General features: G+C 37.2%; 29 protein-coding genes, 5 long non-coding RNA genes and 3 other non-coding genes across 51 annotated transcripts; 14 read left to right on the plus strand and 23 right to left on the minus strand.

Moving 5' to 3' along the window:
- The first annotated feature begins 4996 nt into the window (after positions 1-4996).
- LOC137710868 (DCD (Development and Cell Death) domain protein) lies at positions 4997-7550 on the plus strand. The gene is made up of 4 exons (XM_068450021.2): positions 4997-5959; positions 6511-6611; positions 6821-7015; positions 7234-7550. Exons 1-4 carry the CDS (start codon positions 5173-5175, stop codon positions 7273-7275), a joined length of 1125 nt encoding a protein of 374 aa, XP_068306122.2. The 5' UTR covers positions 4997-5172; the 3' UTR covers positions 7276-7550.
- A 2769-nt stretch (positions 7551-10319) lies between these two features.
- Positions 10320-12552, minus strand: LOC137711152 (Glutaredoxin family protein). Its single transcript, XM_068450360.2, has one exon. It carries the CDS (start codon positions 12408-12410, stop codon positions 11247-11249), a length of 1164 nt encoding a protein of 387 aa, XP_068306461.2. The 5' UTR covers positions 12411-12552; the 3' UTR covers positions 10320-11246.
- TRNAC-GCA (transfer RNA cysteine (anticodon GCA)) lies at positions 10575-10646 on the plus strand. The gene has a single exon. It is a non-coding gene; the product is annotated as a tRNA-Cys (tRNA).
- Positions 12553-37823: 25271 nt separating the features above from the next.
- LOC137710100 (uncharacterized) lies at positions 37824-38906 on the plus strand. The gene has a single exon (XM_068449055.2). It carries the CDS (start codon positions 37958-37960, stop codon positions 38729-38731), a length of 774 nt encoding a protein of 257 aa, XP_068305156.2. The 5' UTR covers positions 37824-37957; the 3' UTR covers positions 38732-38906.
- A 309-nt stretch (positions 38907-39215) lies between these two features.
- On the minus strand, positions 39216-41014 carry LOC137710611 (RNA polymerase II transcriptional coactivator KELP). Its single transcript, XM_068449679.2, has 3 exons — positions 40584-41014; positions 40366-40471; positions 39216-39505 (listed from the first exon to the last, which is right to left on the minus strand). Exons 1-3 carry the CDS (start codon positions 40869-40871, stop codon positions 39414-39416), a joined length of 486 nt encoding a protein of 161 aa, XP_068305780.1. The 5' UTR covers positions 40872-41014; the 3' UTR covers positions 39216-39413.
- A 530-nt stretch (positions 41015-41544) lies between these two features.
- Positions 41545-43268, minus strand: LOC137710612 (uncharacterized). The gene is made up of 3 exons (XM_068449680.2): positions 42958-43268; positions 42343-42563; positions 41545-41843 (listed from the first exon to the last, which is right to left on the minus strand). The coding sequence occupies exons 1-2, from the start codon at positions 43191-43193 to the stop codon at positions 42350-42352; spliced, it is 450 nt and encodes a 149-aa protein (XP_068305781.2). The 5' UTR covers positions 43194-43268; the 3' UTR covers positions 41545-41843; positions 42343-42349.
- A 65-nt stretch (positions 43269-43333) lies between these two features.
- Positions 43334-43405, minus strand: TRNAQ-CUG (transfer RNA glutamine (anticodon CUG)). Its single transcript has one exon. It is a non-coding gene; the product is annotated as a tRNA-Gln (tRNA).
- Positions 43406-45383: 1978 nt separating this feature from the next.
- LOC137711119 (F-box protein SKIP8) lies at positions 45384-48194 on the minus strand. Its single transcript, XM_068450325.2, has 3 exons — positions 47440-48194; positions 46410-46606; positions 45384-45905 (listed from the first exon to the last, which is right to left on the minus strand). The coding sequence occupies exons 1-3, from the start codon at positions 47905-47907 to the stop codon at positions 45653-45655; spliced, it is 918 nt and encodes a 305-aa protein (XP_068306426.2). The 5' UTR covers positions 47908-48194; the 3' UTR covers positions 45384-45652.
- A 1259-nt stretch (positions 48195-49453) lies between these two features.
- On the minus strand, positions 49454-52970 carry LOC137711598 (Galactose-binding protein). Of its 2 annotated transcripts, none has more exons than XM_068450852.2 (4): positions 52472-52970; positions 50204-51555; positions 50012-50097; positions 49454-49905 (listed from the first exon to the last, which is right to left on the minus strand). In XM_068450852.2, exons 1-4 carry the CDS (start codon positions 52728-52730, stop codon positions 49641-49643), a joined length of 1962 nt encoding a protein of 653 aa, XP_068306953.2. In that variant the 5' UTR covers positions 52731-52970; the 3' UTR covers positions 49454-49640. The 2 variants fall into 2 exon arrangements, with proteins under 2 accessions (XP_068306953.2, XP_068306954.2); XM_068450853.2 differs by having other exon boundaries at positions 49454-49900; positions 52472-52880.
- A 1503-nt stretch (positions 52971-54473) lies between these two features.
- Positions 54474-60475, minus strand: LOC137710880 (putative inactive ATP-dependent zinc metalloprotease FTSHI 1, chloroplastic). 2 transcript variants are annotated; one of them, XR_015963533.1, is made up of 15 exons: positions 59509-60355; positions 59332-59416; positions 58422-58856; positions 58282-58335; positions 58119-58184; positions 57884-57979; positions 57660-57788; positions 57271-57323; positions 56886-57081; positions 56464-56578; positions 56118-56392; positions 55715-55798; positions 55526-55622; positions 55174-55423; positions 54474-55036 (listed from the first exon to the last, which is right to left on the minus strand). XR_015963533.1 is itself a non-coding variant. In XM_068450034.2 (15 exons), exons 1-15 carry the CDS (start codon positions 60213-60215, stop codon positions 54836-54838), a joined length of 2859 nt encoding a protein of 952 aa, XP_068306135.2. In that variant the 5' UTR covers positions 60216-60475; the 3' UTR covers positions 54474-54835. The 2 variants fall into 2 exon arrangements, 1 of the variants encoding a protein (XP_068306135.2); XM_068450034.2 differs by having other exon boundaries at positions 55510-55622; positions 59509-60475.
- Positions 60476-69944: 9469 nt separating this feature from the next.
- Positions 69945-75912, plus strand: LOC137711517 (E3 ubiquitin-protein ligase SINAT4). Its single transcript, XM_068450756.2, has 3 exons — positions 69945-70341; positions 74360-74746; positions 75321-75912. Exons 1-3 carry the CDS (start codon positions 70126-70128, stop codon positions 75645-75647), a joined length of 930 nt encoding a protein of 309 aa, XP_068306857.2. The 5' UTR covers positions 69945-70125; the 3' UTR covers positions 75648-75912.
- LOC148696219 (uncharacterized) lies at positions 73006-73412 on the plus strand. Its single transcript, XR_015963534.1, has 2 exons — positions 73006-73109; positions 73195-73412. It is a non-coding gene; the product is annotated as an uncharacterized LOC148696219 (long non-coding RNA).
- Positions 75913-77088: 1176 nt separating the features above from the next.
- Positions 77089-85115, minus strand: LOC137710099 (uncharacterized protein At4g10930). The gene is made up of 15 exons (XR_015963277.1): positions 84866-85115; positions 84658-84761; positions 84282-84367; positions 84111-84186; positions 83815-83864; positions 83517-83586; positions 82840-82949; positions 82667-82732; positions 81572-82143; positions 81383-81451; positions 81130-81204; positions 80924-81002; positions 79236-80172; positions 77781-78901; positions 77089-77624 (listed from the first exon to the last, which is right to left on the minus strand). It is a non-coding gene; the product is annotated as an uncharacterized protein At4g10930 (transcript).
- A 76-nt stretch (positions 85116-85191) lies between these two features.
- On the plus strand, positions 85192-89269 carry CBL8 (calcineurin B-like protein 8). 3 transcript variants are annotated; one of them, XM_088695697.1, is made up of 9 exons: positions 85192-85423; positions 86226-86346; positions 86941-87023; positions 87203-87262; positions 87689-87797; positions 87929-87981; positions 88137-88217; positions 88348-88460; positions 88710-89269. In XM_088695697.1, the coding sequence occupies exons 2-9, from the start codon at positions 86262-86264 to the stop codon at positions 88762-88764; spliced, it is 639 nt and encodes a 212-aa protein (XP_088551823.1). In that variant the 5' UTR covers positions 85192-85423; positions 86226-86261; the 3' UTR covers positions 88765-89269. The 3 variants fall into 3 exon arrangements, with proteins under 3 accessions (XP_088551823.1, XP_088551822.1, XP_068306284.2); XM_088695696.1 differs by lacking the exon at positions 85192-85423 and adding an exon at positions 85460-86092; XM_068450183.2 differs by lacking the exon at positions 85192-85423 and adding an exon at positions 85460-85715.
- Positions 89270-91028: 1759 nt separating this feature from the next.
- LOC137710994 (GDSL esterase/lipase At5g08460-like) lies at positions 91029-93297 on the minus strand. The gene is made up of 5 exons (XM_068450182.2): positions 92865-93297; positions 92396-92523; positions 92048-92287; positions 91698-91953; positions 91029-91596 (listed from the first exon to the last, which is right to left on the minus strand). The coding sequence occupies exons 1-5, from the start codon at positions 93208-93210 to the stop codon at positions 91364-91366; spliced, it is 1203 nt and encodes a 400-aa protein (XP_068306283.2). The 5' UTR covers positions 93211-93297; the 3' UTR covers positions 91029-91363.
- A 10318-nt stretch (positions 93298-103615) lies between these two features.
- Positions 103616-106980, plus strand: LOC137710830 (phosphatidylinositol 4-kinase gamma-like protein). The gene is made up of 2 exons (XM_068449967.2): positions 103616-105892; positions 106380-106980. Exons 1-2 carry the CDS (start codon positions 104525-104527, stop codon positions 106755-106757), a joined length of 1746 nt encoding a protein of 581 aa, XP_068306068.2. The 5' UTR covers positions 103616-104524; the 3' UTR covers positions 106758-106980.
- A 2877-nt stretch (positions 106981-109857) lies between these two features.
- Positions 109858-110791, plus strand: LOC137711580 (uncharacterized). Its single transcript, XM_068450832.2, has one exon. It carries the CDS (start codon positions 109980-109982, stop codon positions 110619-110621), a length of 642 nt encoding a protein of 213 aa, XP_068306933.1. The 5' UTR covers positions 109858-109979; the 3' UTR covers positions 110622-110791.
- A 2405-nt stretch (positions 110792-113196) lies between these two features.
- On the minus strand, positions 113197-116265 carry LOC137711324 (GDSL esterase/lipase At4g10955). 3 transcript variants are annotated; one of them, XM_068450554.2, is made up of 3 exons: positions 115838-116265; positions 115308-115395; positions 113197-114481 (listed from the first exon to the last, which is right to left on the minus strand). In XM_068450554.2, exons 2-3 carry the CDS (start codon positions 115367-115369, stop codon positions 113482-113484), a joined length of 1062 nt encoding a protein of 353 aa, XP_068306655.2. In that variant the 5' UTR covers positions 115370-115395; positions 115838-116265; the 3' UTR covers positions 113197-113481. The 3 variants fall into 3 exon arrangements, with proteins under 3 accessions (XP_068306655.2, XP_068306656.2, XP_088551824.1); XM_068450555.2 differs by having other exon boundaries at positions 115863-115995; XM_088695698.1 differs by lacking the exon at positions 115838-116265 and adding an exon at positions 115512-115786.
- A 646-nt stretch (positions 116266-116911) lies between these two features.
- LOC137710367 (dynamin-related protein 5A) lies at positions 116912-122446 on the minus strand. Its single transcript, XM_068449323.2, has 16 exons — positions 121992-122446; positions 121549-121612; positions 121249-121356; positions 120888-120989; positions 120304-120354; positions 120157-120218; positions 119991-120081; positions 119700-119764; positions 118990-119184; positions 118739-118858; positions 118537-118607; positions 118205-118430; positions 118052-118102; positions 117675-117903; positions 117406-117545; positions 116912-117294 (listed from the first exon to the last, which is right to left on the minus strand). The coding sequence occupies exons 1-16, from the start codon at positions 122118-122120 to the stop codon at positions 117166-117168; spliced, it is 1833 nt and encodes a 610-aa protein (XP_068305424.1). The 5' UTR covers positions 122121-122446; the 3' UTR covers positions 116912-117165.
- A 5711-nt stretch (positions 122447-128157) lies between these two features.
- LOC137711206 (UDP-glucose 4-epimerase GEPI48) lies at positions 128158-132331 on the minus strand. Its single transcript, XM_068450417.2, has 9 exons — positions 131473-132331; positions 130985-131034; positions 130749-130884; positions 130481-130582; positions 130116-130343; positions 129777-129855; positions 129441-129523; positions 128733-128824; positions 128158-128659 (listed from the first exon to the last, which is right to left on the minus strand). The coding sequence occupies exons 1-9, from the start codon at positions 131770-131772 to the stop codon at positions 128566-128568; spliced, it is 1164 nt and encodes a 387-aa protein (XP_068306518.1). The 5' UTR covers positions 131773-132331; the 3' UTR covers positions 128158-128565.
- Positions 132332-138276: 5945 nt separating this feature from the next.
- Positions 138277-140754, plus strand: LOC137711413 (Pseudouridine synthase family protein). Of its 2 annotated transcripts, none has more exons than XM_068450652.2 (9): positions 138277-138645; positions 138727-138786; positions 138890-139048; positions 139166-139213; positions 139320-139400; positions 139611-139727; positions 139849-139950; positions 140025-140183; positions 140260-140754. In XM_068450652.2, exons 1-9 carry the CDS (start codon positions 138334-138336, stop codon positions 140632-140634), a joined length of 1413 nt encoding a protein of 470 aa, XP_068306753.2. In that variant the 5' UTR covers positions 138277-138333; the 3' UTR covers positions 140635-140754. The 2 variants fall into 2 exon arrangements, with proteins under 2 accessions (XP_068306753.2, XP_088551826.1); XM_088695700.1 differs by having other exon boundaries at positions 138733-138786.
- Positions 140755-140798: 44 nt separating this feature from the next.
- Positions 140799-145232, minus strand: LOC137711412 (Pentatricopeptide repeat (PPR) superfamily protein). 2 transcript variants are annotated; one of them, XM_068450651.2, is made up of 13 exons: positions 144693-145232; positions 143922-144085; positions 143573-143650; positions 143391-143470; positions 143090-143174; positions 142565-142984; positions 142178-142285; positions 141855-141922; positions 141638-141725; positions 141472-141543; positions 141337-141390; positions 141135-141233; positions 140799-141051 (listed from the first exon to the last, which is right to left on the minus strand). In XM_068450651.2, exons 1-12 carry the CDS (start codon positions 145105-145107, stop codon positions 141153-141155), a joined length of 1713 nt encoding a protein of 570 aa, XP_068306752.2. In that variant the 5' UTR covers positions 145108-145232; the 3' UTR covers positions 140799-141051; positions 141135-141152. The 2 variants fall into 2 exon arrangements, with proteins under 2 accessions (XP_068306752.2, XP_088551825.1); XM_088695699.1 differs by having other exon boundaries at positions 140799-141233; positions 144693-145231.
- A 1270-nt stretch (positions 145233-146502) lies between these two features.
- LOC137710946 (uncharacterized) lies at positions 146503-150620 on the minus strand. 2 transcript variants are annotated; one of them, XM_068450116.2, is made up of 7 exons: positions 150476-150620; positions 149979-150045; positions 149822-149880; positions 149627-149716; positions 149386-149522; positions 147442-147496; positions 146503-146998 (listed from the first exon to the last, which is right to left on the minus strand). In XM_068450116.2, exons 2-7 carry the CDS (start codon positions 150043-150045, stop codon positions 146786-146788), a joined length of 621 nt encoding a protein of 206 aa, XP_068306217.2. In that variant the 5' UTR covers positions 150476-150620; the 3' UTR covers positions 146503-146785. The 2 variants fall into 2 exon arrangements, with proteins under 2 accessions (XP_068306217.2, XP_088551827.1); XM_088695701.1 differs by lacking the exon at positions 150476-150620 and adding an exon at positions 150281-150403.
- Positions 150621-157347: 6727 nt separating this feature from the next.
- LOC137710098 (uncharacterized) lies at positions 157348-157899 on the minus strand. The gene has a single exon (XM_068449053.2). The coding sequence runs from the start codon at positions 157897-157899 to the stop codon at positions 157348-157350; it is 552 nt and encodes a 183-aa protein (XP_068305154.2).
- Positions 157900-158485: 586 nt separating this feature from the next.
- On the minus strand, positions 158486-159620 carry LOC148696220 (uncharacterized). Its single transcript, XR_015963276.1, has 2 exons — positions 159282-159620; positions 158486-159186 (listed from the first exon to the last, which is right to left on the minus strand). It is a non-coding gene; the product is annotated as an uncharacterized LOC148696220 (long non-coding RNA).
- Positions 159621-170113: 10493 nt separating this feature from the next.
- Positions 170114-172904, minus strand: LOC137710336 (nucleoside diphosphate kinase 3). The gene is given in 8 exon segments (XM_068449287.2): positions 170114-170427; positions 170547-170659; positions 170736-170872; positions 170875-170902; positions 171010-171060; positions 171146-171183; positions 171836-171973; positions 172702-172904. Coding segments are annotated over 8 exon segments (714 nt in total). The 5' UTR covers positions 172787-172904; the 3' UTR covers positions 170114-170303.
- A 6143-nt stretch (positions 172905-179047) lies between these two features.
- LOC137711094 ((+)-neomenthol dehydrogenase) lies at positions 179048-180906 on the minus strand. Its single transcript, XM_068450297.2, has 5 exons — positions 180769-180906; positions 180386-180632; positions 180167-180241; positions 179663-179845; positions 179048-179553 (listed from the first exon to the last, which is right to left on the minus strand). Exons 1-5 carry the CDS (start codon positions 180795-180797, stop codon positions 179170-179172), a joined length of 918 nt encoding a protein of 305 aa, XP_068306398.2. The 5' UTR covers positions 180798-180906; the 3' UTR covers positions 179048-179169.
- Positions 180907-181672: 766 nt separating this feature from the next.
- Positions 181673-184259, minus strand: LOC148696221 (uncharacterized). Its single transcript, XR_015963535.1, has 2 exons — positions 183872-184259; positions 181673-182923 (listed from the first exon to the last, which is right to left on the minus strand). It is a non-coding gene; the product is annotated as an uncharacterized LOC148696221 (long non-coding RNA).
- Positions 184260-186141: 1882 nt separating this feature from the next.
- On the minus strand, positions 186142-188764 carry LOC137710335 (uncharacterized). Of its 3 annotated transcripts, none has more exons than XM_068449283.2 (8): positions 188630-188764; positions 187693-187852; positions 187464-187575; positions 187304-187386; positions 187024-187087; positions 186801-186918; positions 186547-186701; positions 186142-186400 (listed from the first exon to the last, which is right to left on the minus strand). In XM_068449283.2, exons 2-8 carry the CDS (start codon positions 187815-187817, stop codon positions 186305-186307), a joined length of 753 nt encoding a protein of 250 aa, XP_068305384.2. In that variant the 5' UTR covers positions 187818-187852; positions 188630-188764; the 3' UTR covers positions 186142-186304. The 3 variants fall into 3 exon arrangements, with proteins under 3 accessions (XP_068305384.2, XP_068305387.2, XP_068305385.2); XM_068449286.2 differs by having other exon boundaries at positions 187464-187580; positions 188630-188700; XM_068449284.2 differs by having other exon boundaries at positions 188498-188631.
- A 2511-nt stretch (positions 188765-191275) lies between these two features.
- On the plus strand, positions 191276-192292 carry NDHS (NAD(P)H-quinone oxidoreductase subunit S). The gene has a single exon (XM_068450336.2). It carries the CDS (start codon positions 191393-191395, stop codon positions 192137-192139), a length of 747 nt encoding a protein of 248 aa, XP_068306437.2. The 5' UTR covers positions 191276-191392; the 3' UTR covers positions 192140-192292.
- On the minus strand, positions 192213-194415 carry LOC148696222 (uncharacterized). The gene is made up of 3 exons (XM_088695702.1): positions 194236-194415; positions 193270-193415; positions 192213-192456 (listed from the first exon to the last, which is right to left on the minus strand). Exons 1-3 carry the CDS (start codon positions 194303-194305, stop codon positions 192439-192441), a joined length of 234 nt encoding a protein of 77 aa, XP_088551828.1. The 5' UTR covers positions 194306-194415; the 3' UTR covers positions 192213-192438.
- Positions 194416-197856: 3441 nt separating this feature from the next.
- Positions 197857-199701, plus strand: LOC137711144 (uncharacterized). Its single transcript, XR_011065042.2, has 4 exons — positions 197857-198111; positions 198189-198237; positions 198755-198840; positions 199374-199701. It is a non-coding gene; the product is annotated as an uncharacterized LOC137711144 (long non-coding RNA).
- Positions 199702-206994: 7293 nt separating this feature from the next.
- On the plus strand, positions 206995-208240 carry LOC148696223 (uncharacterized). Its single transcript, XM_088695704.1, has one exon. The coding sequence runs from the start codon at positions 207063-207065 to the stop codon at positions 207477-207479; it is 417 nt and encodes a 138-aa protein (XP_088551830.1). The 5' UTR covers positions 206995-207062; the 3' UTR covers positions 207480-208240.
- A 4051-nt stretch (positions 208241-212291) lies between these two features.
- Positions 212292-213078, minus strand: LOC137710097 (uncharacterized). The gene has a single exon (XM_068449051.2). It carries the CDS (start codon positions 212830-212832, stop codon positions 212497-212499), a length of 336 nt encoding a protein of 111 aa, XP_068305152.2. The 5' UTR covers positions 212833-213078; the 3' UTR covers positions 212292-212496.
- Positions 213079-218682: 5604 nt separating this feature from the next.
- On the minus strand, positions 218683-222883 carry LOC137711018 (uncharacterized). 2 transcript variants are annotated; one of them, XM_068450211.2, is made up of 6 exons: positions 222655-222883; positions 222397-222514; positions 221435-221593; positions 220457-220717; positions 219097-219744; positions 218683-218982 (listed from the first exon to the last, which is right to left on the minus strand). In XM_068450211.2, the coding sequence occupies exons 2-6, from the start codon at positions 222475-222477 to the stop codon at positions 218893-218895; spliced, it is 1239 nt and encodes a 412-aa protein (XP_068306312.2). In that variant the 5' UTR covers positions 222478-222514; positions 222655-222883; the 3' UTR covers positions 218683-218892. The 2 variants fall into 2 exon arrangements, with proteins under 2 accessions (XP_068306312.2, XP_068306311.2); XM_068450210.2 differs by having other exon boundaries at positions 220457-220720; positions 222655-222794.
- A 20907-nt stretch (positions 222884-243790) lies between these two features.
- On the plus strand, positions 243791-247563 carry LOC137711381 (putative RING-H2 finger protein ATL21B). The gene is made up of 2 exons (XM_068450617.2): positions 243791-244672; positions 246905-247563. The coding sequence occupies exons 1-2, from the start codon at positions 243895-243897 to the stop codon at positions 247369-247371; spliced, it is 1245 nt and encodes a 414-aa protein (XP_068306718.2). The 5' UTR covers positions 243791-243894; the 3' UTR covers positions 247372-247563.
- A 13708-nt stretch (positions 247564-261271) lies between these two features.
- Positions 261272-263121, plus strand: LOC148696224 (uncharacterized). 3 transcript variants are annotated; one of them, XR_015963538.1, is made up of 3 exons: positions 261308-261616; positions 261747-262385; positions 262542-263121. It is a non-coding gene; the product is annotated as an uncharacterized LOC148696224 (long non-coding RNA). The 3 variants fall into 3 exon arrangements; XR_015963536.1 differs by lacking the exon at positions 262542-263121 and having other exon boundaries at positions 261272-261616; positions 261747-262478; XR_015963537.1 differs by lacking the exon at positions 262542-263121 and having other exon boundaries at positions 261272-261611; positions 261747-262478.
- Positions 263122-282581: the final 19460 nt, after the last annotated feature.

Here is a 282581-nt window from a genome sequence, read left to right on the forward strand (position 1 = left end):
TTCCCACAGCCTCCTCATAACACTCCATAGAAAACAGAACTCTCTCCCACAGCCTCCTCATAACATTCCATAGAAAACACCGCTCCTTATCTCTCCCGAACCTTCATCCAACCAAGAGATTTTTTTGAATGTAACCAGAACATAAGATGATACATATGTTATTATATAAATAATAATATATGTGTGTTAAAAAGTTAATAATTTAAAAAATAAAAATTTTAACTATTTATATAAAAACACGTAATATATAATCCGTATTCCAATCCCAACGAAAATTTTCTCCCTCCGGCCATCATCCTCTCTCTCGCTAACCCCCATCCAGCTGTATTATCTCATTCACCCCATCTCAGAGCCTAGCCATGCCTTCATATCTACATTTCATTTTAGTAACCCAAACCTTAGCCGCAGCTCTCTTATCGATTCCAAACCCAGCCATGGATTCTGAGCTACTCAGATCATCAGATCGCCGCTAGAGCGAGCCCAGATCGTCTTCCTCACCACCGTCCAAGCAAAAAGAACTCAGCCACCAAAGATTCGAACCCCACCAACCCTTTAATCAAAATCTGATAAGTAGTTGGGGAAGGGTTGAAAGGGGTATCGGGCTTTTGGGGACTGTTGGACGAAGACGACGACAGGGAGTGATGTGCCTTCTCGGGGTCGTGGATTTGAACGACGACGCAAGGAGAGGCGATGTGGTGGACGCCGGAGCAGCCATTGACGGCGACGATTTCTCCGGTTTCCCTCGGAGTCTTCCCCGCTTGTTAGAAACCCATGGTGGATTGGCACATAGAAGCAGCGATCCTTTGGAGGAGGAAGTTGCGACGGCTTAGGAAGGGCAGTGCAGAGTGGCGGCGAGAATGAGAGAGAGCTAGGCGGTGGTCCCTTTGTTGCTGTCGGCAGAGAAGAGAGTGTTGGGCAGTCGGCTTCAAAACAACGCCCCCTTTTAACGGTTGGGTTGTTTGATTGCCTACTGTCGATGGAGGTGTGGAGAAGCAGTGGCGGGTTGGGCATTTCCCGATCCCTTTTTTTTTCTTCGTTTTCCTTCAAAGGAAAGATAAGGGGAATTGAAGGGAAATGAAGATGCTTTGGCCCTTGGGACTCTTGGTTGCTGCCGTGGGGGAATCGGTGGACAAAATCTCCACCTTCATTTTTGCATGGAGAGATTTTTCAGTAATGATCGGCACAGTACTTATATAAATAGTGGGATATAACTGAAAATAAAATTTTTCACTACTTACATAAATACACATGTTATACTCTTATATTCTTGTCACAATGAAAAATTTATCTTTTGCAAGAGAAAAGGAAGAAAAAGAATTATTAAATTATTAATATTTAGTCAATTTTTAATTCAGTTGAGATGAGCGTGGATCATGCACTCGCAATATCATCATTTAACAATCAAATTGATGAAATATTTAACGGAGAATTTACATTACGACAAATTCGTAAAACGAGATATAACATTGCAATATTTAAAACATGAGAGATGAGATTGTGGTATGACCCATAATTGAGGTATTTTTGTGTAATTTAAGACCTCTTTGGTATCTAACTTGAGAACAAAACTCAAAATTTTGATTTTTTTTTTTTAAACACATGTTTTGATTTAAAATTTTTTAATTCATAACTTTATTTGGTATGCAACTTCTCAAAACTAATTTAATTGAAAATAGAAAAAATCAAACATCCAAGCCAGTCCAATTTCCCGACCACCTCATCCCCCCTCCCCAACGACCCCTTTGCTATTTACCGATTCCTTCCTCTAAACTCGTGCTAACAAACCGAGGTTGGTCACGTCGGCGATCTCAAATCTGAGATCCAACGACCTCCAAAACCAATAGTTATTCGTTGCCGTCGATTTATCTCGGCTGAAGGAAGAAGGATAGAGGTGGTGGCTATGGTGGATGTAAGTGGGAAGAGATTGAAGAGGCAATAGAGAGGAGAGTATCGAGAGAGAGGGGTAAGAGAGAAAAGAAAGAGACAGAGGAAGAGAGAGAGAGGGGGGAGTGAGTGGTAGAGACAGAGGGGAGTGAGGTGAAACTCGGAAAAAAAAAGTCTAAAAACACACTTTTTGTATTTTCAACAAATAAACTTTGTTTTCAAATATTTTTGAGTTGTGGTTTTGAGAATTATGTTCAAATCAAATACCAAACAAAGACTTAAATTTGTGACCCAAAAGTTGTTTTTGAGTTAAAAACATTGGATCCAAATCAAATACCAAACAGACCTTTACTTTTTTTTCCCTTTTCGCGCGGACCCTGAGTCGACTTCACTAAGCTGGGCCCGGTCCAATGCAAATCCAATTAAAAATATCACTGGACCCATGTTTTTTCCACATATGCAGATTTTGGACCAAAATTAAGGGCCAGAATGTTGTTGGCGGTTGGATCAACTATTATTTCACTACTTTGTTTCTATCTACCGACTGCTTAGTTTAGTTGATAAAAGCATCTGTTACCATCATCATCAATACTTCAACAAAAAAGGAAGGACACATCACCATATTCACTTATTGGTGGGTCATTGCGTAGGTCTGCATGTTTATAGGTCAAAAAACATAAGGCCATCTCCAAACTCAAAATTTTAACCCTAAACGCGGATAACGACTTATTGAAATACAAATTTATTGTTATGTGATGTTCCTAGTTCAATAATGTATTGTTAATTTGTTATATGTGACTTTTATTCACATGACAATGCCTTCTTGGATCAGGACGCTATTCATTGTGGCAACGAATTCATTTTATGTAAGTTGCTATCCTAATTATGACTAACTTGTGAGTGGAGACCTATGAAAGAGAAGAAACCTAATTCTTTTGATCCCAAATCTCATTTATGTTTGTATTAGAGATAGCTTAGGAAAAACCATGATCTATGGGCTTTATAAATATGAGTTTGACTATTGACTGAAGTCGTTCTTTAAAGGACGGACTCTGAATGTGTCATCGACAATGTATCCATATCATCATCAGTAGCCAACAAAACATATCAAACTTATTATGCATATATGCACATTGAAATACTAATACAACATCAATTATGCATATATTTATTAATAAAGAACGGATATTTTATACAAAAAGAAATTCATGATATTAATAATTTGAAGCTTGAAAAAGTAGGATGTTAGATGTTACATAGTCGGCAAAATTTTATCTATTAATTTTTATAAAAAAATATATATCATGTGTGTATAAACTAAAGTTTAAGACATTTTATCAAGCAAGAAATGTTAGAATAAAAAAATAACGCAAGAATATTCGGTTGCTAATCAAGGGCTTGTGTGAAGTGACGACTGACGAGGATCATCAGACTTAGTAGGCCCATCAAACTATAGATATTCTGGGTGGATGTTGTTATACTAATATCACCTAAGTTGAGTTTAATTATTTGCCAATTTGGACACGTATTTATGATCCTCCTTTTTTTTTTTTTCCTTTATATTTTAAATATTTTTTTTTTCATTTAAAATTAATTAATTTTCTTTTTTAAAAGAAGGCTGACCGACTTAGTAATTGTGGAGTAGTGGGCTTTTTCACTAATTAGCTTTTTTTTTTTTTTTTTTTGGAAGACTTCTCTAATTAGCTTTAGACGAATCATTACCCTAATCTGGGTCACAAGACCCACAATCCAGGCCCACACGGTTTCATCCCAATTCTCCTCCCTTTCCATTTCATTTTCTTTTTTTTTTTAGGAATTTTAATGAAAAACTCATAGTATTATTCACTTTAACGACAAAATCATATTTTTACATTAAAAAATCAATTATGATACTATTTATTTTATCTTTTATTTTGTCATTATCGTTAAAACTTAAAGTTTTCAAGCATTTTTCATTATTATTATTTTTTTCCCTCAAAACAAAGAGTACTTGAGTTGTTGGATTGTTGTAGAGCAGTTTTTTTAATATCAAATGAATCTCCCCGAAAAGTAACTTTAATAGGTCGGTTTTATCTCTTTTGCAATCAGTTTTACTATAAAAGTAGTAGGATTTGTTCTTAATAAAATATGTCGAAATCACCAAACCTCTAATATGTAAAGTGAATGCTCTTAATTTGGTGAATGGTAAATGAACGACAAATATTCATTAGGGAAGTATAAAAATTGGAAGGTACTTCCAAGCATGATCTGTTCGGAACTTTTAAACCTTTAGACTTTTTATTTTTACACATTTGACTAAAGAACCTATCGTTAAAAAACATCGACAATTCTATACCCGATAACATTATAAAAATTTCACAATACGTGTATAATACACATAGTAAGAAAAATAAGACTTGGTTGCTGAATATTAAAAAAATCAAAACTTGAACACATGTTAACTTGAGATTAAATATAAACAAGAACTTCTACTAAAAAGTTCAGCAATGAAGTAGAGTCCTAATAAGAATTCGGTGAGATGACAATGCACCATACATTAGCTCAAATTGAAACCCTTCACGTGTAGAGACTTGACTTAGACGTGTAAGCCCCTTGGCCAAGTCACATACATACTTGTCTATTTTCCTTATAGTCAAGTCTTAGCTCCTAAGCAAAAATTACAACTTCGTAAGTGTGAACTCTCCCCAACCTCCACCGAACCTCCTACACGTTCTAGAAACCGCCACCAAATCCGACCCCCTCCACTCTCAAACAACGACACCTCTCTCTCCTCTTCTCTCTCACTCCTCACTTTCTCTCTCCTCTTCTCCATCTGCCACCTCACCTCCCACGTCTCGACGCGTTTATGCTGTCATCACATCATCATCCTTTTGTTTAGCTCAAACTTAATAATCTCAAGAAAAAATATATATATATATATTTTATTATTTTCTTCCAATTTCCCTCCAAAAAAGTAAATAAAAAAAAATATCTTTGTATATTTCTTCCCTTGACAAATGAACACGCCATCTTCAAACCCCTTTTGTCCCTTTCCCAGAAATTTCCTCCTCTCACGATCCAAATAGTAAATGAATTATCACCTTTATTTAACCATCCACTCCTCACTTCTCCTCTCATAGTTTCTCACCCCCCCTGTTTTTTTCTCTGTTTTTCTATCTACTCACTCTTCAGATTCTCCACGCACACTGCAGAAAATACAAATCTTTCAGAAGCCCAGATCATATTTTTCAGTTTTCTCAAAAACCCAGATCGCGATTTGTAGTTTTTCAATCGAATATTGATACAAAAATGGAGAACAACAACCAGTCGTTTTGGCAGTTCAGCGACCAGCTTCGAGTTCAAGGTTCCAACTTCGCAAATCTGAACATCAACGATTCGATTTGGAGCAATTCGTACAGCAAGAGGCCCGATGAGAGGAGGAATTTCGATATAAAGGTCGGTGGCGAAGTGAGTCCGATCGTTAATTTGACCCCGAAAGGGTCCGAATTCAACGGGTTCAACGACTCGTGGGTCGATAATCTGAAGCCGAAAGCGGCGTTTTCCGACGCGAACGGCAGTTCCAACGACGGCTGGAACAGCTTCAAGCCGAAAGCTTCCGAATTGAACAATGGATTCAACGACAGCAGGTGGAACAGCTTCAAGCCAAAAGCTTCGGACTTCAACAATGGTTTTAACGACGGGTGGAAACTCGGCGGCGCCGCCGCGTCGCAGAATACCACCGTTGGTCTCAATGGCGGTTTCAACAAGGGGATTTACTCCAAGCCTGCAATTCACAACAATAACAACAACAATAACAATGCTATGAACTTGAAGCCTTACAAGAACAAGGCTCACGAGGATGATCAGATGCATGGCGGGAAAATTGGGAAGAAGAACAACAATAACAGCAATCCCGGTAAGAAGAAATCCGGCAGCGGCGGAGATGATAATAACAAGGATGGAAAGAGTAGCGTGGATAAGAGGTTTAAGACGCTTCCGCCGGCCGAGTCTCTGCCGAGAAATGAAACCATTGGTGGATATATCTTTGTCTGCAACAATGATACCATGCAAGAGAATCTCAAGAGGCAGCTTTTCGGTATGCCTTTCCCCTCTAATTTCTATTTTCCTTCATTTTTTTCTTCCAATTAATTTTTTCTTTGTAGCATAACAAATATTTGGTGTTCTTTTATTATTTCTCCTGGTATTTTTTTTTTTATTTTCTAAATTATTATTATTTAGGGTTTGTATCCAAAAATTGGTGTTAGCTAGGGTTAGCCAGGACAGCTGACCATATTTTGCACATAGGTCGAATTTTTTTATAAATTAGAATAGTTTAGATTATCAGTTAGTCGGAACATATCTCAGTAGTGAGAAATACTTGAAGAATTAAGTGATTAAAAAAAAAAAAAGAAGGTGTTTTTGGGCTTGAAAGGGTTTTTTTTAAGAACTTATGTATGTGGACTGGGTTAAATTCTTAAAAATTAAGAGGAATGAGTTTTCGGTAAAGATTAAACTCGCATTAAAGTGTATAAGTATTATTATCTTTTAGCATGATAAAGCTCCGTCTGCATTTGTTTTTGGTTTTGTTGGTAGGATTAGTTGTTAATTTGATTAATTGATATTAAATTAAATATTGTGATTTTGCAGGTTTGCCTCCACGTTATCGTGATTCCGTGAGGGCGATAACTCCGGGGTTGCCCCTTTTCCTCTACAACTACTCCACCCATCAACTCCATGGAATTTTTGAGGTTTGTGTTCCTACCCAGCAGCTGACATCTGTCCATTAGACTGTATTTTATTATATTTTATTTTGGAAGTAGTAGGAGTGGAATTTACTTGTTCAATTCAACTTTTGGCCAAACTTCTAGAGGGTATTGTTTATTTGATAAAAATACCGACTGGTAGTTTACCTAATATTGCTAAAACCTAACAACCTTTCTTGTGTGTGAATGCTTAGGCTGCAAGTTTTGGAGGTACCAACTTTGATCCATCGGCCTGGGAGGACAAGAAGTGTCCCGGCGAGTCACGTTTCCCGGCTCAGGTTCGAGTTTTTACTCGGAAAGTCTGTGAGCCACTTGAAGAGGACTCATTCAGGCCAATTCTTCACCACTACGATGGTCCTAAATTCCGACTTGAGCTTAGCGTACCTGAGGTAATGCCCACATGACCAAAGCTCACTACGCTCTTGGCAAATTAGTGTGATCATAGCACTGGTGTTACAAATTCATGACAACAAATTTTACGTTTTGCACTTTTGTGCACGTGTTTGGATTAGTAACACTTCATCCGACTGTAGATTGCTGCACATTGATTGTTGTCGGATTATACAGGGAGTTCTATGTATTAATGAATGTTTGTACAATTTTGCAGGCACTGTCTCTGTTAGATATATTTGCAGACCAAAACCCTTGAACAGCAACAAAATATAGAGGCCGTACAGAACATACAAGATACACATTAGTGAAGAGGGAGAGAGAGAGAACATAGGGCTTACTTGGCACCAGATACATATATATATATATATATATCTATATAGTGCGTCGAGAATGTGAGAAGAGTATGAGAAGAATCAATCAGAAGACGGTGAATACATATATATATATATATAGTGTATAATATGTAAACATGTATAATCCTATGTTTGCAAGACGCCCATATATAATGTTATGCCTTTGGCTTTTCTGTTATTCTTTGTCTTTTGTAATGTATAAGCAAGTACAGATGCTAAGAATCGATTATTTATTATGGAATATGAGGTGTCTAAGATTACGATAATATATGGCGGATGCAAAGAACTTGGATTATCAAAATACTTGTGTTGCTGCATTGTTTAATCCTTAAGCCGCCTTCTTTTTGTGAACAAGATCAATATTTATGGTTAGGACCGTTATAGTTGTGGCCTCCGTTCACCGGCGCTTTGGAAGTCGACCATCTGGCCCTATTATTGACGTGTCGGACTACTGATGGTTATTAGGGACTCTAGATTATGTGGAACTTACCGCGGGACTGTGTAAACGGAAAATATATCTATGGTTTCACGACAATTCTTTCGTATGATCTAAGTACGCAACACAATCAATGAAGACGACTATCTACTACCGGTTGTGTATAAACAAGTGTTTGTATCTGTTTGGGCCCAAAATATTATTTTGGGCCGAGCCTGGAATTATTCTTGGCCCAATGGTATTTGTCAAGAATTTTCTTGTGAGCTGTTCAGTTAGGGTCGGTCTAATCCTGTTGCGAAGAGGATTAGTTTAGATAAAGGGTGAAGTAGTCGGTTCCTAGTGGAACAAAGAGTTTTGAAGCCGAAGGTGCTTGGGATCAGGAGATGAATCTAGTTTGTTATGATGTTTGGTTCAAAGTCCTATTGGAGCTAGGACTGGCCAAAACCTAATCAGATTGGGTTGAGGAGTTCTAATCCGAGTACGATTCTAGCTCGGCCATGAAGGGGTTTGCTATTATAAATAAAGGATGGAGTGCATCGTTCAAGGCCCTCTCCAATTCAACACACAAATTGCCCTGCGCAAATCCTCTCAACAACCTTTGAGATTTTATCCTCTTCCCCTTTCTTCTCGCCAACACATTTTCAGTTTAGATAAACAGCATTGTGAAGGCAACCGACAACATCTTCAGTTTGGATAAACAGTACTAGAGCCGTAGAATCAGCAGATCAAGGAGCACCTTCAGTTTGGATAAATAGTACTACTTCGAGACTGACTGGTTATTTATTCACGTCTCCGTTGACAAGGATTTTCGAGTCCTTGTTGGTAAAGGTTATCTTTTCAGCCTTCTCGGCGAAGTGAGGTGTTATAGGTTACTAAGCTCGGCATGTTGAACACCGAGTTGTTTTATGATTGGATACTCACAAGTACACTTTAGAGTTCAGCATTCCAACGGCCGAACCACATTTATCATCAAGACATACATCTCTTTCAAGTATTTGTGTCCATATAGTTTGGTGCCAGTTCAGCGTGCTTATACTCTTATGAATATAATCACAGTGATCGAACCCGGCGCCGACAATTTGTGAACTTCACAGAATTAGCAGTCTTGTCTTCTGACTCTAGAAGCCGAAGGCCGAGACATGCTCCTTCCTCGACCGAACTCGCAAGATCAAGAAGTCAGCAGCTGGCTCAACGCGACATCAACATATTTTACTCCCCGGCCGAGCTTAACCTTCGAGTTGGCACGCCCCGCACATAACCAAATGATGTAGTTAGCTCATTAGTTACTTGGCCTGCGCGCTACGTAAGCTTGGTAGTTTTTAGGGTCAATAGTATCCCTCTCATCTCGTGACCTAGTCCGACAATTCTCTCGTATGACCAAGTACTAACACATTTACGAAGAAGACTATCGATTACTGGTTGTGCAGAAATAAGTATATGTGTGTCGCTCATCTTGTAACCGAGTTTGAAGAAGTCGTTCTCCCATTAATGGATTGCTTATAATAAAAGATTACAAGAAAACAGTCCTTTAACATAACGAGTGGTTGCTAGTTAGGCAATCCGCAGCTTAAAAGGGTTGGTTTTCTCTGATAAGGATCCTCTTTGTGGGAATCTAGGGGATCAATCAATCTTGTCAATTTATCGTATATCGTGCGGTTAGTTTTCGTTAAGTACTATTTATATTAAATTTTAAATTTTAAATTTTAAATGATTTCTAACCGCACGATATATGATGAACCAAAAAGATTGATTGATCCACTCGATTCCCACAAAGAAAATCTAGAAAGGATCCTTGTTCGGTTTTTTCTCCCCATCTTTTTCCACTTTCTGTATTCCTTATTCCTTACTTTGTTTTAGTCGGCAACGTTAATGTTACAATAACAACAATAAAAAAATGGTTAGTTAAGAATTTGTTGGCCCTTAATTCATGAAATATTGACTGGCTCTCTCTCTACTCTCGGTTCTGGAAACGCAAAAAATATTGACTCCCAAACGTGACAGAAACGAATTGGCTTGAATAATATTGATAGTTGATAATCCAAATTTCAGAGTCCAAAGGGGTGGGCTGAAGTTGACCCTCCAGAATGTTTGATTGTCACGAGATCGAGGTGGTTATTTTTTATTGAATAAAATGCTTTATTAAACATTATATTACAAGAGTCGGTCTTTAAAGAAAACTTTATCTTAGTCACTTGTTAATTATCATCGAATCATATGAATTATTATTCGTAATTTTTAACATATTGAATTCTTACCCACTACTTCACGTTCAAGACTCTGAATTTTGTCATGTATATTTGGAGCAGATAGCTACAAATTGGAAGACTCTATTTCTTTTTCATTTTTTTGTCCAAAAGGTGAATTTATTACCAGCAAACCATAATTACCAAAGAACAGGTCTAATTACATGGAAAGTACAAAGATGATAGGGAACCCCCACAACAAAGTTTTGAGCCTAAAAACAGAGAAACCCTACAACTTAACTTGGGCTACCACCGGCAAAGTATTGCGGAAAAACAGAGATCCAATCACCCAAATTTACAAAAACGATGGAAAGATGACTCCAACAACTTTCACAAAGACCACATAGATCGAAACAGCAACCACAGACTAAAGAAAGCTAGTGAGATATGCCCCACGAGCAATAAGTTCACGGAAGGCTTTATTTCTTTTGGTACTCATGGTCGCACTCGTCGCTATCTTATCTCTTCATGTTTCGACGTGAGAGACAACAAGACAAATATTTGGAACAGATAGCAATAGTAAGGGTCCATAGCTCAGTGGTAGAGCATTTGACTGCAGATCAAGAGGTCACCGGTTCGAACCCGGTTGGGCCCTCTCTTATTTTATACATTTTTGTATTTTTTTTGTTTCTACTTCGAACTTTCTATACATTCTTCAATCTATCTACCTACAAATCACTTCCCTTCTCTGTTTTACCATGGTTTGCAAATAAATTGTGGGACAAACCGTACATTTCTCAACACCATTAAAAACTTAAGACATCATTAGAAGCAAAAAAGATAATTAAAACCCTAATAGACATCATTATACAAACGAGTACTGACAACAAAATTATCATGGTAATTATACCTTCTAATCAAACATTCTACTTTCTATACATTCTTCAATCTATCTACCTACAAATCACTTCCCTTCTCTGTTTTACCATGGTTTGCAAATAAATTGTGGGACAAACCGTACATTTCTCAACACCATTAAAAACTTAAGACATCATTAGAAGCAAAAAGATAATTAAAACCCTAATAGACATCATTATACAAACGAGTACTGACAACAAAATTATCATGATAATTATACCTTCTAATCAAACATTACGCCAGTACAACATAAATTCTCAAAATCACATATAATTAATCACCGTAAATTCCCATCACATATAAGTTTTTCTCGTGTCATATCCCAGTGAAAGTTAGATTACGATGACCAACAAGCCACGCAGTGCACTAGTCCATTCTCGTTACACTTGGGGCACCTCTCCCTCTTATCCCCAACCACCACTTTACAACTCCCTCCGCACTCCATACACGGCACAAACCTGGCCCCACCACACCCCTCGCACACTTTCCACCCCACCCCTCTCTCCACACGTGCCAGCTTCACCATCCTGCCAAATACGCCCGACTCATTCAGCTCCACGATCTCATCCACTCCCCCAATATACCTCCCCTTCACAAAAACCCTCGGTACGCTCACGTTATTACCATCACTGCCACTACTCTCCCCACCCAGCAATCCCTTCAGCTCACCCAAAAACTCCCCGTGCAGCGCCACGTCACGCTCGTCGTACACGATCCTGTGCCCCTCCATAATCCCCTTCACCTTACTGCAGTCCTCGAACGTCCGCCGCACGCCCCTCAACGACGTCGTGTACACAACCACAGATTCCGCCCCGCCCGGCGGACACTTCTCCGGGTACTCGCTCAGGGGGTCCCGCCTGGTCTTCATCATCCTATCGTAAGCCGCCAGCTTTCCCTCTTTCTCTCTCTCCATCCTGTCCCTCATTATAAACATATTATCCCTCACCGACTTTATGACTGTCGTCGTCGACTCAGCCGCCGCCGTGTCAACTCGTGACTCGAACCGGGCCAGCTCAGCGGGGACGGGTTTCTTCCACGCGGACCGCATCGACTCACTCTTTTTCAACGGAGTCGGCTTCGCCGTGTGTCTCGCGTCGAGCTCTTCGAGCGTGTGGAAGGACGCGCTCTTGCGCGGCTTCCTGCTAGCCGGTTCGTTCTGGGCTGGTGATGGGCTCTGTTCGGGCTGGGTATCGGGCTCGGACTTGGGTTTGGGCCTGATATTGGGCTTCAGGTCCTCTAAGGCCTTGCTGACTTCGTCCCATGTGTGAGGGGCGGCTACCCCCGCTTCGTTTTCGAACGAGTTGAGCTTGTCGAGGATTTGGGCGGGCATGTGCGCGGGCTTTTCGTGGCTTTGCTGCTGCTCCTGCTCCTGCGACGTTGTATTGTCGAATACGAGCCAGGGCTCTTGGACGGTGTTGATATCAAAGACGGCGTAGCTCGCTGGTGCCGGCTTGTAATCCACGGCTGCTGCCTCTATTCGTTTCGAGGAGGCACAGCCCATTTTCTCAAAGACGGAGTTAGTTGCTTCGACTGCCGGATTGTGTATGTATTTTATTTGAGCTAAGAGTATGGTTTTTTCTATTTTTTTTTTGTATGGGATGAACTCAAACAATCGAATGATATACGTCGGGGGAGGAGGAGGGATGTATTTTGTGTGGCTTTTGGTATGTGGTGTTTGGATAAACAAGGTGCACCTCTTGGTTTCTGCCACGTGGGATGTGATTTGTTAGTGTGGTTTTATTGGTTCATGTTGGCTTAGATATGTTAGTGGCTGGAATGTGATTTGTTATGAAAATCTTTGGATTATACGATGATACTCGGCCTATACCACAATTTTTTTCATCGATACTAGGAAATTTCTCACTACAGTGACACCGAGCTCAAAGGTGATTAAAGTTGGAGTGAAGTCATTAGTCATCGTTATGTTTTACGTGATGAGAAATATAGAAAAAATTGATTGGGAACAAAATTGTTAAAATTTCTAGGACATTTGTTTCTTTTCCAACAAACAACCCATGAGAGATTTCCTTTAACTTGTGTGGTTTAGTCAAAATTCTCTCCCTTTCTCGAACTTCTTTTGCCATACGTACAAATTTTGAACATTTTAATACATTCACTAAAAAAAAGAATTCAATACAAAATAAGACGTATATAAAGTTTGTTAGTTATACCTAATCAGGCGAATAACAAACAAACTGATATGCAGGTACATGAAAGAAATTGAAATCTGTCCATTTCTAAATTTATGTAGTTTCCTTATATAATTGAATGGGATAAGAATCACAACGACTCAAGAACAATGGGACCCTATATAAAGGTATCCTAGGGCTCCTGGATTTCAAAAACTATTTTTTACCATAGTAATTAGGTTAAAAGTTTTAAAAATGAAGTCGAATATTGGTGTCGTCGGCACAAGCTCAGCGGTGATGATGGTGATGATTTTTCTGTTAATCACTGGGAGTGCCATGGCAAATGAAAAATGTCGCCAACGATGCTACGGCGGCTGTGGTTTGCCTCCAACTGCAGAATGTATCAAAGAATGTCAAAAAAAGTGTGGAAATAATGCTCAGCCTCAGAGTCTTGCGGATCAGGTTACTCAGTACTGCAAACTGGGTTGCTCACTTCACCGATGTTCCAAATACAAAAATGGTATGTACCAATCTCTTCTCATGCATACTTGTTTAGAGTCCTGGAAACCCCTTGGAGTGGTTGAAATTCTGAAAGTTCAAAATATGAGCCATACATCACACGACTACAATTTGGCTATTTTTTAAAACGGGAAATGATTTTTGCATACGTTTTTTTCTATTTATGCACGCTTCTGTTTGTTTCCGTTTCTTGTATCTTGATTCTCTTTTGATTATTCAATTTAGAGATCATAAATAAGTAGAAATGTGCATAGGGAGGAAACTAGTCTGCGGAATTCAGTTTCCTTTTCAAAGTTTCCAATTTTTGTGCTTTTGGCTCTCCGTTTTTATCCATCCATCATATAGGTAAATATGCTTGTGTTTTTTCACGGCAGACGAATCAAAACTGGAAATCTGCGTGGGTCGCTGCTCCAACAAATACTGCAACATCAAACATCTTAATTAGACGTCCCATGTCTACATGATTGCTGGAACAAAAAACCCCAGCTAGCCTTTCATAATAATTTATGTATCTATAGCGATCAGCATCAATATCTATGATGTACTAACATTCAAATAAATCTGGTTAGAGAATTGTTATTAGCACTCTAAAAATCTCATTTGGCACTCCAAACTTTCTATAATTAGAAAGAAAAATACACTTGCGAGGAGTGTAGAATGAGATTTTTAGAGTGATAATAACAATTCTCATCTGGTTATTAGGGTTTAATAAGTTATCAATATTCCGTACGAGAGATTTTGTCTTTCGATTTTTTCTTGGCATCTCCATGCATCCATACCACAATTAGTGATAAGATCGAACAACTTAAACGACTTAAAAATAGGCATATTTTGTTTCCCACATTGTGCCAATATTAGGGAGTCATGACACAATTAACACATAATTGCTGTCTCCCTAACAATACTCATTAAACATAACATGGTCATGGTTACACAATTCATCGTAATATATCGGTACAAGCTCTTTATATTATTTCTTGACTAGTAGTCCTGGCCTCAAACTCGTTTTTGCAGCCGAAACTCTTACAACAATCGTATTTCTGGTTGAATTTTCCTCCTCATCATATTTTAAAGATTAGAGAGACTTTGAATGCGATCCTTATATCTGTCACTGTTCTTTGACTGAAGTTTTATTGGTTTTCTGTTTTTATCAAAGTCTTTTGACTTTGTACATCTTATCATATTAATATTAATTGTAATGTATTTCTATATTAACTTTGTTTATGGAAGTTACAGATTATAAAATTTATAACTCCCCATTTTAGGTGATACCCATAATTTTGGGATATAAAAACTAAAATAATTAATCTCAGCTGTATATATTGTTGATGCAAATTTCTGCTTTCTTCCTGTTGGACGAAAATGCACCTGCAAAACAATTAACACATTAGGTTAAGGCCAAGAGCCTCACGCACCCACAATGAATTTGGAGGGGTGTGGTGTGGTGTGGGGCTTTGGCCAAAGAACCTCTGATGCCAAAGTTAGAATTTGAGGGAAAAATGTTTAGAGAAATTTGGAGAATTTTAGAAGAGAATTGGATACGCACCCACGATGATTTTTTTTGGGGGGGGGGGGAGGGGCGCATTGGCTGAAGAACCTCCGATGCCAAAATTAGAATTTGAGGGAAAAAATGTTTAGATAAATTTGAAGAATTTTAGAAGAGAATTGGACTTAGGTTTTGGAGAAAATGCGGGGCTATATATAGGGGTGTGGCCGGCCCTATTAGGAGAATTGGGACCGGCCACATTTGGTTGTTTTGTGGGATTGAATGCAAGATATTATGAAAATAATATCTTGCAATTACTGTAGGCAATTAATCAATTAATTAATTAAGGTAATTAATCCCAATTTGAAAAGAATAATTGGGAGTTACCTTGTGGGTGAGGATTTGATGAGGAGTGATGAGAGGATTTAAAAGAATACCATTTTGATCACCTTTGACCTTTGACCTTGTGGGAGTCTCGGTGTGCCTCAAGGGTAATTTTGTCTTTTTTACCCAAAAGTTCATGTGTCACCTCCATATTTTTCTTGATTAATTTTGGCTCCACAAATGCCCCCAAACCTGTTGGGCTGCTCGTAGGAAAGGGCAACAGGTGTAGAGATCTTCTTGTTCTAGGAAACATAGGGTTGTTTCCTATTTTGATGTAGATTCCCTCTTTAATTGGAAATTAGATCATTCTACGAAAGGGAAATAAATTACTTCTAAAGTCTATTTAAGTTTACCTTAAGTAGATTATTATATCAACTTTAGAGAGCAATTTATTCTACCCTACAAGAGGGAGAAAGTTAGAGGATATTTGTTCCCCTTCCCCTAGCAATCTTCTACACTTGCCCGTGCAAATGACCGTTTTTTGTTGCTTTCTTCGTCTTCTCTGTGTTGCACCGAGGTAAGAAAAAAATTAATTTTCCTTGTTTTCTTCTTGGATGGTGCTGTCACGGGGCAGTCGTCGGGGTGGTGCGACACGTCAGCTGGAAAAGGCCAAGAGTCGACTCGGCATGGGCTGAAGAGGTGTTGTGGTAGGGACCACTGCTTGGCTGCTCATGTTGGTTAAAGCCAAGGGCAGCTATGCGGCTGGGGTCATGGATTGAAGCGCTGGGGCGTAGTGTTAGGCGAGCCACATGGCTCATGTCTTTTGGGCTCTTGGACCTGATGTAAGCCAGGCCGACGAAAGAGAGAAATGAGGAGGTCGCGGGCCTCTTGGGCTTCTGGAATGCTAGGCATGCAGGCCTCATGCTTGTTGGTCTGAGAGAAAAAAAATGAGGGAAAAGCCAATATGGGTTGAGCTCCCTTGCTGAGTACCGTGAATGGCGTTGACTGCTTAGTCCTATTTGCCGGGAAAAATGTGGACTACTCCTAAAAGATGAGATAAAGAGGATCAAGGCAAATGTATTGGCTCGTCTGATCGCTGTCGTGGAGCCTACTATGAATGAAGGTGGAAAAAAGAGATATTCCCGCGTTGCTCAAGAGATGCCGGTTGAGAAAAAACTAAAGTCTTCCTTTGCTACTCGTGAGGTTCTGCCCGCTACCGAGAGGCATGTGATTGACTTGACTTATTCCGATTGGAAAAAAAATGAGGTTGCCATATCTTAGCCTATGATGTCTGCCATGCTGAAAATGACTAGTACAATGGCTGATAGGATTACTTAGCGTAGAGGTTCTGTCATGCTCCTAGTACCGAGGTTTATACCAAGATGTCCGTTAGGAGCTAAATCTGGTTCACCTTTGGAGATACTTGTAATTGTGAAGAGCGATAAGGTGGACTCTGCTACTAAAGTAGTGCCAAGGCCGACTCCTTTTGCTATCGAGACTGATTCACCTGCTGAGAAATATGAGACTGCTCATGTGGGTAGTTGTAAGAAATCCACCAAGCTTGTTTCTAGGGAGGCTGCTAAGATTTGTGTGCTCTTGAAACCAAATATGCTTGAAGACATGGACGTGTGTACCAAGCTTGTTGATGGCGTTAAAAGGGTTGTCTGCCCAAGTTAATTTGCGAAGCATACGACTGAATATATGAGGATTGCTCTGCTTGCTATGATGCAGAAAACGATGATTCTGGTAGTCAAGTATATGTTTCTTGACCAAAAGGATACCAAGGCTGCCAAGGAGGTGGAAAAAACTATGGCAGTCGAAGCTTATTCCTCGGCCGAGAAGATCAAGAGGTTGGAGTCTGAGCTCGTTGCTTTGAAGGGGTCTCATATCTCTACCCCACTTCTCTGAAGCTTGAAACTGTTCGCTAAGAGATAGTTGATTTGAAAACTAGGCTTGACTTGATCCAAGTTAAGTATGAAAGTGTAGAGAATGAGATTGGATGTTACATACCTCATATTCAAGATCTTGAGCATGCCGTTTGTAAGCTTCGTTATGCTGCTTATGCAAAGGATGAAGAGCTGATTGCTGTTTATAACCAAGTGATCTACTTGAAGAAAAATGTAGATATGCTTGAACCCTAAGTGTTGGAACTCCAAGGTGCATTAAAGATCAACAAAAGTCTGAAGGAGAAAGTGAATGAGCTGCAGCGCGTCCATGTTGGTTTGCTTGAGGAGAATGAACAGCTAAAAGGTGAGAAGGCTGGGCTCGAGGCTTTGCTTGTTTAAAGTCAAGCCGATTTTTACAAGCTGGGTTATATAGATTATCTTTTTGGTAGGCCGTCTGCCTTTGAGTTTTCTGGGAAAGACTTCAAGACCTTTTCTATTTCACCGGAAGACTTGCTTGCCTTTACTTTTGAGGGTTCCATTGGTTAAGTAGTTGGAGAAGTTGGTGCTAAGGTTGAGGCAGCCAAGGATGAGGCGCTAGATGATGCCGCAACTGAGAGCGTCGCGACTGCTGAAGGTGTAACGATCGAGTAGTTGTGAGATGTTCAAGCTGCTGAAAAGTAGTCTTATAAGTAACCTTTAGGATTTTCTTTGTTTTCCTTGTTGCTTTTTTCTTTGCTTGAGCTTTTTCGGCCTTTTCTTTTTGTTTATCAATTTTGCTAGAAAATTTAATAAACTTGCTTCCTTCGCTTTTCTTCATATTCGCTTCTTTTGTTTACACCTAACCTTTGACTTCTAGGCCAGCAACAGGCGTGCTGCTTTTCTATAAGCAGACATGCCCGCATAGCCAATGTAGCTGTATGTGTTGTTGTAGAACTTTTGCAATGTTGTTAGCCATAGGGTCGGTAGTCGGACGCCTTACTTACAAAAACAGACTAGTCTGTGTGACCACTTGGCTGTTAACCTTGGCTTTCTTCAATCTTTTGAGCTATGTGGCCTGCATCACAACTTACTAAAGATTTTTGGGTTATGAAATTCGCTAACCTTGCATATCAAAAGTACGTGGTTGTATGGAATTTTGTAAGCAAAAGTCTGAGAGAACTCCTTACTTTTTATGTAACCAATTATGTGGGTTGTGTAGCTAGTATCACAACACTTTAGGAATTAGAGTAGATCTAAATGATCATTCTGTGCTTGGCAGTGGTGAAGCTTATCGAATGTGTAGCATGTCGGCAGTGGATAAAGCTTCGTATATGCACGCTAACTTTTTTAACCTTTCATAAAAATGTGCGGTTGTATAAGTTTAGCGTTGCTTACTGGTTGAAGGGAAAGCCGTAAGCAATCTTCTAGAAACCATAGGCTACCTTAGTGCACTCGGTAGTAGCTTTAGGTTCCAGGGCAGCCGTTCATAGGGCATACTATATAATGTGCCTCCTTTGTCTCTAAGGCTTGGTTCCCCAAGGATTAGGCCAAGAGATCCAAAATCCTTTAGTTAACTAAGCCTTGAAAAAGACCATTGTGGCTACTTCTAGAAATCCCGACGAAAGCCATTATGCACCTAGTTACACCAGGGTAGCCCGACTCATTTACGTCTGGATATTCGAAGTGTAGTTCATCCTTCCGCATTGGAGAGCAAACCTATATGAGTGTCAGGGAATTGGCTTACCTTCTCGCACTGGAGAACAATTAGTTTATCCTCTCGCATTGGAGAGCAGACCCAAATGGGTGTCGGGGAATTGGTTTACCCTCTCGCATTAAAGAGCATGGTTGGTCCCCAGGGGGTGCAATTCTTACGATAAGTATCTAAGAAGGGCACAATCTTCTTTTGAAGTGCATAAGTGATTAGTTATTGTAAGCATGCATGTGAAACCCCATCCCAAATTTAGTGTATTTTCATTTACCAGATTTATGAAATTACCATTTTGCCCTTGAGTTGATCTTGTTTGACGGTCTCGTCGAAATGCGTAGTTTTAATTTTATTAAATGATTCTTAACGTACTTATCACCACAAACGTGTAAACACGAATAGATTTGAATTCAGATTTATAACGAAGATCCTACGTTTGAACGGTAAATGTTTTTCAGATAGTTTGTGTTTCGTATATTATGTTCTTAAATTGCGAACCAAGGGGGACCCACATGGAAATTTTGTTCCCTTATCCCCTCACCCTACCCGGATCTCCCTTTCATTTTTGGGATATTTTCCCTATCGTTTAGTAGTATATTAATACTTTTTCTCTTTCTCTTTTTATCACACTTTCTTTTTCTCTCTAACTCTCTCTCCACTCTCCCCGAGCTCTCTCCCTCTCTGCAAGCTCTTCCTTTCCTTTCTGTGACTCACTCACACACACAACAAACAACCACCACCACATGGACGTGCAACCGCAAGAACCCCAGGTCGAGTTGGTGTTCCATTGTGGCAATTATAGTGATCACTTCCCCGACGAGCTTCAGTGGTTTTTGTGAATTTTTTGATGAAGGAAAACTTCTAGAAACTCTTGGGATGTGTTTTAAGAGTAGATTGAAGCTTTTTTTAAGTTGTACATACGTGTTAAACGCAGAAAATAGCTCGGAGTAGCTTTTCCTAGTTTTTCGAAGAGCATTGCCACTTTCGAGGCGTTTTTCCGACAAATCATGGCAAGCTAGCCGTCGTGCAAAGTACCATTCTCTTCATTTCGTTGAGTACTGCAACTTTGGTTCTTAAATCACTTGATTTGGTTGAGTATAAGAGAAGTTATGGGTGTTTGAAGTTGTACCCAGAAATCGGCCAAACCTTGGCCTAAAAACAAGTTAAACTCGACCCAGTAACCCTAAACCCAGACCCACAACCCTAGTCCAGCCCAAAGATTTGGGCCATGGAACCCAGCCCAATTGTCAAGCCCAAACCTGAAACCTTTCGGCCTAGCTTTAAGTCCAACTCAAAAAACCCAAGCCCAATGATAGGATTAAAAGCACACCACAAAGTAGCACACAAATGTCCTATTAATTTTCCTTATTAACAATAAGATTTATCAATTGTAGCATATGAAAATAAGGGTTTTTCCCGCAGAAGATTGTTTTATCTAACTACTTAGAATGTCACAAAAACTGGGCTGTTGTCCCTACTGACCAGCCACCAAAAAATAATTATTAGATCGACTTACACTTATCTAAAGTCTACGAAATTTATATGCATATACTAGATACACAGAGCTATACTCACACAAAATTTTGGGATTTTTGGAGTTGATTTGATATTTAAATTGAATCGAACAAAAACAAGACAGAGACAGATTTTTTAAGTAGTTCACAAATTAAAAAAAACGAGTTAGGGGAATTGCTATCCACCACCAAATAATCATGCAAACATGTTATGTTTCATTCAAATTCCTTTCATTTTTGGAGGAAGATGCTCAAGTTGGCTCAATGTTAGAACTCAACCTATTACTCTTTCTTATGTAGTATGTTAAGAGAATGGCGTTTTCAACTTAACTTAGTCCCTAACATGCAATCTCGAATGGTGTGTTCATAGATTTAACAAGTAGAAATCATTAAGAATGAAAAGAGTTTGAGTCATCACAAGGCATCGTAAGTACTAGCGTCGTCTTACTAATCCTAGAAATTGGTTCACATGTTAATCACAATTAACAAGTACTACTCTAGAACATATGTAGGTCCTCATTCGACAAAGGCAGGCACACACATATTCATAGCATTAGAATCCTAGATATGCTTACTAAGTATGCATCCGTAGAAAACACATAAAGAATTCATCAATGAGACAAGTAGTGAACCAATTTTCATCCATTCGTAAAAGTAATTCAAACGAAATGTCATAACAAACTTGCAATCATATTAGGGGCTTCAAAACAGCCCCTAACTACTAAAAATTAGTTACACATAATTCTCAAATTAAACCAAAAGAAAGACATGAGTTTGAGAAGATAAAACCGAGAGAAGAGAATGCCAAGATTTCCTCCTTCCTTTCCTTCCTTCCCCAACGCAGCAGCCTTGCCTTTTTTCCTTGCTTTCCTTCTTTTTTTTCTATCTTTTTTCCACACTTTTTCTCCCTTTTTGTTGCTGCAACCTGTAGGTCTTTTCTTCTATTCTGCTGCTACAGTTTTTTTCTCCATAACTCACCCCACTAACAGCCATTTAGTGATGACAATAAGTGAGAGGAAATGCTAAAACAATTGTAACTCTTTGGGCAGCCTTTATGCCCATTACTCTCGCTTAATTTTTCATTTCCTCTGATATGTGAATAGGTGTTAGCTGGCTTGTTCTTGGCTGCATCAGTTTTGGCTGTTAGTTTTATGGGATTTATTGCTTTCAATGCTTTCTTGTCAGTTACAAACTGCTCGGCCTCTTGGGAACCTTTCAGTGTTAGAACGGCCATAACTTTTTCTAGAAACATGATATTAACAATCCGCGAAATGCTCCAGAAAATAGACATCCGTAGCTTTCCAAGCATATAAGGCTCATTCTCTAATTCATTCTGAGCTGTCCGAAACTTGCTTCCAAAGTCAGCTGACCTGCACAGGCAGTTTTGACGAATTTATTACTTAAAATTCCACTTGTGTTATTTTTCTTTTCTTTACTTGACAAATCCTACAAAACACAAAAACAAAGTAAATAACTCAAAAATATAAGGAACTAACTAAGAAAAGACAAGTGAATTTGATATAAAATATATATAAATATAAGCTTATCACCCAAACCTAATTAAGAACCGGCCCACTAACCCTTGACCCAAGCCCAAATACCAACCCAGCCCAGAAACCAACCCAAAACCCAAGTTGCGTGTGGAGCACATGCGCCTCCACCAGAGGTATTGTGATGACGGAAATGACTTTTCCGGCGACCCAAATCAGCGCGTGGGGGTACCCAAGGTCCCCCTTTATGTTTTCCGATGTCTTGAATCCGTTTATGCCATCCGTTTTTGGAAATTCAATGTTATGGTAGAGGTTTATTAATTGGACCCTTTATGTGCCTGGGTACGATTATTAGCGGTGTTTCTGTCCTTCCTATTTCACACAGCTCTTTGACGACGGAGTCTATGAGTGGACCCCTTCTAAAATGCATATTTTACTATTAGAAATGCATACATGAAAATCATGATTTAATGGTTACGTTTTATGAAACGTTTATGAGTAAATTGGATTTACGCTTGATGATATGCACACTTTATCGATTTTACGTTCTTCGTAGTATATATGATTGATGATTATATACTACAAATATGTTTTATGATTTGATGTTTGAGTAACTGAGCTCCGTTGAGATATATGTACTTATGTTTGGAAATATTATGTTCAATGATTTTTATGCTTATCTAGCGGTCACTGTTCTACCTACGGGTGATGATACTTATATTGGCTTTGGCCGGGGGTTGTAGGACCTACGGTGGAAGATACTTATATTGGCTTCGGCCGGGGGTTGTAGTGCTTACGGGCGGAAGATATTTATATGGCTTTGGTCGGAAGAGTTCTATATGCCTTCGGGCGGGAGATGATACCACTATTAAGCACATTATATATGATATATGTTTTATGAAGTTTTATGGCATGCTAGGGTTTTCGGAGAACCTATTACTTATTATGCTATATGAGTTTTCACAAACTTTGGGGGTTAGTACGTTGTTGAATAACTATGTTAGTACTACTTATATATCAACTTGGTTTACTCATGTTTGTTTTGCGCCCCCTCAGGACATAGGAACGACGCATACGATCTAAGCTACGAGGTATTCCTTTACCAGTGATATTAAGTCATCCTTTCTGCATTCGACATCACTTGTAATAGCACTTTCTGTTACACATTCTGCTTGTATTTTGAATTAGATGTATACTTTGAACATCTCATGCATTATCACTATCATTTTATTGATGACTGAACATTATTATATTATTTTGGTAAGGTTTGTATTTGAATATTACATTATGTAGTTCGCACGAAATTTATATGAATGTTTCTCATATTCTCAGCATATGCATTCATTAAATGGCTTGCATCACCCTCGGATGTCTACTAACAAGTGGCCATCCCGCTGTTCCCCAAACATCGGGTTCAAGGCATGTCAATGTAGTCGAACCAAGTTGTAGATTCCTTCTGAATTCCTCATTGAAGAATGAGTGAAACAAACAAAAACTTAACTGTAAGGTAGGAACTACATAACAACTGGATAGCCCTCGGCTTGTAAGGTGGTGCCTGTCTAGCTACTTGAGTATTCGGGCTTTCATGTAGCGGCATATTATGCATGGTATTTCCTCAGATTGTAGGGGTTCCACTACTTTTTGATCTCTTTGTCGTTTAGGGTGGCGAGGATGTAACTACCCTTATCGTTTACTCTGCTAATCTTGTACGGACTTTCCCAGATGGGGTCCATCTTTTTAGAGCCTTCTCTGCGGGCAACGATGAAGGCTTTTATAGGACTAGATCTCTAGGCTAGAACTACCGAATTTCAGCCCTTTTGTTATAGCTAGAGATGAGTTGCAGTTGGTTGGCTGCAATGCGGGTGATGACCTTTTCATGTTTCTCCTCTGCTAGATTTAAGTTTGTGGCCATCTCTTTTCTGTTCTGTTCGATGCTTGGCAGTAAAGTACTGATACTTGCTACAATGACATTGGGAGGAATGATTGCTTTTGAACAAAATGCCAAAGAGAAAAAAGTATCACCGGTTGTACATCATTTGGTTGTGCGATACACCCATAGTCATCCGGGAAGTTCGTTTGGCTATTTTCCCTTCTTGTCGGAGAGGAATTTCTTGAGGTAGTTGAGAATCGTCTTGTTGGATGCTTCAGCCTATCCATTGCCTTGGGAATACCTCGGCATGGATATGTGCTGCTTGATGCCATATTTCTAGAAGAACTTTGAAAAAATTTTGCCTACGAATTACGGGCCGTTATCTGTGACGATGGATTGAGGGATGCCAAATCAGCAAATGATGTTCCTCTATATGAAGCGTTCTATGTTCGTTTGAGTTGTGGTTGTCATGGGCTCTGCTTCCACCTACTTAGTGAAGTAGTTAGTTGCCACGATAATCATGTTTCTGCCCCCAGTAACGGGCGACATTGGCCTTACCAAGTCGATTGTCCACTACATTAACGGCTATGACTTGTCCATGAGTGTATTTCGCTGACAGGCAGTGCTGGTACAGGCTGGTAGCGTTGACAACGGTCGTACTTTTTTTACTAATTCCTTAGCATCTTGATGTATAGCAAGCCAGTAGTAGCCTGCATTTAGAGTATTCTGTGTTAAGGATCGGCCTTTAAAGTGATTTCCATAAACGCCTTCATGGATTGAGCTTATAACCTTTAGGTCGTCGAGAGGTACTAGGCAGCGGAGATGTAGTCCAGTGTAGGATCTTCAAACGAGAATGTCGTTCCACATGTAGTAGTGTGCTGCCTTTGTTTGGAGTTTCCTAGACTCCAATCTTTCCATGAGGAGTGTGCCATTAACCAAGTAGTCTATAATGGAATCTTGCCAGTTTGGAGTTGTACTAATCTGTGACACCTCGGCTGCTGGCTCCGCCTCTATGCTTGGCTTGTCTAGATACTTTATCGGAATAGAGCGTTTGAGTTAGTGGTCGAGGGCGGAGCCTTGGCCACCTAGCGCATTTGCGTGGGCGTTGTCTGCCCGCAGAACTTGAGTGAGGGTATAAGTTTGAAATGCCTCAAGTTGTTTTTGTATCTTCCTTAGGTACTGCACCATTTTCAAATGTTTTGCCATATACTCCCCAGTAATCTGGCTGGTGATTAGTTGGGAATAAGAATGAATTGCAAGCTTTTTCACCACCAAGTTTTTTGCCATTTGAAGGCCTGCGAGTAAGGCTTTGTACTCTGCTTCGTTATTAGATGTTTTGAAGCCCATAGTGATTGCCTGCTTAAGCATTGAACTGTCTGAGGTGCAAATGCCAGAAGTCTCCATCGGGTGAAGACTATTTTCTTAGGGTATGTGGGTTATAAACCAAACACCTAACAGTTGCAGGCAAATACAAATCTCTTACCACTCAAAATTTGAATCTAATATTCTTCTTCCGTGTATATCCTACCATTATTTTAACTCCACGAATCAAACTCTTATTCTGTTCCTTTTCCTTGGATTAACTAAAATTTGAGCCTAAAATAAATAATTGGCCCCAACGGTCCAACATTTCATATGCAACCGTTTACATATTTCGTGTTGTGCTGAAGAAGACTATGGTATCCTTATTTCCCCATATTAGGACAGGTCTCGAAAGCCTTGAGGCGAACAACTTGCATGGGAGAGCTTCATCATCCCCTGTGAAACCATTTGTTGTTGGAAGTGGTAAATGTGTTCGACAAGGTCAGTTATGCGTTCAAACAGTTTGAACTTTGGTTGAGTGAATTTGGTAGGTTTCTTAACTTTTAGAATGTCAAATCAATTCAATTGTATAACGCTGGATAATTACATCGAAAACTTTTGATGACTATTACATGTCGGCTGGGATTGAAGCTGAACATTATGTACCGAATGTTCCTACCCAAAACGGCTTCGCAGAAGCTTTCATTAACCTCCTTCAAATGACTGCTCGATTGTTGGTCATACGTACCAAGCTCTTGATTGCTGTCTGGAGCCATTCAATACTTCACACAGTTGCCACCTTCATCCCCACATCAGTTCGTAATTTTTTTTCTCCATAACCACATCTATAACCATTATTTTTAAATAGAAATTCCCCATCCCCACCTCCGTGGAGATGGCACCTCCAAAACTGCACGCACCAACTCGCTTATCATGAAAATTTATCTATAAAATATGATTATGCAACACAAGTTAATTAATAATCAACTATTGGAAGTATGTAAACAAAAAAAGCTAATACAAAAGAAAATAACCTTTTTTTTTTTTTTTTAATTCCACACAATTCATATTTGATTGTTGTTTTAAAGAAATCCCCAAACCTGCCACATACCCGTTTATTTTCCTCCATAACATACCATTAGGGTCAGGTATCCACAGCAACCCAAATTCGTGGGACGTTTTTCCGTTTAACATCCCACATCGACCAATGGAGAGGAGGTAATGTACCTTATATGTACATGCTCCCCTCCCTATAGCACGAAGCCTTTTGGGAACTCACTGGCTTCGGGTTCCATTGGAACTTCAAAGTTAAGCGAGTTCGGGCCAGAACATTCTTAGGATGAGTGACCCAGTGAGAAGCTCTCGTGTGAGTTCCTAGAAACAAAACTGTGAGGGCGTGATCGGGGCCCAAAACGGACAATATCGTGCTACGGCGGAGCTGGTTTGGCATGTAACATAATGGTATCAGAGCCACTTTGCCGTTCGGTGTGAGTGTGCCGAAAGGATGTCAGGCCCCTAAAGGGGGTGGATTGTAACATCCCAAATTGATCAATGGAGAGAGGGTGATGTGCCTTATATATATATATATATATATATATATATATATATATATATATATATATATATATATATGTTCCCCTCCCTATAGCATGAGACCTTTTGGGAACTCACTGGCTTCAGGTTCCATCGAAACTTCGAAGTTAAGCGAGTTCGTGCGAGAGCATTCCTAGGATGGGTGACCCATTGGGAAGTTCTCATATGAGTTCCCAGAAACAAAACCGTAAGGGGGTGGCCGGGGCCTAAAGCAGACAATATAGTGTTACGGCGGAGCCGGTTTAGGATGTGATAGAATTTGGTATCAGAGCTACTCTGCCGTTTGGTGCAGATGTGTTGGCGAGGACGCTAGGTTCTCCTTAAGTGGAGTGGATTGTAAGATCCCACATCGACTAACGGAGAGGGGGTGATATGCCTTATATGTACATGCTCCCCTCCCTATAGTATGAGGCCTTTTGGGAACTCACTGGCTTTGGGTTCCATTGGAACTCCGAAGTTAAGCGAGTTCGGGTGAGAACATTCCCAAGATGGGTGACCCACTGGGAAGTTCTCATGTGAATTCCCAGAAACAAAACCTGGAGGGTGTGGCCGAGGCCCAAAGCAGACAATATCGTGTTACGGCGAAGCCGGTCTAGGATGTGACAGAATTTGGTATTAGAGCCATTCTGTCGTTTAGTGCGGATATGCCGACGAGGACGCTGGGTTCCCCTTAAGTGGGGTAGATTGTAAGATCCCACATCAACCAACTGAGAGGGGTGATGTGCCTTATATGTACATGCTCCCTTTCCTATAGCACGATGCCTTTTGGGGACTTACTGGCTTCGGATTCCATCGGAATTCCGAAGTTAAGCAAGTTCGGGCGAGAGCATTCTCAAGATGGGTGACCCACTGGGAAATTCTCGTGTGAGCTCTTAGAAACAAAACCGTGAGGGTGTGGCCAAGGCCCAAAGCAGACAATATCATACTACGGAGAAGCCGGGACTAGGATGTGACAATTTGGTATCAGAGCCACTCTGCCGTTCTGTGCGAGTGTGCCGACGAGGACGTCGGGCCCTTAAGGTGGGTGGATTGTAACATCCCACATCGACCAACAGAAAAGGGGTGATGTGCCTTATATGTACAAGCTCCCCTCCTTATAGCACGAGGCCTTTTGAGAACTCACTGGCTTTGGGTTTCATCGGAACTCCAAACTTAAGTGAGTTCAGGCGAGAGCATTCTCAAGATGGGTGACCCACTGGGAAGTTCTCATGTGAGTTCCCAGACACAAAACCGTGAGAGCGTGGCCGGGGCCTAAAGAGGACAATATCGTGCTACGGCGGAGCCAGTATGGGATGTGACATTCCGTCCCTAGTTACTTGTCCCCCCACTTATAATTAACGTATCTTCGTCGTACACACATCATAATCAGAACCGTTAATTCTCTTTGTCATCATCTGAATATCATATTCACAAAAAATCATCCAATGTGGAGGTCTTTTAGCCATCCATATGCATCAAATAAATGAACGGTTCATACTGAGGATGCTACTTGTCACCAAAATTGTTGATTGGTTTGACATGCATGGACATCTGAAGACCTCAAAATTGATTTTTTTTTTTTTTTTTTTTTTGGTGAATAGATATTTAGATGATGATAAAGAGAATGTATAGTTTTGATTATAAAGTTCGTACAGTCAAGATACGTTAAACATAAGTGGGTGAACATGTAAGTTCCCATATGAGAGGAACAGAAGTATTATCCTTTAATTAGGTATTATATATCAATTATTAAGTTTGTATTAAATCATAGGGCATATTCAGTTGTAGCCATATAAGATGGTGTGTCTCATATAAATTGTGGTCTCCTTAGCAAGTTAGCAGTATCTAATAAAAAAGTTTGGGGTATTGGCTGGGAAAAAAAATATTTGGTTTTGCATGTGGGTTTGTTTCCTACTCATGATCTTTAGATCATATTTGTGAAACCGTTAATACTCATAATCAGAACAATTAATTCTCTTTATTAGGACCAGAACCGTTAATTCCTAATTAGAATCGTTAATTCTCTTTATCATCATCTTAAAATCATACTTGCAAAAAATCATCCCAATTTGGAGGTCTTTTAACCATTGCATCAAACAGACGAATGGTTTATCATGAGAATACTACTTGTCACCAAAATTGTTGGCTGGTTTGACATGCATGGATGGCTTAAAGACGTCAAAATTGAAAGATTTTTTTTGCGAATATGATCTTTAGATGATCATAAAGACAATGAATGATTCTAACTATGAAATTCGTACGGTGAATACATTAATCAAAAGTGGGTGGACAAGTATATGTTCCCACATGAGAGGAGCACTAATGTAGTATAAATAAGTGATCTTTCTAACATTACTCATGAAAAAAAAATACCCCTTGAAACATATTAGTGCGAATTTGGAAATAAATTTATTTACACACCTAATCGGGCTAGCAGTACATTATACATGCACAGGTTACATGAATAAACTCTGTCCGTTAATATGTAATTTTTATGTAGTTTCCTTATTTACACACTTCAATGGGATTAAGTTACAAATTATCAAGACCATGAACCTATATAACAATGTCCCTTCTTTTTTTTTTTTTTTTTGGCCAAGAAACAATAGCGTAGTCTTTCATTAATCAACACCAAACAATTACAGAGTGTCATTGGGTACATAATTCCAGTGAGCAAAAAATTGATCTGGAATGAATTTGCACAAAACAGACAAATAACATTAAACCCCTAGTGGACACCCACAAGCTCAACCACAGTCGCCAAGCGCACAAATTTGTCACAATAACGATAGCCGCAATAGAAAGATACCAGCATCCGATGGTTATCGCTGAATAACGAGGCCACAAAGAGTCATCGCGAAAGTGCGAGACCACGTCAAAGTCACCATTAGTAGACAAGACTCATAATACACAACGCACAAAGGCGAAGACCAAATTAGCCAAAAACCAGCGCCACTGCAGTGCACAAGGGCGAGAGGAACTAAACTACACTGAGAAGGATCCAATGTACAACTCAAAAACAGGGGGAACGAGGCACCCATGCCTAGGCCACCTCCAAAATCTGGACAGTGGGACGTTGACGACGCTCAAGCCGAGTCGAGCTACACCGAGACGAACACACCAATATCCCAGACCAAGCCGATCCTCCAGAGCTGAGAGCACCGAAGCCATCGAGGAGAGAGACACCACTATGGAATCGAGTTTACGAGGGGGGATCCAAGCTACCTGCAGCACATATCTAAACCCCACGCAAGGAAAACGAGCGCCAAATCAAATAGAGTCTTGAAAGGGCATGGCCCGGGTCGAGGTATAGGGCATAGATCCATGGAAATCTGCACCCAAAATGGTGGGAGAGAAGCAAAGGCGGGGAGAGAAGGAAGGGAAAAGTTGAGAATGAGGGGTCGGCGTGAGGAGGTGGGAAGAAAAACGAGAATGGCGAGGGGTTGAGGATGGCTGAGATGGGGAAGATGGGGGAAGAGGAAGGGAGAAGGAGCTAGGAAAGGGAGGGGAGAGGTTGCCACCGACCCCCAGCCATAGCCAGGCAAAGGGGTTGATGGCTAGGGTTTGCTGGGAGAGGGAGAGCTTTTGTCTCGTCTCTTTTTTATATAAAAGAGTCCTTGGGCTCCTGGATTGGCACACAAACTGTTTCAAAATTAGAATATAGTGTCAAATATCGATTGCTAATTACAACATTTTCAAAATAAAGTTGATTGGGTTCGTCCATACAAGCTCTGTGTTGATTATGATGATCGTATTCCTCTCAATCACCGAACATGTAATCTCCGAGGACCGCAAATGTCTCCAAAGATGCCTCGGCGGTTGTGGTTTGCCTCCAACTAAAGAGTGCATCGAACGATGTTACAATAAATGTGCAGCGGCTGAGGCTCCAACTTTTGTGGATCAGACTATTTACTACTGCAAACTTGGTTGCTCACTTCACCACTGTGACAAATACAACTTTGGTACGGACTACCCTCTTTGCATGCATGCCTTGCTTGTTTTTATACTATTCTAAATTTTGAAACAAAAATGCCTCTTAAGCATTGATTGAATCTTCTCGAGACCTATTGAGCAATAATTATAATTAATGCTCAAACTTTCATCGAGAATGCTCAAGCAGTGCTCGAAGAAGATCTCAAATGGTTAAAATTTCCTGAAACTCGGACAGATGAGCTATAAATGAATATGTTTATGTTTATATCTTTACCTCCACCATATAGATGAATATGTTTATGTTTTTCCATGGCAAGCAGACAAAAAGAAAATGGAAAGGTGCGTGGTTCACTGCTCAAGCAAATACTGCAATATCGAACACCTTTACTAGATGTCCCATATATACACGGGATTGCTGGAATTCCTAACTAATATTGCAGACATCGTAATATTATCTGTATGTACGTGAGTTCAATGGATCAACAATTTTTATGATGTAGTTGCATTCAAATAAGTCCAGCGATTAAGTTTAATAAATTATCAACCTTTTTTGTATGTTTTTTGCTTTCTTTGGATCACAATGATTAGGTTCTAACCACTTCTTTTTTTTTTTTTTTTTTAATTTTTTTTATAGAAGTAGCTCTACACATACTTCTAAAAAAAGTTTTTTAGGGCGTTTATGTACCCACCCCAATGTCTTATCTTCCCACCCACCTTATATTTCCAGCCACCATTAAATGTAAAATGAAACCGACACTATTTTTCCGCCCACTATTATTCCCAAAGCACCCTTACCCCCAACACCCTGCTCATTGGCCTCCCATTCCGATCATTATTGGCGGCATAATTAAAGCCCAAATCCTATCATATCAATGCTTGATTTCCTTCTCATGTAACATTTTATGCATTCTATTTTCAATTCTTTAAATAATATTTTCAAATATGATGGAAGAGTTGGCTTTCATTGCTGCATTCATTGGAATAAATAATTTGTTTGAGTTACAAGAGTCCTACTGGAATACTGAGTTCCCATATGTATCAAATACACAAGATTATAATGATCAAATCCTTTGACAGATTACAATATACTTCTAGTCAACATGGGGCTTTTGTTTAACAATTTTGAAACAAAATAGAAAGGAAAATGCCGAGCTCGTCAGTCACTTAATACAATCATACACATACTCTGCACTTCCATTGCAATTTGCACACTCTGCCTATGCTTGGTTAGCGGGTTTGGCAGTGACAGCGGCAGCGGCATCTCAATCCGCAACAATCGTCTTCCCTCCAAATACCTCATCCCCTTCCTCTCTCTCCTTGTCATTCACCAATACAAAGTAACAAAAACATGACCCTCACTTGTGTCACCTGTCCACAAGATCCAGTTCGTCTCAGTTATGATCACGATAGCATGCTTAATCGTGTTGTCCATTCTGGGGGTTGGAGTTTTGGAAAAGATCAGAGGAGACCATAAAATGGGATGCGAGCGGTGTGCTAAATTGCTAGGGACGAGGGAATGGCTCTTCCTTTTTTACTATCCTTATATGTCATTTTATGAGAGAATATATTAGTCATTAAAAATTTAATAAAAAGTGGGGTGGGAAGATAAGACATTGAGGTGGGAATAATAACATTCTTTTTTTTATTGGAGGCAAAAGTAAACAATACCAATTAATAAAACTTTCATATTGACAGTCCTACCCCTATTTTTTTTTTCTTGCTAAAAGCACTTTTAGCAGTATAGTTAATCAAACACTTACCTTTTTTTTTTTAACTGTTGTTTATCTCACAGAAAAAACAGTTTTGAAAAATAAGCACGACAACACCAAACTAGCCTCAATCTCTTCTATATAAAAGTGCTTGAACTTAAATTGATTCTTAGCATTCATTTCGTTGCGCAAAGTGTATTTGTAGTAGTGTTAAGTCAAAACTCCACGTTGAATTACTAAAATATATATTATTTTCTCACTATTTTCCCTGTGATACTGATAAATCGAACATTTAGCCAAATTGAAGAGCCAAACAGATGCCTATTTGCTTAAGATATGTGGACTATATATACCAAACACCTAACAGTTGCAAGCAAATACAAATCCCTTACCATTCAATTTTTTAATCGAGTCTTCTCTTCTTCTTCCGTGTATCATACTATTATTTTAACTCCACGAATCAAACTCTTATTCTATTCCCTTGCCTTGGATCAACTAAAATTTGAGCCTAAAATAAATAATTGGCCCCAACGGTCCAACTTTCACATGCAAAAGTTTACATATTCTGTGTTGTGCTGAACAAAACTGTGACATCCTTCTTCCGCCATATTGAGATATTAACACCCTTGTAAAGTTCTGTGAAATTACCGATGCACTTCTGTTTCAACTGCATGAACCAAATTAGGACCGGTCCCAAAAGGCTTGAGGCGAACAACTTTGCATAGGAGAGCTTCAAGATCCCCTTCGAAAACCATTTGTTGCTGGAAGTGGTAAATGTGCTCGACAGGGTCAGTCGTTCATTCAAACAGTTTGAACTTTGGTTGAGTGAACTTGGTAGGTTTCTTAGCTTTCAGAATGTCACCGATAAATGGCGGCTTACAACTACCTTTCAATATGCTTCCAAGGCAAGTTCGGCACGGGTCTGTGACTTATACCCGTTCACTATCTTTTCGCTTTGCTTCCGTAGGTCGATATCCTTTGCATTCTTCAGCCCTTTCTCGTGGTTATCATTCTCATCCCGATCCTTCATCGCTTTGTTATGGCCATTGGAAGATGCGTTGCTCGGTTCACCTCTTTTTATGGCCAACCCTATCCAAAAGTACATCTTGAACCATACCAGGTGATTCTATTGGTATTATTTTTGGTTATTATAATTGGTGAATTAAATTAAATAACGTGGATTCAAACTCTGTCGGTGGCTAACTTAACATCTAATCTAACATAATCAATTGTTTGAAAAAGAAAAAAAAATTAAATAAACATTAACTAATTACTTGGTGTTGTTGATTGTGATTTAATAATTTCATTTTTTTCGTTACTACGGTCTAATAATATTCCTCTTTACTTTAAGTGAGAGATTGTAAGTTCGATTCTCGCCAAACGTGAATTTGAATCACATTATTACTAACTCATTGTGAGGTCCTCTTTTTGAAACTCATCTTCTTAACTATCAATAAAACACGGAGAAATTAAATGACGTAAAACTAAGGGTTGGTTTGGTATTGATGTACTTTGAAAAAAAACTGCTTCTGCTATGCTATGAGAATAAACTCATTTTTGCTGCTTCACGTTTTCAGATTTTTTCGTCCAAAACTATGAAAATAAGCTATTTTTAAGTGTTTACCAAACACCTTTTTGAGCTCAGCTTTTTTTTTATACTCACTTTTTATAAAAACACCACAGTATCAAACCAATACTAAATCTAAACCAATATTGTTTCTAAAAACCCCAGACAAATGTTACTGATTACTGCCCTGTATCTATCACAAATGGTTTATTAAATAGGAGAAGATGACTTGAAAACTTTGAGTTTTAACCAAAAGGACAAAAATGTGTTGTAAGTGAGTAGTACCAGGAATGACTTTTTAGAGTAAAAATGTCCTTAACGTTAAAATTGAACAGTACCAAGAATGTTTCGTTAAGACTCCCTTATTAAATTTGTATAGTCAACATGGCATGTTCACACACTGTCACACAAGTTGGTGTGGTGTAAAAATTATGATCTTCCTAGCATTTAAAATAAAAATAAAAAAACTATTCAAAGATGTTACTACGAATTTCAAAATAAATTCATTTACATACCTAATCAAGCTTAGGATACATACACATGTTACTTGAATTAAATTAAATATGTCTGTTAATATGTAATTATATGTAGAGCATCCCCAATGAGGGATACATATAGAGCCCCTCATTGGGGATGCTTTTAGGCCATCTTTAACCGAGGGCTGGCCAGAGAGCTCGTTTTAGCCCTCTGGCCCCCCAAGATATTAATATTTTAATAAACAACACATGGCTATATTTACCTCCATCTCCAACCGAGGGCCAAAGGGCCATAGGGCTCGTTTTAGCCCTGTTACAAAAAACCGTCTCCAACCGAGGGCCAAAGGGCCAAACATAATTTATTATTTAAATTTAAAAACTACAACAACTTAAATTCAAATCCAACAACAACTTAAATTTAAAAATTACAACTTATATTTAAAAACGACGAATTAAATTTAAAAATTACAAATTAAATTTAAAAACTACAAATTAAATTTAAAAACAACATTAACTTGAAATTAAAAATTACAACTTAAATTTAATATCCATAATCAACATCATCTTCATCATCCGCCATTGTAGGAGTATAGTCAGAGGTAAACAACTGCCGCTGAGTCATAATTTCTTTTTTTTTTTCCTATCAAAATAGGCCTTACTCATTGGAGTGTAATTCGAAGTGTTTCTTTCCATATTCTTATCATCCATCTCTTCTTGTATTTGTTTGGCCCATTCTTCATGCCTACTTTTCCTTTCTTCCACCTCAAGGGCATTTTGCTCCGCTATTAATCGCAATGAGGCCGCCACTTCATGTTGAGCGGTGTAATCATCATTTGCTTTGCTCTTTTCCTTCAACCTTTGCGCCTTGTTTCGTCCCATAGCCCTAGGTATGGAACCTTCACCTGAAGACGGACTTTCTACCCTTGTTTGTTGAATGGTTGGAGATCCATCTTCATCCATATCTGCAGCTGAGGATGCAATTCCGAACATCTTGCGTAGGAGCTCTATGTGGTGGATCTTCAAATAACACCCACCCTTTACAAATTTCCCAACAACTGTGAAACTGAAAGGGTTTCGAGCTGCTCTCCATAAACAATTCCTCCGCTTGGCGTACCTAGAAAGAAATTAAAGGAAATTAATTTATGAAATTAAATGTAATATAATTAAATATTTAAAATAAATTGTGAAAACACGTATTTCGTCGTAGTAATTAGTGCCGCTTTCATGTCTACTTGCGGCTGCTAACAATGCTTGATGCCATTTGTTCAAACTTGGCTGAAGATGTTTCTTCCATCTTGAAGAACAACTCTCGTGGTTTCAAATATTCACTGGAGTGGTGCCTTCATAGAACTCTAAGTATTTTTTGGACACACGAGTCCAAACACCGTCATTTGTTTGACAATTCCCCCTCACACTATCTTCCGACACCCATTTATAAGCCTTACAAAGAGCTTCATCTTCTTTTTGGGTCCAAGCCCTAACTTTCATTACAGACGAGGCCATTTGAAAATTATTGAAAAAGTTGAAGGATAGATTTTTGAAAGAGGAAAGAAAATATGAGAATTGAAATGGTGTAGGAATGGTGAAAATTTTGTGAGAAATGGTGAATGAATGGTTTAGGTATTTATAGAAAAAAAATTAGAATTTTTGGGAATTAAAAAAAAAAGGCCAAAAAACCTAAAAAATAAATAAAATAAATAAAAAAGGATCCAACGGCAACTAGTGCCATCTAGCAGCCGTTGGATTCAAATTTAAGCGACAGGAATACATTTATATTAAGTCAGTTATAACTGACATGATTAATGTTTTTTCTGGCTAACCCCGGGCTGGCTGCATGTAGCCAGCCCTCTAGCCCTTTGGCCACCCTCTTAGATTCCACGAGCCCTCTAACCTAGCCCTCGGTTGGAGACGATTTTCAGGCTATTTTCGGCCCTTTGACCCTCTGGACCATTCAGTTGGAGATGGCCTTATGTAAAAGTGTCCCTGTATAAGCTTCTGGATTGGCACACAATTAAACTGTTCCAAATTAGGGTACACTGTCAAATATCGACTGTTGAGTTGGAAACTCAAAAAAAGGAAGTTGAATTTCGTCGCCCATACCAGCTCTGTGGTGATTATGATGATAATCTTTCTCTTAATAGCACCAGGCCTGCAATCGCAGTGGACAGAAAATGTCTCGAAAGGTGCCTTCGACATTGCGGTTTGTCTCTCGCTGCAGAATGCGTCGAAAAATGTTACAACATGTGTGAAACGGCTGAGGCTCCAACTGTGATTGATCGGACTATTCACTACTGCAAACTTGGTTGTTCACTTCACCACTGTGCCAAATACCACTCTGGTACGTACTACCCCATTTGCATGCTGATCGTGTCCTCTCGATACCTATTGAGCAATGAGCGAGAGCGTTCGATCAATCCTCGAATCTTAAAATTCTGAAACATGAAAACTAAGATGAATATGTATATGTTTTCTCTTCGTGAGATGCAGACAAAACAAAAATGGGGAGGTGCGTGGATCACCGCTCAAACAAATACTGCAATGTGGAAAATATTTACTAGAGGTCCCATGTATACACAGAATTGATGGAACAAATAATATTGCAGACATCATAATTATATCTCCATGTACGTGGGCTCAATGAGTGACAACTTTTATGATGTAGTTGCATTCAAATATGTCTCGCCATCACAGTGTGTTCTTTTATCTTTGCATGCGTACCACAACTGCGATAAGATTCAATAACCTTAGTTATATGATATTTTACTGGAAACTATTATCATTGTAAAAAAGAAGATTCTAACTCTGCATAGGGATAGCGATCTAGCTAATATAGCTACACCCACATTATTTATCTCTAGTAATATTGAGCATAAGTCAAAGTCACGAGTTTATATGCCTTTATTTGATTGTGTTGTTGGTCCATTTACTTGGGGACTCTTATAACAAATCTTATCTCTGTACAAAAGTGCTTACATGCAGTTAGTTTAGAGTATTCATCTTTTTGTCCGAAGTTTAGAATTTGATTCATTCATCTCGTTAGTTAGATCAAAACTTTACTTTAACTTGTCGAAATATCTATTAACTTTTTCCTATTTTCCCTGTAAAGATTTACACCAAAGTTTAGCTAATGGTATGCACTATACAACCCGTGACACTGATACATTGAACATATTTTTCAAAATTGAAGACCTAATTCAATGCCTAATTAACACTTTAAGATATTTGGAACATCAATCACCTAAGATTTCACAGGCAAATACAAATCCCCTACCCACTCAAATTTTGAATCCAGTCTTCTTCTTCCAACTGCCGCATTTCCTACTATTATTTTAACTCACGAATCTACCTCTTATTCTATTCCTTTGCCTTGGATCAACTCAAAATTTGACTCTAAAATAATTGTCCCAACGGTTCAAAATTTCACATGCAGCAATATTTACATATTTTGAAAGAAACACAATCTGTGTGTCTCTTCTGACAAACCTCCATCCAGTGTCTGCCCATTAATATTTTGCCAAAAGATTCCAAAACCTTAAATATATGTGGGCACTGAAATTGTGACCACAGGTGGGAAAAATTATTTGACAATGGGGAACTGTTCATCACTCACAGGAACCTCTGGGGAGTGTCCTAAATCTATTAGGGTTCTTACAGATTCTGGGGCTGTCCTAGAATTTAAAGGCCCTAAACTAGCTGCTGAAATCCTCACTGGTTTTCCAGGCTATGGCATTTTCCAACAGGGCAAGGCCTCCTTGCCGATGTCTGACCAAGAAACCCTAATTAGTGGCCAGTACTATCTTCTTCCGCTGAAGCCACAGCCACCGGTTTGCAAACATGGGGTTGCTGAGAAACCAGAGGCTGCGGAAGCTGAGCCTGTGGAGAAGTCATTTGGTGCGCTACCGGATTTCGTGGAGAATTCGGCAAACGGATCATCAAATCTTGTAGTTGAAGTCCTAGAGAAGGCTGCAGAAGCTGAGCCTGTGAAGAAGTCATTTGTTGCAGGATCAGAAGTTGAAGTCATGGAGGCTGCTGAACCTGAGCCTGTGAAGAAGTCATTTTGTGCAGGATCAGATTTCGTGGAGAATTTGGCGAAAGGGTCGTCGGCTCTTGAGGTGCTGCCGTCTGGTGGCGACGGGGTTTGGAGGGTGAAGCTGGTGATTGACACCAAGCAATTGGAGGAGTTATTTTCTGAAAATGGCGACGCAGGGGCGCTGATTGAGACGATGAGGATGGCTGCAAGTGGAGGAGCAGGGGCAAGCACTCCAAAGCATACAAAGAGCCTTTGGGGAGGAGCAGGAGGTTGGAGGAAGCCCATCTTCTCCAACTTGTTTAAGGTGCCCCCAACTGATCCTGGGATATAAAAAGCTCGGTCATATGAAATATCATGTCTCTCTGTCCCAATGCTTTTCAGATTTTTTAGGGCAAATCAAATGTTTTAGAGGGCTAAAACTTGAGACTTGATTAAGCACATCTTATGTTAAGATTATCTTGTGAACTTTCTTTTAGTATTTTGTACATATGACGAACATTCGATGAGTCTGTGTATCGCTCTCTGGCTTTTTGTTTCCGAAAACAGCTTAATCCTTGAAAAAGAGCAAAAGAAAAAGAATGCATACAGGTTTAAAACCCATTTGTTCATGTCGATTCGGATGCACCACACACACACAAGAATCTCTTCAAATATGAAGGATTAGAACATCCTCCATTTATGCTTTATTTCTTTCCTCCTCGTTCTTTCTTGTTCGAATGCTTGAATTAAAACATGTAAGGTAACTATCAATCATCCATATCTGCTAGGACAATCAATTTAGGGTTTCAAGGGGTAAACTATGAACTTTCGGTAGATAGCAGGGAACGCAACAGGTTGCTTTCGTAACATTAAGGGATAATTAGAAACGTGACAGCAGTATTCGAGTTCTAAACAACATATTCTGACATCAAATGACCAATTTGAAGCCCCAAAGCCCAAGCCATGTCATTACAACCAACAACGTACTATAGATTAAAAAGGATTAGACATTTCGATATTTTCAGATGATATTCTCAGATTCTTGACTCCATCTTACTAATGGCTTTCTCTATAGCAGGTACATTCTTCTTGAAGACTGACCATTGCTCCTCTGTCAAGCTTATTCCTGCAGACAAATGTTTACATAAATACCACCGTAAATAAACTAAAGACAGTCACCAGTGTCCGTTCAACCAACGCAGAAGTATAAGAAATCTAGAAACAAGCAATATTTCGGTCAATTTTGGTATAACAGACTACTTGCATACACAAAAGGCAACGCCATCAAAGATTTTCAGACACATGAAATTGCATTAAAATCAACCGTAACCATCCAAGACCTTGTATGTCTTAGGACAGTAATTGAAGTTTTTCCCACATAAGCCGTCTCTCCTGAATGGAGCACTTTGAATAAACAACGATAAGCGAGAAGGGAGAAACCCCAAGGAAGTGGACTGTTACTCTTCTATTACATTGCAATACAGTCTACAGAGAAGTCTATTCTCGTCATAATCGATCCATGTCAGGGAGCGAGGGGAATAAAAAATAGAAGGAAACAAGTGACTGAAAGCCACTCTAGTACTCTACTACCACCATCGTTGACTATAAACAACAATGCAGAAAACAAGAAGAGCAATTGGCATTGGTAGTTTACTAAGACCGGTTTGGTACTCAGCCTTTTTTTTCGTAATCCCTCACCAATCCTTTGCTACCAAGATGACAACCTAAGTCATAAGTTCGTTGTGCCGAAGAACACATTCAAGATTCAGATTGTGCAAAATGCAGCAATGTAACAAAAGCTTATTCACAACGTCATGGAACTCAGTATCACGAGTCGCATTGACATCATCCATCAACAAATCCAGACAAATGAATTGTGATTAAGCTCTATAAGCAGAAATTTCAGCTACAAACTCAAATCATTTCTTGATATAAATGCACAGAATTAGAATCTGCTAATAATCGGATTAAAGTTAAGTAAATCACCTTTGGCAGTAGGAAGCTCTTTCCCATCTTTGAAATAAAACTCCCTAATCGACACCAAATTCTTCCCTCTGAATTCCTGAAGCGTCACCTTCCTCTTCGCCGAGAGCTGCATATCACAACCAAAACCCAATAAACAAAAAACCTAAAAAAATCAAAACCCAACAACAGAAAATACATTCCATTCAACTTTTATCGGGAAACAGACAGAAAAAACTGACCCTGCAAATCACGAGATCGCCGTTATCATCGTACTCCCGTTCCTGGGCACCTTCGGCTTCTGGGTTTTCATCCTTCTGCGCTGCTGCTTGTTCCTTCTGATTCTGCTCCTCGAGGAAGGACTGGACGACCTGCTTGACGAAAGCCCTGTAGGGGGGCTTGGAGAGGTCGAGCTCCAGCTCTTCGGAGGCCTGCTTCCGAATCTTGAACTCCGTCATCTCGTCCATGTCCGATTCCTCCAGGATTCTCCGCACCGTCTTCTCGATTTTCTGCTCGGTTTCGGCTTCCATTTTAATTCAATTTTCGGTTGTGGCGCAGAAAATCTCTGAAAAGTTTTTTTCTTTTTTGCTTAATTGGGGAAGCTCTGTGTCACTCTGCGCCTCCGAGTTCTTGTGTATTTGGGGGTGCTGTCAAAAATGGGCTTTTATTCCGTGCGCGATGGAGCACGGTTATGCATCACGTTTCACTATATTACTGGTCTAAGGCATAAAAAGCATCCGACAACTTTTTGTTCTAAAAAAAAAACTTGAGTCGGGATGATTGTTCACGTCATTAGTAGGACATTCTTTACAAAAACATGAAATTAAGTTTATTTTGGTCTTATTCAATCCACGTTAGTTTTTTTTTAATTTGGAAGTTATTTTAGTTTGGCAATCTTATCGAAAATTTTCTTCTTGGTCCGATATTTATTATTTACCATCACGAATCACTTCACAAATGTAACAACTCGAGCGCAGCGGTCAGTGTTTGTTTCGGGGAAAAGATGGTATGGACCTGAGAAACCGGACTTTTCATCTCACTGAACACAATTCGAAGCATGAAGCAGAGAAAACGAGAAGATAGCAAGCAACACTTGACTTCATTACCAATCGGCTCCAACGATTATCATCTGGAAATGAACCCCGGTGTTGTTAATAAGAAGACGGGGAGCAACAAAGTGAGTATCTAAGCTGATGATTCTAGTTAGGAAACAGAAACTTTGAGTTGCTCATATACAAGATAGAAGATACAACACCAGAAAGAGGGACTTTCCGATGACACTTACCACGGCATCAATCTTTGACTACAAGAATCTGAACTGTATAGGAAAATATAACACACATCCAGTTTTCAATTCAATGTGGTAGATATATACCAGATGGTTCACATTAAAACCCTCCAATTGGGCATCGCCTATACGACTTCACACTTGTTATCAACTATACGCCGTCAAAGCTCTACCGAGATGCAGTTACCTCTTCTGTCCTTGGACCTTCTTTGGTCTGCATATACATGACATGACATGACATGACACAGAATAAGTAGAAGAATATAACAAATAACAAGCCAACAAGTCTGGCAGAAAGTATCAGGTGATCGAAATAACAACATAAGATCGGAGTTGATATCTTGCAGAAGATCTAAACTTTGGATGAGCAATGATCATTGAATTACTTTAAAGACGGGAAAGTAATTTGTATCATGATTCGTGGATGCTACACGTAGGGTGTAGTGAGATTTGATTTCAGCACAAACCAGATGACAAATTCAGAATCGAACGAAACTTCTTTTTGCACACATTTATTTGTGAAACATTTATTTAAATGCTTAATCCAAATTTATGGGAAAGCAGCATCCTTAACATTGCTAATCAATTTCATTTGTGAGCATAACATTGTTTTCAGTAACATCGATGCAGTAATCTGCTCTCGAGCATTCGAGCTATACGCACAAACTAGGAAAGCAATCCCTACTTGTTACAGGGAAATCAAAAATCTTTACCTTAGTGCTAGTCTCCTCTTCCCCCTCTTCCGAAGGCAACCTCATCCAAGCTTTGTCCTTGTCGCCTGTAGCGGCCGCCAGATTCCACAAAACCAGGACAGGGCCTGTAAGCTTTTATAGGCCACCAACCAAAGCCTGGAAATGTTGCAATTCCACCCTGAATCCTTCCCTCCCCATTGCATCCCTTCTCCACCTCCTCTCTCCCACAGGACTTACAACCACTGCACCAAATTTGGTTCACATTAAACACCACATACCACACACACATGTTCTTTAAGCGAAATGATTTCCGTAAACCCCTTTTCTCCCGCTACACACGAGAATCAACGGAAAGTTTCGTTCCCCTTAATTAATCATCAAAATTCAGAATCATAGAGCTAAATCCCACATTAAAGAATCAAAATTTGAACAAAAAGTTTCCAAGTGATGCAATCTATGTTATATTTCACACCACCTGCATACCAAAGTTCACAACTTTGCCAAAGAGAAACTTAAATCAACTCGCAGAAAAGTTCTCAAATTATACTATATCTGCAAAAAGATGTAAATTTTGGGATGGAATCCAAGTTCCAATTAGTGGGTTTGTGACAGAATGAGGTGAAAGATTTGGAGTACCTGAGGGGAAGCTGTTGAGTGGGGGGCTGTGATGGGGAAGCAAGAGAATCATCATCTTCTGCAACTGGGGAAGGTGAGGAAGTTGAAGAGAGAAGGGTGAGAGATTTAGAAGATGGGGAGGAGGTTTTGATGAGAGTTGTTGTAGAGGGATGGAATTGCAGCCATGTCTTGGTGGCGGTGGCGGTGTGAGGGAAGTGCGAGAGTGGCATGGGAGGTGAGAGAAGGTATGTTCCCATTGTTTTCCCAGCAGGATGAGAGGAGTGAGAGGACTGGATAATTTCCTTCCCACTCTTTTTCTTTCAATCGTGAGGTTCACATCGAGATTTAGAAAAATTAAAAAGCGTGAAAAAAAAATTGGAGAAAAGAAAAAGGTTGGAGGTTCCACCGAGATTTGAACTCGGGTTACTAGATTCAGAGTCTAATGTCCTAACCGCTAGACCATGGAACCTCAGATGCTTATCTATTTCACGTATTGTATTTATTCAGTTACGTTGACAGACCCCTTTTGACTCCTTTTACCTATGTTTCTCTGAGATGGTTAGATCACCTAGACTTGGCAGAATTACGAACAGCATGTTAACTCAACATAAACACGCACGAAAAAATTAGTGTTTCGATCGAGCATTAATTGATCATGCTTACATTATGCTGCAAAACCCATTACTAATCAATTACTGACATTCAACACATAGTTTATAATTTCAACACATAGTTTATAATTTCAACATTCATTGACTGGTGCAAGAATAGGAATTAGAATCATTTTAATTCTTAAGTTTCATGTGCTTACCAAAAGCGTAGATATAATAATCATTTCACCTCTTAACTTTCCTTATAAATCATTAGTTAAATACTAACAATTAAGAAATGGATCAATTAGCTTGACTAGTTGATCCGATTCTCTTTCCTTACTTTTTGTAATTCTAACTTCTCTCATCCTTCTACTAATTCATTCTTGTTAAGAATCATAAGCTTATGGATCATCTTTCATTGGAGAAAATCTTGAGTGTAACTGAATAAATCCTCATGTATATGCATCTCAATGTCTCACTTGCACAAATCCTAAAGATATATTTCCGAAAAATCTTGGGTATAACTGCAGATGCATCCAAATATAAGTATCTCACTCACGTTTTGGAAATATATTTCCAAAAAAATATTAGGTATATACCCCATATACACCCAAATGTATGTATCTCACACATTGATCTGGTGACGTATATATATTCCCGATTATAAGGCAGAATCTCTTACGCTACTGTACTCGATAGCCACTTTATCCCCTCCCTTTTCGGGTCTCTTTCACACCATCATGGCTCCATCTCTCTCTCAATTGATAGATGAACAGAACTTTGGTGAGCTTTTGAGCACTACATCATCAACAACCATCACCATCGACTGCCCTTTTGCCAGAGACATACGATGTGATACTTCAATAGTGCTTGTAGTACCAGAGACATTAAAAAATAAGAATGGTGAGAGAGTATCATTAACCAAAATCCTAGATTGATCATTTCCTTCGATGATCATACATGCCTAATTAAGGTCTAGGGGTCATAATAATATAGGAAACTAGTATCATAAATTGTTACTTGCACCCTTGCACACCTTGCCGTCAACCAAGCCTAACTGTAACTTCAATTTTCCATTATTAACCAAAATTCTATACATGATATATCCTTGAAAGCTTCAAACTAATATTTTGTAGAGTAGGGATCAATGATGTTGAACACTACATTGGGTTCTAATGGTTATGCATCAACGTGATTCCCCTATGACTCGAGAACTCATAAAAAAAACTCAGCTCAAACTGTGTACAATACTGTGAAATGCTTACAAAAAGAGATTCTACCAAAGTATATGGTGGTACCTGTGTGTGGCTGGGGTTGGTAGAGATTTGAGGACTGTCCCAAATGGAAAAAGATTTGAAATCCTAGGGGGTGAGGTTGGATTCTTTTTAGTCTTGGTTATATATACTTTTTGCTCTCAAATCCCACAAAATCCACAACTTATTGAAATCTTCCAAAATCTTAATTTTTTTAATACACTTAGATTTGGATGGACTTTAAAATCTCTAATAAAATCTCAATGGACTACACCTAAATTTGTATAGATTCTAAAATCCTTTAAAATCTTTTAATTGACCACACTAGGATTTTAAAGTCTTTTAAAATCTTCTCAAATCTCAGATTGACTACACCCCCTCTAAATGTGGACTGCTATTGGTGCAAAATTAGGTAAGCAAACGGATTAAAGTTATTTCTTGTGAAAATCATCAGGAAAGGATTCAACTTTTTGTTACTCCTCAGTCCTCACGTAGTTTAAAAAACAGAACCGAAACCAGGAAGGATACCAAAACCCCCTATATCTTACTCTTTTCATGAGACTTGAACTCTGAGGTACCTTGTTCATTCAAGCTTTAGATCTCATTCCAACTCATTTTTATATCCAACTAATTAATTCCGCAAAAACAAATTATCAACAATTATGATAATAGCAATAACAGGGAGAGAAAAGGGAAGGAAACCCCCTTTACCAGAAAAACAACCAAAACTGAGGATGGAAAAATTAAAAACATCTTTCCGGGGAAAATATATCGAAAGTTAAATCGACTTTCTCCTCCAATTGATACCACTATTTTCTTAAAACTAGTATTAAGTTATATAATCGGTATCATCATATCTTCCTTTCTTTGTTACCCCTGCACAATCTGCTGTTCTCCCTCTACATCCATCACAGAGCTATGATGATGCACCATGTACCATCGCCCGTTATGGAACTCATAGACGTTGGTCACGCTGAATGGCCCAGTTTCGATTTCAACATAGGTTTTCATGGTAACCCAAGCCATGTCTGTCAGAACCCGCGCACGCACATCTCGAATCTGAAAGTTAACCCCTTGCTCCCAATTAAATGCTAGTTGCCAACTCTGTATAACAGCATTGTACCTAGAGAGGTAGCAAAAATGACTTAGCTCCGGGTGTCATATATTAATCAGGCACAAACGTAAAACCAAAGAGGCGTTATGGATATTTAAAACCACAAGAATAAAATCAGCTCTATAGAGAAAGAAACAACTAATAATGTTTCAAGATCAATACGCAAACCCTCACTCTTTCAATTTCCACCAAAATCCAAAAATAATTGAACGGGATCTTCCTGTCGTGTCAATAACCCCTACCTGAAAGCCATCTAATAACTGTCATGTACATTTGATTGACTGTTTTACCTAAATCTAAGTTTCAAAAAATAGCATTTCACTCCCATCAAATAAAGAAAACCGTTAAAACACGAGGCAGAACAGGAGTTTCAGAATGAAAACAAAAAAAGGGTCTGGTAGTGAATGAAAAAAACAGAAGAAAAAAATCCCAATCACTTGGATGAACTTAACAGAAGAAAACAGTCATAAAAATGCAGTTGTTGTACAGTTGTACACAAATGAGGCATCTTACCCCGAAAAGAGTTCTCCAGAGGCATGAACACACTTCACATAATCTGCATTCAGCCATAAACGACTCATTTCTGGAAGTGACCTTCCTCGGATAAAGTTAAAGAATTCAGTATTGACATTCACAATCGCTCTTGTAGCAGCATAGTAAGCTTTCCATCCTTTAACTGGTGTTACGCTATCCTGTTCCAAAGTGAAGTCCTGAAAGAAAATTTGAAGGCCCATAACAAAATATTCTTACAAATGTTTTGGTATCAGATGCCAGTACATAAGAAACCGACACCGGCTAGGCTCTCAAAGACAGACAAAATCTCTGTTTCCAAATTAAACTAAACACAAGCCTCAACACACAATCTCACGGGCTAAATCCCATGCTATCCATGCGCTAAAACCATTATGCATTAGGAAGTTTAAATTTAAGAAATTTCACCATTTAAAGGAATGAAAACTTCATGCAGAAGACTAGAGCCAATGATATCCATTAACCAAAACCGACACGAAAAGCAAATAAAAAGGATTAATCTTGTAATCTCTCGGGCACCGAAAATGTACCATAAATAACCATACAAAAGCCTAATCTCATCCCACATGTCAAACCACATTCCCAAGTCAGAAAATGTACCATAGGTAACACGGAGGATCCTAATTTCATCACATATGTCAAACAACATTCCATTAACCAAAACCGATACGAAAAGCAAATAAAAGGGATTAATCTTGTAATCTCTCAGGCACCGAAATGTACCATAAATAACCGTACAAAAGCCTAATCCCATCCCACATGTCAAACCACATTCCTAAGTAAGAAAATGTACCATACGTCAAACAACATTCCGAAGTTCCAATACTATAAACGCAATCACAACGGATTTTCGATTGATAGAGATGAATAAAGGGTCCCAATTTTCCCACATTTTCTTTGCAACCAAACACAATCCCTTCAACTGGGCAACCATCTTAGCTTCAAATCAAAATTCAACAAACGCCCGCATACAAATACTTCAAATGCAACTAAAAATTCAGTAATCACGTACCTTATGATAAAGCGCCTTCCAAGCATTATCATCATTGGCGGCGTTCCGCATGGTCGAATTGGTCATCGAAAGCCTACAGAGGCTCGGGTAGTCCAGATAGCTAAGGGCATGCGTCGTAATCTCCGGAACCAGCTGCTCCATCATCGACGGGCCCGTATGCCGCTCCAGTACGGCCGCCGCCGCCGTCGGCTTCTCCGTCAAGTCCGTACCCGTCCCGCCGTTCAAGTGCGGCGCGCTCACGGGCCCCGAATCGGAGCCCGAAACGACCTCTTCCCGGTGACAAGTACAGCAAGTGCAGGCCTTTCCGCTTCGACTCGACGACGAGGTGGCAGAGGCAGCGCCGCCCGATTTGGGTTTGCCGGGGAGTGATCGGACGGCGAGGAGAGCGAGGAAAAAGGTGAGAAAAGTAAAAATTAGGGCTACAAAGAAGGTTTGGGGAGAAGAGAGAGTGAGGGAAATAATCTCCATTCATAAGACATGAAAGCTCTGCAGAACATGAAAAAACCCTAGAAATCTGGTGGTGGGAGGTCCAGGATAAGGGTGTGCTGCGTCCGCGGGTGGGGGCGACACTGGGGCGTTTTGGCTCGGTGGGTTCCGGTTTGAAAAACCCTAGAAAACGGTGAGGGGATTGAAATTTTGCAGAGCTGAAGTGCGGAAAGAGGGAGAGAGACGTTGGTTGTGAGTTGGTGACTCGTGAGTGGTAACGGACTGAGTCCGGAGAATCAACTCGAACCGTGTGTACCGGGTCAAATATTAAATAAAATCAAATAAATGCTCTGTCCTTTTAAAAATTTCTTGGGGGTGTTTTCGTAATTAGACTTTTGCTTGTTCAAATTATATTTTTTTATCATTTTTTTCGTTGGAATTCATTTTTATCATTGAAATTTTACTTGATTTATTTACAAACGGGGCTTCTATTTTTGGACTGCGTAACACTTCTCTTCCCTACTTAACAAAACTCGAAGACAAGAAAATAAAATTTTAAACAAAAGTTGACGAAAAACAATAATATCTATGCACGTGGTGCAGATTTCGATCTCCACTAATCCTCTCTTCTAACATTTTTAACGCACTTATGTTATCGTTTGTTCTAAAAAAAAAATAAATAAATAAATAAATTCTTTCATACTGATAGGTTCATTTGGTTGTTTTCCTTAAGCTATGGGGCGAATTTTATGTTAGACGAGCCTACAAAATTGTTCATCCGGTAACAGTTCAATCAATCTTTTTTTGTTGCCAAAACATAGTTTAATCAAATTGACTAAAACAATTTTAGATGAATTTAGCTTAATTATTATGTCATATACAAAAAACTTAAAATATTCAATTTTAGAGACCACAAAAAATTTTGAACGACGGCGTAGCAGGGCATTTCAGACTTTTAGCCCTTTTGGTCAACGTATCAAATTTTCATCGTACGGAACAAAAGGATATTACGAAAAAAAGATTTTATTAAAACGACATCACACAGGCTTGGGCTCTCCAAAGCAACAAAGCAAGACCAGTTGGACCTTGACACACCACCTTTCAGCTAAAACCAAGCGAAGGGCCCAGGAATCTTTTTTACGTCTTCAATAAGAAGATATTCTAAATTATTTTGCTGAGTAAGCGGGATTCGAGTTTGTAAGTTAGGGGCGCTGCTCTGACTGACAGATATAATTCACGTTTGCAAATATTATTTGTCACATTCCGATTCGGTCCCCATCATATCTCGAGCTCTATTATTCCGTGGCACGATATTATCTGCTTTAGGTCCCGACCACGCCCTCACGGTTTTGTTTTTGAGAACTCACACGAGAACTTCCCGATGGGTCATCCATCCTGGGAATGCTCTCGCGCGCTACTCACTTAACTTCGAAGTTCCCATGGAATCCGAGAGCTTCCAAAAGGCCTCGTGCTAGGTAGAGATGATAATATACATATAAGGATCACTCCCCTGAGCGATGTGGGATGTCACATTATTAATTTCAAAACTCTAGGGGGGGGGGAAAAAAAAACAGAAACAAAGAACCAATTTCGGAATATTTTCTTATTGACCACGGAAATTGTGATTCATCCATAAATAGAAGACATGAATTTTGGGTTTTTCTGCAACAAATTTCTTTCTATTATACAAATAAATAAAAAATCTAAAATTAACAAGTGGCCAAAAACCTAATGCTAAAGCTGGATTGGCACTATAAGAAAATTAAGAGGAATTTCTAACTATAGATCAAAGTAATGAATATTGTCATGCTGCTGCTAACAATCATCAAAACCCAACCTCTATTGTTCCTGCATGCATTCTCAGGCTGAGACTGAGACGGCCAGGACGAGGAGGAGGAGGCTCCTCTTAAAAATGTCAAAATTTGCATTGAAACTAGTTTCAGAATTGCAAAGCACAAAAAGAAAAGACTAATCGCTAGAACTGCAAGCTCTTTGCTTTCGAGGCTCGCTTGATCCTTCACAACCTTCTCAATGTCTATTCTGCAGTAACAAAGAGATGTCAGTGAGTCTATAGATTGATGTGAAGCAACGAGGACGGGAGAATTCACTACATCACAAAAGCCTGTAAGTTAGATATATATCTAACCTTAACATGTTATTTTCCCTGGCCAATGCATTCACTTGGGATGAAACAACAGCTTTCCATGATTCAAGGTCGGTAATACTTTTTTCCTGAATCGAAGAACACCAAACAATTAGGTTGATAAGCTTCCTGTCCCAAAAATTATATGCATAACATTATATGTATAGTAAGTGCTAAGAAAAAACAATGTAATACCATAATTTCCTTCCATTGCAAGATATCTTTAATCTCCGTTTTGCATTGATCCAGAAGCAATGATATTCTCAACAGCTCCTTACCAACCTCCGGCAAGATACCCCCTTGTCTTCGATTTAATTCTTTGATATACTCCTCCAGCACAGCTAAGTTCAGCTCGAGTGACCTCACTTTTTGCATCAAAATCTTCAGAACTGAGTCACCAGGAATTCTTCCGTTCGGCTGCTGTCTAACCTTCAGAACCGGCTCTGGAATCTTGCTCATAGTTATTGGATTTTTGGTAACATCTACATTGACTTTTTGTGTATCTTCAACGCTTTCTATTCCTACACCAGCTGTTCGAACCCCAGTTTGACCTTCATTACTTGTTTTCCCATCAGTTGAACCAACCTCTTCTCTTGGAGATGATTGTACAGTTGAATTAGGCTCTGCCAATTTATTGGCTGCAGGTTCTGCAGGCGCCACAATCAGATCTTCAAGCATCCGCTCAATTGCGTTAATGCCATACACCTCTAGAACACTTAATGTGCAGTAAAACTCTGACCCATAGTGACTTAGTAAATCTAACTTCAAGTATCTTACCCATTTGGGTTCAGGCAGCTTAAAGGTCTGAGCATGCTTGACATTAGCAGCAACAAAGTTTCCCAATGGCGTCCACGCTTCTGCCGGATAGCTTAAACTTCCAGACAATTCAAATTCCTTGAAATTAGAAGAGTAGTGCTCGAAGTTTGCAATCTTGACAGAATTTACCAGAGTCTCTTCTGCAAGCTCAACTATAACAAACTTTCCCCCGACGGAACAAGGGTTTCTCAGGTACTTATCGTGATCCTTTCCCAATATGTTACATGCTCCTTTTGCTTCCTTATTGTGAGCCACCACTTTTGCACCTTTGGATGCAGAGGCATAGTTGTATTCCGTTCCATCAGATTCAAGCCCCTGGGTAATGTTAACAAGCTGACTAGGCATATCCTGACCTTTTTCCTGCTTTGTTATGTTTTGAAATTCGTCAAAATTGAGATAGGAGGGATGAGAAGTTCCTCCATTCAGAAGTTGTCCTGAATGATTTGTGTTATAATCATGTGCTTGATGTAGTTCACAAACCAAATCACCATAGCCTAAAATACTCCAAACTATTTTTTCTAATCTATCCGTCTCTGGAAGTGAGTACTTGGAAATTGCATAGTTGTCAGAAACTCCGGAATCGTTACAGCTTTGAGACGAAGTAAAATCCAATACCAGTCCATTTGTCTGTTTTCCGCTTCCATTTTCTACAAATGAGCATGCATGGTCACCGTGCTTACCATTGTGAACACTAGGATAATGTGTAGATCTGTTATCAGGAGCTGAATTCCCTGAAGAAAATATATGCTCAAGTTAAATGATCAAATCCGCAAAAATAAGTAGACAAGGGTAAAAGCTGAAATGCCACCCAAATAGCTTATCCTAAAAGCATGCATCCGAAAATAGCAGAATGGCGATTCCAATTAAAATACTCTCTTAGCTCCAGCTAAATGATAAGATTTGTAAATCATAGAAATAATTTCATCCATGACGAAGAATATAAGGGTACTAGCTGAAGAGATTTCCCCAACATTACACTTCAGCAAAGTTATCAATCCATAAACTAGACCAGAGACATTGGTTAGGACAAAAACAATAGTGAAACCATATTATTCGAAAGAAGAAGAAATAGAAAAACCTACATAGAACTTCTCAGAATCTAGACTCCAAGATATGAACATTCTTTAACAATGAAACAAAATTGTTGAGAACATTAACCGCGGATAATAAGTAACAAACCCCCTCTATGTTAAAATGTGAGCATCCAACCCAAAACCAATCAGAAATGGGCGGAGAAGCCCTTGCTCGACTTCCATCTCCGTGGGAGTTTGTTGAATGAGAACAAAACTGGAACCTATTGACACTTTCTCATACCCATTAAGGAAATTTGGAATTCATTTCACCAATAGCACAGTGTCCAAAACAATGTTAACCATCTTATTCTTTCGTGACATTTGGATATATTTTCTCTGAGAAACTTATGAGCAGAAAATTAAAGGCACCAGCTTTTGTTCTATTTTATCCATTTCTCTTCAATCTATTGATATAAATACGGATTGGGGAAATGGGTTTGCTAGAACACACAAAGTCGAGAAGTGTGCATAAGGAATAAGAAATTACAGGTAAAAGAGGCAAACTTTACAAAAAAATCCAAATCCAGAAAACCAAACAAATGAAACCCAAATGGACAATAAAATTTCCAAGTACCTCCATTGCCATGGCCGAGACCGAGCTTAGAGTAGAACAAGAATACAAGGCACCAGAGAGAGAAGATCAGAGAGAGAGAAAGCTCGTAGAAGCTCTTGCTCTTGTTGTTGTAGCATTTCTTACTTTTGCTTTTGCAGCTTTCTCCCCCAGTGCTTTTCTGAAAACTGCAGCTTTCCTGGAAATTGGAGCCGTCAATGCTGGTGTGGTGGTCTCTCGTTTGTGTTTTGGTATAAAAGGAGCCGTTCCGAGGCTTCTTCATCTTTCTTCTATGCAAAAATGGCCGTTGGGTTGGAGGGTTTTGGTGGGCCTTTATGTTTCATCATAAAAAACATAGCGGAGAGAGGAGAAGGGAGAGAGAATGAAGGATTTCCTGACGAATAGGAATCGGGAAAAGTCCTTGTCTGCTTTTTGTGGCAAATTTTTTCTTCTTTTTGGGTCTCTGTGGCTAATTATTCCCACTGTTGCGGAAAGCGCTCTTCGCCGTTGAGAGGCGCATAAGCCGCTTTTGGATTTTGAGCTTTGGCTTTTTAATTGAAATGTCTGACACTGTAATTTAGTCTTAATTTACTTTTTAAAATTAATTTTATTTTGCTTTACTTTCTGAAATTGATGTTTTTAATTATTTTATTTTTAGTCCCATTTCACCTTATTCTAGTAAAAAATATGTTAAATTTAAAAGTATTTTGGATATTTCACTTTTTACAATACGTACTAAAACAATTTTAATTCTATTTTTGGCAATTCTAATTTAAACTCATGTGTTTTGATTATTTTTAAAAATAAATTATTCAGTCAATAGAAAAATTTCTGCTAACAAAACATTATATAAACCAAAATAAATGTTACACTTTTGTTCCTTGTACTAGCATAATGAAACTATGGGCTTAAAAAATACTCATTACAACGTAAAGAAAACATGATTAGCCAATTCCAAGATATCTTTATAAACAAAATTGGCCAAACCACAAGTTTCACCCGTAAGAAAATGATCTCAAATCAGTTGCGCAATATATAATCTAAAAAAAAAACAATTAAGCTATCAGGTACAAAATACTTCCTATGCAAACCTCAAAACCAAAAAAAATTAATTACAATTTAGTTTAAGAGGTGTGTAAATAGTGATGTGTCCAAAATACCCTTCAATTTAACGTTTCTTTTTTGGAATGGGGTGAAGTGAGACCAAAAGAGTTGAAAATGTTAGTTTTTGGGGTCAAATGAGACAAAACCAGTTTCAGGGTGTAAATTAAGACTAAATGGCAGTTTTAGGATGCAATTCAATTAATAAGCCTTGAGCTTTTGAGTTCAAGTTCTTGACCCGCATCTTAGCAACGAGAGAATTTTCAATTCCTAGGAACACATAGTTGTACACCATTGTAATTGTACAAGTGGTGAGATACTTGTGTTAAAAATTACCATCTTGAAAAGAAAAAAATCACTCAACTTATATAATGACACGTGATGTTCGCCAGTGTTTCCAGGCACAATGAAAAATTTCTCCTTAACAATGGTTTAATTTGGTGCCAAGTATCAACGCCACCTCCCACTACCAGAGGCACCAAATTTGCACTCTAAACTAAACCGTAATTTGTAGATGTGCACGTATTCAAGTTGGTTAGAGCTTGTATGCTCATTTTTATGGACCAAGTTCCAGTCTTTCCCAATTGTTTAAATTAGATTAGATTGTTGTTTGAATCATAAATGAACCGAAATTTGAATAATTGAGACACTGACACACCATAACAAGCAAACATTGGTAAACAAATTTGATGCGTGTAACCATGCTATGCTTCATTGTTTAAAAAGGAAGAGACTTGTGTGAAACGTGAGTACCCAAAGCTGTGTCAAAACTTATCACACATTGCTACATGTTTTAGCTTTTTTTTTACATGACATTGCACGAGGATTTGGAACACTGCCACCTTGACGTCTCCATTTTATGCAGGTCCTCTAAGCAAGGTCACATATCGAACTAATTAAAGAAAAATTGTGTGACAGAGTTGAATGAGATCATGACATTCAACTATCTGAGTAGTAATCTCATTCATTTGTAAATGGAAAAAGTAGAGATGAATTTGGAAGCTAATTCCTTTCTTACACTATATCAGCCTCCATCTAGAGAGTGCACATTTCTACATTATCCATCAACCACCCAAAAAAGTAAATAAAAAAAGAGAGAAAACCCAATAAAAAGGAAAACTGGGCTTTCTTTTGAATTACGGGGGGAGAGAGAGAGAGTTACACCAAAATTACAAGACAAAATCTCAATTCGTGCTCTTCATGCTCTTGATGGAAATGAAGCTTTCGATGCAGTCCTCAACGAATGCACGATACACCCAGGTCCATGGAGAGTCCCCATTCGTTTAATCATAGGGTTTCTCCATTGGATTGAGATAGAAGGGCGTACTCTGACTTGCGTTCCTGTTCCTGTTCCTGTTCTTGTGTGACAAACTTAAGGCTGCCAGGATTTTCCTCTCCTAAAAGAAGCTTTAAGGGTGTTTGTGGAGGGTACTTGTTCAAGATAAAATCAATTTCTTCACCGCTAATTTCCTTGCGTTCAAGAAGAACCTGAGGTGAAAGAAAGCCAATGAATCCCACTGTCATTGCACCGCTTCGAAGTTAAATGCAATCAGCTCATTTGCACGTATGCAATCTCAATTTGCATTCCAGATATTAATATACGAATTTGCATCCAGACCAATTACCTTCACAGTTTTAAGCAAGGCCGTGTGATGCTTCTTAAGCAGAGAAAGTGTTTTGTCATACATTTTGTGTATCAGCTCTTCCGCCCTTGTTGCAACATCATCATCCAAATTGAAGTTCACTGGTGGTTCAATCAGGTCATAGTCGTGGTATAGTGATCCCTCGAAGTCCAGCCGAGGGCCTACAAATTCAAGTTTCTTCCTCCAAGGTGGTGGCTCTCCATGTATGACCATCGGATTCTCCAAATTCCAACTATAAGGAGAGATTAATCAAATCAGATCATTACAACTACACAGAAAGCAAGGAGGTAGAAAAACAGTAGTGAACAACGGCCTGACATGGTTAAAATTTTACGAGCAAGCCAAGATGCATCAGCAAGGTAGTCAACCGATGCCCTTGATGTGTCTCGTCCATATATGACCTCTTCAGCGGCCCTTCCACCAAGTAAAACCTGCACAAAGGAAAGAAAAAAAAACCATCAGATTAATAGGATACAGTATAAAAAGAAACTACAAGAACAAAAAAAAAAAAAATAAATAAAACCTGAAGGCGATGCAGCAATTGTGGCCGGCGCTCAAACATGTATGATTCGTCATCAAGTCGATGAAATACAACTTGTGACAATGTCTGTACAAATTACTTGACAAAGTTACACCATAAGTACAAGTGATAGGAAACAAGGAAATATCAGTAATATCAAAGTAGCCATGACATGTTACAGAACCGCAAAATTAACAGGATGGGATAGTTGCCAGGCTTTAAGTAATCTAAGAAGATAGTTGGTCGTCTATATATCATTCAGGTTACCAAATTATGCAACAGCATGACAAGAATGAACCACATAACAGTGACTATTTCATCAGACAGTGACGAAAACATACAAAGCAACAAAGAATTACAAATTAGACTATGGACGAAAAAGAAGATAAAGGAGTAGGAAGAGCACCTGACCACGAGGGATGATTGAAATGCGATCACACCGTTCAACTTCTGCGTTTTCGTATTGCCTAAGCAGATGAGAAGTCATTGCCACTCCAACTTCAGTAGTGGCTCGACGACATTGACCCAGATGGCCCAACTCTATACCAATCCGCTTTGGTCCTACAGTGAGTCTATCAACAGCATCATCCAAGTCTGTCTGAAAAATTGAATCATGCCCCTTCCTCACCGCGACAAGTGCAGCCTCTTGGACCAGCTGAGCCAACTTTGCTCCCGTCCATCCTGATAAATAGAAAATTAGATTCAGGCCTTCAAATAAAAAATCCAATGGAGCACCAAAGACGGATGCATACCTGGTAAGTTCTGTGCATAGCTGGACAAATCAACAGATGGTGACATTTTCACTTTGCTTGCATGGATTTTCAAAATATCCAATCTCCCCTTCGCAGCAGGAGGACGAATTTTTATCTACAGGATGCAACCCAAATAATAATGAGCCAAGAAATTACATTCAACAAAGCTAGCATATACAATTTAATGAATTTATGGATAACCAAGCAGAAAATTTCAGTTCCAGTCAGTGAATAATCCGGATCAACCAGGGAAAATCCAACCAATGACTGGAGAATAGATGAATGGCTCATTTAACATAAGATGCAGATGTATAATATGACCGATGTATGTCATTCTCAAGCTTAAACAGAAGAACTAAATTCCATGAAGCTAACACAATAGCCTAGTTCCAACAGTCTTTTACTTTAGAAAGAGAACAAACCTTCCGATCAAAACGACCTGGTCGAAGAAGTGCAGGGTCTAATAAATCCCGGCGATTTGTAGCAGCTAAGAATATTACACCTTTACCAGTGTCAAATCCATCAAGCTCTATTAAGAGCTGATTCAGAGTAGTTTCTCTCTCTTGAGTGGCTGCATTATACAGGTGGTCGCTAGTTTCCTTGAAAATTCCCTGACGCCTGAGCAGATAGAAAACACATATCCATAAGTTTATTAACATCCAGTTCAAAGTTAAGCACTAGGCTCTTGTCAGCTGGCACCTTGCACAATAATGATATCCCATAAAGTTAATTACTGTATGTTAAAAAAAATTAAAACCACAAACAATAGCACAAATCATTAAAGTTCAGCAAGAGAAATATTCATACCTCGTAGCCAATGCATCAATCTCATCAATGAAAATAACAGATGGTTTGTTTACCTGCACCAAAAAAATAAAGCAATTCATAGCATAACAATCCCAATAAAGACTTCAAGAAAGTGAATATGTGGCTTTAATTGATAAAAACACTCTTTCAGAAGTCAGAACCACTTTTAAAGAGGAAATTCGATTTTAAAGTCGAAACTATGAAATTGATAGCAGAGTATGACTCATTTGTGTTCTCACTTCCCCTTCAGGAGAACCAAATTTGTTAGTGCATGGTGCCTCCAAAAAATATGTCCAGGTTTAAATGTTTAAGATTAAAAATGGAGTAAAGTCTAAAGAAGATTGATCACAATTAACAGAATCCAACTACAAATGGGAAGTTATAATCACCTTGGCTCTTTTGAATAGATCCCTAATACGAGCTGAACCAACACCAACTAAGACTTCAACAAATTCAGATCCAGCCATTTGGTAAAACGGAACACCAGCCTCACCAGCTATGGCCTTCGCAACCAGGGTCTGGAAACAGGTGAGTAAACTGAAAAGTTAGTAATGGTGATAATTTTATGTATTGTAATTTGTACACTGATTGAATGTCTGCACAAATAACAAACCTTGCCACATCCAGGAGGACCCTCTAAAAGAACCCCATGCGGAGGTTTTATTCCCATTTTGTCAAATAGTTCTGGGTTCTTCAAGTACCTCACCAACTAATCAGCAGAATATCAAAGATACTAATAAGTTTCCCTTAAATAGGAATGTACCATTAAGAATTATAACAACATAAGACCACGAAAGAATTTACAATATTTAAGCAATTTATTCTCAAAGAATAGTGATAACGAATACCTCCAGAAGTTCCTCTACTGCTTCATCAATCCCTGCCACATCACTAAACTTAACTCCAGTTGACCCCTGAACACATGCCAAGACAAAATAGAATTCTAAGAACATTATGAACAACTTCAATAATATAGAAAGTTGAAAAATGTGTAACCATCAGAAAACTAACATCAACACGGGCTTCTGCTTTGGATCGTGAAAAATCAATCCCTTGCCACAGATCCTACACATAGTAAATGCAACACATGGTGATCAAATCCATGGCATAATAATACAAGGCATGAAACTGTAGAAATGACGCAGCATTACCCACTTCCGGAAGTTCTTAGGTCTTCTTGAAAGTGTGAAACGGACAAGAATGACCATGGTCATAAGGACAATCGTTATTGGTTTTAACATCTCAATGCTGGCAGATAGACCACCAAAAGTGTAAAATTCAGAAAATTTAGAGAAAATGCCTCCATCACTGAAAAAGTCAACAAGCTTATCCCATACTCTCTCCAAAATACCCAAGACGAGACCAAGAAAAAGTCTGGTAAATGGTTTGACTATAGGCCATACGACGTATACAGTTGACGCAAAAACGAAGCTGGTAACAGCAAATACTGCAGAAGCCAGGAATCCTCCAATAAAAACTGCTGCAGCAGCCATTACAGCTGTTACCATTCCAAGCTCCACCATCATTCTGCTAGATATGGAAGATGCCACCGGATGAGGGTACTGTGGTACCTTTCCAACCCAAGACTGCAGCAGAGGAATCAAACAGTAAGTAAAGATTAATCTTCTATATGAATAAAAATAAAAATAAAAATGGATTTCCTGACTCTCAAAATAATGGTTCCAATTATATGACATATATGCATTGTGTTCTAGGACCAAAACCTCAAGTCTAGATATATAGTACAAGATATGGCCGCAAAATTTGAAGTCTGAAGTTAATTCTTGAACCTGATTATTTTCACCGAGCTCAAATATTTTCTATCACTGATACTACAATTAATAAAATAAAGTTAATGCAGCCAAACTTACTTTTTAAGCACTCCAACCAGAACCTCCGAATAAAATGGGACTACATACCAAACACTCTAGTTTTACACCATGCAAAATAAGTACCACTAGATAATTCACCAATAGCTAGTTTTCATTTTCTTAAAACCAATTTCCATTTGATTCACAAGTTATAATTAACTAAGCTCAAATGAGTTCAAAGATTGATCACCGTAGTATGCCCCTCAATCACATATCTCGGGCCTGTGTAATCCTCCAAAAGAGCTTGAGCTTCACCCTCATCCAGCCTCATTGCCCTGAAAATATGCAAAAACATATCAATAAGCTACCAAAAACATCCACAAAAATCACAACTCCTTAAGCAACAAGCTGGTTAGTCATTTTTTACCATTTGGTTCGATGCAAGCTCTTTTGGCCGGGTATCTCCTTCAAATCAACAATGTAATCACTGAACCCATAAGAAGTCCCTGCAACTTCCTTGGAAATCAAGAGCTTAACCTTTTCACTCTTCACAGCTTTAAGAAAATCCTCATAGCTCATTCTGGGCAATTCCTCCAAACTCTTCTCAAATTGCTCTTCCTCCGGCAACTCCGTCCCGAAAATCTGCTCAGGCACATAGAGCTTCCCCTTATACTCCCTCAAAATGTCCTTTAAATACACAGCATCATCCTTCACTCCACCATCACTCTGTCCCTCAATTCTTTCATTTTTCAGCTTCGAAAAATTCAGCCGGTTCGCCAAGAGTTCAACAAAACCCACATTGGAATTCTTCCCCAAACTCTCTTTTTCCTTCAAAGTATAGAACTTGTCGCCAACCAAGTACCTGGGTTCAATCTGGCTAGGGTTCTCCTTCAAAACCCTGGCCACAAAATCGTCCTGGGGGGTTTTGCTATTGTCACCGGACCTTGACGACGGCCCGGAAGACGTTTGGCAGAGGAGGGTGAGTGACCCGCGGAGGAGAGGCAGCTGCGGTTGAAGTTTCCGAACCAAACCAAAACGCTTCGAGTGAGCTGGGGATTTGAAGTGGGTGTGGGATTTGGGAATGCAAATTCTGGGTGGATTGAGAATGTCAATGGATGCCATTGCTGGGAACATGAAAAAAATTGAGCAATTGGGGTTTAATTTTAGAGGGAAATGCGGCAGTTTGTGCTCATATTTTTAGGGTTTATGATTCTTCATTTTTTAAAATTCTGCAATTTTGTTGCCTGAATTTTGAGTTGGAAAGTTTGAAACTTTTGAGCATTTGAGAGAGGTTTTGAGTTCTGTTTCATATTATCCGGGTCAAGTTTCTTCAGGCGGGTTCGCCTTTCATGGTCCGAAGTCGATTAACCTTTGGTTCTTGGTCTGTACGGCTCTCTAAAAAATTGACAAAAATAAAGGGGTTCGGTAGTTAACAACCGAATTCTAGTCAAAGAGTCTGGGGATTGATGAAATGGACCATTTGTCTTCGGTTTTTTGAAACCGAATTCGGCGTAGAGCGCCGAACCAAGGTTCAGTTCAAAAATCCATAATCCAATACTTGAAATCAGGAAGCATATCAAGGGCTGGTTTGGTATTGCTGTGCTTTGAAAGAAAGCTGTTTCTGCTGTACTGTGAGAATAAGTAGCTGTGAAATAAAGCAGCAGAGTATTTAGTAAACTTTTTTGTAAAAATGCTTTTGAAAAAAATAAGCAGTATTATAGTGTTTGGTAAACTTTTATGTAAAATAGATGTGAAAAAAAACTTGTTTTTCAAAGTTGGGTTTTGCAGTTTCTTGTTTTTGGCTTTTTTTCACCCAAAACTGTGAAAAAAAGCTGAAGCTGAATGTTTACCAAACACAAAAAAAGCTCCCAGCTTTTTTTTTTATACTAGTTTTTTTTCAGAATCACCTCAGTACCAAACCAGACCCAAGTGGGGAACTAGTTGATTCTTATTTCACCATTCCTATCACCCATTCCTTGTGTCTCTCGTCTTCTCTGTATATAAAGGGAGCATGTCAAAAGAGGATTCTCTTCGGATCCACTTTGTGGGGATCCTAGAGATCCTCACATCCTAGCCGTTCATCGTACATGATGCGGTCAGTTTTTGTTAGGTACTACTTGTGTTTAATTTTAAATAAAAAAACTCAAATAGTTTTTGACCGTATGATGCACGATGAATGGCTAAAATGTGAGAATCCATAAGATCCCCACAATTTGGATCCAGATGGGATCCAAATCCATCAAAATGGTGAAACATTCAAAATACCAAATTTTGTCCTTCCCTTAATTAGAATTGTAAAATATTAAAATTAATTGGTTAAGATTAAAATAATAATTTCAATAATTTTATAAACTTCTTATTTAAGTGTGATTGTATAAATCCTAAATTATATTTGATTTTAGTTATTCTTCCCTATTAGGACTTGTATTCCTTGGAGGAGAAGGATTTCTTCTCTCTCTTATTACTATAAATAAAGGCATTGCGTAGGATGAATAACACATCATTTACACCACGTTATCAGCACGCTTCTACCACTGCGCTTAGGAATCTAACGTGGAAGTTTTCTGCATCAAACCAGTTCCTCGATATTATCATGCAATCATATCCTTTCAAAACAACGGTTTTTATCTCGATATTTTTGCAGCCTTGATAGCATGACCATTGACCATAATGCATGACCCAACTTTACATTTTTCGAATTTTAGATTCTACATAAATTGTATGCATTATATCCATAATTGTTGAATTATGTGAATTGATATTGCCATGAATTGCATCATATATTTGTCTGTGCATTAAATTATATGTTGAATATGCATAAAATTTCATTAATTTTATAATCTGGAATTGAATTATTATTAATTTTTTTAAGGGTTTCGTTGAAACCCAACCATGTCACATAGGCCATCCTCTTCCTTGAGTTGAGAAACCCAATCCTGGAGCCACGGCTCCAGGCCCAAACCCTAAACCCGACGCCCAAACGGCGTTGCATCTCTTGCACCGTCAAGTAGCATGGGTTGAAGCCATGCCCAGCCACCATGGCTACCCTCCCAGAAAACCTAAAGTTGTCACCGATTCGTTTGAATCTCATTGGTTTTTCTTTCGAAATCTCGATTTAATTTTTAGGGTTCCTAAAAACAATATTGAGAGTTTTTACTTTTTGTTCAAATTTTTGGGTTGACGTTAAACCCACGGCTTTCACCGTGATTTTTTACACCACGACACGACCGCCTGAAACGGTGGCGCCAGTTTTCTTCTTCGACAAACTCACCCAGCTCATGATGGGGTGTTTGGATCAAAAACCCAAGCCCATTTGGGTTTGGCTTGTCTTTCGGCAAGCACCAGCCCTTTGGGCTTCGGTACTTCACTCAGCCTAACACCGGCTTATTGGCCACTGTGTTCCCACTACATTAGATCCTAGCCGTTACATTGGTGTATCCGTATATGCATTACACATGAGTGGCACCCTTATTTGGGCCTATATTTGCACCCTATGTTTGTGCATATAGGCTTTTTACTCAAAGCCCGGCCAGCGAATAACACCAGCCCAATTGGGCTTTGCTGTCTTTGCGTCCCCACCGCAGCAAAACCCAACCCCCGTAGGGCTCTCTTAGTTCCATGCACCCAACCGCACCAAATCCTAGCTCGTAACTGGTGATTCGGTGCACCTGGCCTGCGGCACACTTAATCGTGCCCCCTAAAACACGTATGCTGCGAAACAGCAGATCCGTGCTTATTTGTCTTAGGCCTACAGCCTAGCCGAGCCTAATCTAGCCCAATTTTTGGGCCTAGGCGGCATGTTTTAAATTACTCAGCCCACCTGTGGACATTGGCCCATTATTTTGGGCCTCGAGTTTAAATGCCTATTTTTTTAGGCCCTATGGGTTTTATAATTTTTTCACCCACAATTTAATTTTGGCCCAAAGTCCAAATAATTAATTCAATTATTATCAAGACCTGAAGATCTATTTGCATATTTTCTTGTTGCATATTTCTGTATATATATTTGTATTTGTCTGCAGGAACATATGAACCTGAAGTTCATAATTATTTTGAAACCTGAAGTTTCTAGAAACATGCATTGTTTGAAAACCTGAAGTTTTCCTTCAAAACATCACCCATGAAAACCTGAAGTTTTTTTTTTTCATGTAAATTTAAACCAATACATGTCTATTAGAACATGAGTGTTCTACTCATATGTGAATGGATTGATTTTTTCTCCATTATACTAACCACATCTTGTCCATTTATTTTGTGATAAGAACATGCTGAATTTAAACAAACTTGACTTCACCGCTTTGGAGGTTTTTGGAAGAAACTACCTCAAGTGGGTCCAAAATGTGAAGCTCCATCTCACTGCAAAGAATTTGCATCCTGCCATTAAAGATGAGATGGACAACCCGGTTGACCAAACTGAGAAAGCCATTGCCATGATCTTCATCCGAAGACATATTCATGATGCACTGCAAACTGAGTAGGAAGATCCATGAGCACTCTGGGTCTCTTTGGCTGATTGCTTTGATCACCCAAATGACATCTTCTTACCTGAAGCAAGACATGACTGGCAACATTTGCACTTCCATGACTTTAAGTCTCTAAATGAATATAATTCTGAAATTTGTCGAATCCGATCACTTCTCAAGTTCTGTAACGAGACCTTGACCGAAGAGGATCTCCTAGAGAAGAATCACTAAGTTTTTGGATTTGATCTCTATTTTACTTCTCGCTGAAAAGCAAAATCAGATGTTGATGAAAAATCATCAAGCTCGACCTACTAGGTGAATGTTGTGCCTGAAGTACATCATAGCACAAACCAACGCCCAAAATACCAACATAGGCGTGGTAGGGGCGGCTAGAAGACACTCTACCAAGGTCAACAGAGCCAAGGCCCACCTAAGGGAGGAAACCGAGCCTAGAAACTCCTTAACCTCGCTCCTAAGGCCCCAAACTTCAAGAATAAGGGCAAAGCACCTGAAACCATGAATGTGGACATGTGTTATTGCTATGGTTCAAAAGACCATTGGCCTCATGTTTGCCAAGCTCCTCAGAAGATTGTAGCTGAATATCATTCTCGGTGTAAGAAGTTTGAATCAAACTTTGTGCAAGTGGAAGAACCGGAGAGTACCAAGATGCAGGTTTCTGACTTTCACAAGGATACCAACCCTATGGAAGATTAGAATCTTGGACATGAACTATTTTAGTTGAATTTAGAACCCTGGGGGCTGAATTCCACCTAGTGGCCGAACCCCCTTCTTTTATTTTTGGTTTAATTTTGAACAATTTCCCTTATGTTTGGATTATTTGTTGGTGATTTGTTTTTTGGATATTAAGTTTTTATTAATTACCATCCTTGAATACTTAAATTATTTTGAATGGATATTTGTTTTTAGAATTTTTATGCAAGTGACCGATTCAAATTAATTTCTATTTCTAGGTATGACTAATGAGAAAGTTAATTGTCTGGCAGATAGTGCAACCACACACACCGTTTTACGTGAACGCATCTATTTCACTAACTTCATACCTAAGAATACACCTCTAACAACCTTCTAAGGCCCATCCAACTTGATCAAAGGATACGGTAAGGCATGTATAATGTTGTCTAATGGTACAATCTTGACCATTGATGAGGCACTTTATTCTCCACGTTTCGGAAGAACGTTGTTGAGTTTCAAGGATATTAGAGATAATAATTACCATGCTGAAACCTTTGTAGAAAATGGAGTTGAATTTCTATGCATCACTTCCTACAAATATGGCCAGAAGCGTATTCTAAAGAAAATAGAGCGTATCCCGAGTGGTCTGTATTACGACCATACACCCTATAGAAAGCCGCTATGTGGCCGACCCTACCTTTAGGACCGCACACAAAATTATACTTTGGAATGATCACTTAGGACACCCTAGACGAGCAACAATGCGCCGTATCCTCAAATCATCATATAGGCATCCACTAACCCGAAGTTTAGGTTCGATCCAAGGAATCGCATGTCAAACTTGCTCCATAGGAAAACATATTTTCGTTCGAATCCTCCTATTTTTCTACAAAGGATTCAGAAGGACATTTATGGGTTGATTCACCCTCCTTGCCAACCATTTAGATATTTTATGGTTTTGGTTGATGTCTCCACACGTTGATCACACGTGTGCTTATTGTCCATAAAGAACACTGCATTCTCCAAACTGTTGGTTCAGGTTATCAAGCTCAGGGCTCACCATATTGACTATCCAATCAAATCTATTTGATTGGATAATGCTAGATAATTCACATCTAAAATTTTTTATGACTATTGCATGTCGATTGGCGTTGAAGTTGAACATCCAGTACCCTATGTTCACACCCAGAACGGCTTGGCAGAGGCATTCATTAAGCACTTACAAATGATTGCTCAATCGTTGGTCATACGTTCCAAGTTTCATATCGCTAAGTGGGGCAATGCAATATTGTACGCAGTTATGTTGGTTCGCTTGAGGCCTGTTCCAACCCAACCATATAACGCCATTCAGTTGGTTACTGGATACAAACCCGACATATCGCATCTGCGCATTTTTGGTTGTGTAATCTATGTGCCGATTTCACCACCCTTACTTACAAAAATGGGGCGTCAACAAATGATGGGAATCTATGTTGGATATGATTCTCCTTCAATCATTCGTTACTTAGAACCTTTGACAGGCGATTTTTTTACCGCTTGTTTTGCGGAATGTCGCTTCTATGAGATATTTTTCCCGTCGTTAGAGGGAGATAAGAACGTCAATATTCCTGAAGAATAACGTGAATTATCATGGATGAATTTCACTTTGTCTCATTTAGATCCCTGCACCGCTTAGTCTGAGATTGAAGTGCAACATATATTAGATCTTTATAGCGTAGCTCAGAGCATGCCAGATGCTTTCACCGATCTAGCGTGAGTGACAGGATCACATATTCCAGCTGTGAATGTGCCTGCAAGGATAGATGTACCAAATGTACGATAGACTTCCCTTATGGAGGCCCAAGACGCCACTTTGGCCGATCCACATATATCAGTGGCTAGCCAATCATCTGTCTCTACACACAAGCATGACAGACCACTTGGTTCAAAGGATTCATACCCCCGGAAGAGGAAACCTACTGCACAGGCCCTTGAAGAGCCTATCGTGAATCCGACTGTCCCCTACTCATTATATCCAACTCATGAGGAAATTCTAGATTACATAATCGTCCTTGAAGAGACAAATCCACCTACCGAGAATCATGAGATTTCGGTCCATTATACTAGCTTGGATGATGTTTGGTGTAGAAATGAGATGATCGTCGCCGATGCATTGACATATGCAGTAGCTACTGAGATCATGTTGTGCAATGACATTGAACCCTGTTCCATTAATGAATGTCGACGTATAACTAATTGGTCAAACTAGAAACAAGCAACCCAAGTCAAACTCAATTCGCTTGCGAAACGTAAGGTGTTTAGACTTATAGCTCATACACCTCCACATGTGAAGCCCATTGGCTACAAATGGGTTTTCGTTAGGAAGCATAATGAAAAGAACGATATTGTGCATTACAAAGCTCATCTTGTTACGCAAGGCTTCTCACAACGCCCCGGGACTATGACGAAACTTATTCACCCATTATGGATATGATTACCTTTCAATGCCTTATCAGTTTGGTATTTTCCAAAAAACTGAGTATCCAGTTGATGGACGTAGTAACTACGTACCTCTATGGAGATCTTGATACGGAAATTTATATGAAAGTTCCTTAAGGACTTACATTGACTGGATCAAATATTTTCAACCTCAGAACACGCTCTAAATTCGGCTGAGGCATTCATTCTACGGTTTGAAGCAATCTAGAAGAATGTAGTATAACTGTCTAAGTGAGTATTTGACTAGTCAAGGATATGTGAACAACGAATTATGCCCTTGTGTGTTCATTAAGAAGTCACATTCCGGTTTTGTGATTGTTGCAGCATATGTTGATGACATGAATCTCATCAGTACTCCTGAAGAGCTCGCGAAAACTGCTGCGCACCTGAAGTGAATTTGAGATGAAAGAACTAGGAATACTCGATACTGTTTCGATCTCCAGATAGAGTATCGTTTAGATAGAATCTTAGTACATCAATTGAACTACACCTAGAAGGTGTTGTGCCATTTTAACAAGGATAAAGTGAAGCCTTCGAGTACTTCTATGGTCATTCGATCGCTAGATGGAAAACGAAATCCCTTCTGTCCGAATGAGGATGATGAAGTGATTTTGGAGCCTGAAGTTCCTTATCTAAGTGCGATAGGTACTTTATTGTACTTAGTTCAATGCACTAAACCCGACAACTTCTTCGCTGTCAATTTTTTTGGCAAGATACAGTAATGCACCAACACGTAGACATTGGACTGGTGTTACAGACATCTTCCGCTACCTTAAGGGTACCACGAATTTGGGTTTGTCCTATCCCTACATATCCTAAAGTGATGCCACACCCCCTTATCTCGAGTCGATTCTCGCCTTGTTGGTTATGCCGACGCATGATACTTATCTTATCCACATAAGGCACGTTCTCAAACAGGTTATGTCTTTACCATTTGAGGCACCGCAATCTCTTGGAGGTCAACTAAATAGACCTTAGTTGCCACTTCATCTAACTATGTTGAAATTCTCGCCCTACACAAACAACTCGGGAATGCTTCTAGTTGAGAGCAGTTGTGGGTCATATTCGAAGTTCCTGCGATCTTCACCCCATCATTGACGTCCTAACAACGATCTATGAAGACAATGCAGCATGCATCGAACAACTCAAGAAAGGTTACATCAAAGGAGACAACACCAAGCACATTACGCCAAAGTTCTTCTTCTCACATCAACAATAAGAGCATTAGAAGATTGAAGTCATGCAAATCCGTTCACAAGACAATATGGCCAACCTTTTCACCAAATCACTACCGAAGTTGACGTTTCAGACGCTTGTTCAAGGAATAGGTATACGTAAACTTTCTGAGTTGTAAGATTGTTAGTTCTCTTTGGAATTGTGTCAAACTCAGGAGGAGTATCCTAAAGTATACTTGCTTGATTCTAATGTACTATTTTTCCCTACGATTAAGAGCATTTTTCCCACTGGATTTTTGCTATCTAACGAGGTTTTGACGAGCCGCCCACCTTAGGTTGATCATATCCCCGATGACGTCTCGTAAACATTTCATTTGACTTTGCATTACTCATGCATTTTTCTTTAGACTATGGATTTTATCCCTACTTGAGTTTTTACCATAGTCTTAAGGTTTGTTTTTTTTGAGACTTAGTGAGACTTAGTTCCTTATGCAAGTTCCTACTTTATTGAGACTAGTGTGTTCCCAAAATTAGTGTCGATGAGTCGACTTCCTCAACTACTACATGATGCCAAATCAACTTGAGTATTTACACACTCAAGGGGAGAGTGTTATAAACTTCTTATTTAAGTGTGATTGTGTAAATCATAGATTAAATTTGATTCTAGTTATTCTTCCCTATTAGGACTTGTATTCCTTGGAGGAGAATGATTTCTTCTCTCCCTTATTACTATAAATAAAGGCACTATGTAAGGGGAATAACACATCCTCTACACAACCCTACAAATGCATCTCTCTCTCTATTTTCTTTGTACCGCCAGCCTCCTCTCCCTATCAGTTAAATGTAGGCCACAACAAACACAAACCCTTTTAATAGTTAATTACTGTTGTTTGTTATTTTAAATTTAACATTAAAAAAAAGGTCAATTATACACGCCAAAGAGGCTACTCGGCAAGTTTCTATTAAGTAAACATGTTATTAGTAGTCTTAAGAAAAATGTTCCCACATCACTTTGCTACACCTTGATAGTTCATTGGGCAAGTAAACAAGTAATCATTTCCATTTGATGGGAAGAAACTCAAATAGATTGTGTACTCTTATTTTTTTTAATAAAAATTGGTGAACATGTCTATTCAACGACTATAATGTAAAAGGCCCCCCAATTTTTCACTCTCATATTTTCATTTATTTCTTTTTATTTTTAGTTAATGGGATTCTGTTCGGTTTACTACGCAACCAATATTGTACTTGTATTCTAAAGAATCTAAACTATGAGATTCAAATTCGAGTAATTAGAGAATGTGCATTCGTTCTAGTCAATGTAGGTGAAAAACATCATTTCACAATTCATTTAAGGATTAAATAGACTTCAATGTCCTAAAATGATAGGTTCATTCTTGCACTTGATACGCATATAGACAACAATAGGTTGAAATTGTCATTCAGTATTACAGTCTGGTGATATTCCTCTTTACTTGTAAGTGAGAGATCTTAGGTTCAAATCTTGTGGATGACAAATTCGATTCCAAATTAGACTGCACATTTTGTGGCTTAGCCAAACTCCCCCCTCCTCTTAATGTAAAATATATTGTTGTATTCAGAAAAAAAATAAAAAAAAATAAAAAAAGGTCGAAATTAGAATGAAAAGTTTGATTTGGAAAAAAATTGATAGCATGTTTAACCACAAGATGATTATCAAAAGGGATCAAACTAAAAAGAAAAATGTTAAGGAGACTCTCCACGGACTCTCTATCACCTCATGTTTTTTTAACAATGTTTTATAATGTTGGCATGAAAATTGATGTCAAACTGTAAGATGACAATGAGTCCATCGAGAATCCCATTCTGAGAGAGTTCGCTTAGCATTTCCCAACTAAATATTACCTAGTTAGATTGCAAATTTTGAAGTAGGTACAGGTTGTCCTCAGTTTTCAGCATTAACTCCTTTTGGCATTTGGTAGAAGTGAAACATTATACTTCAAGACGGACGGATGGAGACTAGTCTGTCTCCTTCACCAAATGCTCACAAGAAAAGCCAACTTCTTTGTATCCTCTCTATCTCTCTCTCTCTCTCTCTCTCTCTCTCTCTCTCTCTCCCTCCCTCCCTCTCTTTCTGCTCGTTCACTTAACAGAAAGGACCAAAACAAGAGAGAAGATAAACATTAAGGACAGTCATGTTTTTGTAGTTTTTTCGTTTGTTTGGTTTGTTCAAAACCTGCACGAATAACTTCTACAATGGAGGAGGACAGTTTTGTTGATAGTTTGACAACATGTGATGGGATCCATGGACGAGGAGACACTCATCACCGCCGCAGATGCCCTCGCCACCACCGCCGCCGTTTCTCGGCACCGGCCAAGTCCAACAACAGAGCACCGAGTCCAGTCACAAAAGTTCATGAGCTTCTTGAATGCCCGCTCTGTTCAAAGTCCATGTTCCCACCAATCCACCAGGTGTGTTTATTTAGTCCTCTTATTTGCTATAATGGGTTGCATTAATTTTCTATTTTTGAAAATTTGGAAAACTAACTGTATTATATTATACATTAAGGATTTTTAGCCTTGTTTTCCAAAATTTAGATATCTAACCATTTGAGGCTTCCTCGAGCGTATCGCTTGAAGCTTCCTTCAAGAGTAACACTCGAATCTTTCTAATGCGTATGCAAAACCCCTTGAGTGGTTAAAATTCAAAAAGCTTAAAACAAGTGGCTAAAAGTTTATAAAGCGTCCTAAATGTGGTTATTTTAAAAAAATTTTTTTTTTTTTTTTTGTAGTAGTAGTAGTATTACAATTGCTTTTGATGACTATTATTAGTTTTGCTTGGTTTTGGAAATGCTAGGATGAGGGTGTTTTCTTCATAAATATCATAAAGAATGCAGATGGTTTTGGGGATGTATTCAATTATGAGTTTAAAAGAGTTTATAAATCTATATGTATTCAATCAAAATTTTAAATGAATTCATGGAAATCCACAAGTATTCAATCAAGATTTTAAATAGGTTTATAAAACTCTATAGAAATCTGAGTGTATTTATCTGGATTTTAAAGTAGTTCATAAAACTCCATATGTATTCAATTATGATTGAATTTTAAAATATCTTAAAAGATGAAGGATTTTGGGATTTAGTGGAAATTTATAGTTTTTTTTAGGCTTTAAGAAATAAGGCCTCAACCCCTAAGATTTCTAATGATTTCACCCAAAATTCATATAGGGTGTATAAAACCAGTGTTCTAAAAAACGCCCTAGGCGCTAAGCGCCTTGGAACCGAGGCGATTTTGGGCAAAACGGCTGGAAAAATCAGGGTGGCTCTAGGCGGCCGCCTAAGCAGCGCCTAGGCGAGCTAGGTGGGCTCGGCGGTGCTAGGCGGTTGGGTGGTTTTTTTTTATTTTTTTATTTTATTTTATTTTATTTATATATGTATATATATATATATATATTTTTTTTTTGTGAAATTTGTTTAAAATCTAAGTTCTAATTATACCTTGAAATTTTGTTAATTTTTATAGAATAGGTGTGTTGTGCATCAACTTAAATTCCGGGATGCTAAAAATAAGTATCTTACATTACTAAATTTCCTTATTTTCCTCCTATTTTCCATTTTATGTTGTTTTAAATTGTGAACTTGTTGTACATGTGTCATTCTACAATACTCTTCACTATGGTTATATGACATGTATGCTTAATGTGTTTTTAAATTTTGGACTTGTTGAATGCTCTTTTTGCATTTTATCATTCTTTTATTATCTTATCCATGAATTTCATACAAGTATAATTTTTTGTAGGTGTCAATATGCATTTATTTACAAGATATACAAGAAATTTACCTAAATCCAGCTAGGCGCTAGGCGCTAGCCTGCCGCCTGACTAGCGCCTAGCATTTTTTAGAACTTTGTATAAAACTCCATGGATTTATAAATCTTTTAAAATCTTTCAGAATCTCAAGGCTTGTTTGGAAGTACTTTTGAAATTACTGATAGTGTTTTTAAAGAAAATGTTTGGGTTCCAAAACCAGAAGCACAAGTGGAAGCACTTCAAGTGCTTTTCAAGAATTCATTTGCATTTTTACTAAGAATTGATTCTAAAAACATTTTCATTAAAAACATTTTTATTCATTTTAAAAGCACTTTCAAACAAGCTCTCAATTAAATACAACCCCTTAAATCAGAGAACAAAATTGGTGTCTAATGATGGTTTGAGTTTTCTTTAAGTTTCATTATGTTTTGGACTTGGGTAAGAGACTTTTAAAGTACAAATAACTTTGGGCAAATCTTAGTTTATTATTCTCAAGTTTCGTGATTTTCAACATTTGGTACATGAAGTTTTTTTTCGTCCTAAAATCAAACCTAAAATGTTAATTTTGAGACCGTCTCGTACATCTGTTAGTCTGATTGTTAAGTCTCTCATTAACTGATGATGTGACGCTCATGTGAAAAATAACTAGGTGCCACGTGTCATTAAGGATCCACGTGAAAAAAAAAAAAAAAAAAAAAAAAAAAACAGAACCCCCTCTTCTTCCACCCGACCCTCCATCTCCTCCAATCCCCATAACCACCAACGCACCACCCCTCTTCCCCAACACCTTCTCCCTCGCCTCCACTCGCTTCACCTCCCCTCCCATCAGAAAAATGTACAGCTTTACCCCCAAAACCCAGCTCTCAACTTTCCTCCACTTCCTCTCTCTTTTCTTCTCTACCCTAACGCAAACCCCAAAATCCATCTGTATTCAAATCTCTTCCCAAACCAAAACAAATCCTAATTCCAAAATCCCCAAATCTTGGCGATGACGATGAAGACCCAATTGATTCAATCCCCACCTCAAAACCCTCCTTTGTGTTCTCATCGCTTCCTCCACCGAAGAAAAATGTCTTTATTTATTTATTTATTTATTTTATGCATTGAGACTCTACAAACCACAAACTCAAGTCTTTTCTCTTTCACTGAAAGCTGCTGTTACTGCTAGGGGACACTACCCACCTTCTCACCCTACCAATTTTTTCTTCATTTTTTTTACTCGATTTTCCCACACTTTATTATATTATTCGAGAGATTTGATGTTAATTTTTGTTTAATTTTTTTATTCTCTGAAACTCACAAACTCTACGTATCTCTCTCCATTTATCCATGTCCTTCTCTCCAAAAGCCCTAAATAATTTTCTAGGGTTTCAGTAAAAGAGATGCTTTGTCTTCATGGTACTCAACATTCTGCAGATTCTGCAAAAAGGTTTGGACTTGGAAATTGGGGTTTTTTTTGTTTTGAATTTGCGGGTATTGTTGTTAGCATTGAGAATTTGCATTCTATGTTGAAGAACTGGCATTCTTGAAGATTTTATGTGCTGAATTTAACTTACTATGGTGGAAGATTGAAGATTTTCAAGATTTTAGGGTTTGGGTTTCTGAAATTGTGGGTTTTTGCGACTTGCAAAAAGTGTGACTTTGGTGGGTTTGCGAAGGGGCTGGATTCATACATTTGGTGCTTGTTGGATTATATATATTGGATGAGCTGAATTATGGGTTTTTGTTTGTATTTATATCTTGAACTTTTGAACTTGTTGTCTACTGGGTAGAGAAGAAAAGAGAGAGTAAGTGAAGGAAAGTTGAGAGCTGGGTTTTGGGGGTAAAGCTGTGCATTTTTCTGATGGTTATAGAGATTGGGGGGGTGAGGTGAGGTGAAGAGAGTGGAGGAGAGAGAAGGTGTCGGGGAAGAGGGGTGGTGCGCTGGTGGTTATAGAGATTGGGGGAGATGGTGGGTCGGGTGGAATAAGGGGGGATCTGTTTTTGTTTTTGTTTTTTTTTTTTTTTTCTTCTCATTTCCACAAGGATCCTTTAATGACAGGATTAAAGGGATATATGAGACTGTCTTAAAATTAACATTTTACGTATGACTCTGAGACGAAAAAAAAGTTTCATGTTGAAAATCACGAAATTTAAAGGTAGTAAATTGAGATTTACTCAATAACTTTATATTCAATTGCTAAAAATACACTACAAAGAGTCAAAGATAAAACTTAAAAATTACTCGATCACCATAAAACTATCATAAAATATATTTACAACAAACGAACGATAAATAACGTGATGTGTCACTACAAAGGACTTTCGAAATGACTCGTTAATAAATGTCATTAGAAAGTTCTTTTAAATATATTGCATCTAGTTATTTTCAAGTTTCTCCATTATTTTTGAAGTCCTTCGTTCATAAGTTCATAACATATGGTTGGATTTCACACAAATGGACTAGTAGCCCCAACCAATTCGTCCAATACTGATATTATCTTCAACTTACCACTTTTACAGCTCAGCAGGTTTGATGTTTTATCACAAACAATCCTAGTGTTATTAGTGGTGCAATCGCTACGATTGAGTGCTATTTTACATGCGTCAATAGCAACTACACTTTCACTTAGATTTACTACTTACATTACAAGTGCTAGAACTTGAAAGTAGTTGATTCCGAAAGTCTGTGTTCTGCAGTGCCCAAACGGGCATACTCTGTGCTCAATCTGCAAACTGACGGTGAACCGGTGCCCGACTTGTCTAGAAAAACTCGGCGACATCCGATGTCTGGCGTTGGAGAAGGTGGCAGAATCATTAGAACTGCCTTGCAAGTATTGCTCTTTGGGGTGCATGGAGATCCTCCCTTACTACATCAAACTCAGGCATGAGGCTCACTGCAACTTCAGACCATACAGTTGCCCTTATCCTGGATCTGATGAGTGCTCAGAGGTTGGGGATGTTCCATTTTTGGTTGACCATATGAGAGAAGATCACAAGGTTGACTTGCACATTGGGTCAACGTTTAATCACCTCTATGTTAAGTCGAATCGCCGCGAAGTAGAGTGTGCAGCAAGGATGCTTATGGTAAGTGTTGTTTCTTTTTTTGGTTTTGATTGGTGGAAATTGAGAATGAATTTGGGTAGTTTAGAGTAAAAGTGATAAATGGCTCGTTTGACTGTACTTTTTGAAAGTTAAAAATATAACCAAAAGCAGTCCTGACAATCTTTGGCTTAAACATTTAAAAAAGTCTTTTGAATTATAAAAGTGTTTTATGGAGAAACATAGAGTCTGTTTGGAAATACTTTCTTAAAAAGTATTATGCCCATAAGCGCTTTTTTTTTTAGGAACGCTTCTATTAAAGGCAAACCAGCATTTTGAACAAAAATCCACCCAAAAAAAGTGTTTTTACAGCTAAAAGTACTTATAAGTCCTTATAGAACTTAAGAACTTTGAGTTGTAATAAAAATTTTGTTATGCTTCTAACAAAACTAGCTATAAGAAGAAGTGCTCCATATAAAAGCATTTACAAACAAGCCCGAACTCTGTTTACCGAATGGGTAATGGGTTGGCTCTAATCTTAGCATCTATGGTAATTGGTGAATGCATGATGTGTTTGTTTTCCTAGGTGCTCGCCTTCACATTCTTTATATTTTGTTAGGTTTTTAACTGTTACAACCAGTACTTCTGTCTGCACTTTGAAGCCTTCCACCTCGGCATAGCTCCGGTTTACATTGCATTCCTTCGCTTCATGGGCGATGCGGCTGAGGCACAAAGCTTCAGCTACAGACTGGAGGTGGGCAGCAACAGCAGGAAACTAATATGGGAAGGAACCCCTCGGAGCATCCGTGACAGGCATCAGAAAGTCAGGGACAGCCATGACGGACTCATAGTCCAGCGTAACATGGCACTTTTTTTCTCCGCTGGAGACGGGAAGGAGCTCAAGCTTCGGATCTCCGGACGGATTTGGAAGGACAACAGTGCCTAGATGGAGCCTGGAGGGGTGTCCACACCCAACCTATGCAATTGATGGAATCTGGAACCCCCTTTGCTCTTATGTTCGATGCTCGGTTGTCCGTCTGTTTTGTGTCAAAGTTTGGTGTTGTTTCTTAAAAGTTCGAACAGATGAGCCTATCCTCAGCACTTGAGCTAAAGCTCTTTGGCAAATTTTGGTGGCGTTTTGTGAATGGATCCCAGAGTATTTTGGACATCAAAGACTTTTTTTTTATATATACTAACCGATATTCTACGTACTCAAAGGGTGGGAAATTTGAACAAAGTCCTAGAATGAGTTGGCAATAATAATTAGGGGTATCGAACTCGCCGACCAAATAAGTCAAATTTAAAATCTCTCACTTACAATGACATGGTTCTTATTTAAATAATGAGTAATATTACGAAGACTAAATTTGTAGACAAAATTTGCAAACTAAATGACGTGTCACCAATAGGAATGAGCATGTTTATCAAAGCTTAAGTCATAATTTAATCATCAACTTCTATGTTATTCAGTTTACAAAATTTTATCTACAAATTTAGTCTCTCTAATATTGTCCTTAAACAATATGCGTTAGATGAAATTATGTCATAATTGTGGTGTCCCGGATCTCTTCATCCATTTAACATAAAATGCTATTGTATTTTATCAAGCAACAGAACCTAACCATCACTACCACTTGTTTTGGAATGCATAATTCAAAAACTCAAGTTTTGCCACTTTTTGTGGTAGCTTACTTTACGGGGTGTGGTTTATTCAGATTTATATAGACTTTTGTTGAGTTTCTAATGTGACTTTTACTGACTATTAGAAAGTTCATAAAATTTCATAGACTTTTAATAAGAAAACTAATGAAAAAAGATTGAAAACTTTGAGTTATAACCAAAAGGACAAAAAAAATGTTGTAAGTAAATAGTACCAAAAGTGACTTTTAGAGTAAAAATATCTTTAATGTTAAAAGTAAATAATACCAAGAATGTTTTGTTACAACTCCCCTTTTAATAATATACTTTTGAGGAAAAGAAAAGAATTAAATGATACACTTCTTTAGAATTCTACAGAGTTCAATGTTAAAATTATTAGAATTCTGTGAATTGTCCTGAAATTTTTATTGACCAATTTATTAGTAAGTATTATTATTTTTAAATTTCCATTATTGAAATGGTGATAATAACCATGCCAAAGTGGCCTTATGAGGTGATGGTAGTGGCAACGATGATGGTAGAAGTGTCACGTGGTAATTGTTGGCAAGATAGTGGTTAAGTTGGTGTCTATTTGGTGATTATCATGGTGGGGCTGGTGTTGAGGTGGTTGAGGAGTAGGTAGGCATGGTGACGGGGTGGTGATGATGGCGGCATAGGTGGCAGTCATGGTGGTGGTGGTTGTGGTGAGCATAGTGACGCTCTCATGGCAATGACAATGGTGGCGGCGATGGCGACAATGGTGGCAATGATGCTCCTTAAAAGTCTATATTGAATACAGTTGAATTTTAGAGTCAAGATAAGTCTATCACTCCATATACAATACACCCCCTTAGTCAAGTCATGAAGAATTCGATCGGCTTTTGTTTCGATGGACCTTCCTTTCCCATATGCGAAGTATTCTTGAGAGACCCTATTGGAAGCAACTATGACCAAATGTCATGCACATTAACTGATGATATTCTTGTATATGACCGGAGCTCAGGCAGGAAAACTCACCTGGACATATCTTCCGACACACGTTTCCTTCATCAACCTTCGTTATAGAGGATCATCTGTTTTCGTTCTGTCGGGCTGTCTCAACATACTTCTCCGCGAGTTTCTTCACCTTCTCACCTTCCTTAATTAGGAAATTTGCATTCTTAGATTTAGAATGGTATTTCATAACCTTATCAGTTGTTTTCACCACAGCCCACTTGTATTGTTCAGCCATAATCACGCCACTCTTGCATAGCGGTCTGATGTGCTCTTTAATGTAGGCTTCCACCTGTAAAGGATTGGAAACAAGTCAGCCCAAATGACATATTTCAATTACCTTAAGTTCATCCACAGAAAATATCCTTTCATACGGGTTTAAAGAATGAAACAAGAGCAATGTAAAGGAATTTAAAGTTTGTTTTAGGGAAACGTGGCTGAGAAATACCTTCTTAGATACAGAACCAACGCTGTTAGACTGATCGTTAGAGCCCGTAGTGGTTTCTTCTCCTTTGTATCAACTGTTTCACCTGGTTGTATGTGGTTCGCTGAATCTTCTCCGCCAGAGGAGTTGCATCCACCACTGGCAACAAGCATATTTTTCAAATTGTTCTCCTTACCCAATCCATTTGTTTTTACTGCTTGGTTTGACTTTGGCGCACAATTTTCATTCTCTTTAGAATCTTTATCTTTAACCAAAGCTTCATCAATCAATCCAGATAGCTTTTCTGATGCTTCTGGAAATTTCGTTATCAGTGATTCTTTATCCGGTCCATACAATTCTTCACATTCTGCAACAGAAAGTTCTTCACCTTCTTTACCGAACAAGGATTCCAGAGGAATGCTAGATTCTTCAGTCCCACCCTCCATGATGTAGTTTTCCAAACCTGAACAAGTAAGATTCTCGAGCATGCTGGAAGAATCTTTTTGTACTTCAACAGTCGTCTCTGTCTTCTCAGAATCTAGATTCTGATTAGATCTTTCAGGTTGAAGTGTAGAGAACACCAGTTTCAATTTTGGTGCCCCTTCTTCTGGTTGTGGATTGGAGATTTTTGCAGCAGCAGCACCAATGTAGCCTTCGTCTTCCAAATTGTACTCAAAGTCACCATATATGTCCAGATCCGGCTGAAAATCCATTTCAAATACATTATCAGACCCTTCCTCTCTGATATCTAACGAGGGGCCATCTTCTTCAGCAGGAACTTCCACATTGGGATGTGGACTATTTGGAGGAGAATCGGACAGAAGACCAGCATTTCTCAGTGCTGCTTCAATTACAGGATCAGTTGAAATTTCATCGGCAGCTTGTTCTGCTCTATCAGCAGGGACTGAAGATGGGGATGAACTATTTACTGGGGCTGCACCTGCACTAGACTTCCTATTTTCTGAACGACGCAATATCTCCTGGGAACATAGATTCATATACACTAGCTTGCTGCTTGACCTACCAGCAACCCCCTTTTCTATATTTATTGCATCTACAACAGCTAACTCCGTATCCGCAGTTCTACGGATCACCGGCAGATTTGCTTTCTTCAAAAAGTGCTCAGTCAGACGGTACAGCTGTGTCTGCAAGGCAGATGTTTATAACAAGTCCAAACAATCAATTAGCCTCCAGTTTCATGAAATTAAACAAATAAATGATGTTAAAAAGAACTTGTAACTTGTACTGACCTATCCTAAGAAACTCATGTTGGCGCTCCCATCAGAGTGGTGGTAATATCAGTAGCAACGGTTAAAACAATGGTAATGACTTTGTTGTTGTTCGATTGAGGTGGTGTTGGAAGCAGTGGCGTGTCCTAGCTTAGGTTTGCTTGATGAATCACTCCTCGTGCAAGATTATGAGAAATTAGGGGGCAAGGTTCCTTTCTACCATTTCCTCATAAGAAAGCTCAAAAAACTACCACCTTTCTAATTTTCCATTCAAAGACCAACAGAAGGCAACACCCTTTTCCATGTTCAAAATATTTCTTAATAGAAAGACCTTACGGTCTTTTCTTGGGAGTCCCGATACATCTGCTAAATACAACCTGGAAAGAATTGGATTTGTGGACTGCTTATCGGACTCCTGCTCTGTATCTACACGCTCTGACCACTCTTTCAGAAGATTAAGAACTGACTTCAAAGTCTCAATCTTTTCAGGCTCTGTAGTTCCTAAGCTGCGATGCTTCCAAAATTCGATTTGCCAGTTCCGGTCCCATGCACGTGTTCTTCTTCCATTGGATGTCCCATAAATATTTTTTGTTAGATTCTCACGTACTTTTCCCTTCTGCAATATTGCCTTCTTTGCGTTCAGTGCCAAATGTGGTACCTTCTTAACAGGTTCAGTTTGAGGTCCCCCTGCTACAGCAGTCCTAAAGGCATGAAGAAGCTTTGGATTGAAAAGGTTTTCGGCAATACCTTTTGAAGAAATTTTACTGATAGCTTCTCCTATTTCTTTTCTCAGTGTCTGCACTGTCACAGACGAGTCCTTATCCTCAGCAGCTCTCCTCATGATCTTTTTAACTCTCAAACCAGGCACAGTTTCTTGTTCTTGTGATGATTTATCAGCAGGATTAGAGCGTGCAATCCCCTTAGAAGATTTACGCTTCATAGTTCTAACAATGCTCATTATATCAGAAGTGGTGTTCCCATCAACAGGATGAGATGCTAACGTGCTATCTTTATGAGCTACAGTCAGGATAGAACAGTTTTCAGAATCATCTGGAACAGATTCTTTGGCTTGGTCATTGGAAGCCATGCGTTGTGTCTTCACATCCTCTCTGATTTTCTTAGCAGAAACTTTGGTCTCAATCTTAGGGTCAGTATCTCCATCATCATCAATGATACGAATGTCATCGCTACCAAAAGGTCCAGGAAAAATAAAGTCAGAACTCTTGTTCTACTTGCTATGAAGCATGTAAAGCTAGCAAATCGACATTTGAATTACAAATTCTTCAGGAAAAAGACAATAAAATAGAAGGCTGCTAAAATACAAGTGTGAGGATAGTGAAACCGCTTAAAATTAGCCTGCATTTTTGTTCAACCAGTTTAGTTGACTTCTGCTGACATTTTCTTGATGCTTTTTGATATTTTAGTGATGAGTTTGCATTGCATCAAAGGGAAATAAAAGAGAGCTTTTGGGGAATATTTATAAAGCAGAAATTGAAAACTTGTGTTGCATGAATGCATTTTTATGCGAATAGAACAATAATTGGCCAAACCTACATACTGATTTAGTTTAATCTACAAACTACAATAATACAATGGAATTAGAAATATAGTAACCATCTTACTGGAATCCAAAAGACAGGAAAAAGAGAGATGCCCCGAAACCAAAATCTAATACACGACGAACGTGCCAGCGGAATGAATCAAGGTCTACTATGGATAACAGAAAGACAACACGTCCAACATAAAGTAAGAAACATCAGTGACATACAGAGTTGAGGTAGTAGAAAGAAACACAATACAGCCGACATAATTTAGGAATATTAGAACAACAATTACGTGACTGATGGTGACATCATATGAATTGAGGATAGCAGTAACAAAACCTGAGGCTCATAGCTAGCACTAATTGCTGAAAACCGTATAAGAATGACAAGTGACCTGCAATCAATACGCTTTCTCTTTCCACCAGCAGTCGATCCAGGGGCATCCAAATTAGCATCTGGTACAATTTCGTCAGCTGAAAACAGTTCAATAATTAACCAAAGCACACAAGTGACTGGTGAACAAACAATTTAATTTTTTAAATTTGTTTTGCTTCCACTCCCAAGCAAAAAGAAAACACAGCAAATGATGAATAAATATACCTATAGGTGAATATCCTTCCCAAGGATCGTGCTGCTTCACATCGTCAGTCACTTCTTTTGGTATGAGAGTGTCAGCTAGAAACATTCAACAATAAGCAAATGGTACGTGAGTGACTGTTGTAAACTTGTATTTAATTAGAAAAATAACTCTCTCTGCTCTCTTCCCCGTCCAAAACAGAGAGAGAGAGAGAGAGAGAGAGAGAGAGAGAGAGAGAGGGAGAGAGAACAAATGATGCTTAAAATAGCTTCATACCCTTTGAAAAATATTCTTCTGAAGGATTGTGCTGCTTCACATCTTCAGTGTCATTATTCATGTCAGCAGCTAGAAGAACATAAAAAACAAATAAATAAGTTGAACATGGTAAGCATATGAAAACTTCAGTTATATGCTATCCTAACTTGAAATAAAGGAAGCTTAAAAAAGGAAAAATATGTAGATTACCAGACAAAAACGAGCCCACGGATAACCCAAGATGAAGACCCACATTGGAGTCATTGTCAGACTGTCTGTTACTAATCTGTGATTCATCAAAGGTCTTTCCAGAAGCATTCGTGATGCCATCAAAACTACTAGGCTCATTCGTTGATCCATCAGTACTCATCCTTAACTGCTTTGGTGCTAAAGAATTCGAAGGTAAACTGGAGGTATCACTGGATAGGGACAGTTTTAGTTGCTGAGCTTCAAGAACTGGTTGGTTAATATTTCTTTCCCAGGAAGGTTTTTCCAACTTGTGGCTATCGTCAGTAGACAATACCAATTCTTTAGACTTCAGGTCCTTTCCAACTTCACCGGTTGGCAAAATGCTCTCACTTGGTTTTCCATACCCATGATTTTCGCCAGCCATTGAGACCACAACAGCTGTCTCACCACTATCAGCAACAGAAACAGATACCTTTCTAGAAAGATTATCCTCAGCTTCAGGTTCACCATTAGGATTTTCTGGACCATACTGTTTGTTAGACCTCTGGACTGAACCTGCATCTGATTTTTTTGTCATTTCATCAACTAAACATCTACAGAAAGACAAAACAAACCAAAAATTAGGATTAGTTAAAAAAAATCAGTATGACAAGTTATATGAAAAGAGAGGACAGAGGAATTTTAGGAAAAAAAAGAGAAATATGTAATCCATTATGCCTATAAATCTTGAGGTGGATAAATACGGATCGCCAAAGCTCACTAATCAGTCCAAACCTACAGGGGTTGTTACTTGGCAGCAATTGTAAACATAAATGGTTCTCTTTGTCCCCGAGTCACAAATCAGATCGTATCATTACCTGACTTGACTGTTTAATCTAATTGGTTGACAACTCAAGATAGGGATCTCCACAACAAAAACAAAGCTCCCATAGAAAGGAAAAGGACCGACAACCTAATTATCTCCATTGACTTTTATTTTAAGGGTACGGCCCATGACAAGTTGTTATTGATATTATAACGAAACAGGATCTATAAGGAAAAGCCACAGACTAGGTTCAGCAAAGGAGGCAACGGTGCAACACCCATGAACAAAGGAATGATCCCCATGTAACCTACCTTGGGCATAACCATGTACTCTCAGATGTGCCCTCCGGATCAAATCCCACACAGAAAGCATGGTACCTGTTTCGAATTTCAATTCAAGTCAAAAAGCAATTAGAAACTAATTTTTTATAAAAGCATATATTTTAATGGAAAGAGTTCCTATATCACTTTGCTTGATTGTTAACCATAGTTCACATGAATCACAAGCAATTGATGTATCAAGATTGGAATCTCCCTCAGTAGCCACTGATCCACTTCGAATTTTGCAGCCATCTCCATCCAAGCATGTAACTGCCTACAAGATGATAAAGTAACATAAGAATTTGGTATCAAATGATCAAATGTTGAAAAGTAAACTTGAAGAAAAAAATAAAGACGCAAATTACAGGATTGGGGAGAAAAGGAAACAGAGGGATCCTAATCGGACCTAAATGGGAATGACTTCAAAACATAGAATTAACCTTAGTCTAACCATTACTTAAAAACCACGCTAACATCCAAACTCATCTTTTTTGTGGAGCACATAGCATTCCCATATTAGAAGGTCCATATCCTGTATAAAGTACTAATTCAATTCCTCTCGGCTGCATCTTGATATAACAGGAATGGCTACAGATTACCCTAATGATGCTTATAAGCACAACACCACGTCTCAGTCGTTAGACCAAAGTACTGGGTCTTCAGAAGAGATCAATGCATGGCACATAAGAAACCCAGGGAACGGAAAAATTTCACAACTCATGGGTCATGACTCAGAAGATTCAAACATAGAGTCATTTAAAGGAAAACAAATTTAGAACCATAAACCACAAGTGAAATATGTAGAATCACCTGACAACAATTAACTTGCAAGGATAATTACATTTTCATCAATGTAGTATGATGGAAATAAGAGAGTGTTATTCTTCCCTTCAATACACCGATCATCGTCACTGCACAGATGAACATGGAAAAATTAGTCTCTGTTGAAACTTGTCCACAATAATTAAAAAAAAAAAAAAAATGTCTTGGTTGCAAATTATTTAACAAAATCTTTGAATTCCAATTCCACATGAACGGTACAGATGAGTAGTAAGCCACAGAACATGTGCTGCATATAAAAGTGAACAAAGAACCCTCACCAATAGACTTAAACACATTATCCATAATTACGAAAGTACCTATAAGTTGAGTCCTCGTCCTCTTTGCTGCTCCCAATAGTATCATATATCTTCACATACAAATCAAACTCATATGATTTAGTGCCACTTCAAACCAGCATCAAATCGCTATTTTGAGAAAACTTCAAAATAAAATTTCTGTTTGCAACAAAAAGAAAACTATTGAAAACAGATAGTTAAGAAATCAAAGTAACAACTGTGCTTTATACGAGTTGTACATTAATACCATTCTATAATCCATAGCAATCATAACAGAAATAATACTAAAGCGATAGCTGTTTATTTGCATCACTCACCGGAACACATGTGATCATTTGAAATTCATTCTGGCAAAGCGGGCAGAGGTTTGTAATGGTAGCCCAATTGTCAAACCTGAAAAACCCCAAGATGAACCCATGTCATAAAACAAAATTCCTCTCTCTCTCTCTCTCTCACACACACACACAAAGCCACACTAAAGCACGTACCAATGCTGGCAGCAATCGAGAACACCCCTGTCGATTATTGCATTCATGCATATCCCACATGTTTCACCCTCGAAATTGCTATTGTCCTGCACATTATGACAGCAAAATAAAAAATAAAAAAAATATCTCAGACAGATACGAAACCAAGCAGCTACACTTAACTTGCGTATCTAAACACACGAACACAGTTCAATCATGCAATGCAGCTCTTCAAAATTCAGCCAATTTCCCGAAAAGGAAGCTCATTTGCTCCATAAAACCCAAACCCTCAACGTAATCAAGCTACCGGTATATAAATAAATAAGCTATAAATTGCATGAAAAATACTTGCACAGCTCAATTAAAAAAAAATTAAAAATTTGAACTTGAAGCTTACATTTTGATAATTGTCATCAACTCCAAAAGAATCTTCCTCTTGCATTGGACTCGTAACTAAATCAACTTCCATTGCATCACCCAACACTCGCAACTTACTAAAACCTAATCAAACAAATAATTATGAAAAATTACAAGAAATAAAAATATGATTTTGTACAATTTAGAGATCAACGAGGAAACGAAAACGACGAGAGCGGAGAGATTACCGGTGAAGGAGAGAGACCGCCATGTCTGCATTTCTGGGAGGAGAGAGCGACTGGGACGACGAACGAGTTCGTAACTCGGAAACTCGGAACATGCCACGAACCCCAAATTCAAAATCCAACGGCTCCCCTCTTCCCTTGGAAAAAAAAGACACCACGTAAATTCAACGCTCACTGATGACGTGTCCTTATAAAATCCAAAACAGCTAATCACAGGAGTGATTGTCAACTACGTGACCAACCCATCCACGCACGTCATTGGGTTCTTGGCTTTATATATAAATATACTATTAATCTGGTCGGCGGACCATTACAAAAACGATTAAATAAATAGATACATGGGCCATCTAGATTCATCTGTAAATAATGAAGGTAGAAGAAGGGGATTGATTGAATATTTTAAGACAAATGGAATCAAAATAATGGGAGGAAGATGGCTTGGACTATTTATGTACTAATGTATGTATATGGAGTCCAACTTCTACTTTTGAGCTTTGAAGGAAAGTGCTTTTGAAGGCAAGTGCTTTTGAGGTTTGAGAACACCAGAACGTACTGCCCCAGGTGAGCCCCACGGATTCTAAAGCATATCTACGGCTTCTTTTCAGTCATAGTTCTCTGGGACCTAGTATCTGCTTTCCGCTTTTTTTCTGGGAGTTTTGGTGGGTGGAAACTACAGCTGGTTTGCATGCATCTGTTGTTTCAACTTTTTAGTAGGTAGAAATTAGTTTTGTTTTATTTTTGACAGAGAGGAAGAATGGGATTTGAAAACAATTTGGTGTTTACTTGAATCTGGAGGGTGAAAATCTTGGTTTTGATTTAAGACGATCAGAGAGTGCTCTGAATTGCGCTGCAGGTTGACTTTTCTGAATGTTTTACAAGCTACTTGCTTCATTTGATTTCTTTTTTTTTTCTTTTTTCTTTTTTGGTAAACTGCTTAATTTGATTTCTTGATTTTAATGAAACAGTTCTATAAATGCTTTTTTTCCAAATTTGTTTGGTTTGCTGGATCTAGTATCTACAACACCAATGGTTGAAGTTTGTGCGTGTGAGTATATATGTGTGTGTGCGTGCGTGCGTGCGTGCGTGTGTGTGTGTATTTGTATGTATGAATATTTGTATGTGTGTGTGTATATATTTGTATGTATTTAACAGGTGCTTACCGAGAAAATTGTTTACCAACTAAAATATTGTTTACAATGGCGGGATCCGAAAATGAATCTCAGTTTCTTGGTGTGTTTTTTCTTTTTTTCTTTTTAATTCTTTTCTGGGATACTGTTGTAGGAAGTTATGATTTCCGGAAACGTTTTGAAGATTACTTCTCAAAATACCTATTTTTTATGTATTTTTTCACTGGATTCTGCAGATAAAAATTAAATCTCGATAGTCTTCTGTCGGAATCATGCTGCACTGCTTTTGCTTCAAGAGTTCGAGAGTTGATAGACTTGGACATGAGGACCCTAGAATTCTTGCTTCAGAAACTGCTTGTAAGTGTATAATTCCAAGAGTTGCGCTGTGGAACTTTAACAAAGTTATGTTGATTGAGATGCATGAGTCATCCAATATTTATTTCCAGCATTGTACATGAACACGAAACCATCGCGATGCTGCGCATATAGCTTTTTATTGCTGATGATCTTCCTCTAGCCCGTCTCTTTTGTAAGTTTAGAGGAAGAAGTATTTTCTGTGCCTGTGCCTTTATCTTCACATGCTACAATTCTACGGAGTGATGCCTTGGCTTTTGTGGCACCTTCGTCAATGCTCATGCTATCCAAATCCAAATGTTGCAGCTGCAACAACACGCACTCTGCGTGCTATTTCCGGATGTTTGTTACTTTACTAATAATGTTGATTGCTTCATTTCTATTGCGTTACCATACAACTCCGCCCTCTGTCACTTCTTGTTGATGGGCTTGCACAGGTGGTAGGTGCACCACAACCACCATCGTCCATACACCATGCCCTTATGTATTTGAATTTTTTATATATTTGGTACTGGCTGGTGTTAATATACGGTTGATCATAATCTGCACAGTGCACATATCAAATTTCTGAATTTAGTACTTTCGATTGTTTAACAGTTACTGTAAATGAAGTGGAGGCCTTGTATGAACTGTTTAAGAAACTATGCAGTTCCATAATTAAAGATGGTCTTCTACACAAGGTATTTATACCTAAGGTTGCATTTTGATCTTCTGACACACATTCTTGAGATGACATTTTGTTTGCTCTACACTCGGAGAGCTATAGAGATTATGTTGTTGAAGTTGAAAGTCGAAAGGATCTTTCTGTTTCATTTTCTTACGTTACTCATGCGCTGAATCTTTGACATGATATGAACAGGAAGAATTCCAACTTGCACTCTTTCAAAGCCGCAGTAAGCAGAACCTTTTTGCAGATCGGGTGCGTATACATAATTGTAATGTTTTGTGAGATTGTCCACTTTAGATCAAATTTTGCATACAAAATAAAAGGGCCATTTATGCGCGCTGGCAACGCAAGAAGTCCATAAATCCCTGGATTCGCTACTGTAAGCCTCCCAGTCTAGCTCAGCGTTCCAATGCATGCACTGTCACAACGATCATACTGAAACAATCTGACTGTTCGTATGGTTTAGCTAGCCTAAAACAATTAAACGAGGAGCTTTTCAACAATATCATGGTTGTTCACTTTTCTAGCCATTTTAAACCAAGTATTTTCCAGAAAAAAAGAATTGAGCTGTTGAGCTGTTGAACCACACTAATACATAAACCACATAGCCTAGATAAGGAGCTTATTCCAATTGAGATTTTAAGATATATTCTAACAATCTGCATTTTGTCATTGCAGGTTTTTGACTTGTTTGATGTCAAGCACAATGGGGTCATTGAGTTTGGAGAATTTGTTCGGTCATTAAGCATTTTTCATCCACGTTCTTCCGAAGCAGACAAAATCTCATGTATGATAACAGAAGATCGTGATTTGTGTTTCTTTTTTCTTCACGTTGGTATCTATCTTGTTTGCTGCTTGTGTGTGTACAATTAATAGTTGTGTTCTTTCCACGGAATTCTTAAAGTTTATGCTTTGCAGTCGCATTTAGATTGTATGATCTACGACAGACTGGTTACATTGAGCGTTATGAGGTAAATCCCCTGCTATTTTTCTTGACCACTTTTTCTTCAAATGATATGAAAACTGCAGTTAAAGTTTCTTACTTTTTATTTTGAAACATGAAATATCTGCAAATCTGATTCTTTTTACCTCTCTATGGGTGTTGTCGATAATTTTACCTTGGCAGTTGAAGCAGATGGTGTCAGCCCTTTTGAATGAATCAGATCTGGACCTTTCCGATGATGTTATTGAATCAATTGTCGAGAAGGTTTTGATTATTCTACACTTTGTTATTATACGTTCTTGTTTGCTCAGATTATGTATTTTTTTCAGCCAACAGTTCTAGTTTTACTCGTCATACTAATTTTAATCACATTGTTCTTCGTGTTTTTCTAAAGACAATAACGGAGGCAGATTTAAACGGAGATGGCAGAATTGATCAAGAAGAGTGGAAGGAATTTGTAGCAAAGCATCCATCTCTGATAAAGAATATGACTCTTCCATATCTAATGTGAGTCCGAAAACCCTATCAATGTCACTAGTACTGCTTTCTTTCATCTATTTGACACTTACTCATTATGCTATCCATCGAAACAAGAAATCATATTGTACAATTCTTCGCTCTTGGTATAGCTCCACAGAGAGTACCAATTATCCATTTACAAAGCGGACTTTCACTTTTTCAGTTAACATAATATGCTATTCAACAAACACATTTCCTCAAAGTTACATGCTTCTAAATTCGGCTTCCATTTTCTAGGGACATTACCGTGCAATTTCCCAGCTTCGTGCTCAACAGTGAAGTTCAAGACTAGACATAATCATACTTCAAAAACCCAGACACTGTCACTGTTATTTCTTCTCGAACGCTAGACATGTCAAGTAACCAGCCTGTGTAAAGCCATGGTACATAGAGGAGGATAAGAACCAAAAGCAACTATTAAGGCTGCAGTTCATAGCATAGTCCTTATTGAGATCAAGCACGGCATGGTAGATTTCCGACTAGGTTTTCAGTAATGAAGACCTCATTCGGCAAATACTCTTGGTGTTTCACAGTGTGTTGTGTAATTTAACTGCTTAACTGTAATCAAGGTGTAAATTTTGGTTTAGAATTCCCTCCTTGTTTTACTTGGATCGGATGGATCCCTGTTTCAAACTCTGGTTGAAAGTTAAATGTTTGTTAATTTCTTTGCTAAGAAGAACTGAATGTATAGATTAACTGGCACTGAGGAGGGACGCACAACATTGAACTTTTTTGTTGAAGCACTCTTTTTTCTGGTCAGGTGGAAACATTGTTGAAAATAGCCGAATTTGGTACAAGTCTGCCTTTGCAACAGATATTTCTTTTCTTTCCAAATTTTGCTAAGAGATTATCGATCATACATGTTATCTTCTCAAGGAAACAATAGCACCGGATACCTAATTAGATATGGCGATTAATCGAGGGACTCACATCAATCAACGGTAACTGATCGTCATCTACATTCACGTGTCTTAAAATCACCCTTACTTTTATGGTTAAAGGAATATTTTCAAAAGAAGTTAAAGAGAAGAACCAGATTCCCAAATCCCAAACTCAAAACAGTGACCATTGCTATGAAATTTCTTTGTTCTTCAATCACGGCATGTGCAAATGCTTACCGCAAGTTAGATTTTCCACCAAATTTGTGAGCAAAGTTATTTAAGTCCTCACACTATATTCACCAAGCCCGGATAAAGGAGGGAGGGGGAGTGCGTCAGGTAGTCAAAGAATGCGCAATAAAAACCTTTTTTTGAATCACCAACTCTTTTTTCGTTTTGCCGACACGACAGCCGGCACTTAATTTGTTCTTCACGTCGAATGCATATGACACTATACTCACAATTCTATTTTCATGTAATATTCCATAAATCCACACCAATAATGTATGCAATTCTTATAGAATTATTAGTTAATTGTCACATTAGCATCTGCACATATGCAATGTCGTCATCGTTTCCATTAGCAAACACTTGTTTCAACATAAGCCATACAAAATAATGACCTTCGTCGTTCATTCAGTAATTGTTGTTTACGAGATTTGAATTCAGTATTCGAAGCATGCACAGAAGCAGTAAGTTCTGCCAGTAAAATCTTTTGGGAAAACTTCATATGTGACATCATAACTTATACGAGTTGTAATATGCAACCTCTGAAAAAACGATACAAGATTTGTTACTCAAATTTTACTAATTCAAAACGTGTTTCCGACGCTAACTCCGTCTAGTTTCCTCCCATGATCAATAGGAATAAGGAGTGAGGTTGGAACATGCTTCCTTGCTGACAATGTGTGACCTACCCTATTCTAAAGCACATTGCACAACCACAAAAACACCCCAACAAGCTCTTACGTTGAAAGCTATTGAATCATCAGAGCAACGGACATAGTTCGCGTTCGCATTGCAGAAGAACAGTTTTTCGTTCACGTAAAGTGTTTCGGATGGGCTGTAATTGCATGAAGCAGAGATTTGAATGTGAAAACTTAGCAGTTCTTGCTTCTCAAACCTGCTGTAATTAAGCTTCTTCATTTGGTTTTAATTTACTTGTTAATTTACCGTGTACATTTACATTCTTTGGTTCTTGCAGTTAAGGTAAATTAGGTTAAAAATTTGTACGAGTTGTTCAGGAAGTTGAGCAGTTATATTGTTGATGATGACCTTATAAGCAAAGTAACAAGTTTCATCTCTTCGATTAGTTAATTAAATCTACAATGGTTACTAATTTATGTTATAAGATTTTCATTTGGTAACTCGGTATCAATTTACGCATCGTTTCCAGGAAGAGTTTCAGCTCGGATAGTTCAGGAACAGCAAAACACAAAGTCTGTTTGCAGATAGTGTGAGCTTCGTGGCCTCGGTTTTTCTGAGTTTGGAATGCTGATCTTTTACTGCCACTCTAAACATTCTGTTTTGTTTCCGGGGACACTTATCTTTGCTTTGCTTAACCTAATAGGTCTTCCATATGTTCAACGCGAAAGATGATGGGGTGATAGCATTCAAGAGTTTTTTCGATGTCGGACTTGATCCTGTCTGATGACATTGTTGAAGCCATAATTCCACCTTTACCAATATCTAATTTTCGATTTCATTACAGTTCTGTAAATTTACAACCTCATTTCCTAGTTTCGTGCTGAAAACAGACATTGAAGACAACACTAACATCTACCTCCAAATCGGATCCCACTGCATTACCAAAAGCGAAAAATATACAACGCACTTTTAGTTGCCAACAGAAGTCAGTTGAAAATTTACAAATGCCACTTGTATAGTGAAATGTACAATTTAATGTTGTAAGCAGTTGATGCAGAAAGTATAGTTCCAAAAATTTCGAAATGCTTCTCCGTTTGACCTTTGTTTTATAGAGAGTATGGCCATTGCTGCAGCTTCTCCGTCGAATCAATAGGAGCTCAATACTACCATATCCTCTAAGTTCATTGGATAGCACATTTTCGCGTGCAGGCCATTCCACACATTATCAGCTAGGATGGCATTGACCGCATCCGTTGGATGGAACTGATCCCACCAGACATGATTAGAAGCATCATTGCACGCCATATCCGGCGACAAACACATGACAAAACCCTTGTGCTCCCCCAACCCACAGCAAGCATCAGTAGTTTCATTGAAACCTGAACAAGATCATAAAATTCACACATCATTAGCATGCAGGCACCTCTAACAATTTTTTTGGTAACTGACAGGAATTAACAAGTTTAGAAAAACCTCTCACCGTAACGTGCAAAGTTCTTTATAATATCCATGGAACCTTCAAACACATCGCAGAAGATAATGTTGGAAGCGGGAAGCTCTTCACGTAGCTCCTCGATCATATACCTCATCACAAAGTTGAACTCCATTACCATGTTGTTTATATCCTCAATACATTGACCATCCTTCACTCTGTACTGAAATAAATAGTGAGGCGCACAGCCTATCGGTGCCAGCCCCATCACTACCACCTTCTTCACATTTATGTTGTACAAGTTCTGCACCGTCAAAAGACCAAAATCTCTAAGTAATCGGTTAAACTCCAAATTGGGAAAATAATTCAGTATGATTAGGACTTTAGGAGATCATCACCTTAATTTCCTGCCTCAATGTGGATGCTAAAAACTGATTGAAACCCCAGGGCAGATACAGATTTTGCACGTTGGATACGTTACGCAAATAGTAATGTATGTAGTCGTTGATTCCAATCGAAATGTAAAGCACCGAATTTGAGACGAGATCAATTGCAGCTTGCTCTCCCAAACTTATTATAAAATGCTGATAGGTGTCTGTGAACTGCTGAACCTGCTGAGTGAAGGAAACATGTTGACCCTGTAAACAAATTACATTAGTACTATAATTAAGAAGCCGTAAAAGCCAAATTAAACATATTAATTGAAGAGGCTACATAAAACTGGTGAAAGAATGATTCCGGCATACCAATTCTGAGCCACTGGTGAATATAATTCCGGCACCGGCAGACGCAAAATTCAATCCGTGAATCATCTCCTCCACTCTTCCGTTCTGCCCAAGATAACTTGGTACGAAGGGAAGCCCGAGACGGAGCGCTGATTGAAAATTCCACAGAAAAAAACACTTGTAAAAGAAAATCTTGATCTTTATCATTTCACCAAAACAAAAATTTGACTTTATCAGAAACAATTTTTTTCAAGAAAACACACTCAGAAATCAATTAAGTCCTTCAAGATATGAAAATTGGGGAACAAAAATCCTTGAATTTTAGATTTCTTCCATTTGGGGTTCCAAAAAAATCAAGAAATCATCTCAACCTCTGCACTTCTTAGAAAGATAAATATAATTTTTTAAATGAATCAATAATTAGATAAAAATCCAAGATGAAAAACACTAGAATTTAAGCAAGAAAATGGTTAAAAGAAGCAACATTTACCAAGATAATCGACAGGGATTCTGCCATTGCAGAACCTCCCAGTGGGTTGGTGGGTATCGAAGTCTCGACCGTAGGGGAGGCGGTCGGCGCGGGCGAAGGTTCCGAGGAAGTTGTTAGTGCCACAGTCGACGGAGGAGTCTCCGATGACAAAGAGCGCCGGGACGAGGGAAGTCGCCTGAAATGACTCGGTTGAAGCTGTTGGGGCCGGAGGGAATGAAGAAGAAGAAGGTGAGAGAGTCGGGCTGATGGAATTGATGAGTTCTTGGGGATACGGAGGAGAATACGGTTGTGAAACGGCGGTGGAGATCAGAATGCAGAGCAAAGAAACAAGAAGCTTGAACGCCATGGTGGTTGGTCGTTTGGAGAGGGAGGGAGGGGAAGAAGATGGTGGTTTTGGCGGGTATAAGGGGCGCTGTTACGGAATGCTAGTTGCAATCTTGGCATTGGGTTACCACGGGCTTATAATTTCATCTCTGACCCCAAATGTTTTTGTGGGCTGGGCTTTGCAATCATGGGTGGGCTTTTTATTTGTGAGATGTATTATATTCAAATATCGTGAATGACGTGTTTGTTACTAATATTTATTTCTTTTGCTTTTTATCGTGAATATATATCATTGTATAAAAAAATAAGTCAATCTCTTAACTTGAGTTTGCTCTAATCAAGGGCGAAGACTGAAGCAATTCAAGTGAGGCCTGGAGAGTCACGCCTCTGCTTGATTTTTCTGCTCGTTTTGAAAGAATTTACTATAAAAAATATCAATATCTTCTTGCGTGTTTAGGTCATACTCCTTTTTATCCTGATCACTTGAGTTACAAGTCCTCACGATACTACTTCTCATTTTCTTACTATAAGCAGAAGGATGTGTGCGAGTCCTGCTACCTTTCAATGTTTAAATTAATGATGTCCACTTTAAGTCAAGAACTAAGTGGGATTCTCGCTTCTTCAAATCTCCTCCCCTCCTTTCTCATTTTTCTCTTTTTCTTTTTCTTCCTATAAACAAGTCAATACAAGATGTTGACGCAGCTTAATCGTGACTGTTCAAATAAGAGGGGACTGGAGGAAAAGAAATTTTGGAGAGAAGAGAATCCTACTACGAACTTAACAAAGGTGCCTTTATATATTTTTGGGTGATGCTATTATATATATTAATGTTTTTATCGGTCATTTTACAAACGAGAATGTGGAGCCTAAAATAATCCCAAAAATTCTAGAGGCAACATGTGGACTTTTATTTGAAGAAGACAAGATTGCCCTTAATAAATGGGCAGGCGTCTCAGATGCTCCCACGCGCAACTCACACCCGTGGAGGCCTCAACAGCTGAACACAACTGCCCACAATTCACCTGCCCTTGGCAAGGAATTAAAGATAAGGATTAATTACCCAAATCCTATCTTTAATACATTCCTAATTGAAGATTGACTCCAATCAAGTAAGTAATCCTAATTTAAATCAATTAGGGATAATTACCCCATTATCTCAAGATATTATCTCCTATTAAATATCTTGGGAATATTTAGAGAATATCTCTCCATTAAACACTATATGGCCGGCCCTAAAAAGCCCTAAACACTTTACTCTCTCAAAGAAACTAACTTAGGCATCGGAGATCTGTTGACCTAACCCCCAACCCCCCCCCCCCCACCTCGTGGGTGCATAAGGCTTAGGTCTTTGATCAAAGGTGTTGATTGTTTTGCAGGTGTATTTTCGTCAAGACTGAAGACGGCGGAAATTTGCATCGACAAATTGGTGCTTTCATTGAGAGCTGATTCAAAATACTCGAAGAAGCCTCTTGTATTAGTTTCTTGAATTTTTTTGTTACGTTGAATTTCTCACACGTCGTATCAATTAATTTTTCCTAGAAAAGTTTCTTGATCAATCCCTAGAGAAAGGATACAATGGTAGAAAATTCAAAAACTGCAACGAACGGAACCTCCTACGTGCAAGGATTTGGATCGGATAGTGGATATGAGGACAAAGTCCCACGACGGAGGTCCTTAAGACTCAACACAGCGGCAGGTAGAGCCCCACCTCCGCGGAGCCACGTCACCACCATCACCACCATGACCCAGCAGCCACAATGAGGCCACCAGGCCATGGCGCCACTCCCACCACCGCTGCCCTTGCAGCGCCGCACCCTACCAAACACTAGACATGGGGCCTAGGTCCAATTCCAAGCCTATGGGCAAGAGGCCTAGAACTTGCCATTTGCCACGACAAGCCCTGGGCAAGAGGCCCAGCCTAACGCAGCAGCTGCTGCCAGCCAAACAACTCAATAGGCCCAAGCCCAAGCCACTCAATCAACAGGCCAAGATGTGACAGCCCAACGGCCAGGAGGGCCATGCATGACCAAGGCGAGTAGGCGCAGGTCCAATGCGCCCCGCGACCTAATCCATTCCAAGGTCACCTCCGGTGATCCAGATTCCGACCACCAGTCCTGCGATCGATTTAGGGTTACCTACACCCTATTTTTCTACAGGAATGCCCATTTTAGGCTCGAACTTTGTACCTGCAGTCCATTACACTTCCACCACACATGGAAACGCTCATCATTCAAGTTCTTCCAATCCAAATGGCGAGCACCACCTACCTCAGCAGGTCGCCAATTTGACGAACGCCCTCGCGCAGCATACCACCTTGGTGAACCAACTCTTCAAGCGCATCGTGATGCAGCGCACCCTAAACGAGGTGTCATAAAGCAAGACAAGGGCGGAAGAACGTGACTCATTCCAACGACATCCTGACAATGAGTCGCTCAGCTCGCCACGAACTGTGCGTTCGGGTAGTGTGCACTCTCGTTTGAGCCTTCGAGGAAACATTTTCTCCTGCCCAAATGCATAGAGAAGCATTCATTCCCAACTCAGGTCACGAGTCAATGTGCATTCGAGGTTGGGTCCACACTCCAACGAGCACTCAGGACATTCCAGGCAAAACGTCCACAAGAGGCTAGGCCAACAAGGAGATCCTCCTATAAGGCAACAGAGTAGTCAACCACCTAACGCCCATAAATGAGCATATGAGTAATCCAGCTCAAGTTCCACTGGCAACCTCCGCCAAGCGCGACAACGAGCAACACAACATGAACCACGTGTACATCAACCGTAGCACAAACGAGCAGGACATGCCGAAGAGCAACATAAACTAGTAGGTCAACACTGGGGGCAGCTGAAGGCTCCACTGCCTCACCAGGTGCAAATCCAAGAGGAAGTACAAAGGCTCGTATCAAAGTAGCTGCGTGGATTCTAGTGCATTGACACTACCGACGATGCCCTCCGGAGAGACGTGGCCAACCTGAGCATGTCACCATTTACAAACGAAATCGAGTAGACGGAGCCACCATGGATGTTTAACCCGCCACATTTCACCTCGTTCAAGGGAGATGAAGATCCGGACAGGCACTTGATGCACTACCGAAGTGTTATAACCCTCTACACCAACATTGACGTTCTCATGTGCAAGATCTTTGCCACGACGCTCCAAGACGAGGCACAAGACTGGTTCCACACCCTGCCGCCACATTCAATCTAGAGCCTAAAATAATCTCAAAAATTCTAAAGGCAACACGTGGACTTTTATTCAAAGAAGACAAGATTGCCCTCAATAAATGGGCAGGCTTCTCAGATGCTCCCACACACAACTCACACCCCTGGACGCCTCAGCAGCTGAACACAACTGCCCACAACTCACCTGCCCTTGGCAAGGAATTAAAGATAAGGATTAATTACTCAAATCATATCTTTAATACATTCCTAATTGAAGATTGACTCTAATCAAGTAAGTAATCCTAATTTAAATCAATTAGGGATAATTACCCAATTATCTCAAGATATTATCTCCTATTAAATATCTTGGGAATATTTAGAAAATATCTCTCCATTAAACACTATATGGTCGGCCCTGACCCTATAAATACCCCACATTCTACCAAATTTTGAGAGTTTTGGCAACCCTAAAAAGCCCTAAACACTTTACTCTCTCCAAGAAACTAACTTAAGCATCGGTGATCCATTGATCTAACCCCCCTCCCCCACCCACCTCGTGGGCGCGTGAGGCTTAGGTCTTTGATCAAAGGTGTTGATTTTTTTGCAGGTGCATTTTTGTCAAGACTGAAGACGGCGGAAATTTGCATCGACAGAGAAAACTTGTAATTAAAAATTTCTTTAAAAAGTGAGCGCAAAGATAAACAGCCCATTAACAATTAATACGCAATCTATTTATAATTCAAGTGATTAAGATCGTTTATCATACTTTCAAGTTCTATGTTTCGGTTCTCGAGTCTTTCGATATCAGTTGGGTGAGGAGATTGATCATGGTGCTACAATAGTGGTGGCCATTTGGAGCTTGCTTCAAAAATCAATTTATGTAATGGTTCTTGATAAGAGGGTTTAGATATGAAGTGTAGGGTTGTCTGGCACATGAAGGGCCATGATACAATGCAATCAGACGACTCATAAAGCATGATCTTCCTACACTCACTTTTAATTATATTTTTTTTCCTGATCATAAAAATAATGCAACCACTCCAATAAGCTTTGCCCCAAATAAATTTAAAGAAGAAAATTATAGGTCCACACATCAAGCTTTTCGTTGCATGACAGACTATAATGTTGTTCTATAATTAAAGGTAAAATTATTTGCACAACAAAGTGAACAAATCGCTTATACATCTTTTCATGAAAATTGTGAACTTAGTGATAGAATTACACTTAGAAAATTATTATTGGCACATTAAAACAGTGGTACTTTATCTATCGAAATGCAATTTTATCTTTATATTTTTAGGATTTATGAATTAATATGACTTTTGAAGTGTCAATAGTTATTCTTCAATATAATGTATGTTTATTAAACTGAGAGTCTGGAATGAGTGGTTTTAAAGTTTTATGAAACTTAAGTAAAATTTTTAGAAATGCATTATAAAAATTAAAGATGGACCTGAAGTGAATTTGTAGCGTTTTTGTAGTTTTTTTTTTTTTTTTTTTCGGAATTTGATCCGTTATGCAAGACCTATCTCAATGCAAGCGTAGAATAAACTATATAAAGTGATTAATTTGCACCCACCAAAGCACATCTTAATGATACCAAACTTAGCTTAAAGCCATCCCAATATTGTTTTAGAAATTGGATCCCATCCCATGTTCAATGTATCTACCAATTATTTCGAGGAACCCTACCTTCTTTAAGCCTTTACAACCATACCAAGGCCAGATGAAATAAAGTAGAGCTTAAGTTATCATTACTTTGGTAACAATTTGTATTATATATTATATTTTGGATTCCAACTCAGCAAATGGCTTCAAATATTTTTAAAGTATGAGAACCAAAAAACATCAAGATACGATTTGATCAAAAACCAAAAGAGTGCTGACTAAATTGGGGACCCTATTCGAGTGCACCGGCGATCAGGTTTGGTTATTGGACCCTAATCCTTATTAACATAAATTTATATAATAATTAAGGAAGGGGGTTTGAACCTCAAAGCATGTGAAATTTTGTACGTTACTTTGATTAAAATTTGTAATTAAAAATCTTATTAATCTTTCTGCTAAGCTAGCTAGAGACAAATTGTTATACTTTGCCTTTATGGTGATGACAAATACACGAGTGTGGACGGTGCACATGTGGACTAATTATTTAGAAACCGACCACTTAATTACAAATTATACTAAGGGAACTGTACTTTTTAATATATAGAGTAAATTACATTTGATAACCTTAGTTTTGAGTCATATAATAAACTCATACATCGTCTTCAACTTATGATTCATTGTAATGTCAGACTTCCGTCAATTTTTTTGTCAATTTAGTCATTAAACGATGACATGGTAGGTGCGAGGCGCACTCCCTCACACAAAAATTTCAAAAATAAAAAGGCAAATTACATTTTACCACCTTAATTATGGGTCACATAACAAATGTATACCTCATTTTTTGAACGTTGCAATGTCATGTATCAACTTACGAATTCGTTGCAATGTCAGACATTGTTTCCATTGTCTATCAATTTGTTTATTAACTGCTAATGTGGTAGACGCGGAACCCACTTCCTCACCCTATGGAACTCTACGCTGCTGATATGTCCACTGTGAAGTGCGGCCAATGGCATTCGTTAAGTGTATCCAAAATATCCCAACAGGATCCTTTCCGGATCCTTTTGGTGAAGATCCTAAGGATCCCTTCATCGTGTTCGTTCATCGTAAATCGTGCGGTTAGTTTTTGTCAAGTATTGTTTGTGTTTAATTTTAAATAAAATATTTAAAATAATTTTTGACCTCACGATGTACGATGAACGGACATGATTAACATATCCTGGGAATCCTTACAAAGAGGATCCGGATTCCAAAATATCCTCCATGTCCACCCATTTCTCTTGTCTTTTTCTGCTTTCCGCCATGTGGCTCTGTGACATCCCACATCGCCCAGGGGAGTGATCCTTATATGTATATTCTCATCTCTACCTTGCACGAGGCCTTTTGGGAGCTCACTGGCTTCGGGTTCCATGGGAACTCCGAAGTTAAGCGAGCGCGCGCGAGAGCATTCCCAGGATGGGTGACCCATCGGGAAGTTCTCGTGTGAGTTCCCAAAAACAAAACCGTGAGGGCGTGGTCGAGGCCCAAAGCGGACAATATCGTGTTACGGTGGTGGAGCGGGCCCAGGAAGTGATCCGCCCCGGGCTAAGATGTGACAAATTGGTATCAGAGCCTAACCCTGATCGTGGTGTGCCGACGAGGACGTCGGGCCCCTAAGGGGGGTGGATTGTGACATCCCACATCGCCCAGGGGAGTGATCCTTATATGTATATTCTCATCTCTACCTTGCACGAGGCATTTTGGGAGCTCACTGGCTTCGTGTTCCATGGGAACTCCGAAGTTAAGCGAGCGCGCGCGAGAGCATTCCCATGATGGGTGACCCATCGGGAAGTTCTCGTGTGAGTTCCCAAAAATAAAACCGTGAGGGCGTGGTCGGGGCCCAAAGCAGACAATATCGTGCTACGGTGGTGGAGCGGGCCCAGAAAGTGGTTCCCCTCGGGCCAGGATGTGACAGGCTCCCTCTCTCGCTTCCATCCTCAGCTATTTCCTCTTTCTCTTTTTCTCTCCTCAGAAAATCTGAACCTAAAAAACCGTAAAGATTTTCAGAGCAAAAAAAAAAAAAAACTTGAAACTTGAGGCTTTTTTATTACTTTTTGAGTTATGCAAAAATGGTGAAGGCTTTTGAAATGGGATTGAAAGAGGATGAGACTGACCCGGATTTGGGACTGTCGATTGACGACAACTTTCAAAAAATTAGAGAAATCGAAGCTGGCCAACATGTTCAATTTAGAGCCGAGAGAGAATGATCTTCAAAGTCAGAAAGTTCGCTTGTAGATTAGCAGATGAAGCGAGAGATGCAGGGGTTGAGAAAGCATTAACTGAAGAGAAAGTCGGAAGAAAAGCGGGGGATGAAATAATTCCCAAGCAGAGGAGCATTCGGCGGTAGGGATGGCAATTCTAACTGTTAAACCCGATAACCGTGGATAACCATCCGAATGGATTGGATTTGGATATGAAAATTCGGGTATGGTATGGATATAGGGAAAAACCGTGAACTTTATTCGGTTATGGTTTTGGATATGGTTATAGGGATCCCCAATCCATATCTGTCCCCGAATCCGACCCGAATATATTGTGTGTGTGTATATATATATTTGATATATAATATAATTTTATTCAATTTACCGAACCCTCACTATACTAATTCATTATGCATGCATCAAACCCTATACTATATTTATTATGCACCAAACATCATGCATGGGGCATACCAACAACCTCATCAATTCAATACTCTTATTGTTATACTCAACCAAATTAATTCATTGAATCATTTTATATATCAATTATCAAATGTTCCAAGTTTATCAGATTATCTCTCTTCAAGAGTCTTACTGTCAAGAAATTAATTCATTGAATCAATTTGTTTTGTCTTCCTTTCATATTTTCTTTTGTCCTCTTTTTCTTTTTTATTTGACCAATTTATCATATTGGCTTATCATGAACAGCTTCAAATATATTGTTATGTTTTTTGTAATTGGATGTTGCTATTTAATTATAGAATTAGTATCTACTAAAATTTACGGTGCATAAATTGGATGAATATAATTTCTTTTTAATTTTTTGACGAAGATGGATATAACCGATAACCGATTGAAAATCCGTTACCAGATGGATATGATTATGGATAATCCCCGATGGTTAATTTGGGGTTATGTATATGGTTAATTTTCGTGATTATGGGGATGTATGTAGCATTTCCATCCCCAAACCGAATTGTTGTGATCCCTATCCGGTGGTAAAGAAAGAGAGGTTGGAGACGAGACGAATGTGAATGTGACTATGTATTTAAGCAAAGACAAATGGAGCTACGCTACCCGGTTCAACAACTGGATTAATACCCATACCTGCCAGTTTATCAAATGGGATATATTAGCGAATAGGATTAGCCACACTTCATCGTGGACAAGTCAACAGCTTGGAGTTCCAGTGGGCCTCGCAGCTACCACATCAACAGTTAACAGACAAAATGATGGACAAGCAAACAAGGTTTGACATTTCAATGAATTCGTAAGTTGATGTATAACATTACAATGTTTAAAAGATGAGGTACAAGTTTGTTATGTAACCCAAAGATGAAGTGGTAAAATGTAATTTGCCATATTTTATTTTTTTAAATTTGGGTGAGAGAGTGGACCTTGCGCATGCCAAGTCATCATTTAATGATCAAATTGATAGAAAATTTAACAGAGGGTTCGCATTGCAATGAATCGTAAATTGATGTATGACATTACAATGTTTAAAAGACGAGATATGAGTTTATTATGTGACCCACTATTGAAGTAATAAAATATAATTTACCCTAATTTATACTATTTTTCTGAAAATTAATATGTGAATATGTTGTTGATACATCGTTCATATATAATTTTTTTTTTTTTAAGGGAGACAACTGGTGGCAAGTCACGGTTATCCATCCTTTTCGGGGGTCGGAAAGACTCACATAGGCATTTCAGCCTCCCCCTGGCCACAAGTCTGGCTTCCACTCCAGCAGCGAATTTCGAACCCGAGACCTTCAATTTGTAATTTGAAGAAATTCTCGCAATCCACATTTATCACTGAACCATCAACTCGCGGTTCATTGTTCATATTATTGATACTGTTCATAATCCATACTTCAATCCCCGATTTGTGATATTAATTAATTTGGTTGTCGATATGCAAATATAAACTTGACTACACTTATGAAAAATTGACTACATTTCAGAAGAAGCCTAAAATATTAATTTAAAAAAAGAAAAAATGAAGAAGATTCATGTATCATCTAAATGCACATGTATTGTTGTATTAATAGTACCATAGTAATGATACAATAAAGCGTGGAGCACTCACTTAACTTATTCGTGCTTTGATAGAATTTCTCAGATATTGTCGATTAGTACTAAAATATTATAGTGACAAAAATTATTTCGTGTAAAAACATCCTTCTTAGTTCCAATATAATATTCCAACCCTCACTTAATAATGTCTGTTGTTTATTATCAGTGTGACCAGTGGGGCTAAATTGTATTTGTTGAGACAACCAATAGCTCAATGTTGTAAATTCTTAAAATTATCCTAAAATTACATGCACTTTGATGGTTTTTACTCCCAAAATCAGAGAGATTTTTAGGTTTGCTGGTTGGAACATCATATGTTACTCCATAATTAGAGGTACTTAAAAAAAACAAAAAAAGTTATGCAATTGTATAATGACGTATGGTATTCTGTTCCATGTTCCGGGTACAATGATAAACCTCTCCTCAAATTATCCTAACTCTAAAGTAAGTTTATCTTACAATGATTAATCAATTCAGAAAATAGAAAACTGGAAAACAAATTTGGATATTACAACCAATGCTTACATACTCATCCAATTTGGATAATACTCTTCTTCCTTTTTACTAAGATTGTCTTCAGATTTATATGCTACCCGATCTTAGTTTGTCTATCTATAAACAAGTTTTAAGTCTTAATCCATGACTTATTCAATCTCCTTTTCAAACAAGTTTAACGAAAAACGGAAACTTAAGTTTGTAAAATAATACGTCAGACATATATGAGTCATGTTCAAGGTTAACAAACGAAATGCAGTGAAAACAATTAATCCGTAGCTTTGTAACAATAGATTTTCTCTATATTTTGGATTAACTAGCATAATTTTGATTTTTCAAGCTGAATGGTCATTTAGATTGATACAACTCTTCAGTTTGATCTCTGAGAAAATCGATAGAAGTAATTATGAGATTGTTCATCATCAATCATTTTCATCCTTATATGAAAAAAAAATAAAAATCTTCGCTAAATTGAAGAAACCACCAATTCAAGGAGAGTGGTTGATTTGACACAAATACCCTCAATTTAACAGTGTTTTCTCACAAAAATATCAAAACGATTGAGGGTTTACATTCTCAGGGACTACGTTTATCGATTTTAAATCTTAAAAACCAAATTGAAGAGTTATGTCAATTTCAAGAATAATTTTAAGTAAAGAACAAATCCATAATCTTTTGATTATTATCTTTTACGACAATCATCTGAAGTTAGTGTTACCACCCAAATGTGCTCCCCCCACCCACAAGACAAACAAACAAACGGCCGTTACAAAAAACAGTTAACGTCGTCGGTATCTCGGATTTTTCAAACACACAAAAAACCGGCGAGCACTTCCCGTTATAGTCGTTCTGGTCAAACCTTTATAAAAAGCCAACGGCTATAATTCAGTGTCCGTCCTCTCTCCTCCCTTCTTTCTCTCTCCTCATTTATTCAGTCTTTCACTCTCTCTCTCTGTTATCGACTACAAAATTTTCGGACCCAGAAAAACTCGGGAGAGAAGATCGCTGGAGCTTAGACTTTATTACGTTCCATTCTGGGAAAATGCAAAAACTCGGCTGAATTACCCGGCAATTAATCGCCACCCCTGAAAGGTCATGCAATTTAAGCTCTCACCCTTTGCCCATTTCATTTGATTCTTTCCCTCAAGGCGAGAATCCACTCTCTCCTCAAATTGCAATTCTCTGCCCGCATTATTTTTTATGAGAGTTTTTCGATTACCCGCGCATTAATCTAATTAATTTTTCGATTTAGAGTGAAGAATTCCCAATTGTGTGTCCTAATTTCTAAAGACCCCAACTTTCACATCGTGATTGGATTTTGAATCGATTGAATATTTGTGGGAGCTTTCAAGAACAAGTTGGAGTTTTAATCTTCTTTTTTTTTTTAATTTTTAATTTGATTTAGGGATCTGGGTTTGAATAATCAAAGGGTTTCTCTTGAATCCCGGGGATTTGGAACTTTGGATTTGCAAAGTTCAATTGTTTCTGGTGATTTTCGATTTTTTCCCTTTTGGTTTGGTTTGGTTCTGTTTGTACAGATTTTGGTCTTTGGGTCTTGTTTTTAATTTAATTTAGCTCCTGGGTTTTTGATCAATGTGATCAAAGGGCCTTGGGTTTGAAGGGCCTTGAATTTGGATATCAACAGGCGAAAAAAAAATAAAAAATTAAAAATAAAAAAGGAGGGTCCTGGTTTTTATTTTTGATTTGGGGGGGTTTGAATTTGAAAGAAGAACAAAAAAGTTTTGTCTTTGGAAAATGTCTCTTGCTGATGTAGCCCTGAGCCCGGGACATTTTGCTTCTGCTGCTGATGGGGTTTTCGAAAGCCAGCAGGGGCATTGTTCTAGTGAATCAATCATGTTGTATCTCAGGGTTGCTGGCTCCGTGACCCCTATGCATGTTTTGGACTCCGATTCCATTGCTTCAGTGAAGCTAAGGATCCAAACGTGCAAAGGGTTCGTGGTGAAGAAGCAGAAGCTTGTTTTCGAAGGCAGGGAATTGGCCCGGAACGACTCTCTCGTTAAGGACTATGGCATCACTGGTGAGAATGTGTTGCATTTGGTTCTTAGGCTTTCTGATCTTTTGCATATCACTGTTAGGACCATTGGTGGGAAGGAATTTGATTTCCATGTAGATAGACATCGAAATGTTGGGTACCTCAAGCAACGGGTTTTGAAGAAGGGGAAGGCTTACGATCCCGAGGATCAGGAGCTTTTCTGCAATGGTGAAAAGCTTGATGACCAGAGGCTCATCGATGATATTTGTAAGAACAATGATGATGTCATTCACTTGGTGGTTCAGAAATCTGCCGAGGTTAGGGCTAAGCATTATGAGAAAGATTTGGAGCTTTCAGTTGTGGCACCGCTTTCGGATGAATGCAGAGAAGAGGTCAATGGAGTGGCCAACCACCAATCCGAGATGGTTCCCGTTGTAACATTCCAGTTACCTTTTTTCCATCCAGATTTCTTGTTGGAACCAATTGTTGTGAATCCCATGGTTAAGCTTCCCTCTTATGTATGGGACATGCTTAATTCCACATTTAATGGTTTGAAGAAGGGCAATCAACCTATTAGGTCATCCGAAGGCACTGGAGGAACTTATTTCATGCAAGATTCCTTCCAGGAGTTTATTTCTGTTTTCAAGCCTGTGGATGAGGAGCCTAATGCAGTGAACAATCCCCATGGCTTGCCCGCATCCCCAGATGGTGAAGGTTTGAAAAGGGGAACAAGGGTAGGAGAAGGAGCCGTGAGGGAAGTGGCAGCATACTTGTTGGATCATCCCAAGAGCGGGCCTCGCAATTTATCAAACGAGACCCTTGGCTTTGCTGGGGTGCCTCCGACCATTTTGGTTAGGTGCTTGCATAAAAGTTTTAATCATCCTCAGGGGTATGATTGCTCGTCAAAGAATGTTAAGATGGGATCATTGCAAGTGTTCATGAAGAATGATGGAAGTTGTGAGGACATGGGTCCTAGTCGTTTCCCAGTAGAGGAGGTGCACAAGATTAGTGTTTTTGATTTAAGAATGGCAAATGCAGACAGGCATGCTGGCAATATTTTGTTTAGAAAAGGGGAAGATGGTAAGATACTGCTCATTCCTATTGATCATGGGTACTGCCTTCCAGAGAATGTAAGTGTCTGTTCTTTGCTTTCATGCTTTCCCATCTTAGTGATATTTTTAAATGCTTGCATCTTTGTTTTCGCCATCTCTTTCCTTTCATAATTTTGTGCAAATCATGAAACTTTAACAGTGGAATTTCACAGACGGACAGTGAGGTTCACTCAATCTCCATGTGGATGCAATGCAATCTATGTGTGCCAAAAGTAGGGTTCATGTTAGACAGACATGTTGAAATTTCGACTAACAATAGCTAGTGTTTAGGTTGCGAAAGATTGTCTAATGCGTAATTGAGTTTTTCAACTTAAATTAGGGTGGTTTTTTGGTTCACGCAATCTCATATCTAATTAGTGTGTTAATGTGAACTTTGTTGTGATTCGATGTTTTTTCTTTACCTGCTAGAATGATTTCCGTACACATGTTTTTTTTCTTTCACTAGATTTTCACATATATAATTGGTTTAATTATGAATAAACCTTGTTCTTCGCTGTCTCTGCAGTTTGAAGATTGCACTTTCGATTGGCTTTATTGGCCACAAGCTCGCCAGGCTTATTCTCCTGACACCATTGAGTACATAAATTCTTTGGATGCTGAACAAGATATTGCACTTTTGAAATTTTACGGGTGGGACATTCCAACCGAGTGTGCCCGCACACTCCGTATCTCCACCATGCTTCTGAAGAAAGGGGTGAAGAGAGGTCTCACCCCTTTTGCCATTGGGAGCCTCATGTGCAGAGAAAACATAAACAAAGAGTCAGTGATTGAGGGGATAGTGCGTGAAGCTCAGGATTCCTTGCTCCCGGGCATGAGTGAAGCTGCATTTCTTGAAGTCATCTCCGAGATCATGGATTCCCAGCTCGACAAGCTTACAAAGTAAATTTCTATATTATAGGTACATATATGTATGTAATGAATGAATGACCAGTCCATTTTTGGATGGACTGGAAGGTTGTATGAAATATGGATGGCTTATGTAGTTTCGTATAATAAGCCTGAAAGTTTCGCTTTCATTTCTGTCAACTGACGGAGATAATACAAAGACTTTTGTCAACTGTTATTTAAGATGGTCATGAATAAGATCTATTCCTATTTATGGATTACAGGATTGTACTACATCACTTGATGATATAGGATTTTGAAGTGTGGTGTATATACACACCTTTATCACCAAACCGAGAGTCGAAGCGTTTCTCGCAAATAGGGTAAGTTCTGAACTGGAAGCACTTGTGTTTTAGATGTTGTAACTCTTGTGTTTTATACATGAAAACAGCAGAGGTTGAAAACACTCTGAAATTTCTTGAACTGTATTGTGGTAAATTCTGCTTCGGTTTGATGGATACCTCGACGGAGGATTCTCAAGTATAGCAGGTTTAGCTGTGTACATTCATGTATACCCCTCTTCATTGACATGTTGATAGTTGCTAATTTCTTGTCGATACGCTATTTAGATTGTTTGATGCAGGTTTTTAAACAAGAGACTCCAGTTTGTTCAGAAATTAGGAAGTTAGTAACTATTCTTATAAATTCCGTTAGTGTCTATACTGCCATTGTTCCTCTTAAGAAATGAAGCCAGAAGACACGGTATCTTCTCACCTATGATTACCATCCTCCACGGGCTCAAACTAATGAGAGAAATTTCGATAGGACTGCTTGACTCCCGGTGGGATTAGCGGGGTCGGGTGTAACGCTTACAATACGAGGGGTTTCCATTAAGTGAAAAAGCAGTCAGACAATACATGTGATCCAGTTTCGCTGCACAAGTTTTTCTCCATACTCTAAACTCAATATTGCTGCAATTCTGCCCTTCAATGATTAACTGGAGAATGATAGTTACTGGTTGGTTCTCTGCCAAAACCCATGTGAGTTTTCCGCTGTTTGGAAAATTGAAACCAGCTCCTTTGGCACCATATGAGCCCCAGAAAAAAAGTGGGAAAAGTGCTTTTGAATAAAGTGATTTTGAATTGCTTCATCTATTTTTTTACCGCACAAGTAAATTACAGCAAGAATATTATGTCAAATAGAAGCTGCAGCATCGAATTTGGTGTAACTTCTACTTGCTTAATATGATTGATATGAACTCAATTCCTCAGCATTTTCAATCTTTTAATTAGTGACAGATTTGCATACCAACTTGAGGGAACATAATCTCCAAAAATAGGGTTTAGGTGGGCCCCATTGCAAGAGATTATCAACGTACAAAATTAAGATTATAAACCTTTCCATCCCTTTTGTTTTGTCCACAACTTTTAAGGTAATGTTAGGAAGACCATTGTTTAGACCGAATTTTGTAAACCGTATAACGTGATTATTAATGATTAAATTATTACTTAAGTGTTGACTAACGTCTTTATTTTTTTCATTAGTGACACATCACATGATTTATAAATTTGGTCCAAAAAATTAGTTTATCTAGCATTACTCAAACTTTCAGCAGCTCTTACTACAAGTTAACAAGCATAAAATAAACCCATATAAATTTGTGTTCTCCATTCATTACTAAAGTAAGAGCTGTTTATTCTTAATACAGACATATTTATATGAATTAGAAAACAAACAATACCGTTGATATAAGAATAAACACTCTTAGCCACTTGAAGAAATTCAAAACTTCAGATGTAGGAACAAACGCTCTTGACCGTTGCACTGTAGAGGCTATTACCCTTCTGCATTAATAACACCTTCCGTTTTGACAAAAATATAACTAGGATTCAAAGTGTAACAAAGCTATAAGATATAAGTTTTTTGTAGTCCATCTTTTTTTAGGTCAAAAAAACTTACAGAGGCATTTCAATCTCATCTTTATCACTATCATGGAATTTATTAACGCCAAGATTGAAACTAGAGTGTGCTATAGAATTTATTCTCAACGACTAAATCATTTAAACTTACCTGGATATAACATCCCAACTTGCAAGTAAAAAAAAAATGTAAAGTTAAACCTATCCACATGCAGCAAAATTGGACATTGCTTGTACAAACTTGTCAGACGCCCACTTTCCTAATTTTTCTTTGTTGGGCCCACCCTTTCCTTTAGTCCTTGAAACTTTCAAGTTAAGGACCAGAGTCTGCCCCAGGAGAAAGATCCTCTTCGGATATCTTTCATCAAGATCATCGGATTAAATAATCTAGATATTTGAAATTTTATTCAACGATAAAAATTTATTATAACTTTTAAAGGGTCAAACCAACAACCATACAGACAGCAAAAGCCCACTCTTCACCACCCAAAAAAAAATATATATATATATATATTAAATGTCTTCCTCTCTCCTTTGTCCCGGCTTGTTTTTACTTTTTTTTTTTAAATGTCACGATATATTTTGTTAGATTAAATGTTAAATTAATATTGATGAAGTTTGAATCTACGCTTTCATGCAAATGCGCAACACTTTTCCACCATTATAGTAAATGGGCACTAACCCATGCTTGTTTTACTTCACTTTACCTAATTTAACATGAAACTAACTCAAAATTTGTTGTGGCTCAAATTTCTTTGGATTTTTGGTTATCTTAAGTCTATTCATGTTGACATAACGTCTTATTAACTTGCCTTACATGCTCGACAATATGACATTCTTGCCAAAAATTCTCTCTAAGCTAAATGCTATTGGAGATGTGAACTAAACAAAGGTGAAAGGAGATTCATAACATTTTTTTTGTTACAATGTGTGGAGTGTTACAATCACCATTCATCTTAAATTTATCAAATATAAAAATGGAACCAAACAATATAGAGAATTCAAGTTCAAAGAAATGTTTCTCCAATCCAACACTCTAACAACGTAAAGTATTTTCGCGACAAAATTGTGAATTTAAATTAAAAAAAAACATTACATTGCAAATTTAAAAAATTAATTAATTAATTATAACAATATATATATATATATATATATAAAAGACAAAGACAGGGTGTCTCTCTCCAACACACATAATTTCACACTTTTGTCTCGACTCCCAACACGACAATATTTACTCCCAATCCCACCTCCAAAATCTCCCCTAAATCCTCTCTTTCTCTCTCTCTCTCTCTCTCTCTCTCTCACAACGAAACTATTCCACCGCTTCTCTTAATTCCACAGTTAAACTCAATTAATCAACCATGAGCAAGCCTCAGCGGCCTCAGCGGCCCAAACCGCCGCCGTCCGGCCGCACGAACCTCGCCTCCTGCATCGTCGCCACCATCTTCCTAATCTTCGTCGTCATCGTCATCCTCATCGTCTACTTCACGGTCTTCAAACCCAAAGACCCCAAAATCTCCGTCTCCGCCGTCCAGCTCCCTTCCTTCTCCACCCAAAACTCCACCGTCAGCTTCACCTTCGCCCAATACGTCTCCATCCACAATCCCAACCGGGCACCCTTCAACCACTACGACAGCACCCTCCAGCTCTTCTACTCCGGCAGCCAAGTTGGGTTCATGTTCATACCCGCCGGCAAGATCGAAGCGGGTCAGACCCAGTTCATGGCCGCCAACTTCGCCGTCCAGTCGTTCCCGGTCTCCGATCCCAATCGGGCTTCCGGGATGGTCCAGAACCCAATGGGGCCCACTTTCGGAGATGGGTTCAGCGGGTTGAGCGGCACCGGAGCCGGACCCAGCGGCCCCGCAATGCAGATTGAGTCGCGGTTGGAGATGGCGGGTCGGATTCGGGTCATGCACTTTTTCACCCACCATGTGGAGGCAAAATCTGAGTGTGAAGTTTCCATTGCTGTGAGTGATGGATCTGTACTAGGTTTTCACTGTTAGCTGTTGTTTTTATTTTTTAATTTTTTTCTACTTTTGGTGAGTTTGAAATTAGAAAGAGTAGCTTTTTGTAGATTTTGGCAAAATTGGTAACTTTGGGTCTCCAATTTGTTAACCCGTTTCATCAAGGGAAATGAAAGAAAAAAAAAAAGAAGTAATTTTTTGACAAATAATTTAAGTGAAAGTCTCTTGCATCTGGGTTGGTTGGTTGGTTTTTGATTTGGGGAAGAATTTAGGGTTTCTTTAATTAGGCTTGGTGGTTATAATTCATAAAGTTGAAGCCTTTGGGTGGCAGAAAGCTAGTACTAGGCTACTAGTATTAGGTAGAGATGATTGGGGTTGGCGGAGGATAAGCTCAAAAAAGAAAAAGAAAAAAAAAAGAGGGCCTTCTTAATCTCTCTCCTTTTATCTTCTCATATTATGATTAAAACATATTAACGTTTTATATTAATTTTTTTATAAAAATAATAAGATAAAAAGTAAGTGTGAGAAGGAAAAAGAAAACAAGATGAGAATAAGAAGAGAGAAAATAAGCGATTTAAATAGAACGGTGTTATATTTACGGAGCGTTAGTGTTCTGATCTAATAATGTTTTAGCAATTTAACATGTACAAATTTCTTTTTTATATAGCAATGATTACTGAACTGCAACGGTACAATAACGGTTTTATTTAAGTTGAATGAAAGGGAATGTGAGAACAGTGGAAGATGTGGTTCTTAGCATTTAGAATTTATTTTTATTTTTATATTTTTGCCAACGTCTGAAGTATTCGATATCCGAAGGACGTGACAATCTTGAATGAGGACCGAAAAAGCTAAAGGTTTCAACTTTTTGCTTTTGACATTGTATCATTGGGTTTAATGAATGTGGAGACTTGAGAATTGAGAGAGAGATTAATTAGTGTTTAAGTAAAGTTTGATCCTACGATATTCCCAAGTAGAAATGTTTGGCTGATCAAATTTTTGGACCATGGTAAATAAAACAAATTTGCCCAATTAATTAATTATTTGGGGGGTTTAAGGCAGGAGGCAGATTATTTGGCCTTCACTTTCTGTGTCCTCCTGTTTTGTATAATTACGGTTAAGTTACGTCAATATTTTGTATTATTTTTTTATAAAGATAATAAGATAAAAAAGAATAGTAATATAAAATGTTGACATAGCTTAACTATGATCATACAAACAGGAGGACACGAGAAGTGGAAGGGCAGAGAAATCATTGGGTTTAATGAATGTGGAGACTTGAGAATTGAGAGATAGATTAATTAGTGTTTAATTAAAGTTTGATCCTACGATATTCCCAAGTGGAAATGTTTGGCTGATCAAATTTTTAGACCATGGTAAATAAAATCAATTTGCCCAATTAATTAATTATTTGGGGTGTTTAAGGCAGGAAGGTATGCCTCCTGTTTTATGTGGTCACGGTTAAGTCACGTTAACATTTTATATTATTTTTTTATAGAGATAATAAGACAAAAAGAAATAGTAATATAAAATATTAACATGACTTAACCGTGACCACACAAACAAGATAGCACGAGAAGTGGGAGGGCAGAGAATCTGTCTCCTTAAGACAGAGATTTTGGGTTATGGGTCCCAACTCCAAGGTCCCAATCATCAAGTAAAGAATCTCATTTGTGCCTAATAACTTTTGTACATAATAATGTTTAATTAGTTTGAAATACCGTTATAATATATTGTATTACGTGGAATGGTAATTCAGGAAACACGTCTTTTATTATTATGTAGTAGTAGGGTGTGAGGTGTGAATTCATCACTGGTTTAACTAAAGAGAGAAAAACAAGAACAATATTTGGCTACTCAAATATGATTAGGAACTCCGACTCAAAATTTTTCAAAATTGTTTGTTGTCAATTTATAGAACTTCGTGTTTATAATCAGAACTGTTAATATTATAAATTATCTTGTAAAAATTACATTTGCAAAAAATTAATTAAAATTAAGATCATTTAGTCATCAAACTATTTAAAAACAAATTAATGATATTGGTAAAAGCATTACGAACCATATATGTATTTGTTACAATAAATTGATTAAACGACCTTAGTTTTAATTTATTTTTTGCATAGATGATTTTTACAGTGTGATTCATAGTATAAACAGTTCTGATCACAAATACAAAACTATGTAATTAAAATACTAAGAATTTTAATTAAGAATTCTTATTATTTTTTAATAGCCAAGTATTATTCGAAAAACAAATAACAAATTGGCAGAGTTGAATGGAGAGCCAAACAATAGACGGTAGACAAATTGGCATTGAGAATCGAGATTGCTTTTTTCACTATTTCCTTGTTTGTTGCACACTGTCGCGGTAAAAAACAGTTAAAAGGAAAGGTAGTATGTAATTATCTGCCTTGTCACTCACATGTCACTTTGTGTCCGGTTAACAGAGAAGCCAACGCGACGACGGAGGGTCCCAACCGGTAAAAGGGATGTGTCTGTGTCTGGACAATTGAGAAGCCATCGACACGACGGAGGGTCCCAATAGGAGTTGCATACTAACTCTAGAACAACGAATCACGAATGCAAACTTTCACGTTTACTATGATGTACAAGAACAATGGCATTTTAGTAATCATCAATATCCGTCACGGTGCGATTAAGGTAAATGAATAAACAACTTATATGACATCAGTATCATTTCAACTTGCTCCAATTGCTGAACAGTTAAGTAAACCGCTTCACATTTGAGTAATGTAGGATACCCTTCGTATAGAGAGACTCTTCAACCTCCAATTGCTCTTCTTCCTCATTTCCTTGCTTTGTTCTTTCCAAACTATTGGCTGATGTAAACGAGCTTGGAGGCTGCTGCTTTACTGTTCACCAAAATACCGAAACGCTATTTGTATCTGTGGACCTCGGAAAGCAATTGCAGGTCGTCTCTCCACCACTGATGAATTCCATGGGCTTCTTTCAGATCCCTTGAAGGGGTTAAATTAACAGTCAGATTTGCAGAAGGAATGAGGTGCAATGGCGGCTCGGGTGCTGCCTGCTTTCCCATTGCGTGCATTAGTAGACCCCCCAGAGAGTTCTGGGTTGCTAACCGCTCAATGGCTCCTGCTCCAATGTCCTCCATCTTTTTCCTATGTTCGAAATACCCTATATACTCAGAGCAGATGTCATCAGCTGGATTGACAAATAGACCTGGGAGCCATGCAGCCATAGTAGTGAATGGTTCGTCTTCTGGTTGACTTCTGTGTTGTTGTTGTTGTTGCTGCTGTTTAGCCTTCATAGCAAGAGTGAGTCCAGCAGTAATCACACTGCCTGCAAACCGAAGCCCATGCTTCACTCTCGTATCCTGAATCCTCTCTATTGGGGCCGACACAAATGGCGGATTGAAGAGAAAAGATTCGAGATAATTGCCAGAGCTAGCCATAGTTTTTCCAGCAAGCATTGCCATGGCTGACCCCAAGGAATGGCCAGCTAACCAAACATTTGAAGGACCTGACGCAGCAACCATATTTCGGACAGCTTGCATAGCAATCTCGAAGCGAGATGTCCTGTGAAGTCCATTTCGGATCACCTCAACATCCAACTCAAGATCTCGTGAGACTGAGTCATACTTCGTTAAGGTGCCTCGGAAGGCAATCACATAACAAGGGCTTCCTTCCGATGGACGGTTACAAAGAGACGGTGGAGGTTTAAACTCGTATAAGGCACCAAAGATAGAGAAACCAACATCATCCACAAGCTTACGGAGCAGCTTAAAATGGAAGAACTCCCACCAAGGAGGAGCAAGGGCCTGGGGCCCTTCTCTTTCCTCTTGGTGGTCCCGTTCAAGAATGTAGACACCCTGAACCAAACAAGCAGCAACAGATCTTCGATGCTGAGTGTTCTGCCTGCATAGGATAGCACATATTTAAAATCCCATATCATCTTTCAAATTCAAAGAGAAGGAAATGGTAGCTTCTAAAAGAGAGTACAAGAAGCAGTGGAATTCTAGATAGAAGCAATTTTCATCTTGACCAACCTTGATAACGGATAGACTAGTACACAATCAATTTAATTTTCGTGCACGAGCTTTGTACAATTGGAAGTTTATTGTGTAAGATAGAAAGCAACTTGCAGATCTTACATACCAGAACGTGGAAATGTGAATAATATGACATAATCGGGTGTCTGAGTGCCAGCTCAAGTTACATAAATTGTGCAGGTAGACTACATGCGATATAAAAGAACACATCAAGTACCAATCTCAACCAAGAGCACACAAGCCAGTATATTGAACTTCTTGTATAGTCAGTAATTGACATTGAGAGAACCATAACATAAGGACTAAAATTCACATTTTCATCTATATTTGCTTTTCACTTTGATAAAAGTCGAGGTGTTCAGATTGCTCAAACAAGGATGCAATTAAAACATGTCGACAATTTGGAAGGGCATTGCCCTGACGTCGGAAATAGAACTCCTTCAGTGATAATCGCAATTGCGAGATTATGATCGATGATTAACATAATCTAATAAACATTTTGCTCCACATAACAAGGAACTAGCTCTACACAATCCATCTTCATGTAGCTATGTTATCATCTTAAGATACAAATCCATTAAAAACATGCTCCATACCATTTTCGTAATGATATAAACGAATATCAGATTCATTTACACCATACGCTAGGTGCAGTCGTTAAGAGTTTAAGGGTTTAGGTGCAATGATCTCACCAGTCAATGGAAGTTAGGTGCAATGGTCCTGAAAGGTCGAAACTTTCCCTCTCCGAGGCCATTTACGCCATACGCCACTCTCCCCGTTCTGCATTCCACAATTCCACAAGGAAAAAGTCACTACTCATTGATACAAAAACTTGAATACTAAATCGAAAGCACGAAGTACACTACAGAGAAATTGAGACGCACAACAGTATGAACCCAATTCGTGCTTCATACTTTTTGTCTAATTTGATTAAGATCCGGCCACATCGATTAACTTACATAGTTTTGAAACTAATACTGATTAGGAACAATGAAAACTATCGAAAAACCAAGAAAAAAAAGAAGAAAATCATCGCCTAACCGGTCAAATCAAAAATTTTAAACAAAAATCTGTCACAATTTCTCAGATACAGATAAATCCCAGAAAATGCAAAACAAAAAAGCAAAGAAGCAGCATCGGCAGAGAGGCAAACGTACAATTAAAATGTGCTAAACTGGGCAGATAAATAATTGGAAAATAAAGGAGATTAAAAAAAACGTACCTGAAGAAAATAAACGAGATTTTACCGGTTGTATGTTGGAAAAAAAAGAGGGGGTTATTTGATGTTTCCTATGAGGGCTGAGCCGGCTGGTGGATTCGAACGTTGAAATGTCCGCGTCTGTTGCTTATACAGAATCGGGAATCGGAATAATATGAGATCCGAAGTTTCCTTGGGGTCGGGTTTGGATGTTCAAACTGTCAAACCCGCTTTCGAAATCTTGGTCCGCTTTGTCGAAACGACCCGCTTGGCTTGACCTGTTTTGTCTCTGTGTTGTTTTCTCCTCCTCGTACGTCGTTGGGTCAAAGGTATAGTAGTTATATTCTCAACCGTACGTCGTTCGCTCCCCCTCCCCTCTCCGCAGCGGCCAACGAAGCTTACTTTTCGCATTTGTCATGGACCCATGTTATTTATGAAATGAAGATAAATAAGGAGCGTAGGAAGCGGGACGAATCGTTAAGTAATACGTGTTTATGCAAAATTTAACTGTTGCATAAGTCAATAAGATCTCCATATGTCGAAAAAGTTTTCTCAATCTTTAATCTCCTAAGATTCATCGTTCATTGGCCCACTAAAAGCCTTTCCTCTACCACCAACGACAACTAAGGCTTCACCCGCAATTGAGCTCTTGATCTCACCTAGCGTAAATAAGAATCAAATCCCTTGAGTTAACCATTTGGAAGGAATAAAAAATTTAACCGTCAATTTTTTGTACAATTCAAAGATACATACCATAGAAAAAAATTTGCTACACTGAAAAGTGGAGAAGGTTTTTCTTTGTTTCGTAGGTGTCGATTTCACAATGATGGAAATAAATGACGCAAGTTCAAACTTCATCGATAACTAATCTAATATATAATCTAACAAAATTTATCGTTTGAAAAAAAAAAAATGATGAAAATTGATAGTTGGCCTAAAACATCAGTAGTGGTTCAAGTTCCGACTGCTCTTCTTGCCGAGTTTGTTTTAAACTTCCATTTTTCTATGCACCTAAGTACGAATCCCACACATTTTTAATGGACAACGGAGTGTTGTTCGTTAAAAGGCCCAACTTGCACCACAGGCATGCTAAGCAAGTTGAAAAAATGGCACATCAGAAGCAAATCATATATACTATAGAAATGTTGCAGCTGAAAAACAAGCATAGCGATATCAAGTGAAAGATGGCATCACCTCACACCAACTCGTTAGTACATGAATAAAAATAAACAAAATGCCTCCGAACCCGCCTTCCTTCCCACCATTACAACAAAATCGTAAATGAATGAATCGTGTGGCCATCTCGACAAAATCCACGTTCGAAAGGTATAGCTGATGTGCTGCACACACATCTACTTCGCCCAAGCAACTGAATCCATTTCTGCTTGAGCACTCCTGTATAGCTCCAGCCTCTTTGCAAGGGAAGTACGCCTCTCCATTACTGCCGGATCCTCATTCAGTAACGACGACAGCCGCTTTGTCTGTTCAAAAAATTCAGAGTTAATCCAGAGTCAGCATCTCTCTCTACAAGGACCGTCAATTTTTGACAAAGGGACAACTAGCAAAGACGGGTAGAGGATATCTTTAGTTACCTCAAGTTTTCCCAAGTCAGTGAAGAAATGGTCAAGTAAGCTTCGTTTTGCCTCTCGAACTTGGCAATAGACCACAGACTTGGGGATGGAGTTACGCAAGCTTGCGCATACCATATTGACATACGCCAGAACATTAGACCCTGTTTTTTACGAGCAAAGAATTTACCAACAGAATAAGGTGTCTAGATATTGGTCCAATAGAAAAGAATAGCAATGTGTAAACCTCCATAGAATACAAGTGATCCTAATTTTTAATTCATGAGACTCACCAATCCGCCTGAGATATGAATCATTGTATCTATCAAAAAGTGAATGCGATGGGTTTCCGCCCTTGTCAATGTCTTGGGGAAGTTTACGGAAGAAATCAACTGTCAGGTAACTGCATTCCATATCAACTAGCTGTAGTGTTGCCTTCTTGCTTTGTTCTCTCATTCTCTCAAGCGACTCAGTAGCTGCATTTGTAACCTCTACTCTGAGAGCAGGATACTGCTTTAACTCCTGTAAGACAATGAGGGCAGCGTTAATACAAGATGAAAACAAAAAACATAATCGAGGAAATGGACAGTAAAACGAGACTAACACCAAAAGATAACAAAAGGACAGAAAAATCAATGAAAGAACTAATTAAACATGATTGTGAACATACTGGAGTCTCACTGATAGCCTTGTGAACCAGATCCTTCAAAATGATGTGAACCTGGTATAACGAAAAATTCAAAATAACTCATCTTAGCACAAGCAGCGTGATAAAGTAATTACTAACATTTTGCACAGACGGAAAGGTAAGCTATAATCATACCGCATCAACAGCTGCCTCAGCAGGACCTCTTATGCTAACTACAGAGGATTCAATGAGACGACGATAACCTTGTTCAGGAGCTATAAGATGAGGTTGATATCCATCAGCTTCAGTGATGAGCTTTCGTATATTTTCCATTGAAAGCTGCTTGTCAAATTGCAATCTTTTCAGAGCAGCAGGAAGCTGATTATCAAAAACATTGTATATCTTATCACCACCTGGACGCCTGTGGATAAGAACATATTAGTATTAAGACTATTAAATCATAACAGACAAAATAAATATTGAGCCAAGCACCAGTATTGTAAAAGATTATTGTGGTAGAGACATACACGCCATCAAGATGTTCTTTATATATCCCATCAAAAAAGCGACAAATCTCCATGATGGTATATAGTTTACCCTGCAAGGCCAAATAAATCAATCAGCAGCAACTCTTGTAAAAGTTAAAAAATAGAGGTCAATCTTCATAATCACTTTGACTTTAAAAGCAAGACATTTCAAAAGATTCAATGAAAAACAAAGCAAACTTACTCCAGCGTCAGCAGAAATAGGCTTTCCAAGACGACTCAGTTCAGTTTCAAGTTCAGCAACAGTCTTGCTAATAAGGGACTGGATGCCAGGAATTTTTGACTTAATTACAGTTTCCAAATGCTGCGACAGTAACCATCACAAGAATTTAGTGAAGGCGATCAAGATTAATCCAACGGTAAATACAAAGGAGCTACTAACTTTCTTGTTATAGTATACCGAAATCAGATTGAAGTAGGGTATCAGTTTCCTACCTTAGAAAGCATTTTTGCTAGATGCTCAGAACCCATTCTGGGAGCAAGGTGCCTGTATTCTGGGGTGGTAGAAAAATACTCACGTTCTCTACGCCTGGCAGCAATCATGTCTACATTCTTGTTAATATCTGCTTGTGAGCGATTCACAACCCCAACCCAAGGAAACTTTAGCCGATATGACTTTCCTTCCAATATCTAAGTAACCCAAAAAGGAAAAGAAACTGAGGAGTCAGGATATAAAAATATGAGATTTGCTACTCATTGTGACTCAAAAAGAGATTAAATACGTATGTTTATAACTTTATATGCAACCATGATCTGGACTGGACACTGTTGTATGTATGTCATAATTTAGTCTAGTACTCCATAAAAAACTAAATAAAGAAAATCCCAAAACGAGGTAACTTGTTGAAGATATGGACTTTAAGGACTTGCGGTATATTTGAACACTCATAACAAAACCAAGAAAATGTATGACTAGATAAAACTTTTCATATGGATGGATATGAATCAGCCAAGATACCTCTATCCTAAACGATTCTTGAAATATGTAGCTATAAATAAAACTTTTCTGGACTTTAAAAAGGTCAAAGAAAGATCTTTTGAACAATAAACCATGATTCTTTAATACTTTATACTTGCTAGCTTAATGGTTGTTTACCGAATTATCCAGTCTCAAACATTTAAAACAAGATACTAGGCCAACTTACGTCAACTGCATCAGTACCCTTGTCCATAAGATCAATCTTTGTCAAGACTCCAAGTGTCCTCTCCCCTGCAAAAAGAAAGGGAACATACTGAATCCTTCCACATCTAAGTTTCCTATGTACTTTTGCAAGATATGGTGGTCAATTGTGGCCACTACAAGATATCACATTTCAGTATATTGATATAACAATTCCTTGATTAGCTGAACCTTTTCTTAGAAAGCATGATGCACAAGAACATGAAATGTAGCAAGAGAAATACTTACAATATATAGAAAATAATATTAGGGTTACCTGTTGGATCCACTTCGCGAGAGATCCTAATTGCATCAGATGTAGCAAGATCTTGATTGGCAGGTGAAATAGCTAGAATTATACAGTTGGGCTGCAAAAAATGTTTATCAGACTATGGTTCAGCATATTAAAATTTTGAAAAAGAAAACATTCCAATGGATATTACCTTCTCAATGTAGGAGCGAACCATATTTTCAATGTCTTGCACAATATTTTCCGATTGACCCTCTACATTCCCAAGAAAGGTTGTTAGGAGATGCTTATAAAGCGCCCACATAATAATTGCCAAATCTATGAGATCCATGAAACTTACCAACAGCCACTTTTGTAAGCCCAGGAAGATCAATAAGTGTCAAGTTGACAACTGCCAAGAATCAACAAATATAAACTTGATACGTCAGTAAAAGAGAAGATCAAAATATGCATACATAAAACTACATTACATGAAAATATTATACTGCGGACGTATTAAAGAAAGGAAATTCTGGACCTCATTCCCTGATATTCAAATTTAATTAGCTGAGGCCCAAGGCCTTAATATTTTAAAAGTGGACCAAGTAGAAACATCATTCCACTTTATCTGTTGTATATCGTTTTGAAAAGAAATGTGAAACTAATACGTACAAGACTTCAGCAAACTGATATATATAGTGGGGAGAAAGGCTGGTATTATAAAAAGACTTTTGACCTAGGATTGTCTTATCACATTCAAACTAGTAATCAAACAGTCTATGAAATTTAATTTGAGTCTACCCCAATTGTTCCATGTTCCAAGATACATGACAGCACCACATTCTCATTCCCATTCCCTAAACCATGATGCTCCAAGTTTTAGGTAACTATAAACCGCCAATTAAAATAAAAAGAAGCAAACAAGTCAAAGATCACTTATCTTACCATTAGGAGAATATATGCTAAGATGAATTGGAACGCTAGAGATTTGTTTACTGCGGCCGGTTTCTCGATCTGTCTCGTCTGAAATCTCCTTTCTCACAGCAGCTGCACAGATGGTAATTATTTAAAATGAAATACATATGCAGATAGCTCTGTGTGTAAATTTACAAAATAACATATATAAAATATACTGGGTCACAAAGTCTTCTTCTTTGTGATATAATTTTGAAATTTTCATACGGGGAAAATCATCTAAGATGCGGAATCTTTACAGAAAATTCTGGATACCAAGAAAATTTAGTGGCATTTGTCACATTGCAACAAAAATGCAAACAGGAATTAGAATGAAGAGAAAGAAACCTACCAAAATCAGTGAACCTCTTTCTTGGAAGATGGAGAAATTCCGCATATTCTCTGCTTCCTTCATCAATCTTATGAAGTTGCAAGACAAGTGGACGCCGAGTAACAATTCCTGCAATTATTTCCCATTCAAAAATACCCAAGAACAATATTCCATGTTAACAAAGTGCCTACACGAGAACTAACACCGCAAGAACATCTAAGAAATTGAAGTCACTACACTGAACGACTAAACAAATATCACCAACCAACAGACAACCATTCACACAAATAACTAAGATTGCTCGGGATTCGATAAACTTACCAGAACCACGTGGTAAGAAATCCTTCCCAACAATGCTCTCCAAGACAGAAGACTTCCCGGAACTCTGCAGGACAGAACAAAATCATAAGGATACATTATATATACCATCAAATGAAAATAAATCCGTTCTCTCTACTTTTTCTTCTCCAATTTGCTATTGTATTTGACATGCCTTATTTTCTCATTTTCATTTTTGCCCCAAATTAACCTAGTTTCAAGTTTCAAACTTTGGATCCAAATTTTTGTAGATCTGTGAAAATCAAACTAATTTACAACTCCGCACCAATTTGTGCAGCAGAGTTCATGCAATTAAACCAAATCGCCATAATCAGCACTCCTAAATACACAATTAAGATCTAAGCTACAGAGCGATTGAAAACACAACCAGAATTCATATGCATGAATCAATCGTAGAGGTAAGATTGAAGGTATCGGGAGCTGACCTGGCCACCGACGACGGCGATGGCGGGAAGAGAGTCCCAAAGAGTCGGTAATGCGCTACCTTCGCCATAGTCACCTAGAGCAGTACAAGCTCTCTGGATTTTGTTCACCAATGAGATCAGGTTCTCCATTCTTGGCTTCGGAAGTTGGCGGCGGCGGCGACGACTACGGCGTCCGAATCAGATCGCCTGGATCTGAGGCGAGCTCGAAACTTTGACGTTCAGAGACCTAGATCTGCGGTGGAAACGATGACGACGGGCGAGGAGAGAGAGAGAGAGAGAGAGAGAGAGAGAGAGAGTTAGCTTTGAAATTTCGAAATGTGTTTGTGTTTTAAAAGGAAAGTGATATGAAAGTGCGACGGGTGAGAGTGCGGTGCGAATGGGAATGAACGACTCAGCGTTGCGTTGAATTGAACCTGAACTCGACACGACTCGACTCGGCTCGACTCGCTGGATCCGCGTTCCCGTGTCACTCTCCACTACTTGTGGGTTGGACATTTTCTTATTTTTATTTATTTTTGGGAATTTATGTTTTTTTATATAAGGTCGGAAAATTGAGCCTGATTCTAATTTTATAGAAATTAAACTCGTATAATGAGTTAGAAAATTTTGAGTTTTATGATAGCAATTTCAATTATTAAGTTTAATATATTAAACACATGATCAATTACTTTACAGAAATAAAAGTGAATAAGCCAATCATAAATATAAGAAAAATAAATAAATAGATCAGTCGCACGATTAATAGATAAAATTGAGTCAAACTTACGTAAATGACGGTGGAAGACCTAAGGAAAATAAAGGCCGGTTTGGGATATATATAATATTTTTATACAACGACATAAGAATGGCGGGAATAAATTCGTATTGAACTTAACATCTATGATATTTGAACCAAACTATCACCCTACTACTCTACTCTCCCTATTCGAATTGATCCTCTCCCCTCTTTCCTCTCTGTCTCTCTCTCTTGATCCTCTATTTCAATCCTTTTTATGAAAATGGAGGTCACGAGAAGAGGAAATTGGTACTCAGTAGAAAAGAGGAAGGGTGTGTGATCATTAACTTCTTGCCCGTCAACTTCAATTGGTCTTTTTCTTTCCCCTTTAAATTTAAAAGTTCAAAAACAACTTTTATTTCCCAACCAAAAAAGTTTTTGGATCTTAATATTCAACTTAAAAATACCTCTCTTAGAGTCATAGTTTACTACTTAGTATTAAAATAGAATATTAAACGGATCCTAAGTTATTAACATTAAAAAACAATACAGAAAAATAAACAAAAAATTAGAGCACAAATAAAACTTGGTGACAAGTTCATGGTTATTGTTGTAATTAACCCTTACAAGGCAAGTGATCCTCTACCACAGTGGTGGAAAGGAGTGTTGTCATTACACCACAACATGGGTTCGAATCTCGTCGACTTTCTAATCTTACATCTGACCTAACAAATCTATCGTTTAACATAAAAATAAAGAGAATTTTAACGAAAAACTTCCGGTACTGTTCATTTTAACGAAAAATCACATTTTTACACTAAAAAAATCAATCATAGTACTATTCACTTTACCCTTTATTTTGTCATTTTCATTAAAACTCAAAATTTTCAAGCTATTTTCATTAGTTTTCCTAAAAATAAATAAATAACACATTTACAAGATTCATTGGACATCTTATAACTCATTTAACAATTTTTGTTCCTCTCGTCATCCACATCATTCTAATATCATGTTAAAAATGTCAACAATCATTTAGTATTACGACATAATGGTATTTTTTTCATTTATAAATGAAATGTCTTAGTTTCGATTCTCATTTTGTTAGACACATTTTTTTTTTCAATGTGTACAAACTTAAGTCATTTTTCTCAGAACGATCTTGAGATATTAAAACGATAACATAAGATTGACCAACAAAGAAGAACATCGAAATTTACTTGCCCTACCAAAATCCCTACCAGTTGTTGTATAAGGATATCAAACACTAAAAAGTAAAAAGGATTTCAATTGAAGGGCGCCAAAACCAGTGTTGGAGTTTGAATCATATCGTACTATTGTTGAACCGGTGGGCACACTTTTCCATACACAATCATTCTGCCTTCTCTAATTTCGTTTGTTTTTTTTTTAACGAACATTCTTTCTATGTTTGAATTTTCCATTAATGCGTTGCGATATTTCGATTAAGTTATATAATCGATAGTCCAATTTGGTATCGAATTCGTCATTCACAATATTTGAATGTAAGACTTCTCATTTCTAAATGAAAATAAATACTATCAGATTGTACTAAAAGACTGTAGTTTTAACTTATTACTAAGTTAATAGCGAATTGTCAAATTATACACTACCAATATTCTTATTTTATTTTATATACCTTGATGCAGCCGACTAGTCTAAAATTGTTTGAATTCACATCTTTGTACTTTAGTTTTCCAATAGAATATTGCTCGAATAAAAAATAAATTGCTAGACAACAAAAGTCAAATAATGACATTGAATCATAAGAGAGACGCAGCATGCAATGGCCACAAGACGAAGGAACCCAGTTTTTTGGAAGACGGTCGGCCAAAGGTTCAACAAGAATCAAGAACTAACCAAAACAAACTGCAAGGGGCCTTGGCCGACGACCATGACATGAGAGATTCTCAAGTATTGGTGACGTGGTACAGTTGTCCGCACACAAGAATTTCTCTTTAACTACTTTATACTAATAAAACAACGCATAATCTCTACAAGGCCACTAAACCTAAATATAAAGCATAAGAAACTATCACCCTTTGGAAAGCATAACAATCATTAAGAAAACATATGAAATTCAATAAAGTATGAAAAAATCTTAATGTAATGAGAGTAAACTTGAAAAAAATCTTTTCAATTCCAATTCATCTCTATGTGAATTTGAATTTGTGCTCTATTTTGGACAATAAAGAAGGAAGATCCCCCCTTTTTTTGGAAGTTCAAGTGCATGCTATATTCAAACTCCAACCCAACGGCACAATGCCAAGTCCCATGAAAACGTCTCTTGTTAATACCTCCTTTGTAATGTTTAAATCATATATGATATGCTAATTTAGTTAAAAGATTCGTTTAATCCACTCATTCAGTTCAGATATTTGTCTAATTTAAATGGGAGACATAATTTCGAACTCTCGAGCATCTTCAAACTTATAGAACGAAATACTGCCACACTAAAATCGAGTTGTCCAATGCGATTCCAAACACAAACTTCAATGCAATACTCATAACTATTTGTATATGTTTTTTGATATGAAATCGTATTTGTATCCCACTTATATATGTAGCCATGTTTAGACTTGACATTTTGGACCCGATCCGTTAATATTAGTATTTGGATAGATGCTTAATGGGTCGGGTCGCTAACGGGTGAACTCATTAAATAACGGATCACTTTGGATCAACCCATTAGCACCCATTAGTTGAGGATGTTTTAGTAATTTCAGTCGTCTTAACAACAAAAAATAAACTCTATGCAAAAAAATAATAATAATAATAATAATTGTTAACGAGTCGGGTTCGAGTGACCCGTTAGCTTAACAGGGTTAGATTCGGATGACCCGTTAACTTAATGGGTCGGGTTCAACCCGACCCAAACCCAATAAAACCGACCCATTTACAGGTCTAGCCATGTTCCCAAATGATGGGTTACATGCCCCATATCTACTAGTTTGGAAGAGTGTTGTTCACTCTTTGCATCTTAGTTTGAATTTACCTCGTTTATATTATAGTGTGGGCTCATCTCTTGCCACATCAGCATGGAAGAATTGTTAACAAATGGTTATATTATAGTTGGAAAAGACCCGTTGGCCTTATAAGGTCCATTCCTACCACGTTAACGAGAGCAATTTATATGGCATGAGTACACCGACGCGTGATATCCCGTATCAATAAAACAATGACATGTGAACAAAAATTGTACGTCTTTAATTCATTGGTAAAGAAACTACTACGACAATATACATGTGTCATGTAAGTCTGCATTGAGTTTACCAAAAAAAGACGCTTTGACTTTATAACTTCATCATCGTTAGATGAAGATCTATTTGACGAAGACTTATTCAACACACAAATATCTTGTTTTGTAAAGCACATGATACAAACACAGATGAAGGTCTATTTGACGAAGACTTATTCAACACAGAAATATCTTGTTTTGCAAAGCACATGATACAAACACACCCTTTACTTGGTGGGCTGTCAGCACACCCTTTACTTGGTGGGCTGTCCAGAACCACACATTTGACGTACCACACCAAGGTCACTAGGCCTTTCTCCTACGCTGGATCCCAAATTCTTTGTAAACAGTTTTGAAAAGTGATATCCACATATTCATTTTTATTCACTTTTTAACTAAAATGGTCTCTAAGATTTGCATAACTCCTTACTTTGGTCCCCGAGATTTTAAATAGAAGTGGTCCCTGATATTGTTCACCATTCATCATTTTGGTCATTCCGTTAAAAACTCCGTTAAGTGTCCCGGAGCTATTGGCCAGAAGTTTGGGTAATTTTCAAAACTTTGTAACTCAATCGTTTCTTAACCAAATTCGACCCATAATATATCAAAATGAAGATAGGAAAGTGTAGAATAAGATTATACCTATTTGGAATCCCAATGGTTGCCAGAGATGGTCAGAAAATAGCCTCAAATTTGATTGGTCCGAGAGAAAACTGGACAACTCGTCGGAAACTGGGGCAAACTTTAAACGTTCATAACTTCTTCAATACTCAACGTAATCAAGTGATTCAAAAACGAAATCATACTTCTTGATGAGAAGAAGAGAATGATATCTTTTTCAGCGGCTAACTCTCCTTGGTTTGGACGGAAAACTGCTCGAAAGTAGCTGTCTTGGTCTCGAGTTAGCCATTTTTGAGCCGTTTTCCAGCCAAACCACGACGATTTGGCCACTGAAAAAGATATCATTCTCTTCATCTCGTCGAGAAGTATGATTTTTCGTTTTTGAATCACTTAATTTCGTTGAGTATTGAAGAATTTATGAACGTTTAAAGTTTGCCCAGTTTCCAACGAGTTTTCTAGTTTTCCCTCGGACCCTCGGACTAGTCAACTTTGAGGCTATTTTCTGACCATCTCCGGCAACCATTGGACTTCCAAATGGTATAATCTTATTCTACACTTTCCTATCTTCATTTTGATATATTGTGGGTCGAATTTGGTTAAGAAACGATTGAGTTACGAAGCTTTGAAAATTGCCCAAACTTCCAGCCAAGAGCTCCTAGACACTTAACGGAGTTTTTAACGAAATGACCAAAATGATGGATGGTGAACAATCTTAGGGACCACTTCTATTGATTTGAAATCTCAGGGACCAAGGTAAGGAGTTATGCAAATCTCAGGGACCATTTTGGCTAAAAAGCATTTTTTATTTCTCACACCTTTCTTAATTTTTGACGATCGAATTAAATGAATTTTAGAAGATCAATAGCTAAAATGGGTGTGTGAATAGCACGATCCAAAGTTTTTATCCTCTCTAATTTAACATATGTATACACTCAAATATAATACAAAACTACAAATACAGAATAGTAAACGTAGCGTACACAAATTCACGGTGCCACACACATAAGCAGCGCGAATGCAGCCCATTGGTACATGTACTTCTACATGTACCAGTTAGTTGTGTTCGTGTTGCTTCCGGGCGTGCCATGATGCCATCACGCAACAGGCTGATCCCCCATTGGAAGGAATGAGCGGTCACTTGTTTCTGCTTGGCCAAGGGTTTAAAGATCAGACAAGTTTCTTGGGTCTGTTTTATTGTGTTTTCTATTGCTTCAGAACCACCAAATTTTTTATACACTGCAGTTAATAGTGTACCTAATTTGATTTCGAAAATGACGGACATGAATTCGAACTCCGAGCATTTTCCAACTTAACTTGAGAAAAGAAGTACGACCAAGGTGAGTTGCCCAACGCTAAACAGCCAATATTTTCTTTACTGCAAACAAGGGTAGCCAAGCAGTACAGAATAGTTTGTTCACTAACATGCTCCAATCCGCCTCTTCGTGGTTTAAATATCTAGTGGAATATCGCGCAAGGATGAAGGAACCCAGGCACACAACAGAGAGATGACAAAGAAAAAGCATATATGTTCTAACAACACGGTCTCTTCTGGACATTCCGAATTCATGTATTGCAAATAACGGTAAAAAGCGGTCCGATCTCATGACCTTATTATTCAAAATACATGTAGGAGCATAAGTAACAGCAATTGGTTAGAACTGTACTACTAAAACTGTGATGATCAAGTAAAACTGTAAAACCAAAACATAACATTAATTGGCCACAATCGCAACACCGCAGTGACCAACCGCCTAAAGATCTGCGAACGAAGCTCATGAGAAAGAACCTAATCTCTGCAAGGCCACTAACCTTTACATCGAGGGTGAGAGATGACGACCACTAAACCTAAATATAAAGCATATGAAACTATCACCTTTCAGTTGCTTAGAGTCCGCGTGTCCAAAGCTATACGGATTTTTGGCTAGTCTAGTTCCACTGTCGATAAACACTAAACTAACATATAAAGCACATGAAACTATCAGCTCTCAATTACTAGAGTCTGAAGTTTCATAGCCATATGGATTTTTGCTAGCCCAGTTCCACTGATCCCGGCACATGTCGTCAATGGAATATTTCGCCCTGCAAGGTAATTACAAATGTATAAGGGTTTGCGGCACACTGGATAAATTTTTCACAAACGCTAGGTACTCACTTCCAGTTCAGCTCTCTCTCCGCCTTTTCTGTCGATGCATAGACAACTTCCGCATCTCCAGGACGCCTCCCAGACGTGACAACAGGAAGTTTCTGAAATATTAACCAGCACACAAATAAGCTCAACCAAAATAATAAAAAAGGTCAAACATAACCAAAATAATAAAAGCCTTTTCTGTATACTGTGGAACTGGAACAAGGTCCGAGATTCTTACAAAGAGTGAATCAATCAAAAGAATTGAACACGATATTCTCCAACTGTATAAATTCTAGTATTCGCTTAATTAGAATAGCCATTCTTAGGCTCCCAGGGGGTTGAGGGTGGTTGAGTGATTTGAGTGTGTGTAGTCTTAGGTTTGAATTTTTCTAATAAAAGGAAACGAAAAAGTTCTTGTCAGATGGACAAAGCTAGAAACCACTGAGGTAACCATCTCATGTCAAAATTCTGAAACGTTATCCAAACTTCTGTCCAATTTGATACAAAATATTTGACTCTGCAGACACAAGTGACCCCTATCCTAAACAAGATTACAGTGATGTTCAGAACACACTTCGCATAATGAGACCCCAATTTTACATGCAGTACAATGTTCATAACAGATTAGGGTCCAGAAATCAATACAACAACCGATGTTTCTAAGCATGGATATGTTTCTAGGAATCAGAAGGACAACGAGGGAAGTAAATGGAAATATTTGCAAGAACAAACCTTTCCAGATGCCTTTTCAAATGCTGCAACCATCTCCAAGACTGATGTTCCTTTACCCGTTCCTAAATTGTACACCTCGCAACCTGTGGATTAATAGAGTGTGTTAATAGATTCAACATCTATGTGAAACAAAAGCAAAATAAAATGTAAAAGTTCTATATTGAAATTGTCTGAACCACATTAGCATGAGATAAATAAACACCAAAAAATCACATTTGAGGCAAGACATATTAAATAGTTTGAGGGTGTGGTCTTGCATAAAATAATCTCCGGGTCAAACTAACAGAAACAAGTCAAGTATCACAGACAAAGAAAATGGTGATGTAGAACCCCTACCCATAGTATCCTCATCTAACTTGTGCAATGCAGCAATGTGACCATCTGCTAAATCACATACATGAATATAATCACGTACCTGAAATGGAACAAACATCATCAGAATTAAACCTCCAACAAAAGTATTCAGCGTAAGACAAATAGGAAAGCCAAATGATACCACCCTAAATCTCCATAATTCATGATTAATCAATACCAGAACAAAGATGAAGCATTCGAGATATATCTCAAGTAATAAAGTAAACTGAGCATCTATATAAATTCGGATATATAGCCCAACCAAGTTAGTGCAGACGTGAAAAAATTTGCTTAAAGCAAAAGGTTAAAATGAATACATACCCCAGTACCATCCTTGGTATTATAGTCAGTTCCAAACACTGTCACGGCTGGACGCCTGCCTACAGCAACTTGCTGCACAAACGGCATGAGATTGTTTGGTATCCCACGGGGATCCTCACCAATAAGGCCACTAGGATGTGCACCGACTGGATTGAAATATCTCAGCAATATGACTTTCCAGTCAGAGTCTGAGCGGTAAATATCTCGAGCAATTTCTTCAATGAAAAGCTGAAAGATAACCTCATTTCATTAGACCTCATAGAAACATATACAGGGGATGAACCAAGAAACTGCTAGTGATGCTCTCACTGAGAACATAACCAGACATTTTGAACTAGATGTACATTATTATGGCCATATTATACCTTCGTTCGTCCATAAGGATTCGCTGCACCAAGTGGGAAGTCTTCTGTACATGGGACCACCTTCGGCCAACCATAAACAGTTGCTGAAGATGAGAACACAAGCTGAAAACATTCAAAGTATGAGAAAACCGTGTCAATGAACGATCATATACATCCAAAATCTGCATTTAAAAATTCTCACTATCTATCAAATTTGGGAACTTGAAAATGATAAACAAGGTATATGCAATCAACATTATATCAAGGCTGAAGGAACATAAAAGAGAACCTTCTTGCATCCATGGGCAGCCATGACTTCCAACAGAGTAATTGTCCCAATTAAATTGTTGTTATAGTAAAGCAATGGTTTCTGAACACTTTCACCAACTGCTTTGAGTCCAGCAAAGTGTATGACAGCATCAAATCTGCAATTTGGAGAGACGAACAAGAGAGGTTATAACAGGAACACCAAATGGTAGATGGCAAAATCAAGATTGATGGCGCTTTTCGGGTGAAGACGCTTACGGTGTTGAACAAAAGAGATTATCGAGTCCCGCTTTGTCTCGGAGGTCCAGCTGCAGGTGGATTGGAAACAGAGTTACGAGAAATCATGATCATCCATGAATCAATGAAACAGTATGTCTATCTAATATGATACCACAATTCTGCATAACTTTCTCAGCAGTTATATTAAGTCACAAACATCACGAAATTTCATAAATTTCCCAAATTTTCAAATATAAAAACACAAACTTGGAAACCCAGAAAGCAGAATTACAGTTCTCCAAAAATACCCACCAAAACAGAAAATTAAAAGTAACCCAATTGTATATATTTTTGTTGTTTATCCAAGCCAATTAAAATACCAATTTCTGAAACTTGGGTATAAATATTCAGTCCAAAAACCAAGAGTGTCGGTTTCTGCCAATTGAAAATTCGAAACTACAACTGATCAAATTAAACAAACAATCACCCGATTATCAAAATTAAACACAAAAATTCAAAACCCAAACCTTGTGGAAGGAGAGGTTTTTGCCGAATTCACGAGCGAGTTCCCTGACGCGGTTAATGGCGACTTCGGAGGAGTTGTCGAGATTATCAACGACGACGGTTTTGAAGCCGCCGAGTAAAAGCTGAAGCACGGTGTGGCTGCCGATGTAACCGGCACCGCCGGTGACCAGTATGCACTTGGCCATGGAAGCAAGCGAATTAGGGCTGTCAAACGACAGCGCAGTACACGAGGCAGAGGAGGAAGAAGAAGTGGGGGGAATGCTGGAAAGCGTGAAGATCTTTGGGTACCGCAGCAAAAGCATGAAAAGAAGACCAATATATAGGAATCGCTAATGGTGCCAGTCGCCAGCGATTACTTTAATCAAACAATTAATTTAATTAATTAATTTTCCGGAAGGAGGACGAAGAAGAAGAAGCAGCAAAAAGGCGGTTTAAAGTCTCTCTCTCTCTCTCTCTCTCTCTCTCTCTGAGAGAGGGAGTAACTGAAATTTTGGAATAATTAAATGATTAAAAAACGTAAAGAAATTAAAAAGAGCGTTTCGGGGTGGACCAGATCTGACACGTGGAGCGATCTCGGGTGGGGGTGGGGCTTTGTGAAGGTTCGGAGACTCACATGTCCACCAGCGGAGTGATGGCGAGGACTAGGGTGTAAAGTTACGGAGGCGGAGGAGGATGCGGCGGGCGGTGATTGGTGACTGCTTTTGTTTTAGGTTAAAATCTGGGATTAGAAAAAAATCTGGGATTAAAGAGTGGAATCTTGTAGAGGATGCTGGATTAAGGTAAAAAAAACAAATAATTAATTTAATTGGATGTTGGGCCCATGATCTCTTGTGTAATCGCTGGCATTGATTGGGTGAGATTAGGAAATTAATTATGGCGTTTAACGTTAATATATTTGAGACAAAGAAAGAAATTGACATAATTTGACCTGGTTTAATGTTTTTTTTTTGGATAACTGTTTGATGTTTGACACCATGGAAAATGAAATGAATGATGAGAAAAGTACGTTTTTTAGGAAAACATTATGGAATTATTTTTTTAAATTATATTTTGTAAAATACATGATGAGACGGTAGATGATTAGTTTCAATTTATAATGGTTTAAAAAGAAAGTCGAATCGTAACCCGCTACATTACGTGGTTTACATAATATGATTTGAGTGAATGATCACTTTAGCATCATCCTATTTTTCATGGAATCGATTTTAAAAACTCTTTCCCTTTCGAATATTGTTTATCAACAAAGTAAGTGTGAATATGATTCTTATTGGGAACTTTTTATAATTTCATTACACTAAGAACTAGATTTTTTTTTTTTTTTTTTTTTGTCAAACCACCAAGAACTAGTTAGTTTAACATTTTTTTTCCAGGGGAAACCATTGAGGTTTCTTTCTTCCTGCTAACAATTAACTATTTAGGGTTCGTTTGGAAATTCTTTTAAAATAACTGAAAATACTTTTCGAGAAATATTTTTGAGTTCCAAAAGTACTTAAAGTGCATTCTGCGAGAAGCACCATTTATGTGTTTCGTGGAAGAAGCACTCCAAATGCTTTTCAAGATGTAGGCTTCAGGTACATCGTAGATGCTTCTGTTTTCAGCCATTAAATATGCACCATATCCTACTATTTGTACTTATTCTATATCAATCCTAATGAATATCGTACTTTTTTTCTTCTCAAAAACCTCTTACTAAAAACACGGTAAAGGCTTCTGTTTTTGTTGTCCTATAACATTATAGGCTTTGGGATTATTGTGCGTATGTTGATTCACCTATAACTATTTTAAAAATGATTGAAATCGCTTTTAGTAAAAATATTTTTTTGGTTTGCAAAAGCACTTAAAGTGTTCTACAAAAAGTATCAATTATGTGCTCCTTACATGAAGCAATAAAGTGAATTCACATGTCATTTTACTACAAATTGATTCCAAAAACATTTTCACCAAAAATACTTTCAACCATTATGAAAGTGTGCCTCTTAACATTGTATTATTCATTGCCATAGAATGACTCCAAAACTATTGTAAGTGGATGTAACACCACATGATGTGCTAGCTAACATAGCGTTATGCATTCCATACCAGACATAAGGTTGATCATTTTCATATTAAGTTTAGATATTAATATTAGTAATAATAATTGTACTAGTGCTATAATCTAAAAAGAAAACTAATGAAAATAACTTGAAAACTTTAAGTTTTAACGATAAAAACAAAATAAAGGGTAAAGTGAATAGTACCAGGATTGACTTTTTAGTGTAAATATATAGTTTTTTGTTAAAGTTTCCTAATTTAAATGAGCTCATAAAACGCTATGTCAACATGTCACATTGTGATTATTATCTAAGTCGATTTTGCACCATATTTAAGAAGAATATAATTTTATTAGCTTTCTCTAAATTGAAATGAAGTGATGCTTGGATGTTTACATAAGTGATTGATATCAAGAATTTATTCTCTTTCATTTTTCAGGGCTAAAAGTTGAAGAACATATTCTAGATATTGAAGATATCTCAATTATTTGCTTTTCAATTTTTTGATTCGCTTTTAAGAGCCAAGCCAAGAGTACAATAATAATGCCAAAATCATTCTATAAAGGTTAAAAACCACTTTTTAGTATGTTAACAAATAATAACTCCCCGACAAAGATGGTGTTTAATAGTTCGTTTGGAAATGCTTTTAAAATAGCTGAAGAAACGTGTTTGGTAAAAATATTTTTGGAACCAATCTTTAGTAAAAATTCAAATGAATCTTGGAAAAGAACTTGAAGTATATCCTGGAAAAAAAACATATAACTGGTGTTTGTTGCAAGAAGCACTTCAAATGTTTTAATGTTTTTGGAACACAAAAACATTTTCTTTGAAAGTGTTTTCAATTATATCAATTGCACTTCTAAACGAGCCCTAAATACGTCGAAAACTAGTGCTTTTTTTTTTTTTTTTTTTGGTTTTTTCGAACAAACGATATTATCTACATTAAGGGGGAGGGGTAGACTTTGCCTCGCAATCAGATAACAATAATGTGGTCAAATTTATCTTTGACGAGAATCGAACATAAAACCTCTTACTTACCAATGAAGAAAAAAGCACTTTAAATAATTTTAAAACTAAAGAATAAAAACTTTTTCATTTATTTTAATTGTACTTCTAAACGAGTCTTAAATACAGCATGAAATTACTTCAATATCCAAGAATTCCAAAAAAAGAAAAAAAAACAAAAGGAGAAGTGGGGGTGGATATATCTTTTGAAGTTTTGGAAGTATTGACTATTGAGTGTCTTTTTGGATAACTTTGTGAAACGGTGAGTCACAAGGAAGCGTATGGCTTTTTGTGGAAGTGCAGGACACGTAACTGCAAGAACAACGTCAAAATCGTGAATATTCAGGAAGCAGATGGATAGATCATGGATTTGTCACCGCCCCATTCAACATGGAATAAGTTATAAAATTCTACTAACTTTATTCATTCACCAAGTAAGCCAAAAAGTCTACGTAACTAAGGCCGCCTAAAAGGATTGTTAAGAAGATTGTAACTCAATCGATTTTTAAAAAATATTATCTTAATTTCACAATAAATTATAATTAATATTGTTCAAATTCGTATTTGACGATAATCAAACCTAAATTTTTTTACTTATAAGTAAAGATAAATACTACTAGATCGTAGTATTAAGTAGCTGAAACCCAATTGATTTAAAATGTAAATTATGTATTTGAGATTGTGAATTTTTAGTTTTTTTACCTTAAACGAAATACAATTATAAATAAGCCCCTCAACGTATTTTCAAACCACACGTCTAATTCTAATTCTTTTAACCTTATTTATTCACCAAGTAAGGCAAAAAGTTAGCGAAACTAAGTTGACGTAAAAGGATCGTCAAGAGGCATGTAGTTCAATTTGCTTATAATGTAAACTATATACTTCAGATTGTGAATTTTTAATCCTTTTTCACTTGAAACGACATAAATTATTCGTAAAATTCATCAACATATTTGTAAACCACACATGTTTAATTGATAAATTATATCACTAAGATAAATTAACAAATCATACTTACAGATGGTCGTATTTATACCCTAACTTAGCAAGTCATCTGGTTTCGTATTTGAATATCATTCTTTCCATCACCCATTTAATAACTATTTTAACGTCAAAGATTTAAGAAAAGAAGTAAGAAGCAAGTATAGTACTAAAAAACAATGTGACGTAAATTGGGTAAAAGGAGAAGGAAATAAATAATTAAACATTTTAATTTTACTATAAACTTGGATGAGGGAAATAAACTTGGAATTTTGATAAAAGTTAGAATTTATAAATTGACATGCACCAATTTCCTTATTTGGATTCATAAACATAGAAATTTAGAATTTCCGCGTGGAAAAAAAAAACTTGGAATTTGGGACCTCCAATTCCCAAGTTCAAATTCCATGTAAATAGGTGTTATTTCCCAATTTCTATGATTGAGAATTTAAAAATAACAAATTCCGTATTCAATTCCATTGTTCTTTTATGTTAGCCAAACAAGAAAATTTACAAATTCTAGAAAATAAAATCTCGTCATTTCAATTTCCGTCATTTTTAAATTCATTAGTAATCTTAAATTTCTTCATCCAAATATAGTGTAAAGTATTCTTGGAATGGAAGTTACTTCCTTCATTTCAAGGACCTAAACTAATCAAAATTTGAAGATTTATTTATTTATTATTATTATTATTATTTTGAGCAAGTGGTATTATCTAAACTAAAAAGAGGGGGTGAATTTAGCCTCACAATACAATAAGTTAGTAATAATGTCATTCAAACTCGCTTTTGGTGAGAATCAAATCTAAGACCTCTCACTTACAAGTGAAGAAGAATATCACTAAACTGTAGTATTAAATGACAATTCAATGATCTAAACTAATCAAAATTCAAGGGTTCTAAACATATTTAAGAATAAATGACGTCACATTGTATCAATCTCCATGTGGATTGTGGGAGTATTGACAAAAAGGAAGGAGAGTAAGGAATCGAATCTCCAAGTGGAATTGTGATTACCATATTGGCATATTCTCATACACAATAACTCCATATTCTCTAACATTATTTTATTTTCTTTGTTTGTTTCAAGAATGATTTTTTTTAAACTCTTTTTTCTGCTACTTACGGTAACTTTCAATTGTTAGATCGAAAAAAAAAAAGGATGATCAAATGAAAGATAAACATAATATACAAAAACGAACAGAGACGAATGCACATTGGAACCTAGGTGGTTCCAGGACCATTTGGAATTTAAAAAATATACCTGTGAAGGTCTTCGAGGATGATCCGAATGTTTTGTATGGGTCCTTTTGTACTTGCCAAGTGTTTGATGTAATATTTGCAAGATATATCTCAACAGGTTGTGTGGACAACACGACAAATTATCTCGATACCATTTATTAAGTGTTCAACAATGCTTTAGTGAATAAACTAGAAAAAAAAATTGTGCATTTCTCGCTCTAATTTCTATCTTAAAAAACTTCAAACCTTTTAAACTGGGGCTATCCAAAATTCGAATTCTGGATCCGCCACTATAAACGAAAAAAAAAAAAAAAGTGTGCATAAGTCACTTGTGACATTTATCAAGTATAAAAACTATTAACGTATAAAGTTTGTGAAAAAATTCCACATATATTTTCTTCTATGCGCCTAAAATAAGACTGAGCATGGAGCATTCCAAATCAATGAAATGTTCTTTAGTTGAATTAGTAGCATTGATTATCTTGATTCTTGGTTGAATTTCGCAATTTGTCAAACTAGTTTGACAAGAGAACATCACTCTGCATAAAAAAAAAAACTTTACTTGCTAAAATGCTTTCGTGAAAAGTAAAATGCTTTCGTGAAAAGTAAATGCCGTTTGTTATGTTATTTGATTGCATAGAACATTTTCTTGTCAAATAATTTGCCAACATAATATTGTGGATCTTAGCAAAGGGCGGGTCCACATAGGAACCAAGGTGGTCATTAGATCACCCGGAGGCCTAGAAACACGATTGTGAAGTGTGAACAATCTCTGGGAACCTTCCAAATATTTGGTATGTGTTCCTATTATGCTCGCCAATTATTTGATGTAATGTTTGATAGACATATATTGGCAGTATTCGTCATGTTGCGTCAACAGTTACTCTCGACAACACTCAATAGATCGCTTCGATAAAAGTCAAAATCGGTTGAATTGTGTGCATCATAACTCGTCTCACGACTACAAGCCCACCAAATATTCAACGAACTCATGGAACAATGTAAAAACATATTTTTCTTCTAAAAAAGTTGAACATTCCACACTTTAACCCCCAAAATTTGAATCCGAATCCTGATCCTGCCTCTAGATCTGAATCAATGTGAATCACTTGTTCACGTTGATTGTTTGGCAGCAAAATTCAAAGTACTGTAACATACGCGTTTAACCGACAACACAAATGTAACAAAGACCTTTCTCCGACATTTCAATTCACAAACATTTGTGACCTTCATCACATAAACCTAGATAACAAATATAATAATAATAATAATAATAATAATAATAATTGAAAGCTAATATGTACTGTGCACTACGACAAACGTGGCAGGCTAAATGCACGTTACAGCTCCTCATCAAAATAATTAATCACACTTCAGCCAAATGTCACACCTGTTTACACCCCCATATGCTCAAATACGACAAATCATTCCCTGTCGTAAACCAAATTATTGAGTCCGGTAGCCCAAACTCACAAAGCTCATAGGCCCAAATCCGGCTCAATCAAGCCCAAAGGTTTCGGCCCATAAATATTCTCTTCTCTTCTTCCGGTCACTGTGCCGTTGCCTGAGAGTCGTCCTTCGCTCATTTCTTCAACATGTAAAACGATGTGGAGGAGCACCCGCGTCCCCTACCGCCACGTATCCCCGAGGGAATATTCTCGAATATGCCCTCCGCCGCCGGCAGGCGGCGAGCCGCTCATCCGGGTGTCAAACCACGTGGCTAAATTGGGCCCGCCGAAGGAAGGCCCGAAGCCGAGGCAACTCCTGTCTTTGCCGCCTTTTCCCGGCCACCCTTTGCCGGGGAAGAGGTCGCACGAAGACGGCGCCGTTTCGCGCGTCACCGCCGTCAGCTGGGTTAAGTATTACTTCGACGAGATTCGTGACTCTGCCATTCAGTCCCACTTCAACAAAGGCCTTGTGAGTGAACTACTGGAGCGTAATTATTTTTAAATTTAATTTTCAAAAAGATGTAATTATTTAATCTTTTGAATTTCATAGGTTCAGATGGAATGCCCAAATTTGATTGAAAAGGAAGGGCGAATGAAACCCATGAGACAGGTAACGATGCTTGCTTGTAAATTTGCAATCTTTCAGTAGCTTGAGCTTTTGGATTTGTGTTTGATTTGAATTTTGATGCGGGTTTCAATTCATTTGCAAATAGATTAGGCCTAGTGATGTAGTGGATGTTGGGGCAAGAGTGTTTGTGCCGGTTTCGGTTGCAGAGAGTAGGGTTTCGAGGAGATTCGACTGCATTCCAAGCGGAACATTAAACCCGAATGCTGATGAGATTAAGTACTTGCAGAGGCTTGTCAAGTACAAGGCATGTTTTTGAGTTTAATTCCTACTTAGTCTTTGTTTGTTTGATGTTTTAAGTGCAGGCATTTTGTTTTTTTCAGTGCGTTTTTGTTTCTTACTATTGTTTTTTGTTAATTTTCAGGACTCTGCTATCATCGTGTTGAACAAGCCCCCGAAATTGCCAGTCAAGGTTGGAATCTATACAGTTCCATTCGACGTGTGTTCAGTGTTCTACTGTTTTATTTTACCAGCTTAGTGTTACCGTTTGATTTCTGAAGGTCAAATGGTTTTGCTAGGGTAATCTGCCTGTACATAACGGCATGGATGCATTGGCGGCGGCAGCGTTATCTTATGATTGTAAAGAAGGTCCTAAGTTGGTATGATTTTAATTTTGTGACTCCTTTCAAATAAAATTGTGGGGAAGACTAAGAAGCAAATTTGTTCCTTCATATCGTAATGACTAGTTGTATTATTAAACTGTTTGTATGAGCAGTATAGGATTCTTGTTTTCCTTTGAACTTATTTCATTCTCCAATACATTTAGCGCTTGTTGATTATCTTGTTTTCGGTGTGCATATTCATATCAGGTTCATCGGCTTGACACAGAGAGCAGTGGCCTCCACTTAATGGGGAGAACAAGAGAGAGTGTTTCTCTTCTGCAATGGTTATACACTGACATCAATAAAGGAAAATCACCGTGCCAGGTAACATACCTCATATTGCCATGCACTATGTGTTATACCAAGCAGTGACATCTAATATCGGATATTAAATTATGGTAACAAATTTTATTCTTAAGGCTGATAAGATTCTGGGTAATTTTAGGCATGGAACGATGCATGCGATGCAAAATATCAGAGTTATTGGGCATTGGTCATTGGCTCTCCGAAGGAGAAGGAAGGCTTGATCTGTGCTCCTCTTACAAAGGTTCTCTATCTCTCTTTAAATTAAGCTTCATAGTTTCTAATTTCTAATGTGTTAAAGAAAAAATGTGTTTGCAGGTTGTTCTTGACGATGGGAAGACAGAGAGGGTCATCTTGGCTCATCAATCAGGTTTCCAAACTTCCCAACAGGCTATAACTCAATACCGGGTACTTGGTCCTACGATAAATGGATGCTCATGGATTGAGTTACGTCCACTCACTAGTCGGAAGCATCAGGTATAAAGTAGAGTAAACATTGGCCGATACTGAATTTTGGGGTGTCACTGATTTCATTTCTTCTGCATTTGTACAGCTCCGTGTCCATTGTGCTGAAGCCCTTGGCACACCAATTGTGGGTGACTTTAAGTACGGGTGGTTTGTGCACAAGAGATGGAAACAAATACCTCAAGTTGATATCGAGCCAACATCTGGGCTACCATTCAAGTTGCGGAGGCCAGCAGGCCTGGATGTGCAGAAGGGAAGTGTTCTGTCAAAAGTTCCTCTGCTACATCTACACTGTAGAGAGCTCGTTCTTCCGAATATTGCCAAGTTCCTGCTGTTATTGGATCAGAAGCTGGACGACCAGCACCCCGCAGTTGTTTCAAAACCAGATCTCCTTCGGTTTTGTGCATCGATGCCTTCCCACATGAAAATTAGTTGGAATCTCATGTCATCCTACTTAGTATAAAGAAGGGCAGGTTCCGTTTTAGAACCTGATTTTCGATACTGTAAACATGATTTGGTACTGTCCAGCTCTAATTGTATGTAAATTTGTTGACTAACAAATTATTACGAAGAATCGAATTTTATGATTGCTTTCAGAGTTGACGAAAACTAATAACAACGATCAGCGAGCAATGTTTCGACATGTCGATTACATTGAAACAATGTCTGAACCTTTATTCATAATCTTACAAATGTAGTGATTAATTTGAAATTTGTAACGAACAATAGCATTATTTCTCCCTTGACACGAAATGCCTTCGTAAATCAAACACCGAAATTTACCGAGCGTCACGAAGACGATCTCCGGCGGGACATGAACAAGCAGCACTTACATGAACTGACCATCCTCCTCTCCCGGATTCATGCTTAATATAGATTCCTTTCGACAATTGCAGGGCTTGTTAAGATTCGTACATCGTTAATTCAACCAGAGACAACGTTGGAGTAGAGATATGACATTACCATTTTTGGAGAAAAATCCTAAACCTGTTCTGTCGGCATCGGTTGGGTACTAAGAAGTCTTTCTGCCTCATCATTTGCTTCAACTTGTATTCTCCATCTCTGTAGAGAAAAATAACCGGTACACAAACAACATGGATCAGAGGAATGCAATATTCATTCTTTAGGTTACGAAAAAGAAAGAATTCCATGTGAAAGGGGATGCCTCTTCAAGATTTTCTAGCTCCATGGTTTGCTGTATCTGTTCAGCAACATTTTCCTGTGAACAAGAACTGCCTCGTTAGCTTGTGTAAAGGCATATAAAGGGGGAGGAACAGCTATGTAATCAGTTTGAGCTTACCACAGTGCTTGCTGCTTCGGCAGCAAGAACATCGGAGTCCAGTTCTACCTCAATTTCAATCATGGAAGAAATCTGATAAGCGGATGGCATCACTATATTAGTTGATAACATATTTTGGGGAGAGGGGTGGTTAAGTTGTGTCTAAACTCTAAAGAGAAAATTATACCCTTGCATAGCTGTCAATAAGTTCAATCCGTCCCCTGAGAGAATTTTCCAAGCCTTCTCGAACCCTTTTGACTTTACTTCTTCGAGCACTAGATATTAAAAAAAATAAAATTAGACTAGTGAACTACATCAGATAAAAATTTCTAACACACAGGCGATACTAAATTGCTATTCGCTGCATCACTTAAAGGAAGAGCAAAAGTTTTAAAGAGTTTTACCGATAAGAAGGCTCTCCTACAGCAACGATTTTGTTCTCAAGTTGGCACATCCGAGCCAACATCCAGACCTGGACAGGAAATAAGTGATCATCTATCTTATATCTTCAATACGTTCTGTTAACTTATGCAACAAAAAGAAAAGTGCAAAAAGTGATTGGTGCCACAAAATCGTTGAATGACAATTTCTGTCATTGATGAATACCTTTGTAAGCAACTATTTTGAAAGATTTCTTCAGATTTGTAGAGACTAGGTCACCTTTTATGATCATAAAGCTACTCACTTGAAAAGTTTACTAAAGACCCACAACTAGCATGGAGCTTACCTCTTTTTCAGCAGATTCTTTTAGGCCCTTTATACGAGATTGGAGTGTGTCATATTGCGATAAAAGTTGCTGCTTGATGGCAACTGTATCCACTATTCTCCGAGGAAGCTGACAAATCAATCAAGTATAAGAACAACATCCATTTCTCAGTTCAAACTAAAATATATAGATTGAGCAAACAAAACTACTTGCATCACCCAAAAACATCTAGAATAACTTAAGAATTTAAAAGTTAGATCCTCAATGAAGGCAACAAATACTAGTCGCGAGGAACCTGAAATCGCAAGAGCAAAATTTTTTTTCCTTTCCTTTTCAAAACGGTGAGGATGCGATTCGGGAAGCACCAATTACAGTTATTATAGAAGAAAAAACTGGCTTACTGCTTACACGATTTAATTGGGGGACAACCAATTTGTTCAGAGTAACTCCAACAGCAAGAGACGCTACTGCAGCAACTGGAAGGAATTGGGGGAAGATGGGATCTATAACTCCGGAGGCGGCATTTCCAGAGGCCAAAACCGCAACAATTGGAAAAAGGATGGAGGGGTTAGTTAGCAACGGTCCTCCATCCTTTACAGGGGCTCTTAATAGTTTTGACTCCCGGTCATCTTCATGGTTTGTCAAGCAGATAGGCTCCCCAGGGTAAAAATTTGGGGCCTTAGGACTAAATTTTAAGGGACCGACCTCTCTGTAAACACTTGATGGAGCAGCTAGAGCAATCGTTACCCTTTCCCCTTCCTGTGCTGGGAGATCAACTGTTTCAGTAGCAAACCTGTTTGTACGTGCCATACCAGAAGGGGTTTGTACCTGAAACAAGAGAGGGAAAATGATGATCAACAATAATCCAACATGGTCCAGGAATGCCATGCATCTAAAATCGGAAATTGAACATTCATAATGAGTATAGTATACCACAATGGAGTGGACAGCCGCAGGAATACTTTGCTTCATTATGTTCAGGAATCTTAGTCCCCTTTTCCAAGCCGGAACATCCATGCTGCGTTCGTCACGAGGAGATCCTTAGAAAAATTCAATATCCCAGGATCAACACCACACACATATTAGCTGTGTGATTGACATAGAATTAACATGGGATAAGTTTGATGTATATTCAAAATGAATAACACTAGTTACTACAAATGCTTTTGGCTATGTTCACAAGCATAGATAGACTATAGATATTGCTAAATTTAAAGCAGATACGAATTCCAACCTGATTTCTTCCGACTCAATACTAGCTATGTTGCCAGAAATAAGTTCATACTGGTAGCAGCACTTTGCACACGACACTACCTGCACAATAACTTTGGCATGAGTAGCAGAAGTTTGAACAAAGAATCCCGTCTAAGGTATTATTTGTCAGAAGTTGGGTTCAAAGATTTTCGTCAAGCATACCTGAATACCATGTTGTGGCTGTGCAACAGCAACAGCTATCATACAGCTAGGACACCTAACAACCTTCCCAAATGGGACCTGCAAACATCAAAACAAGTCGGATGGTCTTCACGTGGCCAAGCAAATCTGAATAAAGAAAACAAGAGAAAAAGGTGCATACAATGTTTCCTGACTACCAATTTTACGAGTCCAAAGTTTAAGCTCAATACATTAAAACCAACACAGCCAACATAGGCCAGTGAGAGATAGTTAAAGCTAGCAATTCTAGTTTCCTTAAAAGTTACAAGTATAATTGCTTGGGGAAAATCCAAATGCTGAAAGACAGAAGCAAAACAAGAATTGCTTTTACCTCCTCAGCAGGAGATACTCCAACTCGGCAAACATTGTTGATCATCCTAAGGGCATCAGAAACCCTAAGGGATGCAGCTAGACCCAGAATCAACGATGTGTAAACACGCACATCTGGTCTGGACCATTTCCACCTCTCAACAAGAGGGCCATTTTCATTAACACCTGCCCAAAAGCAAGTGAGCAATAAAATCAATGCCCCGAGATAACTTCCCCACCAAGTAAAGTACAAAAAACACTATAGCCTAACGAGTTAGTAAGTTAATAATTTGGTGTTAACCACTCATCTGGAACCCATCCACTACGTTTTCCATGACCTGAACCGATCATTGTTTACTTCATCATTCAAAGATCATCCCTTAAAAGCTTATTCAAATAAAAAACCATTCAGTTATCTAACTACAAACAGATAAATATACGGGCACGGTGTCGATAATCAATGAAATGGTCATAGCAATAATCAATCACAAGGGTAAACGTTTTAGTGAAATTTTGCAAGGACGATTTTTTAATGAGACCCTAAAATAAGAAGGGTTCGAATCATGAGATTAAACTCTGTCGGGCTAACCCAAAATAAGCGGTTAGTGCTGTATTAAGTTACCAATCGGTAAGCGCTCGAGTGCTATTGTACATACATATGTGTGCAATAGCTAGGAAAACTTTGCATTGATGAACACTAATGGCCAAGCCCATTTCTTTCTACATCCAAAGTTGAAATCTTTGAGTTCAAATGCTGGATTATCATACAAAACAACTCATCCAAGAACAATACCTTGATCAAAACTCGCACGCATTTCATAGAAAACAGAGAGAGCCAAGTCGGAGTTGTTCCGCTTTAGGGCAGCCGATATAATAGCACAACAATCAGATACACTCACTAAACCACCATTTCTGTCAGACATTTCAGCGATCACCTGGAGTGCTTCCTGGGCATCTTTAGCACCGGAAACTCCACTAAGCAACTCGTCATCTAACAACTCGGAAACAGAGTCCTTTGCCAACCCACTACCGTTTTGGGTATCCCCCAATGAGGCTTTTACTCTGAGGAGCTTTGAGAAGTTGATGGAAGTGGATTGAATATTTCTGAACAAAAAAGTGGTGGTGGGAAAGATGGGAAGGGGCGGAGAAGGGTGGTGAGAGAGGCGGGAGAGCCATGGGGAGAGGGAGCTGAGGTTTATTAGAGTCATATGTCAGATGGGTTCAAAGCATTAAGCGTGGAGAACAGAGGTATAGTCTCTAATGGTGGAGGTCTCTATCTATCTCTAATCTCTCTGCGTGTGTATGGGCGAAGGGGGTTTGTGGTGATAAAAGATGAGGAACGAGAGGTGGTTATTACAAGTTAGGAGTTGGGACAAGACGAGCGACATTTATGGAAGTTTTGGTAACGTAGCATGAGGAAATATTCAACCATTGGAAGACTAGGGCCACATTTAAAAGAAAATTATAGCTTGTAACTTAATTGGTTAGTAATTTTATGTGTCTTTATCCTTATTCATTTGCATCTTAATGTGTAACATGATACATGAGAGAATGTGTCAACTTAAAATACTTTGTTAGCATCTTCCCTGATGATTTAAGCTTTGAGGCTAGTGGTTGTCTCCTCGCAATGCTAAGAAACCAATACGTAACTCTTCTTATACCAAGAAAACTTATGTGTATACTGAAAAAACTTGTGTCAGGTTATTTCTGTCACGTGATAGCGTTGGGTAGGAAAACATAAATGATGGTACTTAGTTCCAAAGTTAATGATAATTTTGAGTTAAAGTCACATGTTGATTGCATACTCTTCCACTCAACACTACCGAGAGACAACACAGCTTGAAACAGTGTTTCAACATTGTCTTATCATATATTTGCACTGTAAACAAATGAGTTGAGTTCTTGCGGTTTCATTTGTTAGTTAAGCCCAGAAGTATCTAGTTTTTCATTAGTGTCTCCCTAAATACGCGTTTGGACTTTGGATGGATGAACGATGACGGTAGATCGAGCACTGTAAAGCAAATATTATTTAGAGTAAATTGTAGCAATGATTCATTAATTTTAACTCAATTAGAACAATAACCCCTTAACTAAAAATTCATTACCATTGGTCTCTCAACTCATCAAAACGTGCAGTTATGGTTCCTCAATTAAAAATCTATTACCATTAGTCCCTCAACTTTAATCCAATTGAAGAAATAGTTCTTCAACTTTAATCCAATTGGAGTAATGGTCTCTCAACTTTAACCTAATTGACAAAATTCTGATAAAGTTGACCATAGTCACACGTTTTGATAAGTTGAGATGCCCCAATTGTATCTATGGTCTTTTCAACATAACTCATTTTCACAAAATTCTGATAAATTGACGAAAATGACCATAGCTACGTATTTTGATGAATTAAGAAACCAATGGTAATGAATTTTTAGTTAACGGACCATTGCTCCAATTTAATTAAAATTGAGGAATCATTGCTACAATTTCCTCTATTATTTAAAAGATGAATGATGAAATCATATACCAGTAAAGAATTTGACTCGATCAGAAATCGAACAAACAATTATAAATGATCCGGTCAGAAATCGAACACATACCTGACGATATCAAGAAACAATGATATATTTGAAAACATGGATTGCTAGTTCACAACAGAAGAGATCACTACTATACACACATTTTTGATAGCGAATGAAACGAAAAGAAAACCCTGAGTGTTGCAAAGTCGCGTAAAAACAGAAAAAATGAAGGTGACAAAAGTCGGTCAGTACATTCTGCATATCATCTACACACTCGCATCCAGATGTAGACATCAATTCCAGCACTTGCCTTCTTTCTTTCACCAAGAATAGTACCTCTCCAGCAGGGCATTTTTTTGTGTATGATGAATTAGTTGCCAAACCGTCCGCCTCTTCCCCAAGGGGGCCTCTGCTGGCCACCCCTATTGGTGCGCTGTACGCCATTGTTCTGGCGTGGTTGCGCTTTCATCCTCTGCTCCTTCATGTTTGCAAACAGCAAATCGAGTGTTTGAGGCCTCTGCTTAGGAAGAGCATTCTCTTGCTGCCGAGGGTGCTGATGCTGCTGCTGCTGCGGCAGTGGTAGCTGACAAAAAATAGAGACTTCATAAGACGGGACATTAAACATGATTTCATGTAGCAGTTCTGACGCAGACCACCACTAATAATACAAGTTAAAAGCCATTTCTAGCGGATGATCAACTATCAACCAATGCCATACACGTACGGGACTCTACAGTTTAACCGTACTGCACACTACTTGTGTTCTTACGCCAAAGAATCCCAAAGCACAGTTCTAAATAAACAGAATAGTGTGTTTATGCACCAAAGAATCCTAAAGCCACAGTAGTAACTGAACTGTACACTATGAACTTATACACCAAAGAATCCCGAAGCCATGACTCCAACCGCATTGATGGAAAGACACACTTGACAAAGGAAAGCCAATCGTTTACTATAAAACCCACTAATACTCACGCATGTCAAATGGGAAAGAATAACAGAGGTCAAAATGAAGAATAATAATACCTTACTACCAAAGCCAACATTTGCAACCCTTCTTTGATCAAATGGTGCACCAGCCCTGCATCCAGAAATGGAAAAAAAATGCTTGAGGAATTAAATACCATGTGCCTTCAGAAAGCAAACTTTGACAACAGAAAGGATAGCTATTACTATGCCTATACCAACACCATGTAATTGCAAGAGGATCACGAGTAGATATGCATTCGCCTGGATGAGAGGTTAAAGTGCCTTACCATCGTAATTCTAAATAAATCCAATTAACAAGACAAACCATTTGACGACAAAACAGTCGTAGGAAAATATGATGTTTTCTCAGCAGTGTGACTCCATCTTAATCTGCGGAAGGTCTCTCTAACCAAACCATAATCTGAATTCGAGCCTCACCAAGAAAACATATTATCCACAGAAACACTCAAGAAAAGACCTTTACAAGGAGCAGAATAGGTGAAATCACAACAGAGGGTTCCGTCTTCCAATCATTTAAATGAACAGTCCATTCAGTCAAATGAACAAAATGTCTTCCCCAAGGAACTTCCCATCCCCGCTTAAGCAGGGAAACACGTCGTGAATGGAAGCCCTACTCGAGACAGGTTATGGGTTCTTGAACTACTTGTATACCACAAAGCATGCTACAGGACCAACACAGCTTCCAACCAAAGCAACAAAACTTCTATACAGAAAAAACCTCAAACACAACTTTTGCTTAGTTTTTCATTTGTAATCTGGAAGTGATGCTTGGTTCCCCAACTATCCATTTTAATTCCAGCCCATGGCACGTTAAAGTAGATGAGACTCAATAATCCATTTAGACGTCAAGAAACCAGGGGAAACAAAGAACGCAGTGAAGTATAAGTCAGCATAAACTAGAAACAGTGAAAGTTTCCATCAATCAGAAGCCTCCTGAATCCCCTATGTCTCACAACAATGAAACTGAACCCTCAACAATTGCCTCCCGGATCATAAACATCTTTTAATACTTATTTGCAAGGCCAAGAACTGAAGAGATTAAAGGAAAATGGGTTGGATAGCTGGACTTATCACATCCCGAGGACTAGTGACTCACAAGCTTGCAGGAAAGCCAGCACATTCAGCATGAACTGAAAAACTGGACAGAGTGATAACTTCAATTCAAAACCAAGGATGGGTTGGATAGCTGGACTTATCAAATCCCAAGGACTAGTGAATCACAAGCTTGCAGGAAAGCCAGCACATTCAGCATGAACTGAAAAACTGGACAAAGTGATAACTTCAATTCAAAACCAAGGAATGTGTGTCAACTTCCAGACCCGTAAAGGGAACTACAGAACACCGACTTGACATAGAATAACATGTAAACAAGTTAATCCTAGCAAGCATTGAGCAACTTAGAATGCACAACGGTTAGTAGTCCTCGGTAGTCAGTACATCCTCTAAAATATGTTGCAAATGCCCGCACTACATACTACACACATCAAGTACACAAACTGAGTTGAATTTTTTCCATCTCCTGCAAACCTTATTGCTATCCAAGTCTTGTGATCCCATTACTGAACATTCAACTTAACCCCACACTTCTCCAGTTGTAAGAATATCCCTTTATCATAAGAGATGGACCACTCAACATATGGCAAACTTTGCAGATCAGAAGCACAGTTTTTATAATGCAGATATACTATTGTCGATGGCATCTACAGAAACAATCAACAAGTTGACACACTCCCAAAATGACTGCTTGCTGAATCAACAAAACAGATGCAGGAGTTCCAAAATAATGGGAGTTGAAATGTTTTATCCGAGGCAAATGGCAGAAGGTCATCACTAATAATAGAAGCACCAATATTTACCTGTGGTATATTCACAATCAAATAATAACATTAGGTACAAATTATGGGGAGCCGCCAAGACTTAAGAACTAAAAACCAATAAGAATTTTCATACTCAAAAGCTAGAAGGTAATTACAAGCATACCTTGGTTTCCAGTTGGGCACCCGGTTACGATTAAAAGCTCTATTGCGAGGAGGAGCAACTGCTGCCCTTCGCGCAGCCTCAGCTGCTATGGGGAATTGGTTTCTCTGAAAATTTGACCTTCTCTGAGCTAGAACCCCCTGGTTACCATAATAGAATCAAATGAAGAAACAAAAACATTAGTGACATTGCACATCATAATCCAAAAAATTATGAGAATTCAACTTTGAAATATCATCCTTACCTGTCTAATGGAAGATCTTGAGTCCATAAAGCGCCGCAGCTTTGTTGGTTTATCTTGAGCAGCAACCTTTGCAAAATTCTGAGATTTATTCTGCATGGAGAAATTTGATACTACTCAACAATTTGTTCTACAAGAATATTTAAGAAATAAATTTTCTTTTTTTAAAATAGGAAAGAGTAAGAGAAAGAAACTTACCGAAGCTCTCCGCTGGTTCTTACCCTTGGGAGCAACTTTCGACATTTTAATGATATCCTCTACATCATCAAACATCACCACAGGTTAACACGAAAGGGTTGAAAAAAAGAGAAAGCACAATTATCTTAAATCGACTAGCGGGAGTACGAAAGCATACCCAATGTCATGTCCATCTTCTTCTCTGTAAGAGCAATTGCTTCAGTTGTAAGTGGTTTTGTCGCCATCTGCAGAAAACCAAAAAATAAGTTCACACATCTAAATCGACAGAAAAAGCATGACAATAAACCCTAGATGCGATAATAAACCCAAACAATCATGAAAAAAGTTAATTTTATAACCGAAGATCAAAATAAAACAATAATACTGCTTGGGGTACTAAGAAAGTAATAAAAATCAGAAACAGAAATCAAAATAAAATATCAAGTTTATTATTCGTTCAGTAAAAAACCCTAAAAATACCTAAATCGGATCCAAAGACTCTTACTTTTAAGCCCTCAATCGCAACCAAAACTAACGCATGGAAAAGTCAAATTGCTTTCCCTCAATTTTTTCTCAGAAACCAAAGCGATAATGCATCTAAAACTTCAGCTGGAAGCTGCAAAACCTTGCAGCAATCAACACAACATTACAGAGACTTTGGAAACGAAATCTTACCGGTTATTGGAGCGCAGAAATTCGATTGCGAATCGTGAATCGAGCGGAGATATTGTACGAAATTAGGGTTAGGGCTTTGGGGAGACACAGAGATAAGAGAGAGAGAGAAAGACAGGGAGGTATTTATAGAGAAAGGCCGGTTAAAAGGTGTGCTACCTCTGGATGTCTTGAATTTTGGGAATCCAATGAGAGAGATAAATGGGCCTGTGATTTAAATACAGGCTCATGCTGACTTGACATTGGATGTGTCAACTTAGGTCAATGATACATATGATCATATATAATCGAAAAAAGGGCTAAATATAGTTTTGTTTCAAATTATAATTTTGTAAAAAATTAATTTTAAATAAAACAGTGTTATACTATATTTATATATCATCTTTAATTGAACGGGTTAAATAAAGTCCCCTCAATCATTTATTAATTTTTTAAATTTATACTTTATTTATTGGTTAATTTAATTACCGTTGGATGTTTGTAAACTACCATTAGATGTTTTCAAATCTAACCGTTAATTTGAATCAATTATTGTCACTGAGGAGCTAGGCAAAAAAAAAAAAAAAAAGCTAGGGGGCTACATTTGGCTAGTCTAATGCCCCATTGGCCAAAAAATGGTCTTGTGGGCTCTATAAAATTATAGCTTAGTCATCTATTTAAGATGAGCTTTTTGGCTTCTGGACATGCAAACCCTATCCATTGGAGATGGCTTAAGATTCTTATTTTGAGAACCTGTGATGACCAAATGTATATTAGCCACAAGATTAAATTGTCAAATATTTTAAGCCTTTGAATCTAAATTTATATAATCTACAATTGGTTCTCATAGGTCCTCAAAAGAAGGACTTTAGCAGAGCATAAGGCCAAAAAGTTGATCGACCATGGATCGGGAAACTTATATTATCTCCAACCGATCTCAACAATTTAGCCACATATATTTTTTTTAGTACAACGATATATTTTACACTAAAGGGAGGGAGAGTTCGGAAGCCACACAATAGACAACCTAATTTGGTATCAAATTCACCATCCAGAGATTCGAACGTAAGGTCTCTTACTTAAAAATGAAGAGCAATACCACTAGACCGTAGTACTGAGTGACACATAGTTTTAACTATTCATCCATATGTATGAGGTTGGTCAGTTTTTTCTTCTAAAGTAAGGGACCTATAATTCTCACCCTCAACTTTTAATTTGTTAACTTTTGTATTTCTTTAATTTTTTTTTTTGCTAATAATTTTGGAATTAGTTTTTGTATCATCTATCTTGTTTTATTTTTACAAACCTTTTGATGTAAAAAATTGAATTTTCTATGGAATTACACAAAAATGAATTGGTATTTTATAAAATTTTGGTGTTGAATTTGATTTGAATTAATTAATAATATTATTTTGATCATTGGATTTAAATTTGGACGTTGAATTTTTTTTATTACCGTTAAATTTGATTAAATTGGATTTTAAAAATAACCCAAGAGGTGCAACAACCGATAGATGACAACGGTCATAATCACTTATACACATTTTCGTTCTACTGTGTGCTATGCCACATTGGATTATCTCGTGTCAGTAAAATTAATGCACAAGCCTTGTTGTTCCCCTTTTCACAAGGGTTTGCTAACACAGTAGGCCCCATTTTCATCCAAAATCTTATCCCCAGGGTGGATACAAGACCCAAATACCCACCCTACTCCCAAAATCTTGCACCCTCAAAAATATAGTAGGAGAACCAACTAGCTGGTCAAACCACTCCGTGCATTGATGATTATAGCTTTGTAACTGGTTTTTGTATAATCTATCTTGGTTTATTTTTACTAACGGGATTTTTATCACAAATGGTTATTTTATGTTATTTCAACTCATCAATTTGGTCTTTTATATTTCATGTGTAGTGATTTTTGCTCACCACTCTAAAGTGGTGGTAATGCCCATCAGCAAATTGGTGACCTTAGATTAATATTAGTTTCAAAATTTATACAGTAGATAGATAAAGTCATACTCATCCAATGATAATCAATAAGTGTGAGGAAATATTTCCTTTCATTTGCTTCCCTATCCACCCTTCACCAGCACCAACCTTTATTCTCCAACTTCCAACAAATTCAGAGAAACAAACACCCGAACTATATATATATCCTCTTTCTCCCCACTTTGACAGTTTACAGAACGACGACATGCTTATATTAAATGCCACCGATACTCCAGTTCTGCAGTTAATGTGGCTATTCCTTCACAAAATATATCTTACATGAATCTCTTTTTGCTCGAACCGTATTCAGTGAATCTCAAACTTTTTCGAGATCTTGTTGAACAAGGACAAAAGTCAAGAAAAAAAAAAGTTGACGACTCTTCCAATGCTGTGCAAAATGATGACCAAGGTGGCAAATGTGAGCTAAGGTGAGCTGAAAGACAAGGAATACCTTCCCTACAATTTGAAGCGTATCAAAGAATATATCATGGCAAATTGGCCACCCCATCATTTGTTGCCATGGTTAAACGTGAGGGAAGTGTATGTGCCAAAGAGCATTAGGTTGCTGTTGAGGTCAACCTTGTTAAGCAAAATGTCACTTATCATGATTCCTTGCACGAGCCACTTTCACATGGTTTACCAAGAGTTGTTAGAGTTAGACAGCTACATGACAAATGTAGCTGGTAACTTTGAGGAATTGTCCACAGAAAATGTACCATCGCTTGAGCGGTAGAAAGGCCTAATAAGAATATCCTCCAATAAGACGATGGAGCTAGCTATGGTGTTTTTGCATTACGTTTCATTGATTATATGGTTTCCAAATACAAAGTTGCTAACTCCTGCAAACAAGACGGCATACCTTTGTTTTGGTTGGAGCTTGCGGTTGAGTTATTCAATATGAAGGCTTAGTACTAGTATAATTCTCCTTTCCGGCCAACTATGCCCTAAATAGGTATGAATGCCAGTGTCCTAAAAAGCCTTGTGTTATGAAACACCCGGGATAGGATGAACATGTTTTGTAAAAAACATGGAGGGCTTCCGATTACCACCCTGCTATTCCTATAGTACCATGCGTTATGTAGCCCTTCATTTATTTCCTCCATTCTCTGTCGTTTTGCCCTACTATAATAACCTCCGTTCTTTATCATTTTGTATTGTTTTGCCTCTACGATATCTGTTGGATCTCTCTACACTAACTAGTCCCATTGGATTGATAAAAACGGGGTAACTATTAGTGTTTGAGCTACTTTTGAGCTAAATTTCTCTATCAATTTGTAATCAATTCAACAAGTAATTGAAATGGATCTGAAGAAGAAATATCAAAGATGAACTTTCAAGAGAAATGGAGTTCGTTGCTCCTTGAATCTACGTTGGATTTGATCCACCAAAGTCAGCATACAATGAGGGGTTTATAGCCGTTGCTACCCTTACACACACACACACACACACTTGCACCGTGACTGTGATCACGTGCACATCACATGTTTTCACTTAACTTCTAACAAACTAGACACGTGGCAAGATACATACCATTGAGATGTTTTGATCTTGTCCGTTCATTACATTATTTGATTACCAACTACTCTAACACGTAGGCATTTTAACCTTCAACTTCTTCTTCCTTTCTTTAGCAACAATGCACCTGGAATCTAGCTGCCATTCTTATCCACCAACACTCCCTTCTAAGCTAGTAGCTAGTTTAACTCCAAGCTTCTCTTTAAGTGTGTAGAATCGATCTTTGGGAAGTGCCTTGGTGAAAATATTAGCAAGTTGATTTTCTGATTTGCAATAGATTAGCTTGATAATGTTTGACTGTAATGCTTCTCGAATATTATGATACCTTTTTCCAATGTGCTTTGTTCTATGACGAAACACTGGATTTCTTGTTATAGTAATGACGGATGTATTGTCATAGTAGAAGAGCAGCTTCAGTTTGTTTTTCTCCAATGCACAAACCTCAACCACACAACTTGAATAGTTGCTTTAGTTGCATTCATGTACTCTGCTTCAGCTGTTGACAGAGCTACACTATGTTGTTTAACCGAGGCCCAAGAGAAAACCCCATTTTCCAAATGAGAAAGCATATCCAGATGTGTTTTTCATATCAGTTTCATCCCCACTCCAATCACTGTCATAATAGCCTATGAGAATTAATTATTTTCCTTTCTCATACTCAATCCCATAGTCCAATGTGCCTTGTATATATTTGAGAACCCTTTTTGTTGCTCCCAAATGCTTCTTTGAAGGTCTATGCATGAATATAGCAATTAGGCTAGCTGCAAACATAATGTTTGGTCTTGTTGCAGTTAAGTAGAACAGACTCCCAACCAATTGCCTATATACATTCTCATTTGTTTTCTCACATTCATCATTTTTCTTAAGTTTGTCACTCACTACCAATGGAGTGCTAACAGGTTTGCAGTTCTTTAATCTAAATTTCTGTAGCAAGCTGACTGCATATTTTCTTTAATTAATGATCCCATATTTAGATTGAAGAATTCTCATGCCAAGGAAGTGATATAATAATCCTTAAATCTGTCATTTCAAATATGTTCATCATGTCAACCTTGAACTCTTCTAGCAACTCAGTGTTACTACCTGTGTAGATAATTTCATCTACATAGATAGTGACAATGATGCATTCACTTTCTCACATTGACTTCATATACAAGGTTGCTTTACTTGGACTTATGGTGAATCCACAGTTGTGCAAGTGAGTATCAATTTCTTCATACCATGCCTTTGGGGCTTGCTTTAACCCATACAAGGCCTTCTTCAGTTTATAGACTTTGTCTTCTGCACCCTGCATAGCAAATCCCTCAAGTTGATCAAGGTAAACGTCTTCTTGCAACACTCCATTAAGAAAGGCTGATTTCACATCAAGTTGAAATAACCTCCATTTCTTTTGAGCTGCTAAAGCTAGAAGAGTCCTTATGGTATCCAATCTTGCAACATGAGCAAATGTTTCATTGAAATCAATACCAAGCTTCTATGTATAACCCTTGGCAACAAGTCTTGCCTTGTGCTTCTTAATTGTCTCATCCAGATTCAATTTGGTCTTTTATATCCATTTCATTCCAACAATAGGTTTGCTTGATGGTCTATTAACTAATTCTTAAGTTTTGTTTTTCTCCATCATCTCAATTTCAACATCATTTGCTTTCTTCCAAGCTACATCAGTGGCAGCATCAGTGAAATTCTCTGGTTCAATCATGCTTACATTGCATCTAGCATAAATTTCACTTAGTGATCGCTCTTTAACTAGTGTGGCTTTAACTGTACTTGACTCACCACTCTTAGTTTGAGAATTAGTGAATTCATGTATTACACACTTGCTCTATTTTAGTTAATTGCCATGTTCAATCTTAGGTAACAGATACACCCCAAACACTTTAAATGTTGGATACCTGGCTTTCTGCCACTGAAAGCTTCAAATGGAGTTTTATGTTCCAGAGCCTTGGTTGGACACCTATTGAGCAGGTACACAATTGTGTTAACAACTTCTCCCCATAACTCAAATGGCAAATGCTTGTCATGAAGCATACTCTTAGCCATTTTAACAATGGTTCGGTTCTTCCTCTTAGCAACACCATTTTTTTGTGAGGAATAAGCCACTGTCAACTATTTCTCAAGCCCAAAATCTTCACATAATTGATTAAATTCATAAGAGTTGTACTCTCTACCTCTGTCACATCTTAACTTTATAATTTTGTAGCCATTCTGCAATTCAACCATGGCTTTGAATTTCTTGAACACTTCTGATTTGTGATTCTAAAGATAAACCTAACACATTCTAGTTGCATCATCAATGAAAGTTAAGAGGTATATGTTTCCTCCAAATGTTGTGACCTGCATTGGTCCACACACATTAGAGTGAATTAGTTCCAGATGCTTGCTTGCCCTCCAAGTTAGCTTTTTACTGAAGTCATCTCTGTGTTGCTTTCCTACAATGCACCCCTCACAAGACACCTGATGACTTCTTGAGTTTTGGTAATCCCAACACCATTTCCTTCAGACAATAGTTGTAAGCTATTAAAATTCAAATGCCCCAGCCTTTTGTGTCATTCCCAAACATCACCCTCAATGCTAGCTTTTAGTGCAAAACCATTCATATATTTCATAAGTAGTGGGAATCACCTATTACCAGTCATTTGTACTGTAACAACATGACTCTTCAAGCTCCTATCTTCAAAGATTGCAACTTGATCATCTCCAAATAATAAGAAATACCCATGCTGCATCATTTGCCCCACACTTAGGAGATTTTCATCCAGTCCTGGCACACGCATTACTTATTTGATGTGTCTGGTACCTTTCTTGGTTTCAATCACCAAGGTTCCTTTTCCACTAGCTTGAACAATCTATCCATTCCCCATTTTGATTCTTGTTGAGATACTTCTGTCCAGGTTAATCAACATAGACTCATGTGAAGTCATGTGATTGCTGCATCCACTGTCAATATACCAAACATGCTTACTTTTGACTATTGCAACAAAATTACAAGCAAAGAACATAGAGGTTTCTTCCTCCATTTGTTGTGCCACTTGAACCTGTTGAACTGGTTTGCTTCTGCAATCTCTGGCAAAATGATTAAATCTACCATAGTTGTGACACTTAGGCTTTCCTTCAAATCTGCATTCACCATAGTGTATATTCCCACAGATTTTACATGCCTTTCTTGTGTTCTCCTTGTTATACCAGGGTTTGGCAGAATATTGAGGCCTATCATTAGCCTTAAAATCACTCTTCTTATCTCTGAATTTGAGAGGTTTCTTCCCCTTGTATCCAGTGGTCTGTGATCCACTTTTGTTTTGGATACTAAGACTGCTAAATGCCTTATCACTCACTTCCTCATCTTCAGTATGTCTTTTCAATCTTTGCTCAAATCCTTTCAGAGTTGCAACAACTTAATTTAGATCAATCTCATCCAATTTCTTAGTCCCCACAATGACATAAACAATATTATCATATGTCGGAGTTAAACTAATTAGCATTTTCTCAACTAGTCTCTTGTTTGGCAAGGTTTCACCAAACATCTTCATCTTATTCACAAGACCAAATAATCTAGCTAGATACTCAGAGAAAGATTCATTATTTCTCATCCTAGCATATTCAAAATCATGGCGAATACCTTGTAATTTCACAGCCATGACTTGAGCATCACCCTTGAATTCTTGCTTAAGAACATCCCAAGCATTCTTTACAGTCTCTTGGTTTGTGATTCTGGGAAAGATCTTATCACTCATAGCTCCTTGGATCAGTCCCAACGCCTTTGCATCTCTTGAGATGAGAACTTGTTTCTCATCCGTCTCATTCCCTTCCTTCGATAATGTGAAGCCATCTTCAACAAAGCTCCACAGATTGTGAGAATTGAAAATCGTTTTCATTCTGATACACCATAACTCATAATTGACTCCAGTGAATATGGGTGCACGAAGATTGGTGCTAAATCCAACCATTTTTATACTTCTGAGTTCTTAGGTGAAAACCCAGACGAGCATTCATGGATTCATAGATTCACTCCCAGATTCAAATCGAACCTAGCTCTGAGGCCATGTTGGATTTTTGGATTGGGGAGCCCGTTGGACCCCACTATAACGACACTGATACTGATCTCAGCTTTACCACTTGCCCAATCTGTCAGGTGTGAGGTTTTACCATAAAAGACCTTGATATTAGTTAGAGTAAGGTAATCATATTTAAACTCATTATTTTCTTTTGCACCCACTTATGTGGGATTCCAATACTCCCCCTCACATGTAACCCCATTTAGTGGTTCACACGTGGAGATCCACACATTGGCAATTGAAACTCAAAGGTCGGCTCTATGTTAAGAGTCCAAACTTGTTTTTAATGGAACTTAGAGACCGGTTCTATGTTAAGAGTCCTGGCTTGTTTCCTTCCTGGTGACAAGCTCGTTGGCTTACACGGGCCCGAACCTTGGCTCTGATACCATGTTAGTTTTTAAGCTACTTTTAAGCTAAATTTCTTTATCAATTTGTAATCAATTCAACAAGTAATTGAAATGGATTTGAAGAAGAAAAATCAGAGATGAACTTTCGGGAGAAATGGAGTATGTTGCTCCTCGAATCTACGTTGGATTTGATCCACCAAAGTTGGCATACAATGAGGGGTTTATAGCCATCGCTACCCTCACACACACACTTGCACCGTGAATGTGAGCATGTGCACGTCACATGTTTTCACTTAACTTCTAACAAACTAAACACATGAAAAGATACACACCATTGAGATGTTTTAATCTTGTCCGTTCATTACATTATTTGATTACCAACTACTCTAACACTTAAGCCCTTCGACCTTCAACTTCGTCTTCCTTTCTTCAGCTGCAATGCACCTGGAATCCAGCTGCCATGCTTATACACCAACAGTGACAAAGAGTAGAGAAATCCAAGGGAACTGAAAAGAATGGAGGGAAATAACCGAGAAGAACGAGGACCAGAAAAAAAAAGAAAAAGAAAAAAAAGAACAGAGAAGATTGTATGGAACGAGATGGCTAGTCGAAAGTCACAACAACCTAGTAAAATGGTGTCGACATCAAATCAAAATCACCCGTACTTGACTTTTGCAAACTTCATTATTTTGGAAATTTTCATATATACCAGCTCTTGTAACTTTGTAGGCAATCTTTTTTATTCATAATATGCTGGTTAGTAATGTTTTAGTCTTATTCGTTTACATGCTCGCTCAAATATTTGCTTTTATTCATAAATCATCAGCCGAGTCTGCAGAAAATAGTAGATTAATCATTAAGTTGGCAAAATATGTAATACTTGTCCGCAATCCATGTTGAGAGAGAGAGAGAGAGAGAGAGTATTACTTATTGCAATCCATGTTGTTAGAAATAGGGAAACTGAGATGTTCATTACATTGAATGGGAATGTCTGGGATACGGGAGGCTACATAAGGAGTTCGATATGCCCAAGCCATGTCCTCGATGCAGTGGCATATAACACCCGGTGCATTCTTAAATTTTTTGGCCATCCTGTTCAATGTCGTGACAGAGGTGCAACACTCAATTGATACATCAGATTCTACCCCCGTAGAAAAACCGAAGCAATTGCTGAACTCATGCCAAGCATGCTCGTAGATATGCGATCTTGCTTGAGCATTGGCGAATCCACAAACTAAGAGAAAAATGGTCATCGCACAAAAACCCAACGGGAAAGCCATCGAACACAAACTATTCTTCACTAATTTCAAGCTACATATATATATGGAGAGATATAAAGATAAACACATTAAGCTTTAATTATTCTTAGTAATCCAAGAAACAATTAATCAGTTAGTTTGTTGGTTGCCACCAAACAAATCATCATCATGCATGCTTCATGATGAATGACTTAATTTTATATTCTTAGTTAAGAGAATTTCTTGTAAACACGGCATTTGGGCTCTTTAACAAATTGAAGTTATGGTGCTCCTTTGAGATGTAGTTGTTGTTGGCTGCCGTGGAGGATCTTTGAACCATTTGCGACTCCCCGGCCTCTTTTCTCTCTCTCAGCCATTCTCTCAGTGAATCCTGCAGAAAAAAGGATAAACTTGGGTTAACTGCTAATCACATCTCTCTCATGAACGTACACAAATATAGATCGCACCTAATTACGGGAGAGATGTAGGCATCGGGATTAATGTGATCAATGATGTGGTACGGGAGAAACAAAGAAAGAAATGAACGTTACCTGAAGCAATCCATGCTATTAGAAATGAGAAAACTCAAGTGGAGTTCGCATTTGGTAGGAAGATCTTGGATGCGGGAGGTGTCGAAAGAGATGTTGTTGTAAGAATCCTATGTGGACTTAACTACTTGTGATAAAGGTGAAATTACATGTGGATAATACAACTTCAATAAGAGTTTGATACGTGGAAAACTAACATCCTATAATTCAGGAAACACATTCGAAATGTTTGGGATGCAACTGCCTTCCACTAACCCTTTTTCCACTGAACTTGATACAACGGGACAATAACCAACTCACCCACGATAGATGGGAGTTGGCAGCTGTTGTTTCTATACATGTAGGAGTTCCCTGCTCACCAAGAAGACATTCTTCGACGTAGGGTTCTATCACTATAAGGATATAAAGGTCTTGAGTGAGTAGAAGGATTCTTTGTGCAACTAACCATGTCTTCTTTAGAGCTCTTGTGTACGATTAACAACCACCGTGGCTGCACCAAGTAAGTTTTCTCATTATATTTGATTGTGACCTAGCAAAGCATGCTAATACGAACTTGGGTTGTTCTTACATTTGGTATCAGAGCCATGTTAGTAAGCCCTAGGTCCGATGAATTAATAAGAAATCCCAATGCTTTATGCATGTATGAAATTCGTATGATGATTGCTGCAGTTTTTCTATAGCATGATTAATTGTTCTAATGCCATATGTTGCTGCCAAAGTTTTATTCACTGCAGGAAAATGAATATATGGTTTGAAGATTAGACCACTATAAGCATTGTGCTTTTGTCATTCAGGAATTGGTAGTCATTGTTGCTTCAGTTTCACAAACGATGATTGGTATCTGATTGAAATCAGTTTCTTGATATCTATTTGAAATTCATGTTGCAACCAATATGCATAAACTTGTAACATAACATCAATTTTCTCCAAATAGAACTCTTCTTCGAATATCATACCGTCATATCAAACATATCCTCAACCTTGAGATTTATCACTGCTAATATATGTAATGTATGGATGAGAACATACCTACATGTATGCTATCTGATCCATTCTTTTCGATAAACCCTTTTGAGGGTTTATGATGTTTTTTGGTTTATGGTGGCAAGTGTTGTTTTTATTTCGATCTTAGAGTTGTAGTTCTCATACTTGATAAACCTTTTTCGAGTTGAAAGTGAATTTCAGGTTTTTTTTTTTTTTTTTAGTTGAAGTACTGTCATGGTAACATTAATATGGAATCATTGTCTTTGAATCTTCATGAAAATTTGAACTGGAGGGTTCCTTCAAGGGGGTGATCTTATATCAATGTTTATTTGAGATATTTTGATTATGGTCTTTACTAGGAGAACACATATAAGGTATAGCATTGATTAGAATCGTTACTGAGAGAAATCATCAGGCTTTAATTGCTTTCGATAAAAGCTCCAAAGTTGATCTGATCACTTTGGATTTTGGCGTATATTTATCATTAAGCGTAGGAGGGAATATTTTGAGTGGTTTGATTTATGAATTTGGTCATTGTATCTAATGGAATGTTAAACAAATTCGATTCTTTTAATTACTATTGTCGTTGATTATATTTTGATCCTTGGCATTATAATTCTTCGATTAATGTTTGTGAGTTCTCTGTTTTTCTGGGACATTTGTGTTTGCACAGTGGTTAATTGAACACAGGCCATTGGTTGAAGGGCGTTGCTATCTTTAACTGCACCAGCTGCCTTGTACCCGTGGGCTGCTTCCATGAACTCTGTTTTGATGAAGCCAAAAATTGATGAGCTTGGTTGACGAGTTCGGCAGTAGGGATATTCAATAATCACGCTGCAAACATGGGTGTGGTTGAATCATTTGACTCAGTTGCTGTTTGAAAGTAAAGGTTGTTCTTTCATTTTATTTTGCGTTATGCTTTAAATAAAGCATGGACTTATGTGCTGGTGAATTTTACCATGTTAATGGTTAAGGTTTTATTTCAGTTATTGTGTGTATGTACAAATATATGTATGCTGTTGGATAGTGGCCAAATTAGTGCCATGTTTTGTGGCTTTTTTCAAAGCCATGTTTTGTGGCTTTTTCAAAGCCATGTTTTGTGGCTTTTTCAAAGCAATGTTTTGTGGCTTTCGGATGGATGAAAGGAGGAGAAGAAAAGTGGGTTGTTTTTATTTAAATGACTTGCCAAAGGAGAAGGAACGGATGAAGAGGAGGAATGCATCCAAAGAGATGGTGAGAGCATTTGGCTCTACCATGGGCAAGGGTGAGAGAAATCAAGAGAGCTAGAGTGAAAGATCTCTTGTGAAAGAACTCTTGGGGTAGAGTGAGGCTCTTGGGAAAATTCTGTGAGTGGGTGTACAAGGGATATGGGATTGGGTTATGTCGATTTAACTCATGTGTAACTTGTACTATTTTTCTCATAGTGAAGAGCAATATCTCTCCGAGGACGTAGGCAGGTTTTTGCCGAACCTCGTAAATTTCTCGGTGTCTTTATTTCTTGTATTTTAAACTATTCAACTGTGGGTTTGTATGTTGGTGAAGATAATTAGCCAAGGCACAACAATTGGTATCAAAGCTTTGTTGGAAGCTTTGGTTCATTGAAGGTTCAGATTTATTATTCACCATGATGACTACAAAAATGTCGTTTTCAGTTGAGAAGTTTAATGGGAAGGGCAGTTTTACTCTCTAGCAGATGAGAGTAAAGGATGTCTTGACTCAACAAGGCTTGGTTAGAGCTTTGAAGGGAAAAGATGGGAAGCCTAAAGAAATGACAGATGACCAGTGGGATGAGGTTTTGAGAGAGACAGCAGGTTCAAATCAAGCTCCAAAGGCAAGGGACCACAATGATATGACTGCAAAGAATTCGGGCATAAAAAGATAAGTTGTCCTTTAAGAAAAAGAAAGGATGATCTTGGTCCAGGTAGCAGCAATTTTGTGGCGGAAGACTTCGAGTATGCCCTCTAGGTACTCGAAGCAACACATCTCCCGGTGATGTATAGTCTCAAGTGTTGCAGGGGTTTTGCAGCAGGTGGAGCTATGGGATTCACAGGTGATGAGATGATCCTGAAGAATGAGAAGTGTGAGGAATGTTTGTCTGGCTCGACGGGTGTTGCTGGAAATGGGTGCACTGACAAGTTTCCAAGTTGCAGACAATGAAGAGGAGGAAAACCTGCTGGAGGAGACGAGGATGTGTCGAGATCCTGTCTGAAGCTAAATGTTTTTTTTGCTTGCAGCAGCTGCACATGCATTGGCAGTGACTGAATCGGAACAGGACTAACGAGGTTGATTCAAAGTGTGCATGCTGGTACGTAAGGCCAATGGACTTTGGTACAATTTGGCCAAGGTGGAGATTGTTGGATAGTGGCCAAATTAGTGTCATGTTTTGTGGCTTTTTTCAAAGCCATGTTTTGTGGCTTTTTCAAAGCAATGTTTTGTGGCTTTCGGATGGATGAAAGGAGGAGAAGAAAAGTGGGTTGTTTTTATTTAAATGACTTGCCAAAGGAGAAGGAACGGATGAAGAGGAGGAATGCATCCAAAGAGATGGTGAGAGCATTTGGCTCTACCATGGGCAAGGGTGAGAGAAATCAAGAGAGCTAGAGTGAAAGATCTCTTGTGAAAGAACTCTTGAGGTAGAGTGAGGCTCTTAGGAAAATTCTGTGAGTGGGTGTACAAGGGATATGGGATTGGGTTATGTAGATTTAACTCATGTGTAACTTGTACTGTTTTTCTCATAGTGAAGAGCAATATCTCTCCGAGGACGTAGGCAGGTTTTTGCCGAACCTCGTAAATTTCTCGGTGTCTTTATTTCTTGTATTTTAAACTATTCAACTGTGGGTTTGTATGTTGGTGAAGATAATCAGCCAAGGCACAACATATGCAGTATATTGAAATATTGTGGACTGATGAAAGATTTAGACCGAATGAGCTTGGTATTATAAGCATTCCATTGAAGCTAAACAAAAGCTTGACAATGGTGGAGCACTCTGATAAGTGGGAGCTTGGAAACAGAGCTTTAAATTTGTTTCGGTATCTGCATAATGCATATTTGACAGTTTGTGTTTCTTGCCCAAAGGTGTAACATAAATCTGTGTTGTTTGATGTTGCACTCTTTGCATACAGTTTGAACTTGATGTTGTGTATGTATGTTAAAGCAAAGGGGAGTGGAGATTGGAATTTATGTTGAACTTGAATATGGCTGCAAAATGATGTGAATATTGGTCGAATGCAGTAAAGTCTATGTGGTTTAAAACTCATGAAATGTTCACATTCCTTTCCAAAGAAAGGGATGTATAAATTGTTAGAAGTTTTAATCACTGTATAGCCACGTTTGTTATCGCTGCAATGCTTCAACTCACTTTTGAATAGTGGGACTTAAGCTCCTCTTAGTCCTAATTTGGATTCAACTGCCCTGTTTGAGTCTGTCCATGACTCTCTCCGTGGAGTGTGGTGTCGTGGGGATGGAGACCATGGTGATGATATTGGTCTAGAAGATTACTGGGTTGCCTCTGATATTCCGAATGGTACCAGCTTGGTGGACTAATGTACACGACTTCAATGGTTTTCTGGCTAATACTCTTCGGGGGCGTTTGTTGCGCCGGACTATCTCGGACTGGATTAGCTTCAAGGACTAAGCTGGACTGGCTTAGACTAGACTAAACTGGACTAACTTAGTGAAGCATTTGGTGCAGTATTGGACTAAGAAGCTGGATAATAACAAATTCTAATATTATTTTATTTAATATATAAATTATTAATATTTTATTATGATCTTATCTTTTTCCCCATCTTTTCCTACCATTTCCGTCCCACTCTTTTCCTCTTCTCTCATCGTCCCACCCTCTCCCTCTTTTTTTCCTCTCAGACCTCTCAATTCATGTCTCTTTCTCATTCCTGGTCAAACTCCTTATTGATTCCAGTCTTTATTTCTCTGTCTTCCCTCTCTCTCTAGCTATGCGTTGTTCGAACGGAACCTCACAGCTCCAATTTTCCCGACGAGTTGCAGGTTTCCCGATGTGTTTTTTGGCCAACCCTCATTAAATTGGATGAAGTTAGCACCGCCAAAAAATTCATCACCATCCCTGGACCGAGATCTTAGCTTTGCATGCTCGAATTTGTCATGGATTTGAAGAAGCCCAAACAGGCCGAGACTTCCAGGCCATTTTCCGGCCACATTCGACCACATTTTGGCATCGATTCAAGTAAAATCGTAATCTTGTCACTCCCAACTTCAATTTGGTATATTTTATATGAAAGTTGGTTGTGAAATGGATCTGAAAGAGAGTCGGGAAGTTAATGATTGATCTAGGTGACCAGCGATGACGAGGAGTCTGTCGGGAGTGGTCGTTGAGCATGACAAGGATGAGAAATAGAGGATAGTCTTAGCTAGTCCCATGGTTATTGGGGGGTCTCACTAAGACCTCTTAGTGAAGGGTTTTGTCCATGCTAGTCCCCTTTAGTCTCATTAATGTTAGTCCCAGCATGGAACAAACACAGTATTGGACTAATAGCTAGTCCAGTCCAGTCCAATCCGAGTTAGTGAGGGCAAACAAACGCCCCCTTCTTGGTTGTGATTATAATTGTTTGCGATTATAATTTTTCACATAATGCTTTTCTTTGTAAGTCTTGTACAGGAATGATCCTAATGGAAAACAACTAAGGCTGCAACATCTGGAACAAATAATCATGTTATTTAACCATTGGACAAATGTTTATTAAATCTTCACCAAAGTGAGATTTTATGGAAATTTTGGTCTGGGTGCTGTTCTATGTTTGCCAACATATAGGATGGTGGAAGAGGTGATACTGCATGCTTGTGCCGAAACCATTCATGAAGTAAGTGATACCTTTATCTGATTATTTGGATGTGGCTTTGTTTATTAGCTTTAGTTGATGTTATTTGGGATTTCATGGGTCACATACTAAAATTATGCAAGTGTTATATACATTTATGTATGCATGTGTGTAAATATACATGATAATAATTATATGTATCCATTTTGGTTATGTGAAAGATATGATATGTTATTATATGACCGTTGAATACAATGGTACCGTATTAACCAAGTTCCCAGAAAAAGTCATTGTTTCCTTGCTCAGCGAAAGTCGTTTCATTTTGTTTGTTTGATAGTAATTTACCAATTCTGGACTTCCTTAACAGTGATATAGTGTAAAAGGAGTGCGGGCAGGAAACAGTTCATGAGTTAGAGTGATAAATCTATAAATATACATTTGACTTCATCTGGTCTGCATTCAAATCTGAAATTTTGTCTAATATTTTTTGTTTTGGAATGAATTGTCTATGCAAGTGCTCCAGAGTGTTTCCAGCAATTCGCATTGCTTTATTGGATTTGTTTTCACACAGGTTGATCCTATAACTATGAATACTAGTGATGAAAGTAAATAATCAATGATTGCTTGCCCAAGCGGGAGAATTAGTGAAAGAAAATTGGGCTTCACACTCATTAATTTATTTACAATAAGTGTATAAATTCTAGAAAACTTAATGGGAGTTGTTCTTGGTTATTCTAATCATATTGTTTAAAAAGTTTTGGGCATTAGGTTATTAAAGTGTTATTCTATCTTAATCTATTGTGTGATGGCTGTACATTAAAGAGTTAAGGTAGTTTATGTCTCTTGCTCAAAAGTGTGACACAAACATGCATGACTATATGCACTATATGCACTTGTTTTTACGGCCGCTTGAGTTTTGAGGTAATTTTGAGTTAAAGATTGCTTAAATGGTTTTGACTAAATAATCATTTTGTGATGGATGACTTCTTTACCTAATGTTTCTTGACTTCTTCGGATGGTTGCAATTATAACAATAAAGTCTTTTATGATAATATTTTCTGCACTAACATTTACTTCTTCACGAGAACTTCTTAGCAAGATTTTATAGTGCATACTTGTGTAAAAGATTTTAGGTACTAGATTATGTAAATTATGGTTTTAAAACTCATAACATGTCAATATTCTTTTCCAAAGAGAGGAATGTATGAATGGTTTGAGATGTTTTCAGGATATAACATTTTTAAGAAAATTAAGTTGATCGTTTTCTTGTCCAAAGACTTGAAATCTTGGTTGTTTTCTTAATCCTTTACATGGTTGTTATAAAATAAGGTTACATATCAAATAGTGGAAATGTGGGAGTGAGATCGACATTCTGACATGCATAAGTATTTGTGTTCTTGTTGCTCTTGTTGAATCATGTTTCTTATTCTGTCAACTAAATGCAATGAATGTATTGTACGCATTAATCAATTTCAGTGCTTGATAATGTTGTGATACTTCATCATTATTATATCTTTGATTCATAAAGATGATTGATAGCAGATTGAAATCTATTGTTCAAAGTGTCTGTCCAAAGACGATACATGAAGAAACCTGGGTTTTGTATGATTAAATAAAGGCACGATAAATCCATTTATGGTATAAGGAAGCATCATACAGTTTGGGTTTAAATACTTGTGGTTTTGGAGTGCATGACAACTTGGGTTACGTTGAAGTGTAGGAGTAACAACCTGATATGTGTTTTACTTTTGCTCAGTCTACTTGCTTTAAGTTTGTCATTGCTAAATGTATGAGGTTTTAATTTATGACTTGCAATAAAACGTATGATCTTTGTTCCAAAGAACATTTTATTGAGTTTTATTATGCAGAAAAAAGGAAAAGAATCCAGTGATTGAAGATGGCAAACCACTTTCAATCAATAAAGGTAAACTGGATAAATGGGAACGAAATGGGGTATGCATCAAGAACTGTGTTTAGAATATGTATAAATGTATGTCATCATTAGCATTATACGGTATGAATTTGTGGATTGTGGTTTCAGGGTGAATGCAACATTATTGTATGCATTATTTCCTAAGATTCGAACTCCAAATGATTACTGGTCAATGTGTATAAGATGCTAGTTGCATAGAACTCAAGTGATCACTAAGGAATGAAGTTATGTAGTACATGAAATTTCAAAACCACAACTAGTTAGCGTCCATGTGGGAGAATGTAAGAATCTTATGTGGACTTAACTACTTGTGATAAAGGTGGAATTACATGTGGATAATACAACTTCAATAAGAGTTTGTTATGTGGAAAACAAACGTCCTATAATTCAGGAAACACATTCAAAATGTTTGGGATGCAACTGCCTTCCACTAATCCTTTTTCCACTGAATTTGATACAACGGGACAATACCCAACTCACCCACGATAGATGGGAGTTGGCAGCCGTTGTTTCTATACATGTAGGAGTTCCCTGCTCACCAACAAGACATTCTTCAACATAGGGTTCTATCACCACAAGGATATAAAGGTCTTGAGTGAGTAGAAGGATTCTTTGTGCAACTAACCATGTCTTCTTCAGAGCTCTTGTGTACGATTAACAACCACCATGGCTGCACCAGGTAAGTTTTCTCATTATATTTGATTGTGACCTAGCAAAGCATGCTAATACGAACTTGGGTTGTTCTTACAGTTGTTCCAATAAAACAAGTTCTCGATGCATTCGCAGATCATTTGTGGACCACCTTCATCATGTCTGGCAATCGCGTTCAAAATCTTGACGGAGTCACAGCACTGCTTCAGCGGTTCAGAAGACAATCCCCGGACAAATGACATACAAAAGCTGAACTCGTGAAACACAGTGGCACACAGTTCGGGGCCATCTGACCATGGCTGCCAATAATACTGCACAAAGCAAGATAATTACACTGGCAAACCCAATATAGCGAGGTGGATAAGCCATATCGATTGCTAATCCAACCACTAAATCTAAATGGTACCATTGCTAATCCATATCGATTGTAACTCCTTTTAGTAATACGACTTGCCGGTCTTTTCTTCTCGCCAGACAGTCTCGGGGTACTCTGCGTTTTCGTCTTCGTCATCCCAACTCCTTGCATTCCTCATCTTTTTGCTGGTCGAAGTAGAAGCAGCAGCCTATGCTTGCTGCTGCAGAGCTTTGTCTAAAGCCCTCTTTTCTTTTCTTTTCTTTTTTTCGACTCTCTCTTTTGCCTTCGCTTCCTTCTTCTGTTTCTTTATCAAATCTTGCTCTTCAATTCCGGAACCAGAAGACAACCCTCGCAGTGGAGACGCGATTCCGCGGGGATGAAGAAAGAGATCAAACCCAGTATCAAACTGTCCAACTATGCCAAAAACCCTCTGCTTTTTCCTAGAAAGTGATGGAAAATTCCAAATTATATGAATCGGCGCAGGCCTTTGTCGTCGCAGACAGACGCCGGCAAGCGGCGGTTGGTTGGGTGGAGATGTTTTGCTGAGCCTTTTTTCTTTTTCTCTTTTCTCTTACACTTTGGGAAGAAATGTAAAATTACTAAAGAATTTTAAAATGACTAGATTTTATTTTCTAGAATTTATCAATTTTTATGTTTGGTAATTATTTTTTTAGATTAACCAAATAAGAAAATTCATAAATTCTAGAAAATAAAATCCCTACATTTCAATTTCTGTCATTTTAAAATTCCTTAGTAATCTTAAATTTCTTCATCCAAACATAGTGTAAAAGAACAATAGAATTGAATACAAAATTGGTAATAGAAATTGAGTAATGACACATATTTAAATGGAATTTAAACTTGGGAATTAAAGGTCCTAAATTTCAAGGTTTTTTTTTTTTTTTTCCATGCGAAAATTCTAAGTTTCTATGTTTATGAATTCAAACAATAGAACTGGTGCATATCAATTTATAAATTCTGACTTTTATCCAAATTCTAAGTTTATTTCCCTCGTCCAAACATAGTGTTAGTTTTCGGTTTTTAAAGACATTAAATACATAAAACCTAAATTTGTTTCGACAAGGAAACCTAAATTTACAATGATAAGGAAATGTTACTTGCCAATATTATCAATTAAAATCAAAACAATATTGAGCTTCAAATCTTTCCTTTTTTTTTTCTTTTCTTTTTTTTTTTCTGGTGTATTTTTCATTTTTCCCGCTAATATGTTACTTGCCAATATAGTAAAAATACAAAACTGCTGTAAATATCATGCTTATTATTAGAAATCAGCTAAGAATTTTATTGAATAGAGTACTAAACAGCGGCGAATGATTTCACTCACCTCAAATTGAAATTCGTTTTATTCTAACAATAATCTCTACTTTCGCCCCACACTTCATGGGGAGACCTACATTGCCGGAACATCAAGGAAAACAAAAACTTTGATTAGTTTTCTCCGTAGATCCACTTCTCTTGGTTGCTGGTGTAACTAACCAACTCATTTGGTTTAAACCACAAGTTGATTTCGTCCTTGGCAGTCTCCGGACCATCGCTGCCGTGGATGATGTTTCTGCATGGCATTGTGGGTATCCAAGTTAGAATCGGAGTGAACAACATAGAGATTGAAAACTAAATTGAAGATAAAAGGTAAGTACTAATGCGATGAGGTTATCAAGATCGAGCTATTACCTTCCGACAACAACAGCTAGATCGCCTCTGATAGTTCCGGGTTCTGATTTTTGGGGGTCTGTAGCTCCAATAAGTTTTCTACCGTACTTGATCACACCCTCTCCTTCCCAGACCTGCAAGAGTTAGGAATAAGAGACTGGCCAGGTGAAGGGATATTCTCGAATTCAAGCGTATGATAGTCCTACTAACCATTGCAATAACAGGGCCGGAACTAAGGAAGTCGCAGAGGCCGCTAAAGAATGGCCTCTCCTTCAGATCATGATAATGCTTCTGCGCAAAATCCTTTGTAGGAACAACCACTTTAATGCCTACAAGTTTAAAACCTTCCGCTCAAATCGAGATATGATTTCTGCAATCTGGAAAGAAAAAAAAAAGGCTTAGCACAAAAAAGGTACGAAACATGTCATGCTAGCCATAGCACATGCTTCGGCGAACAAAATCTTAGGTCAAACGGTTAACTTACCAGTCCTCTTTGAACTCCGTCTGGCTTGATAGCAATGAATGTGCGTTCCAACTGATTGAATGAACAATTTGTAAATAACTAGAATAAAATAAGTATTAACAGTGAGAAAAAATGGCACAGAAAGTATCCAAAGTACCTCTGCAGCATGAACCTCCTGGTCGACGAGCATGTAAGCTAGAGAGATCAGAGCAAAGAAAACAAAGGATGTGTTAGGATTTAGTTTGTAGAGACCGAAATTAAAGAATCATCCTGGCCATGCTATTACAAAGATGTTCGTCTAGTAACTTTAAACCAGAAAATGTACCAGAAGGTTTTCCAGTGCTGATGTGCATGTGCACGTAAGAGACGAAAAGACAGGAAGGAGAAGTAGAGAGAGAAGAACGCATAAACATAAATGGAACTACACAAAATTTGATGAGTGCAGAGTTTTGACAGTAGGTAACATATCTTTGGGGGTTCATGCATAATGTCAGGTTGGAAGGAATTAAGGAAGAAAGTCAAGTCAAGAACACATCCCACGCTAAACAACTCCAACCCATTACTGTGCTTAAGCACAGTTTAATTGTTGTTGAAGAGGATCCGGAAGCCACAATTCTAAAACTTGGGCAAGGGACAAGGCCCTTCTTCATTCGGGCCCAAACTTATCGACATCACATTTTTAAGATAAAGTACTGTACTTCTACTTCTACATCATGTCCTTCTAAATGTTTATATAGCAACGCAAACAGAGATCACACTTTTGAAACAAAATCTAAGAATATAAAAAACACGATTAATTGTATTAGGAGATCAGATATGAATGAAATAGAGTTTTATTCCGCTATACCTGCTGCAGGAACGGCAAGGGCTCCGGAAATCCATCCTTTAGATGCATTGTCAGAACCAGCTCTTCCAAAACTTGAAGCAAAGAAAGGAGCCTTCGAACCCAATGCTACTGCTGCTGCGGTAGCTACAGCTCGCCCTGCTGCAATGTGGACGACATGGTACATGATAAAAAAAAATAAAAAAAAAAAACTTGCATTCCGATTTACACAAACACAAGCATCATCCTAATTTTTATAATAAACAAGTGAAACAATCACTGATTTTTTATGTCGGAAAGGCCTAACGTAACGCATACAAAGCCACGACCTTTATATGTACAACAGTTGATAGGAATAATCACTGATTTCAGATGCATTCCTACTTTTCAGTCATAGAATTAAAAAATCAAACAATCAAACAATCAGTACATCAACTGTCGGTAGGTGAGTCCCACAAGATCGAGGTCCCACTACGTGGATCATCCATGCCAAATCCAGAGACGACAGATCAAATCAAAGAAGCAAGCAAAACCCAACAATTATTTCCCATAACAAAAAGAGAAAAACAATGATTCATGTAAGAAATATTTCATTTTTTACTGTTTTTGACGATAAATTAATTCATGGAAAGGTAAACAAAGTTGAACCATCCAAACAATCCAATAACTAGAAAGAATCCAGTCATTTCTTGGTCAAGCTCGAATTCTTATTCATTTTCCATGAAAACAAACAGATGGCGATTCATGACGTAGATCGTCGATCGAGATCCGAATTTGTGAGAATCAAACATTTGATTGAAATCAATATAGTAGAAAGCTGAAACGAAATGAACACGGAGAAGTCAATGCTGAAAACAATAGGTGAAAACAGAAGGGAGATGAAACGTTACCGGAGTAGGAGCGGGAGGAGGCCTTGGGAGCAGAGAGGAAGGACCTCGTAGCTCTGGAAGCGGACCTGCAAATCCGAGACGTCATTTTCTCAGTTCAGTTCAGATGAGAGAGAGAATCAGAGGGAGAGAGGTGAGAGTGGGTGGGTGGGTGAGGGAGTGAGAGAGCTTTTAGCTTGTGGTTAAGTCAAAAAACCTATCCGAAGCATGAGGAACGAATGCCAGTGCGGACGCGAATATGATACGATGCGTAAAGGCCACGAACGGTTTACAACTGGAAGGAATTGGCCCATTTAGGTGGATGTGGGCTTCTCTAATGTGTTTTATGTAATATGTGTTTACTGTAACGTATCGTTTTTATTCAATAATATATTGTTATGTGAAAAAAAATTTGCACATGATCATGTATTATTAGACAAAGAATGTCACATAATGGGTGAACCTATTCCATATTATATGGAACGAATGTCAATGCGGATGCAAATACGATACGATGCGTAAAAGTCGTCGACCGGTTTACAATTGGAAGCAATTGGCCCGTTTAGGTGGCGGTGGGCTTCTATACTGTGTGAGAGCAACTTACACAGAACGAGCTTACTGTTATGTGACATCTCGATTTAATAATTCATTATCACGTGAAGAAAAAATTGCACACAATCATGTATTATTGGACAGAAAACGTTACATATCGAATTAATCTGTTCCATATAAGTTATTATTCTTATATCTGGTGCGAGTAAGGTAAGGTGCAACATCATATCAAAAGTAAATATTTGCTAATACTTGATGTTTTTAAGGCATTCAATATGTAACGTTGTTATCAATGAAAAGACGTGACTCAAATGATTTAATTCATGTTCTTTTATATTTGAGGTTCTAGATATGATATATATATTTTTTTTTTTACTACTATCTATCAGACTATCACTTGCATAAAAAACACATGATACTTCTTCAGTTAGTTTTATATTGATTTTACAATTTCATGTAATGGTTTTTTTTACCAATAAGTTTATTAGCAGCCCATATAACCAAATACAAGTAAATAATCGTAATTCAAGTTGAAATTTGGATAAGAGAAGTATTCAGCGCACTAGTTGTCCTAGATCAATGTTATAAAAGGTAAAGGTGTAGGCGAGGCGCTTCATGAATAGCTTCACTTAAACGAAAGTCTTGAGACGTGAGACTTCGTCACAAGAAATAAAGTTTTGCTAATTCAAATGCTAGGTGGCGAACCTAAACAGGCAACAATTAAAAAAAAAAAAAAACCAAGACTTAGAGTTAGACTTTGTCATGTAGGATTTGGAGAGAGAAACTCTCACTTTCTTCTTCACTGAAATTAGAATGGCATTGTCTCATGCATTTCAAAAACAGGCATCTCAAAAGAAAAAAAAAAAACCCCAAGTTGAACGCTTGGGTGCGCCCCAACGCCACCTCCCACAAAACAGAGGTGAAAATCCAGCCACCTTGCCTCCAAGGCCGCCTATGTGACATCCCACATCACCCAGGGGAGTGATCCTTAAATGTATTTTCCCATCCCTACCTAGCACGAGGCCTTTTGGGAGCTCACTGGCTTCGGGTTCCATAGGAACTCCGAAGTTAAGCGAGAAGGGGGCTAGAGCAATCCTATGATGGGTGACCCACTGGGAAGTTGCTCGTGATTTCCAAAAAAAACAACAAAACCGTGAGGGAATGGTAAGCCCAAAGTGGACAATATCGTGCTACAGTGGTGGAGCGGGCCCGAGAAGTGATCCGCCCCGGGCCGGGATGTGACAAATTGGTATCAGAGCCTAACCCTGGTTGCGTGTGTGCCGACGAGGACGTCGGGCCCCTAAGGGGGGTGGATTGTGACATCCCACATCGCCCAGGGGAGTGATCCTCAAATGTATATTCTCATCCTTACCTAGCACGAGGCCTTTTGGGAGTTCACTGGCTTCGGGTTCCGTCGGAACTCCGAAGTTAAGCGAGAAGGGGGCTTGAGCAATCCCATGATGGGTGACCCACTGGGAAGTTGCTCGTGAGTTCCCAAAAACAAAACCGTGAGGGAATGGTAAGCCCAAAGCGGACAATATCGTGCTACGGTGGTGGAGCGGGCCCGAGAAGTGATCTGCCCCGGGCCGGGATGTGACAGCCTAGGCGCGCCTCGAGACGAGTTTTTTTTATAGGAAAAATTAGGATCTCATCCCTTATTTTCATATTACATTGATTGAAACCTTATTATTTTTTTATTTTAGATCAAGGTCCTTTGACTTATTCCATGTCATCATTTTAGTATTTAAAATATTACATGTCATCATAAATGAAATCTTATTCTTTTGTGCATTTAAGGCAAAATAAACTATATGAGTAAGTTTAAAACAAGGAAAATCCATTTGAAATCCATTCCAACACCCCAAACCCAAATTTATCCATTTTTTCTCCATTCCTGAATTGATCCAATGCATATATGTTGAATAAACCTATTGTGATTAAAACACAAATTAGCATCCATGGTTTTATCGGCTTGTGAGATTTGTGTGGCATAGGCAAGGCAACACAGGCATCGCTTTCTCAAGGAATCTGGTTGATTCAAACATGCAGAGACCGTAGAGTGAGCGGCTTATGTGAGAACTGTACCCCATTCCGAAATCATCTTCTTTTGTTCTTTATATTTTTTTCCTTTCCTTTTATTATTATATATTAATCTTGATTATTCAATGTCTGGTTGGCTACACTTATACCCATGGTTACATTTTTAATCTACGTGTTTCGTTCTAATATATCTATTGCTGTAATATGTTTTGGTTGGTTCAAATTCATTTTACATAAATATATGGGTACAAAGTTTTCGGAGAATATTATGTAAAATGGTTTTTAAGGTTGCTGCATTTTATATACCCACATATGCATGTCTATAAAACAATGTGGTATGATGTACATTCTTTTCCTTGAGTTTTTAAATGTACCCATGACTTTTCTTGTAAATTCGGTATGTACCCATATGCTATTGATGTTATGGGCACATACATTATTTTTGGTCTAGTTTCGTGGGTACATTGCTTTTTTATGTATGAATTCATGGGGTACATTATTTCCCTTAATACTACTCAATAAAATTCACAAAAATATGTGCAGTGTGCATGAATTTTTATTGTAGAAATTGTTTTTTTATTTTATTTTTAAGTCTCGTGATTCGTGAAATTTGTGCATATGTGATCCCATAAATTTTTGAATTTTTAAAATTTAAAATTTCTTTTAGACTTGATCGATTGATTGAATCTCATAATACTAGGATTTTGATTTACATAAATTCTTGGATTTAAATCCCTTAAATGTTGGGCTGCAATTAATATTTTAAAGGATAAATATCAGTTTACTATCCTCAAGTTTCATGGTTTTCAACATTTAGTATATGAAGTTTTTTTTATCCCAGAGTCATACCTAAAGTGTTAATTTTGGAACAGTTTCATACATTTGTTAATCAAACTGTTAATTCTTCTGTTACATGATAATGTGACGTCCAAGTGGACAACAACTGAACGACACGTGTCATTAAAAATATTTAAATAATTAATTAAATAAAAAAGTGTAGCGGCAGATCGGCAACTGCAGGTTCTGCGAAATTTTAAAAAAAAAGTAACCAAAACTATGTCATTTTGAGTCAAACCATTTGAAACAATATAGTTAAAAGTAAGTTTCTCATTGAATCACGTTAGGAAAACCCTTTTTAATTAAAAATAAATAAATAAATAAAGTCTATTCTCTTTCCTTCTACCCGAGATCTCCACCCAGTCCGAATCGATGCTGAGAAGCTTGAAGGATTAAATGCGGATGTCACCCCACGGTCATCACAAAGAGAAAGAGAAACGCCTTTTAGACCAAGAGAAACAGTTATTCGAGCACTGGAACCGGGCACAACCCGATGAACCCGAACCAGCACCTGAAGGCACTTGCCGATCGGTTCATGAAGGAAGGCGCAGAAGATTTGTGGAACGAAAAGGACATGCCGATTGTTGAACCGCCCCAGTCGGTTCGACCGGACGGAACGACGAGATCGATTGCGGCGCCGCCGCTGGACCTGAGGAAGCTGATATCGAAAGGTCGTGATTTGGCGAGAAACAGGGACAGTGTAAATTTGAGTAATTTGGGTGGCAATTATATTGGGAGTTGGAACCGCTCGGCGTAGAGTCGAGGGCGATTTCGGAGAAATGATAGTTCTTCCGACGACTCGGATTTTGATTCGGACAGTGAGTCCGTACAGCCGTTTTCGAATGAGAATTCGAAATTTGGGAGAAATGTGATGAGATTTGGGAATAGTGCTTCATTTGGAAAGTACGGTATGAAGATCATTAAGAGGAGAGTGCCCCTTAATTCACTGGATGACGAAAATGACTGCCTACATATCTTCGGGGAAGGAGAATTAAATCACTGGTGCAGTTATTGAGAAAGATGATACTAAGTAAGTGTTACATTGAGGATCATCTATGAGGAATATGTTGGGGGTGTTAAAAGAGATTAGTTCTCCATGGACTTGTCTTCGCGCAGACTGCGGTGTTGAAATTCCTAGTAGTACGCCTAAGCTTGGGGATATTCCACCTTTTGGTCATCGAAGTTCCATCCATGTGCTGCAAATTGTAGGTTCATTTCCTTCCTACTCCGACGACTTTGTCTAATCCTTCCCAGTTTGTTCTGAGCTTGCCTTCTCTGGGTACTTTGTGTTCTTGAAGGCTTCTCTTAAGACCACTTCTCCAACTTGAAGACTTCGAGGTATTGATGGGCGGCAAGCCCGACTTGGGCGCATTCTTTGCGTTTCTCGGCAAAGTCTCCAATGTGGTTTGTTCGTCAGTATAAAAGTTAGGCATCGTGATAACTTGGACTGGGAATGATGGCTTTTGTCCCATAGGCCATGGAGAATGGGGTTTCCCCAGTTGCTTTTCCAACAGTTGTGCGATAGTGCCTATAGAAATCCAGGCGACTCATATGTCCGCTTGCTTTTCTTTACAAGTCCTTTCTTTAAGCATTGCAGGATAGTCTTGTTTGAGGCCTCTACTTGCATGTTGGCTCTGTTTGCTGTTTTGGCGAGGCATTCTCTCTACTTTTTCCGTTACAACCTTCATTGCCTCCAGTGACAACTGCAATCCTGTTAAGAAAGAATGTTAATTAAATTGTGATCACTAATTAATTAGCATCGCTACTGCTGATCCTTCGTGGACCGTAGCGCTTTATGAGAGGATGCGGATCGATAAAACAAAAGATTGATGTGCCTCTTGGACTCAAAACTGATGGTTGTTTTCCATTTGTTGAAGATTTGGAGGAGGAAAAGAAAATGCTTGCCATGTAGATGATTATGATGATTAGAGGGACTACTCCGTAGTGCTTCATCTCTTTGTTCTAAGGCTATTTATAGTTTAATTATTAAGCTACTGATTTATCATTTGTCAACGTTGGTCAAACCTATGAGGAGTCCATGATTTATCATTTGTAAAAATGTGATTTTTCGTTAAAGTTCTTTCTTCTTAAACATTAGGCATTTAGAATGTTTGAAAAGTATGCATAATAGGCTTTTTAGCTAAATGGTCCTTGAGATTTGTATTACTTCTCAGTTTGATCCCTAAGATTTGAAATTAATAGAATTGGTCGTTGAATATGTCCACCATCAATCATTTTGGTCATTCCTTGATAAATCTCCATTAAATAAGAATATAATCACCAAAATACCCTTAATTTTTGTCAAATCATTTTGACACATTGTTTATTAAATTGAGGGTATATTTGTTATTTTGATCCTTATTTAACATAATTTCACAAGGAATGACCAAAATGATTGATGATGGACAATCTTAGGATCACTTCTATTGATTCCAAATCTCAAAGACCAAAGTGATGTGATATCATATCTCAATCATCATTTTAGTTAAAAAGTCCTTACAAATAAGATCATCGTTAGATCTTTAAACCAAACATATCAAAATGTTGCTAAGAAATGATACCGACAGAAGAATAAGCAAACCACGCAAAAAAAAGATGTAATTGTGCCTCAACGTAGCAAAATCATGAATATGCATTCCTAATCAATAAGTTAATTTCATTTTGATCAAAAAAAAAAAATTTCAATATTAAGAATTGATCATTAAACAATATCTCTTATTTAATTTTTGAATTTGGGTACAATACTTACATGTATTTAATACAATCACTATTTCAACGTTCAAAATTTGATTGTATTAAATACATATAATTATTTTAGCCAAATCCACAAAGAATCTGAAGATGTAGCAAACAAGAAATTCAACTAAAACACCCAAATGATTGAAGACATAGCAAAAGTTGGTTGAGTTGTGACCTAAAACAAGAGATTTAGAATTGAAACTTCATTAAAACTTAACATATCTTTTTATTGAGAACACATTGTGCTTAGGAGTACATGTCACATGTGCATACAGATTTATTAAGAGACGAAAAGCAGACCGATTATTTCACAGTTTCAAATTTTCATTCGAAGGTTGACAGTTCAGTCTGCACAAAGAAAAGGCCAGAAACTCTAGTATCAGGCAACAAGGCCAGCTTCACAGGACCTTTTGCAGCTTCTTCAACTGTGAAAACTCCAGTGTGACCGTTCAAGTCCGTATCAGTAAAACCCGGACACACGGCGTTGATAGCAATTTTGTTGGAATACTTCTTAGCCAAAACTCTTGTATAAGCATTCAGAGCGGCTTTGGATACAGTGTAGGCAGATAAATTGGTTGGCCAGCTTTTGGCTTCAACCAAATTCTGCTTCACATCCTCCAAAAATCCCTCAACGAGGTTGTCCACTTTCTCTTCTGTAAGGCTATCACCATCTCCTAGCTCCTTCTTCGCTTTCTCGTTCGGAATAACCTAATTTGAAAAATTAACTCGATAATGTGATGTTATCTTGCATCTTATGTTATGTTGTCAGTCTAACAATGTGGATGCGAGATTTGAGACAAGGGTTTCGGAAGTGTACCCTTAATTGTCCCAATTGGGAGGAGACATTTACGATCCTTGCCGAGTCGGATTGTTGAAGAAGTGGAATGAGTGCTTCCGTGAGTTGCTTAATTCCATAGTAGTTTGTTTTTAAGCAATCCCCTGCTGTCTCGTAGGTTTGTTTTAGGACTTGATTCTTATTTCCTGCTTTGGGACCCGTAAGCTGCATGATCATTTGCTCTTGTGAATATGATGTGTATTACAGAGTAATGTTCACTAAAGTTGATATACGTATTTCGATCGATTTTCTAACATCTTATTTTCACGGTCGAGGTCCTTGGTTTGAATCCCTCAATCCCTACCCCTGTTACATATTATTTATTATGTATATGGTTGTCTGAATCTGTATGCCTCTCCGTGTGTAGATTCAATCTACACGAGAGAGGGTATTAGATAGCTCGACCGACATTTTTAGAACCGTTCAACGGTTTAAGCTTTTAAGATCTGCCGATTCTCTAAACACAATGAATTTTCAAGAACTTACATCATCAGGCCCAATTGCCAACTTCTCTTTGTCGTCTGTGAGTAATACGGATCCGAGGACTGCTGCATTATTTACCTGCAATATGAAGAAAATATTTATATATTATAATCAGCATATTACATATATTTTTAACAAGACGTCCGCCGCTCTTAATTAATTACTTGAGCTACAAGCCTACAAGCCATTTAGAAATGCGTAGAAATAAGCTAGAGAAATTACCAAAATGTCAAGTTTTCCAAGTTGAGTTTTGAGAAATTCAGCCAGAGAGGCAATGCTAGATGGGTCAGTTACATCAAGCTGATGAAATACCACATCAGAGAGGCCACAAGAAGCCTTCAATTTCTCAACGGCTTCTGTTCCCCTCCTCACATCTCTTGCAGTTAACACCACCCCAACTCCATTAGCTGCTAATTGCCTGCTAATCTCAAATCCAATCCCTTTGTTGCCTCCAGTAACAACCGCAATCCTATGAAAAAAAAAAACAAAAATTAACAGAACATTACTCAAATCATTACTAATCCGGAACCGTTCTCAGCAGTTAACACTCCAAAATAATCATCATTCACTCATCTCACTAACGAATAAACGAAAGATTGATGTACCTCTTAGACCCGAAACTGGTTTCTGCCATTTTTGTCGTCGACTTGGATGTGGATGATAAATTTCAGATGGTTTACAACGACTTCAATTATTTGTGCTTCACTGCTTGGTGTTCTTGAGGCTGTATTTATAGTTAATCAGCTATTGATTTGTCAAAGTTGGTCCAATCAATGCGTCGGTACCGGTCACGTATGCCATGACATAATATGATATTTCCACTTTAGTGTTCTAATTAATCTAATTCTTAATAAATAGAAGCTTCTTTCTGACTATATTTTCAAAGAATCACTCACCTCAGGGTGGAATCTAAGAGAAATTCTAATCAAGTACACACTCGTCTTAAAGTCTTCCAATTATTCGTCATTGACATGTCGATTCAATTATTAGGACAAAAAAAATTTGAACTCGGAATCTGTTACTACTTTAGAAGAAAAGTATCGTTATGTTTTTATATTTACAAGCTAGCAAACTAGCGGTTAATTTATTATTCATCATTGACGTGTCAATTCAATTTAATCATGTGTTTAATAATGAAAAACTTGATATGAATTGTTATCAATTTTTTAACACAGTAATTAGTGGGCTGATAATTGTTTTACTTCAACATGACATTATAATTTCATTTGTAAGTGGTTCCCTCTTTCTTTGTTAGTTTGCATGATGCGGATGGGCTTGTAGGTTTTTCATGGGATTGGACAAGTACAAGGTAGCATTATTTGATAGGATAATAATTTCATTTGTAAGTGGTCTTCAACACGATTTTCGTTCCCTCTTTCTTTGTTAGTTTGCGTGATGCGGATGGGCTTGTAGGTTTTTCATGGGATTGGACAAGTACAAGGTAGCATTATTTGATAGGATACTGTTGGCGATATTTGTATTGGCGATATTTGTAGACTGTTGGTGATATTTGTACAAAGTTGGGATATGATGATATTGTTAGTTGACAAGTGTCTTACAATCATTGGTTGAATGTTGTGGTTGTTAGATGATGATTAGTTGGGAAAATATCATGTAACTAGTGGCAGAGTCAGGAATTTAAAACAATGGGGTCAAACACTAGCTTTCAATCATTCTGTCACTTACTAGGTTGCTCTGCTCTTCTTGAATTCTTTGTTCCGTGGTTGCATCTTGCTGAGAGCCTTCTTCTCTCGCATCTTCGTACTCTTGCTCGGCTTTGCCTGCTCAGGTTGACCGATGACAGAACACCCACTGGCGGATCCATATAAGGATCCGGGAGGTCCCGAGACCCTTCGGAAGCTCAAAGAAACACTTGTGATCGACCTTCAAGACCTTCCAACAATTTGGGCAGGTGAAGTAGAGAGGCTTGTTGCCTCCATAGATGTGCAGGTAGCAGTGCTTATAACAATGAAGAAGAATAGGTTTTTAATTTTTGTTTTAAAAGACCTAGCCAAATCGACAGCGTTTTTGAGCCAGGTCGTTATAAAAAATTTAAAAACTAAAATATCTTTGTTTTCTCTATAGAACCCGAGAACCCCGATCTTTTCTAGTATCTCCAAATTATATTTAAGAACTCCTAGCCCCAATCGTCATGACCTTCCAACTTTAAACCCAAGTTACCCTATTCCCCACCACCATTTGCCCTTCCACCGCCTTTAGCTGTCTAATTTTATTTCTTCCAAATTCATATAAGTTTTTTAATCCTAGACTCTAGTCGTAACTCCCAATTAATAATATATATGTTACATTAACAAATTTTATTTTTGTAGAGTCACTAATTGCGTTATGTTGCTGAGGAGAATTTGTTCATTTTATTACCTTTGAGATTAATCTTGATTTATTCAATGTACCAAATTCAGTAAAAAATAGTGATACGAAACCAAATTAGTCTAATATTTTTTTTCTTTTTTTGAGCTTTTATGTTGTGACTCCCCGAGTTTGAAATCCTAGATCCGCCACTAAGAACACCAGCTATGGCCTTCACTAAAGTGTCAAGTTTACTTTTCTCATTCCCCTTACTAGCACTATAGCCAGCCTAATGAAGCAAGTTCTGCAACACGTTTTTCTTTAAGATTAGCAGAAAGCCAAGTAATCTCTTCCTCCACCTGCTTTTTCTTAGCTTTTTGTTCAGCCTTGCTCCCTTTGGCAGCTGCCTTTTTCATTTCAGTTTCATTGTCCTGAAGTTTTGATATCTCTTTCCTGTATAAGCAAACATGTGGTCAACGGGGAATGACATGAATGATTTATGGGAAAGTTAACATAGTGGAACTAACAGTTTTAAGTCACCAGCCTCAATGAAACTACAACAAATCCTCATTCTTATTCTCAACCACTTCTTGGAGAGCATGAAAACGTCTTATGCATGTCATGGTCAAAACAAATACTACCAATAAAATCACATGGTTTCAAATATCTTGAAGATAAGTTTTCATATTAGACGACCAAAGTGCGTTTGCGTTTGATTACAAATTTACCCTGTAGATTTAAGAGTTAATCTTACTTGCTTTACCAATGGAACCACCAGCCAAATACAACATCACAACAAAATCTAAAACGGAAGAACCAATAATGCAGATTTTATAAGAAAATCCCAGCATGACCCAACATCTAAAATCAAAGCAGAAACTAAGAAATATTTCAATACTACACCCAATCAAATCACAAAAATTAACACCAACCATACAAGGAACTTCATTAAAGTCCAATGAATAATTTTACCATAAACAAAAGTACAACATAATAATCCCAATTGAGATAATCCAAGATTAAGATTTCAAATTTAACATTCTTTGAAAAAAAAAACAAAACCCCTACATTTAGACTCTGTTTTTTGGTTCTGATTGGATGCTTGAATATTATGCTAGGACTATGAACTTCAAATTCCAAATTTAATTCAGCTGATGGGTAGAACGAAATCAACTTACTCGAGAGTCCTCCTTTGCCGTCGACGGCGATCGCAAGCTAAGCCTCTGAAGCTTGTCACGGCAAAAGGCTTAACCCCTTACGTCCAATTCCTATTTCACTCTACTAATCACTGCAAACCTCATCCCTTCACTCTTCCCACCTCTCTTGCACTCAAATTATCCCCTCCCCAAATTTAAAAACACAAACAAATAAATAATGAAATTTTAGACAAGAGAAGCTTACCAGAGGAAGGACGCCGAGCAAGGAGAACGCGACTGGAGAAAAGGAGAGATCGCTGGGAGGAAGGATGGCTTCTTTCAAATCTGGTGTGGACTGAGTGAAACTGGCTTCTTTCATTAAAGGGGTCAAATTTTTTTTTTAAAGGGATAAGTTACAAATTTATTGGGGTCAAGGGAGCCCAATGTCCCTGCATTGGCTCCGCCACTGCGTGTAACTGCCTTAGCTTGCAATCTGGTATGAATACTGGATATTTGTGCAAATGCAAGGTTATGATTTGTAACAGAAGTTTGTTAGTAATACAGAAGGAAATTATCAACATATAAGTGAAGGTTAGAACAAGGGTTCTATTATTATTTATGTATTTATTTTCCTTTTTTTTTTTGTTCAAAAGTATTTTTTTATAAATATTTTTCAAATGAGAGAGACAAATTGGATTGGCGAAACTGGGGAGAATTTGTGGTTAAGAAATTAGGGTTAAGGGGTCGGATGAATTATTTTCAATTTAAGAACCATAAGTTAAGGGAATAGTTACTAATACTCTAAAAAATTTATTTTGTAAACAAAAAAAGGAATAGTACTCCAAAAATTTTCGATTTAAGAACTATAAATTAAAGGAATAGTTACTAGTACTCTAAACAAAAAAAAAGTAAACACAGTAAAACTTTTTTAAATAGATAAAAGTCATGCATAAAATAATTCAAAAATTGAATTAAAAGAACTATTAGATTAAGTCATTATTGTCATGATTAACCATAAATGGATTGTATATGAAGTGTAAAATAGATTTTGTTAGGAAATAAATAGTATTGGTTAATGAAGTAAATAAATAAAAAACATACATGGGCTAATAGTAAGATGAATACAAAAATAAATGAAATATAGGGAATAATTGGTTTGTACCCACAAGAGCTACCTAGGCTATAGCTAGACCTATAAACGGGTCGAGTTCAATCCGACCCATTAATTTAACGGATCATTCAAACCTAACCCGTTAAACTAACGGATATGAACCCAACCCGTTTCACCTGTTAACAAATTTTTATGATTAAGCTTTTTGAGGTTTTTCTTACCAAACCCCCATTGAAGACAACTTTTTTTTAAAACACAACACTAGATAAACAAAAATGATTCCTAAGGGCCACTACTTTACATTTGATAACTATTTCGTTTTCATTTTTTATTTTTTTGAAAATTGAAATCTTGTTTGATAATTACTTTTAGTTAAAAAAAAAAAGTGAAAACTTAAGGCCAAATTTTAAAAACTCATTTTCAATTTTTAAAATTAAAAACTGAAAATAGTTATCAAACAAGAGTTCATTTTTCATTTTAAATTATTAATTAATTAATACAAGAATATATGAGTAATATTGCATTTTCTCTCTGGGATGAATCCATTTCTCTACTTTCTAATAATGTATCTTCATTGTAGAATTTTATAATCGAACAATAAAAATTTGCAAGTGGCCCTCTACCACAGTGGTGGAAATATGTTAAGTCCTTGCATGACAGTGTGAGTTTAAACTCCGTCGATGACTAATCTAACAAAATCTATCGTTTGACAAAACAAAAAAAAACAATAAAACTTTTAAATATTTATTTCAAGATCATCTATATAAAAAAACCATTCAAATCAAAGATCATTTAGTTATCCAAATGTATCACTTCAAAGGTGTAGATACCGAGTAACATATTCATAATGAACTGCTAATTTAATTAAAGTTTGATTAGTGGTTATCAAAGGGCCCTTTAGAATACCATTAGGAACAATCGGTGAGGTCAACACACTGAAGTTGAGAGTAAAAAGGCTCCAGCGTGAATGATGAGGCCAACCCAAGAGAGCTCTGCCTTGTCGTTGCAGTCAATCTCTGGCGGACGCAACCTCAAACCTTTCTTCATTCCAAAGCTTGAAGCTTTAGCGTGTCACTTTGCATAGAGCCATTTTCTACTTAATTATTGTTTAGGTGGTGAAGTGAATTGTGTTTATTCTGTTTTTGCATCATTAGAGCATATTCCATAGATATAGCTTTTATTCAATTAGGGCGAATGCCTTCTGCTTTTTATTCTCAAATTAGGGATGACCATTCGACTCAGAACCTGCACGAATATAGGCTTCGCGTTTTGATCAATCCGCGAGCTTGGCACGAACAAAACACAGACGTACATGGTTAAACCCGAACAAGATCCATTGCCACCCGTTTAGAGAGGAAAGAGACAACGATATGTATTCAAACAATGTAAATGAAAAGGAAACATGGAATGATAATCAGAAAGAATTGAGGAAGAAGAGTTTAGACATTGCTGCTTCAATTAGATTCTATTATTAATTCTTATGTACACAAAATATGAATGAATTTTATGACGTCACAGTCGGATTAACTAATGTAAGTATAGGTTTTAAATTTCTACATATCTACAACTTACTGCTCCTAAGCTGTCTTAACTTTGTTTCTCACATGAGTTGTTTGGATCTGCGGCGGCATCTGAACACTCGAATTTGCAGTCTGTTCGTAATGCTGACAACCACGAGTCCACCTGAAAAAAAGAGGGAAGTTAATCGTATGATTGATTATACGGAATGAGACAATTTGGATCTAAGAAAAACGAAGGCAAGAAATCAACATAGAATGCAGGCGTAGCTTTAAGAACATTACACCACAAAACAAAAATAGCTCGCTTACCTGTTCCTTAGAAGCGCTTGAGCACTCGAATCGCAGTCCTTGACGAGTTAATATACAAAATGCATGTCGAGTTCCTTCATCGTCTCGTGTAATGCTTGGCAAGGGGCCTATTTCAACAATATCAGCTAAGAGGGTGGAGTCTTGAGGACTCAAATCTGGAAGAAGAAAGAGCCCATCGGTCAGAATATGTTCAAGTCCGTATGGGGGAGAATGGCGCTAGGACATCAGGGGATAATGATGCATTGAATATTTACCTGTGGAAAACAAGAAGAAGAAAATGCACGGCCCTTGCAAGACAACAAAGCGAGGAAGCCAGTCATCAACGTCAGTATCATCAAGAGGGGGAGGTTCTCCTGGTAGTGGTTTCCACCTCTATCAAATCGAAAAGAGAAAGTAGAAGCAAACCGTAATTGGCATTATGCAGTACGCACTAAATACATGCTCAAAGTAAAAAAATTGACTTGGGGTCGTCATTACAGTTCGGATGTACAAATAGCCAGCGAGACGAGCAGATCGCAAAACTTCATCAACGTGTTCCAATCTGCATAAAACATAAGCAGTTCATGATTGATATGACGACGACAGAATTTCAGTTCAAAGCCTATCCTAAAAGGGAAGCAAATTCTGGTCCAATACCACAAAGTATAAGACCTCAGTTAAAAACTGAAAAAGTTCAAAAGCATTATAAGTGGCACTATCATGTAGCGTGCAAAGACGCAAATCACATTTTAATGTTTAAAGTATCAAGTTCCCTTACTGAGCTTTCAAGTGCGCTTCCTTCTGTTCTAAATCAGCAAGCTCCGATCGAAGCGATTCTAGTTCTACAGCAGTTAGCTCAACCTGAACAATTCTAGCGGTTAGGAACGTGGAAATTTCACAAGACTCAATTGAGGAACTGAAAGAGATACTGAATCAACCTTTTCTTCGCCATCTGTGCTAGACCCCCATGGCAGTCCGCGGAGACTAAAGAAGTTCAATTTCAACATGTATGCTGCACTTCTTAATTTTCTCCTACTCCAAAAGCGAGACCTATGCTATACCAGATTAAGTAAAGTGAATTAAAATCATACAATCTTTTAATTTGAATGACCAAACTCCTTGATTTTTTCTTTTGTTCTTTTATTTTCTCCAAAGAAAAAGAAATACCTTGGATAATTATCAGTTCTTGGTCGCGAGATAGATGAAGCTATGTCCTGAGAAGAGTCGATATTGGGTTCAGATGCTTTAAAATGATCTCCTATGATCTTTATATTTCCAAGACGATCATCCATGAAGCTTAATTACACTTGTAGAAGCGAGTGCAAACCTATGTTCATACCATGTTAATCAGAATCGATAATCAATACGTATAGAATAACAAACTGTAAATTAGCATACAACAACTTATTAATCCAACCACAGCATCATATACATACATAGGTTCTATGAAGACCAATTGCAGAGAAATATGGTTGTGGATTTCATGTAATCAACTAAGTTGTGAAATAGGAATCCTAGTTTTCGATCATAGAGGCTAGAAATAAGTTATGTTGCTGATATATCAGTAATTTAGTACTGGGATACAACTCAGCCCGAATCAACAACGCCTCATAAAAATTTAACACCTACTTCGAATCAAAAAACAAATCTTTCCTTCGCCTTCTGATCCGGCATCAACCTTACCAACAGGAAACAGCTATGCTCTTGCACTTCTAATACAACCACCCAAAAAGCTGTTCTCATCACTCAAACTAAATTACATGTGATCCACCAAAAGCTGAGACATCAAAACATTGGGGAAAAGAACAAGCAGCAAAACATACATGATTTAAAGGGCAGAAAAACACAAACAACCGGAATCTGCTAATTTGCATACACTAATTCCAATTAAAAGAAGCTTCATAATCCAAATAAATCTAATCAAAATTCCTCAAAACACACACACACACACACACGCAAGATTAAAACTTACATGAATTTCATACAGCACGCACCACCAAGCAAATTGCAGCATAAAAACAAAGAAATACTTTGGACAGAGATAAAGGATTAAATTAAATTATTAAATAAACTAAAAGAGATGGGGAGAGAGATGGAATCGTACCCGTACAAGGAAAGAGAGAATTACAGGAAGACAAGGAAGGAGAGTCCTTGTGTTCATGGGAAAACGTTTGACCCCATTCGATGTTGACTATTTGGTATAAGTAGTTCAGCTTTAGATGTGATATGACTGTTTTACCCCCGCCGGGACCATGTTCCACTTGGTTACGTATAAGGGAATTTTGCGTGCTTATATTTTTATATTTATTTATTTTTTCGCTTGATTTGCTAATTGGATAGATAAACACAACCTTAATGATGATTATGCCCCAAACTTTGTAATTATAATGTCTCAATTGTGATTATCCACCAAGCGGTTGGTGGACACTTCATCGTCTTTGCTTGTGCTTGAACTGCTCAGTATGATGTTAGACTTGTTTGGAAATCTTTTTAAAATGACTAAAACGTTCTTAAAGAAAATGTTTTCAAGTCCCAAATGCACTTAAAATGCTTTCAGAATTCACTTATATGTTTACTAAGAATATGTTCTAAAAATATTTTCATCAAAAACACTTTTAGTTATTTTAAATGCATTTCAAAGTGAGCCGGTTGTGTCGCTGAACTATTAATTATAAAACCTTGATTATTTTAAAATTAATATGTGTTAATTAGTAAACATGAAATAATGAAATCATTTGGAGGCCTCACTCACAACCATCGAGATTGGATGGCACATTAGACTCCACCACTGCATCATCTATACACTTTACACGACCTCTTCGCACTAACTTCTTCCACTGCATCAACTACATGCATGGAAGAAGCAATGGCTATCACCAAATTGGTAATGTAACATCACCAAAATGATGACGAAACGTCACCAAAATGATGATGAAGCCAAAGGCAATATACTAAATTTATCCTCCAAGTCATGAGAAGAGATCTTCTCTGATTTTTTTCACCAAGGCTACCAGATCAAGAGATCCGGGTTTATGAAATTTCATCCAACAGCCCACCTATTTTGACCCCTTAAAAGCTATAATAATTTTTGACCGTTGGATGAAATTTCAAATGTCCAGATCACTTGATCCAATGACCTTGATGGATATACTAGGGTTCAACTCTGGATCTCTTCTCCCAAGTCATAATCTCCTCACTTGGGGATATACTATGGTTCAACTCCATTATTATCCCATCAGGTTAGCCTTGTTTCTTTGGGCCACATATTTTTTTGGGTTTGAAGTTTATGGGATAATATCTACCAAGCCCAAGCCCAAGATATTACGACCGTACCTTACGCTCTCTGCATGAGGAAACTTTCCTATTGCCAGCAGGCCGGCTTAGAGATTTTTGAGGGCCAGGATTACGTCAAAAAATGTGTCATTACTTTATATAAGAAAATTATTTGTTTTCACACGTAAAACATTGATACAATTATACTTAGAAAAACATTTCAAATTTAATAATTTAGAAACATAGAAAAACTAATTTATTTTGTATCGTGAGAATGAAACAAAAAACTCCGGATTTACAAGTAGATAGATATGAGTTTTGTTTTCCATCTAAACTTTTAAAGTATTTTTGTATAAATCGTGAGGTGTTTTTTCTTATTTACTAACTTTGTCAATATGGGACTAAGAAAATAATGATGTTTTTGAGTCTTTAATTGATATGTATAAGTAATAAATGGGTATTATTAAACTTTTTGATGACGTGTCATATGAGTTGCAAATTTGGTCTAAAAATTTGGTCAACGCATTACTCTTTGTTGAAGATTAGATTTGAATTGGAACAAATGTTTTAAAATAATAACTACATAGCTACTATTTACTACTTAAAAATAAATTAACAACCAAACAAAAATTCGTAAAAATTGAAAAGAATAAACATGCACTTAGCATTTCGAACTTAGGACCTCTCGTTAATTTTAAACAACAAAAACTATTGATTCTAATTAAACTTCTTGATCATTTAGTCAAAGTTTATATATTTATACTCTTATGAAAAGAAATTTGTAAAAATTGAAAAGTAAATAAGCACACATGGTGTTTTGAACTCAAGACCTCCTCATTAATTTCAAACAATAAACCCACCAATTCTAGTTAAATTTCTTTGCCACTAAACCAAATTGTATAAATTTATACTATTATGAAAAAATATATAAATATACTACCCTAATAATTTTGGTGCCCTCAATTATTTTGGGTCTCGAACGGTAGCCCTACTAGCAAGCTTGGGTCGGCCCTGATTACCAGTTGAATATAATCATATTATTGTTTCTCTTAACAAGAAAAACTTGTGTGGAGTGCCCCTGCTGACATTATCTTTATGACACCTCTAAAAAAATGTATGACGCCCCAACATTTTCATCCTAATCGACCTCAGTCTCACAACGATATGAGAGTTACCCTTTCTATCGGACTTATAAATCTTCTCTTAACATATGACTATTCACGTGGCAAGAAAAATATCATCCACAAGGGTCAAACCTAAGATATCATATAGTTCTATTTACAGATTGAGAAGAATACTTTTAAATTGTAATGTTATTGTGAGTGAAAATGTGTGCACATTAAACATTTAATACCCTTCCAAATTTCCAATGTATGAATGAGTTTGGCATGGCACGTGTGGGGTTTTATCGCAGATGAATATCAACATCAATATGGTTGGGAAAGATAGGATCACAGCAAAATAATCCAACAGGGGTCTCTTTGTGGCCACAAATTACAAACGTACATACGTTTCTTTACCCTTCTCTTCTCTCTCTCTCTCTCTCTCTCTCTCTCCTCTCCTCTCTCTCTCAGTTGATTGAAGCCGTAAAACAATGGCTTCTAGCATCACTCTTCCAAGCTTTCAAGGCCCTCTTCTCAAATCCAATTTTCTTGGAAGAAATGATCTCTCGAATCGAGCTCATAAATCGTCTTTCGCAGTTCACAAGCAGCCATCGACGCACTCCCTGAGACCCTCTGCCAAATTTAACCTATCCGAAATCTTGGGAGGCAGGGGGCTCTGCAATGGTGAAGCAGGTCTACTGCAAGAGCTTACGAGAAATGTCGAAGAACAGAAAAATGTCGAAGAAGAACAAGTATCAGCAGCAGCTGCCGCCAAAACAGAGGAAGAAAAACTAGATGGTTCTGCAACAGCTGCGATCGAAAGTGTTGAAGAAGATGGTTTTGATAAGGAGCTGATGGGACTTACCGGTGGATTTCCTGGTGGGGAAAAGGGGTTGCGAAAGTTCATTGAGAAAAACCCACCCCCCAAGAAGTCTTCGATTGCAATTTCCGGATCAACAGCAGCACTCGTGAGCACAAAGAAGCCGAAAGCACCTGAACTGCCATTGTTACTACCTGGTATGATTGCCATCGTCAACAACCCAAATAGTCCTTACTACATGTACTGTGGCATTGTTCAGCGAATCACCGATGGGAAAGCTGGGGTTCTTTTTGAGGGCGGGAATTGGGACAGGCTGATTACTTTCCGACTGGGAGAGCTCATGCGCAGAGACAAGGGCCCTCCGGGGAAAAATCCCAAATCCTGCGTCCTCGAACCTTTTCTCCAAAAGGATTCCTGAATGGGGACATTCTCTTAGTTTCTCTAACACATGAATATGAATTTAAATTTCAAATGTGCAGTACTGAAATTCGTAGCTTAAATGGCAATTACTTTCATTGCAAATTGCATGAACCAGGGAAAACACATCTTAAATCACATATTTATTGTTCAATGTGTTGCCTATTACTATCGACTTCAGCGCGTAGGTTGTTCTTCAAACAATATAAAGACGTCAAACTCTGGATACTTCCAGGTGCTTAAAAATTGTCAAAATAACATCCAACACATAGTCCTATGTTCTTGAAGCTCCACACAAGTTCAGAAGATGCCACCCAACTGCCAAAAGACGGTTACAACATATAAGTAAATGAATTGCAAGCCTAAAGGAAAGAGAGACAAGAAAACTAATTTCATGTTATTAGTGGTTCAAAATGGACCAGTACCCACCCCAAACTGATCAAGATCAGATGTTTAGTTCACACATTCGATACCTCATAACAAAACGTGAACATCAAGCAACGAATAATCTAGCCACTTAACGTGAGAACAAGAAATTATACTTATTTACTCCCCCTGACAATGTTTATTTTCAGCCATCATACATCTGGAAAGCCCAAACATCCAAAACTGGTCCACAAACTAAGATGCAGATTAACTTATAACTTTTCTGCATGAAATTTTTAGCTTCTAAACGGTTTACATGAATATAGCCTACCGCACTATTTCATAAGCACTATCTAGTCAGAATTCCGGTTTCACTGCCTAATGACTCACACATCAAATGAATCACCATCCATCGTATAGCATAGCTTTCAGGCAAACAGAACTCGCCTATTAAACAGTGAGGAGGAATTTCCCCCGTACTGCTGGCTCAACATAAATTTATTTGCATGAATTGGGAAAAAGGGTGACTCCCACCACGTTCACCAATTCATTCAAATAAATATATGCAACATTAGTAGCCAGTCAATAGGTAATCATTATTCTTTTTCACCAAGCTGATTTTTTTTCTATGATTAGTAAAGAATAATGATTACATATCACGAGACAAGGGGAGCACTTAAGGCTGAAGAATTCATTGCAGGGATAGCTGATATATCAAATCAATAGTGTAGAAATTTTCGCAGCAAAAGCACAAGTTCCACATACCATAATGGCCTCAATCTCCTCTTTGGACAACGGTGTTCGTTCGGGTTGTTCAGAAGCTTTTCCTCCCAAGGTGGTTGAGGCCTTTGAACCTGAGAAGAAAGTGTGAGAAGAATCACCAGCCAAACCTTGAGTCTGAGGCTCAGTACCTGCAAGTAAACAATTACAAGTGTTAAACGGAAACAAATCATGACCCAACAAAAAAGAGTACGTGACTACCAGCATGAGGGCAAACAGTGAATGAACTTCTGATATTTTTCAACAAATGACCGCATGCTATCTCTCTAACACTTTGGGATTTCCCACTTGTTTCACCTACTTATCGATGCATCAGCAAGAAACTGCCCAACGGACTAAAGATCAGGCTACTACGGATAAAATTGGATGTTGGATGCTGCATTACCACCACCACCACCCCCAACCTCAGAAAGTAAAATTCAAGACCTTAAACATTGTAGAACCAGCAGAAATTCAAAACGTGCATTCAGAAACTCCCCAATTGGCATCGTCAATGTCCGCGTCATCATCATAATCTAAGTGAAATAACTTCCTAATGGGATTTTAGCACTACCCTAAACCTTAATTCAGCATTTGCCCAATGCAGCCAATCTGGACTGTTTCATGAACTCATGCTCAAACAAGCAGAAAATTCAATCGAAAAATCAAGTCAGCCAATCTTAACAAACGATCCAATTGAAATCACACAGTAGTTTACAAAATTAGTCCTTTTTTTATGACATCACAAATCCAATCTATGCTTCAATTTAAATACAGAGAACGATAGATTTCTAAATTTACAAGAAAAGCACAGAAATTTGGGACATTCAAGAGAAACCCATTAAATTGGAGCATAAATACAGCTTAAATTTAAAAAAAAAAAAAAAAAAAAAAAAAAAAAAACGAACATGCATAAATAATTAAATTTATTAAAGATAACAATGGTTTGAGAAAAGGAAAAGAGAGACAGACCAGAAGGTTTTGGGTGTCTCTGAGGAAACTTGATGCGAGGTATCCTCTTCATCGCCTGGGTTCCACCCATCTCTCTCTCTCTCTTCTGTTGTAACAGTTCCTCCGGAGACGACGATTGAAAAAAAAGAGCGAGAATCTTCCACCAGCGATTTGTTTGGCAACTTGGGGATGGACAGAAGTTGCGTATAAAGGTCAATTAGTTCAAGGGTGCGGGTTGCCGGGTCGGAAAGTGAATCTAAATCCTAATCCACGCTTTCACAAACTGGGTTGGGCTTGTGATCAAGTCCGGGTTCTATCGGGTTGTAAATAAGAATTTCATAACGGAATCAACATGACTACACGATAGATGATGAATCAACTTACCACTAACAGAAAATAAGCATGTTACCAATACTTAAATAATAATTCAATCGTTAACATTCATATCATTATTTATAAAATTTGATTTAGAAATTTTGCCTCCCTAGCATTATCTTTGCAAATATATGAATGGGACAAAGTGAGTTTTGCCATAGATCATGACATCCAATTGTTCTTATTTATTCATTAAATGACATGGATGCTTATGTGGATTTTAACTAATATTAAAGATAAAATAAAACTGAAAAAATAAAATAAAATTAAAACTAAAATTAAAAAAGGAAGCAACTTTAATTGAAATTGGTTCTCCCATTCCCATTTCGATCAAGATTTGGATTCAGACTTTGAACCTTAATAAAAAAATCATTAACTGATGTGTTTTTTTCCAGACTTGGATTCAGGCTTCATCCTTTCCGTATTCTGGCTCTCAACAAATATTTTCCTTGTTCTGTTTGTAATTTTAAAAGAACAAATTGAATGGGAATACACAATATTATAGAGGTGATATTGGTATCACATAAGAGAAAATACATCTTACATCTTTGTGTTTTAAGACAAGAGATTCCATATTCTGTGATTTTTTGAGAAACTCCATTAGCAGTTCCCAGAGGTAGTAATTTTGAAGAACCGAAATTCAATTTTCTCAAATTATCAAAACCAAGCGCACAACAAGGCTTGGAATTAGGTCAAATGAAATAACATGAACAAGGGTAATATATTCAACTTCATGTAATTGCCATACAAATTAAAAACTTGATTATTATCTCGATCGTGACAGAAAATTAGCATCATTCTTCATGGTTGTCATTCTCTTAATCCTCTGATCAACAACATTCTTCATCATGGTGTAAAGAAACTATAAGATATCGAAAAAAGATAATATGAGTTGGACTAAGAATATACACTCCTCAAATTCAATCTACAAGACTTGCACTAACAATAGCAATCAGTCAGAATATTTCTAGCTTTCTCACTTTACGATTTTGCTTTCACACATTCTATTGCCAACACTCTTCCTATATTGCCATCTTCACGCCAAGATTCTCTTTTTTTATTTTTTATTTTTTTTATTTTTTAAAAACCGCATCATGTTAAGTTATTAAATCTAAACTTAAGGGTTTCAATCCATCAATTGTCACTTAAAATCTCTGTTTCCCTCCAAAATTTCAAGCGGACGTGTCATGACATCCCAGTCGAAAAGTAGAAAAACCCCTTTAAAAGCGTCAACTTCGACGAGAAACGAAAAGAAGGAAACTTGGGAGTTGGGATTAAAAAAGATGAGCCATTTTTCAATGGAAACCCAAGAAACTGAAGGTGGTAACTGGTAAATTACAAAAACAAAAACCCCAAATCGAGAAAACTTCAAGAACACGATCGCATTCAGTTACAATGCTTGCAATGAGAACCCAAATTCTGAAAACAAGAATGAAACAGAATCATCACCAAGTCTTTTCTTTAAGTCTAAAGTTTTATGATCGGATTAAACTCGCATGGCATTATTCAAATTGGTAAAAACCAAGAAATTAAACCATAAACAAGAAACGCAATCGCATTCAAAAGATTGACTGACCGGAAGATGACAATTGAGTTGCATTTTCTTGAGGTTTGCTGTTTATCGTCGTCTTCTTGTTGGCTTTGTCGTCTTTGGCTTCGTTCGTACTTTGTTGATTTCTTACTTAAAACCCTAGAACATAAGTTCGAGTTCAATTGAAACACATGAACTGGCAAAACTAATATTTTTTTTTTTGCAAAACCTATTTTAATCACCCCGCATATATAAACAATAGTATAGAAATTAGGGTTTCGTTTTGCTTACCTATTGAAGATTCAAGAGAATAATAACTTGACTCCTTATAAAAGGCATCAGAATTTCATATCAATCCAAGACATGAAATTGCAAAACCACATCAGCAAAGGGGGAGACGGAGGACTAAGTACAACTAGGGTTTCTTCCTTTTTTTAATTTTAGTTTTAATTTTCCAGATTTTATGTTTTTTTTTTTTTTTTAGTTTTATTTTATCTTTAATATTAGTTAAAATTCACATAAGCATCTATGTCATTTAATGAATAAATAAGAACCATTGGATGTCATGTAATCAAAAGGCTTAAAAAGAGTGTAAAAGTATTTGTAAAATATTTGTCCCTTAATCCTATCCCATATATATATATATATATATATATATATTATTCACCGTATCCATTACGTTGAGAATACAAAAGTTGCATTGTGTGAGTTGCATTTTGTGGGCTAGTTAAAAAGTTTTGATATGAATAAAAATCTTTGAGAATCCAGACCAATAGTACTTATGGGAGATATCAAAGATCAGTCAACATTATCAATGTTTACCTTTAATTTTTATACTCCACAAAATCCATTTATTAAATCATTTTATACATCAAATATTTAATGACGAAATTAATATTTACTAAATTATTATGCATCAATTGAATGAATAAATTTTTTGTATTTACGAAGATGGGTATAACCGTTAACTGATGGGGAATCCGTTACCCGGTGAGTATGGTTATGGATAATACCCGATGGTTAATTAGCGGTTATAGATATGGTTAATTTTCGTGGTTATGTGGATGAATATAACATTTTTGTCCCCAAACCGAACCGTTGACATCCCTAACCACAATATGTTATTGATGAATGAGTTATATGAAAGCAACCAGTGTGTGAAAATTATGGGGGAATGACTTAGCTATCTTGAGATTACATATCAACTTAAGAAGAAAGAAAAAATAATTTGTTTTGTAATGCACAGTGATTAATGCACTAAACTTCATAAATTATCGCTTATGATTAGTAATATTTTAAGGTATATGGAAAGATTGGAGTTCTTTCCACAAGTACCTTAAATGTAGGGGAGTGTACCCAAATGTTAGTAAAGCAAATTACTTAGTAAGTTTGAACATATATTCACTACAAGAAAACGCGGTATAGGTGACGAAATTATTTGTGATGCTCAGAAATTTAGCATATTTAGGTAAAATAAGTGAGGACTTTTATAAAAACGTCACATAAAGATTTTTGTAGGACACAATTTTTTATTAAGCTTCTACTCATCACATAAGAATCTTAAACTTGTCACAAAGTCTTATACGGGAAATTTTACCTCCCAGTGAATAATGAATAAGTAATGAAAATACATAATTGGTCACATAACATTAAAGAAAGCAACATAAATACATGTGAGGATAGGCCACGTGTCACCTATTGTATTAAAATTAGAAATAAATAAAATAAAATAAAACCTAATCAAATTAAAACCCCAAATCATAGACCTGATATGTTCTGCTCTCTCACGATCTCACCCCCTCCTCCATTTCTGGACTGTTCAGTTTCCTATCGACCCTGACGACCAACCAACTGGTGGTTTGCCACCGACGGCGTCCACCACCTCTCGTTCGTCTCCCTCTCTCACCCACTCTCTAACCCTTTGCGCCTCGCTCATCACTATCTCCTCTCTCTCTCACCTAGCACGAAGATTGGGGAAAGAAAAATCTTTGGTTATTCTGCTTTCTTACCTTCGTTGAATTCTCCATCAATTTCTCTCTTCATCTCACTAATTCCTTTCTCTCTACAGCGTTCTCTCTCTAAAAGCGGTTGGAACATTTTCGAACTCTGATTTTCAGGTGTGCTTTATATTTTTCTTATTTCGATCAATTTCTCGATCTTTGATTTTGATTCTTTTTTTTTTTTTCTTCTAATTTTTACTTTGTTTTTATTTTGATTTCAATTTGTGAAGTCGAACTTCTACGTTGAAAATTTTGGTTTTTAGGTTTATGATTTAGAATTCGAGGTTGGGAATTAGGGTTGCAATTTGGGGATTCTATTGGGCTTGAAATTTTTGAAAAAAAATGCAATTCTATCATGTATTTCAATTTTTCCCGTTTCGATTCGGGATTAGTAAAAGAGCCACATAAGTTAAGTGTGTGAAGTGATTGTGTTGAATGAGTAAAGATGCAGCAATAGCAAGCAGGTTCGTGGGTTGTTTGTGTGATTTTGTGGGCTGTTGTTTTCTTAATCTCGATTGATTGCAGGTTTGCTGATAAATTGCAAATTAATTATACATGCTTGCTTCCTATGTATTTTGTAAAATAATGGTGCGATGTCTCTGTTACGTTGTTGTGTTTTGTTTGAATTTTGTAGAAGCTGAAAGGTTGTTTGATTGTATGCTTATCCAAGACGTGCTTCCCATCTCTTCCCATAGAGCTCTAGCCTTTGATAAGGCCTAGGTAACTTTTTCACTAACTTGAGATTAAGTCCTATTAATTTTTCAAGTATTATAATTTTCCTATACATAATTGTTGTCCTTAGCTTGCTTCTATGAATAATTTGTGCTTTTGCTTTCGACGGGGTATGATTGTTGTGCTTTTGCTTGTTGATGATGATTTTGCTTGAACTTGGTGTCGTAGAAATCTTATGAAAATTTACAAGGATTAAAGCAAGTGTTGAGCCATAAGTAATGTTTATACGAATTTGAGCTCTTAGATTATATAATAACAGTCCAAATAGCTGGGGTTGCATCTCCAACCCCACAATTAGCCTGAATGAATTTCTTCTTCTTCTTTAATTTTTAGGTAATACTTTTCAGTTATAGGTTGATACCTAGTTGGCTGAAATCTCTTGCTGTTATTTTCAGTTACAAATTTAATATTTACCTCACTTACCTTGGAGTTTGAGCTCTTGGAAGTTGTTAATCAAAATCTCAATGCACCTGCTATTCTCTGGACACCAATGTTTATTTTCTTCTCTTTTATTATGTAAGGATAAGATAAAGAAAAAGAAGGATGGAGTTAAAAGGAGAAAGTATTCAAGAAGCACCTGAGATAGTGATGGTGATCTAAATGACAATGGTACTTGTGCTGAAGTAAAGACCATGATATGGCTGATGACTTATATTATGTATTTTGTTGTTGGTTTCAAACATGCACACGGTATACTTGTTTTGTTACCGACTCAATGCCTTAGAATCTTGTTAGCATCTCAATATGTTTAGAGGTGTTAGGATGCTTATGTTAGCTTTTGGGATATACACTTAGTGTATGTATTGGATGTAACCTAAGTTATTGATCAATGAAATGTGATTAACCAAAGCATTGCCTCATATTTGTTATGAAATGTGTATGTATCCCAGGGTGTAACCTAACTTATTGACACTTTCAGTCTCACTTATCATCAGCCATAGCATTATAGGGTCAGATTGGGTGATGATAAATTCCTCACTTATACATTTGTTATGTGACAAACTAATAGGTCACTGAATTCTGTGTTTTGTGATGCTTATTATGTCACAGTTAAAGTTATTAAGTGACGAATTTGACATCACAAATACTAAAAATATGTGGCGAATCAAAAATTCGTCACTAAACTATAGGTGACTTAGTATATGTGACGAAAATAGTGACGTTGGATTTTCGTCACATATAATCAAATGTGACGAATTTTCATGTTTATGTGACGAATGTCTGTCGCCACCTAAGCCATATTTTCTTGTAGTGGTTTCAAGGAGCATATGTATCAAGGATTTAATGTGGGAAGATAACTACTCTCGAATGAAATATAATTTCATAACATACCATAAGAAACAGTCAACCTAATGGATCCAATTATTAAAAGATTGATTAGAGAGTAAGTTGTATCATCGAAGGGAATGAGTTAAAAACCCATAATCAAAGTAGTCATAGTGGAAATCCAACCTAGTTGACTGAAGATCTCAAAATCTAGGTTAAAAAAAGACAACTAAATTATGATATCTCAGAGTAGCACTGTGGAGATATACTCTCTTACCCATGTCCTGTGATATACTAGTGCTGCCTGCCATTAAGATTAGGTTAAGCTTTATTTTTTTAATGATTCCTATAACTTGAAAGACTTAGAAGTTCAAGTGGAGTATTGCAGGATACTCTTAATGGGAAGTCACCTATCTTGAGTGATCGATGGGGTTGTTCCTATGAGAATTTTGTAAAAGGCTTATGTGAAATCCCGTCCCCCAATTTCATTATTTAAGTACGTATTTAAGTCATTTTATTTTTATTTTTGTTTTCATTAATTTTAGAGTTTTAATTATTTGGTTACAAAGTTTGAACTTTTGTAAATAGTCATTTAAAATCCGTAAACCTTTCCGGGTCACATTTCGTGTTTCGAATAGAACTCGATTCCACGAACGAGTTGATGAAAACTATTTGCGAATTGGAGTTACAACGAAGAAGTTACGAGCAACGAAAGTCGAACCTAAATTGTAATCTAAGGACTTACTATAAATAACAAGTCCCATTTAGTGGGACAACAACCAATCCTGTGTAAGACAACTGGACTTATGCGACTCGTTTTAACCCCATGAATCGATTTCTTTCACTCGGACTTGCACCCCTACAAGTATTTCAGACGCCAATTTTGATGATCCTTGACTGCGCCGATCTTAGCCACCACTTCTAGTTAACACCCTACCTTACCCCAAGTAAAACCTGCCCAATGTTTACACTGTTTGACCATCGTACGAGGCGTATCGACGGCACGAAGTTGGAAGACCAACAAATGGTGATCTTGCCGTCCCGTTGTTAACGCTGTCGACCACCACCACCCCTGAGAAGCTCTTGACGTCTGGAGAAAAACCTTAGCCTTGGATGAGACATTCGTGTAGTGACGGCAGCGCTGTGGCGCATCGATTCCTCTAACCACATTCTTGGATTTCGTCACAAGTATGAAAATTGTTCCTTATACTTGGATCCACTTGCCTGCAAAATTTGGTATAAATCGAAGTTGGTCAGAAAACTGAGTTTCTATTCGCCAAAAACCGCAGCGTGGCTAATGGGCCAACTTTGTCGTTCTAGGAAAATTTTGATGTCCTAAGCCTTTATTCAAGGTTCGCTTGTTGGAACTTGATATGATGGTTCGATTATTCGAATTATGAGGCAATTATACTAGCATTCGGTTTTTTTAATTGACGCCAATCCAACTGTTGGATTGTCATTAAATTTAACAAGCATGCTAGTTATCAATTGACGGACCTTTAAGAAATTGTGGAACGGAAAATCCTGTGCTCAGACCTTTTAGATTGAAGAATCTTAGATTATTGACATTCGTAGTAGATGAAAATTCGATCATTAGATTGTCACAAAATTATATTATGTGGTTATACGTAATATTTGAGGATCTTAGGAATTCACGAATCGGAAATCCGACGTACAGATCTTTCAGATTAAATTACGTAGGATTATTGACTATTCGTTAACCACATTGACCAGGAGTTGACTTTTGGTCAAAATGTACCGAATTGGAATGAATGTCTTATAATCAAACACGAGGTAAATATAAATCAACAACCAAATAGAAATTCGTAAAAATTGGAAAGAATAAAAATGCACATAGCATTTCGAACTCGGGACCTCTTTAATTTAAAAAAAAAAAAAAAAAAAACAGAAACAACTGTTTTTGGTTAAACTTCTTAATCATTTGATCAACTTTTATAAATTTATACTCTTATGGACATAAATTCGTAAAAATTGGAAAGTAAAAAAATGCACATAGAGTTTCAAGTCAAGACCTTCTTGTTAATTTAAAAAGCAAAAACCAGCACTTTTAGTTAAACTACTTGATCATTTGACCAAATTTTACAAATTTATACTCTTATGAAACGAAATTCGTAAAAGCTAGAAAAAATTAAAAAGTCAATAAACGCACCTAACGTTTCAGACCCAAGACTTCCTATTTAATTTTAAAGAGCAGAAACCACCACTCTGATTTTTTTGGGACCCTGGATAGTAGCCCAACTTGCCTTGGGCCAGAGCCAACCCTAGTTAAAATTTGGGCCATGGTTTAATGTAGGGCATTCAGCTTCTTGGTTCAACTAATTAGTTCGTAGCCTTAACCCATTGGAACCTAACTGAGTTAGTTGAAAATTTACTTGGAAATTGTTTTAGCATGCAATAGTCTATGGGTTCATTTGAAAGACATTTAAAATGACTTACACCGCTTTTGCCGAAAATGTTTTTTGTGTTCCAAAAGCATTTAAAGTGCTTTCTGTAAGAAGCATCAATTATGTGCTTCTTCTAGGAAGCACTTTAAGTAATTTGTCAAGATTTACTTGCATTTTTACTAAGGATTGGTTTCAAAAATATTTTTCACTAAAAGCGCAATCAGCCATTTTAAAAGTACTTCCAAACGAGCTATGCATGTGTTCCTCGACTCCACATGTACTGATCACATTTTTGACCTTGCGTATGAAACTTGTTGTCATTAGGATTCATTGGTTTTTAACACTGTTCTAAAAATCCCTGCATAGGCTCCGTCTAGGCGCTAGGCGGCTGGCCACCACCTCGATAAATGCTTAGGTGTTTGAAAATTAATAAATAGCCATTAGACCTACTGAGGTACCCGCCTAGGTCGCGACCCACTTAGAGACTGAAAATTGATACTTTCATTTTGCAATTTTTTTTCAATAAATTGTAAAAAACTTGTTGCATACTTAAATGAACACACATTATATCCTGGTTGCCCATGTTTCATTATATTCTAATACTTCATAATATATATGTCATTCTATTTTGTAGTTTATGATGAAATTATATATTTTAAGTATAAGCAGACACTTATTTACACAAAATATAATAGATTTATTTAAATCCGCCTAGCTGTCTAGGCGCTAGGCCCCAGCCAATTGCCCGACTAGTGCCTATCGTCTTTTAGAACCTTAGTTTTTCAAAATTTCACTTGTCTTGAAACCTGGCAAACGAGTCGTGTGTTTTTGTGTTCGTGCCGTTTTTGTGTCATACTCGTTATCTTAGCAGATTATATCGTGTCAAACCCGTTATCTTAACGGATTCTTAACAGGTGACCTGATAATGACCCGACTCGTTAACGAGTTGTGTCGTTCGTGTTGGGTTAATAGGTTATGCAAGAAATTGCATGCCTAATGTCTAGACTTGACAAATGGATCGTATTGGTGTTGTTTATGTGTCATACCTATTATCTTGACAGGTTTTTAACATGTGACCTGATAATGACCCAACTTGTTAATGGGTTGTGATAGGATTCTTACCACCTACAAAAGTAGGGGTAAAAAAAAAAAAAAACACTTAAAATACTTGCAAGAGTACAAGGTAATTGTAGTACAAATGGCTCTAGTAAGGTCATTCTCCACATGAATTGGATGAATAATTTACGTAAAAACCAAATTTTAATTAATTATTTAAAACAAAGTTTGACAAAATGTTGATTTTGTGATCTAAAAATATTAAAAACGAATTTAATTAAAAACAATTAAATAAATTGAGAAAGTAAACAAAAGAAAATAAAATAGTTTTGAAAATCTATTTAAGCACTAGGGTTCCGCTGTCACCTTAACAATCCTACGTAATTCTTCAAATTACTTACGAATTACACATGCATATTTTGAAAGTTAGATTTTCCTAAAGTATGCCCACTTGGACCCCTAACATAGAGCGTATATCAAACATGCAACCCGTTTGCGGTATTCATATCAAATCTAAACATGCATGACTCATTAAGTTTTATGAAAACCATTTGAAAAACCATACAACCCTTAAGATGTGGTATTCATCTTAAGTAACTTGCACTTATTAACCACAAGAAGGCTTCATCAATTTCAGAGACAGCCCTCCACCAAAATTGCATCAAATTACTTTTCTAAATATCCTAATGGTAGCTAAGCATTAAGACAATTAGACAGTATAACCGGTGATTAATAATTCAAAACCTACATGCATAATATCACAAGCAAATTGAAAAGAAACTACATATTCTTGCTAAGTCTCGTGGCCTCGCCCTAGCAAAAAGAAATTAGTTACGGACAATCATAAAACAAAATATTATTAAAAATAAGGATAGAAAACACCTTGATAGAGAAACACAAATCGTCAAAGCCTAGCAAAATTTTGATGTGTTCCTCCCCTTCTCTCCTTGAACCCTAATGGCTAAATAGCCTTATTTATACTTCTAGAAAATAAAATCATTACTAGAAAAGTTCTTCTTAAAACTAGGAAACATAATAACTTAAGAGAAATTAGGAAACATAATCTTAATCAAATATGGGAAATCTGTCCAGCCACAAATCAACCACATTTCTGGACCTTTAGGGCTTCAAAACAAGCCTAAAACTATTTGAATTAAAGCTTGACATGTCTTGAACATAATTGCAGAAGGCCTCGAACTCAAAAGACATCATCTTGGACTCTAAAAAGCCCACATACGCCAAAAACGTCACTTTGACAACATTGCATGCTACTACTTTGTTTCATCGCCATAAATAAACCGTTCGGTACAAAAATCTAAAACTTTGTACAATCAAGCTGAGAGACTCACAGACATTCTCCGATTGGAATCACTCCAAAATTCATCCGTTTGGTTACTTTTTGCTCAAGAGGAAGTCGAATGTCCTCCATTGGAAATATACTTCAAAGTATCAAAATTCTAATAAAATAACTAATAAATTAATACTAAGATTAGGGTAAAATATATAATATAAAGTCGACTCATCAAGTTGACCCATAACCTGTTATTTTCATGTCATTTTATGTCTGATTAACAAGTTGTGTAAGAAATTGCGAGGCCTTGTGCCCTAAATTTTCCAAATTAGATGTCCACCGCACAATTAAAGTACAAATTCCACTTGTCTTGTGCTGCAAATTTTCCAACTAAGATCCAAAAAGTACTTGTTAAACTTCCCTAACAATACGAAGAAAATGTCTTTGAATCACTTCCAAGGGGTGGAGTCATTGGATTCTATTGCTATTGATATTGATATTAATGTAGTTTGTCTCCCAAATCACAATCTTATAATATGAGAGCACAAGTGGAAATTTCCTCTCCTTAATTTGGCAGTGTATAGGTTACGTGTTTGAATTAGTCTTATTGAACGATTCTTCTATTAGACCTTGATTGCATGAGGCTTAAGTGATTGAAACCATGCAGTCTATCTGCATTTTCCTCTTAATGACGTGGATGCGAGGACAGTACAAGTTTGTGATAAGTTCCATATTTAAGGAGTTGTGTCATTGTAATGTAGCGTTTCTCTATTGTGAATGTATTCTCTCTTGTAAAAATCATATAATTTGTAAAAGAAATAACCGTATTCAGACATACTGAGATTTAGTTCTAATGATTCGTGAAAATACAAATTAACTATAACTTTTGTTTGTTAACATATTTTACATATCGTGATCAACTTTAATATATAGTCGAGTACCTATACTCAACATGAATTCGATTCTCGCTCTCTACTTCTCTTAATAAAATCTAAACAATAAATATAATTATTTGAAGAACTGGAGAGTTTTCCAGTAATATTAGATTAGATATCTTTTACTTTTTGTATCGAATAAAATTTAGGGCCTGTAATTTGAGTGAATAGAACAAACCTCGTTTATCATGTTCAACCTCACCCTGCCCCTTCGATCAAGCTGGGTACTAATCGTGACAATTATCAAGTCAAGTCAGCCTCATGCATCATTAGTTGTAAGACTTTAAAACTATCGAAAGCGCGTATAATCGATCAGAATTGCAGAACGTAACACACGATGACCAATCATATACTTCTTCCGGCTGACTAAACTTTTGAGTGTTAATATTGCCTTCTTTCATGGGGCACATGATAGGCACTGATATAATTATTTCAATTAATTTGGCCTTGAAATTTCTACAACATAAGTTATATTTTCTTAAATTTCCTCCTTTTGTGCATGATCTTATAAAACCAATAATATCATTTTTTTTATTATCACTGCAAGATTGCGCTTTTGTTTTCAAAGTTGGAAAAAAAAATGTACACATATCATATTTTCCTCTGCATTAGCTAGAGAATTTCTCCAACTCGCTCTGGTTACATAAGATTTTACTTGGATGATTTAATGTGTATTTTTAAAACTACGACGGTTTTGCTATTAATCTTTTATATCGGAATCAAAAATCAATTTTAGAAATACAATTATAGATGAGAACAATAAATAAGAACAAAATGGATAAGCATTAGTAATGTAGGAGAAATTCTCAGTTGATTGTAACACTTTCATGAAGTGTTACCAATTTACTCGCATTAATAGCTAATACTAACACATTCGAAGAGTATTGACCAATTCCAAAACTATGGTCTGATTTCTTGTCCAACATTAGTTTTGCTTAAACTTCGGGGTCCCCTTTGTCATAAAGACAGTCTACCACTTATGCTTGACCAAATTACACAATTCAGAGAATTGTACACTTTTCGTCCATCCACTTGTAGAAGTTTTTGACCCGCCAGGTGATTTAACATTTGTGCACCACGTCTTCACCCAATTAACACTCCATTTGCTAGTAATCTCTCTTATTACATTATATGGCTTCTTTAATCTCTCTATATATACCTTCCAACCCCAGCTAACATGTTGCATAACTCCCTCCCTCCCTCCCTCCCTCCCTCTCTCTCTCTCTCTCTCTCTCTCTCTCTCTCTCTCTCTCAACAATGTTGAGTTCTTTGCTTTCTTTCTTCAGTAGGATCAAACCAATAGATGGCATGCTAGAACTTAGGAAACCCTACGTAAAGAAAGTTGTATACATAGATGAGTTAATTAGTAACAAGCCCTTGTCGAGGAAGCAAAAAGTTAATGGCAGTTGCACTTACTATGGAAACTCGGAACCACTGATCAAGGAGGAGATAGAAGATGGGAAAAGAGGGGGGATTAGAGTGAAAGTCAAGATGACAAAGCAAGAAGCGGCACGAATGCTTTCGAAGTGCAAAAATGGAGGCATTCTTGACTTCAAGGATGCAGCTCGTGAGCTTTCGCAGATTCCGACAGGTCGAATTACTGTTGAGTCGTCTCCGGCTAGCGCTTTATGTGTTGTAGGTCCAGTCCTGAAGAGCATCCCTGAAGAATTATGAGAGTTGTTTATTTGTAATTTTTAGTGTTTCTGTGCGAGTGCCCTCCTTTCTTGTCTTTCTCCTCCTTGCCGCCGGCCCTAGCTATGGCTAGGGTTGGTGGCAGTCCTCTTCTCCTTCTTTTTCTTTTCTTCTCCTGCAGCTTCCTTTCTCCCTTGTTTTTTGGTTCAAACGTCCCGGTCCTCCAACCTCTTCTGCATCTGCGTTTACCGTGCTTAGGCCCTATTTCCATTATCCACTTCTTTCCACCTCTAAGTCACTCCCTTTCCTTACCAATCGGCTCCTTCCTACATCGATCTCGTATTCTGGTTTGTTACCCAATTTTCTTCACTGCGATTTCGTGCAGTTAAAACGCGATTTTTCGCGGTTCTTCGGGAAGGTGTGTAGAGCTCCGGGTCGGGTGTTTACACTACCTCCTTCCCTGTTGCTCGTGGGTTTCTTTCTATGTGTGGTGGCAAACGATGTCGTGCTGGTTGAAGGAGTTTGGAGTCTTCCCTTTAGTCTTTTTTGGGGCTCTGCACGGTTTGATTTCTGCTGTTTGCAAGAGATGCTGGTTTCTGGAGGCTGGAATGCAGCGGTCCGGTGGTGGTGCTGGTGGGAAGCTGCTAGGTTCTTCCAGTGTTTTCTTTGTTGGGCTCAAAAGTCTGTTTTGGGGTTTTCTTTTTGTTTCCTTTGGTGGCCCATATTTTGACTGTGCATATTGTTATTGGGCCTCCTTTCTTGTAATTATCTTGTGTTGGTATGAATTTTCCTTTCTCTTAAAATTTTTTTTTCCCTGTACCTATAGCATTAAGGTAGGGGAGATTCGAAAATAGAACCGTAAGTGTATGGGTAAACACTCTTAACTATGTTAAAGTAGTTATTTTATGGGGCTTTTGGATCTAGGTCCAAAAATATAGGTAGTTTTTGTGGTTGAGTCCAATTATCCAATTACATATTTTGATATCAATTTTAACCCTTCAAATAAAAATATTTAAATTCTTTAATTTTGGATCATTTATTCAGTTTTTAAATTTTGAATATTTAAATACTCAAGCTAAAATATTATCTAGTAACCACCTACTATTTATGAAGAAAACAAAATCGATATAATCTAGTAACTACCTACCTATTGTATAGGAAGAAAAATGCTTTATATCTACAAAGCAGATATAATCTACCCGCAATACAAAAATAAACTACCTATTGTATTGGAAGAAAAATGCTGGGAACCTATATGTCGGAACATATAAATATAAATATGATATAATATACCTCCATTAAAGGAACGAATTTGGAGGGAAGAACACAAAAATATCACCCATGAAAAGAAGAGACAAAAAAGAGGAGGATTGATAGAGGGAATTGTTTGGAAGAAGGAAAAAAGGAGGGATGAAACGGACTGGGGGTTGAGGTGATTATATGGCTATAACTAATCCCACAATTAAGGGATTAGTTAAACGACAAATAATCCCATAATTAAGAAATTTTGTGTATTTACAACAATTCGTAAGCCTAAGAGGTAAATATGGTACAAACCACAAACAAGTATACGTGGAATCTCAATTATTGGACCTATTTCAATGAAGTGGACTAATTCTACTAATGGCTCACAAAATTGGATCTATATCAAGTTATCCCTTATTTTATTAGCCGTGGAATTACACTTGAAATTTGAACTTGCAATATCGATTTTAACAGACTTAGATCCTGTCCAGATCATTTCCGTGGGGATCCTCCTGACCGATTGATATCAACCGTTGATACAAATCCAACGGCCAAATTATTTTCACCTCCTTCTCTCTCTCTTCCCCCTCGACTCTTCTCCTTCTCCCTCACTTCGAAGCACCCACCACCGCCACACCCGCATCTTCTCAATCTTCTCAGCCCCAACCCACCCCAATTAAATTCCTTGTTAACTTTTGTATTTCTTATCTCTAAATCTTTAATTTTTGCAGTATGTTCAGTTGTATTTTTGTAGGTCCTTTGAATTGGGACTTTATTCAACAGGAAGAGGAAGAATTTGAAGCAGGGGAGGTTGGGGTAGGAGAGAGCCGGAAAGGGTTGCTGGGTTGTGTAAGATGTGGAACTACAGTGGGAGGGTGGATGTCCAGAAAAAGATTTTGAAGTACTTATACATCTATTGGAGATTAGCTTTAGAATTGGCTGAAATGGCTATTTCTTTAAGGGCTAGTAGAAGGATCCAACACTCGGTGGAAGACCATAGTCACGATCAGAATAAAAATGGAAGTTTTATGGGGAAGTCTGGGATGCTGGTTCAAATTCAGTTCGTAACATGGTGGCGGCTGGTCGGATGCTTCAAAATGATAGAGAAAGAGGAGTTGAGGGAAGAGAGCAAGGGGAATAGAGAGTAGCACGGAGAGAGAGAAAAGACGCGAAACACATTTGGCCGTTGGATTTGTATCAACAGATGAGATTAATCAGTCAGGAGGATCCCCACGGAAATGATCCGGAAAGGATATGAGTCCGATTTTAACTGATCATGTAGGCTTAGGGCTGGTTTGGTATTGTTGTACGTTGAAAAAAAACTGTTTTTGCTGTACTGTGAGAATAAACTCATTTTTGCTGCTTCGCGTTTTCAGCTTTTTTCCACCAAAAACTGTGAAAATAAGCTATTTTTAAGTGTTTACCAGACACCTTTTTGAATTCATTTTTTTATACCCACTTTTTATAAAATCACTTCACTACCAAACTAGTACTTAAGCAGTAAATAATATTTTCAAAATAATTAGTTTGCATAGTTTTTTGAATGGGCTTAATTTGATATTAATTGAGTTCAAAGCTTTACCCAACCATGGTTTGGGTAGGCAAAAGTAAGACACATCTGTTGATTGGGCTTTGACCTTCAACAACTTGTCTTCAGTTCAACTTTGTGGGGGTGTCCAGCGATCAAAAGCCAACTAGCTACTGTTTTGTAATGTGAGAGGTTAAATAGGGGTTTGTGCTCAATGTTTATTTTTTATTTATTTTTTTAACCTCTCATTTAGCAGGACGGCTTGAACTAACTATTTCAATTAACTTGGACAAGTGTCATGGCCCGTGTTTGATGCATTGAAAAAACTGGGATGATCATGATATTTAATATAAAAAAATCCTTAAGTCTTGATCGTACAAGTTGGAACAACTTGTTCTTTCTTAATGTCTCGATTCAACGCCGAAAAATTTCATGTCTTTGAAATTATGAAATAAATCAAACTCCTAGTTAGTATCAGTTATTACTATTTGATAACTGAGTTTGTGGCTATTAAGTATATTCATTACTAGCAGAGCTATCGTATACTTTTCTCGGTGTTTTGGCTAAGATCCAAGTGTAGGTGACTTGCATGAAGGCCACAGATTCCTTGAAATTTATGCGTGTCTACTTGCTACGTATGGTTGATTAAATTGTTGAAATGGACTGCTCAACTACAAGTCTGTGCGGAATCAGTTAATGCTGGTGCCAAACTGGCAATAGTTATGAGATATGTCAGTAGTCGTAATTCAACTGCCACATGCATTTTGCCTGCTTACTTCAACATACAGGGCCCCAAATATTAAGTTTGAATTGATTTATGATTGGAAGTTTGATGGAGTATTTGAATTTTAACTAGTTTTATCACCGACTATCTCCTCAGCCGTAACAGACTAACAGGTAATAGGAACCTTGAATTCAGTTCTTTTGGAGTGACTGTAATTCTAAGATAGAAAAACACACTTGAGAAATTCTGTAACCCCAAAATCAACCCAGGTAGCTCTTTCAAGGTTAATTCCAACTCTAAACCCTAAAATTAACTAAGAGAGCTCTCTCAGGGTTAATTTTAACAAGTATATATGACGAGGGGTTGGAAGAAGTGATTTGAACGGCAAGCGCCGAAGTTTTATTAGTGAATTTTGATTTTCCGATGTCTGTTTTGAGCTCATAATATATTTTTCGAAAGTAAATGGCAAGATGAGTCCAACTCACTGCTTTCATGTGACAAAAGACCTTTTTTTGACGTTTTAACATCGTTTAATGGGTCAAAAATAAATTTCAAATTTATTGGGAGTTTTGAATAATTTGTAATATTCCTTTTTAATTCCTTTTGCAACTAGAGTTTTCTCTAAGACTTTCTAACCGACTTTTAGGGTTGGCATTGATTCAACTTTCATCATATTATCAATTAAATGAGAGTTTTTCTCAATTCTTGGGATTTCCAGAGTCATATCAAAGGAGACTCGTTCGTGAATCCTGAACCGAATACTTCTGTTGTGTCAATTGGTATCCGAGCCTCGGGTTTTTGATTCGATGGCAGAAGAGCGAGTTGCAATACCAAACCTAACAAGTTTTGAAGATGTGAGTCGAGAACTTGTTGCTATAGACGAGCGTTTGTATGAAACCACGCGCAATTCCGTTGATGAACCTTAACCAGATACTAGAAGATGGTAGGTAAAAAAAACAGAATTAACTTGACTCCTCGAAAGGATGAGGATGAATTCCCTCATACAACTTTATAGCCAATTCACGTAAGTCACTGCATATGATCTTAACTACTGTTGTAAAGATTGTCTCTACAAAAAATTAATAAAATATAAGAACGTTTAGTCATCGAACTGTATAAAAATAGATGGTCGGAATCAGTAAAAGTATTACAAGCCGTTTATCTATTTGATATTACTGATTGAATAAACAGACTTACTTTAATTAAATTTTTGCATAAATGATAATAATGATTTATAATATGAATGATTCCGATCATAAATAAGAATTTTTGTTAACCGGCGAAATGAAATGAGAAATAATTTCTCCTTATTTTTTAAGGAGTCTCTAGAAATATATCAACAATCTTGACAAGAAGATTATAAACCACTTTTCAACTTGAATTTATATGGATATCTCAGAAACAACTTCAGGGCTCACCATTCCAGAAAAATTTTAATTACACAGTTGGGTCATCACCCACTTAAAAACCATGAAAACAAGTTGAACATAGACAACCAAAAAGAAAAGGAAAGAGAGAAGATGAAGAAGAAGAAGAAGCAAAAGTCTGGAATATTCATAGACTCATCTATCCATCTCAATTACTTCAGGGCACTCCATGATGCTCTCCAAAGAAGGCTTCCACCCCTCAATAGCTTTTGCTCTACTTTTCTGGATCTCCTGCAAAACATCTTCCAAGTTCTTCCCTCCACTTTCTTTCAGCTGAAGCATCAACCACCCTAGCTCTTCTTTGGTCAACACGATCTTAACTCTTACGTTTCCATCTTTCCCCAAAATGTTTTCTTTCACAAATCTACCTTCATTTTCTCTCTCATAGTCTTCTTGCTCATGCTGCTGCTGCTGCATTTGAATATGTTCTTGCTCCTGCTTTTGTGTGCATGTCTCCACACAATTTCCCATGATTAACCACCTTAATTCCTCTACAAGAAATTATAAAACTTTTTTGTTTTGTTTAAATCAAACCATGTAAAGCATTAGTTGGAAACAAGAGAATCACTATACATATAGTTGGTTCATGTGAAGGGAGACCATCTATTGATATAGGTGTGAAATCCAATAATTAAATAAGTACAAAGAAAAAGATTACCTACAATTGTTTTATTTATTCACGAGTGTTGATTCTTCTTACATAAAATATTGTGAGAAAATTATTTTCTCACTGCCCCTGTCATGTAAATATGTGTTTGTTCGTGATATTTTAAGGGACCATGATGTACAGCTAAGGCTCTCACGAGTCAATAACTATTGTCCGATATTTTTTTTTAAATTCTATTTTTTTTATTGTTTTTATAATACTTGGAACATATAATTTATTGTGTTTTGATTAAAAAACAATCAAAGAACATAATCATATGTCGCCCCCAAATTTCAGGCCGATTGATTCATTATTGTTTTTTTTTTCTTCATATAAAACAGTTGAAACTATACTTGTATTCACCAAATAATTGATTGAAAATTTTGAAAAATGTAAGATATATAGGATATACAACAAGAAGGAAAGAAAATACCATCTTTTGTAACGAAAAAAACCTCTTGGTCGAGAGACTAATTAGAATCTGATAATACGATACTTTGTTCAGGAGAAACTTTCGAATGTATCAAACGCATTACTGAATTTCTCTCTGTAAAAGTGTGGAATCTTGGATACCGACACATCAGAAGAACTTTACGTAAGAATTTTTGCTTGTCATTAATCTTGTTATTTTCTTCTCTTGTCAATTTCTTACTAGTGTAACAACAGTATCAATAATAGACATGTTCATATTAATAGAGACCCCATTCCCCGACATGTCACGGACGTACAGGAAATCTGTAAACCTAACCTCCCTGCCCACCACCACGACGACAAGGTGCCAAAATTTACAGATATGCAGTCACAGGCAGTAGGTATGCGCCCTTTTTCATAAACTATCTAATACAGCTTTTGTTTTATGCATGGATATGGATGGTATATATTGCTGAAAATTATGCTGTCACCGACACCCTCTGTATATTTCTACGATTTTGCCTACGTCGTCTCAATTTCTTATTTACAATTTCCTTTATTTGTTGTCAACTGAAAATCATTTATCCCTTGCCAAAATTATGGCAATGCCTCCATTTTCTTGTTCCATCAAATTTTAGGGTTTAACCAGCACCATCCTCATTTTCGTGGAATCAATGTATCCCTAGTTCCAAATCTCCGATTCCGTCTTCCGTTAACCCAAAAGCAATCACGAGGATCTATTGAAAAATAACTAAACATGGTTTGATGTGTGAATTTTACATGTAATTAATTTCTTTTTATTAGAAAATCACAGTTTAGAATTATTGACAACTTAATTTTTCTAAAAGTGATAATATATTTATATTTATTGAGAATGAGTCTCATATTGATGAGAGAATGGACCTTGCATGGACTTATAAGAGGTTGTGCTACTCTCCATGTTGCCAATTGGTTTTATAGTAGAACTCTAACTTTTTTCATGGTATCAAAGCAGGTTATTCCACGTTTGAAGCCAAACGGCCACACACGCTCCACTTCACCTCATTGTGTTATCCACGTGTTAGGCTTGAAAATTCGCCATACATGAGGGGGCGTGTTGAGAATGAGTCTCACATTGATTGGAGGAGAGATCTTGCATGAGGTGAGGGAGACCGTAGAATCAATTATGATTTTGTAAAGGTATGAAACCGTAATTTGTGCGGAAGAAAAAAAGAATCCTTACAAGATAGGAGTGAAGTATATTTAATTTTCGGTACAATAATATATTTATATATCAAAAGGAATAAATTCATATTGAACTCGTTATTTATAGGATTCATACCAAAACTTCTCATTTATAATTAAAAAGAAAATTATTAAACTGTAGCACTAAGTAAAAATATATTTAAAAAACATATATATATTTGCCTCCATCTCCCTAGACTTGGTCTGTCTTCTATTTTTATCCTTATCCCTTTTACTGTTCAAGACAGCTGGTCATCCGTCACCCCACTGAGGGAAAAGAAAAGAGAAAAGGACAAGTTAAGTCCATTTTTTCATACTGTGCATGTGGTGTTCCATAATTTACGTAGAAAAAGTCTTTCAAGAGATTTACCTAAATGAGATTTTGTTAAAATGAACAGTGACATGTTTGATGTGATCAACATTCGGTGGACAATGCAAATCACTTTACCCTTTATTCTTTGTGAAAGAAGAAAGAATTTCAAACGCAGAACTAGATAATCGTAAAGCAAGAAAATGATTACCATTTAGCTTTTGATTGAAGACATAATCTGGTGAAAAGGGAAGCTTATATTCTTTTCAATGATAAAAGTAATCTTAATTTATTTCGTTAAAAGGAGGTTCAACTTTAGTCACTGTCTAAATACAGTGACATGCAGCGCAAATTTTGTAACAAACAGAAGAACAATGTCATCAGACTTCAGGAAAAAGTTACGTTTGAAATCAAAGACTACAGAACGTTGAATTGGGTCTGCAAATGAGGCGTAAGTCCCTTGCTAACTAATTAAGGATAAAGTTTTCACTATGCTTCATTATATCGCTGATTGTATGCAAGCTTCTCATCTACATAAACTAAGCATCTGTTGAAAACTTCAAGTAAACGCGGCACAGATGACGATGGTAATTGCATCAAAATAAAACGTACCACTTTGTTTGGATGAGGGAAATAAACATGGAATTTTGGTAAAAGTCAGAATTTATAAATTAACAGGCACCAATTCTCTTGTTTGGATTCATAAGCATAGAAATTTAGAATTTCCGCATGGAAAAAAAACTTGGAATTTGGGACCTCCAAATCCCAAGTTCAAATTCCATGTAAATAGATGTCATTTCTCAATTTCTATGATTGAGAGTTTAAAAATAACAAATTCTGTATTCAATTCCATTGTTCTTTTAGGTTAACCAAACAAGAAAATTTACAAATTCTAGAAAATAAAATCTCGTCATTTCAATTTCCGTCATTTTTAAATTCCTTAGTAATCTTAAATTTCTTCAACCAAACATAGTGTACGAGTCATAACACGTATGAAAAGAAATTGACTTGCATAAAATGGAAGGTAATTTTGGAATAATTCATGTGAACAGTGATAATTTTTTAACATAACTAGTTCACTAACAACCACAAACTATAAACTATATGTATCTTCCACAATATCTGATTAAAATTTCAAAGTTTGTAATTAAAAATACAAGATTTTCCTCCATTTAGGGTTAAAAAATAAAGAGAATTTCCCTATCATAATTCAATGGTGCATTAGTCCACATTCAGACAGTCTCCATTGTTTAGGCAAGAAAATGATTACTTTTTATTAATTAATTATCAATTAAGACTCGATCAACTGTAAAATAAAAATTAACAACATGCATACAGTCATTTCCCTTTCTTAAGAGTAAGTCAAACCGTTGAGCAAAAGGTTTTTGCCCATAACCCACAAAACTACCTCCAGCTCCCCAAGTTTTTGACTCCGTCAAACTGCCCAACCTTTTTTTGCTAAGCCTTGAGCCCGCTGGCGACGTCAGTTTTGATTTTGGTAACATAAGATTGAACTGTAGAAAGAATCATCTAGATTTTTTTTATCGATATTCCTGGTTACTAATACTAACTAAGAAATCTCTATTAAACAAAATAAAAAAATGAATTCTTTTGCTATTATGGCAGGGTTTAGGGTTTAGGCACGTCACGGAGCAAACAAAGACCCCACCCCTCTGGGGCACCCGAGGCAACGACTCTTTATGCCTATCGTCTTGGCCATTGGATTTCCAATGGTTTGATAAAATCCAACGGTTAAAAAATTTGAAGATTTCTAGTTTTGCCATGTGGCACAACTTGGGGTGTTTGATTTTCAAATAGGAAGGACATCAACGGGCATGGTAAATTCAAAGGTAAAAATAAAAAAATAATAAATTTTTACTACAACTCAATATTCATTTCCCACAACACAATTCAATATTTATTTTTACTACAATCTCCGTAAAACACAATTTATGATTTTATCTATAATAAGGGGGTCAGGGAGTGGACTAAGCCTTATAATGACATTGCCATAATAATGTAGTTCAACTTTGCCTTTGGCGAGAATTGAACTTAAGAGAACTCGCTTACAAATGAAGGGGAATACTATTAAACCGTAGTACTAAGTGACTACTTAAACACACTTAACAAACTTACAAAGTTCACTACACTCACAAACATCATACTTCAAATCAAACACACCAATAAAATGGGGAAAAAAAAGAAGAAAACACTTGTAAAGTTCACATGGAATTTTATTTCAAAAAGTAAACTTTACAAAGTTCACACTTAAACAGACTTAGACGGTATAACATACATATATATATATATATATATATATATATATAATCGTCATTACCCTTGCCCAAGCCTGACGGGTGAAATTGCACAAAGACAATCACTTTTTAGAGGATAATTTACATGTCATTGCCCTCGTAATCCCAATGGGTGGTTCGGTATGGGATTCCAAACCGAAAATTTTCGAGATGAAAATTTGAAGACCAATCCCAAACCAAATTTTTGGTTTTCCCAATTTTTGGGAATCCCAAAATATTTTTGGTATTTTGGGATGGTTTGGTATTTCCAAATTTCATACAAATTAAAATAACAATCATTCATACCAAGTTAAATTAACATGCAATCAAAATAAAATAAGTAACAAATCCAAAAGCAAAAAAAATAAGTTACAAACCTAATATGTTCGAAAACTAACAATACAATTTCTCGATTTTGTGTTGAAGAAATAGACACACTTGTAGGAGGTTTGTACCGGCAAATGTGGCGATAAAAAGCTATGGTTACTACATTAGACCACACCAATTATATCGCTACTAGTAGTTAGCAACAATTCAAATGTATAATAATACATATACAAATATATAATATATATAAAAAATATATATTATTTATTTTCGATTCGGTATGGGATCACTGAAAGATTGAGTAGACAATACCAAATTCTGTACCGAAATTTCTAGATCGGTAAGGTATTTCATCCTGAAAATTTTGGAAATTTTAGTTCGAGATCGGGATTTTTTTGGTTTGGTTCGAAATTTTAGGGAATTTTTTTCCAACCCTAGGTGGACTAACTCTAAGGGAGAAAAAAAACTACTACTTTTGTCCCCTCTTGTTAAAAAGGTATTTGACAAATTTGCAATTTACACGGAGAATAGTTTCTGTCAAATCAGAAAATCACGGCCCCTAGATTTACCAAGTCGCCCCACCCCATTATTTAAGTGTCACATAGGCTCTAAGAAGAATGCTACGAGGTCACAAGTCACACGTAAGTGTGGGTGATTCCGAGACATTGTTGCAGTATGATCACCACACTATATCAACGGCTAGGAGTCACCCATGCGTGGCCGACTTTGTCACAACAGTTGTTGAGTCTTGCGCTTACTGTCATATACACATTCAGAGGATGCATAGCATGAAACCAACCAAAACTTAATTCTCCAGAATCAGTAAATGATGCAGAAGCTTCGCTAACTAGGTATGGTTCCTACTATTTTTCTCACAAGATTTGATTCATTTGCTAGTTCTGCAGTCTAGTTTAGTTTCACATGCTTCATATACAATCAAGTGATTACACAAAAGCACCCCGATGTATGCACCCGTGCGAAGCACACCCCTGAAACTATGCATAATTAATGAACATTTCATACTGCGAATGGTGGAAGGTAACTCACAGATTGCAACACAAAAATTATATGATCCAGTTGTGCCAATAGAAGCATTGCGTGTCTAGCAGTTGAAAAAAAGCACCTCAAATTAAACATCGTAATTTGTTAGAAGATAAGTCTGCAAGGTAGCAACACCGATACTAGTACACCATTCTAATTTTGAACAGCCTAGCTACGTAGGCTTTTTAATGTTACTGAAACCAGGATTAACTCCAAAAGCAACCATACAAGGTTAATTTAACTAGTCCATATGACTGCAGTAAAGATCCAGTTATGACTCACTCTACACGCCTGCGTTTCTTTGCTAGATTCTCAAACATCTGGTGAACATCAGCAGAGGTGATTGTCTTCGATGGATCAAACGATCCCTGCAAAATTAGGTAACATAGTTTGATCAGAACTTAAAATGGTCTCTTATGTGATTTTAGATCATAAAGCAATGCTTGGAACAAAATTAAAGTTTATAGTCATCGAGGACATACCAGGAAAGAATGAAGCTCATCTTTCATGTCTGCAATGCCACTCAGAATCTCCATTTTCTCTACATGGCCAAGTTTATCGAGCATAGTCAACTCAGCCCCCTCCTGTTCCTGCAATTTTTCCTCTCTCTTCAGCTTTGCCATTTTCTCATACTCCATGATCGAGTCTTCCTTGTCAAGCAGAAACCTAATATGCTTCTGTACGTAAAACTCACTGCATTTTTCACACTTGCAGAGTGCATCCCTCCAGTTTTTAGAAAGAAACATTGGTTTACACTCTAAAACAGGGGAAGCAACCACCAGATTAACTCCAAGAACACAAGTAACAGGTGGATTGGCATCTGTAGTGCATTGACCCGCATCTGCATTCTTCCCAGAATTTTCCCCATGTAGCAATCTATCCCCACCAGATACAGGTTCAGAAATGGTATTACAACTTTGAGAAATATCATTCTCTAGCTTTCTAGATCCACAAGCTAAAGGCATATTGCTCAAAACCTCTTTATCCTTGGCAGACTCGATGGGAGCATCCTTTTGTCTGCCAGATGCCAAGATGTTTTGATTGTATAGTCTGATAAAAGAGCAAACTGCTGAGCATCCCTTACAAATAAAATCTTCATAAAGTGGTTCACCTTCCTCATCTCTTGGAATCTGTAGTACATAAAGGGACAAGTAGAATGTCAGCATAGTACTTTGGATAGAATATCAGCCATTTTGAAAATTGATAAAAAGTTGGGATGTGGCCTTAGCAATTGAGAGAGGTGAGATAATTTCTTTCCAACTATGTAGACTCTAACCGTATACAAACAGTCCGATAAGTCTTCATACTAAATTTCAATTTTTCATGAATGTCTAGATTCAAAGAAGCTAAAGACTTGGTGAACTGTACAACCATACTAAAATTATCATTACGTTGATCAACTTTCCTCCAGACTGATGGAGAACTGACTGATTAACTGATAAGGATATAGCTCGTCAACAGAGATCAAATTACAATCAGGAGCATAGGGTGATCCCCAAAATATTAGATTCACTGTTTCTAATGATTCATCAGCAGAACAGTGAGAAATTGTGAGGCTCATCCAATGCTTCAAATTGCAACCTGCTCGTCAATATGAGTTTAGTTTATGTTACACCTAAACATTGGCAGTTCAAAATGGCAGGATGAGTTTCATTTATGTTACATCTAAACTTTGGCAGTTCAAAATCGCAGAGAGACCCAAAGCCTATCACCATTATACTAATTAAACCACTTGAACATGCCTTGCCTAATAGAATGAACACGCATAATGTCGAGATAACACCTACAATATAATACAAAAGAAGCGGAAAACAAGGCAAACATGTATCCCAAGCTACCAACCTCATCAGAAGAGTCAAGACCGATGTGTTCCTCATGGAACCAGTCTTCACACACACAGCATTGTATCATCTCTACTTGTTCTTCAACATCTGGATCAGGATAGGGGCGACTGCAGGTGCAGTATGATCCCTTGAAATTTTGATTGTAAGAATTTTCAACGTTTTCTACATCTTTATTGGGGGAAAGCTTGCAAAAGAACTCTCCAAATTTTGAATTTCCACAATCACATCTAAAATATCTTTTGGTCCACAGTTCTACAATCTGCTCCAAGTAACAATAATAGCCATCATTAGATTTAGGAAGATAAATCAAAGAAAATAACCTAGTCAAATAAAGCACAAATACATCAATGTATAATAATTTTGTACAATAGAAATTTAAAGCAATACATATAACAAACCAGGAATCCTAGATCCCAAAATAACGTCATTTTCTCCAGCCCAAGAGGTAGAAACTATCAAGGTGACACAAAAATTGAACGGCTTTAGAATGGGGGAGCAAGAGCTACTAGGTTTGGGTAGAAGGAACAGAAATAAAACCAAAGAGTTCAACTTGAAAGGTATCTTTTGAGACTCAGAGGGGTACGAGACAACCATCTTTCCACCCCAGTCCAATAAACTCCACCAGTCTTGCTCCATATAATCTATGTTCCTCTCTATGTCTTAAATTTAAATCAATTCATATTCTATTAATAAGCTACTAACCATCTTTTTGTGTTTTTAGAACAAAATCTTTTTGTTTTGGTGAGAGAACAAAAATCTTTCAAGCCAATATGGAAACAAAGATTGCAAACCCTCTAAGGATATTCATCACTTCCCGCAGTCGACAAGGTCAATATAAGGTTCTTTCTCAGCTGGAGTGATTTGAATTGTGCAACTAGTTTGGTTATAAATAATAATCACATCACACAACAAAAGAACCCGCTTTAATTTTATTGAGTTTGGATAATGGCTCACACCAGTAAAGATATCAAAATACCTCATGGCCATCATGGCAAGACAAGCTACAAGCTGTGCAAACTCCAGCATTCCCTTCTGGGGTGCAAGTCAGACATGAAAAAATTGCTTGCCTCTTCATATAACCATTATTATAGGTACACACCTTGCCTTCATCGCCTCCCAAAACCAAATCAGCTTCCTAAAAGTGATCAAACACCAAAAAGTTGGAAATAATAGAAAACATTAGTAACTCGTTATTTGTATTCTATTCAAATTTAAAATTACGAGACTATGAAGAGAGACAAAGCAGTCCCGGAAGATTTTTGCTCATGATCCTTGAACGATTTGTCTTGGCTCGTTGATTAAACAAATGTAAAAACAGGACATTGTTTTGAAGCTCAATAGTTATATTAGCCCTATTGCAGAATCCATTGTCATTTTGATGAATCCTTCCTTATCATCTTGTTCTAGAGTACCACACATGACCATTGTTAACTTATTCAAGACTTGTGAACCAGGCTGTTCTGTGCCTAGCTATATCTCTAGAGAAGCTCTTAGATAAGTTACCAAGAGATCAAAATTATTAAACTTAACTAAATTGAGCTTGTTTACAACCTCAAAAGCAGCAATTCCTCGCAACTTAATCCCTCCTTACAAAGTTTATTGTCTTTAAAAATTGCCATTCTCAACATATACTTATTTTGTATTTACAAGAAACAAACATTCTTAAATTCATGATGAAAATACAATCTTTAATCTTTAAAGGACGACTCAATGGAAGAGAAGTTACACAAACCCTTAAGCCAATCGTTCCCTTGGGATCCGATTAGCCTATTATAACAAGTAACACAGAAAATCTACTCAATAGTAAACACAATATTGTCTTCAAAATATCAGAAACACAAAAATGCTACATTTTTAACCATTTAATCACACTAATTAATTCCACAAGCCAATTGAACATGAAAATATTAGTTATTAATTATCATCAAAGTGGCAAACCAGTTCCTGCTCCTCAACATCCTTAAGATACTCTTGGATCGAAACGGTGTGCTCAGCCTCATCCTCGAATGCACTGTCCATCTTCGCAAAGACAACCGATTGCTCCGGGCCAAAGCCTCTGCACCCAAATTTTAAAAGTAGAAATTAGTACAAAATTAATCGACAATTACATAATTGCTAAAAAAAGGACTAATTCGCAGTAGAACAGAAAGAACCCTAGATTTCGAAAAATAGGAAGTGGGATGTCGAGAAAAGTACCAATTTTTCAGGGGACGTGGATTAGGGCACTCAGAGATCGAAGAGAATGGTGAAGCGGGTTGGGATTGAAGCACGGAAGAGGGGTTTCGGAGAGAGAATAGGAGAGAAATAGGGTTAGGGATTTTATTAATGTTAAGGACTATAAGGACATTTTCCCGCCACATTGATCGCCACTAAAAGGAGAATAGACTATAGGGTATTGGCGTAGCGTTTTTCACATGCCGTTCCCTCCAAATATGTGAAATATCTATTTAATGATTGCCTTATTTTTCATTTTTAAACTGACCAAAAAAAAAAAAAAAACCTAAACCTATGAACCTTTTAGTATTATTCTAAATTGGTTTCAATCTTTTTAAACATTCTAAATAAGTACTCAAACTATTGAAAATGTCACATCCGTTAAGTCCCAGCTAATTTTTCCATTAAATGTACATGTGGCAACAATAGGTCTTACATTTTGTTTTTAGGAAAACTAATGAAAATGGCTTGAAAACTTTGAGTTTTAATGATAAGGACAAAATAAAGGGTAAAGTGAATGGTACCAAGAGCTATTTGTTAAAGTTTTTTTTTTTTTCTCTCTCTCTCTAAAAAAGGGGGACAACTGGTGGCAAACCACGGTTATCTACCATTTTCGGGGGCCGAGAAGACTCATAGAGGCATTTCAGCTCTCTTGCCACAAGTATGGCAACGAGTTTCAAACCTAAGACCTCGATTTTTTAGTTTGAATAAAGCCTCGCAATCCATCGTTTATCATTGGGCCACTAGCTTGTGATTCAATAGGTCTTACTTTTTAGCTTACATGGAAACTAAAATAACAATAAAAATATCTACAAAAAAGACATGAATATACAAGAAACAAAAATAAATAAACAAATTCACAAATAAAATGAAAATAAAAATGAAGGTTAATAAATATCAAACCCCTGCCACCTCCAAGCTCAACCTACAACCACTGAAACTCTATCCCAACCTTTATATTCAAAATTCACCAATTGGATATATCATGGTCAACATTAATATTAGTTAGATCCAGCAGTTTCTTACATGATACGATGACACAATATGAAAATGACACGAAAATAACGGGTTTCGGTTCAATACGATAACTAATCGGGTCATTATCGGGTGACCTGTTAAGAACTTGATATACACACAGGTAACCGGTTTCGACCTGTTAAGAAAAATAAATTATAATTTTAAAGTTTAATTACTAAAAAATTATTATAAAATACAATAGCCGTATTGTATATATTGGTTTATTCTATATTAAATATTTTTTTTGTATTATTATTCTATATAAGTTAAAAAAATTAAGTTTTATTCATTTATTTATTTTTATTATGAGTTTCTTATTATCATTAATAGGATAAATTTTACTTAACATGTTGTTGTCCAAAATTAAATTCAACTAATATAGTATTAGTATAGGCAATAAGACATCCCTACAAGTATGAAAAATGTGAAAGAATATATAAACACTCATGATTCATCATTCCTCCACGAGTAGACAATGGTTACACTTACATTATCGTTTAGATTTTTAAAACCCTCCAAACCGTCATGAATAGTGTTTTTTATTTGAGTGTAAAAGTAATAAAATTAATAACAAATATTTTAGAAGTGTAAGAAATGTAAAAAAAAAAAAAACAATATATACAATTACTGGTAGTGATAAGCTTTACAACTTTTGTGAAGGGGTCAACTTCGAAATCCGACACTATAATCCATAAACCTTAAATTTGTATTTAACATTCGATTGTCGTTTAGGCTTTATTCATTATCTTGAAATTCATTTTTTAAACTTTCTTTTTTGAAAACATGATCTTCTGGGGGATGTAGGAAGATGAACGGTTCGGATCTTTGATATCACGTCCCGATATTTACAGTTAATTGAAATATGAGTCGATGTTATATAGTTTGTAGAGACTTTATAAACACTAAGCAATATTTTCACTAACAGTAAAACTATAATGTGAACGATCCGAATTGTTCATCTTCTTATATCCTCTAATAGATCATGTTTTCAAAAAAGAAAATCTGAAAAAACAAAATTTGGTGAGAAAAATAAAGTATAAATGTAAACAACAATCAACGGTTAAATTTTCATCTATGATTTATATGATTATAGTGGCACATTTCAAAGTTAAGCCATTCACGAAAGTTGTAAAGCTTGTCATTAAGAGCATTTATATATTTTTTTCTATATTTTTCACACTTCTACATTAATTAAAAAACAACTAAAGACTTTACTTAAATAATAGCCATATGATAAATGAGAAGAGAGTGCTAATGTAGAAAGCCTCACTTAAAATATCATCAATATAACTCTTGAAGACAATATATCAAGTCAAAGTTCCAATACTGTTTCTCATGGTGATTGATGAAAATTAAAGAGTTTGATTGTAAGAAAATGTGCAAGGTTCCAAACCTTGAAACATATGTCACATCCCAGCTCGAGCCCCCACCACATCCCGGGCTCAACTCCACTGTAGCACGATATTGTCCTCTTTGAGCCCCGACCAAACCCTCACGGTTTTGTTTCTAGAAACTCACATGAGAACTTCCTAGTGGGTGACCCATCCTGGGATTGCTCTCGCGCAAACTCACTTAACTTCGAAGTTCCAATGGAACCCGAAGCCGGTGAGCTCCCAAAAGGCCTTGTGCTAGGTAGAGATGAAAATATATATACAAGGCTTACATGATCTACTTCCCTAGGCGATGCGAGATGTTACAATCCACCCCCTTAGGGCCCCGACGTCCTTGTCGACATGCTTCTGACCAGAGATTAGCTCTGATACCAAATTGTCACATCCCGGCTTGGCCCTCCACCACATCTGGGCTCGACTCTACCATAGCACGATATTGTCCGCTTTGGGCCCCGACCACGCCCTCACGGTTTTATTTCTAGAAACTCACACGAGAACTTCCCAGTGGGTCACTCATCATAGGATTGCTCTAGCGCGAACTCGTTTAACTTCGGAGTTCCGATGGAACCCGAAGTCAGAGAGCTCCCAAAAGGCTTCGTGTTAGGTAGAGATGAGAATATACATATAAGGCTTATAGGATCCACTCTTCTGGGCGATGTGGGATGTTACAATATAACTCCCTTAATTTTGCAAATTTTTTGAACATTTGATATTTTGTAATGTTCTAATGTTTTTATTTTTATTTTTTATTATGCTCTTATTTTGGGTATGTAAATATGTAATACTTGAAAGACAAATGCGTTTTTATGTTTTGAATGTTATAATATGGTATGTAAATACTTATTTAGTATTATGTTTTTCATTTGATTATTTACTGGTTTAAAATATATTTTCCTTAACGGGCAACGAGTTGGGTCATATTGTCTGTTAATATTATCGAGTCGATTTCGGGTCGGATCATTTTACCCGTTTATTTTAACGGGTGTTACACGAGACGACCCATTAAGATATTAGGTATGATATGAAAATAACAGAACACGAGAAACACGACACAAAATCCAGGTCTAATATTAGTTGCCTCATAATCTAAATTTCAAACATAGAATATATAATTTAGAACCCAATTATCAAACGGGTAGTGAATTGAATCGAAAATGGACTCAAACTGAAATTACATTAGGAGGGCAATCTCCTAACAAAGAAAAAGGTTACGAATTCATATAGGGTTTCAAGGAGCTTGTTTCTAGTTATATGATTTCATTTGCCAATTCTCGGCTCGTAAAGTTTCCAATTTTTTTTGTAAGCGGTGAAGATGGTAGTGGCTGCATCATGGTAGTCCATAGCATTTCAACAACCTCCATGACTATCTTTTCGATGTTGGCAGCTTAAGTTGTAAGGTGAAGTTGGTGATTGTGCGTTGGGTTTAGAGGTGATGGCATGATGGGGGAGGTGGTGGGGGAGGTGATGACTGTTAGTTGGGGGAGGTGAGTTAATTTAACAAAAATTCAACTAAGGCTTAAGGGATGTGACATTTACTATAGGTTGGGTACTTGTTTGTAATGTTTAAAAAAAATTGAGGTCAATTTAGAATAATACTAAAAAGTTGAAGGGTTTTAAGTTTTTATCCTTATAAAAATTAAAATTAAAAAAAATTTGTGCAGAAGGTCATTGCAGAAATCACTCTTATTTTCTTCTTTTTAAAAGATAAAAAAAAAAAACAATAACTCTCCCAACAAATATGATTGAAGAGGAAAAAAACAATAATTTTTCTTGAAAATTCGCCACAATTGAAGGGACGTGTTGAAAATGAATTTCACATAGATAGGAGGAGAGATCTTGCATGTGCTTACAAGTAAGTTGGGCGATTCTTCGTATTGCCAATTAGTTTTATGGTGAAACCTCAACTTCTTCAATGAGATCAAACACCATTTCATCTTTTTCCCTTTCAATCCAGAAACACACACTCATCTTCCTCTCTCATCCACCGCACTTCAATCAAAAGTGCTTTTACAGATTCATTTATACATCTAAACTCCTGATGCATTTGATGTAGCCAAAAAACTCCACCTCCCTTTATAATTTAAATTTCCTCCACCTACAAACCAAACAATCAATCCAACTACAAACTTCTACGAAAATATTTTCCCGGAAAATGAAATAATTTCAAAGCTAATGAATGAATGTATTCAAATAGATAGCAAATGAAAGCGATATTTGAAAACTTGAATTCTTATTTTCTGTTTATGTTTTCAAATTCCATGAATATTCGTTTCACTGCTTATATTGTTTCTTTTTTTTGCAGTATTTGTTGGGCGATGGGGTGGCAGTAGTGGCTGTAGAGTCGAAGGGAGAGGAAGAGGAGGGCAGTTCTCAATTTGTTGGGTTTTCTTATTCTTATTTTTTTGGTTATGTATAATTTATTTTCTTGGTTCTTTTTAAAAAAATTACTATTAAAGCTAACTTTGGTTAGTTAGTGAGACACATGGCAAGCTACTAAAAGGGAGGTGAGCGTATACTAAAGTTAATGGTAATGAGCAAAAATGCTCCTCGCTAAACTTACAGCTGAGTTGATAACTTATATGTGACACTGAATTACATCAAAATTGCATGTTACAAAAAGAGGTTTAGATAAACTAACTTTTTTGATCAAGTTTGCAAATCATGTAATGTGTAACCAATAGGAAATAAACACGTTAATTAACTTTTAAGTGATAATCCAAATATCAACAACATGGTCATATGTTTATAAAATATAATTTAAATAGATGATCTCCTAATATTACTCTTATAAAAATATTCGAGTTCTTAAAGATTGTGATTAATTTGAAGCAAATTGCTTTGGTATTTCTTCATTCGGAGGCCATACACTTACAGAAAACTACCACATTCTTATAGAAAATTATTGGACAAAATTACAGTACTTTTCACTCAGTATATTTGTAGATTTTACTGTGTACAGTATTGTTTTGGGCATAGGTCAAAACTTAAGTTATGATTTCTTTAAGAAGATGAAATTGGTACCAGATGGAATAACCTGTATATAAAAATTATAATATGTTGGACTGACTAGTCAAGCTCGCGAGTCAACTAAGATAGATTTGTTACTCAATAAATCTAAAATTCAAATACCAATTTCAGATTTCAAAAACTATCCTAGTCAACAAGGCTATAGTTCGTTGCAAGTTATCAATGTGTTAAGTGAACTAACAGTGATCACATACCATTTAGATGTTCAACAGATATATGTACCATGTATGTGTGTGTGGGATGTGTGACACAATAAACATAACTTGAACTCAATAAATGTAACTTGAACACGAGATATTTTTGGCTAGAAAAACCCACATCTGGGTTAAAAAACCGAGGACTCTCTGCTGAGTATAATCCACTAGTGTAAACAAAGGTTCATACAAAGATCACACAAGCTCAATTCCTAGATCCCTATCTACGGAGTAGCTTTACCTTTGTGTAACCTTGCCTTACGCGAGATGAACTCATTCGATCTTAATGAAGTGGCAGCTCTTCCTGAGCTTATCACCTTGTGGCACTGAGATTAACACGATCAATGATATGATATGATTTTATGATGTGCACATGAAATCTGGATTCAAATGACCAGTCAAATTCTCCAATCAAACTGTTGAAGGAAGAATATTACTTGAATCCAAAAGCTTGGTTTAAAAACAAATTTAAAGCTTAAAACCAGACCACAACATAAATGCAAAACCTTAAAAACAAGGCAACCCTAATAGACAATGATTGGGTGTTTAATGAATGAGGAAGGTTTGGCAGTTAAGGTTCATAAATAGAGAAGATGCAAGCTTCAAAGCCTTAAAGCAACTCTATACCTCTAAAACTAAGTTCTAAACCCCTAAGAACAAATCTGAAACCCTAGAAGTAAATATACCCAAGGAGATCATATTTTTCATCACCATCTTGTCTCAAGGACATTTGTCGGCTGCAAAAGAGATCTAGGCAAATCAATAGCCAGAAACTGACTACCATAAAAAAGGTGTCAGTTAGCCCATGTGGGTTGTCTTAATCTGTGTGCCTAGATCGCTGGAAGTCAGCACACAAAAACTAACTAGACAATCAAAGTAGATAGAATGCAACACAAATAGAGATATGAAATGCACATGCATGAACAAACCTTTTGAGGTAGAATGAGCCACTTTATGAACATTTCCTCCAGCAGCAACAACCCATAACCAGAGTATATTCTAAAGCTAGATTGAGCATATGTGATGGTTCAATTACAATATTTGACAAGGAAAACTAAACACTTAAAGTTAGACTTTACAATTTCCCCATTTGGCTTTCCTTGACAAAATATCCGAAGCCTATAACTTATTTCACTCAAAATCCATACTCAAGAGAACATCAAGTAACAGCAGAAGACCAAGTAACAACTCCTACAAAAGAACAACTCTTGACAAGAACAAGTAAAATTTATCATGGGTAAAGGCTTGCAAGATATGAGTACAATGAAATTTTTCTTCCCTATTTTGTCATGGTAAGACAAAAAAATGGTGGAAAATGACTGAGAACAGTCAAATTTGCTGTAAATACATATGACAAGAATAACAAGAGCACATCATTTAGAGAATATGCAAAAGATCATATGGATATGCCGAAACAAAGTGTAGCAACAATTAGACTAGCAATAAGTAAGCACGAAAATATGCATGTGTTGTGGACTAACTCCCCCATAATGGAAACTCCCTCAAAATTGATGCGCTTCATGAAAACACTCCCTTATATTCTAAATTAGAACATCATTTATCTGATGAGGGACAATGACTCAACGGAAAGAAAGATGACCATTGAAACATAAATTTGAGCAAAGGCATAGATAAATGTACCCAAACAACCGAAGGTAGCTTATTCACATGGTAGAGATTAAGATAACAATTGAATCTTTGCACCAATAGACAACCAACAACATAATGACTAGATGAGAATGAACTACAATGTAACTTGAATATCTATGCTTCCAAGAGATATGTAATTTAAGGAAAACAAAAAAGCAGACGTGCAATGCAGTTCTCAATGGAAAAATCTTCAAAGGCATACACAAACATTAATAATAAGATTAGCACAAGCTTATAATCATGCAGTGATGTGTCAAGGTATGAGAGAAAGGATTTTGGATAGCCATCTTAAAATCATAGAACCAAACATTTAATCTCAAAAGTATTTTCAAAGTTAACTACGTTTTTAATAATCCATTGACCTTAAGAGAACACTTCCTACATAATATGGACAATGGACAAGACTCGCAAAAAGCAAGGCATAAGCCTTGAATGAAAAGCCAACTTTGGTGAGGAACTTTGAGTAAGGCACCAATTTGAGAAGTGTCAAGGTTATTTGAATGTAGGTGAAATTTTGATGAATCACCATTGATATTTGAGAGAATTGCATATATGACCTACGAAGGGGGATCTTGAGGCACTACACATGACATTGCATGGAAGGCTAAATGAAGGGATTTTCCCATTTGATAATATATACTTTATTTTGAAGACACCCATTTCATTAAACACTCTCCCAATTGAATTTTTTGTTTTGATTTGGGGAGAGGACAAAAAGAAGAGAATTGGCACATGGTCCAGATTATAGAGTAAGTAAAGTTACTACCACTCAATTAGGCCCAAAGCAACATTAAATTCAAGAACACCACTAGATTTGGATGATTGGAAAAATGATTTTTTAGAGACCATCAAGATAATAGGGAGAACCTTTGATATCACAGTCAATAATTAACCAAAGATAATCTAAAAAATATCATGAATGTATGACATTTAAGATAAACATATGGAGAGACAAAATGTAGGTCTCTGATGAGTATGTTCACAAGACAGACATAACCTGGAAGCGTAGCTATTCAAACACTTCAGTTTATAGCAGAAAGGCGAATAGACCACCAAAGATCTTCGTACCTTCGATTATCTAGGGCTTTAGTGAATATGTCAGCTAGTTGTTTTTCAATTCGCACAAAGTTTAGTGTAAGAATCTTAGCTTCCATTAGATTTCTAACGAAGTGATGCCAAATGTCAATGTGTTTTGTTCTCGAATGTTGGACATGGTTCCTAGAGATATCAATTGCACTTATGTTATCACAATAAACAAGAAAAGTGGATTGAGATATACCATAGTCACTGAGCATTTGTTTCATCCACATCAGTTGAGTGCAACAGCTCCCGGTAGCCACATATTCTGCCTCGGCAGTAGATAAAGAGACAATTTTGCTTCTTGGTGTGCCAAGCAACCAAATTGTTCCTAATATAGAAAGCTCCCCCTAACGTACTATTTCGATCATCAATGCACCCAGCCCAATCAACATCACTGTACCCAAGTAGGTTTGTGTTGGTGTCATAAGTATATTGAAGTCCATAATCAGTGGTCCCACTCACATACTTGATGACCTTCTTGACTATTTATAGGTGAGACTCCTTGGGATAGCTTTGAAACCATGCATATACCCCAACAACAAATGTGATGTCTGGTCGACTAGTAGTTAGGTAGAGTAAGCTTCCAATTATGCTTTTATACATAATCTGATAAACATCCTTGCCACTCGAGTTCTTGTGAATTTTGGCACAAGTGCTCATAGGAGATCTAGTAGCTTTTGACCCCTCTAGACCAAACTTCTTCACCAATTTCTTAACATACTTTGTTTGAGAGATGAAGATGCCATTCTTTTCTTGTTTCACTTGAAGTCCAAGGAAGTAGTTTAATTCACCAACCAAACTCATCTCAAATTCATTTGTCATCATATCAATAAATTGTTTCACAAGAGAATCAAAAGTAGATCTAACAACTATGTCATCCACGTATACTCGAACAATCACAACATGAGATTTAATCTTCTTAACAAACAAGGTTATATCAACAGAACCACGAGTATAACCATGAGTAAGAAAATAAGACAACAACCTGTCATACCAAGCACATGAGGTTTATTTGAGACCGTAGAGAGATTTTCTCAATTTGTACACCCCATCTAGCCTGTGAGGATCCTCAAAGCAGTTTAGTGGTTCCACGTAGACCTCCTAATTAAGATATCCATTAAGGAATGCGGTTTTGACATCCATTTGAAAAAGTTTGAACTTTAAATGGCATGCAATAACAAGAGAAGTCTAATTGATTCAAGACGAGCAACAAGAGTGAAGGTTTCATTAAAATCAACACTTCAAAGTATCCTTGAGCAACAAGCCTGTCCTTATTTTTTATTACATTCCCTGACTCATCAGACTTTTTCTTATAAATCCATTTTGTCCCAATAACATTAGTGTTCGATGGATGATCAACAAGGGACCATACTTCATTCATCTCAAACTGATTTAGCTCTTCATGCATGGCTAAGATTCATTCATCATGAGTTAGAGGATCCTTGATATTCTTAGGCTCAATCTGGGAAACATACCAAACATTTGCAACTTCATCAGCTATTTGTTTACGAGTTTTAATGCCTTTGTCAATCGGATCCACAATTTCCTCATTACGATGACCTATGGCCCCACTTTGGTTTGTCCTTGAATAGGACACGAGAGTCTTGATCAATGCTTGATTCACTCTTATTGTCACTTTCTGACACCACACTTGACTCACCAGAAGCATCATCACTATCGTTAGAAGAGGGAAATAATAGATCATCATTTTCAGTTGCCAAAGAAGGAAGGACATCAGTGTCATCAATCTTGACATTTATGGACTCCATAATGATCTTTGTCCTCAGATTGTAAACTCTATAGGCCCGACTTGTGTTGGAGTACCCTTAGAAGATTCCTTCATCACTTTTAGTATCAAACTTTGCAAGATATTCTCGATCATGTAGAATATAACACACTCCCAAAGACTTTGAAATACTTTGCCATTGGCTTCTTACCCTTCCAGAGTTCATAAAAAGCCATATTAGTGCCAGGTTTGAGGAACACATGATTTGACATTAGCAAGCAGTGTTCATTGCCTCGACCCAAAAATGCTTTGCCAAGTTTTTGCTGTTAAGTAGCACCCTAGTTATCTTAATCAAAACACGATTTTTCCTTTCCACTACACCATTTTGTTGAGGGGTGATTGGAGTAGAAAACTCATGTTTGATGCTATTGGTTGAACAAAAATCATCAAAGTGAACATTCTCAAATTCATTTCCATTATCGGTTTTGATTCTAACTAGAGCAAGAGGGCTAAATATAGATTCATTCAACATTACTTTGTACATAGTGAGAAACTATTGAAAGGTATCAGATTCTTCCCTTAAAAATCATACCCAAGTGAATCTAGAGTAATCATCCACAATTACCAAAATGTATTTCTTGCCACCAAGAGATAAGGTCTGAATTGGTCCAACAAGATCCATATGAATCAATTGAAAATGCTTAATTGTTCCGATGTCAGTCACTTTCTTGTGTGCCACCTTAGAATGCTTTCCCAATTAACATGGTCAACAAACATATGAGTCAAAAACAGAAAGATGTGGCAGCCCTCTTATAACCTCATGTTTGGACAACTTTTTGAGGTTTTTGAAGTTCACATGCCCAAGTCTTTTATGCCACAGAACACTAGCTTCATCAATGACTTTGTGGCACTTGGAGTACTCAGCAATTTTAGAGACATCAAGAATGTAACAATTGTCTTCAGATCTCGGGAGAACAAGCAAGTTCTTTCCATGTCATTCTACAATCCGACACCCTCTTTTTGAGAAGTGTACTTCATCAGCCACATCATCACACAACTCGCTAATGTTAATGAGATTTGACTTCAACCTATTAACATAGTTAACATTGGTAATCCAAGGATTTTGAAATCACCTTTCCCTGTGATCTGAGACTTGTTTCCACCACCAAATACAACTCCACTGCCAACAAAATGGGCAAGAGATGAGAAAGCCTCCTTATGTCCAGTTATGTGACGAGAGCACCCACTATCAAGATACCACATATTTGGTTTGGTAGCAGATAAAGCATTTAGAACAAGAAGACACCTTTTTGAGTCATTCTGTACCCACTTCGAACTTTGCTTAATATTTCTAGATGAAAAAAATGAATGAGATGAGCAATTTTGTTGACTTCGATAACCAGACGATCCACCTGATCCTTTAGCAAATTGGTCTTTCCATAGTACAATTTTCTACATTTTAGACGAATGTACCTAATCTTGTCTTTGGACCTGGTTTGACATTCTAAGATATAGGTCTAGATTCTCTGACAAATTTTGTTTTGGTGGGGACAGAACTTGAGCCACTTTTTACATAACCAAGACCATTTTTGTCACCATGTAGTTTCCCAATACTCAGCATCTTGTCAATTTTCCAGCCCTAATAGTGAGACGAATAACCTTATCATTTGCCTTATTCAGTTCAAGTAGCTATTTCTTGTTGGCCTCATGATACATCACATTATTTGATTTATCAAGTTATCTTGAGATTCTTCTAACAAGTTTTGAACCTGAGCTTCAAGAATAGCAATAACATTATCCGTTTCAACTTTGTCATTGCAATTAGAAGCCTTCACATTCAGCTCCTTAACATGGGCCTTAAGATAACCAATTTTTTCATCCAGTTCAGTTCTGACTAGACGAAAAGAGTTGATTTCTTTCTGTAACTCATCAACCTTCTTAGTTAGCTCAATTTTCTCCACTTTTGTAGCATAAGTCTCATTAAAGAGATAATCATACTTGATGCACAATTCATCATAAGACATCTCTTCATTGCCATTTAGGACATAATCATCATCACTCAGAGACACTTCCTCAGTTGGAGCAACAAAAGCAACAACCTTTTCTTCATTATATGACGACTTATCAGAATGCACAGAACGTTGTTCATTGTTATCATTCTAAGCAACCATCATTGCCTTTTCGCACTTCTGACTAAAAAGTTTGGTGTTAGCACAATCAGCAGCACGATGTCCACTTCCACCATATGCAAAAGCATGAACCAGGTACCTTTACTAAACCTTTGTCACTTTTTCTAGTGAACCCTTTATTCTTGACTTTGGAAGATTGTTTCTCTTGACTATTTGTTGACTCACCAAACCATTTTGAATCATTTCCTCTGTTTTTTTTTAGAATTCTTCTGAATTGTTTTACAAATAAGACAAGATCATCTTCTTAGGCATGTTTACACACATCACCGACAACCTCACAATTTTCAACACCTTGAAGGGCTACTTCTTTTTTCTTCTTGGAGTCACTTTCATCCATGTCAAGATCCATCTCATAGGTAATGAGTTTCCCAAGCAATTTTCCAAGCTTGATCTCATTTAGGTCCTGAAACTCTTGAATGCAACCTTCTTTGCATGAAATCTCTTGGGCAAGCATCTCAAAATCTTTTGAACCACAATTGTTTAATCAATAAGCTTCCCTAACTCTAAGGCTTCATTTGTTAACATTTCAACTTTCTCAAAGAAGACCGAGAAAGTCTCAAACTCGAGCATTCTCAAATCTTTAAATTTCGAAAGGGTCATTTGAAGCTTTAAATCTCTCACTTGTTTATCACCCTCATGAAGAATTTGGAGTTTTTCCCAAGCTTGCTTGGCAGTTGTGCAATATCGAACATGAACAAACTGATTAAACGAAATGGCATAAACAATAGCATTATTTGCTTTCCTATTAGCCATGGCTGAAACAATTTCTCCTTGAGTCCATTCACCTTTTGGCTTAATCACATATTCTCTATTGACTAGCCTCAATGGAGTCTTCCACGCAAGAGTGAGATAATCAACAACTATAAGATCTTGACCCTCAAGGAATATCTGAAACTTCTCGTTCTAAGCAGCATAATTTGTACCATCAAAGAATGGAGGTGTATTACATGACCTATTGACATGATCACGATCCATGGTGAGATTCCACCCAATACCAGCAAATCACAAAAGTCACTCTCTGTATATCTATAGCAAGGCTCTGATACCAATTGAAATTGGTACCAAGTGGAATAACCTGTATATAAAAATTATAATCCGCTAAACTGACCAGTCAAGCCCGTTAGTCAACTAAGATAGATTTGTTAGTAAACAAATCTAAGATTCAAATACCAATTTCAGTTTCTAAAAACTATCCTAGTCAGTAAGGCTATAGTTTGTTGCAAGTTATCAATGTGTCAAGTGAGCATAACAGTGAACACATACTGTTTAGATATTCAATAGATATATGTACCATGTATGTGTCATGGGATGTGTGACACAATAAACATAACTTGAACTCAATAAACGTAACATGAACACAAGATATTTTTGGTCAGAAAAACCCACCTCTGGGTTAAAAAACTAGAGATTCTCCACTGAGTCCAATCCACTAGTGTAAACAAAGTTTCATACAAAGATCACACAAGCTCAATTCCTAGATTCCTATCTACGGAGCAACTTTACCTTTGTGCAACCTTACTTTACACGAGACGGACTCATTCTGTTTTCACAAAATGGCAGCTTCTCTTGAGCTCATCACTTTGTGGCATCGAGATCAACACGATCAATGATATGATATGATTTTATAATGTGCACATGAAATTGGGATTCAAATGACCAGTCAGATTCTCTAGTCAAACTGTTGAAGGAATAATCTAACTCGAATCCAAAAAGTTTGGTCTAAAAATGAATTTAAAGCTTAAAACCAGACCAAGACATAAATGCAAAACCTTAAAAACAATGCAACCCTAATAAACAATGATTGGGTGTTTAATGCATGAGGAAGGTTTGGCAGTTAGGGTTCATAAATGGAGAAGATGCAAGCTTCAAAGCCTTATAGCAACTTTCTCTCTCTAAAACTAAGTTCTAGACCTCCAAGAACAAATATGAAACCCTAGAAGTAAATATACCCTAGACGATTAGATTTTCCATCAGCCAACTTGTCCCAAGGATACTTGTCGGCTGCAAAAGAGATCTAGGCAGATCAATGGTCAAAAACTGACGACCATCAGAAAGGTGTCAGTCAACCCATATGGGATGTCTTAATCTGTGTGCTTAGATAGCTAGAAGTCAGTGTGCAAAAACTTACTAGACAGTCAAGTTAGGCAGAATGCAACACAAATATAGATATGAAATGCTCATGCATGAACAAACCTTTTGAGGTGAAATGAGCCACTTCATGAACATTTCCTCCAACAGCAACAATCCATAACCATTCTAAAGCTAGATTGAGCATGTGTGATGGTTCAATTATAATATTTGACAAAGAAAGCCAAACACTTAAGGCTAGACTTTACAGAAGAAGATTACGATATTTCATTGATTAAATGACATTGAAAATACATATCATGAGAACTTGGTCTCAAAAAGATCCTTGCAAATTAGATCTAAAAATATTACAATAAAGTATTAATAGTTGCAAAACAATGAGTAGACTTCAAACACTTGTCCGATCTCATCGAGAATCGCACTATTAGATAGATCAATAAAACCGTTAAACTTTGTATTACATAGAGATCATGTGAGAATAAAATCTCAAATCATAAATTGGGATGGGGAATACGATGTCCATAGGTCAATCGCATCACTTAATCACTGTCATGATCCCAGAACACCAAATAAAGTAGATCCAACAAATCAAACAGCTCCACCCTTCACACGTAAATCCAAAAGAAGTGACACACCAATACTTAAGTTACGTTGAAATCCCACATCAGAAACCTTATAATAATTTACTAAAGTTTGAAATCTCATCTCATTATATTGACCGAGTTCCATTACTAATTGCATTCAAACCTTTATTTATAAACTCCACACTTAAATTAGAGACTATATATATATATATATATATATATATATATATATATCGGTGTTATTACTAGTCATGTAAGCGACTTCAATATCTTATCCAACCAAACAATTAATATCAATTAACAAAAAATATTTGTGTTTTTGGCAATAGTATGTATATTTTCTGTTTTATTATGCGGACTTTCAATGCCACAATTTTTTTTCTTCTCATTTTTTATTACTGAGGTCCATTTCTACGTACTTCAAAAGGATTAATTAAGCCAGGTATTGGCCGAATCAGAATTGGATAACGCTGCATGCATATATAGGAATTACTATACTTGCAAACATAAATTTAATTAGAGGAGTTCATACAATTCTTAAAATCCAAGTGTATTCAATCCTACCAAAGCATTCCTTAATGTTATCTAACAACACCATGCATGCACAACTATGACCTCCACTCTTCTCGGCTGCTAACTCCATGTCCTACTGATCATGGAACATACATTGCTAGAATGGCTCTACTAACCTAAGAGGAATCCTGAGCTAAATTTGCCCCAGAAATGAGTTTTGGGTTAAAACTCATATTTGCCCCAATGGTTGGAGCAAGTTGGAGTAAGTTTATAACTTAAAATTTGAGTTTTACTCCAAGGGTTGGGGTAGGTCTTAGGGGTGTGAAAGTAGCCTTGTATGCGGAGTAAGTTTATAACTTAAAATTTGAGTTTTACTCCAAGGGTTGGGGTAGGTCTAAGGGGTGTGAAAGTAGCCTTGTATGCAGCTAACGCCTTTAGAGAAAAAAACATCAAAATATTTTAGAATCAAAACAAAAAAGTAAGACTTTTGAAAATTAAACATAACTTGATCAATCACTCATGGGCACCAGTTCGGGGTTGCTGTGTTATTTTCAACACTGTTTTTGCTGTGTTGTTGTGAGAATAAACAGCTGTTTATCAAACACAATTAAGTCCCCGACTTTTTTAAGGAGGTGTTTTCCAAAAGTTTAAGCAACCCCAAACTAGCCGTAAATTGCCATCTATTTTTTTCCCTTACTAATATTAATCATTGTCGTTAATTATTTGTTAAGCTCTTTTTAAGAAGCATGTGTAGAGCTTCTTCTGCTTTTTGCAGTTTTGGACCAATGATTGTGAAAAATAACACTTTTTATTTTTATTTTTAAATTTCTCAAACACAATTAAGTCCTTGACTCTTTTAAGGAAGTGCTTTTCAAAAGTTTAAGCAACCCCAAACTAGCTGTAAATTGCCATTTATTTTTGTTTTTTTTTCTTCTTACTAATATTGATCATTGCCGTTAATTATTTGTTGAGTTATTAATAGTATTCAGTAATAAAGTTTATAGTGACCAATTATGTGCCCCATTAATGAAATAAGTTGACTCTATCCATATATGTGCAGTTTCAATCCCATGGGATTTTTTATTTAGAGCAAAAAACATTTGGGATGTGACATTATTATATTACTCAATATTATGTATTAGTTTCTCCAAAACCATCCAAAATACTCTTAAAGTAGATTTGATCTTGTCAAATATAGTTTCTTGTTGTTAATCAATTTTTTGGAAGATCCAGGATTCCAGAAGGTCATGATTCCAGTTTTCTTTCATAATCAAGAAGATTAAGAAGAAGTATTAGGTGTTGGTAAAGTGTAAAGATTAGACTTTCCTCTCACTCCATGTCATTTTGAAAGACATTCAATGCCTTCATACCCAACTTCCTGCGTTTGTCTTTTATATCAAATAATCAAACGCTTACTTCTTCCAAGCCATCCCAATATGCATACAGTGTGAGCTCTGAAGTCAATGCATCCCAATATCTAACTCTTCTTCATCTTCGAGAATGCATCTTCAACGAAGCATCTCGAAATACTCAGTTTTCTTCATTTCCGAGAATACCGCTTCAAATAAGTCACGCTAGAGCAAGAATATCTCATATCATCAGGGATGAGAGCAAAAGTATCTCATATCATACAATCTCCATATCTTTTTCTTTGTCCTTATTCTCACTTGGAGGACTAAGGAGAAAGAAAGCAATCAGTCGGAACTTGGAATTAAATTTCCAATTAGGAACTGATTGCCTAAAAACTTTCCTAATTGTTTACCTAGCATTGCTCTTGAGTACTCATTTTCAAACTGCTGATATGATGATTGGAGCTGCCAAGCATGATGAGTCGCTGAGAAGTGATGTTCTGAAGGACCTTTCAAATGCAAGGTTTGCATTCCACTCTTACATCAAAGGACAAATACTGCAAGAAAATATGCCAAACCTGCATAGGGAAAATACCACTTCTGCAAGGGGAACAAATAAGGCAAGCGAAAATGATTCATTGAAGCATGTGGAGACAAGCACAACAAAACACAAACTGATTCATCCCCGACGGAGCCGAAGATTACTTGTCATGTGGAGCTACTCGTGGTTCCATTTCATTCAAGAACAAGTCCCAAAGATCTTGAAGAAATCACAAGTCCGATTCAAGATCAAGTGTCCATCACCCTTGAATCAAATTCCGCTCCAGATAAAAGGAGTAAATTCAGACCTTTGGTGCAAGTCTAGCAGAAAGTCCTACAACCCAGTTCAAGAAAAAGCCTGTGGAAAGTTAACAACAAGTAAAGCACCTCATTCGGCAACTCTCCCTGCTAAGAGACTAAAGTAGAAGGATCAATGATCAACCTAAATAATTTGAAATCAGGGGGAGATACTCATCAGGGGGAGCATCCAAAACAGATCAAGATTTTAACAAGTCAATTGAAGACTTGTGGCCATCCAAATGGGAGTATTGTAATTCACAAGCCTTTCATTGTGGATGGCCACCTATCCCACTACCAATCCACTGTTCATCCCACCACAACTTTGTCTAAAGCTTTGTCTATAAAATGGATGAGAAGAAGGAGAGCAAATATACACAGATAGACATACAGCTGGTAGAGGAAGAAAGAAGAGAGGAAGAAGAGAGGAGATAATAGAAAGAGTTATCTTTGTAATCTTATTATTCTAGATCATAATGAAAACATCAATGCTGCCCTGAGGATGTACTCCAGTCACACTGACTATAGAGGAACCTCGTAAATTTTGTGTCTTGTTTATTTATTCCACTGCACACACCGTCAGTTTTACAACATATATATATATATATATATATATATCTCAGTGTTATTAGTAGTCATGTAAGCGACTTCAGTATCTTATCCAACCAAACAATTAATATCAATTAACAAAAAATATTTGTGTTTTTGTCAATGGTATGAATATTTTCTGTTTTATTATGCGGACTTTCAATTGCCACAATTTTTTTTTCTTCTCATTTTTTATTATTGAGGTCCATTTCTGCGTACTTCAAAAGGATTAATTAAGCCAGGCATTGGCCAAATCAGAATTGGATAACGCTGCATGCATATATAGGAATTACTATACTTGCAAGCATAAATTTAATTAGAGGAGTTCGTGCAAATTCTTAAAATCCAAGTGTATTCAATCCTACCAAAGCATTCCTTAATGTCATCTAACAACGCCATGCATGCACAATTATGACCTCCACTCTTCTCGGCGGCCAACTCCATGTCCTACTGATCATGGAACATACATTGCTAGAATGCCTCCATGCTACCGAAGCCTGGAGACCTCGGTCCCTGACCTTGTCAATTTCGTTGGTGCGCCCTGCCGCCAACATGGATGCCCATAGCCTGGATTTCACAGCCAAACTCCACGCCATGACATTTCACTCAGAAAATTTTTAGCTTAGAAAATTTAGGTTTTAGTCTAGAAACATTTTTTCTTCTCTAACCCGAGAGTATTAAAGAATGAATTTAGGATAATTTTATCTTAAAATAACTTAAAAAAAGAAAAAAGATTATGTAGACTATCCTAATTTAATTTTATGGACATTTTAACCTAAAAATATTTAGATTCCGATAAATATTGAAGAATCTCTAACTGACACTATGAAACTCGTAGAACACTATAAATGAATATGAAACACATAAAATAAATTTTTTTAATTATCTTAACCGTTGGATTTTAAATTTGAACCGTTAGATCTTTATTTTTACCATTGAATTTGATCTTATTAGATCTTAGCTGTTGGATTAAATGAATTTATAAATATAAAATTGAAAAAAATACACATATATGGTGGGCCAGCTCCACTAACCCAGGGTGAATCTTGGGCTAAATTTGCCTCAGAAATGAGTTTTGGGTTAAAACTCATATTTTCCCCAAGGGTTGGAGCAAGTTGGAGTAAGTTTATAACTTAAATTTTGAGTTTCACTCCAAGGGTTGGGGTAGGTCTTAGGGGTGTGAAAGTGGCCTTGTACGTGGCTAATGCCCTTAGAGAAAAAAAACATCAAAATATTTTAGAATCAAAACAAAAAGGTAAGACTTTTGAAAATTAAACATAACTTGATCAATCACTCACGGGTGCCAGTTCGGGGTTGCTGTGCTTTTTTCAACACCGTTTCTGCTGTGTTGTGATAATAAACAGTTGTGATAAAATGGAAGTGTTTAGTAAGCTATAGTGCTAAAGTGCTTTTAGTAAGAAAAAGATAGGGATATGATTGTCAATATGAAAGTTTCATCAATAGGTATTGTTCACCTGCCTACAATGAAAAAAAACGCTTTTTAAGAAGCATGTGTAGAGCTTCTTCTTGCTTTCTACTATTTTGGACCAATGATTGTGAAAATAAGACCTTTTTTTTTAATTTATCAAACACAATTAAGTCCCCAACTTTTTTAACGATGTGCTTTTCAAAAGTTTAAGCAACCCCAAACTAGCCGTAAATTGCCATTTATTTTTGTTTTTTTTTTCTCTTACTAATATTAATCATTGTCGTTAATTATTTGTTGAGTTATTAATAGTATTCAGTAATAAAGTTAATAGTAACCAATTGTGTGCCCCATTAAGGAAATAAGTTGACTCTATCCATATATGTGCAGTTTCAATCCCATGGGATTTTTTATTTCGAGCAATGGGTATTTTTGACCAAAACATTTGGGATGTGACATTATTATATTACTCAATATTATGTATTAGTTTCTCCAAAACCATCCAAAATACTCTTAAAGTAGATTTGATCTTGTCAAATAAGGTTTATTGTTGTTAATCAATTTTTTGGAAGATCCAGGATTCCAGAAGGTCACGATTCCAGTTTTCTTTCATAATCAAGAAGATTAAGAAGAAGTATTAGGTGTTGGTAAAGTGTAAAGATTAGACTTTCCTCTCACTCCATGTCATTTTGAAAGACATTCAATGCCTTCATACCCAATTTCCTGAGTTTGTCTTTTATATCAGATAGTCAAACGCTTACTTCTTCCAAGCCATCCCAATATGTATACAGTGTGAGCAATGAAGTCAATGACATATTGTCCCACGGCACCCACATGCACGTCCCGACGTCCAACTGCTTCCAACATCATGCTAAAATGTCAAAGGATTTAAATTTTCTTGTCATATCCTTAGATATTTGGACTAGTCCACTTATTACACTAATTATGATCAAAATATTATGAGTATGCATTTTACCTGAACAACCTCGAATATATTTAACAATAAATCTTATCTGAGACGCTTATTAGTAAAATAGTTTATTTGAAAGATGAAATGAATAGGTCTAAATATTAGGGGTCTTGCTTTACCTAAAAAAAATCAATCATGACATTGAACTTACCTGCCACATAAATAAATTCTGTGCATTTTTGAAATAAATAAAAACTTGGTCTCTCTCTAAATTATAATCTTATAATTTGATTATGTGTGTATAGATAGAAGTGACATAATTTATATTAATAATATATTAATAAATGTGTTGATTATGTTAATTCTTAACCTATTATATTAATATATGAAAGTGATTTTCATACATATATTTTTGCCTCATTCATTCTTGTTAATTCTTAACCTATTATTTTTTTTTCAATTAATTCGATTTGACATTTGATATAAACATTACGTTTGTACAAATATCATCACATTTACCTATGTCTTCGTGTCAGTACTTTACCCTTATTTCTAAGACCCACACATTTATATAGCATTAGGCTAGCTATGAACCACTCTGTGCCTACCTAGCTAAAGCTTTCACCAAACAACTTCCAGCAGTACCAGATCAAATGGCTACCGTACAACTCTTCTCATTATTCTTACTTTTCTTGATCTTCTTCGTCCATCCAACAAGGGTTTCTTCCATCTGCCCTACATCGAACTGCCCCGACGGACCGCCGGTCCGATTCCCTTTCCGGCTTCGAAACCTCCAACCCTCACGATGTGGGTACAATCCAGGGTTTGACCTCTCATGCAGCAACCAAACCCTGATCACACTCAGGCTCCCGGCCGCTACCGACAACTTCATAGTCCAACTCATCGACTACGAGTTTCAAACGCTTTACATCAACGACCCCAACCGCTGCCTCCCCAGACGGTTCCTAGACAACGTCTTCAAGCTCCAAGGCACGCCGTTTCACATCGAAAGTTTCAAGAACCTCACCTTCCTCAACTGCTCCTCTCAGGCACGAGAAAGCCAAGCGACGTCGTTACCCGTCATGGCCGCGAGTATTTCATGTCTCAGCACTGAAAATCACACGGTCTTTGCTGTTCCGTCGAGGGCGTATGAAGAATGGCTTCAGTCAACGTCATCTTCGTCAACTTCGCCGTCACCGTCACCATCACCGTCACCGTCAGAGGCTTTGTGTCCGGTGATTTCGAGTGTTTCGGTTCCGAGTACAGCTGCTAATGAGATGCTGGATATGTTTGGGGATGTTAGGAGAGGTGTTGGGTTGACTTGGTCAACGCCTGATTGTCGTGATTGTGAAGCCCGTGGTGGAGATTGTGGGTTTAACGGAGATACTGATCGGGTTGTGTGCTCGAATATTCCTGTGGCTAAGAGGGAAGGTAGGTCAACTTTCCAATGACTCCACTACATGTACTATTTTATAGGTTACTTGCATATAATTAAGCTGCTACCCCTACTCTTGATTTTCATGGCTTATACTAATAAATCTTTCATCTTTAAACACATCTTCAAAATTATTGATTTTCATGGCTTATATTAATAACACATCTTTAAACACATCTTATGGTTATAATCTACAAGTTTGGGTGACCATACATACACAACTTAAGTACGATATATATGTTCTTTTGAGTTATAAATTTTTGATTTAGATAGTTGATCAAGTTTAGTTTTGTCGAACAATATAATTGAGATTGGCAGTAAGAAATTTTTTTTTAAAGATAAATTAGGTTCTCATCCTTCTTTTACTATTTCATTGATTAAAATTCTATTTTTTTTTTAATTTTTGATCAAGGTCTTGGGTATTAATAACATCATTAATTATTTGAATAATAAAATATTTTTTCTATTTCTAAATATATTCATTTAATGTTAAAAATGTTACAATTAGTATATTTATATTTATGACTAAAGTTTTTATCATACATTTTTAGTTTTAGTTTGTACCAATTTTTAATTTGTAATTCTTTTTTAATTTGTACCAATTTTCTTTTTATTTTTAATTTGTACCCATATATGAATTTCTTTTTGTGTCCACATTTTTTAAAGTTTATTTGTATTTGTATCCATATATTTTTTATATTTGTACTTTTTATTTTTGCTAAATGCACCTATGCTAATTATATGTACCTAGTCATATAAAACTTTTATTTTGTTATATGTAAAATATACCATTTTTTTTTATATAAAATCAATTCAATTTTTTTAATCCATTTTTAAACTTATAAGGGTACATTCTTTTTTCTTTGATTTTAAAATGTATCCATGTCAATCGAAGAAATTTACTAATGTTATTAAGCTTAATATCTTTTTTTGTTTTTTTGTGATTTTGAAGAATATACCCATGTTTTGATACAATAAATTTTTTGGTTAATTTTGATGAATGTACCCATGTTTATATATATATAAACACACAATATTATATTTATATTTTAATATTTTTAATCCCACAAATTATGGTTTTTTATTTAAAATCTCATTTATATAAACAACTAAAATTTTTAATTTTTAATTTAAAAAATATAGTAACGTACATAGAAATAAATTATCACATTGATTTCAGGGACATCGATAAAAAAAATTAAAAACCAACAAGGTTTCAATAAAAGAATATTCATAGTTAAGGACCGTATCCAAAGTCTCTTTTTTTTTAATTTATTTTTATAAACTTAGCAATACGAAAGGAATTAAAATAAGAAAGTTACACCTTGTTAGAGACATAAACTTTACATGTCAAAATAAAGAAAACTTAAAAAACGAAAGATACATGAAACTAATTAATTTGTGGTATGATGTTAAAGTGAGCCAAGGCTAATTAAACTTAGTTGATTTATTGTAATTAGAGTTTCCTACAATCTTGTAATTATTTTTAACTTTCTAGACTAGTTCGATCGGTGCTATATATGGAGCAAAATGTGCGGCCATTTGAACTCCATCCACCTTGATGTGAGATTACTCTACGTTTTCTGTGTTTAGGAATTTGTTGACTATTGTGACTTAGAATTCTAACGTTCCCTGAGTTGAATGAACCTCGATCAAGGGAGAACGTATGACACAGTGTCTAGTCAAGTAAATATATTTTGAACAAGTCAATGCTTGGGGAGGGGGCTTATTTCTTGTCCTTCGGTCATTAGCAAATCCACCGCGTGGCATTAATTAATGGCCTGTAGCATGGCGGCTTTAATTAAAGTGCCTACTTTGAATTTTGGATTATTATTCGGAACTTGACTGAAGGTTCCATGCTTACCAACTTACAGATTCAAAATCTTTAACGTCATGATCATGTCCTCTCAAAGAAATTGTGTGTGTTGACTTGAATGCATTATCATTTTTTTACACTGTATAGACAAGTGAGTCACATTATATGGTATAAGTGATTTATTAAAAAAAAAAAAAAAAGCTTTTAAAGAATGCCTGTACTTTGCAAAATATTCAAATTTATGTAATTTTCTTAACTTAATTATGTTCACATATATATGTCAAACTCCAAAGAAACAGATCTGCCATCTAGTTACTAATGAAAGTTATAGATTAATATTGAGGTCCATTCCATTGAAAACGAAGTGAATATGAACTAACCAATTGCAATTCCATTGATCTTTCACCTTCAGCTCTTCCAAGAAGTGCAAAATATGGCATGATCGTAGGTGTGGGAATACCCGGACTCTTATGCATCATTGGACTCGCAAGTTATGTCTTCGGCAGGATAAAGGCTTGCGGTCGTCGCCACCAACCAACTGTGGACCTCTCTACCTTAGCGTCTTGGCAACCTGCCTTCGTCACAGTAGGGCTTGATGGCCCAACCATTCAATCGTACCCTAAGACTTTTCTCGGGGAGAGCAAGAGATTGCCCAAGCCCAACGACAACACGTGCTCAATATGTCTAAGTGAGTACGAGGCCAAGGAAGCGTTGAGGACTATACCAGAGTGTAACCATTACTTCCATGCTGGTTGCATAGACGAGTGGCTTAAAATGAATGCAACATGCCCCGTTTGTCGAAATTCACCAGAGGGCTCATCTCTTGCTACCCCTTCTTCCTCAGTGTCTTCATCAACATTTTCTTTAGCATCACCATAGAATTTGATGATCTATATTTTTTTTTTTCTTGTTAAATTTTTTCATAATTTAGGTATCGTTGTGATTTGAGTTGTATATATTATGTTTGGCGTTGTGACAGAGGTGGTGATTTGTTTTATACTAATACTCTAAATACTATATGTGTGCTTTTAATTAGTTGATGAATTAAACGAGGGTGGTTTATTTGGTTTATTGTCATGACAATCCTAATGCATTGACAATCCTAATGCATTGACAATCCTAATGCAATGACAATCCTATATGCATTACAATCAATATGTACCCAATATTAATCTGGTTTTCACCGCCTAGCTCATATGGCTACCTTAGAAATCTTCACCATCTTATTCTTCTTGTTCCTCCTCCCTCATACAGCTACCACCTGTGGTATACCAAAATGTACAGCCGGCAGCCAACCAATTCGATTCCCGTTTCCGCTAAGCAACTTTCAACTCTCAAATTGTGGGTATCCAGAGTTTGATCTCTCATGCAACAACCAAACGAGAACCATTCTAACTCTCCCATTATCCGGGGAGTTCATCGTTGAGAGCATCAACTACAGGCACCAAATCATATCCATCAACGACCCCAACAACTGTTTCCCTAGGGCGGTTTCTCGACCATGACATCAGTCTTAGAGATTCACCCTTCTTTTATCTGCATGGCCTCGAAAACTACACGTTCCTCAACTGCTCGTCTCAAGATGAAGCAGCATGGACTTACGCACCCATTTCTTGCCTCGGCAGTGAAATCTACAAGATCGTTGCAGTACCGACAAGTTTGTTATTGCCACCGGGTAACCAATCATCTAGGGGCAGGTGTTTTGTGATCTTAACAGCATCGGTTCCAAGTTTATTTGATCCATTGGAAAATGTTCAGTTGCAATGGGACAAGACTGATTATCTTTCTTGCGAAGCAGTTGGTCTTTATTGTGGATTGAAGAGTGGTTCGCAAACAAAGTGCTTTGGTTCTTCAAATTCTTGTATGTTAATTTTCTTAACACAATGAAGAATCAGCAATTAACTCATAGATGTTGAGATGAAGAAGATGAACAGTTTTAGACAAATTTGATTTCTCTCTAATCTCTCTCTACAAATCTGTATTTCTCCTCTTTACAAAACTAACTAGATATATCTCAAAACTCTACTTTTAACTCTCTCTAAGACAATGACTTAGAGAGTAAGCTATCAATCACATGTGCACAGCACATGACACATACAATCCTATCTAATACCATGTGCACAGCACATGCCAATTACATTTGTATCCAATACCCCCCCCCCTCAATCTTAAGAGGGATAACCCAACTTAAGATTGAAACAATGCCTCAGAAAATCAGGTCCGTGCAAGCCTTTGGTGAGAACATCTGCAATTTGATCCTTGGTACACAGATACTGAATGGAGAGATCCCCTGCTTGGACCCTTTCCCGAACAAAATGATAGTCAGTTTCTAAATGTTTGATCCGAGAGTGTTGGACAGGATTCAAACTGAGAGCAATGGCAGACTGATTGTCACAGTAAAGAACGGGAGGAGAGGACAGACACACATGTAAATCTTTAAGAAGTAACCGAATCCAAGAAATATCTGCAGTTGTATGAGCTAAAGCACGATATTTAGCCTCTGTGGAACTCCGAGAAACAGAAGACTGCTTCTTTGATTGCCAAGAGATCGGATTGTCCCCCAGAAACACCACATAACCAGTGATAGAACGCCGAGTATTCAAATCAGCTGCCCAATCAGAATCGCTATAGGCATTCACTGATAAAGATCCACCAGAAACATATGTCAAACCATTATAAACTGTACCCTGCAAATAGCGCAGAATCCTCTTAACCATGGCAAGATGCACATCAGTTGGAGTACTCATGTATTGACACACAGTGTTAACTGCAAAAGCAATATCTGGACGAGTAAAGGTAAGATACTGCAAACCCCCTACCAAACTGCGATACAAGGTAGGATCAGACAACAAGGAACCATCAGTGGTTAGAATCTGATTATGAGGTTTACAAGGGGTGGAACAACATTTACAATCATCCATACCAGCCTTATGAATAAGGTCTTTAGCATATTTCCCTTGGTTGATAAACATATCACCATTGGACTTGTAAGTAATCTGAAGACCAAGAAAATAAGATAACCTCCCCATATCCTTCAAATCAAATACCATACTAAGATTAGTAATCACAGATTGCACCAGCTCAGAATTGGATCCTGTGATGATAATATCATCAACATATAAAAGTAAAATAACAACCTGATCACCTTTGGTCTTCACAAATAAGCTGGAATCTGAAAGAGAAGCTTGAAAACCAATTGCGAGGAGATAACCAGTGAACTTGTCATTCCAAGCTCGAGGAGCTTGTTTGAGGCCATACAATGATTTCACCAGCTTACAGACATGTGTAGGGAGCTTAGGATCAACAAATCCCTGAGGTTGTTTCATATAAACCTCATCTTGTAATTCCCCATGTAAAAAAGCATTTTTAACATCTAACTGTCGAAGCTCCCACTTGGAGGTGACAGCTAATGCTAAAATTAATCTCACAGTTGTATGGCGAACTACAGGACTAAAGGTCTCCATATAATCAACACCATGTTCTTGATTAAAACCCTGTGCTACCAACTGGGCCTTAAATCTAGAAATAGACCCATCACTATTTCGCTTAAGTTTGTACACCCACTTACTGCCTATAACATGCTTTTCCCCAGAATTAGGAACTAGAATCCAAGTACCCTGAGATTGAAGAGCATCAAATTCCTCTTGCATTGCCAACTGCCATTGAGGAATTTGAGAAGCTTGTTTAAAACTGGAGGGCTCAGACACATTCGTAATGTCAGCAAGGAAGGTAAAACCCCCTGAAAAATGAGCAGCATCTGCAAGATTTAAGGAATGAACTTGAGGAAAAAAAGTAGTAAGAGCAGAGTAATCCTTGCGAGTGATAGTGCCTGTTCGCAGCCTGGTTTGAATTCCCTGTGAAGACATGGAACTGGGAACTGAGCTTGGTTGAGGGACAGGCAACAAGGAATTGGGACCGGAAAGAGTACCAGCAGTTCTGAATTCTGAAGCAGGACTAGCAGATGAAGGTGTGCTTGTACTTGGAGAAGCTGTAGACAAGTGTTGATTAGCTAAAGAACTGGAAGAGACACTAGGAGAAGTGTCAATATTAGCAGATATTTGAGAACTGTCTTGTGAAGCTGGGAAATACATCACCACGGGTCTAACAAGAATAGAAGAGGAGGATGAACCAGAGTTCTGCAAACTGAGCATCTCCTCATAAGGAAAGGAGCTTTCATCATGCAACATATGGCGAGAAATAAGAATCTTGTCTATGACCATATTATAGCACAGAGAGCCTTTATAACCATTCGAGTACCCCAGAAAAATACATTTGACAGATCTGGATTGCAGTTTGTTGACATTATAAGGGCGAAGATAAGGATATATAGCCGAACCAAACACCTTCAAAGTAGTCAATACAGGTTTCTTGCCATACAATTGTTCAAATGGAGAAACCATTTGCAAAACCTTACAATGCATTCTATTAATCAAGAAAGCAGCATGAGCAACAACATAATACTAGAACCTGTGTGGTAATTTAGCCACTGACAAAAGAGTAATAGCTGTTTCAAGCAAATGACAATGCTTCCTCTCAGCCATACCATTTTGCTGAGGGGTGTATGGACAAGAAATATAATGCAACATGCCATTCTTCTCTAAATAAGCCTTAAAGGAAGTATTCACAAATTCTCCACCACCATCAGATTGAAACACCTTGATCTTTGCATTGAATTAATTTCCAACATATGCACAAAATTTAACAAAAGCACCAAAGACATCTGATTTATTGAGGAGAGGAAAAATCCATACAAACCTAGTAGCTTCATCTAGAAAAGAAACATAGTATCTATAACCACCAATAGACAGAACTGGAGATGGTCCCCAAACATCACTATGTATCTTATAAAATGGAATATCTACCCTATCAAGCCTCTCTGAAAAAGGTAATCTACTCATCTTTCCACAGACACAGTGAGAACAGACTTGAACATGTTCATCTGGACTAGACACTATATCAGAAGCTTTAAGCATCGCAACAAGGATTTCATTGGACGGATGACCCAAACGTTGATGCCACAAAGACTTTTTCACAGTATGTCCCAAAAAGGCAGAAGAAACAACACCTGAATTGAACAATGTAGGAAACACACGTACTGGAATTCTGAACAACTCTTCTTTGCTACTCTTTCCGTGGTATAGAATTGCCCCTGTTGCCTTGTCCTGCACAAAAAACTGAACATCATCGCAAATGAACCAGCTATGATTATCTTTGCACAATTGTTTGACAGACAAAAGATTGACAGTAAGCAGCGGCACATGTAAAACATTTTTAAGGTGTAAAACATGAGACTGAGTAAACAAGGTAGTACTACCAATATGTTTGACTTCCAAACCTGCACCATTACCAACAACTATCTTCTCATTTCCTTCATATGGAGTAGCCTGATTGAGAACATGAACATCAGGACTCATGTGATGAGATGCACCTGTATCAATGATCCATAAGTCACCATTGACAATAGCATTCGAACTCTGTGCATTCATACCAGACAAATCAGCAGGATGAGCTTGAGGTGTATTCAGAGGGAAGGAAGGAAACTGTGATGCAGAGGAACACATAGGTACTTCAACTTGAGGTGAAACCCTTGATAGGCATAGTTAGCAGACAAAGAGGGAGGTGGCTGATGACCTTGATAAGCATAATTTGATCTATGTCTGCAGTTGAGTGCAATATGACCTCTTTTCCCACAAATCTGACATTCTTGAACATTCTGACCATTTCCAGGATCATTCCTATATAGACAAGTAACAACAACATGCCCCTTTCGAGAACAGATTTGACACTCTGGAATCTGCTCATATCTGTTAGAAGTGTTACCAGACCACGATTGCCATGAAGTACCAGATCTTGAATTATTGAAACGAGGTTTGTAACCACCATTATTTCTGGGTCGAAAATTATTAGACGGATAAGATCTCCCTCCATGATTACCATTAAGACCATTAGACTGATAACTAGAATAACCACCATTATTTTGCGAAGAACCAGGGCCATTAGAACCATACCCAGAATTAGATAACCCTTGAGAAAAAGAACCAGAATTATTCGAACACAAAGAACCACTAGTGTCAGAAGTACCAGTTGAAGAATTGGTACTGACATACATAGCAGCCATGCCCTGAACCAAAGACTGGACCCTTGACTCAATAGTCTTCTCAGCACCAATCAACTGTACCTGAAACTCTTTGAAAGAAATGGAAGTATCTCTAGCCAAAATTACCATACGAATCGTATCATAATCAGGAGGTAAACCACTGAGAGCAGCAATGATAAGATCATTATCAGATATCTTTTCCCCTGCAGCTTGCAATTGATCCTTAATTCCTTTCAACCGTAACAAATACTTATCAATTGTATCACCTCCTTTTTGTAGAGTGTAAAGCTCAGCCTTCAAGTGATTGATACTCACACTAGAAACATAAAGATAACGATCTTGCAAAGCTATCCAGGCTTCTCTGGAAGTTTTACAACCAACCACATGTTCTATAGCATCATCACTCAAGGTTGCAATTAAAAGACTCAACAAAGCCATATCTGTTTTAATCCATGCCTTATAGACAGCACTAATCGCAGTTGTAACACCCATCTCAGGAGTAAGAACAAATTTGGGTGGACATACAGATTCACCAGTAAAATGATCAAACAAGTCATACCCACGTAAAACAGACGTAAACTGGAAATTCCACTTTATGAAATTCTCATCAGTAAGCTTGATAGTAAGCATACCCAGCAGATTTTCAATCTTCACTGAATCCGACATGATTACACAACAACAATAGTCCGGAACAATATAGACACTCGTATGTGAAGAAGAAAAACCCAGATACCAAATTGCAAGAAACACCCAACTTCAATCTATATATTCTTCAGAAATGATCAAGAAAGAAAGAAACACAGGTATGACATCGGCCTTCAAAAATCAAGAATCACAAGAATAAACGAATTCATGAACATAAGTGGCATCGGCCTTCAGATTGACAAGAAAACAATGAGCACCATTGGCATCGGCCTTGAGGTAACTCAACAACAAAATCTTTACACAATAGTCGTGTAGGGCATCGGCCTTCAAATTCCCAAAAATAAAAAATTCCAACTTCAGTAAACATGCGAAGAAAAATATCACCTTAGCAGCAATCGGATCGACAGAAAACAAAAGCACCCACGCAAGCGATGTTGGCTCTTGATACCATCTTAACACAATGAAGAATCAGCAATTAACTCACAGATGTTGAGATGAAGAAGATGAACAGTTTTAGACAAATTTGATTTCTCTCTAATCTCTCTCTACAAATCTGTATTTCTCCTCTTTACAAAACTAACTAGATATATCTCAAAACTCTACTTTTAACTCTCTCTAAGACAATGACTTAGAGAGTAAGCTATCAATCACATGTGCACAGCACATGACACATACAATCTTATCTAATACCATGTGCACAGCACATGCCAATTACATTTGTATCCAATAAATTTTATGAACAATATTGTTACATTAATTATTATCATTATGCTTGACGACGATCTAACACTACATGCATTAATTCTTATCCAATATTTTTAATACCAATTGATGTGATACATAACATATTAGTTAACGAAGATACTTCAAATTGAAACAAATAAAATGATGTCACATGATCAGTTGTGGAGCTTTAAAAGTTAAAACATGAGTTGGTGCCCCAAGATTTTTACTTGATGATGAAGATACGGTTACAATTTCAGTCTTTTCAGGTCTCTCAAGAATTGCGAAGTTTAGCATACTGGTAGGCGTGGGAATCCCAAGCTTTTGGTGTCTCATTGGCCTTGTGATTTATTTTTGTGATTTTATGAATGGTACAGTTCACCATCCTGCTACAGAACTATCCTCTGTAAACAGTCGACCACCTCCCATAATCGCAACGGGCCTTGATGGTCTGATCATCGAGTCATATCCTAAGACTCAGCTTGGTGAGAACTTGGAATTGCCGGAGCCGAAGGACAAGACTTGCTCCATATGTTTGGGTGAGTATAAGCCTAAAGCAACACTAAGGACCATCCCAGCATGCAACCATTATTTTTATGCTAGTTGCGTCGACGAGTGGCTTAGATTGAACGCGACGTGCCCTCTTTGTCGAAATGCACCGGACGATATTAAGTTAAGTGCGTCTTAGACATGATTTTTCAAATGCCTGTCTTGTATGTTTAATAAATGTAATCTGCATATTAATTTAGCGACAAATAACAATTTGAGGGAAGAAGAAGAGTTAGATGAGTGTTTTCCATTTATTTATCAAAGGGTAATAGGGTTGAGTTCAGTTCAAAACGGTTTGGTTTAATTTCGGTTCGGTTCATTTTTTTTTCAGTTTGGTTTTTTTCGGTTTCGGTTTTTTCCGGTTTGGTTTTGGTTTTTTTTTTTGTTTTTAATTTTTATTTTTAAATGATGTAAATGGAAGGAACCTACCTATCAACCTCCCAGTTCTCATATATCAGAGAATTGAGAGCCTCAAAATCCTGAATATATTCAAGTAATTCAACTACTTGTGATCAAGCAAATCGAATTCAAATTTTCAAAAGTTAAGCAAATACAGAAACATATATTCTTCAAGGAAATGTACATCGCCAGGATTCAAAATTCAAAAACTTAAAATTTACAAAATCATGAAATAACTCAACAAATTAACTGATCGATGCAGATCCAAAAGAAAAAAAAAGCAACTGGGTTCGTCTAAATGCTATAATCGGACTTCAATATCGCATGCCCAGTGCCCACATTCAAATTCATAGTCAAGTCCACAATAGATCTAGAAAATTCTAAAACATATTTAGAGAAAAATACAAACATTTTCACCTTAAATTACATAAATTTCAAATGGGTAACCATACAATAAAAAACCTATGAACTGACAAATATATAAAACCCACAACCTTTGCTGTAGCGATATCGCCATGATTGTCGCAAGCTCTTTCAATTCCTCTTTTCGTCGAGTCTCGAAAGGGGCGAGGGAAAATCATGGTTTGGAAGAAGGAATCCGCGAGGAGGATAGGAGAAGATTGGAGAGAGAGTGATTGGAGGAAGAAAGAAAGGAGAGGGAGAGACGGAGAGACAGAGAGAGAGAGAGAGAGAGAGAGAGAGAGAAGAAGCAGCGGACGGAACAAAGAGAAATGTTTGAGATCTGAAATGAAATGGGAGTGAGACGGCTAGGGTTTGTAAAGTTAAGAAATTTTATAAAGCATTAAACATAAGAAACCTATAAATAAATGACTGGTACAATTATAACAACACAAAACCTATAGTCAAGTTGGCTTACAGCAACAAATCCCGACCTGTAGGGAAGAGGTTCAAACCTTGACGCCAACATGTTTTTTTTAGTATTTATATATGATTTTTTTTCGGTTCGGTTCAGTTTGTTAGTTTTGGTTCGGTTTTTTTCGGCCTCGGTTCGGTTCGGTTTTCGGTTTTTTTCGATTTTTGATTTTTTGAACCCACCCCTAAAGGGTAATGCTAGGAAAATTAATCATTAATTTCCATGTCATTTGGTTTACAAAATTTAGTCTACAAATTTGGTCTACCAATGAAAAATATAATATTACTTCAAAACATAAAAACACATTTGTCTTTCAAGTATCTCATAAATATAATTATGTAGAAGTGTGAAAAATAATAAAAAGAATATATATAAACACTCATAATAACAAACTTTACAACTTTTGTGAGGGCCCAACTTCGAAATTCGTCACTATAATCACATAAACTATGGATCTAAATTTAACCATTGATTGTAGCCCTCACTAGTTGGGGCAATGACCTTGTAGCAACAAGGTAGGAAATGAGGTTCAGACTGTAATGACCTTATAGCCCTCACCGTTGAGGCATTAGAGCGTTGGTAGTTCCTTTCTATAATTTGGACCGCGAAAGGGTGGAATGCAGTGACGAAGCCACCAGCAGGTTTCCTTAAAAAAAAAAAAAAAAAAAAAAAAAAAAAAAAACTATTCACGAGGGTTTGTAGGGTTTTAAAAATTCAAACGACAATGTACCCATCTCAAAGCGTAAAGGATCCGATCACGAGCGTTTGCATATTTTTCACATATTTTGCACTTGTATATTAATTATTATAACATTTTTTTAATGTGTTGGTATATTTAAATTGCTTTGATATTTTTAATCTTTAATGTGTTTTATAATGTTTTAATCTCACTTTTGTTTTGCTTTTTTTGTTTTTTTTTTGATACATCGATATTTTTACACTAGGTGTCACATTTCGGCCCGGGCCCTCACCGCAACCTGGGCTCGACTCCACTGTAGCACAATATTGTCCGCTTTGGGCCCCGACCATGCCTTCACGATTTTGTTTCTGGGAACTCACACGAGAACTTCCTAGTGGATCACCCATCATGGGATTGCTCTCGCGCGATACTCGCTTAACTTCGGAGTTCTGATGAACTCTGAAGCCAGTGAACTCCTAAAAGGCCTCGTGCTAGGTAGAGATGAGAATATACATATAAGGCTTACAGGATCCACTCCCCTGGGTGATGTGTGATGTTACAATCCACCCCCTTAGGGGTCTGACGTCCTCGTCGACACACTTCTGCCCAAGGATTGGCTTTGATACCAAATTGTCACATCCTGGCCCAGGCCCTCACCACAACCCTGGCTCAACTCCACTGTAGCACGATATTGTCCGCTTTGGGCCCCGACCACGCCCTCAAGGTTTTGTTTCTGGGAACTCACACGAGAACTTCCCAGTGGATCACCCATCATGGGATTGCTCTTGCGCGCTACTCGGTTAACTTCGGAGTTCCAATGAACTCCCAATCCAGTGAGCTCCCAAAAGGCCTCGTGCTAGTTAGAAATGGGAATATACATATAAGGCTTATAGGATCCACTCCCCTGGATGATGTGGGATGTTACACTAGAGGGAGGGGGAGTTTGGCTAAGCCACACAATGGGCAACCTAATTTGGTATTGAATTCGCCATTCATGAGATTCAAACCTAAGACCTCTCACTTCCAAGTGAAGAGGAATACCACCAGACCGTAGTACTAAGTGGCAATCTCACTTTTAAAATGATAAAGCATTTATGAGTATAACTTTATGGGAGAGTAACAAACTTTTGTAGGTCGTTGACTCTAAAATTGAAAGTATGTCTTTTTGCCTATACTATAGGGGTGTATTCAACTGGAATTTTAAATGATTTTAAGAATTTACAAATTCATAAATTTTGATGGAATTTAATTAATTGTAGAAATTCTAATTAAAATTTTGATTCAATTCCAAACTCTCAAGATTCTGCAAAAACTTGAAACTAATGCATTAATATAAAACTTTAACACATGCATAAATTAATGCAGAGAGAGAGAAAGAGAGGGAGAGAGAGATAATTTCAGAACCAGTCCAATTCCAAACCCCGGATTCATGATTTTCCTGGCATGCAATTTGTTATTTTGTTTGGGAAAATTGACTGAATAAGGTGGAGGAGCCTTTTGGAGTTGTCGAGGAAACAAAACTATTTTTATCCGCGAGAATGAGCATAACATAGCCCGCTAAAAAAACCCTGCAAGTAGTGTATTAACTGTTGTTTTTATCCCTTCTTTAATGTTCAAAACTACGTAGCTTATGTTTTTACTTTTTTGTCCCTATTAATATAAAAACCTTAGTTGCATTCCTTATTTTTCAACGGGGGCATCTTAGGGGTATTTGAAAGCTTCACCATTTTAGGGAGGTAGCTTTATATATAGAGATTTTGAAGCCTAAAATGACTTTTTTGAGTGCTAACAACAACACTCAATAAAAATGATATCGTGCGTGTGTGTGTGTGTGTGTGTGTGTGTGTGTAATTCTCATGATTTATCTATATATTATAGATGAGTGATGTAAGAGAGACCTTCTACCTGAATTATATATGAAAAATGCTAGAGAGTCCACGATATTCGCCGATCGCTAATGGGCATGCTCACTTGTTTATGCGTAGACCAAAAAGTATGGTGAATTAAATCCAAACAGGGAAAACGGCTCTACAAAAAGAGGGGCTTGGGCTCAAAGCATCGATCCAAACTCAAGACTTCAAATTTAATTGGTGTGTTTAATATACCCGTTAATTTTATTTAATGATGAAGTGGTACAAAACCACGAAAGCTCTTCAAATGGTTATCATCTCCTTTTGATTCCAAAATATCGATAGCAGCACATTCTTCTTTAAATCACTAACTGTGTAGAAGAAATGATGTTAGGATCTTTCCCACCAAATACTTGACTTTACCGGCAAAAATAGTTTGTCGGCAAAGTGTCTTTCTCAATGAAAAAATTTGTCGGAAATTTGTCACACAAAGCATGTTGCCTAAGAGTTTTTCCGACGAATTTTGATATTTCGTGGGCTAAGATTCAACTTTTCCCGTCAAAATCCTTTTTGTTGGCATTACAAACATTTTAGTTGGCAAAAGTCCTTTTAGCCGACGAAAAATACTTTTCAGCCTACAAAATGTGTTAAGTCGCCATGGATATTTCGCCGACACCACCTTCTCTCTCCCGACAAATTGGTTTTGTCGAGAAGACATTTAGTTTATAAAAAATAATAAAAGCTTTAATGCTTAACTGTCATGTATGCATATCAAAATATAATACGCAAAATTGTTCAATGGTAATAAACCAACATTTTATCAAAGTCTAGCAAACATTCGAATTGCTATCCCCTTCCTTGTCGGAGCCCAGCTCCCTTCCTCGTCGTCTTCCTTGTTAAAGCCCAGCTCCCTTCCTCGTTGTCCTCCTTGTCGAAGCATAGCTCCCTTCCTCGTCATCCTCCTCCTCGTCGAAGCTCAGGTCTGAATTGCTATCCCCTCCTTATTGGAGCCCAACTCCCTCCCTCATTGTTCGCTTCCTCATTGTTCGCCTCCTCGTTGGAGCCTAGATTCGAATTGCAATCCCTCTCCTCGTCAGAGCCTAGCTCCCTTCCTCATCATTCATCCTCTTTAGAGCCCAGATCGGAAGAATTTGAATCATCATCTTCCTCCTTCAACCCTAAGGAAAGTTTTGTTGTCAAAGATTGAAGACAACTGGATGAGTTAGGAGGTAGGAAGGGAGTGTGTGTAAAGAGAAGGGAGGAATATAGAAAGAAAAAAGAAAAAGACGACAAAGATGAACTTGTGATCTAGATGAGAGAGAGCAGGTGATGCAAGAAAGTGGAATGAGGGCGCTACGAGAGGGACAAAGTGAGCGAGAGAGATTCTACCAGACTAATAATACCTAGGTTAGATTCGTATCTTTTTGAACTGCTTTTTAGATTGGTATCTTCTTGCAGGTTTGTTTTTTATGCTTGGTGATATGGTTTTTGGTTTTATAGTAAGTGTTTATTTTTTTTACTGCATTAAAAGTACTTCATGCAATGACACATAACCAACAATTGTGCCCTTAGGGTCGGTCTCTGTGCAAAAGCAAGCTGATCTTCAGATAGACATATAATTGTAGATTCTTTTTTATGACACTAATGATAGAAATTGTGTGCACTAAATATTAATAAATAATAAATCATTCTACTTTTCATTGGGTTTAATAATTATAAATTCCTTTTTATGACACAAATGTTAAAAATTGTGTCCAGTAAATATTAATAAATAATAAATCACTCCATAGCAAAAGAATATGTAGGCACAATTATGGATTTGTGCCTTTATTCTAGTATAAAACGTCCACACTCCCTTACTAATTTGTATTTGGAAAATTATAAGGTTGTTTCATACAGTTGTGTTTCTTTTGAATTTGATCAAGTTCAACATCATTGAGCGACGTCGTGAAGTTCGAATTGGAACCAAATCTTCAGCATCACATTCATCTATTGCTTCCAACATTACAACAACAAATTCCACAACGAATTCTCCAACTCAACGTCCACGACAACTTGTTAATGTTGGGCGCATACCTCGTTCTATTGATAATCAGTACATTCTTATTATTGTTGCTGATGGTCGCCTTGGCTACGCATTACCCTCCAATAATGGATGTGTACGCTCACCTCAAGGAAGTGTCTTGCCAGCATAGGCAAACCCAAGTAGGACAGAACAATACCTTACCAATTTGGTTTCTACTGAAACAACAACTGAAGAGTCTACTAGTTCTGTCGTTTTTATTGAAGAACCACGCATTTATGAAGCACAAATTCGTCCTAGAGACCTGTCTCTCCCACATATGAGCTCACGAAATATGCAGAATGTTATCGTTGAGATTTTAAGCAGCGATGACGAGGACAATTAATATATTTTGTATTATGTTATATTACACACCATTATATTTCACTGGTGTGTGAAAATATAATTATCTTATGCTATGTTGGACTCCTCTTGGGTCCTCAACTTATGTAGTATTATAATATAATAATGTTTTCTTTCTAATTGGCCCATGATATAGATACTCCCAACATTGTATATTTTTTTGTTTATAATTATGTTTCCCGTCTGGTTCATATCGCACAATTCAATGAATTCACAGCATGGCAACGCAAGCCTTTTATGTCCTCTGATCTGACAACTATTTTACAAACACCATCTTTGTGTCATACTTTAGAAATCTGAACATAAATATATTTTTTTATGAAAGAGAACACAAAACATATATTTGTGCTTAATAACAAATTACACTAACTAGCAAATTTTGAAAAGTGATCCCAACACTATTTGTAAAGGACACAATTATTTAATTTTTTATTACTTTATCATGAAACTAGCCCCACCCGCACCCACAATTTTTTTAAAACCGCCTATTTTTTACTAGCCGGTCCAACCCTTATCCCTTCTTGTTTGTTTGAAATTATCTTCTTTATGTAAAATTGGAGTGAGTGCCACTGAGACCCACACCTCAATTCCCTTCCTCTGTTCCCTCTTCTATCGGTCTCATTCTGCTCTCTCAGTCAAACTCTCTCACTTCTCTCTCATTTTTTTTCCCCTCATCCTTAACTCTCTCTAGTCACTTTTCCCCGAGCCATATAACTATGAGCCACCACCTTCTCCGACAGCTTTAAACACCAAACCACCACCATCCTCGTCTCCAAACACGACACTAGTGCCCAAACCTTGACTCGAACCTCAAATCGGAGAACCACGGGTCTCAAACCCGAGAGAATTTCGGTGAGTTCATCGCCTTCCCGACCGAGGTAAGGTCTGTAACTACCTCTGGTTAATTCCTTCGATGTTCTAAGTCGATTTCTGGCTTTGCATGAGAAAATTTCCACCACGTTTGCGAGATTGAACGAAGAACTAACGATCTTCACTATTCTGGTGAGTTGCAGGTTTTCCGAGCTTTTCCTGCCCAAATCTCGTTGAAGACGATGATATTGACACCATAAACAAACTCCTTACAATCCTAGGGACCAGATTTGAGCTTTGTTGGTTAAATCTATCATGGATTCGTAGAGACCCAAACTGGCCGTGACTTTTAAGCCATTTTCCAGCCACTTTCGGCCATCATTTGGCCTCAATTTAGGTAAAATCGAACTCCTCTTAGTCCCGGCTTTATTTTGATATATTGTGTGTTACAAATGGTTGATATTTGAAGTTGATCTGCTTCTGTTTCGAATCCGACTAATAGGTATTGATTCATAACCTTTGAATTTGGGTTTCATTTCATAACCTTGGCAGAAAAAGGTCCAGATTCCACATAGACCATCTGATTAATTTGATTGTGAAATAACAAAGATGGGTTCTATTCTTATGTGTTAAGATTATCTTGTTTTACATTACCATAATCATTAAATTATTGAGTTTACTGATGTTGTTGTGTAAGAGGATAGGGAAAAACTATTTGAAGGAATACTTAAACAGAAATGGAAGATCTTTTCCTGATGATCATCTTCATTAATTCGGTTATGGAGCAGCAGAGATTCGATGAGGTGCAAGGCTTGCTGGGGAAGATGCATCTGTCCAAAAATGTCTGCTTTCAAGTTCTTTTTGCATTAGAGATGAAATATGTAACATTACAATATATGTTTGTGAGATTGAGAATGTCTTGTAGGCTTTCTACATTTTATGAAAATTTAAAAAAAAAAAAAATATGATTATTTTTTTTAAATATTTAATTCATGCAGGCACAATTACATTTTAAGTGCCAAAATGGTTGGAAAAGGTAGTCTGACAACTTTGTCAGAATAGAGGTACAAAACACCCTTTATTTGTGCTGACATCATAAGCACAGAACTCAGTATGATGCTCTTTGATCAAAGGTGATGCCCATAGAGGGGACATATACAAACTTAGTTTTTGCATTGTTGCTATTGGTCTATGGGCACATATGTTGGTGCTCTTTGGCCTCAAAGGGCACAAATAATTTATTGTGCACAGTGCCTATTTTTCTTGTAGTGTGGGCTGCACTAGGGATCTGAACTTTCAAAATGCTGCAATGGCGGAAGCTGCTGCAATCTGTGTAACTCTGGTGATGTGCATAAATGAAGGCTTAGATTGTATTAAGATTGAATCTAACGCGAAGACTATCATCTAAATGGTAAACAAATAAGTTGGAGGTGACACAACAATAGAGTTTTTTCTTCATGATATTTTGTATCTTGCTCAAACTATGAGGTCTGTGGAGTTGTTGTTTGTCCCTCATAATGGTAATTGAGCAGCATACTTCGTGGCTTCATATGTGTTTAAACATGGTGGTGCTCATTATGTGGGGTTTCATCGATCCCAAATTTATTTTTAGGCGTTCTCCAATCGATCCAGCCAAAGGGTCATAAGGCTAAAAATTACCCGTAATGACGCGAAAATCTTCTCTAACAGAGGGCTAGGCCAAAGGGCTTGTAGGCCCTACCGGGCCAAAAACACCAAATCAGGCCAATTAGTTGGCCTAAATGAGCCAGCCTAAATTTCAAATGCCAACGGCTACCTGGCATCAAAATTAAAAAAAAAAAAAATCTAACTTTTTTCCTATAAATACCTAAGTCATTCCTACACCATTTCTCACATGATTTTCACCATTCCACACTATCTTACTTCATTTTATTTCAATTATTCACATTCTATTCTCTTACCTCTTCCAATAATCTTTCCTTCAGATTTTTCAATAATTTTCAAATGGCCACATCTGCAATGAAAGGTAGGGCTTGGACCCAAAAAGAAGATGAAACTCTTTGTAGGGCTTATATTTAGGACTCGGAAGATAGTGTGAGGGGGAGTTCTCAAACAAGTGAAGGTGTTTGGACTCGTATGTACAAAAAGTACTATGAGTTCTATGAAGGCACCACTCCACCGAATTCCTAAAACCATGAGAGTTTCTTCAAGATGGAAAAAAACATCTTCATCCAAGTTTGAATAAATGGCATCAAGCAGTGTTAAAGGTCGCAAGTAGACATGAAAGTGGAGCCATTTACTACGACGAAGTAACTATTTTTGTAAAAGCCAATTACAAGTTATTTTAAATATTTAATTATATTACATTTAATTTCATAAATTAATTTCCCTTATCTTTTGTAATTATATTTTCTAGGTACGCCAAGCGGAGGAACTGTATATGGAGGACAACTCCAAACTATTTAGTCATACGGTTGTTGGGAAATTTGTAAATGATGGGTGTTATTTGAAGATCCACCTCAAAAAAGAGTTGGTCCTACATTGGTGTTTGGAAATGCATCCTCAAATGCAGATGGGGATGAAGATGGATCTCCTACCATTCAAGAAACAAGGGTAGAAAATTCGTCTCCGGATGAAGGTTCCATACCTAGGGCTACAGGGCAAAACAAGGCCCGAAAATTGAAGGAAAATGGCAAGGCAAAGGATGATTACGCCTTTCAATAGGAAATGGCAGCCTCATTGTGATTAATGACAGAGCAAAATGCCTTTGCCACAGAAGAAAGGAAGCGTAGGCACGAAGAACGAGCAAAACAAATACAAGAAGAGATGGATGATAGGAACATGCAAATGAACACTTCGGATTACACTCCAATGAATAAGGCATATTTTGATAGGAAAAAGAGGAAAATTATGGCCCGACGGGAGTTGTTTACATCCGACTATAGTCCTACAATGGTGGATGATGATGATGATGATTATAGTTTTTAAATTTAAGTTGTTGTAGTCTTTAATATTTAAGTTGTAGTTTTTTATATTTAAGTTGTAGTTTTTAACTTTAAGTTGTTGTAGTCTTTAAATTGAAATAATAAATTATGTTTGGCCTATGGCCCTTTGGCCCCCTCGGTTGGAGATAGTATGAAATATGGTCGGGTACTGTCCATTAAAATATAATTTCTTAGAGAGCTATAGGGTTAAAGAGAGTCATATGGCCCTCCTTCAGTTGGAGATGTCCTTAATATCTTGTCGGGGGCTATAAGCATTTCAACTAGTATTTATTAAAAAAACCTACCTTTTTGTCAAAAAAACCAAAAAAAAAAAAAAAAATGAAAATCATCAATCAAAATTTTATCCCCTACCATGAGGAAGGTTGGGCTAGTGGTTTGTTAGAGAGTAGGGTTTGCTTGGCTGCTAGGGTTTTTGCATTTTAATTGGGGGTGTGCTATTCGTACTTCCTTTTTTATTTCTCACACATTTTCTTAATTTTTGACCGTTAGATTGAATAAATTAAAGAAGATCAAATGTCATAAATTAATAAAAGGCGTGAGAGAAATAAAAAGAGATATGTGAATATCACATCCCTTTAATTATATTATAATGGTAATTTAATTAGGGAATTAAAACATTAAAATACATTTAATTGTATTAAGTGACTTGGCATGCACATGCCATTGATGTTTTTAAAATGTGGTTCAAAAATGAGATTTTCTTAGCATTACTTTTAAATTATTAAGAAATGTATTCAACCATCAACTATCATATTATATAATCTACCAAATAAAACATGATCTCTCTTACATTTTCCATTATAGATTTGGCGTGACAAGGACATGATTGTTTTTGGGATGTGATATCCACACACCCCATTTTACTTCTCACACACCTTTTTTAATTTTCAACCGTAGGATCGGATGAATTGAAGAAGATCAACGGATAGAAATTATCAAGGAGTGTGTGAGAAGTAAAATGGTGTGTGTGGATAACACACCCCTTGTTTTTCTTTATTAGAAACTTTGCCTTTTTGAGGAGTCGCAGTCTGCTCTCTTACCGCTGAAAAACTGACACGGACATAATTGTTACATATTACTATGACTGGAATGTGGCTTCTAATTAAATGAGCTGGCTAAATCAATAATTGTTTTGCTGTTTTATTATCTACATTTTTATTGCAGTTCTACATTTTTTTTTTCCAGAAACTGTTGTAGTTGTAAATTTTAGATGGCTACAAAAATTGAATTTAGCTAATTTTTTTTTCTTTTAAAAAAAAAGGCCTTTGACGATGGGTGTTATTTGAAAGATCCACCTCAAAAAAGAGTTGGTCCTACATTGGTGTTTGGAAATGCATCCTCAAATGTAGATGGGGATGAAGATGGATCTCCTACCATTCAAGAAACAAGGGTAGAAAATTCGTCTCCGGATGAAGGTTCCATACCTAGGGCTACAGGGCAAAACAAGGCCCGAAAATTGAAGGAAAATGGCAAGTCAAAGGATGATTACGCCTTTCAATAGGAAATGGCAGCCTCATTGTGATTAATGACGGAGCAAAATGCCTTTGCCACAGAAGAAAGGAAGCGTAGGCACGAAGAACGAGCAAAACAAATACAAGAAGAGATGGATGATAGGAACATGCAAATGAACACTTCGGATTACACTCCAATGAATAAGGCATATTTTGATAGGAAAAAGAGGGAAATCATGGCCCGACGGGAGTTGTTTACATCCGACTATAGTCCTACAATGGTGGATGATGATGATGATGATTATAGTTTTTAAATTTAAGTTGTTGTAGTCTTTAATATTTAAGTTGTAGTTTTTTATATTTAAGTTGTAGTTTTTAAATTTAAGTTGTTGTAGTCTTTAAATTGAAATAATAAATTATGTTTGGCCTATGACCCTTTGGCCCCCTCGGTTGGAGATAGTATGAAATATGGTCTGGCACTGTTCATTAAAATATAATTTCTTAGAGAGCTATAGGGTTAAAGAGAGTCATATGACCCTCCTTCAGTTGGAGATGTCCTTAATATCTTGCCGGGGGCTATAAGCATTTCAACTAGTATTTATTAAAAAAACCTACCTTTTTGTCAAAAAAAACCAAAAAAAAAAAAAAATGAAAATCATCAATCAAAATTTTATCCCCTACCATGAGGAAGGTTGGGCTAGTGGTTTGTTAGGGAGTAAGGTTTGCTTGGCTGCTAGGGTTTTTGCATTTTAATTGGGGGTGTGCTATCCATACTTCCTTTTTTATTTCTCACACATTTTCTTAATTTTTGACCGTTAGATTGAATAAATTAAAGAAGATCAAAGGTCATAAATTAATAAAAGGTGTGAGAGAAATAAAAAGAGATATGTGAATATCACACCCCTTTAATTATATTATAATGGTAATTTAATTAGGGAATTAAAACATTAAAATACATTTAATTGTATTAAGTGACTTGGCATGCACATGCCATTGATGTTTTTAAAATGTGGTTCAAAAATGAGATTTTCTTAGCATTACTTTTAAATTATTAAGAAATGTATTCAACCATCAACTATCATATTATATAATCTACCAAATAAAACATGATCTCTCTTACATTTTCCATTATAGATTTGGCGTGACAAGGACATGATTGTTTTTGGGATGTGATATCCACACACCCCATTTTACTTCTCACACACCTTTTTTAATTTTCAACCGTAGGATCGGATGAATTGAAGAAGATCAACGGATAGAAATTATCAAGGAGTGTGTGAGAAGTAAAATGGTGTGTGTGGATAACACACCCCTTGTTTTTCTTTATTAGAAACTTTGTCTTTTTGAGGAGTCGCAGTCTGCTCTCTTACCGCTGAAAAACTGACACGAACATAATTGTTACATATTACTATGACTGGAATGTGGCTTCTAATTAAATGAGCTGGCTAAATCAATAATTGTTTTGCTATTTTATTATCTACATTTTTATTGCAGTTCTACATTTTTTTTTCAAAAACTGTTGTAGTTGTAAATTTTAGATGGCTACAAAAATTGAATTTGGCTAATTTTTTTTTTCTTTTCAAAAAAATGGCCTTTGACGATGGTCTAATGTCACATCCCGGCTCGGGGCGGATCACTTCCCGGGTCCGCTCCACCACTGTAGCACGATATTGTCCGTTTTGGACTTACCATTCCCTCATGGTTTTTTTTTTAGGAACTCACGAGCAACTTCCTAGTAGGTCACCCATCATGGGATTGCTCTAGCCCCTTTCTCACTTAACTTCGGAGTTCCTATGGAACCCGAAGCCAGTGAGCTCCCAAAAGGACTCGTGCTAGGTACAGATGGGATATACATTTAAGGATCACTCCCCTTGGCAATGTGGGATGTTACAATCCACCCCCCTTAGGGGCCCGACATCCTCGTCGGCACACTTCCGGCCAAGGAATAGCTTCGGGTTCCGTAGGAACTCCGAAGTTAAGCGAGTTTGGGCGAGAGCAATCTCGTGATGGGCGACCCACTGGGAAGTTGCTCGTGAGTTCCCAAAAACAAAACCGTGAGGGAATGGTAAGCCCAAAACGGACAATATCGTGCTATGGTGGTGGAGCAGGCCCAAGAAGTGATCCGCCCCGAACCGAGATGTGACATCTAAAATATAGACAAGTTCGATTGTTGAAAGGCATTATGGTATTGGTAGCCGTTGGAGGGATATCCAAAAACAGTTTTAAAAAACATTTTAAATAGCCTTAATTAATTTAATGAACTATAAATGTTTTTTTTTTTGTTAGAGAACCTCAATGGTACATGTATTTTTCAAGTCAATACTCAAAATGGAGGAACTCTTGCTTTTTTTTTTTTTTTTTTTAATGATTTTATATACGAAACTAAGTGGACTAATAGTTCTTGTGGTGATAGAGTGTCCAGAAGATAGTTCATGTGGTAAAAAAATTAGGATTTAAGCTCATGTGGTAAAGTCTGTTAAGATTTAATCCCAAAATTGAAAATTTCATTAACTCTCCATTAATTGTTAGCACATGAGGTTCACATGTGAGGTTAAACATATTAAGTTAGCCTCACATAAGCCTCGAGTGATAACAATTAACAGAAAATTTCGTTTTAGCCTTATATATGTAGCTTATGTGCTAATAATTAACAGAGAGTTGACAGAATTTTCAATTTTAGACCTAAATCCTAACAGACTTCACCACATGAACTTAAATCCTAATATTTTTACCATAGAGACTATTTTCCGACTACCCTATTACCAAGGAGACTAATAATCCAATTAGGCCTAACAAATATATGCTTACGCCTAACATATATATATATATATATATATATATATATATATATATATATATAAAATAAGTTTGACAAGTTAATAGATGATCAAATCTGCAATATAAAAGACCATTTTTAAAGGAAATGTCAAATTATAATTGACGGCTGATGTGGCAATTTGAAGCCTTATGTCAAATTTTGTACTTTCTTCAACCCAATTGTCAAATATTATTTTATTATTTAAATAGAACTTTAAATGCTTGTAATTATTCAAAATGTTGAAACAAAATTTTTATTGGTTGAAATGTTAGTGGAACAAAGGTCCACTGTTAAAATAAATAAAAAATAAATTTGATATTGATGTCAAATTTGACTACAAATCACAAAATCTTCAATTCCAACTAACAAATAACACTTTGGTTGGATAAATTTTTGATGTCAAATATGCATGGTGACAATTCACCTAGGAATTTTACATCTCCTTTGAAGATACTCTAAGATGACACCTGCCGTAAGAAAGAGTTTTGGAGGAAGAGTTAGAAAATGAGTATGTTAATAGTACGTAGCAACATGATGGCAAATGTATACATATATATTTTGCTAAATAAGGGAAAGGTCAAAGGTGTATCATACATAAAATTAAAAACATGATTAACATATTACTCTGATTGGTATGTGGGCTTTAATTTAGCGACGCATACAAAGACATGTGGTTTTAAATTATTAGTATTGTTGATGATTGTTTTTATTAACACTAACATATGGGCACACATAAAATTTTTTATTTTTGATTTTGAAATAGAAGGAGAGAGAGAGTGATAGAGAATGTAGGAGTGTAAAGTTTTTTATTTTTTTAAGTAGAGATATGTTAGGATTACATGTAAGTGAGGTTTTGAAAAAAAAAATAGCAAAATTTGGTTGTGTGAAATTACATTTCTGTTCCATATTTCTTGTTCATGTTTTGTTTTAATTCGAGGGATAAACTGGTACTTTTATAGAATTTTAGTTGACAATTAATGTTTTATTAATTAGTAAAGATTATCGTCACAGTCATAGACCTCGTATATTAAGCTTATTAATAATAATTACCAAGAGCTTCCACCGTTTATTGTAACCCACCACATGGCTTCCTCACAAATCTTCACCCTCTACGTCGTGTTCTTATTCTCCCTTTTCCTACCCCACGCTGCCACCAAAACCACCACGTGCGGTGGCTCCACATGCAACATCCTATTGGTTCGTTTCCCTTTCCAACTAAAAAACAATCAATCAACCAATAGTATTTGTGAGTATCCAGGGTTTGATCTTTCATGCAAAGGCCAAAAAACCGTTCTCACTCTCTCAACGTCCGGGGAGTTCATCGTCCAAAACATCAACTATGTGGACCAAATACTATCGATCAGCGATCCCTATAACTGCCTCCCTAAATGGTTTCTCGAGCATCAACTAGTCTTGTAGATAATTTACCCTTCACAAACTTAAATCTAGGCAGCCCTTCAAATTACACATTCCTCAACTGCTCCCCCTCTCATAGAAAGGAACTACCAACGCTCTATTGCCTCAGCGGTGAGGGCTTCAAGGTCATTGCAGTCCTAACACCATTTCCTACCTTGTTGCTTCAAAATGTTAGGAATGTCGGTACTACAAGATAGAGAATGCACAAAATAAAGTAGAAAATGGACACCAAAAATTTATGTGATTCGGTAATTTATGCCTACATCCACGAAACAGGATCAATCTTCACTATATGAAAAAATGACTACAACAAAAGTAGTCTTACCAAGCCAAAGACAAGGCTTGATGGATACAAGAAAGTATAACACATACTTTCTATCACTCTAAACTTCACTCACACAATGTGTAGTGGAACACTCTCACTCTCACTCTTGGAGTGGAACTCTAGCTTTGGACTTGATCCTTTTCTACTCATTTCTTTCTAGATTGGTTACATCACTACAACATGACACCCATATTTATAGGTGAGGGCTTGGCATTCTACTAGTTTCTAGTTCCTTTTACTAGTTTCTAGTTCCCTCTACAAACTTGTTTCTAGTTTCTAGTATATTCTACAAACCTCTAGCTTAGATAATTCTAAACTAGCCACAAAATTGTAGCTTCTAGATCTTTCCATTTGCAACCAAGGAAGTTAGTACTTTCTAGCTTCTTCCACCAAATTAATAACTTGCTAGAATTGTCTAGCATGCTTCAGCCACCTTACTTGCTTACTAGAATAATTTAGAATATTCATCATGGGCTGGACCATATACCAAAAATCTCCCCCTGCAAGCCATGAGGGAGAAATTCAGATCATGACTCCAAGTTACTTGGAGTCTATCCCAGCAGCCTTAATGCAGAATTCCAACTTTGATTTTGTGACGACCTTTGTCAACATGTCTGAGGAATTATTATCGGTATGAATCTTCTTCAGCTGTAGCAGCTTGTTCTCGATAACATCTCTAATCCAGTGATAACGAATATCAATGTGCTTGGTGCGTGAATGATATGCAGTGTTCTTGCTCAAATCCAGAGCACTCTGATTATCATAATAAACGCCATAATCATTTTGCTTCAAACCCAACTTTTGGAGAAACCGTTTCAGCCACAACAACCCTTTGCATGCTTCTGTAGCGACTATGTATTCAGCCTAGTTTATGGACAAAGCAACACATTTTTGCAACTTGGATTGCCAAGACACAGCTCCCCTTGCAAAAGAAAACAAGTACCCAAAAGTACATTTTCTACCATCTGGGTCACTTCCTATGTTAGCATCTATAAATCCTTCCAAAATTGGTTTGGAACCGCTAAAGCACAAGCACATCTTAGAAGTCCCCTTCAAATATATGAAAATCCACTTAACAGCTTCCCAGTGGTCCTTCCTTGGATTAAAGAGAAACCTGCTCACCACACCTACTGCATGAGCAATATCTGGCCATGTGGACACCATTGCATACATAATACTTTCTACCACTGAAGAGTAGGGAACAACTGCCATTTTATCATTTTCTTCATATGTTTTTTTTACACAACTCTTTGCCTAACTTGATATGATTGGCTAAAGGTAAGCTTACCTGTTTGGCTGCTTTGAACCTTTCAAGCACCCGTTCAACATACTTTTCTTGTGACAGCCATAAATTCTTGGATTTTCTGTCACGAATTATCTACAAGCCCAAAATCTGCTTGGCTAGCCCTAAGTTCTTTATGTTAAAGGATTTAGATAACTCTTCTTTGAGCTTTTTAATCATAGAAGCATCTTGACCGACAATCAACATATCATCAACATAAAGCAATAAAATGATGAATTTACCTCCAGAAAATTGTTTGATATAGACACAAGAGTCAACATGAGTTCTCTTGTACCCATTACTCACCATGAATAAGTTGAACTTCTTATTCCACTATCTTGAAGCTTACTTAAGACCATATAAGCTTTTCTTCAGCTTGCACACCAAATTTTCTTTACCTTCGACTTCAAAGCCTTTGGGTTGCTCCATGTATATCTCCTATTCTAAATTGTCGTGGAGAAATGCAGTTTTAACATCTAACTGCTCGAGCTCAAGATCCATACTTGCTGCCATACCAAGGATAACTTGAATAGAAGTCATCTTCACAACCGGTGAGAAAATCTCATCAAAGTCAACTCCTTTGTTTTGACCAAAACCTTTGACAACCAAACAAGCCTTGTACCTTGTCATGTTGTTGTCTCTTTTCAATTTGAACACACACTTGTTTTTCAATGCTTTTCTGCCCTTTGGAAGCTCCACCAGCTCACAGGTATCATTCTTTAATAAAGAATCCATCTCTGACTCCATTGCCTTCATCCATCTGTCACTGTCGTTATGAGCTCTAGCCTCCTCGTAAGTTTCGGGCTCTCCATAATTAGTCAACATGATATACTCTGATGAAGAATACTTGGTAGACGATCTTCGACTTCTGCTGGATCTTCTGACCTGGTCTTTATTTTCTTGCGGGGCTGCAGGTTTCCTCTCATTGGGTTCCTCTTGAATCTATTCTTCAGGTTCCCCCCGATTAGCAATTTCATGGTCCAGCTCATCTTGATCAAGCTCCCCCTAAATCAACATTATCTGGTTCTGCAGGCACTTCATTGGCAGTTGTTTCAGGGATGTCACCGTGACTTTCTTCATCTGAATCTAATGAATCAACTTTTCTGACTACGCCATCTGGAAGTGCCTCTCTATCTGAATCCCCAAGTGTTTGATCTTCATAAAAGATCACATCTCTATTTCTGATAAACTTCTCCTGGTATGGGTTCCATAATCTGTAACCAAAATCTTCACCGCCATAACCAAGAAAGATACACGGTGTAGCTTTGTAGTCTAACTTTGATCTTTGCTCTTTGGGCACATGCACAAAAAGCTTTGCAACCAAATACCTTTAGATGAGAGTAAGACACATCATTACCAATCTATACTCTCTCTGGAACATCAAGACCTAATGGTACTGATGGAGATCGGTTGATCAAATAACATGTTGTCTTTACAGCTTTACCCCAGAACTGCTTAGATAACTTTGCAGTCTTCAGCATAAACCTAACTTTCTCCATGATGGTTCGGTTCATTCTTTCAGCAACACAATTATGTTGTGGAGTTCCAGGAACTGTCTTCTCATGACGTATGCCATGTTTCACACAATACTCTTTAAACTGGTGAGATGTGTACTCGCCGCCATTGTCACTACGAAGGCACTTAAGAGGTTTTCCAGTTTCCCTCTCCACCATGGCATGGAACTTTTGGAATGTCTAAAACACCTGGTTTTTGGATTTCAACGAAAACACCCAGACCCTTTGTGAAGCATCATCAATATAAATAACAAAATATTTATTTCTTCCAAGTTACTCGACTTCCATGGGACCACACATATCTCAATAAACAAGATCTAACAAATTTCCTTTCTTTGTAGATGGAACAAAAAAAACTAACTCTCCTTTGTTTTCCGAATAAACAGTGCTCACAAGAGTTTAACAACGTACCTTTGGCAAAAGGAATGTGAGACTTCTTTGCCATAACTTGTAGGCCTTTCTCGCTTATATGGCCTAGCTTCTTATGCCACAAGTCTAGAGATAAGTCCTCCACAGCATTCAACTTACCTTTCAAAACCTTGGCATTTGACCGATACAACGTACAACAAAATCGTGCTCTTGCTACCACCATTAGGTCTTTAGAAAGCTTCAATTTTCCTTCGCCAATATGGTGATAATAACCTTGTCGATCTAGGGTACTGATGGATATCAGATTAAGACGTATATCAGGAATATGATTCACATCTTTCAACATCAACTAGTAGCCGAGATTAGTTCTTAGGCAAGTATCACCAATTCCAAGAATTGTGGAATAGCTTTCATTCCCGATCTTCACTATTCCAAAGTAACCTTCTTTGTATGTACTGAAGAACTCTCGTTTGGATGTAGCATGGAAGGAAGCTCCATTGTCAAAGATCCATTCAATGTCTCTGTTAGAATCACCCATATGCAGACATTCACCAATAAACAATATTTCTGGTATATCACCATATATGACAGCGGTGGTATTGCCAGTATCATCTTTCTTCTGATTGTTTCCTTCCCATTGCTCTCTCTTCCAAACTCGACAATTTTTCTTCATATGGCCTTCTTTGCCACAATGGTGGCATGCACCCCTGAACCTTAACATAGATCAGCTAGGACTTCTGCCATAACCACTAGGCCCTATACTCTTGCTTCTTCCACATTTCTCTATGGCAAATACTTGGCTGCTATCTATGCCAGAAGTCTTTCTCCTTGTTTCTTCATTGAGCATGTTATTTTTAACATTATCAAAAGTAAGAACACCATTAGGAGCAGAGTTACTTACACTCACCACAAAGGTCTCCTAACTGTCTGGCAAGGATCTAAGTAACAAGAGTGCTTGCAACTCGTCCTCAATTGTCATATTCATAGTAGCCAACTGGTTGATGATATTCTGGAAATTGTTCAAGTGTTCTACTACACTTAAACCATCCTTGTACTTCACATTGATGAGCTCTTTGATCAAGAAGGCTTTCTTGGCTGGGGACTTCTTCTCGAACAAGGACTCAAGCTTCGTCCAAAACTCACGGGCATTACTTTCATTAGACACATGGTGAAAAACACTATCGTCCACCCATTGTCTAATTGTGACAATTGCCTTGTGTTTCATCTTTTTCCACTCAGCATCAGACATGCTCTCGGGCTTAGCGGCATCTCCTTCAATTGGCTCATGCAGATCCTTGCAATAAAGAATGTCCTCCATCCTTGGCTTCCATGTTACCCAATTGGAGTTGGTGAGTTTAATCATAGTGCCACTTCCTTCCATCTCGTAGTACAAGCTAACCGGGCTCTGATACCACTTGTTAGGAATATCAGTACTACAAGATGGAGAATGCACAAAGTAAAGTAGAAAATGGACACCAAGAATTTATGTGGTTCGGCAATTTATGCCTACGTCCACGAAATAGGATCAATCTTCACTATATGAAAAAGATGAGTACAACAAGAGTAGTCTTACCAAGCCAAAGACAAGGCTTGATGGATATAAGAAAGTATAACACACACTTTCTGTCACTCTAAACTTCACTCACACAATGTATAGTGGAACATTCTCACTCTCACTCTTGGAGTGGAACTCTAGCTTTGGACTCGATCATTTTCTACTCACTTCTTTCTTGATTGGTTACATCACTACAACATCACACCCATATTTATAGGTGAGGGCTTGGCATTCTACTAGTTTCTAGTTCCTTCTACAAACTAGAACTAGTTTTTAGTTTCTAGTATTTTCTACAAACCTCTAGCTTAGATAATTCTAGATTAGCCACAAAATTGTAGCTTGTGGATCTTTCCATTTGCAACAAGCTAGTACTCTTCCACCAACTTAATAACTTGCTAGAATTGTCTAGCATGCTCCAGCCTCCTCACTTGCTTACTAGAATAATCTAGAATATTCATCATGGGCTGGACCATATACCAAAGCAAAATTGCTCTGTCGTTTCAACAGCTTTGATTCAATGTTCATTTGACTGGTTTTATTGGGAACGTGGTATCGAATTGACATGGAACGTGTCCGGATGCCGGTCTTGTGAATTCAACGGTCAGGTTTGTAGGTTGAAGAATCACAAAAGTTTGGAAACTCGATGCTTTGGTTCTTCAGAATTTGGTACGTAAAATCATCAAAACTGATAAACCTTGATGTCAACTCTTAAGACTTAACAGTAAACCTCAACATATGTGGATTCCACATGCTAATTAAAAAGTATGGCAGGATTTATCAGATGTATCAGTTTTGAGTGTAAAAAAAAAAATATCAAACTTATTATTAACATGCCTGCTACGCAAACTACGTATTCAAATTTCATGCTTGGATAAATTTGTGTGTTCAATTGTTAATTGAATTTTAGTTTATGTCTTTTGTTATTTACATCATTCTTAGGTAAGTACAAAATTAACTAAGTTTCAGATTCATTGGTATTGAGAGCTATATCAATAATCTACATGCATGTATTTTAAAAATTACATCTAATTTCTTATTTTACATATATGTACAGAGAAATAATTTTCATACATTTTTTTTTCTTTTGTACATACTGTTGTTTAATTCCGAATTTTATATTGAAAAAAAATTAAACGAAAATAAGAAACTGAAATAAAGTGGAGAGTGTTGAAATAGAAATAGCTGGGTTAAACTCATTCCTGTATAGGAATAGATAAGTACTGTCCTATATACTTGATTATGAACTGATTAGTTAATGGAATACGATTAAATGTTTGCAGTTAGAGTACTTCAGGTCCTTCACATGCTGCAAAATACGGCATAGTGATGGGCGTGGGAATTCCTGTGCTATTGTTCATAGTTTGTACATTAGTTAAGTCTATTCAGAAAAGTAGGCTTAATGGCCAGATCCAGCAGCCCATCACGGATTATCCACCATATCCGGTCGACAAGCTTCCACAGTAATAGCAGGTCTTGATAGTCATACCATCGAATCATATCCCAAGACTCAACTTGGTGAGAGCTGGGAATTGTCTCTGCCTAATGACAATACTCATTAACTGGGGTGAACCTCAACAAAATTAGCACTAAATTTCTACAATTCTAAGTTTTGCACTTGATTGGAGCCCATTTTAGCCTAAGGGTAGTTCTACCCTTGCTTTCGGAGCGTTTGACATTTGATTACACACACACACACACATATTGTTGGTTTGATTTGTAATTTACTTGGCCTGGCGCTAGCTAGGTGTAAGAAAAAGTACTTTTCCTCATGAATTAGAGCTATACATAAGCAACTAGTACGTATATAATTTGCTGTATAATGTGAAGATGCAAAAATAATAAGAATAAGAGAAGACACTTTAAGGGTTAAGCACAAAGGAAAAATATATTCATACACATATCAAATCATGAGTACCTGGAACCGGATCCCCTCTAGACTCAAATAAATTGAGCCTAAGGATCAAAAGATCCGGACCGTTGAAATTTGATTCAACAGTTACAATTATTATAACTTTTAGAGGGACCCCTGTTTGTAGCTGTTTGATCAAATTTTAACGGTCTGAATCCTTTACTCAGGAAGCTCAGTTTATTTGGATCCATAAGGGATTCGGTTTCATGAGTACCCTATAGCGTATCTAGCTTTCTCATTCCAGCAATATCTTATGATTCCACCCCCAATATGAAGGTGTTGAGGAAAAAGTTCGGAAAGATTTGAGCAGTTAAGGTATCTCGCATTAAAAAATGCACATTTAACGTGGTTTGTTTATTTGGTTTGTTAACTCATTGAGGTTTTTCTGATCTCATATGATTGTTTATTTAATCCGTAAAGGAAAAACATCTGGCGTGAGATAAAGACATGGTAGTGAACACATTACAGTAATTGCTATTTAAATTTTGGGCAAAATACTGTTTACTACTCTCATGTTTCGTGATTTTCAACATTTAGTACATCAAGTTTTTTTTCGTCCTAGAGTCATACCTAAAGTGTAAATTTTGGAATAGTCTCATACATCCGTTAGTCAAACTGTTAAGTCTTCCATTAACTGTAATTAAAAATTAAAAATAATTAAAAATTAAAAATTAAACATTAAAAAAAAAAAAAAAAAAAAAAGCTGTCTTCTTCCTCAACCCTCCCTCCCTTCTCCCCGAGAGCACCACCCAACCTCTGCACCTTTCACGACTCTCCTTCATCCCTTCTTCCCCTCCCTTTGACTCGGCCATCAATTCCCTCAACCCACCCGAGTTCCCCTTTTCCGACTCCATACCCGCTACTTCTTTCACCACCAAATCGGAACTTTCGTTGCACAAATCCTCCACTGCTGGATTACTCGACTGCTCGGCCGACCTGATCTCCCCACCGGCTGGTTCAACTGGTTTATTCGGCTCCAAACCATTACCCGTACTCGCATATCTAGTTCTAGGTTCCTCGGGTTATCGATTTGTCATGTTCGACTCATCAAACGACTGTCGTCGTGTACCAAGAAATTAGAGAGAAGGGAGGGTGCTCTCGGATTTTTCTACATAGGGGAATGGGTGGGTGTGCACTCACCCACAGCTACCTCTTCTTCTAGATCACAGCCGTCAGCGCCATCTCTGTCGAATGCCATCGCTCGTCGTTGCTCGCATGCCATATCTCTGTTGAATCAAATTCGGAAATTTTGGATTTTGATTTTGATTTAGGGTTTTGGTTTTCAAAAAGGGCGAGAGACAGAGGAAGAGAAGGGAGGGAGATTGAGGGAGAAAGAGGAAGGATGGGTGCAGGAGGGGTGAGGTCGCCCAGAATTTTTTTTTTTTTTTTTTTAATAAGTTTTAAAGTTTTTAATTTTTTTAATTTTTTTTAAATATTTACGTGAGCCCAGACACATGGCGCCCAATCATATCCACGTAGGTGTCACGTCATCATTTAACGGCTAATTTAATAGTCATACTAACGGATGTATGAGATTGTCCCAAAATTAACACTTTAGGTATGACTCTAAGAGGAAAAAACTTCATGTACCAAATGTTGAAAACCACGAAACTTAAGGGTAGTAAACTGATATTTACCCTTAAATTTTATTTCAATGCAGAGAAAGATGATTGAATATAGTTATTTGGCCTTATTGATTGGCTTTAAATCATGTCAGTCATTGGTCAGTCAATGGTCATCACGTACACGACCAAAATGTTGATATTTTCTAATCCTATGGCTAACTCACCACATGGCTACCTTACAAATCTTTGAACTTTCTTGATGTTTTTCTTATTCTCCTTTTGTTTTTCTTTTTTTTTTCTTTTTTTTTTATTTTTTTATTTTTATTTTTAATGTGGTCATATTTTCATATATTTTTACTATATATATTTTTTTAATTTGTAGATTGAATGGGTTAATGTACTAAATTATGTTGTATTGAATGGGTCCTATGGCCGGACCGGCCTTGAGAATTTAGAAGCTGTAGATGAGCTTTCAAAGTGAGACCCTAGAGTTTATCCTTTGCAAAGTTATACCGGAAGAGATTTTGGCTAAACTAACTTCGTTTATTGGTGATGGATGTACATATCAAAAGAGATAGAAGAAATAAAAAAACCTTGAAGTGTCCAAGGACTAGATGGTGGAATCTAAAAGGAGAAAAACAAGTCTTTTTCGAAAACAAAATACTCACTCAATATGTTTGGGATACAAAGGGGGATGCTAGCCAAATGTGGTATTCCATGGCTATTTGTATCTGAAAAGTGGCAAAAGGGGTATTAGGAGAGTCCAAGGGTTTCGCTCTACATCAAAAGGAATCTTGGTAGTGGAAAAGGGAGGTACAGACAAAAGTTAAGGCTAAGAAGGAATGTTGTAAAGCCTTATACAAAGATAAAACCGACAAAAGCTGTGAAATGTATGGAATAGCAAAGAAGGAGACGAAGAAATCCGTAAGAGAAGCGAAGCTAGCGGGTTTTGATGATATGTATAAGCGATTAGAAACCAAAGAAGGAGAGTTGGATATCCATACACTAGCGAGCTAATGAAGGGAAGACAAGAGACTTGAACCAAGTAAGGTTCATTAAGGATGAGAATGGAAATGTTTTAGCTACAGAGAACATGGTTAACAATGGGTGGATAGGGTATTTTCATAATTTTTTCAATGAAGGACGTGAAAGAAGTACTTCTCTGTGAAAGTTGAATAACTCAAAAAAGTGTAGAAATTACTCATTCTACCGCCGAATAAGGAAGGAAAAAGTGGTTGCAGCTTTGAAAAACATGAAGCATAGAAAAGCAGTGGGCCCAGATGATATAGTGAACGAAGTGTGGAATGTCTTGGGAGAGACAAGTATAGCATGGTTCACAAACATTTTCAATAACATTTTGAAAACGAAGAAGATTTCAAATGAATGGTGAAAAATTACTTTGGTGCCCATCAAGGGCGATGTACAAAATTGCATGAATTATATGGGTATTAAGTTAATGAGTCATACAACGAAACTCTAGGAGAGAGTAATTAAGTATAGACTGAGGCCAAAGACATGGATCTTAGACAGAGTATATGGAGTGCAAGTTCTATGCGAACGTAAGTTCAAATGAGTTAGGGGTGAGGATTGGAGATCAAGAAGTACCAAAGAGTGACCGTTTTTGCTATCTTGATCTATCTTGTAAAAGAATGAAGAATTTGATAAAGACCTCAATCATAGAATACAAGTTGGATAAATGAAGTGGAATAGTGCATCGGGTGTGTTGTGCAACCGTCGTATGCCACTAAAGCTCAAGGGAAAATTTTATAGGACAGTAATAAGGACATCAACGTTTTATGGCAAAGAATGTTGGATGGTGAAACATCAATACGTACACAAAATGAGTGTAGCGAGATGAAAATGCTTAATTAAATGTGTGGGCACATGGGAATGGACAAGATTAGGAACGAGGATATTCTAGGTAAATTAGGAGTAGCCAAAATTGAAGAAAATATGAAGGAAAATCGGTTAAGGTGGTTTGGACATGTGAAACGAATACCTACAAACGCTCTAGTTAGAAGATGCAACTACGAGATAGAGGCTTAGGGCCGAAGGGGTAGAGGAAGACCTTAAGACTTGTAAAAAACACTCTAAGAAAAGACTTGGACTAATTGAATCTATTAGAAGATATGGCACAAAACTGAGCGCAGTAGCGTTCTTGGATTCATATAGCCAACCTCACTTAGTGGGATAAGGCTTGTTATTATTGTTGTAAATTATATTATTGCCTTGATTTTATTTTTTAATATTTTTAAAAATAAAAATATTATATATTTAAACAAAATTTGAGGGGCCCTTTGAAGTGGTCCTAGGCGGATGGCCTATCCTCAAGGTCTACCCTTGTCTTGTGTTTTTAAGCATTCGATATAGAAATTACGTGAAAAAGAAGAATGGCGCTTAAAGTAATTTTCTACATGCATATGCACTAGAAGCAGCAAAGGATGGATGCGAGATAGAGCTTATCCTATGATGATCTAGTGGTTATGCGAAAGCAATGCAAGGATTTGTACATGGACCAGTTTTGGCTATACATTAGTGTGGGAATTACTATTTGTAGATGCCATGCAATTAGGGTTTGTGTGTTTTTTTAAGCATTTCTATAGTGCTTAATGGGTGTAAACACGAATTTTCTATAGCAAATGAGACAAGAACACATGTACAAAATAATTGTATTGTATTAATTTGAATGTAGGGTTACAATCTTTTTACAACTTGATCCTCTGATTGGATCTCTGAAATGTAAAGTGTGTAGTGTTGTTGATCCAAAGGTCACGATGACTTGATCTTGGATGATCGGATGCCGCAAGGTTTTGGCTCTTGGCAATTGAGGAATGGGCATGTGTAGGGGTGCTTGGTGGTTCTTCACGGGTTTGATGCAGACCGCAGAGGATTTTCCGAATCTACTTGACTGTTTGAGTGTTTGGGGTTTGAGTGCTTGGTGTGAATGATTTTCTGGATCATTTTCTTTGTCTTAGAGCCTCCTACTTATTGACTCTCCAAGTCTTAACTACGGATGAATTCGGCCTTACTTTTGGGCCTGATTAATTGACAAGAGAACCAGGACTCGATTTGTGGGTCATTTCGTTATTTGAGTCCATCAATTAACATTTGATTTAATTAAATTAAAATCAAATAATTCATTTCCGCCAAATGTTGACCCATGTCATTCTTGATGACGAGTCCAATTTTGATGAGTCACATCCACATGTACGATTTATGAGACACATGCCGCATGCCATGTATGCCCTATCATGTCGAAACTTTAATGCATTGGTGAACATTTATTTCACTGAAATTTCGATGTTTACAATGAGTTCTTACTTGTTTAAATTCTTCTAGATGTCACAGAGGATTAACATGTAAGGATACGTTTGATGCAACTAAATGCCATGTCATTGAAGCTTTTAAGGAAAATCAATCATCAATATTTGGGGAATTACTTGTTCATAATATATTAAGGAATAGAGTATAATTGGTTAAGGTGGATTCGAATTTGTAAATGGTACCCACCCTGCTCCTCCTCTCACCATGGTTCCCTTCTCTCCTCCTGCTGACAACAACCAGGCCACTGATCCTCCTGCACTGATTCTTAATCATGTCTATCAGTAATGGCTTCAACAAGACCAATTAGTTGTGAGTTACGTCACAATTACTTTTGACAAAGACATTCTTCCTCTGACTGTTGGCTTCGACACTTAAAGAAGGAACACCACTTTGCACATTATTTCTTTGCCAACATTGCAAACCTTCGCTTTCAACTCATGGATCTATCGAACTGCTTTCTCTCCATCAACGGTTATCTCAAACAAGCTAAAGCTTTGGCCGACTATTTAGCTGACATCAATAAACT

The sequence above is a fragment of the Pyrus communis genome, chromosome 6 (assembly GCF_041283825.1).
Source record: "Pyrus communis isolate YQ-2024b chromosome 6, ASM4128382v1, whole genome shotgun sequence".
NCBI lineage: Eukaryota > Viridiplantae > Streptophyta > Magnoliopsida > Rosales > Rosaceae > Pyrus > Pyrus communis.

What these genes read in the sequence shown, in the direction of transcription:
- LOC137710868 (XM_068450021.2), top strand. Translation starts at nt 5,173, where the DNA reads ATGGAGAACAACAACCAGTCGTTTTGGCAGTTCAGCGACCAGCTTCGA. An exon ending in AACTCCATGGAATTTTTGAG is followed by an intron (nt 6,612 to 6,820) that starts GTTTGTGTTCCT and finishes GTGAATGCTTAG; the next exon opens with GCTGCAAGTTTTGGAGGTAC. An exon ending in TTGAGCTTAGCGTACCTGAG is followed by an intron (nt 7,016 to 7,233) that starts GTAATGCCCACA and finishes ACAATTTTGCAG; the next exon opens with GCACTGTCTCTGTTAGATAT.
- LOC137711152 (XM_068450360.2), bottom strand. Translation starts at nt 12,410, where the DNA reads ATGGGCTGTGCCTCCTCGAAACGAATAGAGGCAGCAGCCGTGGATTAC.
- LOC137710100 (XM_068449055.2), top strand. Translation starts at nt 37,958, where the DNA reads ATGGGGAACTGTTCATCACTCACAGGAACCTCTGGGGAGTGTCCTAAA.
- LOC137710611 (XM_068449679.2), bottom strand. Translation starts at nt 40,871, where the DNA reads ATGGAAGCCGAAACCGAGCAGAAAATCGAGAAGACGGTGCGGAGAATC. An exon ending in GCGATCTCGTGATTTGCAGG is followed by an intron (nt 40,472 to 40,583) that starts GTCAGTTTTTTC and finishes TGTGATATGCAG; the next exon opens with CTCTCGGCGAAGAGGAAGGT. An exon ending in AGAGCTTCCTACTGCCAAAG is followed by an intron (nt 39,506 to 40,365) that starts GTGATTTACTTA and finishes ATTTGTCTGCAG; the next exon opens with GAATAAGCTTGACAGAGGAG.
- LOC137710612 (XM_068449680.2), bottom strand. Translation starts at nt 43,193, where the DNA reads ATGGGAACATACCTTCTCTCACCTCCCATGCCACTCTCGCACTTCCCT. An exon ending in ACTCAACAGCTTCCCCTCAG is followed by an intron (nt 42,564 to 42,957) that starts GTACTCCAAATC and finishes AATTTGGTGCAG; the next exon opens with TGGTTGTAAGTCCTGTGGGA.
- LOC137711119 (XM_068450325.2), bottom strand. Translation starts at nt 47,907, where the DNA reads ATGGAGATTATTTCCCTCACTCTCTCTTCTCCCCAAACCTTCTTTGTA. An exon ending in GGAAGGCGCTTTATCATAAG is followed by an intron (nt 46,607 to 47,439) that starts GTACGTGATTAC and finishes ATTTTCTTTCAG; the next exon opens with GACTTCACTTTGGAACAGGA. An exon ending in TCTGGAGAACTCTTTTCGGG is followed by an intron (nt 45,906 to 46,409) that starts GTAAGATGCCTC and finishes CTACCTCTCTAG; the next exon opens with GTACAATGCTGTTATACAGA.
- LOC137711598 (XM_068450852.2), bottom strand. Translation starts at nt 52,730, where the DNA reads ATGAAGAAGCCTCGGAACGGCTCCTTTTATACCAAAACACAAACGAGA. An exon ending in TCTCGGCCATGGCAATGGAG is followed by an intron (nt 51,556 to 52,471) that starts GTACTTGGAAAT and finishes TATTTTCTTCAG; the next exon opens with GGAATTCAGCTCCTGATAAC. An exon ending in TGCAATGGAAGGAAATTATG is followed by an intron (nt 50,098 to 50,203) that starts GTATTACATTGT and finishes TCTTCGATTCAG; the next exon opens with GAAAAAAGTATTACCGACCT.
- LOC137710880 (XM_068450034.2), bottom strand. Translation starts at nt 60,215, where the DNA reads ATGTTCCCAGCAATGGCATCCATTGACATTCTCAATCCACCCAGAATT. An exon ending in AAGCAGAAGCCCGTGTTGAT is followed by an intron (nt 58,185 to 58,281) that starts GTTAGTTTTCTG and finishes GCATGTGTTCAG; the next exon opens with GGGTCAACTGGAGTTAAGTT. An exon ending in CCTTGCTTAAAACTGTGAAG is followed by an intron (nt 55,037 to 55,173) that starts GTAATTGGTCTG and finishes CTTTCACCTCAG; the next exon opens with GTTCTTCTTGAACGCAAGGA.
- LOC137711517 (XM_068450756.2), top strand. Translation starts at nt 70,126, where the DNA reads ATGGAGGAGGACAGTTTTGTTGATAGTTTGACAACATGTGATGGGATC. An exon ending in TGTTCCCACCAATCCACCAG is followed by an intron (nt 70,342 to 74,359) that starts GTGTGTTTATTT and finishes TGTGTTCTGCAG; the next exon opens with TGCCCAAACGGGCATACTCT. An exon ending in GTGCAGCAAGGATGCTTATG is followed by an intron (nt 74,747 to 75,320) that starts GTAAGTGTTGTT and finishes ATATTTTGTTAG; the next exon opens with GTTTTTAACTGTTACAACCA.
- CBL8 (XM_088695697.1), top strand. Translation starts at nt 86,262, where the DNA reads ATGCTGCACTGCTTTTGCTTCAAGAGTTCGAGAGTTGATAGACTTGGA. An exon ending in AAGATGGTCTTCTACACAAG is followed by an intron (nt 87,024 to 87,202) that starts GTATTTATACCT and finishes TGATATGAACAG; the next exon opens with GAAGAATTCCAACTTGCACT. An exon ending in TTGAATCAATTGTCGAGAAG is followed by an intron (nt 88,218 to 88,347) that starts GTTTTGATTATT and finishes GTTTTTCTAAAG; the next exon opens with ACAATAACGGAGGCAGATTT.
- LOC137710994 (XM_068450182.2), bottom strand. Translation starts at nt 93,210, where the DNA reads ATGGCGTTCAAGCTTCTTGTTTCTTTGCTCTGCATTCTGATCTCCACC. An exon ending in AATCCCTGTCGATTATCTTG is followed by an intron (nt 92,524 to 92,864) that starts GTAAATGTTGCT and finishes ATTTTCAATCAG; the next exon opens with CGCTCCGTCTCGGGCTTCCC. An exon ending in TCACCAGTGGCTCAGAATTG is followed by an intron (nt 92,288 to 92,395) that starts GTATGCCGGAAT and finishes ATTTGTTTACAG; the next exon opens with GGTCAACATGTTTCCTTCAC.
- LOC137710830 (XM_068449967.2), top strand. Translation starts at nt 104,525, where the DNA reads ATGTCTCTTGCTGATGTAGCCCTGAGCCCGGGACATTTTGCTTCTGCT. An exon ending in GGTACTGCCTTCCAGAGAAT is followed by an intron (nt 105,893 to 106,379) that starts GTAAGTGTCTGT and finishes CTGTCTCTGCAG; the next exon opens with TTTGAAGATTGCACTTTCGA.
- LOC137711580 (XM_068450832.2), top strand. Translation starts at nt 109,980, where the DNA reads ATGAGCAAGCCTCAGCGGCCTCAGCGGCCCAAACCGCCGCCGTCCGGC.
- LOC137711324 (XM_068450554.2), bottom strand. Translation starts at nt 115,369, where the DNA reads ATGGCCTCGGAGAGGGAAAGTTTCGACCTTTCAGGACCATTGCACCTA. An exon ending in CACCTAACTTCCATTGACTG is followed by an intron (nt 114,482 to 115,307) that starts GTGAGATCATTG and finishes TATCCTATGCAG; the next exon opens with GCAGAACACTCAGCATCGAA.
- LOC137710367 (XM_068449323.2), bottom strand. Translation starts at nt 122,120, where the DNA reads ATGGAGAACCTGATCTCATTGGTGAACAAAATCCAGAGAGCTTGTACT. An exon ending in TTTCTTACCACGTGGTTCTG is followed by an intron (nt 121,357 to 121,548) that starts GTAAGTTTATCG and finishes AAATAATTGCAG; the next exon opens with GAATTGTTACTCGGCGTCCA. An exon ending in TTCGCTCCTACATTGAGAAG is followed by an intron (nt 120,082 to 120,156) that starts GTAATATCCATT and finishes CATTTTTTGCAG; the next exon opens with CCCAACTGTATAATTCTAGC.
- LOC137711206 (XM_068450417.2), bottom strand. Translation starts at nt 131,772, where the DNA reads ATGCTTTTGCTGCGGTACCCAAAGATCTTCACGCTTTCCAGCATTCCC. An exon ending in AATCTCTTTTGTTCAACACC is followed by an intron (nt 130,885 to 130,984) that starts GTAAGCGTCTTC and finishes TCCAAATTGCAG; the next exon opens with ATTTGATGCTGTCATACACT. An exon ending in GAGAGAGAGCTGAACTGGAA is followed by an intron (nt 128,660 to 128,732) that starts GTGAGTACCTAG and finishes ATTACCTTGCAG; the next exon opens with GGCGAAATATTCCATTGACG.
- LOC137711413 (XM_068450652.2), top strand. Translation starts at nt 138,334, where the DNA reads ATGTGGAGGAGCACCCGCGTCCCCTACCGCCACGTATCCCCGAGGGAA. An exon ending in CCCACTTCAACAAAGGCCTT is followed by an intron (nt 138,646 to 138,726) that starts GTGAGTGAACTA and finishes TGAATTTCATAG; the next exon opens with GTTCAGATGGAATGCCCAAA. An exon ending in TCACTAGTCGGAAGCATCAG is followed by an intron (nt 140,184 to 140,259) that starts GTATAAAGTAGA and finishes GCATTTGTACAG; the next exon opens with CTCCGTGTCCATTGTGCTGA.
- LOC137711412 (XM_068450651.2), bottom strand. Translation starts at nt 145,107, where the DNA reads ATGACTCTAATAAACCTCAGCTCCCTCTCCCCATGGCTCTCCCGCCTC. An exon ending in GCGTGCGAGTTTTGATCAAG is followed by an intron (nt 144,086 to 144,692) that starts GTATTGTTCTTG and finishes GCTTTTGGGCAG; the next exon opens with GTGTTAATGAAAATGGCCCT. An exon ending in AAGAATCTGCTGAAAAAGAG is followed by an intron (nt 141,923 to 142,177) that starts GTAAGCTCCATG and finishes TTTCCTGTCCAG; the next exon opens with GTCTGGATGTTGGCTCGGAT.
- LOC137710946 (XM_068450116.2), bottom strand. Translation starts at nt 150,045, where the DNA reads ATGGCGACAAAACCACTTACAACTGAAGCAATTGCTCTTACAGAGAAG. An exon ending in AGAACCAGCGGAGAGCTTCG is followed by an intron (nt 149,717 to 149,821) that starts GTAAGTTTCTTT and finishes TTCTCCATGCAG; the next exon opens with AATAAATCTCAGAATTTTGC. An exon ending in CAAGATCTTCCATTAGACAG is followed by an intron (nt 149,523 to 149,626) that starts GTAAGGATGATA and finishes TATGGTAACCAG; the next exon opens with GGGGTTCTAGCTCAGAGAAG.
- LOC137710098 (XM_068449053.2), bottom strand. Translation starts at nt 157,899, where the DNA reads ATGGTTGGATTTAGCACCAATCTTCGTGCACCCATATTCACTGGAGTC.
- LOC137711094 (XM_068450297.2), bottom strand. Translation starts at nt 180,797, where the DNA reads ATGGCAGAAACCAGTTTCGGGTCTAAGAG. An exon ending in ACCAGTTTCGGGTCTAAGAG is followed by an intron (nt 180,633 to 180,768) that starts GTACATCAATCT and finishes TTTTTTTCATAG; the next exon opens with GATTGCGGTTGTTACTGGAG. An exon ending in TTGGAAAACTTGACATTTTG is followed by an intron (nt 180,242 to 180,385) that starts GTAATTTCTCTA and finishes TTCATATTGCAG; the next exon opens with GTAAATAATGCAGCAGTCCT.
- LOC137710335 (XM_068449283.2), bottom strand. Translation starts at nt 187,817, where the DNA reads ATGGATGATCGTCTTGGAAATATAAAGATCATAGGAGATCATTTTAAA. An exon ending in GAAGCGCACTTGAAAGCTCA is followed by an intron (nt 187,088 to 187,303) that starts GTAAGGGAACTT and finishes TGTTTTATGCAG; the next exon opens with ATTGGAACACGTTGATGAAG. An exon ending in GCTATTTGTACATCCGAACT is followed by an intron (nt 186,919 to 187,023) that starts GTAATGACGACC and finishes TCGATTTGATAG; the next exon opens with AGGTGGAAACCACTACCAGG.
- NDHS (XM_068450336.2), top strand. Translation starts at nt 191,393, where the DNA reads ATGGCTTCTAGCATCACTCTTCCAAGCTTTCAAGGCCCTCTTCTCAAA.
- LOC148696222 (XM_088695702.1), bottom strand. Translation starts at nt 194,305, where the DNA reads ATGGGTGGAACCCAGGCGATGAAGAGGATACCTCGCATCAAGTTTCCT. An exon ending in GAGACACCCAAAACCTTCTG is followed by an intron (nt 193,416 to 194,235) that starts GTCTGTCTCTCT and finishes GTTTACTTGCAG; the next exon opens with GTACTGAGCCTCAGACTCAA.
- LOC148696223 (XM_088695704.1), top strand. Translation starts at nt 207,063, where the DNA reads ATGTTGAGTTCTTTGCTTTCTTTCTTCAGTAGGATCAAACCAATAGAT.
- LOC137710097 (XM_068449051.2), bottom strand. Translation starts at nt 212,832, where the DNA reads ATGGGAAATTGTGTGGAGACATGCACACAAAAGCAGGAGCAAGAACAT.
- LOC137711018 (XM_068450210.2), bottom strand. Translation starts at nt 222,477, where the DNA reads ATGGACAGTGCATTCGAGGATGAGGCTGAGCACACCGTTTCGATCCAA. An exon ending in GTCTTGACTCTTCTGATGAG is followed by an intron (nt 219,745 to 220,456) that starts GTTGGTAGCTTG and finishes TATGTACTACAG; the next exon opens with ATTCCAAGAGATGAGGAAGG. An exon ending in ATGAGCTTCATTCTTTCCTG is followed by an intron (nt 218,983 to 219,096) that starts GTATGTCCTCGA and finishes CTAATTTTGCAG; the next exon opens with GGATCGTTTGATCCATCGAA.
- LOC137711381 (XM_068450617.2), top strand. Translation starts at nt 243,895, where the DNA reads ATGGCTACCGTACAACTCTTCTCATTATTCTTACTTTTCTTGATCTTC. An exon ending in TCCTGTGGCTAAGAGGGAAG is followed by an intron (nt 244,673 to 246,904) that starts GTAGGTCAACTT and finishes TTTCACCTTCAG; the next exon opens with CTCTTCCAAGAAGTGCAAAA.